This window comes from Calypte anna, chromosome 5, assembly GCF_003957555.1.
Source record: "Calypte anna isolate BGI_N300 chromosome 5, bCalAnn1_v1.p, whole genome shotgun sequence".
In the NCBI taxonomy this organism is placed as follows: domain Eukaryota; kingdom Metazoa; phylum Chordata; class Aves; order Apodiformes; family Trochilidae; genus Calypte; species Calypte anna.
Window position 1 is genome coordinate 8,865,299 of NC_044250.1, and position 267,919 is coordinate 9,133,217.

Consider the following 267,919-nt stretch of genomic DNA (forward strand, 5'->3'; position numbering starts at 1 on the left):
TTTTCATGGAACCACTTGTTTTTCCTTTGGAGACATTGTAGTTATAAAGCATTTTGACTAGTGTATATAGCATGTGTATATATAGTAAATATATAGTGTATATAGTATATATAGTGTATATAGTAAAAAGGCTTTTTCATAGCAAAGTTCTTTACCTCATGAGCAAATTATGCTGCTTCTTGTGAAGGATACATGGCCCTGCTCCAGAGAATTAAGTGTTTAAAAATTACAACTATTTCAAAGCTGACACAAATTATTTGGTGAAAAAAGAATGTTCTTTGAGAAATATTTGTATAATAAAAGCAAACCCCTGTGAACATAATAAACAAATTTTAGTTAGGCATAATTGGATTTAGTTACTGGTTATACTTAGTCAAGTTGGAATTTTTTCTCCTGATGCCTGTGTGCTCTACACTACTTAAGTATGATGTGAGATAATATAAAATGGTTTATTGACAGCACAAGGAAAGTATTTGGATTGCTTTCTGGAGTTGCCATTATTGGCTTTAATTATGACTTGTTGTCCTTTGGGTACTAAATGAGCCAGAAAAGGCTTCATACGTGCCAAAGTATTCATTAGTATTCCCCTTTCTGTCATTGTACTTGCAGAAGAAGTTTATATCTGGCACCTGACTACAGTTCTTACTAGCACAGACCAAGAGGCTTTGCAGATTTTGATAATCATCTGAAAGTACACCAGTGTCTCTAGTTTTTTGATACAGTAGTTCCTAGGTAACAGTGGCAGAACTCTCCGACCACTTTCTGATGTAACTGGAGAACAAACATTTTTTGTAGTCCTTTGTGTGACATGGCTGCTTAAAGTAAGTTTTGTGGCATCAACTACAGAAAGAAAAATAATAACTTCCCTGTTCCATGTTAGGGGATCTGGACTAGGACTTCATGGCAAAGCACTTGTATTTCAGCATTTAGGCTCTTTGCCATCATTCTGCATAGCACTAATAATGGAGCCGCAAAAATCTTTCTGAGCTAAAAATAGCCTTTAGAATCTATTTTGGTAATTAAAAAATTGTCTATAGTGAGGTACATTTCTTAACCATAGGGTGTTTTTAGGGGACATAAAAACCAAAATAATAACTCATAAAGTATATTCCATGAACTGCTCTGATGCTTCACTGTAGTGCTTACTGAGAATGGTGACCGCTCCTTTAACATCTGCTGTTGAACAGACTGATGGACAAGGATCAATTCCTGCTCTGATATTTAACATTGCAAAACTAATTTTAATTTACAACCTTGTTTGAGCTGAACTTACAGTCATGTTTTAAGCAGCCTTTGAAATGCTGGCCTGTGAGGCACCAAACTGTTCTTAGAAATTAATACTTTAACTAAGGTGTTGTGCAAACAGATGCTTCTGATTTTGGAGGCATTTGATAACACCTTACACTTCTCACCTGTCATATTAAAGCATAAGCTGGCCTTGACCTAAGCACACAGCTCCTCTTGAACTTCTAGGACTTTGAAAAGAAGATTGTTTTCATAGGTTGGTACTGTTTCAAAACCTTGTTCTCCCAGAAATCTTAGGGGTTCCAAAAACCTCACACTTCTCAGAGATTTGTACTCTTGTTCATATATGGATTTCAACTACTGTTTAAAGGCTACCACCCAACATTTTGCTTTGTGGGATGTTCATGGTGAAAAGATGCTTAGCCAGTCATGTCTCCTGCATGGGCAAGAGGAAGAGCTTGGTCTTTACCCTTTAAAAGACATAGTTTCAAATATTTCTTTGGGCATGTAGGAAGTTTTAAAAATAAAAGATGTTCTATTCAGTTGCTGTTTATTCCAACTTCAGCATTTTGCTTCTCCCCACGAGCGCGGCAGGTGGTGCTCTTGATCCTTTCAAACAGCATTTTTTGCACTTCAGTAAGGTCAGATTATGCCATCCAGCACCAGCTTGTTGGTTTTAGCTCTGTCCACCTAGACCAAGGGTATTTCAGGCCTGAGAGAAGTGTTTTCTATCAGTGAAAACGAAAACAGTGCAAAAAAGATATTTGCACTGGGAACTGGGTTTTTGCAGTAAATGAAGAAAAGCTCAATACAAACAGAAGTAACTCGTTGACAAATACATACTTAGGCATGCTATTGCCCAGTCCAGCCTTATCTCCCAAGCTTAGATGGCAAAGATGCTAGCTGCATAACCTGTAAGTAAAACATTGTAGCTATTAAATTGTATGGTTCTATTAATTTTGGTTGTTCTATGTATTTTAAGCAGGATAACACTTTCACCTACACTTTGTAATTTCCCTTTGCAAGCAACACAAAACTTATAAGCTGCAACTATTCTAATTTCAAGATCTTTCATGATTTGAGAATAGCCACTTGCTTGTTTCTTAGCTGGCAGCTATAACCTGTGATGAGGATCATGCATTTGCTGCCACCTCTTACCTTAGAAAAAGTCTGTACCAGAAATCCCCCCCAGCAGTAGAGAGGTAAATTCTCTTCCAGCTGTTAACAAACAGATGGTAATTCAAATGCTTGGTTGAAAATGATCAGGCAAGTAACAAAAAATGGGCAATTCTGAGCAGTTCAAATCTTCGGGGAAAAAAAATCATTGTGAGTATATGCCGACTGTCTAGTCAGCTGGATTCCTATCCCTTTTTTTTATTTTTTTTTTTAACAGTATTCCTGGAAAGGCATCATTGCCAGCTCTTTAGAATTTTTCTTTTAAATATGTGTTTCTTAGGCATTTAGTGTTAGATAAAAAAATAAGCCTGTTTCATTTATTCTTGCAGCATTTAATGCTACAGCTCCCCAGTCATCTTCTGTGTATGTTAACTATGTTCAGAGTAAAATAAGGCATTAAGTTTTACCCGAGGTGTTATACACAAAATACATTTGTTTAGTTAGATTTTTCTTGGCACACCAAAAGTAAACACCAATAGATGGTGCTGTTGGTGCATTAGTAAGGTTCAGTTTCACGTTTGTTTTCTGGTCTGAGGTTGGAATTTTGTTTTTTTATCTAAAAAAAAAAAGGGGGGGGGGGGAGAACAAAACAACAAAATCCCTAATGCTGAGCTTTCATCCAAGATGTTCTGCCCACACTGAACCGGTCACCGTTTAACTTTAACCTGAACTGTGGCCCAGGAAATCCTTCCACATAAATAACCTTGGGAGTTGCCATGACCATTTTTGGAACATGCTCCCTCAATAAATCTGTTACTTTGTTGTGCAATGCTGAAGTATACAGTTGTTTCTCTGATTAATTAGGGCAAAAAATAAATTTGTACACTCAATCCAAGCTGTGACACGTTTCAGCCCTGGCTGGAATATATGGGTAGAGAAGGCCTTAAGAGTCTTCTCTACAGATCTGCCCTGGAATTTTAAGATGCATGCTTGCTTGCTTTTGAGTTTAGTTTATTTGACTAGATAAGGTGGCTGCTAAAAAAGTCTGTAACTGAGGAGCTTTAGTCTGTCACAGAAGTGCCATGCTAGGTTAGTAAGGGTAAGACTGAAAACAGTAAGAAATCATTCATCTTGACCACCTGCCCCCACCAAAGACAACATAACAGAACTATTTTATGTAATAGTGTTTATTTTATTTCACATATTACCCATGGAGAAGAGCTGATATATTCTCTACATCTTTCACCAGTCTGGAATGCAAGATAAAAAAATGTATGGAAAAAGAGTTTAGCGTTTGACATCCACGATATGAAAAATAGAGGGGATACAATGTTTTAAAATGCCCTTATGCAATATATATATATATATATAAAACGTATAAAAATAAAATATATTTTTAAAAAAAAGATACAAACAGGACATGACACAGAACAATCTTAAATATCGATACGTATCCCATGATCCACGCACACCGCACTTATAATTAACAAAAACCACGTACAATTGCACTTTTCCTCTCTGTGACGTTCAAGTATATGGCAGTCCCCGCAGGGACTAGTGAGTGTCCGATTCCCTGCCGGGTGCAGATAACGCAGAGGGTAGAGCAGATGTGGGCAACATGTCCGTGCGACCTGCCCCTGCCAGGGGCCGAACGTGCACCCTCTCACACTTGGGGTCCACCCAGTCGCGGGGTCCCCCTGAGCAACCCCTCTTCGAGGCAAACGGGGCCGGAGCAGCTCCGAGCGCAGCCCGGCGGCAAGGCAGGCCCGGACCCCCGGGGTGCAGCGGCAGGATAGGGAGGGCGACATGGCGGCCGGCGAGGCAGCGGCGCCTCTGGCGGCCTTGGGCCGGGCGCCTTCAGTGCTAGGCGGCGGCGGCGGCGCCGGCGGTGCCTCGCCTGGCGAGGGTAAGCAGTCCGTGACCGCTCCGCCGCTGCGGCGGACGGAGGGAGCAGCCCCAGTGCGTCTCCAGCGGGACATGGCCTTCACAGTTTCACCGCACTGGCTCTCCGCCGCGGGACCAGCCGCTCCTCACCCTGTCGGGCCCTGGCGACGCGGCCCGCCGCTCCGCCGCCCCCGGCCCAGGGAAGGTGCGCCGGGTTCCCGCCCGGACGGGCGCTCTCCACGAATCAGAGCGGCGGCTCCCGAGCATCGACGGACCTTCGGAGTGTCCGTGCGTCAGTCTATCCATCAGAGACAGCCTCGGCCGGGTAGTGCGGCGTTCAGATCCCCAGAACAGGGGCGAGGGGCTGCGCCCGCCGCGTCCGGGGGCGCCGCCCGGCCCAAGGGAAGCGGTCCGGGCTGCGGCGTTCCGGCAGGGAGCGGCGCCTGCGGCCGTAGCCCTGGGGCTGATCTTGTTGGGGGGAGCGGTATCGTCCTTATCCTTGTCCGTCAGCTGGTAGATCTGGTGGGCCAGCTTCTGCACCGTACATGTCCCGAACCGGCACCCCGTGCGGATGGCTTGGAAGTGGGGGAAACTGTTAATGCTCTGGCGGTAGCGCTTGACGCGGATGTGAGCATCCTCCCGGCTGCTGCAAGGCAGGAAGAGAGAGCGGGCATTAGATACGTGCAGTGGGGCCTCGGAGCAGGGGACCCAGTAGGCCCGGGGCGGGGAGGGCAGGGAGCCCCCCAAGCTGGAGGCGGGCTCGTCCCTACTGTGCAAAACCCCCTCACCGCCCCTGGCTCTGCTCTCCGCCGAGCGGCGAGAGATGGGCGAGCTGGTCTCAGAGCAGAGCTTGCTGCCGATGGGAAGAGAGGCCCCGCTGTTTTATGGCTGTTACTTTATCTATGGATCCAGAGCTCAAGTTACTATTTATATTTGACTTTCACAGTAAAGGCGCTGCTATCTCCCGCCAGCTGAAGAGAGGCTGCTACTAGGGCGGTGTGCTGCCCGGGCAAGACCTGCCTCCGGGTCTTGGGGGTTCTATAGCGACAATAAGCCTCAGCACCCAGAAATGAGGGGAGCCCAAAACTTTCCGCTGCCTCGAGCAAGTGCCGAGTCCAAAAGGGGCTGGAATTTACCTGGGATGCGAGACTCGGGGATCCTCCCTCACGTCCTGGGTCCGTATGAGTGGCTGCACCTCGGCGGCTGCCCCCAGCCCTCGGAGAGCTACCGAAGGCTTGATGTCCCGCTTGGCTCGGCTCAATGCCCATTTCGTCCATCTGAAAGGAGAGCAAGGGAAGAGGATAGCCTGTTAGCGCAAGTCTGCAAAGCAGGAGCCAAAGCAAATAGATTTAGGGGGGTACAGTCTTTGCCAGCGCCGAGATTTGTATGTGTGTATTTATTTATTTATTTTTAATGTGTCCTGAAAGGCATGTGTCCTTTTAGGAGCTGTGCAATTCCCATAGGGAAGCCAGTCTCTCTGATCGTGGCCGGACCCCGGTGCAGGGTCGCGGAGGTTCCGCAGGTCCAAGAGCGGGCTGGGCGCTGGCAGGAGGGAGCGGTCCTATACTCACTTTCTTTTGAACTCCGTCGCTACGTCCACCTTTACAGCATCCACCCCGAAGAAGGTCACAGAGCCGACATAAAGCAGGGCTACGTGAAGTAGCTTCATACTGGCTGGGCTGCTGATGGAGAGAAAAGAGAAGAGTTCTAAGCATGGTTGCTAATAGAAGTCAAGTAAGGTCTGCCCTTTATTTCTGGTGATTCTAAAGAGCTCCCCCAGGCTACCGCTGACTTTGCGATATGAACCAGAAGCTAGTATTTGCTCAACAACTTATCAGAGAGTAAATAACAGAGCCTCCAAAGTTTACGTTTGTCGAGAGTTTTACTTGCAGAGGCAGCTGAAAACCAGCAGGATTTCCAGAATACCCCCAGCGGCTTGTATTAGGATTTAGCAAACCCCTGAGATTAGAGAGAGCTGGCTATCAAGCATATCGTTTCCAAACTCCGGCAAGTGTTTTGCTGCCTGAAAGTTTATCCCTTGATAGTTCATCTTCCCACTCCGCACGCAGAACCAGCTAGTTCTGGATCTTACGTTGTAAACTGCAGCTGATGCCAAGAGCCAGTGCAAGGCTCTGCAGCATAACTCCAAGCGCTTCATAACAGTCCAGATTTAGTAGATTTTTACTTCGTCTCCACCTCCCTTGCATCTTGTGTTCTTGTGGTCGAGAGAGGAAAAAAAATAGTTCTTACCTGACAGTGAGGATAATCCACTGAGACAAATATTCTTGTAGTAGCGATCCGATGTTGCAGGGTTTCCTGAGAATCGAGAACTCCTTCTTTGTGTGTCTGAAGTAACCACTGCCGAGCTGCGCTCAACCGCTCGCTTTTATAGAGCAGCGCGGGGGAAGTGGGTGGACCTTGGCGTGGCTGGACGATTTTTCTTTGACACCCCCACCCCCACCTCCGAATAGCTTCTTAATCATTTTAGCGTGGATTGGGGGCAACCCATACTAGGGTAAAACCAAGAGGATTATTGAAAATTATCTTAAACAACCCCCTTGGTATTTTTGTTAATTCTAATGACAGCTTTAGGTGTGGATTCCGAGTAATGACATAACTTTCAAAATCTGATAAGCCCCTCGGTCTGTTTTACAGGAGACAGACTTTTTAACTGCCGGTATATAATTACGTTTACACGGTCTGCAGCATAATTTCTCATTGTAAGTGAAACAGATAGCGTAATTTCTCATTCAGTTTCAGATGGGCGGAAGCAGGGGTGTAGGAACTAGACCCTCACAATTTCAAAATCTATGCAAATCCCTCAAATACCCACGCTCCAAAAATAAACCCATATTTGGACAACATGAATTTTATGAGTAACTGTAATAAATGCCAGCCTTCTTTACATAAGTAAGGAGGTGACAAATCAGTCATCATTAATATTTATGACTCAACTTGAGTGCAATTTTTATCTAATAAAATGTATTTGGTTACTTGATCGAATCAGAGAAATCACGATTTAAATGGTTTTGGAAGATGAAGGTTAGAGCCTATTTCTATACCTTGGAACGAAGGAAGCAGTATTACTCTGGGGCAAACACGGAGACACTGAAATTCTTGGGTTTGTAGACGTCAGGGAAGACTTTCTGTGCATCGATTTATCCCCAGTCTGTAAACTTTTATATACGTGGATGCATTCACATCCCTGATTATAAAGCTAAACCAGTGCAGGATCCAAGTCTCCAATAGCATTCTCCCGGCTGGCCAGCAGCAAAACCTCACTCTGCCCACCTTTTTGGGCTTTTTACAGCCTTTAGCATCTTTACTCCGTGAGGCTTCGAAAATGCAGAGGTCCGTCTCCGCAGCGGGTGCGGGAAGCGATCACTAGCGGAATTGTTTCTCTGATTACTTGTCGCAATGCAAACTCAGTGGAAACGAGAGAATTGCCCCCAGGAGACCTGCGTGCTAGGGCGACATGGTTGCCTTCCCAGCGAGAGAGACTCGGAAGGGAGTTATGATCTGCTGTGTGCGGGATGTTTCTCTCACATCTTGCCCCAAGCAAAGTGTTTCAAAAATCAGGTGAGTGACTCTGACTCGTGACTCTGCCTTTCTCGATAACCGCGGTATATAACAACACCCTGGAGAGGTATGTGCAAAGGGATGACGGAAACTTGCTGTGCATGGCTGACTCCGTCTAAGGTGCTCCCTCCCTCTCTCGCCAGCGGCGTCCAGGCATCGGGAGGTTTCTGTCTCCGGCATCTACCTGTTCTGGAGCCGGCTGGCCCATGAGCCGCCACCCCGCCCAAACGCCGTCCCCTCGTCCTTCACACAGTCTCCAGCAGCACCCGCCGGGAGGGTCGGCATTTACTGTAACTGTTGGTTCCCCACTGCATCCTACAACCGGCATTTTTTTCTCCCGAGCCACCGGCATGGCTCTCGCGGGGCGAGGCCGTTTCTCCGGCAGTGAGCTGTCCGCCGGGGCAAGCCTAGATCCGCTCCTTCGCCGCACCTGCCCTGCCAGAGCGCGGGGCGCGACGCAGCGGCGGTTCCGGGGGCACCGGGAGCCATCAGGGCAGAGCGACGGTTGCAGAGCGCCTGAGCCGGCCGGCTCGGGCTCCCCCTCGTCTGTTCCGCCCGTCGGGTCGGGCTGCGCCGTGGAGTCGCAGTCCCACTGCCCTCCCCATGGACCCTGCTGCTGAGCAGAAATGCGCGCAGCGAGAGGCCTGTGATGTATGCTCAGGGAGGAAGAAATGGGAAAATAGGTGTTCAAGAGTGGGACTGTGTCATGGCTGTGTCTGATGCACAACTGCATCAGACCACAATGACTAGGTCTCAGAGACCTCGTGAAGAAGCTCATGCATGAGCAAGTTCAAGCGTTTCCTTATTCAGCAGAAGCTGAAACTGAACCTAACTTTTTTTGAATAAGAAGGCAGGATTTTGTGTGATGAGTATTGCTTTGATTCCAATTAAGACTCCTATTCCAGTAAAAAAATGCACATACTTTCTAAAATGCTGGAAAATCCCTCATTAAAATTCTTAGCTAAACGGGAAGTGCATTTTGTATATTCTTAGGCGAACAATGCAGAAAAAATCCCATGTTGATTTAGGAATAGTAACAGTAGTGGCAACACAACTCACATGTGAGTTCCATACGGACTACAGCTGTCATTTTAGTGATGCAATGTAAGCTCGTTCTAATTGATGAGGTGGCAAACACCGGGATATAAATTATCATTTATTGCTGATGTGATTTGTGAAAGGGCTTCACTAGATAAAGCTGCATCAAATCTAACACAAAACATCATGTTCTTTGTTCAGCTGCTCAATTTGTTCTTCCTAAGCACTTGCATTCCTGTGCAGTTTGTAAGTGAGCAATAGTCACCAAATTTGTACTATGAAGTAACAGTGTCCCCTTTTATAAATGATTTAGTAAATAGTGAGTTATTTAAATTTTGAGAAAAGTTACACAGAATTTTCAATGGAGATAGTAGTCTCAAACTGTTATTCTGAGGAAACATCATGAAGTTCAGCAAAACTGGACTCTCTTCTGAAGTGCAGGGTCTCCTCTGGATGCTGCCTCATTGATTGCAGTCAAGTTGGCCTGGAGAATCATCCAGCTCTTGTACTTGTTCACTGATTATCTTGGGTTCATCATTCAACCTATTGCTGTTGCTATATGTACAAAAGACTTAGTGTTATGTATCTGCTCTGGCAGGGGGAGTGTGAAGATTAGTTGCTATTGGTACAGAATTTTATCTAGACTAATTTTTATTCCAAGAACAAAGGTTAAGAATCTGTAGGCATCAACGGGCAGTTTGAGGCAAATATTCTGTGCTGAATATGCAAGAAAAATTATTTAAAGCCAGTGGAAGTGCCTTTGTGTGCTTCATTCCAGGTTCAAACAAATTTTATTGAGCTTGTATGCCGTGACTATGAATATACTTGATTATATTTCAGACTGTATGAAATGAGCAAAATGACACCCCATGAGGGATGTGTAGGGGAACAACATAATGAATCTGCTAATCACCAAGGAGTGGGTGTGAGCCACTACACCTGTACCCAGTTGAGGCAGGGCCCCATGGAGCATGTGCGAGGCCGTGGACCAATAAATACTGAGTCTCTCATCCACCAAGCAGCTCACTCCAGAGCTAGCTTTGAGTGTGGCTGGTTGCGTCCTCAGCAGCAGGCTAACCTCGCAGCAACTCTACGTTACGTTGCTCATCTATCCAGCCCGGCGACGCCAACCTCGCTCTCCTCCCGCTACATTTGGTGGAGAATGCGGGCAACATAAAGAAGCAGCAGTGTGAGAAGCTGGCAACAGGAACATTATCCCCGATTTGAAAAAATGCCTGGGCTAACACTCTCCCTGAAAGGTATCAAGCTCTTTGGTTTGGAAACCCCTGAACAGAGGGAAGCCAAGATAAGGCTTCTCTCTTTGGAAGCCCCTTAGCAGAAGGAAGCCAGGAGGATGGAATCCCATGGTATGGAATCCCACGGAGGAACCAGAAGAAAAAAAAAATTAATTAAAGTAAAGTATAAATTAAAGTATGGAATCCCACGAAGGAACCAGAAATCTCTTTGGAAACCCCTGAGCAAAGGGAAGCCAAGATAAGGATTCTCTCTTTGGAAGCCACTGAGCAGAGGGAAACCAAGAGAAGAGCAGAAACAGGAGGGAGAAGAACAAAAGGTAGAGACTTTGTGAAAAAGTGCCTGGGCTGACACTCGGTTGCCTAAGCTAGGGTTAAAATCCCGTAAGTTATAAGTGTATTTTTGTAAAAAATCTTGTATGTATGTGTAAAAATCCTGTACTCAGGGCCCCCTCGATGCTCTTAGCTGAGTGTCCTGCGGGGCCTGAAGAAAAATCCTGTATGTCTGTATTCTGTGCGCCCCCTCGATGCTCTTAGCTGAGTGTCCTGCGGGGCCCGAAGAAAAAGTGTAAAAATCCTGTATGTCTATGTCTAAATCCTGTATAAGTGTGTTCTGTACTGCCCCTCAGTGCCCCCTCGATGCTCTTAGCTGAGTGTCCCGCGGGGCCCAAAGAAGTGTAAATGTTAGTAAAAATCATGTTAAATTGTGTTAAAATGTTTGTAAAATGTTTGTATCCTGTAATCAGTGTTAAAAAAAAAAAAAAGGGGGGGGGGGAAATGTAGAGAGACAAGAAAAACCAGGTGCCTCGAATTGCCAGTGAGTGGGTGTGAGTCCACCTGTGCCTGATTAGGACAGGCCCCTATTGGGCATGAGCAAGGCCAGGGGGCCAATAAAGGTGGAACACACACCCACAGAGAGAACCTCAGCTCACTCTGGTGCGAGGCATGGAGAGGCCAGCAGCTCGTTGAGCCTCTGGAGCAAGAAAGGCTCTTCCCACCACACTTCTACCCTGGAAGCGCTGTGTGGTGGCTGGAGTCCTGGAAGAGACCAGCAGCTCGTTGAGCTTCAGGAACAAGAATGGCTCCTCCCGCTACAGGGATGTAAAACCTGTCAGGCTCCGCATGGCCACACAGAAAACCCTTGGTGCTAGTGCATGCACTCAGCCAGCTTTATTTGCGACAAAGGCACAGTGACAGGGGTGATTCAGTTCCTAGTAGTCCCACTGGAGCTGCTTTTGTTGAGTTTTACATCTGATAGGTTTGAGTAAAACCAAACAAAGCCTTCTAAATGAGGATGGGATGCAAAGTGGCAGGGGAAAAGTTGGTCAGGACCGTGGCTGCTTCCCAGTTCTTCATGGGGTGGGATGATGCTTGATTAATGGAGTGCAGGCACAGTGTGGCTTTTGTATTTCTTGAAGAAGTTGACTGTAGAAGTTATTGTGAATCTTCAAATCTTTTTGCTGCTAAGTACACAGTCTGAGTGTGGCAACATCATCTTTTGTGTGCTCTCAGTCTCCTGGAGGGGCTACAGACACACAGTCCTTCCCTTCGGCTGCATATTGGGTCCTTCTGGAGACACAGGCCTTGGTGTTCACCCAGAGCCATTGCTCTGTAAGCCCCTTCATCTCCCATGAGGAACCAGGCTACTTTGCTGCAAGAGAGAGAATTATGGTTTTTGTGGTCTAAATGAAATTTCAGTTTACTTTGCATTAGGTTTTAGGTGAGCAAACAATCTGCCTGCTCCAATTCCTCATTTGTCCTATAAGAACATAAAATTTCTCTATACTTAAGGGAAGTTAAGGAAATAAATTATGGATGACTGGTTTCTTTTGCTGTCAATGCAGGTACACAGCTGTGTTCAAACAGATTCAAACGGTGCCAGTCCTGTTACATGAGTACTTAAGATGTGCCCCTGTTAGTGACATGCTTTATATAAACTAACCAAGCATCGGCTATACTGGTCTAGATGGAAGAAGCAAGGCTGTAAAGTGGGCACTGGTAATAATTATGGAAGGAGTAAGTAACATCTTCCTCTTGATCCAGCATTTGTTAATGCCCTGGGAAAAGTGTTAGCTGAAATTCTTAGCTTAAAAGAGCAGTGTGACATAACTACTGAGATTTCTTATTACATGTTGAACCTTTGTATGAGTACAGACACAATAACCCCAAGGTCCCATTTCACTTCCAAATTAGCCAATTCTTAGTGTCTCAATACTTTCCCCCCAGAATTAGCTATACAAAACCATTTTGTAAATGGTTGTATGTCTTTGCTTTCTGCTGTTGAACAAATGCAGCCACCTCTCAGGAGTTATGTCAATGGACTTCATGCTTGTCCACCTCACAGGGGTAGTATGTGGCTTCATTAAGACTTGCGTTTTTTTGTTGCTACATCAGAAATGCTTTTAATCAAAAAGTTCAGTGTTTTAAAAGCAGCTTAATGGGTTTCACTCATTAAAGTCTACAGGATCACGAAAATGCCTGTGCATAACTTAAGAAAGGTATTCCTTCTAGCTCCTATCTAGTGTAGGAAAAATGACCCCATGGAGTGCATTTCTTTCTCAAAAGTATATTCAGTCTTTACAATGTATGTATTATGTGGTTTTCTTTACTCCTAAAGTTAACAAGCAATTTTATTAAGTTCAGATAATTTTACGTGACACCGAACTTCAAAACAGTTAATCCACAAAGCTGATTATTCCAAGATTTTGACTACTGCTCTCTGCTGAGAAGGCACAAACCATTGTTATTATTAGCAAGAGACTGCATTGATATGTCCCAGCTACATAGGTGCAAGAATTGCGTGTTTGAAACAGAAGCAGAAATGTCTATGTGAAACCACTAATGACTGCCTGTTGGGTCCCTGATGCTGGATTGTGAAAAGCAAATCCAGTGTGCTGCCTTACCATGTAACCCATGGTACCCATGGCTGCTGCCTCATGTAGTACAACTGATACCTTTTACATTGTTTGTTCTCTTTTGGGATATCAAACAGGATGTGCATGGAAGTTTATGAGACTGTTTTGGCTGACACCGCCAGTTAGCCAAGCGATCTACAGTCAGACACCCTGTTTATCAACAGCATCTCTGCAACTGTTAGCAAGCCTATCAAACTTTCGAGGGTGTGATTCCCAAAGGTGTCAGCCTCATACAAATAGCTGCTCTGTGGGGCGCCCGGACAGCCACCGCGTTGTGCCCAGACCAGCGCGCTGAGGCCAGGAGGATTACGCCGAGTTGCTGCCCGCCGTCACCCGCGCCAGCAGCGTGGAAAAGAGAACCCATATCGGCCAAGAGGACGCGGCAGCCGGCAGGATCGGGCAGAGCAGGGCAGCCCGGGCCAACCTCCTCTCAGCGCCGCTGCCGCGACTTCTGGGGACAGACCCCAGGGCGGCGGCTGTTCACGTGAGGAAAGGCCGGGGCTGAAATCCCTGCCCCGCCACTCTCCTGCCTGTCGGACGGGCACCTCCGCAGAGCCCCGTCGGGCCTTGAGCGCCCCGACAGCCGCGCGGGCCGACTTCCCTCCGCGGCGGCATGTTCCGCACATCCCGGATAAAACGTAAACAGGAAACATCCTGGAAACGTTCAGTCTCGATTCCGAGGCTGAGCTCGGGGCGAGGGGGTGGGGGGGGTGGGGGTGGGGAGAGTGCGATGGCCTTAAATTCGCTACTGTGTTTTCTTTTCTCACAATCTAAGCGAATGCGATCCCTTTCCCGGCCGCCTCTCTCAGGACAGGTTCCTGCGGAGGGCGGTGAGGTCAAGTCCCGCTCAGGCACCCGACTTTTCCTTTGCGTGCAGATCGGGAGAAAGTGTTGCGGACAACCTGCGCCATGGGTAGAGACACTGCACAGGCAGACTGCGAAGAGACAAAGCCCACTGTGGGCTAGCTGCGAGGCGAGGTGGTTGGCGGTACTGACCCCTGAAGGCAGCGGGGCTGTGCCGCCCCAGCCGCGTGCCGCCGGAGAGCCCTCAGCCCACGCCCAGCCCGGCGGGGTCACGGCGCAGCGGTCTCGGCGGCGCGCAGGCGCACAGCGCTCCCGCGCCTCCAACATGGCTGAGATGGTGCCGCTTCTCTTGTGGCGGGCGCAGAGGGGAGGATGCTGAACCTCCCGGGAGCTGCCGCCGCAACATCAGTAGCAGCAGCAGGGGTGGTGAAGCCTGAGCCGGGCTTCTCTCAGCCATGGCCAGGCTGGCCGACTATTTCATCGTGGTGGGCTATGACCACGAGAAGACAGGTAGGTGTGGCTGCGCGCAGGGCTGCCCCGCGGTGCCTGGCCTCTTCCCCCCTCCCCTCGTTCCTGTCCGGCCCCGGCTCCCTCCCGCCTCCGGTCGGGACGCAGGAGGAGGAGACTGTCGGGCACACGGGGAGCGTGTCCGGCAGTGGGGAGGAAGGCGTCTGTGGGCAGCGGGGCCGACCTCACCCCCGCGAAGGGGCGCAGTGGCCGGCGGTAGCCAGGGAAGGGTTAATTCCCCTTCCTGAGGCGGAGCGGGCCGGCGGGAAAGCTGAGGGGCACTTCTATCGTCCGGCGGCCGGGCATGGGCAACCTTCGTCTGTGTGGAGCGGCCTCGCCGCCCTCTCACGGCCTTAGTCCACCTGGCAGCCCCGCTAACCGGGCCCCGTCGCGAGAGGACATGGCGCGGGGCCGGGAGGAGGCAGCCGGCCAGGGCGTACCCTGTGGCCTTGCCCCACCGCCCCGTTGGAAACGGGCTGTTGGTTCCTTGAAGAAAGCGGCTTAAAATAAATATTGTGAACGGACGTGCACACCACCGGCCCCCCGCCCCGCCCAGCAGCCGGGCTGGCTGCAGAGGGTGTTTGTGGGTTCCTCTTTCCCGCGCTGTTTTTGCTGAAATCGGCGGTGCTGGCTGCTGTTTCCCCCCCTTTGTACTGCTAGCTGAGGCATGTACAACCGCAGCCACAAAGGAGAACAAAGCCTGAGGGGCTTGGAAAGCAGTGGGGCTGTTTGCCCGTTTTGACTGGGGTCGTACAACTTCCTGTGCATTAAAAAGGTGCCGCCGCGAACACCTGAGGAACCGCTGTGGCACTCCGTAGGCTCTTAAGGGGTAGCCGCTCTTTGGTTTGTTGTTGGTTTGTTTATTTCTTTTTGTATGCGTTTTTTTTTTTTTTGTGAGAATTGAAGTGGTTTCTGTCTGCTTGGTGAAAGGAAAGGCGAAAGGAAAGGGTGAAAGGAAAATGGTGATACCTGCTGTCGTTTTGTGGGTAAAGCGAGAGTGCTTTCTATTAGGTAGATTGATGTTTTGATAATATCCAGTTGTTGCTGGGGAGACGTTAAATCGTTATTTGAACTGATTTGAAAATGAAGTGATTGGCAGCTGGTATGTGTTTGTTCAGAGTGTTTCAGAACGATCCTTTGTATGTATGTTGTTAATAAACAATATTGTAAACAAGTGCATGTCCCCTAATTTGTTTGACTTTACTTAAACCAAACAACACTCAAGTTTGTTACTCTAAGTAATTCTTTGAAGTAGCAATCGTGTATAATCTGTATTTATTCTAATACCTTAGCTAGCAAACTCTTACAGTCTTCAGGGACTGAAATGCATTATATTTATGCATTTAAAGATACAGTGGCTTAAAAATTCTGATTGCTTGGATGTTACTGTACCAGTACTGTTATTACATCACTTACAGTTCAGTTTCTCATCCCACCCCATTTGGGAATAGACTTGTCCTAATTGTAGTGGCAAGATTATAAGACATGTGAAATCTAGAATACTTTATTAAAATAACAGGTCTCCCCTTTTGCTGTCTCTGTGTGGAACATTTCCTCCCGCAATAATAAAGAGCCCAAGTCATAAAAAAGCAATCAAAAAATCTAGGTGTGCTTTTAAGGAGGAGACAGAAGCAAGTAGGGTATCTTCTTAAAGGCTCTGGTCAGTCTGGTACAGCTTTATTATGTGACATAGGCTTCTCAGTGTCATCTGTGATTTTGATGTTTGTAAAATATCCTCATCTATAGTGTTTTATTATGTATTTACCTTCCTGTACATAATTTGTCTTATGAAATTCACTAGAATTGTTCACATGGCTGAAGTTGAGCAGGTTCAGAAATAACTCCAGAACCTTAATTTGAAAAGGCTGAGCCCAGAAAATAACTTTTTAGACTTCATTATTTAAATTACTCATTGCTGCTTTAGTGCTTTGTGCTAAAAATGCCCAAAGAAATGACATTCTGTTGAAGACTAGGCTTGCATTGTTCTTGAAATTCCTTTACCCCCACATGTGATCCCATAATACATGGAGTACTGACCTTTTTCTTGTAAAAGTCATAGTTTCTTGATGCATTTATTATGTTTCTTGTTATATAAAAAACGGGGGCAAACATTCTTTGGTTGTGTTGTTAGGTGTATAGTTTTTTGTTTTGTTTTTTCATCTTCAGCAAGGTTATGGCATAGTTTTAATGTACATTTTATAGTGTTGCTTTTTTTTTTTTTTTAAACAAACAAAGTCCTGTAGCCTTTCCTCTCTTCCCCAGCCTGTATGTCAGCAGCAGTTTGGATAACATACACTTATGGTTAATAAGAAAGGATGTTTATAGTAATGACTCTTCTCCCAGAAAAGCCCTACTGTCTCTTTTGTTTCTCTGTAGGAGCCATCACCTGCTTTGAGTTTACATGTGTTATGTGGATTTATTAACACTGTTAACCAATATCTGCAATTCACTGAAAGCATGGTAAAGATATTGCTTCCCTGTGCAGATTATTTAGCTTTACTAAAAAAACATGAAATATCTAAAATGTTGCCTTTATGTGCTTGTGCAATTAAGAGCACATTTCTAGATTTTTCTTGTTGCAGAAAAATATTGTTCTTGTTGTTGCACATTTTAACCTTACAAAGTCAGTATTAACGGGAGGTGAATATTATTACTGTCCTCAAATAAACCAAAGAGAATATCCTTTGGTGGCTGAACATTTTAAAGTTCATTCCCGTTCCAGTCTGTGCCTTTGAAATTAACTGTACTGCAGTCCTGGTGCTGTCATCCCTATTGTGTTAAATCTTCCTGTGGTTTTCAGCTTGCTTTAAGATGCTGACTTTTCAAAAAGACCTTTCTTGCCTGAGTATTTTGCCTTTTTCACTGACTGATTTTTTTTTTTCTGGGGTACCTTTCTGCTAATTTGTCAGAGTTGGATCTCCAGTATGTGCAAATGAATGCCAGTATTGTCATAAAGGAGGAGCAAGAGCAGGCATAGGGGGGGCAGATATACTACAGCCTGAATCATCTGAAGTGGTCCTAGATCTTGGGGATCAAGAATGTTCATCAGGTGTCTTAGTCTCATATGTGTTCCAAGAAGAGTAATGCGTGCCTTTGAATAGTTCCTGTTACAGGGAGTTTATTTGTGCTCCGTAAGATGCATGGAAATTCAGGTTGAGTGGAGAATGAGCTTTGACAACTTAAGTGTCAGTAGGGCCCATAGGAAGCTAAGGAAAAGTCATTGTGTTGTAAAGGATGATCAGATTCATATATCTTTTTTATGTATTTCAAGTATAATTGACTGTATTCCTGCTTAAAATTTTCTTATCTTTCACCAAAATAAGTTGAAATAGTTGTAATTGCTGTTACATGTCTTTAAATGGTGTTCTGAGTCATGGTGAAGAGCTGTGATAGGAGTAGCTCCTGTTGGAACTTCATGTTCAGTGTCTTGACAGAGCTGGAGAAACCAAATTTAATAAGTCCCTCAGATTTAAAAAACCAAAACTGTTGCTTTTGTTCTAACAGTGGAAATCCGACAGATTTCAGTGATGCACCAAGGTTGACTGCTTTACCATGTTGATTTTACATCCAAGTGAAGCTTTACTAAGGTAGATAACCACATTTCTCTCCAGTATATCAGCATAATAAATCTTTATGTAACTTGTTAAAAAGGCATTTACAGACATTCTGAAGGGAACGAAGGTACTAGAAAATGTAGGCATTCTGGTTTAAATGCTGGAGAAAATCCCTGAAGACCTTACTATATATCCATTTTCCTTTTCTATGGATTTTGAAGTGTGTTTGTGCTTCACCAAAAATTCCCATTTAATATGTTTGCATAATGGAATGTGGATGGGGTTCAGGAAGAACACAGATGTTTGCAAAGTTCAATAAAGGGTGTGAGAAAATGCCTTTTTGTTTTGTTTTATTTTTGCTGGTGTAAGCTATAATAATAAATTTATCCATGGAATTTACATGTGATAGTACTTGAAAAAGGTGAATGAGATAGCATTTTGTGTCTTTCTTAGCTCAGCAACCAAAAGGTAAGGTTAAAGAAGAGATAACTAAATACCGGAATTGATTTATTTGCCCATACACCCATTATGGCTTTCCTGCAGGATGCTGCTGTGTACCCAGCAGTTAACTCTGAAAACCTGTGAGGTGGGGTGAATGTTTTCTGTGAGATGACTTTGCTCCAAGAAGAGAGACTAATGGTTTTTGTTCTTGCTTGTGTATGCAGTTGTAATGTGGGTGAAGGAAGGCTTGAAAGAGTATAGCAGTTTTAGTTGGCTGTTGTCATAACTGATAAATGGTGATATAACATGTGTAGGCTCTGTTGTGGTTGCTTCTGTTCTGATTTATATCAGCTTCTTTTCAGGGAAGCCTTTCTTGTGTAACATAGCTTCATATCTTGGTGGATTTTGAAACTAGACAAGTGACTGATGATGGAATAGGAGAAGTTCCTAAATGCAGTTATCTGATTCTTTTATTTTTTATGTGGGCAGATTTTGGCTGTGAATAAAATTCATACAGGGGGGTAAATAGCATATGAGGATTTTTTGTTGTATATTTGATGTATATTTATAGTTGGGCATTCCTCTGGGCTATGTGTAGATAAGGAGTGGGTGATTTCTTATTGTCTTAGTATGTAATCTCTGAAATGTATAGAAATAAGGGAAAATGTATAGAAATAAGGGAAAAAAACCTCAACAAAAAGTAGGTCCTTGTTTTTGTGGCAGAAGAATTCTTACATCTGTATTTTAATGAACCAGTGAGTGTACTGTCAGAACTAAAGTGAAATGCAGATAAGTAAGTAACTTCATATTGGTAAGAGATTACTGTAGTTGGCTGTGTCTGGAGGAAGGGCATGGTTGACTGAAAACTTTTCCACACAAATTAGTTGTTCTAATATAAGAAATTATTTCTTCCTACCGGCCTTGTCCTTGCTCAGTTTAGTTTTAAAATAAAACATTGTCCACAATACCATGGTGAAATGCAGTAAAGAAGTATTTCTATTACGTGTGGTTTGTGTTTTATTGTTTTGGGGTTCTTTTTGTATTTCTTGTGAAATAATGCAATCTTCAAAATCTCATTGGAGGAAAAAAACCCAACAAAACCAGTATTTTTGGTAGCATGTTTTCCTAAAATGTTTTCCAGTAATTTCTTCTAATATATAATATTGAATAATAATAAAAAAAGTTATTTCATTTACAGGTTAACTATAATTTTGAAAAAGATGAAAATCAGTACAGATCAGCATTGTCTTCTTTCCCTCCAATGTGTGACAGTGAAGATCTCTAAAGAACTTTGATTGGAATCTCTGCTCAGTTGGTTTTGTGTGGAGCAATGTTTTTTTTTGTTGTTTTTACCTTTCAGTTTAAACCAAGGCATTTCTGAAACCTGAATTTTTGTAATGTATGCTGTCTTCATTTGTTCTACAATGTGAGGACTCAGGTTCTGTTGAGGGAAGTAACATTAAATATCTTTGAGGATATTTTTAAACTAAATTGCAGTACAGAAGCTCTCTCTCCCTCTTTTTGTCCTGGGTTAACTTTGTGGATTAACAAATAGACACTTTTCCTGCAGTGTGTTCATGGAAAAGTTTGTTATGCAAGCACTATTTAAGCACTGGCCTTCTGAAACCACAAGCGTATTTTTCAGTGGGGGGGACAATGAGAATGGCATTTAACTCCTCCAATGTCACAAACATAATAGTCTTATCTTACAATACTGGAGGAGTTAATTGCACTGCTCTGATAGTTCACTGACATGAATTTTAAATATCAACTATTTCCCTTTTTGTAAAAAACAAAGGAAAACCACAGCCATTGTGGATTAATTTTAAATTGTGGAACAGTAGATTCACTGTTCTACCTTGATAAACATCAATGAAAGTTGTATCTTAAAAATATACACTTGGTCATTAGGAAGTCTTCCTTTGATTGTCTCTTCTTTTACTCTTGGCTGATAGTAGCACAAGATTTTCAGGCTCCTTATGTAGTGAAAAAGAGCAAGTACTTCTAAGAACAGCAGTATTAGTATTGATGCTATTAATTTTCTTCTGCATTCTGTTTTGGGATTTGTAGCCCAGTTACATGTCTTTGTTGAAATAAATTATTCCTTTGGTTTCAGGGATATGTTCTGAAGTCAAGAACAATCAGTTGGTGTTGATTAGGATTTGTCAGCTAAATCTCAGCTCATGGAGCCAAGAACATGCTTGTTATTGCTTATCTGCTAGTGACATAATGGTTTCATGTCTAGTGTTTACAGTTGTCAATTTTCAATCTTCTCAAATTGTGGAATATGAAAAATGCAGTCATTGATCACAGTTTGTGTTCTTTGTTTGCTTTGTAGAGGTGTTGTGTTCAGGTTAACAAATTTCCATTAAACTGGGTGTAAGTTTAAGGCTCTTGGTGCTGTCTCCAAAAAACAGTAGTTGGTGATGATAGAGTGTAAAGTTTTGAGTACCTGTAGTAGAGGAATACCAACATAGAGAAAATACTAAATCATCATCCTTCTGGATACAAATGCAGGGCAGCTGAATACAAACCCACATTGGACCCTGGGAGACCTCAGTGGATAAAAACAGCCAAAGGAATGTTACTTGGGTTAGAAAATCAATCACTCAGAAGTTCAGGGGGGAAAAAAAGAAAGGTAAGAATAGTGCCATTTTTATGTGGTTCATATGTTGTTTCCTAGGATTTAAAAAATGCAAAGCTCAGAAAATCTATCATCTGACACTTGGATAGGTCTTCAGCAATATTGAAAACATCTTATAAATCATAGATTTATGTTGGGTTGAACGGAATAATAACTAGAAGGAAGATAGGACATTTTGGGAGAGGATTTCACCGATGCTTGTGGATGGATGCAAAGGACTGATTACTCTTCTTTCTAGAATTGTGACTTCAGTTGTGGAGAATAGTGCTTTGGAAAATGGATTTTGTTGAACTACTTCTGCCAGGTACCATAAATGTTAATGACAGAACTATTTAGAGAGTTGTTGTTTGGCAGTGTACCCTTTGTGCTCTGTCCTGGGCTGCAGATTGCTTTGATGTGGTTTGGGGACCCTTGCTGTGTAAGCCTGTGGCTGCTCTTCTGCTTGCTCTGTTTAACACGTTCTGTTATTTTATTTTTTTTTCTGTCTTCTAATTTGTTTTTTTAGGTCTACCCCAGAAGAATCTCTGACCCTAGTGTCACTCCCTCCTTTCTTCTGTCTTTCTTAATCTCTGTTTAGCCATTTTTATCTACTCCATGTTTTTCTGAGATGAAGTCCTCTTGTCCAGTCAGTCTGATTTCTTGTGTTTTTCATCTTTCATCTTTATATCTGTCACATAAATAAAAACAACAGGTTTCATTCCTGCTATACATTTGAGGCCTAAAAGAGTGTTCGGTAGAATTTTAGTTTAGGCAAGTAAGTTCTTTTCCTCAGTCTTATTTCCTAGAATTAGAAAAAGTATTTGGTGTGAAGTTTTCTGAAATAATTGAGCTGGAGACACGTACTTAAGATGGTGCATTTAGTTAGGCTAAGTATGAAATAACTGTAAATAGTTATAATATAAGAGGGTTAAAGTGCCCTTAGTAAATCTCATGGCTGTTAGTCATTTGCATATCTAAAAGGCATTACACACATTTTTCTTCTTAGTTTGCTGTGGCATAATAAACCTTTTAGCTTGTTATCTGCATTGTTGAACTCTTTCACATTTTAAATTCATGGTTTTAACGTGTGTGTGTGCTTTGGATGAAGAAATACAGACACTTGTCCATTTTGGTGACTATTGTTCTGTAAACTATAAATATAACTCGTAAGTTGCAGTGACCATAAACTGGCTGTATGGCTAACAAAATACCCAAGACTTTCAAAAGGACAAAGCTGTGATCTTGTCATAAATAGAACTGCAATGGACTTTTAATTCTTTAAATATTGTTGAATGGGCATACTGTACTTTTACAATAACAGTAAATTAGGAAATCTGTATTTTTAAATGCTATGACACAGGCTGTTTGTAATAAAAATTGCTAGCACATAAAAAAAGAAAGCCATGTGCTTTGTTCCTGCAGAGCTGTTTCTTCATAGTCTCTTTTCTTGGAAAATTTATGGAAGTTTTATGAAACTTGGGCAATGACTAAGCTTTTGCTGTTCTATGTTAGTATGTGCTATTCTAAATCTAAATTTAACACTAGTTGAAGCTATAGGAGGATTTTGTTTTTCTTTCCTCTTGACTAGTAGCTTTTGAAGAAAGAAGTAGAAAGAACTTCAAACTTAAAGATGTCAAAGTAAAATTTATTACGCTTAACACACAGATTTGAAGTTAATTTTTTTCCTGTTATATTGGTAATTTAATCTATTTCTAGACTCTTAAGTTGTGAATTCTTAGGATCTTCAGTCTGTGAGAATTATTCTTTGCTGTTTGTTGTTTAGTGCAGTTCTCAATACAGTTCTCAATACTGATTCTGTAAGAGCTGATAGTGAATGCTAATCTGGCTGACTGAAAATTGTTACTGAATTGATTTGGTCTAGTTGAAAGGTCTGGATTTACCTTCTGTCCCAGCCTTGAAAACTCAGTACTTGTAAACCCTCAAGATAGCTCGTGTACTGTTCAGAAGGTCACCAGATATCTGGTAGAGCAACGGGTCCCTCTGAAGGTTCCTGGTGCTGTGACTGGCATGGCTGCTGGTGAACTTCTAGGCAGGATTTGCTTTTTGTAGTGGCTTAGCCTGGGGTCTCTGCCTGAGCACTAGATTGTGCCCGGCTTCTTAAGGAGGGAAGAGCTGCTCCCTGATCATTGCCTTTGAGATTCACCTCACATTTATTAGAAATGTAATTAATGAATTATTTTACTTTATGCATTTGAAGAGCTACTTGCTTCTGCAAAATCGAAAGCCAATTAGTGTGTGTTTCTAATGATAACCAATTTTCAGCCGTGGTTGAAAGTCCAAGGTTTGGAATAGATGCTTTTAATTCTGTTTCCAAAGCAGGTAATGAAATGTATACATGGAATAAAAGAATGTTTTCCATGGTAACAAGTAGTCAGTTTATTGTTTGTGTTGAGAAATTCATGCATGTTCTAAGCGCTGCAGAGAAATGTTTCCTCTCTACGTATTTTATAGTGGTTTAAATTTAAGTCGTATTTTAAGTGACAGATTCTGGTCCACCTTTGAAAGTGAGTTGAGATAATGCCTGCGGAAGGCTCAGATTTGCCCCTATAGCAAATTTAGACACTTGCACCAGTTCATGCTAATTCTGCTTAGCAGTTTTAACTCAAGCTGCTGGTAAACAAGCTTTAAGCTGAGACAATTCAGTTTGTATTGACATGATTAAAGCATAGGGCACATGTTCCCTTTTTCCAGCTCTGAGGGGTTGATTGTTTCCAGCAGAGAAGCAGCAAAAGGAACTAGAACATCCCAAACCATCTCAGTAGGTTGTACTATATGACTAGAGTGTCAACGCTGTGGTGTGTGAGCTGTGATGGCATTGTAATTCAGCAGGACAGCCAAAGCAAGTGTCATGTTTTTTCAGTTACAGGCAGCTTAAAAGAAAACAAAACCATAGAGAGCCAGATGTTTGTGATTTGGAATTCAAAACTCTTTTTTCAGAAGATTCTCTTTCCTGTTTGATTAATCTGCATAAATAATGATACCAGGTTTGCACTGAGTAAACAGTGTTGATTCAAGTAGTGATTTGTAAGGTTGGATTTCAGTGCTGTGTTTTCCAAATATTTTATTATGATGTTTATTATGAAGAGAGAGATGAGATCATAAATATTTAACCAAATATCCTTGTGGAGGCTGTTTTTATTATATTGCCCTAGTATGCCACATGGCATCTTTTTGGAAGAGGCAAGGCTGTCGCTTAAACACTTTTTTTTTTGTGAGGGAGTGGTCTTGAAAAGTATTCAGAAAACACACTTTAGCTTTCTGACCTTGTGACATGTTTCTGCATTTTTAAAGAAATTTGTTTTGTGTGTTTGCTTATGGGTTTCTATCTATCTATCTGTCTGTCTGTCTATCTGGTCCAGATTTTTAGTAAATGACCCATTCTTAGGCAATTGCAGTTCAAGATCATGTGGTGTCACAGGTCTAGTCTCTAGATGCAGTCATTGTTTTCAAAGCTTTTTCCAGTCTTTCAAGATCACATTGAGTTCTTGTTGTCTAACATGCTTATTGTCTTCATTTTCTGAAAGTAATTAATAATTTAAGTATATGAATTTATTTATGTGTGTATATATATGTCTACATATGAAAAGAATGTCTTCAGTTACATTTTGTGTTCCAGCCTGCAGTGACTTTAATAAAAAACAAAAAATCCCAAAACCAAAAAATGAGTATTGTTGTAAATATGATTGAATGTGTGTATTCAGTAAATTTGCAGAAACATATTCAGTTGCTGTTCTTAGGCGTATTAAATTTGAGGTGCTTTGTGGTATGCATAAATTGTAGGATATAGTAGGATATATTTTAAATGTCAGGGCTCTGGGGAGACAAGTTAGCAAATTACTTAATGAGCAACAGAAGTAGTGACCTCTTTTTGCATGTTTTTGTCTTCTGTCTTTAATGTCCTTAGATTTTGTTTTTTTTTCAAATCAGGGTCACTGGATAATATTTATTTGGGTTAAAGGCAGTTGATCACATAAACCTTATTTCTGTAAGAAAGCTGTCTGAAAGAAGCATTCTTATGTACAAGAACTTGATTTACTGCTACTTAGAAGAATATCTGCTTTCCTTGGCAATAGACACATAATAGCTCTGGTTAATACTCTGAGCCTGCAACAACCTCAGAAGGGAGAGGTTATGTTGTATTAATTTATTACAGACTCATCAAGTGGTGTTTAATTGTTTTCTAGGCCATGGATGCAGCTCTGTTTTCTTCAGTTATGCTCTAATTTCAAACAGCCAGTTCCTTCTGTTTCTTATAACTGCAAGGTATGGATTGAGGATTTTTATATTTTTTTTTAACTTATTTTTTTACTGCTAATGGTGCATGCACTGGAAATGCATTTTTGGGTGTAAAATCTTGGCAATGTAGCTTATTTATAAGGCAGGAGATGGCAGTAAGGAAGAAGGTGATTGAGCACATAAGCACATATACTTTGTTCTTGCATTAGAGTTTTAAAAGAATTATCTAAAACCAAACAACCATAGTCATTGTTTAAAATCACAGGTTGGGGTTTATTTAAGGCCTATTTGTTAGCGTTTTTCCGTTTTATTCACATAAAGTATTTAACAGCATTTGCAGTATTTGTTCAACTATACTTAGAGATCAGGTGAAATAATGTTATGCATAGACAGAATATAATTTGCATTGTACAAAGTTCAGCTTTCATGAAGACTGCCAGTGTTAGAAGAAAAGTAAACACACAGTAATGCTTCAGGTCTTCAAAAGTTTGTGTGTGTAGATTTAAAATAAATTTGGATAGGACATAACATTTTTCAGTGTCTCTTTATGAAGGACTCCTCACATAATTTAAGTCACTCTGGCAGCTGTGTTTTTGGGGGAGGAGGGAATGAAATAAACTGTTAACCTTTGAAAGGCATAATACAAACAAATAGTGTTTAGCTTGTGGACAGTTGTGGCTATTTCAAACAATGGTGTTAATTTCCATTGCCTTTTTGAAGCAGACTCATTCTTTTTGTTCCTGGTTAGGAAGCTAAGTATATTTGGAACTTTTCTGCAGCTGTGAAGAACAAAGTATGTCATACAGTAGTTGAGTAAGATAGCATCATGAGATGATTTTGACTACTGTAGCAATCTGCTTCCATTTGCCTTTGTATAAGCATGATCACTGGCATGTATTTGTTCCGTTTGATTTTAATCAAGTAAGCATTGATGGAGTTGTATTCTGTGATTCTATTTACTTGATTACGTTGGCTGAGCTACCATTACTCTGACTGGAAAATCTTATCTTTAGATTAGATTACATTCCTGTGAGGTTGTGTTGGGCTTGCAGTGGGTAACTGAGGCATGTCTGAATGGTGATGCACAAGATCTTTTGAATTTGGCATGACAGAAGGCCAGTAATTGCAGAGCCTTGCTCATGTCCCCCTGCATCCCTGGCTTACAGGGAGTGTGCAGAGCAATGTGTCTTTAGCACTCAGGTGCCATACTCTTGAGATCATCTTGTATTGCTTTACAATACTGGCATGCATATACTTGTATGGGGTTTAGCTGATAGAAATTACCAGCCTGAACCTTGGCATTAATACCATTCTGGCAGGTGGGTAAAGAACTAATGTTTGCTAAATACATATGGGCCATAAGATATGCTCACACTTACTGGAAGGCTTTGTTTTTGATGTGTTTTTAGTCTATAATCAGTCCAGACAAAATATTTGGCCTACCAGGATATGTGAATCATTCTTCTTTGTAAGGCTTCATTTATCATCTGTGTTCTGAAAATGTTTTGTATGCGGGAAACATGAAATGCACTCAGAAATCTTATTGTTAAGGTACGTTTTTACAGCTGTTATGTAAAAATCCTGCTTTGGTAAGATCAAAATGTTATTTAATTGTTTTAGCCTATTGGAATCACAGGAAATACACAGGGTGGGAAACTCCTGAATGACTTGTCACTGTAGGTGAGCAATGGCATGCAGACTTAAAAAGCCACACAAACCCCAAATCTTAGGAGCTGGTTAGTTCTGGGGAAAAAAGGAAGAAATGTTGCTCCTTCATCCTTTAGGCATTGGTGGTACATATGCTTTGAGTATAAAAATAATTTAAGATATCCTTTATCAGTGCAAAAATACATGTGCAGTATAAAACTGATGTTAAGGTTTGAGTAAACAGGTTGACTGGGGTTTTTTCTGTGTGTTCTGGTTTCAAACAATACTAAGGGCATATGCATGTAAATGGAGGTGAGGAGGACACTATCTGAAGTTCTGAATGGACTTCCAATATGCATCTCTACCCCAAGGGTATGTGGTAGTTGCTATGAAGTTGGAAGGAGCAACAGTGCACTAATAGAGAGCTGACATAACTCTTCCAGTCTCAAAATTCTCTAAGTTTTGAACAAATTCAAAATTAAATTATGTATGATGTGAGAGACTTTGACGTGATATGTTTGAATGATGTCTGCTAGGGGTGAGCTTCTACAGTTCCATGTTCTGGTTCTTCTCACTAAAAGGCAGTGGCTATATAAATGATTAGAGACATTAAAATTACATTTTAAATAACAGTAAGGAATGGAAAAGGGCACTTAAAGAAGAGCCTTGAGATTATAAACATTGTCTTTTAACGAGCAAGTGTGCAGTGTACAGAGGAACAATTCTATGAAGGTAGAGAACTAAAGACCTTGGAATTTGAAGCATCTTCTTAATACAGAGGATTGAAAAGTAGATCAGAAGGAAGTGAATTTCAGAGCAAACGTCTTGTATGTTGAGATGTGCTAAATTATACTTACAGGTTGGTGTTTTGGTGTGGGTAGTTTGAGCATACTACAAAACAGAAATTTGCAGTGGTGTGTGATGTGGAACTATAAACACTTGATTCAAGGTTAGTGTGGGGCAGTTGGAGAAAGGAGTTACATGGTGTCCCCACAGCACTGTCACAGGGTGGGCCACCAAAATGGCCCTTAGAAGGATGATTCCATCTTTATAAATTTCAGTCTTGGAGAAGATTGTTTTGATTTGGGGCTTAAAAAGTCATGTCTGGAGATACTGCTTTTGAACCAAGGGAGTGAAGGCAGAAGGGATTTCTCTGTCTCTGCTGCATGGTTTGTGTTGTAGTTCATAGGCACAGTACTGAAAATTTCAAATGAGGTGGTTTGATCACATATTTCAAGAAAATCTTGAACTTAGATGTTAATTTTTGATGTGGTTGTCAAATGCCTTTCAAAAGGAATTTTAAATTTTTGGAAGTCATGATAATTCCCTAGCTCTGAAGTGACAGTATGTCCAGCATAAAGGAGCATTAAGATGCTCTGATGTTGCAATTTAGCAGGAAGTGTGGATCTTTCAAATAAGTTTTGGGTCAAGTATGTATTTCCTTTGATTCTAAGTAAGTACTTTTTGCTACACTTCAATGTATTTGAAGTTATGGAAATATTTCTCTCATAAATCAATTATCCAACCTGTAAGTGTTTTTAGAAGTTGATTGTTTTGCTTAAATGTGCATCTTGCCAACTTTACCAAGTTATTTTTTTCTGTTTCTGTGGAGTATCTTTCTGATACTGAAAACAAGCTACCCTACATCTAAACTTAAAGTAGACTTTAAGCTTTGTTGACCTTCACCTTGAAAATTTCAGGTGGTACATTACCTTGTGTATGAAGGATGTTATTTATGAAAGATTATTTATTGTAAAGCAAGATGCATATAGTAAACGTGTCTATTTTGGCTTCTTCTTTGTTGGCTTGCAGAAAGAACTGCTTTTTTTGCTGCTGTATCTTACAAAGACTTCAGTTTTAATTCTTGCTTAGTTTTACTGTAACCCTTCATGTGCATACTTGGTCAGAACAGTACAGCAGAACAGCCTTTACCGTTCATCCATTTAACCATTTTATCCATTTGGATACCTTATTGTGTGTAAGGTGTGTGTATTCATTTCGAATTCTGTGGAAAAAAATGGTACAATGAAACAGCTGCAATCCAAACATGTCAGAATTAAGCCTAAGAATAATCAGTTTCCATTTTCATCTCCTCTGTGCAAGATAGTCTTTTGGAACATGAAATATGTAATTACTCTGTAATTACATGAAGATGAAAAGGACTTTTAATTTGATGTAAACACTGTCATACTTCATGTTCTGTTTTACTCCAGTGTTCATGATTACTAATTCTTTCTATTACTTGGTAAGAAGACATAAAGAACTTCTCAAGTTCTTTATAATATTTTTAGATTTATTATATCTTTATATTTAGTATATATATTATATAATACTATATATCTATATATCTTGATTATCTGTAGGATAAAATTGATTTTACTCTTCACAGCAGCCCTTCCTTATTTCTGTGGGAAAGGATCTAAAAAAAAAAAAAAAATAAATCAGAACCCGATTGCTTTCTACCAAAACTCTTTCTAGCTTATTCTTCGTGTTGGTCTTGTCCCCCCACTAACAGACCTCAAACTGTTAACGGGTATACCTCCCTTAGCTGCTTTTGCTTGAACTTGTGAAATCTAACTTCAGTTTTCAAAATGCAGGCATGTGATTTTGTATATGAGTAGTCACTACTGCTCATGTAGCCTAGACATATTGTCCAGATCTGTTTCATAGCATCTGAAATAATCTCAGAGCTAACATTTAAATTTCTTTTTTTCAGGCTTCTGTGTAATATTCATACTTAGTGAACTCAGCAACTTTTTTCTCAGACTTTGTGCTTTATAGTGTTTGTGGCAGTTATCTTTAATCATCTTTAGAATTACCAACTCAGGCCAAACTTTATTTTCAGTGTGCTGTTGTTGTTGGACATTCTTCATGGACAGCCTGAAGATACAGTAGTTATTCCTTCTAAATAGTGTACATGAGAAGACCTAAATTGATATCTGTTCTGTTTTTTTGGGTCCTTCTGGGAACTTACTGCAGTTACTGGGTTGGGCTTTGCTGCCTAGTGGCTGATAACTTTTTCTCATAATGGGACAGTAGTAGTGTCTTCTAGATGATGGCTTTGTGGTCTCTACTGAGAGAAGATTACAGTAAAGGCACTGATGTATTTAAATGTTGCTGCAGCAGTCACATTCATATCTATATGTTTCTAGGTGATTCTTAGCCTAGTGCAGGTGTGCAAGTGTAGACACCTGTTCCTTGTACAGTTCAAGTTTGTCAAACATTGGTAGCAAACAGAATTGTAGCTTCCTACTGTTTACTTCAGATGTGTAAGTAAGTAAGTGTGCATCTCATGTTTTCTATAGATGTAGGAGACTTGTGCCAGTATAATAAAAATGCTTTCCTGAACTGTTTTATCAGGTGGTTTATCATGTACTCCTGGTAAATTGCTGCATTTAGAAGGAGAAAGCTCTGAGGGAAAATGGGTGTTGTGCCCATAGCTGTGATTTTAAGGGTTTGGCATTGCCGTGTTGACATCCTCTCCCAGCCTCTTGGCATGATGTTAAAGAAAAAATAACCCCTCTGTCTCTCCCAAGAGATAAACTTTACAGAATGACCTGGAAAGTCTTGATTGAAATTACGATCAGTTCATGCTCTACCTATAAACAGTCAGATCTGAGGAAGCAGATAAAGCTACTATAAAGCCAGTTTCATGACTGATGAGTTTGTAATATATTGTCTGTTGAAATTTCTGAAGAACAGCTCATGTTGAAAGACTTGAAATTTTTGCCAGCTTATAATGAATAGTTTCTATATGTCTGTTTTTCTAAAAAGGAGAATGGGAACAAGTTAATAATGTTAGGCAGGAGAAAGTCTGCATCTTTTATTCCTGCAGCTCTTCTCAGTAATTGTCAAAATATTTTTATGCTGTTATAAAGCATTAAGCCTCACTTGTCACTTAATCAAGAATAAACCCCCAGAGCCAACCCTGTTAAGTTACACAAATGCAAGGGAGACCTGGGTTCAAACAGATAGGCAAACACCACCACAAAACTACCAGCTAGACAGAAACCCCCAAATCACTACCACAGCAACAAAAAACCACCTCTAAAGTAAAAAAAAAAAAAAAACCACTTAGAAAGAACTTGTTTTGTTTTCATCAGATGCTTTCTGTAGAGGTTAGGTGACTTCAAACCCTCAAGTAGATTCTGTCAATTTATTTAAGTAATGGGTAGCAGTAGGTTTTACAGTGTATGTGGTCAGCCACTTGAGGGAGGTAATACATAGAAAGCATGAGGATGAAAAGGTAAGACCTGCTTCTGCCACGTGAAGTTTTTTACCTCTGTGTCAAGAGGACCTTTTTGCTAAATGATATCAACCTCTGTGGTTGAAATGTTGTTTAGTGATAGGGCAGTGAGGTGTGGAGCATTGACTTTTTTTTCTGCCTCTCCTGCAGAATTATGGTGTTGTAAATGAGGCAGCACCAAAGTATGTGCCTTGCCTTATTTTGTATATTGTGCATGTAAATTAAAATACTTCTGCATTTCCAGTTTCCCGGATGGGGAATGGAAGAAATCAAGATACAGTATCTTGATTTATGTCTTTTTGGTGGTGGTGGGGGCGTAGAGGAGTGGGAATGCTTTTTAAGGATTGTTTTGGGATTGTTACCATTTTATTTCATTGTACTTTTGCATTTAAATATTTTCCACATCTGTCAATTTAAAATTAATGTATGTTACGGTTGTATTGTGCGTTAAGTAGGGCATAACCTGGTTGGGACGTATGGAAAACTACTTCAGTTTAAAGATAAATGACTTCTTTATACAGAGTGTTTATGTTGCAATATTAAGTCTGTTTTTGTCATAGTAATTGATTCAGCATGATGTAAACTCTGTAGAGGGCCACCTTACTAGCTTAAGTAAGCTTTAAGTGCCTTAAGTAGCTATAGTACCTTAATCATTTAAAGAAAAGCCTTCAGAAGTCATGGATGGATCTTTTTTTTTCCCCCTTATGCTCTTACAACACGTGAGAAGGCAACAAATGAGGAAATTAAACTAGTGAGATTTTTTTTCAGATTAAATTAATTTTACTTTTTTTCAGAGCCGTGCCTGTTGGGGATACAGAACAGAAAAACAAGGCTGAAATTGTAACTCAGACTTTTTTGTTGCAGTGCCATAGTAGTTACTCATGTCATCATGACTGTAAGAAAATAAAGGAATGAGATGGACTGGGGAAGATTCCTTTCATAAACTTGAGGTTGGGGTAATGGAGATACAACGAGAAGTGAAAAATAGAGGTATGAAGGTAGTGTGGATGCTGGGCCAGACATGGTGGGTAGAAGCTATTTTGTTACCTTAGTAACAGTTGGTATAGAAGAGCTGTACCTTCAGGAAGCTGATATGCTCTGTAGGGAGATTTGTATACATCTAACTGATAGTTTTTATGATTTATTAGTATTGATGCTCCTCAAATTTCTTTCATTCTTACAGAGAGGTTCTGTTATTCCTCTTGCATCTCCATGGAGACTTTTTGGAGTTAAAGTTAGCAGAGATTATGTACATGCAACATTGTCACGCAAAACCTTCTCAGTTCTCTAAACTAATCCCCAGCATTTCAGTGTGTGATAGCTGGATTGTAACACTGTACACAAAAAAAGTTACAAAGGAGAAGGCCATGCTTTTCATTCATTGTTACGGTTTTCACTGATACCAAGCACTGGTTAGATTAGTAAAGAAGCTCACACTTCATGAATTTAGAGATCAGGTCTTGACTGGATGTGTGCTTCAGTTAATTTGAATGCTAAACCAGAAAATCAGATGATTAGATTTCAAAGTACTGGTACTTCTGCTAATAAGAAAATTATTAAATGTTTTCCTTTGAAATACAGAATATTTTTCTGTATAGTTTAAGATCTGGGTTTGCTTGAAGTATTTATCAAATGGATGATCTCTTAATATATTGTTCTTGTGGACCAGGCTTAAGTGTTAAAATGGCCTTCACAGAAGGACCAGCAGAAACAATTTTCAATGTATTATGTGGTACATTTTGTGAATTTTGAATCTTAAGCTTACAATGTTTGTTTTCTTATTTCTAATATATATATGTGTTCTTGTTGTGTTCCTGACCAAACTAGCAGGCAATACAATTTTTTTTCCCTCTTTTATTGTCTCTCTATCAGATCTTCCAGTGGAAGATATGTAGTTGGTATAAATCCTCTGTGTTGTGGAGGGAATTTTTTTAATTTTCACTCCTCACTAGCCACTGGTTATGTAGGGGCCAGAAAAATGAGGAGAGGATAAACCTGAAAGAGTATGACTTTTTCCTTAGATTGTAAAATTTATTTCTTTAACGGATAAAGCAGATGATACAAGTCCAGGGAAGAGAACTTCAAGCCTGAAAAAAACTTTTGTGCTGCCGTGCTGTCTTGGAAATTTTCAGCTTGTGTAAGAGCCACTTGAAGGGCATATTTAGGAACAGCCCTTAGGATTTTTGTATGTACACTGGTTTTATTCCTACCAGCCAAAGTGTAAGTGAAGTGGAAAGGTGGCTTATGATCAACTTCCACTTGCCCTCTGGTGCTGTGTTGCTGTTCCAGGGCATCTGGCCAAGTATACATAATGCGAAAGACTTGCTAGTAAACCACATTACAGGAAGATAGAGAACTTATGCAGTTTGCACGATTTATACATATTATGGAAAAAGTTGCATTTATCAAGTAGCAAAGAAACAAAATTATTTTATGAACTTGCTTAACATTACTTTATAGTAATGTGCAGTTTGGTTCTTAGTATTAAAAAAAAAAGTCAAAGTACTTTCAGACATGTTAGTTTCATGACAGGCTCTTCCTTCATCAGAAGTCAAATTCTGACTGATTGCTTGCCCTACTAGTAAGTAGTAGCTCACATGGACTCTCCTAATCCCAAGTGTATTGTATATTCTATAGGATATGAAAGGTGTTTCTTAAAGGAAATCCTTTTATGCTTGGAGAAAATATTTTCACTGTTTAAATAATTAAACATGATGGAAGAACAAAATATTACTACTAAGGGAAAGAAAGATTTACCATTTATCCAGAAATAAAACATTGTTACAGTCCATTCTTTATTAAATGTCTTTGTGAAGAGCCTAAGCTTTCATCATGAAACATATTGGTCTTTGTGGAGATATTTAAAGGTATTTCTGTGTTTCTGCCTTTAGACCTGACTGACACTTGAAAATTTCTTTTACCTCTACTGAAAACAATAAAATATGATGCTGATATCCACTGGTTTAAAATACCTAGCATGTTTATCTATACACCCAACTTTTATGGGGTTTCCTCTCTTTTTTTTTTGTTTTTGTCTTTTGTCAAATGCTACGTGATGTGAAGTATGGTGCTTTTACCTGTGCAGAGGACCTCCAGAGGGATTGCTGAAGTTGCATTTGTTTGTTCCAGTACTATGTGTATTCCTCTCCCAGACTGGAATTGATCCAATAAATGAATCTGGGAGGTAGAACAACAGAATCAACAAAGTTGCTGAAATAAGTATGCTAAATAAAATGCTATATTTAAGCTAACATGGAGTAGTCACATCACTGGTGAAACTAACAGCAGTGTGATACAGGCTAATATTTTTAAAATTTTGTTTAAATCTTAAAACTACTTTGTTAGGTCCATCCTTTGTGAACTAAGAAGAAAGTTTCACTTAAGGTAATGTTTACTTTTAAACCTATGGCAACCTTCCTCTACATTTTACATTGTCTATCTCAAAGGTGTATTAGATCATTCATTCTTTTGTTAATGCATCACTAGAATTATTTGTTTGACAATGAATCACAAAGCAGATTTGAATGAAGCTTATTGAGGAGTGTATTATTATCAAATTTGCATCACAAATGCTACATTCCTACATATATTTCATTTGGTTTCATTGAGTTACCAATCCTGTTCTTCTTCTCTGCTTCTTTCTTCCCTCCCTACCTCATTTTATCTCATCCTCTAAGAGGACATCTTGAATTCAAGCTTACTACCTTTGACAGCCATGTAATTTTCTTTTCTGTTGTTTTAATGTGATAATTTGACAAGCCCATCATTTTTGTAGATAAGAATCTGCTCTAGCTGTGGAGTGCACCATTTGCTAACTCACACTATTTCTTACAAGTAAGATGAGATGTAAAAATGTTTTGGTTACACTGAAATCACCTGCATAGGTGTTTGGAATTCTTTTAAAAGCAACATTTTACAGTGTAAAATTAGCTGAGAATGTAGATGCTAGTTTCTAGGTCATGTTAAAGAAAATATGAACTGCTAGTGCTAGAAGTAGTCTACACTGTGGAGGTGTATCATACAAGTTTGAGTTAAGTTCTTGATAGTTTCTTATCCTATCATACATTCAATTTTCATGTGAGTCAGATTTTAATTACAGGTGTGTTTTGATTTTCAGTAAATCTTGTGTTATCTTCAAGAGCTGTTTTCTGTTCTTCAGGCTGCTGCAGTAGTATATCCATGTCACATTATTTGTGGCATTAGCAACTCTTAACATTCCTGAGAGAACAGAGTTCTGAACATGTTGATCTAGTCAGTAAAGCCCCCAAATATGTTTTCTGTCATGAGTATGCTTTAGCTTAGTATCTTGGGCTGGTTCTGAACATACTTGATTTTTTGGTATAAAATAATTGGGTAGATGTAAAGTGCTGTGAAGTAACAACTGGGAAGTTTATAATGTGTTGAAGTTTTAAGTTACTTTTATATAGTTAATAATGCTCTGGCTGGTAGATGTTCTTTATGGAGTGGTCAAGGTTTAATGGTAATAACACATCAAGACTTAACTACAAAATCTTAATTGGCTTTGGTATTTGCTTGAATTTCTTCTAGATTTTATATAATTGGTTTCTTTTCCCCCTTTTCAGAAGAGAAAAACATAAGCAAAATAGAATAGCAGCAAAGTTTCAATACAGTATAGAATTCATAGGTGGACGACAAAAGCGTTATATTAACAGACATATGCTTTAGTTTATGTTTCAATGCCATTTAGAAGTTTGTTTCTGTACAGGCATTTTTTTTCCTTGGAGACAGATGAACTAAACAATTTGCCATCAGGATGTGTACCTTTTTTTCCATATTCATACCCTTCTTTTTGTTTCTCCATCCACTTGACAGGATGTACATGGTTCAGCCACTGAGAGGTAGAGCTGTTTCTAAATAGGTGTGATATTTGGGTTTGCCCTTGCTAGGCAAAATCAAGGCTTTCAGCAGCCTCTGCTGCCCTCTCCTGCTGTGCTTTCTGGGTTATGTTCTTGGAAAAGTGAGTGACCTTTCATAACAGAGCCAGGACAAAATGGGCCCTTCCAGCTTTGAAGACAGTTAGGGTGGAGGGTTTCATGCTCCCTGATGCTCTTCTATACAGTGAAATATTTATAACTTAATACAGGTTCCCCTGCCTCCTATGTGTTAGTTACGGGCTGGGCAGAAAGACATCAAATCCACTACTTAGAATAACATGAAGGTGAATAAAACCCATGTGAAGTTGTCATGCTAGTTGTGATGGTAGCATAGTTTCTATTTGAAGTGGTGGGCTATTCTTGCATGTTCAGGAGCTTGTATTTTTGTATTTATTGTATTTATATCTGGGTCACAGGTAGTAGCAGAAACACCTTCAGTTGTATTACGGATACACGAACCTGACTGTTTCAAGTCTGATTTGGGTATCTAGGCAATGTTTGACCATAATAACAGTTTTCTTTCCATTTAAAAAGGCATAATCTCTAATTTTATAAAATCTTTGCATATATAGTTAGAATGAAGAAAAACAGTGCTGCAAGGTTTGAAAGTGAAAATTCTGTGTAAAGATATGTGGTAGGTTATGAAAACTACTTTAATAATTCTTTCTCTAGGAATTAATTACCCTCAGGATAGTTGGTGGGAACACTAAGTAAGGGATTATAAGTGTGTCCTGTAAAAAACATTCCTGTGGACTTTTGCATGTACACCATTAAATACTATAACAGTATCTTTAAGGGCTCCTGTTTTGGAGCGCAAACAGAAACACAGTTTAGAGAGAGCATTTGGAAATATATTTGATTGAGTATTATACAAATATGCAATGAAATCAAGTAGGATTCGGATGACATTGCACAGGAGAAAGAATACTTAAAGTGCAGACCTGTGTGGGAAAGGTAGTGTTTACCCCAGAAAGTATCATCTATCAGTCTGGCAAAGCTTAACTGGCATAAATTTCTGTTATAAAAATCTGCTTATCTAAAGCCATTACTAGAATCTAGTTAGGCAGTGAAACCTGTCTGCATATATTAATCCGAAATGGTGAATATTCTGTCACTTTTGCAGATTTATTCTAGCTATTATATTGCAAAATATTTATCCAGCATGTGTTTGGCTTTCAAGTTCTGGCTCAAAAGGCTGCAGCACTTGGCAAATTCAGTAGGCACGGATCTTGAGTGGAAATTGGTCTGACAATACTGAAAACAAAAATACCATGTAAATTGTTGTCTGTTCTCTGGGGAACATTGTAGGTGCAGTTATGATATCAGTGGCTGCTGGCAAGTGTTTGACTTGAGTAGGCTTTAGCTGGATCACAAGATCGTATTATTCCCACAGCTGAGATAAATTCCTTTTCCTCCATGCTGCAGGTGATGAGGAACTTTATGGAAGGATTTGGAAAGGCTGTGTATTCTACAGTATGCTTTGAGTAATTAGTTGGATGCTCAGTGCACGCTGATGAATTCTTTTTGTGTCTAATTTGAATCAGAATTCATCCTAAAGGAAAAGAGTTTATAAAATTAAAGCAGGATAGGTTCTTGTTTAAACTCAGCATGCTAGGCTATACTGTTTGATAGATCAACTTCATAGGTTTTAGAGATCCCTGAAGTTGAAAAAAAGTCCATACTGAGTTAAGATGACAACATGCATAAAAATAAAAGCAGATGAATAACCTCCCACATTTGTGGTGCTGGATAACGATTCTGTAAACTTTTGTAATGTTTCTGTTGAGTGTTATGATTGTGGTATATGGTGAATCCAGTTAATTACAGTTATTGTAGACACTCGTAAGTGGCATACAGGTCAGATAGAAGGTGTGCTGAAGTCATAGGTGGGGTAGGAATATGGTAGCTTTGTGTGCATGTGTGAATGCTTTTTTTGTTTGTAGTTAGTATAGTTTTAATAGTAACAAATCTGGTGTGCTTTTGTTCTTCACTGTTCTTCAGCATTTGTATCATGCTTCTGTTTTTTTGGTGTGTTTGAATGAGCAGTTTAGAGCTTAATGCAGTGACAGTCCTGGACTAACTCAACATTCTTCATGTACAGGTGATATTTAATTGTGGAAGAATTTTAGGATAAGTCTTTCCATAGCTGAATTCTTGTTAGTGATTTTTCCTTTGAAACTTCAGATGCAATTTTCACTGAGGTTTTTTTGTTGTGTTGTGGTATTTTTTGAAGGTTAGGGTGGAGTGCTGGTTTTGATTTCATTTTTAGCTTAGTTTTTTCCTTTTTCCTTTTTGGGGTCTAAAAAAAAAAAGTTGAAATGTTCCCTCTTACTGACTGCAGCTTGTCACTAATAAGTAGGCAGCTCTCCCCAATTAATATTTAAGGTTTAGTCATGTTTAGTCATGTAAAGCAGATTTTGCCTGAATGTGCCAGAATGAAATGACTTACTCTGATACATCTGGTTCTGTTCCACTATTCAAATTCTTGTAGGGTTCAAAAATAAGAACAGAGAACACCAGTACAGAACAGTTGTCCCTGGTTGTACATTTTTTGGTTTGTTTTTTTTTTTTTTCCTTTATTCCAGAGGGGTAAATATCCCTTTGGCTATGGTTGTTATAATTATTCTACAGAATTACAAAATAAACAAAGGAAAGGCTTCCTGAACCCTTTAACAGTAATTCTTTTAAAATACATTTTTCATGTAAAGTACTACAAAATTTATATTTATATATTTGAGTGTAGTCCACATATGAACACACCACTTACACTTGAAAACTTGAGAATAAGGAATATTTTCCTTATGCAGATGCTGTAGATGGAACTTACATACTCCATGCATGGAGACTGAGAAAACACATGGACACATTAACAGGAATGCATCTGGCACATCATTTCCTTGGGGAGATGGAGTGTTCCATAGCTGTGAGATGTTTTCAAAGTGGCAGAAAAAGTTGTTCTATATTTGTTCTTTATCCAAGATATTCTGCCTTCCTGACTTCTTTTGCAACTAGAGAACTGATTCTATCTTGTACTTCACGTATGTTGCATCCCTGTTACCACAGAGATGGAAATGTTAGGGTGCTTCATCAATCATCCCTTGACAAAACAAAACTGACACAGATCTTTACACTAGAGGATTGTCTTCTTGAAAAGGTATTGAGTGTCTTCCAGGATCTGAGGGTCTGTGGCTGTCACAAGTTCACATCACCTAAAGTCAAACCATTTAGCACCATCTTTAGTGCCAGACAAGTTTTTGTCAGCAAGCTCATCAGGTGCTGCTATCCTAACAAGTCCATTATGGAGATATTGCCTCTCTGTCTCCGTGGTAAATTTGACAACCTGTTCCACATTGGGTCATTCAGTAAAGTCCCAGAAGGTGATGTTAATGTGTACTTGAAGTACCATGTTTTCAAGACCTCATGCCTGGCTCCTTGTGCCAGGGAAATTAAATTAGCAGACAGAATTATGACAGCAGCAGCCATCCTCCTGATCTGTGACTCCTAGATTTGCCTCCACAAGACTCTCCTTCTGTTTTTGTGGCTACAATTAAGGGAATTAGTCACTGTGTATAAGTTAAGTATGCTATCTTGAAAATAATGTAATTTTTATTCAGAGCAGATTAATATCTGTTTTTCCAATGATAATTGCTCTCTTCCATGGAAGTAATATCTCAGAAACTTTGCAGAACGTGGTCTCTGGTGGAACTATTATCTTCTTCTTGGGAAGGGTATACTGCATTGATGAAACTTGCTGAAATAAGTAGAGGATGTCCTTCATTGTGGAAATGGAACCATGTTTTGTGGCAATGTTTTACCATTGTTGCAGCCTGGATGACATTGCCAGTTAAGGAAATCTGATTAACCTCCTGAATCCTCTGGCTAGAGGCTAAGCTCTCACCCCGTTGTTTACTCACTGCTCTACAGTGGATTAGGGAACAGAATCAGAAGGGCAAAAGCGAGAAATACTCATGGGTTGACAAAAAGAAAGTTTAGTAAGTGAAGGTGGGAGAAAGAAAGAAAAATTAAAAATCAGTGACTCAGAAGTAATCAGTCAGTCTGTACTACCAGCAGACCAAAGACCACCTTGTCTCCAGGCGACATCTACTTTGGCTGGAAGAACTCCCTCAGTTTTAAAGCTTTAATACTGATCATGACATTATGTATGGTATTGGAATACCTTTTTCATTGCTTCAGGCCAGCTGTGTCCCCTCTTAGCCTCTTGCCCACCTCTGGCATTACTCAGTGGAAAGGGAGCAGAGGAAGAAGGAGAGGAAGCCTTGATGCTGTGCAAGCACTGCTGAATGACAGCAAAAACACTGCTTTACTGTCATCACTGGTTTAGTAACATCTAAACCACAGCACCATACAGGCTGCCATGGTGGAAATTTACTTCATTTGAACTAGACCCAGTACACTCTGTTATTGAAAGTCTCCAGATTCTGTCATTTCACAGCTCACAGGGTAAATGGGAAATACCAGTTCTTTAGGAAGTGAACACTTGCTTTAATTCTTCTTCTTAGCCAAGTCTTCCAGGTTCAAAAGCAAACATTTGAAGTATGAGACTGATTTCAGCAAAAGCATTTGTTCCTTTGCTTCACAGCATTTGGGCTCTCGTACTATTTCAGACTGCTTTCTTGAAGTGAACAAGCTGTTCTTTGACTTCCTGCCCACTGAAACCAAACAGATTTACTTCTTACTCCAAGTTGTCTTCAGGATATTTCTTGAGGAGTTCATAAAGGCGACTCAAATGATATTGGACCATGGAGATTGCTGTTGTGCAAAAACTAAACACTACCAATGCAAGCTGTGGAGTAGCTGAATCCTTAGTAAGGAGAGGTCTACTTACTATAAAGATTACTCCAGTCTTTAAGTTTGGTGCTATGATTACATACTTGGCTAACACTATGATAAATCAGTATGTCTTCCGTCTAAGACACATGACCTATTTATCTTATGTGACTCATTGCACCAAACGTTACCTCAGATGACTTCAAGTATCTGGAATTGGTCTGACTTCTGGCAAACAGTTCTTCTGTGAGTGGGTCAACATTCCTCAGATTTGCTGTGATAGTACTGTTCAGAACTTGTACTTCCCCGAATCCTCAAAAAAACTGACATCAGATGTGTTACGTTACAGATCAGAAGCTCATTTTCCCTGTCACTTTGTGCAAGGACTACGATCTTCATTAGAAAAGTTTTATATCAATGCTGTAGGGCTCTGGACTTGTTGAAATGAGTTGAAAGCTTAGATAGGATGTGCAGCCTCATTGCGTGTTACTAGATTGACAGGTAACATGATGCAAAGTAATTTCTCTTTTAATAAACCTATTCTTAGAGGGGGATAGGTGCATGGAAATTGACCTGTCAGCAGTTCACTCACCTGGGGCTTCAAACTCTGACATGCAAATTTGTGGTGTCTTGCTTCTAAGCCATGAACAGCAGACATGCTATTCTAATTATGATGTTGAAAGTGGGGGAATCAATCTATTATCCTTCCTACAGCAAATTAAAGCTCTTCTCCTCCTAAATTATTTTGCAGCCAAACTTCCTTTGATACACTCACAGTGTCTGGCATACTTATATTTTTCTGATTCCATTGTTAAAAATCTTTCTAGCCTGAGGAAAGAGATATATCACTGTTAAACCTTTTTTTTTTTTCTTTTTTGATAAGAGAAAAAAATTTGGAATTTTGACTTTCTGCAATTTCTGTTTGTTTGTGAAAGGGTAAAAAAAGTCAAGTCCTTGCCTACCCTTGTGGTCTTTTTCATGTGTGTGTGCACCTTAATTTTTCAGAATGCCTGAATGTATTTCTAATTCTCTCTTAGAATTTTCTTCAGTCTCAGGTGTCAAAGTTTTCAGCACTTCCTGAGCACAGCATCGCTCAGAGTCTAGTTCTTGGCAAGAGACTTCCTGTAGTGTTATTCTATCTCTGTTGTTTCCTGTTCTAGGTGGAGTGGACTCCTCTGTTTCAGTCCCATTAAACTGCCTTTTACTGTTGCAAGTAGTTGAATTGTGAGGTTGTCTGTGAGATAGAATTCACATTAGGTCATTTAATTTATGCCCTGACAGGGCTTCAGAAGTATGTAAAAAAGTGTTCTTGGCTGATATTTTCTTCAACACTACTGTATAACCAAAAGTGCTCTTGGAGAATCAGCATATAGTACCTTTCATACCACTGAATTGTTTGCACTGTTATATTCAGAAAATGCTTTGCATGTGAACTGCATAAGAATACCAAAAAAATAAAGAGAATTATTTATTAAATTTTAAAAATGTCTGTTCTCAGGCTACACCTGTGAACAGATTGTGAGAACTATCTGTTTGTGGGGTTTTTTTGTGGCAGTAGTACTCTAGTAAAAATGGCTTTTGGTAAAGTTTATCTATGTGGAGACAAAGGAACTTAAATCTCATGGCAGAGACATTTCACTCAGATGTAAAGCTCTATGAGTGTTTTATCTGTAACCTTGTCAGTTGTGGTTTTGAGCAATTAGTCTTTCAGCGAATATAAAATGGGGATGTCCTGGTTGTGATAGGTCATCTGTCACCATGGTGACCAAAGGTGGCGACCTTTAAAATTATTAAAAGTATTGTGGTATTATGACTAAAAGTATTTTATAATTTGAAGCCTTAGTTTTGTGTTCTGTCTTGAGTACAGCTGTCAAGATGAGGAGAATTTAGTAGAAAAGACTTTAAAAACTAAACAGCCTCTTTAAACATAGTGGCCCATAATGGTGATGTATTTAGTAGGGGAAAAAAAAGGGGTTGACTATTAGCCCTCCTCTGCAAATCACCCATGATAACACAGCCTCATGCTATCCATGTTATCACTTTACATGAAGTGGCCACTGCTGGGTTATACCCAGATTTCAGCCCTGAGGTTCAGGGCTGCATTTGCAGTTGGTGTAGGATGAGTGTTTTATATCACACTAATGTAGCAACTGAATCAACACAGCAGCAGTCATCATAAGATCCTGAAATAAAGCTTCATTTTTTAGCATCTGTTGTAGTAGACCATGTAGATGTTGCTCCTCTATCAAGTAACAATTCCTGAAACAGTTACCAAAATTAAAAGCTTAAAATCTGAAGCTGACATTCTTTTCCTCAAACAAAAAATGCAGTAACTATTCTTGGATCTGTTGCATTTTGACGAACAGGATCCCACTTACCAAAATCTGGGAGGTCAGGCTAATCTAGGGAAAATCAAAGCCAGAGGATGAACTTGCAGTTCCTCCTTATTTACGAGTATCTCAAGTATTGCATATTAAATCTCAATCTTACTTTTTTTTTTTTTCTTTCTTTCTACATTTAAAATAGTGCTATGGAATTTCTTCCCCTGACTCCTCTTAAGGAACTTGTATGTGCTGCATAACGTTATTCCTACGGAAAACATGATAATACAGTTTTCAACTGAGATCTTTATGTGGAAAAGGAATTGTGTATTGACCAAAGACAGAGTGGTTGTGATGGGTAACTCAGATAGCACCTAGACAGTATTTTTGGATGTATGAGTAATCTTTCAGGTACTTTGTGTAAAAAATAGACTTCTAAGTAATGACAAACAGCTCGTCTTTAAAACATATATTTGTGGGTGTTTTTTTATTTTTAAAAGGAAAAGTCCTTTTGTTGCCCACTTTTTGTATGTTAATGTCAAAATATTTAAAACATTAACAAAAGTAACCTGAAATGCTGTGGTCATTTACTTCAGTGTTTTTGCTTGGAGGACAGAAACATGAAGCTACCTAAATGGATAACTTTGTGTTTCTTTTCTTATTACACTTATGCTCTTTATACAGGTCAGTTTACATTAAAAGTTACATGAAGATTTAAAGAAAGAGAGAATATATTCAGTTTAAAAGGGGAATAATAAAGTGATTTTTAGTGAAGATTTATCTTTCGCTGGAGTCCAGACGTACTTCAAATATGGGAACTTGGTGTAGCTAGAATCATGTTCTAATGCTGTATTTGCTCTTCCTCATAGAACGGAAAATCTGTGCAGAATCTTCTTTCTGTTTCTCAAAAAATGTGCTCTCTGAGCACATATTATGGGTCTGTGTGTTGGTGAGACCTACAATGAACTAAAGTTATCAGTCTGCTCTGGGAAGTGTTTTGCTTACTCTTTTGCAACATTGCATTCCCTGCTAATTAGATATATCCGACTCCCTGGTGCCTTTGAAACAAGTCAATGCTTGAGAAGACGCATTTGGTCTTCTACAGTGACAGTTTTTCTCATCAGCAAAATTTTCAGGTGATAATTCACACTGGTAATCTAATTTTAGCTTTTTCAAAGATAGATTGCAAAAGGGATAAGACTCCTCATGCAATCTGAATATTTGCTTGAAGTACTTCTGACAGTAGATCTTAAATGAGGTTATGCAAACCATTGTAATTTTTGGAGAAAAAAAATATGTTGAGCTTAGTGGTTGTTTATGAATCTCTAACAGAAAATGTATGTAATTTTATATACATTTTGAGAAACTCTTTTGCTCTGCATTGTTTCTACTTTATTTAGAGATGTAATAGGCATGCAGTCTTTCTCATTTTGGAATACTCTTTTGAATCACTATTTTAATGAGAACTTATTTCAGAGCTCTTTCCTTTTTGACTGAATTTGATCCTTCTGACTTCCTCTCTCAAACAAAACCAGTTGTTCAGACCATTGCTTCAAGAGAAGTCTCATTCTTTGCCTTAGAAAAATGTTTTTGTCCTAGAGTTTATACAGCTTTTCTAAAACAAAACCCAACCCCAAACATTGTGTGTGCTTGTTCCACCTTGTATATCCAGCTACTACTAATCTTATTCTGTAAAATACACCAGATCTAATACCATTCTGGTGGTGTATGCATCTATTCTGGAAGCATTTCTTGAACTGAAGACACCGTTTCTGTAAAATTGGTTTTCCTCTATTTGGATCTTAGAATAAGTGATACAAATAGGAAGTGTTATGGTGCATTTGGTTTAATAGTACCTTTATGTTTATACCATGAAGGTAGCTGAGGGAAGCTGATGGACTAACACACTATGCACTGCTTAGGCCTAATTTCCCCAACAAATCAACCAGGAAAAGGTGAAGATACCCTGTTAAAGAGCTAGCAGTTGAGAAGGTACTGAAAATACTGAGTTCTGACAAATTCTGTGGAAGTAGATAGACCACTAGAAGAAGTGTACAAGCCTTCAAAGCTAGAAAAGGCTTGTACTACAATAAAAATGCTGTTGCACACCAGACTGCAGTGGAGCAGGTGTTACAGGTGGAGGAAAAATTAATCAGTGCTCAGATCTTACTAGACTGAGATTTTAGTGAGTGGGATCGAGCCCTTGAGGAATTGAGGCTGCACTAGCTTCTTGCTCACAGTGCTATTATTACTTATTAATAAATGTTGAAATAACGTGGAAAGCATTAAATTCTTTTAGCATAAAATTATAATCTTAAAAATATGTTTAAGAAACTTCAAGTGGAGCTTAATTTTTAATTATCAGGCATATCAGCTAAAGGTAAATCAAAGAGTGGTTGTGGAAGGAATATAACTTAATGAAAACATAAATCAGATTTAATAAATAGAGCACTGTTTTTTCTAAAGCAAACCAGTATACACTATTTGTTAGAACTGAAGAGCTTTCTTGTGTTTTTTTCTGTGTACAATGAGAGAACCTCTCAGGCATTGATTTGGAGTACAAAGCTGAGTACAATTGTGTCATCTTAATTTTATACCTTCCTTAAAATAAATAAGATTTTTCCAAGACAGCTGGGAAATCTTACTCAGTTTGCTCTGTTCAAAAGAATGTTTCTTTAACATACAATATTTATTTTGAAGTCTGATCTTCCCTTCCTATCCAGACACTGGCAGAAGTGATTTGTTTGCAAACAAGAAGGGGAATTGTTGGTGAACAGGGATCTTTCTCCCTGTCAACCCCCTATGCTTTTTTCCATTTTCTGGAATATTATACCGACTGTTGGATAAGGGAATAACTTGAAAATTATTTAACATTCACTGTTACTTTCTCTAGCCTATTTCCCTCTAAGAATTCTGCAAACCATCATTACTGTCCACCTAGCACTTACTGTCCACCTGTCTGTCCAGAGGTGTAGTATGTCCCAAACTTGCATTTGAAAGGAAAGAGTCCTGAGATCCAGCTGTTAAGAGCCAAGTTGTGTTAGTTCTGTCAGAAACATACTGGGGGAGTTGGAATCCTTTTGAAAAGTGGAGGTGGATGGCACTGAGGGGTCCTTCATCAGTAACTGGCATCTTCATAGATTCTAGGACAGAAAAGCTTTTTAAAGGACGCATCATGTTATTGAAGAATTTCCTGCATGGACTCTTAAAACAGTCGATGCACAGTAGCAAAAAGAAATAAGACTTTACAGAATTTGCAGCTGAAAAATGTTGGTGAGGTCATTGTCACTGGTCACTAAAGTTTTGGTCTGAAGCATGGCTTCCAAAATGAGACAGCACTTTACATGCTGTCCTGGCCCAAATCAGTGACTAACAGATTTTTCAGGTAAAAGAAATCTGTGGTGATGTTTTGTATATGGCTCTTCAGAGGGAATAGAAGTTGATGGAATACTGGCTGACCAAATGATTGTGTGCATTCAGCCAGTGCTATTGTGCCTGATACTGAGCAATATTAGAGGGACACTACTACAGTAGGTAAATATGCATCTAACCTATGATGATGGTGATAGATGATGATGATAACAACCCTATATATGCACTCTTCTTCCTCTTTGTTCTGCCCATTCTTCCCTTTTCTCTAATTTCCTTCCTCTTCTGCTTTTTATGGTGTTTATCCATTTTCATTTCACTTTGTGTTGACACAACTTTCAGAAAATTTGGATTTTCCTCAGACTTTCCAAACTTTTTTTTTTTTTTAATTTATTTATTTATAGTAATTGCTAGTTACTTTTCAGCAGAAACACCTTTTAGTTTAGTGGAATAAGATACAACATGTATTACCATATTTCCCCACCCACCCATGCACACACTTAATCAGAAAACAAGCTAGAATATACTTTGTTTATGTACAAAACATTGAAGTGATTTCTGATACCCAGTAATACTGACGTTCATCGTTGACCTGCATAGGAGATCGTCTATTGCAATACTGGGAAGAGGGTAAGCCTGTGAGTAAGGTGCTAATCTACTGTTTGGGTGATTTGGGTGCTATTGATTGATCCTCTTTCTTGTACATCCTTAGGGGACACAAATCAATTTCGCTGTGCTTCCTTCCCCTGTCTATAGGATGGGGTAATGGTTCTGCAAAATGCAAGAGTACCAAATGCAAATAAGTACTGAGACATTCAGCAATCTGAGCCATGCAAGTGTTTCAGGTAGTCCTGACTAGTAGTGGCAGTACATTTGGGGGAAGATTGAAATACTACTTAATTTTTTTTCTAATAAGTTCAACAAATTTTTCCTGTTTACAAAGAAAAGGGCCTGAGGATCATCTTATCCTATTACTTGTTATATCCTTAACAATGTGGCAAGCCTCCGGAACGTCCATCGTTTGAATTCCCAAGATTATTGCATGCATTTCTTTGACTTGATTAAGATGAACTGACTATGAATGTTGCCAGTTGTACAAATAGTGTCTGTGGTCATTTTAAGAAGCCTGTTTTCACTTGGTCTTAAAAGTATCAGCATTTTGTTTAATCTTTTGTAGATGCAATGAAATTTTTATTATCTAAAATAGGTAAGAGTTAAATGATCTTTATCTATCTTTAGAATGTTCATAGTCTGTGATGTGCTATAAAGGGTTCTAGAAGTCCATTTCAGATCTTCGTGCCGTGTGTTTTAGGTCTGTCAAAGAAATTTTTTTCTTTGTAGGTGTTTAAGGTTAGTTCTCCTTTGACCTCCTTGTGTTCACTTTTGTTCCAGCACTGACTTGTGTATTGGGACTGAATTAAAATGGAGATATCTTTTGTAGTATTTTCTGTATTCTGGCATGAAGATTTCCTTAGCAATGTTGTTAAAAGTACTGGAAGATCTCAGGTGAATTTCTTTTCCCTTCTACAAATTGAGGCATAAGATAGAACATGAGTAGTCATCATGCTTCCATGAAGAGCTTTCCCAAAACTCCTAAAAAGTGACAAGAGTTCTCAGTAGTTTAAAATATCTGCTATTTCAAATTGCTTAAGTACTTTGCTCTGAGAAGGATTTTACTTTTCGTCAGATTTTAGTGATATCTTTAGCACTTGGTAGTGTTTGAAAAGAAGGAAGGCAGTGCTGTGCCACCTGCATTTGCCAGTCTTTCACACTGAGAGTGTTTCTAACTATGAATGTGTAAAGTTGAATTTCTGAATACTGGAAATAATTTATTAATTTTACATGGAGTATCTTATAATTGTAGTTTTCAAATATTTTGTGTGGTGTAATTACTGATGTTCTTTCTCTCTGATTTGTACCATCTTTCTCCTTCAGAGCCCTGAAAATGGCATCTTGTAGCAGATCACCAAAGTGCTTATAGTCAAATCTTTGCATGTACAATTAACAATACTTAGAGCTCAAATACATTTTTATCAGGGGGTTGTAAGTGAAAAGACGGAGTTTATCACAGTTCTCATTAATTTGGTATGTAAGTTGCATTAACAGCTCACTTCAGGAATTTCAAGGGCAAGCAAGAGATGGCATGTGACCTTCCTTGGGGAGAGATTTATATAAGAAGGGAGTTTAGGGGACTAGGGTTCAGGAACCAGGAAATTATGCCAGAATTTTAATGTGTTGCATGTTAGTATTGTTTAAAGAAAAAAGATTGGAGAAGGAGAAGATTAAAGAGGGCAGATCAGAAGAAGTTAGCTAGGGAGAAAAGCTGCTTTTTCCTTTATAGCTTAAGTTACAGAGTGCTCAATCAGTGGTCTTACAGGCAGAAGTTTCAGTTTTGGTCTTTGGCAAATTCACTGTGTATGTATTGTACTCAGATGATAACGCAATGTCTAAAAATTTCATGTCTGCTTTACTGTGGTTGGTTTTGATTCTTGATGGATTAAAAAGTTAACCCTGTAAAAAAGGTAAAGGTACTATTGCTGGGCCACCTCATTTAAACTATAGGTTTACCTAAAAAACTTGGACTAGATGATCGTTGAGGTCCCTTCCAACCTGGTATCCTATGATTTATTATGATGATTATTATTATTGGCAGCCTTTATGGAAATGAAAGCTTAATTTATTGCTGTAGGTGTAAAATCACAACTTTCAGAAGATGTTGCAATATCTTCACAATTCTTTCTACCCTAATTTATAAGAGATAGATATTTTACTACAAAATAGAAGGGAAAAAATGCAGAATTCTTCAGTTAAAGTATAGGAACAGTTTTGCTTTTGTGAGAATATCTTCCTGAAGATGACAGTATTGGTGCTTAATAGTAGCAATGGTAATAGTTTTGCTGCCAGGCATAAATTTTGAATTTTTTGTTACTGCTGGGCATGTTTTGCATATTTAATTAGTAATGAAAGCAGTGACTGTTACATGGAAGACATTGTTAATATGCAGCCATCATGCTATTCTCGTGCCCATGTGTGCTGTGTTAAGTAGTTTGTTGTCTGAGTGATGTGTACAATTTAATCAGAATTTTACAGTTTTTCTGTATAACTTTTATCTAGTAAATCACCACTGACTTGTCCAAGGAAACCATCTAGAAACAGTGGCAAGGAACTAGTGTCCTGCATAAATCATGTGGATTGTAAATCTATAGACTTCTTTTTGAAGATCACTGGTTGACAGATGTTTTATTTCTTTTTTAAAGATCACATATTAGGTTTTAATTTACTATTGTTTGTAGAGAGAAACTAGAACTACCAATAATCATCTTTTGAAAACATGCATGCTGGGCACAGGCCAGATGCAGCTTGCAGCTTCCATTTTTTGACTTGCAAGACATATTTGAGTCTGTTCTGCCTCTTGTGGTGAAACTTTTCCTACTATTTGGTATATTCTGAAAGTCCTTTCAGATTTATGGCAATTTAAATTCCACCAGTTTGCCTTTAAGTAATTGGATTTTATCTTTCAGGCTCAACAGAAGGTTTGGGAAAAATAATACAAAGATTTCCTCAGAAGGACTGGGAAGACACACCTTTTCCACAGGGAATTGAGTTGGTAAGTTTTCATTACATTTTATAATTTCAGAATTTCTTTCATGTACGATTGGAAGATAAATCTGTCCTTATGCAATAATCTGTATTATCTAACCTGCAAGGGAATGAATAGAAATTATGAGTAGAGGGACTAGATAATAGATTGCAGACTAATTTTGGCTAACAAAAGATCATTTATTCTGGACTGACCATTATGTAGGTATTACTAGAATACTGAAGAAGTTGGACGCAAAGTTAGGAAAAGTGTATTTAAAATAAATGTTTGTGTCAGTAAGTTTATAATTTACCTTGTTTTTAGAAGTATCTTTCAGATGACAGATGACTTTTCATTGTTACTTTCAAATAAATACAAGTGTGTATTTATATATTGTAGATTAAAAAAGAATTAAAAATAATGAACAACGAACAGGTTCAGGTCTTCACCCTATGTTTTGTCCTTGACAGATGGCATTAATGGGTGCTTACAAGAACAGTACACTGAACAAGGCTAGTACAGAGTGACCTATCTTATATGCCCTCTCTGAGAACTCACTACGTGCCACTTATTTCCCTTCCTTGGTCTCATCTGATGAGATGGGATGAAGAGATATATCCTACACATGCAGATCAGGGATTCATTAAACACACATGCCGAAAAATCCTGTAGAGAAGTGAAATACTGTGTTCGTACTCTGCAAATTAGGTTTCTGAGAAGTCAGAGTGAAACTCCTACTTCTGTGAGCTTAGAAAGGCCAGAGACAGGATGAACTGGCGAAGGAGATGGCCTGTAGGAAGTGTTGCAATAGAAGTCTTTGTACTGTGGGAGAAAATCAGCTGCAGAGGACAAAGGCACTGACTCTTCCCTGAATTTATTTTGCAGACATAGCAAACAGCAAGCTTTTAGCAATATGAGGCCTTTCAACCAGTGCTCCACTCGCTGAGTCATAACTTGTCAGTTGCCTGGTGATGTGTTCTCCAGCGGAGAGAGAGGGCAGAGGACCTTGGTGTTCGCTGCTTGCTTTCTGGTGTAGCAGAGGTTTATGTGCACTGGTGTACGCGACCGGTTGCTCGTTTTCTTCAACACTGTGGCTTTCATTTCTTCATAATCAAGCATAAGCCTTTTGGTTTTTGGGGGAAGTAATACATTAATTACTGGTGTAAGCATTACTTCTGATGCACGTGGTGGATCGTTACAGTGTTTGTGGTACACTTGCATAATGCTACATTTGGCAATGCAGTGCTGTGCTGAAACTATGGAAGCTCCTGCTTTACTCTGGAGTGTTTCTACTGCTGTTACAACATTATACCAGTCAGTACAGCAATTGCTGGTTGTGCTAGCTGGTAATTTTTTGCTTAATACATGCCTAGCCAGCATGAGCTAGATGACTGCTGACCAAGTTCAGATAAGTGGCTTTTTTATATAGAACATATGGTTGTAGGTCATTAGAAGAGATATAAACTTTTGGTGCCAAGGCTTAGGGCTGTTTTCTTCAACCCACTCTCATTGGGTTGAACTTGGTGGTTTGATCTTGCCTTAAACAATTGCAAGAGTTTGAGTTGTACTAAGATTTATTTTGTCATACAAATCTTCCTTACCTATTTCAATTAAAGTAATGTATCTGACTTCCAGTGATGTTTTGAAATGAGCATAGCTTCTCTTAAAACAGTGAAGCTTCTTGAGTGATATAGCTGTACACAAGTGTTATTTCCCATTTAAGTTTAACTGTAGGATGTTAGCACTATAAGAAACAGCTTTCTAAAGGAAGATAATTTTTTTCTTGATGAAAGAAAACATTTTTTGTCTCAGCTCTCAAATGAGTTGTTAGGCAAAGCCATTAAGACCTTAAACTTACTTATTTTCACTTTACAAGTGAAATGAAATCTTGCAGCTTAAAATTTCAGGATATCTGTTCAGCCAGTTGGCAAAATTAGTCAGTTTCTTATTTTCTATCCAAACATGGTAGTAAAATTTTAACTAATTGTGAAGTTAAGAGATATTGCAAAAATTAAGTACTGAAGTAAATCACTTAGGCAAGTCAGATTTTGGCAGGATGTTTTTTTCAAGGTTTTGGATCAGTGTAACATGAGTCTGCAACAATTAGTGGAAAAGAAAGAAGGGAAGCTATGTTAAGGTTTTCTGTTTGTCACTTTAAAGTAAACTTAAAGGGTAAAAGGTAAACCTTGGGAGAAAGTAAAGAGGAGAAAGAAGGTGAGAATAGAATAGATGACATAAATCTATGTAAGAATGAAGGTAGACATTTTTATGAATAACATTTAGCTCTCTGAGTAGCATAAAGTGGATGTAAGCTGACTTTTTGAGGAGTAAAGAGGCATTTATACTAGTTCTTAAAGTTTATAAAGTATTTGTCTCAAAGAAACATTGTCATTGGTTTTCAAAAGAATGCAGTTCAAACATACCAAGCTGTTAAGTTGCCCCCCATGATATTTTAAATTAACAAATTTGTGTATCCTTTGTGTCTTTTACGCAGCACTTATTTCAACTTCAAACAGATTCAGTTTAAAAATAATGAAGTTTAAAGTTTAAAAATAACACTCTAAAATCTGCATAGAGACATATAGAGCAGTTTGAAATTAGGATGATCAAACTTCTTATTCTTGCTTATAGAAAGAATCCTTAAGTCAGTATGTTTGTCAAATGAGTTAGCTTTATATTTCTGCATATTTTTCTTATTTATAATCCAGTTTTAATTCTGCTATATATCCCTGTAGACACAATAATTAGTTTTACAGAAAAGATGGAAACTTTGGTATATAATGTTACACTGTACACTAATTTTTGTCTCAGGCCTAAATTAGCTAAACTGTCATCTTCATTACTGAGTGTTGGGAGAGCAATGTTCATTAGGCCAATGAAAGTCATATCTAGAAATAGATTGCTGTCTTAAGTTAAACTATGTGTAATGTGAGTTTGTGAGTAGCAGGGGAGAGAATTTTAAAGTGTAACAGATGGTGGTGCTGGTAGTTGTAGTGCCATGAGTATGAACTCTTAAATAGACATCACATATGTCCTTTATGAAGTAAAGGATTCAACTGCCAAATTCCAACTAACCTAAGATACAAAAAAAAAATGAGAATAAGGAATTACTATATTTATGTATTTTCAAAATATACATGCATTTTGACTGACTTAGTAGATCTCAGTCTTTTGACAAAAACCTACTTATTCCTGTACTGAAATCTACTTCATGGTGACATATCTTATGAGTGACAGCTGTATGTCTGAGATCTTAAGTGAATATAGAAAATCACTGAATTACAGAATCATTCTGGTAGTAGAAAACATTTGAGATCATTTGGTCTTGTGCTAATCTGTATTCCTAAACACCTGTTCTTCTAATACTCAATCTAAACCCCCATGGTGCAACTTGGGACCATTTCTTCTTGTCCTGTCACTTGCTGCTTGGGAGAAGAAACCAACCTGCACCTTGCTTCATCCCTCTTTCAGACCAATAGTGTTTCCCTTCAGCCTCCTTTTCTCCAGTCTAAACCCCAGTTCCCTCAGCTTCTTCTTCTAAGCTTTGTGCTTTAAACCCTTCACCAGCTTTGTTGCTTTTCTTTGGACTTACTCCAGCACCTCAGTGTCGTTCTTGTAGTGAGGGGCCCAAAACTGGACACAGGACTCCAGGTGCAGCCTCACCAGAGCCAAGTACAAAGGCACGATCACTTCCCTAATCCTTTGGGCCACATTATTTCTCATACAAGCCAGGATACTGTTGGCCTTCTTGGCCACCTGGGCACACTGCTGGCTCATATCCGGCTGGATATCAGTCAGTACTCCCAAGTGTATTTCCTCTGGACAGCTGCATTTGGAGCTACTGCTGTTGAAGCCTTGTAGTGGTGTCAGGGAGAACAAAGTTATCAAAAAAAGCCCACCAAAACCCAATTAATTTATCTCCAGATTTGTCTTGAAAGCAGAATTTCTGCCACTCAACCGAAGACATTTTAGGGTAAGCCAGACTTAAAAGGAGTGAACTCCTAAACTTTTGGAGGTTCCCAAGGCTGAGTCTTAGAAAATCATCCCACATACTGTCAAAAGTAATGCTTCTAAGCTTCCAGTGCTAATAATTTTGTTACATTTTCACTACCACTTTGGTGTAAAGCATCTTTTCTTGGAAAAAATCTGATACTTGAACATTTTACTGTGTATTTTAAATAAGACATGAGACAAACTGGGTTGCAGATTAGCTGCTTAAGACCTGAAGTGATTAAAGTTTTAAGAGGGTTAATGTTTAAATGCTTCAGTCTTAGCTAGCTGATCTGTAAGCCAATTTTTCTGCAACATTAATGCTTTTAAGGACCATATTAAACAGTTGTCTGCAGCAGCCATTTAACCTTTTGTGAAATTTGTTTTACCTCTCAAGAATCATTACATATGGTAAGTATTTAATGAACCACAGCATGACAGAGCTCAGTGTGGCATTTATAAGTGCATTGTGTTTTTTCATTCTTATTATGTTGCATTACAGGTGCTTTCAGCAGTTAGTAGAAAACAGATGATAACATCATTATGGCAAACTTTTTTATTGGAGTTATATTATGGACTCAGTTTATATTCCTTTAACTTGTCTATATTAGTCTCCAGTGGAAATCTTAGAGTGCCATAAATGTGGTGCATTTATAGTAAAGTCTCTGCTGTGCTGTAAAAGAGTTATATTCTGGTTTTAGAATCCCACTGCTTTTACTGAGTGGATTTTAGCTCCTGGATTTTGTAGGAAATAATTTGATACTGAAATAGAAGGACTTGCAAGTGGTCCTACTATAGCAAAACTTGGATCTTGCTTGACTAAATACTGTGAAAGGGTGCAGTTAATATTTTATCCATTTTCATGTGTTTTGCTTCCAATTAGGGGGAAAAAAAAGGAAAAACAGTTTATAATAGAGTCAACATTTTTAGTACAAACGGTAAAATATTGAAGTGAAACCTGTTTGGAATTGCAACTCTAATCTGGAGACTAATAAAAATAGAGTGTATTGAAGTACAACCTTCTTTATAACTGTCAAGGTGTTCTAATATACCTACATTTCCCCTTGTCCCATGCTCCTGTTCTCTCTATTTCATGTTAAATTATTTTCAAATCTTCTAGAGGAGAAAGCCATTTTTATAAGCTTTCTTAAGAAGTGCAGATGTCTATAGAATCACAGAATGATTTGAATTGGTTTCCTTCTTTCCTGGCATCTGTCAGATCCAGAAATAATACTTGGCTACATAAGATGGTCTTTTCCACCTAACCTTTGAGTGTGATTCACTCTCTCCTCAAGTTTTTTTTCAACTTTTTTTAAAGATTACAGGAAAGACTCCAACACAATATTTCTCTAAGTCCCTCCTTGTGAGGTTAAGCTGAGGAGATTCTGAGACCCACTGTTAAGTCATGTGGTGCTGTAACATTTACAAAATGCTGAGTATCTTAGTATTTTCAGGTTATAATTAATAGGCTAAAAGCACGAGACACTGGTTTTTTTACTGGAAGTCTTGAAATTTTGATTATTAAATAGTTTCTGCTTTTCCTTGTTTAAAAAAAAATAAGCTCCAAGGTAATGATGAAGCTGCTCACTGAATGTAGTGATGCAAATGTAATTATTCTTTGTTTAAATAGTGTTATGATGATGGAAGTATATGAGTTCTTTATGAGTTATTTTTGTCACTGTCAGATCTGGTTTCTGTAACTTTGAGAGACAAAGAGAGAAAATTGAACTTGGACAAATATAACAATCTAGAAAGGTATTAAAATAAAGTACCTCAGAACCACTTACCATGGTTTGTTTCAGCTCACTGTTGCAGATAATTGTCAGCCTTCTGTAAGATATTGAACTTTTTAAACCCCTGAAGTGCTACAATTTAGGCAGTTTGTGACTGAACTTTCTGAGGGGTTTTGTTTGTTGGTTTTGGTTTTTCTTGTGCTTGTACAGGGAGCTGAGAATTTGTGTGGTTTTGGAGAGAGCCAGAAAGCAAGATTGTTGTCTATTGAGTTTATGTATCAAGTTGTCATAAAGCTATCCTTTCTAGCATTGTGTGAAGCAGCAGAAAGGCAGATAATGTGCATCTAATCAAATACAGTCTATTGGGCTGAGTGCAAGATTGTGAAATTTGAACTGGGTCATTGAATGTGTTCTGGGAATTCAGAAATAATTTATCTGTGAAGTTGATTCCTATGACTATAAATCAGTTTGGAATGTTTTCTAATAGTTCAAGAAAACAGACTAGTGGAAAATAAAGCCTATTTCACTATTTTTCTGAACTAATTTGTTAATAACTTGTATTTTATTAAAGTTGATACTTCATGCTAAGAATTTCTAATCAGTAGTACTTGTAAATCATTATATTTCTCCAACCCCCCAACTTGACCAAGTTTTAAATTTGTGCTTGTTATATAAATTTTATGTTCAATGCATATTTCTTCTGCTGGCTTAAATAATACCAGCAGTTTATGAAGTTAAAACTTATAAACTTTGATGATGCCTTTATACAGTGTGAGTGATTTTTCATAATTTGATGAAAGATGTGTGCCTTTAGAGATTTTGTCATATAGATGTCCTCAAATGACTTGCTTGTCTTTTCCTTGCATTGGCTGGTTCTTAACCTTCAAAAGGAACCACATTTTATATATGTCAACAAAAGGAGATATGAAAAACGGGTCACACACAGATACTGAACAAGTTTTCAATTATCCTCAAGTCAAAAATGCCCTTTTTTGTTGAAAGCATACATATTCTGATTTGAGTCTCTGCCAAGTTACTTGAATTAAAGTAACCAGTATATACATAGAATTGGGAATAAAGTAATTTTAATTTTAATGTAGTAAATAACATGGAATTACACCCTGCACCCCCAAATAAAATTATTTGCTGTTTTACTGAGCTGCTAATATTCCTGTTGTCATTCTGCAATAAATTGTGGGGAATTTAATATAAGAACTGGCTTTAACTGGCTTCCCCCCCACCTCCTGCTGTTTTCTCAATGTCTGTGGAGCTTAAACTTTTAGCCCTTCTCTAAAGTAAAGGCAGTGAAACCCAAATCTATTGTAGTTTGTCTCTGAAGCAAACTGGTGGGACAAGATGAGATTATGGAATCACTTTGTCTGGATTGACACAATGTATTGCACTGGATTATGATCAAGCAAATATGCTTGTAGCATTATAAATGCCTAATGCAGTTATTACTTTGGTGCTTTGTTTAGGCTTACCTGTGAACTGAGAGGCCAGGAAACATTCTTTTACACTAAAAAAATATCAGTAAATTCCAAATTCGGTCTGAGAGAATATCTGCTTTTGCAATTTACCAGAAAATCTATCTTATAATGTAGTTTTTTTAAAGCAAGCAATATTCCTCTTCTGTAAAAGGCATACAAAAAATCAATCTAATTGCATTTTAACTGTGTTGTTTCTTTTTACACACGTTGCAGTGTGTGAACAAGAGAGGAGTTCATTAAAATAACGGTTTATAAGCTTAGAATGAATTAGATTTAATATCAAAATAGCAAGATAAGAAGGGGGTAAAAGTTACAATGTGCATTCATGACCTCAGTGTTTGTAACATTCTTCGAATACCAGATTTGTCTTGTTCTCTGCATCACCTCATGATTGTTCGCTATAACCACATACCAGAAAAGCTTATTTCACAATGATTTTCCTTCATTCTGGCCCAGTAATATACTTGTAGAGACTTGTTGGAATTTGCAATTTTTAAGATTTGTTGCTATAGACCATTTTCATATCTGTTTCATGTCTTACATATTGAATGTGATGTCCTTCTCCCAAATAACAGAGAAATTGGCAAGATCTCTCAAAAAGCAGTGGAGAGTATGTTCCCCCCCACCTCCAATCTGGATACTTTGCTTGTACAACCCGTGTGTGTTAGCTGCAGCAATTTCTAGATGAGAAGCTTATGAGCATATACAGTGAGTTACCAGATCTGCACTAAGTAATAAAAGTTTTTTGAAAAATCACTTGTTGCTGGTTTTCGTTATAGCTGCATTACTTATATAAGGATGTCTTCAAAGTTTCTGTTTTGAAAATCAAGAATTCTTTAGTGTTCCACTTTGACCAACAGCATTACTTAAAAGAATGCGTTTTGGTCATTTCATATATGAATGTCTTTCATCTAAAAGATTAGCAGCATTTCCAACTATGTAGTTGCAAAACTGGGAATATTGTAATAAATGAGTATATACTGTTTTCTTTAATACAATTGTAAAAGCTTCACACTAATTGAGAAACTGTTTCCAATTTCTATAACCAAACAGATTTTAAATTAATGGAAATTCATTAAATAATGATCTTTTTATCAAGTTTGATCAGACTGATAGTTTTTTGTAATAGTATGCCTCAGCTGAAGAAAATAAGTAGTTAAGTTATTTTGAGCTTGCCTGAGAAAGCGTGTTGCAGTAATAAATTCTGTGGAATCAAGTGATTAATAAATATTTATATACATTTCAGTTGGGTTTAAGATGAGGGCATACCAATGTTAAATTTTGTTTATTCTGACTTCCTTGAACATAACTTTGTCTGTATTTTGTGTAACAAAGGCTAAATAGTTAGTGCTCATTTAAATGTGCTATAACACATTTGATCAAAATGTTTCAGTTTAGTTCCAAGGTGAACAGTGATATAGTCAAGGAAAATATAATTGAATGTCAGATTTTTTTTGCTGAATTTGGCTTTAGGCTACAAGCACTATAGTTTTGTTGTGGAAGAGTTCAGCTAAAACTGGTCCTCAGTCCCTTAGCTCAGATTGTGAATTAGTAGAGATAACTGGAGTGAGTTGGTTTTATTAGACCATCTCATGGGTTTTTAAAATAGAAAGACAGAAAAAAAGGCAGAAGCGGTTTAACTAAAAACCTGAGAGCCTATTTAAAGGTTTTTAGCTGCTCCTTGTCATTCTAAACTCACTGTTAAGTTTACAAGAATTATTCAAAATCCCAGAAAATGAGATCCTTTTCACTGTCTCTTCCTTTTTAAACCTGTTTTAGGGGAACTGTGAGTGTATTCATTGGTGATGGAAGTATTTTACAGCCTGTATTTGTAATTGGATCATGATGGAAGAAAATTTGTTAGGAATGGTTACCTGAGCAGGAATATTAGGTGGTATGTTTTTTATTTTTTTTTTAAATGAAGCATTTGAGATTGTCAGCTGCTAAGTAGACATCTATTCTAAGTATCCTAAGTTCATTTGTTAAATACATAGATGTGATCTATAGTGAAGCATTCTAGGGTGTGGGGTAATAATGACATACTTCTTGTATTATTAAGGTGTGTCATTATTATGGCATATGCACACCCTCTTATGTCTTATTGCCTAAATATGATAGTGCTTATAACCTTTCCTTTTAAAGTATTAATTTACTGTGATGAGTTGGGTAACAGCATATTTATGTACCTTATTTTACCTATTATGGACAGTACCTTACTTGTGGGTTGCAAAAACAATACTACAGTGGAAACCTTAATTAAATTTGGGATTGAATGTAGTAGTGGTTTCTGAAGTGTATTCAAAGAAGTAAACTTTATTACTCATCTCTTCAGATTACTAATTTAAAGTGTGGTGGAAAAGAACATATCTTCTCAGTTTTAGGTTTTCAATATTTTATGTCTTGGACATGAAGTAAGAATGAAGTTAACTTGAGTCATCTAGCATTTTGTTTCAGTATGAGTTACTCCCTTCTTCAGATTCTCTTGTTTGAGAGGGTGAGTTTTTTCTCTATGCCAGCACTGATGCAGAATGAGAAAGCCCAGTACCTAACTTGAGGTACAATCTAGAAACGCATAAGCAAGATTTGCAAAGTGAACTTAACATATTTTAGACTCCACAAAGATGGAGAGAGTGGATAAGATGCATGCTTTCTACTGAGAGAGCTTTAGGATGACTTGTTTGCAAAAATGTTTTCTATAGGGCTGTATTCTTATTAGTCTGAATATGTTGCCATCTACTTCCCTAAAACATCTGCTTAACTGCTATGGGAAGCATACAGATTTTGGAAGGAGATGTTTTAAACATGAACAAAATTTTAATAAAATCCCCTACTATGCATGCACAGATCTCAGCAGTGATCTTCCTGAGTATCTTCTCTAAACTGCCTCCACTGGGAAAAACTATCCATTTTTTCCTAATATTTAAAATCAGTTATTTGTCCAGAAAAGAACTATTATCCCATACCATGACAATTTAATTTGAGTTTTGTGAACATTCTTACTAAAGTATTTGCTTTGAAAAGTGAATTATATTGTTGTATTGAGTACATCCATTTGCTTTTGTTGAAGAGCCATAGATGAATGATTTATGATCTTGCTGTAGAGAAACCTTTTTGATTCCTTTTCAGTATAGTTCGTGCATCTGTAGGATTACTAGTTCTATATCTTGACATTTGCTATGAGTTTGTTACATGTGGAACAAAAATTCTGGATAACTTCCATGGTCTTTAAAAAGGGATGAAAGAGTTGCCAGTCTTCCAATAACCTGCTAAAGTCTCTAAGGGTGAGAAGTGAAAACTGCAATTTATAGCTCTCCAACTTCATATTTTGTTTGCACAAAATTCTTGGAATATTGTCTTTTCCTGGTGGTTTGATACTTTCATTTTCATTTTCAGAAAACTTCTGTTTTTCCCCTCCAAAATACAGTTTTGTTCTGGGAACTTCCCCAGGCACCTCTCTAGGGACCAATGATGTAGAGAATTCGTACTGGATTTTTTGAAGCTCTTGATTACTTTTGAGTCATCATTTTACCTTTGTCCTTATTTTATCCATTTTCCACACCACTTTTAATGAACTTTCTACTTCTGATGCATTTTGCAGCATATTGTAGTTGTAATTTTTATTCCTTAGCAGGCTCTTACTAGCAGCAAATTTCTCTGCTAGTGTTATTTCTAGTTTTATATTTAACTTGCTGGAATAATGCTCACTTTTACTTTCCTCAACTTGGACAAGACTTTTTTTTCCTGATGGCTATTAGGAAAATAAGTTCTCCTGAAAATACTTGGTGTCAAATTCCCATAGGATTCCATGTGCATCTCTTGAAACATACTCTGACCACCAGACTTCAGCACTTCTTTAGGAGCAGTCACATCTAAGTGAGTTTTGTTCACATTGACATCCAGCAAACACACTGCTACAGGTTCTTGCCAGTATCAGTTATATTTCTATTTCCCTGCCTTTAGAGCCTACTTTTTCTTACAAACTGGGTTCATTGCTACTGTGAGGGTGTCCTATATTGAAAGACATTGAAAGCCATTACTGTGTAGGTCCTGTTTCAGAAGATAGCTCTCTTAATGTTAGACTTCTCTGTATTGAGAAAGAAGCAGGCTTGAAGTGGAACTGTTTTGTGTGGCACGGTCTGACTGACCTGCTGCTCTCCTGGCAGAGAAGCAGATACATTACATTCAGAGGAGCAATGCTTGGCCTTAGGCTCACCACAAGGTGCTGTGTGGACCACCTCATTGTAGCCTTTGAGATCTGACAGAAGGAAGAGGGAAGATAAAATTATTCAGAGTGCTGATTTTTCAGCCTTTACATACTCACTGTCAATTTTTTCTTAACTTTTCAATCGACATTTGATTCAGGAAAATGTGATTAAAAAAAAAAAAAAAAAAAAAAAGGTTAAAAAGAAAGTGCTTTGAGTTTTACCAAGCAGGGATTTTGACTTTTAAAGTTTCAACCAAGTTGCCAAGAGCATGCTTTCATGCAAGCTTGTGGCCAGCCTGCTGGGTGCTTGTCACTACATAAATTTTCCTCACTAGAAATGGTTTTGAAATTTCCATACCAAACCTTCTGCTTGTGATTATCTTTCCTCTTCAAAATAAGCTCGTGTATGTTTACATCCATATGTATTGTAGATTTGTACTGGGTTCATCTTCTGGTTTACTTGCAAGTAAGCAATGGACCCTCTCCTGAGAATACCTGAGGTTATGAAAATTGAATGTTAACTTTTACTTGAGGCCCTCAAGCAGCACCAAGAGAGGTTTAGCTTGGATATCAGGAAGCACTTCCTCACAGAGAGGGTGATCAGGCATTGGAATGGACTGCCCAGGGAAGTGGTGGAGCCACTGTCCCTATAAGTGTTTAAGGGAAGGCTGATGTGGCACTCAGTGCCATGGTCTGGCTGATGTGGTGGTGATATGTCATAGGACTGCGTGATCTCAGTGGTCTTCTCCAGACTCAATCCTGTGATTCTGTGGTATTAGGAGTAACCAATGCTGTAAATGTATGGTGTCTGCTTTTACTGTAATCTCAGCCCTACCCAATTCTTAGTACGAAGAGCAGTTCAGATCTGAAAGTGTGAATCTAGTTTAAATTACAGAATACTTTACTCCCTAATACTTAACTATTAAATCTTGGTATGGGGAATAGGTTAGAAGAGCTCATAGTTCCTGGTTGACAGGTTCTAAAAATATGTCTTTCACAAAGCAGGGTTTTTCCTGATGTCTTAACTTAATAATAACTAAAGAAAAAGATCCAAGCAGTACATTCTTCACTTTCTATGCACAAATTGCTTAGTAGGCTTGCAAATACTCCTTGCTTAGTAGGATCGTAAGTCACCCTTGAGCATTCTGTATGATGTCCTAGGCAGGGGAGGAGAAAAAACCCTTACAGTAAAATGTGTACATCCACCAGTGCATTCAAAGGGAATCCTGTATGTGCGTTTGTATCTTCCTGCAATTGACTGCAGTGTCAAGGGCTGTACATGTTGAATTTTCCTCTTCAAGTCCCTTTCTTCTCTTTGTGAAAGTCAGTTAGAAGAAAGCCAACAATTCAGGTCAGGCTTTTCTGAGGAACCTGATTCCCAGATGCTCGGCTCAGAAGGAGGAGGGCTGAGCTAAAGCCACACTTCTTTCAAGCCTGATTCAAGTGGATAATAGTGAGAGCTGGGAAATTCAGTAGTCCTCAGTTTTGTTTCATTTGACACTTTGTGATGGGAAAACAAAGAGATTTTACTTAAAATCCATAGCATATTGTGGCACAAAAGTACCAACATGGGTGTTTGGGGTTTTTTAAGAATTTTTTTGGTTTCTCTTTCCTTAGATTTCAGACTCTAATTTCACTGCTGCATCCAATACATTTTGCACAAGACTAATTTACATGCAATGTTTTCTGTTACAGTAAACATTATTGAATACCTCATCTAGAAAAGAATTAAAGTGCTTGAGGTCATGAAGCAAATCCTTGGAATACCATGAGTCATAATTAAGGGTGAATTTAGTCAATGTGACTGAATGTCTATGAAATAGACATTTATTGCATTTTACTGTGGCTTTTAAAATGCATGCACCTAAGTACTACATACTTTAAATTGAAACAATGTAAATGCATGCAGTCATGTTTACCTTTTTCCTTCTTACATGTACTGGCTACATTATGTTGTCTTCTATGAATACAGTAATGTATTCAATTTCCAGTAATACAGGAGCTTATATCTTTTTGCCCTATTTTGAATCAAAATAATTCTTTTCTTAAAACTATTTCTTCTATTTAAGATAAAAATATGTGTAGTACTTTGGGTCAGGGTGGAGAAACTTGCTAAGTGTTAAATATTGATGTACATTTTCACAAATCTTTGTGAATACTTTCATGTGGTTTCATTGGAAATAACCTGACAGAATATTTTTCTTAGAATTTTTTTCCCTTTAGTTGGAAGTATTTTCTGCTAAGGTTTTTTTAAGATTTTCCTTTACTAAGAATACTATTTTTATATTACAAAAACAAAAATCTACTGTCTCTGGAAACAATTATTTTAGAAAGAAGAACTCTTCAAATTTTTCTTAACTGTTAACACTTGATAATTTACTCCTTATGTATTTTGAAGAGTAAATTTGCTTGCTACTCTTGACATGATAATTTACTCTTTGTAGAATTTATTATTAGTTTTGCAAAGTAAACTAGCAGACCTTGTGGGAGTCAGTCATGATTTCTGTTTGCACATTTTTGCATAGCATGTAGTCCAGGCATGCATTGGTATAATGTTTTATTGTATTGTGTGCTTTTTTTTTTTTTTTTTTCCTGCTGGCATTAAAAGAATATATTTAATGAGTTATTTACCATCTAACGGTATTTTCACTGTCTCATGTCAAATGTCTGACCCCCGGTGCTCCAAACTGTGTCTTCATTGAAGTGATTTGACATTTAAGAACTTATCTGTTGGAATAACCAGAAGAAGTTGGTTAGCATCAGTTACATGAAGAAACCACAAGTATCTGGCTTCCAGCAGATACTGGAATCTGGTACTAGAAGATACTATCTAGCAGATACTGTATCCAGCAATTGAAAAAACCCCAAACAGTTCTGCAATCCATTGTACTTTACTTTTGTAATGTATTTACTTTTTCTCCCTTTAAAGTAGAAGTCTGTTTATTCATTTTTAATGTTGCACAAGGATGTGCTTTAAGTACATGAGAAATTTCATGCTATAATGGCATTTGAGCGTGAGCATTAGAAAATGTGTAACTTAAAAGTCCAAGGAAATTTTTTTTTTTTACTACTTTTATGTGAGTTATGATATTTAACCATTTCTACTATTAAATGTTTGGTTAATAGTCCCGTTCAGTAAGTACTAAGTACAACTGAGATAAATGACCTTAAGAACCACTGGTGGCTTGAACCACCGCCCTGTGCAATTACAGCCCCCCAGTCACATTCCTTGCATGTCTCTGCAGTCTGCCTTGTTCACTGGGTACTGGAGTGGAGAGAAGCAGTGGCAATGGGGTCCAGCTGCAGCGCTTTCCATCCATCACTTGACATTTTATTTTTCACTTTCTTACCTTATTCCAATCAGTTCAAAAAATGACAAGCAGGGAAATTAAGCAGCTGGTAAGCTATACTTGCTTCTTGGAGTAATGGTGTGACAATCCCTTCTCAATAGTCTGCATAAGCAGCTTTTTCTTAACTTCTGTACAGAGGGAGAGCTTGCCTTGAACAGAGAGGTGAGAGATGCTGAAGATGAATCTAAAATACAGTGGCCCTCTAGCAAAGAAGCCAAAATTCAATAAACGCATGAAATGAGTAATTGTCAACATTAGAGGTCATCTGTTTGCGTCCAAGTGAATGTGTAGTAGTAAAAGGCCTGCAGTTTAGCCATCGTAATACTTCTGCTTAAAGCTGCTTGCTTAAGAAGAGCTTTAGGCTGAGACTGTTTCACAGTGCAATTTGCATTTTATTAATTTTGATGAATAGCTTCAATGTGAGAAAGGAGAATGAAACTTAAATACCCACCCTGCAACCAAGAATGTGACATGGTTAAAGGCAAGGATATAGGTAATCAGAATTCATGTAAATAGTTTTTCTTAGATCTGTAGTGTTTGTGTTTTCTTTCGTGTGAGGTTTGTAGGGCAAACCTGACTAAGGCTTCACTAGATAGTTATGCATGGAGGTATTTATCTGACAGAGGCAGCCTGACTTTTTCAACTCTTCTCATTGTTATAATGCAGTCCCAGCTGTAATGTGGAATGCAGCACAAGCTTCCGGGAAGTACTTGAACACTGCTTTTAAAAATGCCTAAATAGGAGTATCATCAGTTGGTGACTAAGGATAACTGAATTCAGATTAGCAGTTCTTTAATTCTTTTGTTTTCCTGTCCTGTGGTGAGACGTGGTCTTGGCAATGGGTGTTGTGATAAAGGAAAGGAAAGGTGAACACTGCTCATAAAGCAGGAACTGCAGGAGGCTATGTTTGTTTCTCTTACTTGTTTTGTAATGAAATCTGTTGTTTCAGTGAATAAGCAAGAGGCAATGACATGCAGAATTGCACGTTCTAGTGAGGTACTGACCTGCCAAGATTCCTTTCATTTACAACATATTCCAGAAAAAACTTTTAACTAGAAGCATCATGTTGCTGCTCAATAAGATCATCTTAGAACATGAGAATGCAGCATTTCTGAAGCTCTAGTTTTCCATCTTCATGTAAAAAAGCTACTGTGATTATAATGAGAATAGTTGCTTTGCTTATGTACGGTTGCAAAATTCAGTAGCTTATATGTTGTTTCAGTTAGTGCACTCTATGCTACTTACAGATGCAGCATTTGTTTACACTGCATTTAAGTTTTAAAAATTATTTTCAATTTCTCCTACTCATAAGCCCTTTCATGTGAAAGGAGGTACCTATTATTTTTCTTTGCACCTTGAGAAGACCTTTTGCACTGGTGTACTGACTTTTTTAGAGTCCAAATTCATTTGAGTTCATAGCTATACTTTGCTGGCCGCAAATTATATACTGATGTCTTTAAGTGAGCAGCAATCTTTTCATGACACAGAAAATTTATGGCTAAGCAGACTAGCTGTTTACATACTTCTAGGAATGTATTTACTGTTTGCATTTTCCTAGTAATTAAGAACACAAAATCCTGTAGGAAAGATAGCTCTACTATATAAAAATACACTGGTTTAATAAGGACTGTTCATGTTGGGCCTTAATTACACAGGTGATTAGAACTCTGTGGAGAGTGAAATGGGCAGGGTTTTTTTTTTAAAAAACCATATAGTGCATTCCTTTTGTGTTAATAAAACTGAAAATAGCACCAGATCTTTCAAGTGTATGCACTGAAAGGATGTTAGAAGTAACCAGAATAACTAATTGAACAATATTTAATACTTAATATTTAACGAACAAGATACCAAAGAAGAAAACTTTAAAGGTTCCACAAAAAAACCTGCCTTGTGTATTTGTTCATCTTGGAGTTTGCATTTGGAACTGTATCCAGCTGTAGTACAGATGGAGAGCTGCTCAGGCTGTGCAGCTGATCCCTTTATCTTGTGACCTGGAGTGTGTGACACATCGGATAAGGGATTTGATCTGATAAGGGATTCATTCCTCTCTTCTGCGTTCCAGTTAAGTAAATCCTTCCATGCCTGTCATCTCATCCTAAGCACATTGGTGTGTGTGTGCTTTCTTTTTTTGGGTTTTTGTTTTTTTTTTTTTTTTTTTTTTTTTTTTTTTTTTTTCCTGTTGGTTCAGAAGTTATTTAGGGAAACCCTAGAAACAACATATGCAGAAAGAAGGATGCATCCTGCTGACATGCTCTTCCTTTTCCAGGAACTGACGTTCTCTTCACCTTGACTGACAAACACAAGGGTTATTTTGTTCTTAATAGTTGTGTGAAATAGAATAAAAGGGTGAGGGGGGCTGCAATACTTGAGAATTTAAAGAGTAACTTCAGTTACAGTCTCAGGAGTGGTTTCATTTTGTAATTAGACTAGTAAATAAAATATCCAGTTAAAAAAACAAACAAAACTTTAGCCAAACAAAACATGGAACAAAATTCACTTGCTTTCAGAACAGAAAACTGTGCCTTGCTAATCTGTTAATATTCTCTGGGTACAGCTGAGGTCACTGACATCATTAATTTGAAGATTCCAAGATTCCAAGTCCTCTACTAACCCACCTCAAAACAGGTCAAGGAAATTACAAGGCAAGGGGTGGTGAGGAATCTGGTAGTGACCAAAAGACCTGAAAGAAAAAGGAAGGTTGCCTTAAGTGTTGCCTGCAGCAGAACTGTTCCTGGTTAGACATAAGAATGTTTATATGCAATAAATACAAGGAATAGCATTAGCAAAACTGCAAATACTAGAATTATTTATTTAGTTTGGATCAGAAAAATGCTTGGAGAAATTCTGGGGAGACAGTTGGGTGAGTAGCAAAATGGCAGATGAAATTCAGTGCTAATGAGTGCAAAAGCATGCATACTGAAGGAAATCGATGGAAATGTGCATAAGCTTTACTGTGTTACAAATTAATTTTATAGATTTAGAAGAGATCTGTAGCAGAATGTGTAGAGGAATGGCCTGAGCATGCGTACGCTGCCCCATGTTTGATGCACTCAGGTGCTAATTACGAGGTGGGAGGTGTGAGCTTGTGTTAAGCCCACCTGTGCCCAATTAGGGTTTGCCCCAGCTGCGCATGAGCAGGATTGGGGGGGCCAATAAAAGGTGAGCTGCTGAACACACGCTCAGCTCACTCTCGAGCAGCCAAAGGAAGAGGTTAGCTGAGTCTGGAGCAGAAGCACTGAGCGAGGCTGGCTGAGTCTGAAGGCAGCAAAATCGGAGCACTGACTGTGCACCTTGGTGGGAACACCTCTTTGACATCTGAGTACTGTACCTTGAGAAAGGTTTGCCCGTCTGCACCCGTCTACAGCGATGTGAGCAATATTTTGGACAGCAGAGTGGATGTTCTCTGGCTTGGTAAGGAACAGTGGTCCAGAAAAGTGAAAGCTAGGATGTATTAAGAATAACGCTATGGAAATACATAAACCAGTAGCTCCACTGTGGTCTGGAACCACGGAAACAAGAAATTTGAGAATGATTACTAGAATAACAAGGTAGATGAAAAGCTTGTTGGAAGTGTATGTGAAGGAATCTGAACATTTGGACCATTTTGCCTTGAGGAGCAGCTGTTTGAAGTTTGGTAAAAGTGTGCAGATTTTTGATTGGAAGGCTCTGATAGAGTACAGACACCTTTCTGTTTATGTTAAGCAGGGGCAGTCAATAGAAATAATGAAATATTTTCCATACATAACTGTATCAAGTCTTACCATGTAAAAAATAACTAAAAGAATTGTTTGGGAAAAAAAATGGTTATCCTAATTATTTGCTGACAATTGCCTGTAGTACTAAAAATTAGTCTTTATTGTGTGCCTCTTAACTCTATTAGCTGTACTTTTAAAAAAGCCTGTATGATAATATATTGGCAATGTTGTACCTGTAGGGCTCTCAGGCTGGAGCTGGAGAGTTGGAGTTGGGCACTGTGTACATACATTCTTAGCCTACCTTCTCATTTTTGATACTCAGTCTTTGTGCTTTAGACACTGTTGGTACCCTTTTAATTTTAAGTCAGAGTTTATTAGAGGAATTGTATCTGTGAATCTCATATGACTAAGAAATGTTCTTCTTTCTGTTTGGATCAAGTGAAACAGTTTTCATGTTAAAAATTAACAGTCCTCATTAATGGATGCGGTTTTTCTTATTTAAATCGTGCCTTATTTAAATCCTCCACAATACTAAACAGACTTGCTAGGTGTGCAAAAATACACTTTGCCTTCACAGAGAATTTTAGGAAACAAGAAAAAGTAGTGAATATGTTAGTCTCATTTCTGACTAACGTAAGAACTATTTAAAAAAACCTCTATGGCTCAACCAAACATGCATTTTGCAGCCACCTTCTCAACATTGAGAGTGGAAATAAAGAAAAAAAGCACGATCTGCTCTGGCTATTGCATACCTTTCTAATTCAAAGTCCTCACTTGACAACATTGCCAAAAAAATACACCATTGCAGAGATGCACATAATACATTCTTGGTTTGTCTGTACATGATTTGCAGAAGCACTGCAAATGGTTCTAGATGAAGCAGGTAATTCTGAGATTAATATATTTGTTACTCTGTACATGTTTTTGTGGCCTGGTCAGAGCCAGGACAGAACCAATTTTCTTTCTAGTAATTATGCTTTTCATTTAGGTCTCTAACACATAACTGCACTTTCTGAAGTTAACATGTTTTCCAGTCAGTGTCTGCTTCTAGGACTGATAAAGTTTGATATTTATAGTTAGTGTTGGAGAATGATATGCAGAACTAAGGCCACTGCTTACTTCTGTTAAACATTTTGTGCTCAGGAAATGAAAGGCATGAAAAGGGGTCACACACCTGCAACCTTCCTGTGGGGAAGGGTGACCAGACAGGTGACCAAAATAGACTAAATGAACCATACCATCCCATACATGTCCTACTTGGTATAAATTTGAGGGGTTATGGGGGTCAAGCTCTCTTAGTCAATGAGCAGAGTCCTGGGAAGACTGTTCATCTGCCTTTGATCTTGATCCATGCTTTCCTGAATCTGTGTTTTCCTGCATGCAGCTGCCTTCTGATGCTGACTCCAGGAGTCCATTCAGGTGGTTTCTCAGGGCCTGCCCTGCAGCCTTGGTGATGATGTGAGCATTATTGGGGAGGAGCATGATAGTGGTTTTGTATATATTTGTATATATTTCATTATTTTCTCTTTCATCCTTACTGTTTCATTAAAGCTATATAGTTTCATTTCCAACCTGTAAGTCTGTTTCCCCTATTCTCTTTCCCTTTGTGAGAAGGGAGAGGGGTTAATTGAGAGCTGCTGACACTTGCTTAATTGCCAGCCCAGCATTAAACCCTGACAATGACATAGATAGAATAAGCATTGGTTTGTTTTCTACAAACAGTGTGTTTTGGAGGAGAAACTGGCTTTATGTCTGTGTCTGCAGGAAATTACTTTGGAATCAGTGTGACTGTACGATGCATTAGAGAAATACTAATGACTGACTTTTAGAGACTGATTTCTCATTATTACAGATAAATGTTCTTCATATGTTTCTGGCTGACACAGGAGTTTGCTATTTGGGTTTCTAAAAATTTGTATCATAAATGGAGAATTTTAATATTTAATGTGCTTGTTGGTGATGTTCTTATGCTTGAAAGTATAAATAGTGAAATAAAAGATAGGAAAAGCCAGTGCTGCTGCTTGATTTTCATCCAAGGCCAACATATTGTTGGCCAGCTTTTGTTTCTAAATGTGATTCCTTTCAACTTGTGGGCTTGACTTTGCTAATGAATTTTAATTTTCATTTTGCTAGCATTTATTCTGTGTGAGCCTCCTGTAAAGAAGTTGCTAGAACTCATACTTATTGGTTACTGTTAAGGATTGCCTTCACTGTTCAAATCCTTTTGAAATAAAATTAGTAGGTATTAAGAGGCAAAGTTATTGCTTAAATTTTTCCAGTAGTTAATGTAGCAGTGTGGGATAGCAAAACAACCCCACTGTTTTACATAAAACCGAATAGAATTGAAGGAGAATCCTGAAGTACAGACCAAGGTTTTGCAGCCTTTTCTGCTTTGAACAAGAGGAGGAAGAAGGAATGCATCAAGAAAACTTTTGTCAATCATCAGATGTTTCTGATGGTTATGCAAATCCTTGCTCTGTCTTTGGGAAGTGAAGGTAAGTGGTGGCTGGAGGATATTCTTGTACATTATGTTCTGGCCATGAAAGAGAGAAGGGTGGATGGCAATATTCCTTCTAGGTCTGCTCTCCTGGTCATTGGCTTCTTCCAGTTCCATTATCCTCATGCTGTCCTTAGAAATGCAAGATGCAGTTTACCCCAGAGAGGGAAATACTTAATGAATAAGAATATTCCATTTCTCAGGCATGATGAATCCCTCTGTTCAGTGTTGTGCAGCTATATTTGATGTCCTCAAATATATCCTTTCCAAAATATTTCCCGCACTCTGCAGGTATATGCAGTAAGCATATAGCTTACTGACATGCTTAGAACCTGGTTTTCTAAAAATCAAAGCCTGCTTATCCTGGATATGAAGCACAAATGTAGTAGTAAGTGCAGAGATTTGCAGTTAGGGCTTAGTGTTCACAATTGTTTACACAGAGTACTCAGCTGGTAATGGACATCATCTTCTCGTCTGAAGAGCTGTAGACTTCATCTGAGTTCCTGAATGCCCTCATCAGTCATATCAGCTTTACATTTTGTAATTGTGCTGTTTGGTACTTTGTGTCTCAAGGAAGCAATGTCTCTAAGCAGCTTCCTATGCTTCTCATTGGATGGCTTTCCCCACTTAGGTTGTCATTATTTTCCTGAAGAGGATGTTGGGTCTGCCTCTTTGTGTCTAAAGGTAGATGTCTCTTTATATCAAGCATTTTAAATGTTGATAATATTAGAGATTTTTCTTTAGGGAGAGATGTTGTTATGGCAGCATAATTCTGTCCCAGAGGCTACAAATCAAAAATGGAACAAAACAGTGAAACTGACCATCACAAGCCAGAAAACACTTAAAATTCCACAAGACTTTTCCAAGCCTCATTATAGCTGCCAGTAAGATTTTTCTAGACAACAGTAAGTGAGCTTAAGGGTGTATGGACATTCCAAAACAGTAACTTGTATGTGCAGGTAGGGGCTGTGAACACCTCAGTTGAGCAGTACTGAAAAGCCATTGGTAAACTACAGTCAGGCTAGTTCAGTCAGGTGGTCTCTTGAATTTGGTATCAGTTATACGTATTTGGCTAAGAGTGTATTTGGCTAGGAGAGAGCCTAAAAAATAAATAATAAAATAAAAAAATACTTTTTCTTGTAAACCTTAATTCAATCTATATATGCTTATTTATGTTTTGGTCATAAAGAAATTGCCAGCCATTCTGAATTGCCACCTGTTTTTATTTTTCTAAGGTTATCAGATGTTAAATATTTGCAGGCCTCATTTTCTTTGGCAAAAAGGGAGGCAGGAGATGCATAATTTTCTGTTGTAGGATTACTGTCTGTTTACATTTAGGCATCTTCTTAAAATCTTGTGTAAGTTGTATTTAACTATAGAGTAAAAATCAGTCTTCATTAGAAGATGAACTATTTTTCCCTGGGGTAGCCAGTTAATGTCTTTATGTCACACTGTTGTGAAAGTATGAATTTCAGTTCTGTTATCAAGAACATTGCTTTTTGAATCAAATCCAAATGAGTCTCATATACTAGTTTTGTTTCAGTTAAGTTTTGGATATGAGAATACATCTCCTTGAGTAATTTCATTTATGTCTGCCTTTTAAATCCAGAATCTTGTTAGCCCTTATTAATGCTAATACTTGAAGGAGTTTTTTTAGTCATTATAGTTACATTAAAAAGAAAAATAAGTACATGTTTTTTAATAGTTTCTTATTCATCAGTTCTTTATCAGCATTAGGCAAGAGTGACTGCTACCATAAGTCCTCTGCTAATTAAAAAATAGCATCTTTGTTCAAATTCCTACAGCTCTTTATCTTGTACAGACTAGTGATTTGCACCGAGGCAGTTATGTTAACACATTTATGCCAGGAGTGTAATTTTAAGCATGCATATAGCTCATTGGACAGGAGGATTTAGTGTTCCTTGTATTGTATCATGAAGTGCTTCATAGAACAAACAATAGCTCCACTGATCAGCAAATCTCTGAGAAAGGCAAACATTAAGGTGCAAACTCTTCTTTGAGCTTTCCACTCACCTTCTATAATCTGTCATCTGATAGGTGTGCTGCTTTCCTGTGTACTTCTTTGTGGAGATCCAATTTCTCCTTCCCCTCTGTTGGGTTTGAGTTTATTCTTCTCCTTCAGAAGTCAGCATGCCTGGTGTTGTGTGCTTCATCACTAATAGGAGCACAGAAGTTTTTAATGTCCTGAATAGTATGTTAATGAGTTGAGATTTCACTGTAGCTATGAATGGTTCCCTTTAAATTGAAGGGCTTTCATTTATGCTGGGTTTTATGGACTAAGAATAACTGTCTGATATGCAGAATTTATAGTGGCAGTATAATTTTTGGTTTTGTAATGCCTTTTTCTTAGAACTAAAAAAAAGGAATTTAATTTTTCACTTACATTTGCTGAACTTGAAAATTGCAGAATGTAGTAAAGATAACAGCAAGAATGTGGTGTGCTTAGTCAGTATAAATATGCATCATTATGGTTTTATACTTCTGTAAGGTCTGCTAAACCTTCAGCAGCCCATTGAGAATCATCCAGAGTGAATTTTCGTTATACTTATCCAAACAATTTTTATAGTCTTAGCAAACTTACTTCATCTTGAGGTTTATTTAGATGAATAATGTTGCAAGTTTAGCTGCTCAAGATAACTGGGGAAAAAAACAGGAAGATTGCTGTACTTTTCAATACTTGTCTATATATTTACTGATACTGGGCTCAATAAAAAATTACATTCTTCATCCATGCACACAGGGTAGGTGTGTGTGTTTCAGGTCTACTTGCAAGCCCGGTTCTCACTGAGTGCAAGTCCAGTTGTAAGAATGCATGTTCCTTCATCTCAGGAGAAAATCCAGAACAAACTGGGTAATATTCCTGTTGTCTTTTCAACTCTTCAGGCTTTTTGGTGTTTTTTAAATCTTAACGGGAAGCTTTCCCATCACTGCCAGATTTCCAGGATTCATCTGTGGGCTACCCCCTGTAGAGGACTGTAGACACTTCGTTGTGGAAGGCATAACATGTCTTTAGCCTCCCTGGCAAACTTCAAACTATGCATAGTTGGCGAGATTATTTTTCTATAGACATTTTCTCAATTTTGAAAGAGAATAATATTCTTGGGAAAGGCTTTTGTTTTCAGGCCTTGTGCCTAGAGGACTTTGCAGTGGTTTGTCTAGGCTTGCTTGGGAAGATGGGGGGTGGCAGAGCTGGATGATTTAGAGAAATTGTATCCTGTTGAAATTATTCTTTCAGACTGGTCTGCTTTCCTATGTTGTCTAACCGAGACTGGAGTTGTAACAAGGGGCATGTTTGTTCCTGGGGTCACTTACTGGTTAAAACTCCACATAGCAGGATATTCGTGCTCTTATTCCTGGTGTGTGAGCTTGCAGACTTGCTCACGTGCTTGCTGGGATGTCATGAATCCTGTTGTCAGCTTTAGCGCTACTGCGCTTTTTGCATTGCCAAAGGTAGATGGCTTTCCAAAACTATAATTTGAATAACAGAGATGTGGTCTGTAGTGAAATTGTAGATTTGAAGTGTGCTGGGGACCTGAAAAAGTAGGCATGGCAGCTTTATTCTGCATTCCATAAAACAAGGGTGGCAAAGGGTTCAGATTTGCATCTTCAGAGGTTTTGTTCTTACACTCTCTTCCTGTTCTCAACAGAAGAGTCTCTAGTTTCAGTTACTGTAAATGGAGTTAGAGAGCTAACTCTGAGAAGTTGAGATTCTTTTTCTTTGTTTTATTTCTTAGAAGTTTAACCCACAACTACTGCTCTGTAAAGGTTTTGGTGGTTGGTGGTAGGAAGCTGTCTGTTTTTAGGAATGCAATTGTTGCATCTGCCAGAAGGAAAGCCATTTAAGACAAGTGCAAAAGTACATAATGCAGATAACATGTAAGGCTCCATGTGATACACTTTTTTTCAAGAGGGAAAAAAGACAGTAGAAGAAAAATGGATGTTTGCACAGCTTCTTAGAGTAAATAAAAATAAAACGTCTAAAATGAGATTTATATTCAATAAAACTTAGTGATACTATCTCTAGCTATGTACAAATTACTGTGGCAAGGCCTGTGCTCTGCTTCCTAGGAAAGCAAACTGGCAAGTCTTATTCCCTCACCTTGCTTGTGTCTAGTAGTTTGGACCATGGTAGGGGTCGGGGGTTGGAGGGAAAGGAGGGAGGAAAAATAAAAAGCAGAGTAAAAATCCTTTCCTGGATTCTGGTGTGAAACAGTTGGCTCCCTGCACAGGGCTGTCCATGTTTTGAGTGTTTGTGTTGCAGGTTAACTATGGCCTCCATGCAGTTCTGTAAGGATGTTACTTTCCAGTTTCTCTGCTAGTCTGGTTTTTTTTTGCTAGCCATCCTTTTCTGCCTGTGAAGAGAGGAAGTGATACAGGCTTGGGGCTGATTTTTCTTGGAGTCTGCTGGGAAGTCTGTGGATGTTGTTTTCAAGATCTGGAACAGGGGCACATGCAGTGCAGAAATTACTTAAGTGGTTTCCGTGTTGTCAGCTGAAGTCTCACTGGGTTTGTTGGCTTCAGGTATGAGCTCAGTCCCTGTGAGACTTGTCCCACAATTTTGACTTTCCAGTGCTCAGACTCAGGCAAGCTGTCTAGAATTTGGGGCTATTATGGCCAATTTTCAGTTGAAAATAGGAAGTTCCACCCTGAAGACAGTGTACAAATGTTCTTCCCAAATGGGAATGTGTTGTTTAGATTATTGAAATATAACAGTTTCTGTTATCAGTTTGTAACCTAACAGAGTGAAAAGTAGAAAATTTGAGTCTCTGAGTAGAATTGAAGGAGGGGTGGGGGTTCTTTTGCTTTATTTCTGGACTTAGCAAGGAACATACTCTATCGGGTTCACATCTGGTTGGCTGATTTTCTTCATGGAGAAACTCCAAATTCACTGTGAAGATTAGAGTAAGCGTTTATGGGTTTTCAGGATTTTGAATGGAATTTGAAGTATTGTGTTTTGAAGCAGTGGACAAATCAGTTTTCTCATAGGTATTTGTTCATGTTCTAATTTTGGCATTTCTTTGTCTGCATTCTAATTTTAAAAATTGTTTTATACTTCATGTTGTGTCTTGGGATTTTGTAATGTGCTCGCTTTCTTGCAGAAATGCGCAGGAATCCATTAAAGTAACTCATGACAGAAAGTTCTCATCTAAAAGACATTGCCAAGTTAGTTGGAGTCAACTTATTTATCAAAATAAGCTGATTATTAAGGAGAGTGGAATTTGCAAATCATAAAAAAAAAAAGGAGCATTAATATGCGTGATTTGTTTTAACAGAGTACAACACGCTATCTTACTGTTGCCTTATGTTCTTTGTAATAATGGTTAACAAATGTATTTGTATCTGAAAAGAGGTCTCATGAGCAAGATAAAAAATGGTTAGCCTGGTAAAAGTGTTTGCCAGCCAAAAATGTCTATCCTCTCAAACTTTATGATTCTCTTCAGTATTTAACTCATAAACTGTGAGTTGTGTAGCTTTTTTGTGTAGATTACTCTAGATTTGTCAATGTCCAGCATTGCAAAACTTGAGAGTTTTCCACTATTTTGTATTTAGATTATTGACTCATTTCTGGCATCTCTCTCCATCTTTGTTCATTTGTACCTTCTTACAAGTGTAGTATATTCCCAGAAGCTCTGAAACTGGAATCTTCCACTACATTTTTCTTATCTTTTTTGTTTGAAAAATAAGCATTTTTTTCTTCGATTAAAATGAAAGTGAGCTAATGCCTGGATTAGAACTCCTGTGGTTTCTGTTTTGGATATGTTGTTTCTAAAGTGTAAGATTTTATAGAAGTGTTGTGCTATCTATGCCTCTCTCTGCTTATACAGTAGCCTAAAACTGTATTTGAACTTGGGTGCTAGGTCACAGAGACAGACCAGTTTGTCTACATTATAACATATTAAAAACCAGCCATTTGAGCTTTTGGGCTGATAAAAATAAAAAGAAGAGGTTGTGTGTTAAGAACATGTAGTAGTGGGATGCAGATATTACTGAAGTATTTAATTATTCATTTTGATAGTTGTAATGTGAATAGCAGCCACATAAAATTATCATGTGGTCATATTTGAGATTTGAATTGATTGGTTGAAGATGTTTGTTTATTCTGGATAAAGAAGAGAATAAAACTACAGATTGGAAGCTAATATTCTTTAAAAACTTTGTTTTTAAAAAACTTAAGTATCTTTGGTTTCAGCAGGAACTTGAGTATTGTCAACAGCTTCTTGCAAAACATCTGTGGGCCATGAATCTAAAGATCAAGCTGAAGAAAAACTTGCTGCTGTTTCCAAGTGTTTTTAGAAGGAAGACTTGAAGGAGTCTAATTACTGGAAGATTTCTGGAACTTTTTCTTGAGTCTTCCATGCATGTTGTACAAAGTTGTTGTAAGAGCTTTTCTGAAAAGCTGTCATTTTTAGTTAGGTATGTAAAAATAAAAAACCCCTTCTGATATTTTTATTACAATATTTTAATCTAGAAACAGAACTACCCCAAACAGTCAGACAGTAGATTGTCTTTCTAATTTCATTTCATTTCCCACAGTTTTGGAAAAGAAGATTTTCAAGCTTGTTAAGGACCTTAGTTGGTTCAAAGAGGTGGACACTAATAGAATGATAGAATGATGCTGTCTTGGATTGATGATTGAGTCTATGTGGTACAAATTCTCTCTGCAGTGTTGGTCTAGGCTCCTTAAAGTGTTATCACCATTGATCTGTCACATGTGATGAAATGAACTTGACAAAGAATGTTTCGGAATTTTAATTTCCATTCTGATGAGAAAATGAAGCAGACATCAAACACCATCAATTTATTTTGGTCAGGCTTCCATTGTTTTTCCTCACAATTCTGTGGGTATGTGAAGTTTTTGTTCCAATAAAGGTAGAGTCTGCTTGCATCATATTGCCACGCCAGGAAAGGTTTGAGGCATGACTGATGATTAAACATTGTTTGAGAAATGTTGAGCATTACTTTGTCCTGCAGTTCTCTCTTAAGAAGAAGTTTTTGGTTTGGCGGTGTTTTTTTGTTCTTTTTTTTTTTTTTTTTTTTTTTTTTTTTTTTTTTTTTTTTTCTAAGACAACTATTAGAAAGTCTTTTATTGATTAAAATAAATTTTATTTCTGTACTTAGACCAAAGTGAATCTAAATTTCAGCTATGGCAAATACAAAATATTTCGTTTATCTCCTTTAGCTCATATACTCAATATTTGAGCTCTGTTTACTTTAGCTTAACTACTTCTAGAGCAAGGGTTGGTATGAAATACCTTTGGATTGTTTTTCCCTTTTGTTTTTGTTTGATTTTGTTTATTTGTGTTTTTAACATTGATTGTTGTGACATGCAAGAAAGTAGCCACTTACATGCTTGCTTTCATGGCAGTCTTCGTTTCATAGCCTTAGGTGTATGCAGTTGTAGTTTTCCTTGTGTAGATTATACTTGGAATGTATCCTTCAGCAGCCTGGGGTACACATCAGCACCATTCTGCCACAGATGATGTCTAAAATCCACATCAACTCTCAGTAGGTGCTTCACCAATATCTAGGAGAGGATTGGTTTGCATTATATTGTTAGGGTTTGTTTTCCCCAGCTCATGTCACTTCTAGCACATGATACACACTTTTCTGCAGTTCCTTTTGCTCACTTCCACGTTACACATTTACAGGAGATGAATTTGCCAGTACAATTGGTTTTCTGTGCAGCAAGGAATTGTAAAGTCATCTTTATATTCCATCTTAATTTGCTCATTTCCATAAAATGTTTCTAGTAAATTTATTAGCACATGGCTGTAGTCAGGGGAGTGAGTAATATCCCATTCCCAGCTTCCCACTACTGGGAAGTAGTAGCATCAGCTTATACCATGCTTCTTCCTGGAGTTTGGAACAGTTTCGAAATCGGTGTGGAAATACTGGATTTGAAATAATTTTGTTTTGGACAGCTTTCTGATATGCTGGAGATGCAAACTATGTAGTTGAGAGTAATCTTGTTTCCTCAGACGTGTTTTCAGCAATAATTTTGAAGCAGGAAAAAAAAAAAGGAAAAAGATCTACTATGAATAGAGAAGTGCAAGGCATTAGAGCTTCACATTTATAGTGTTTCTTTCCCTTCTTCCTTTCTCGTGCAAAAAGTTGAGTAGCAAGCTACCATTTATAGATGGGCAAGTATCACAGTATGTACTGTTTATGAATAATTTTCTTTCTCAGTTGTAGTGTCTCTACTTTGTGGAGGACAAAATGTAAACCTTTAGAAACCCATAAGAATATCAGTCAGTGTAAGAATTCCAAGTATCTTTTTTTCATTGCTAATTTAAATCTTTTGAAAACTGAAGTAGTTACTTGTGCAATATGTCTTTGTTTTACTGTATTATAAGCAAGACACTTTTCTTGATCTTTGTTCTAGCTGTAGTTTTTACTTTACCCTGCAAGCATAGCTGATCTTTGTGGCTGTTGTTGGTCAGTTGGAGACAAAAGGAGAAAATAGACACTAGAATGACAGCTGAGGAGCAGGTGGACCTGAACATTACGACGACAGGAAGAACAATTCCAGTCTTAATTATAGCCAAATTTGTTGCCTAACATGCTATTAAACATCAGTGTACCTGGAGATTTGCATTAATTAATGCTTAAGTATATCAATTTTTTATTTGGTGAAAGAAGAGCTGTGTCTTTTCTCGCACAGATTGTAAGATCTTATCTGCTGACATTACACTGGAAGCTATGAACACATTTCATAGACTATGCCACAGCTTTCATGTTGGGGGTTTCCTTTGTTGTTTTGTTGTGTTTTTACTGCTAAGTAAATCAGAGCAGTTAGGAAAAGTGTTCAAAAACTGCAATTAAAGATGCTAGTGAAGATCTGAGTTATTTCATCCAAGACTATTAAACAAATGTTCTTAAAAATATAGGTGTCCTAATGCATCTAGTGAAGCACAGTGGCACCTCTCTAAATGCAAAGTCGTTACAGATTTGAAAGAATGCCCGGATTGCAAAATCCTATCATATCACTCCAGAAATGATAATCCCTGTTACTACATTTAGAGGGTGGAGTCGGTGCTTCAGACAAGAGGCCAACAAGTAAAATTGCTGTGCCAGTTTTATGGGTCTGCAGAAGTAGACAGTGTTAGGCAGTTCCGTTCCACCAGTTTAAATTGTACGTAGCTTTAATGTTGCACGTAGTAAAATCTTGTAATTTACATCCAAAATGCTAAGATATGCAACACTGTTTCTTCCTTATTGCTATGATTTTGTGTTTAGGAAAAATCATGGATTACCTTGCTTCTGAGGCAAGGTCTGAGTTTCTTCCTGCAGCCTACCAGTTCTGTTTTAACAAGACATGAATTCTCTCTAGGAATTGTTGGTCTTTAAACCTCTTTGGGGTGGAAATTCAATATATGCAAAGAAACATCAAATGAAATTCACAGTGGTAGAGGGAAAAGCAGATGATTCTCTAGGGATTGAGTCATGGCTACAGCATTGCTGTCTCTTTGTGGCTTGGGGGAAATGGTTTTTGAATGGGCAGTTCTTGGTGAGACAAAACTGAAGTCTGTCCACTATGAGCACTAAAGATTCATTCACAGAAATGTAGAACAGTTATCCCATTTGTTTTCTTTAAGCTTGTATCTTCAGGAATGACATTCTGCCTGCGTTTCTCCAGCATCTTTCCTTTGATGAAATGCCTTGTGACCTGCTTGGAAATAGTTTTGAAATTGTTACCGTTACTCTTGGTGAGTGGAATATCACCAAAGTGCATGATCAAAGTGAGCAATGCTCAGAGTCAAGCTGAATTGACTTGCAAAAGGTAGTGAAGAGAGAGTTCTTCAGCTGTTCAAATGTCTACAACAAGAAGTAGCAGGACTCTGTTACACTTTAAAGTTTGGATTAAGGTGAAAGATCATTGTACAGACCCAAATGAAACTGGTCCAACTGTCTGTAACTGCAGTGGCAGACCTGGGTTCAAAGGCAGGATGACTGATGAGAAAAGAATTGCAGAGTAGCATAACATCTAATACCTCACTACTAACAGAGATTTGATTTTCAGATTTATTGCACTGCTATTGGTGACAAATAATTGAAGTATATGCTGACTGAATAAACTGAGGACTCCAGAAGTACTGCTGCAAAAATTTAGGAAAATCATGTCCAGAAGTCTTATTTAACCAAACCACTTCACAGGACAGCTCAGGTTTGAGGCACATATTTATGACTTTCCAGTGTTTATTGATTTCGGGAAGTGTGGAGGAGAATAAACACCTTTATCATAAAAAGTGTGTTATTATTAAGTTGTTCTTAAATAAGAAAAAATGTTGGGAGAAGGACATGTGTAGGAGCTTGTGTAAGGAGAATGTATATTCTTGGTCTTGTTTTTAAAATCTTGACATTGCTGTGCAAGACAGAATCCAAGAAGGGGTTCTGAAAAGCACTGATATAGTTGGAACAAGGGAACAAGAAAAAAGCATTTCCTCAGCAGGATTTTTTAAAATCAGTTAAAATTTTAGTGCTTTACTTCGTCAGTATAGTGATCAAGTAAGATGATATTACAAACCATGTACTTATCAAAATCATGTATAAAGAAGATATGTATTAGAAGTTATAAAGGAAATGCTGTAAAATAAAGCAAAATTAGGGTCATAGGTGACAAATGGGTAAAAAGCTGTGAATCACTGAGTGACAGGAAGACTGGTCAGCTGTGGCAGAAAATTACATTTCCCTGGATGCTGGTGGGAAGACCAACTGAAACAGACTCTGTGGATAATGATTCAAGTTTTGGTCTGCCACTCAGTCTGTAAATGTATTTATCCGGTTCTAGTGCGGCCGTCTTTGTATATTGCTAATTTCTTTTGGCTGAAGGATAATGAAGTAAATGACGTCTGTTGACCTTTCCCTCTTTCCCTGGTGTGCTTGTGATCTCACTGCTTTTGAGCCATAAAATGTCTGAATCATTTGGTGAATTGAGGGCCTGGGGATGTCAGTTCTGTTATTGGCAGTGTGGAGGGGATGTTTGACAACCTTACCATTACATGTAAACGTTTGGTGGTAACTTATTTGACTTGATGGTACCATTTAGCTGTGACCACCAGTCCATGGTGTACTTGGTTTCTATACAACCAGTGCTTTCAAATTGCTGGCACTTAAATTTTTAAGGGCATATTTGTTATTCTGAAAATTGGGAGGGAAGAGATACTACTTCTTGAAAAATAGTCCTTTGGTTTCTGTTTCGGTACAAATCTTGCTTAATTGAAAAATAATTTTGGCAGTCTACTCTGAGTTTATCTGTGTGGGCCAAAACTGTTAGTATCTAATGTTTGTTACCCCTTTTTGTAAGAAAAATAAATTTTCTCCAATTGCTTGGTGTTTACCAGCAAATACGGAAAGAGCAAAAAAAATTCTGTAGTGTTTTAAAGGGTCTATGAATCCCTCAGTACTCTGAAAAAGTGCTTTTCTTCGGCTATTGAGATGTTGTGGGTCAACACTTATTCCTGGTATGCAACTGTTGAAGGGTTTTTTTTTGCTTGTTTTCCAGTCCTTTTTAAAAATGTAACACATACACGCATTGTCAAAGCTCATATATTATTTGTCTAATGTTTGTCCAGTACAGCATAGTTATTTTCAAGTTTTCACTTGATTTGTTTGGAGTTTACAGCGAATATTTTTCATATTTTTCTTTAGTATGATCTGTTTCATATTTTGGAGACTTAGGAATGTAGGAAAAATTGATGCATCAGGAAATGCTGCATGCAGTAGAGTATTTCTGCTTGTCTCATGTCATTACTCCTGAGACAAAATGATGAATATGCTGATACATTTGTAGGCAGATTTGCAGTCCTTGCTGCTCAGATGAGACCATCATCTGTCACTTACTACATAATCATCAGTCATCATTCTACCAACATGGATGGTGTCTTGTATTTAGTAATTGTCTTCCTGATGTATTGAGTTCCAGTTTTAACATGAGTGTAAAGCCAAGCTATATGGTATTATTTCTCTATTGAAATGTTACCTGACATTTTCTGTTGTCTAAAGCAGTGACTTCCAACTTTCATGGCCTTACAGATGTCATTCTGAACCTTTAGACCTTAGGTTTTGGTCTGCTATCAAACCAGACTGTCACAGCAGTGATTTGCTTGACTGTGGTTAACTTCAAAGAGATTCAGAGTCTTCTGGAGATGACTTTTGCCAGTATAGTGAACTTTTATGTTAGATGAGTGGAAATATAAAAAAACTGAAAGTAGTTCAGTGTTACACTGGAAAACTGTGTAACTTATTCTTAGTAGTTAAAAAATCCTGAGTTTTCAGGTAATTTTTTTTTGTTGCCTGTATCATGAAAGAATAAGTAGTCATTCTTTTAAAAGAACACACTGTCCTTTTGGATGGCTGTATTGCACAAGTGATATCCAAGTCAAAAGTGTGTTGTGTTTTTTTGTTTTACTTTTTATTGTTCCTGCAGATGGCTTCCTCTTGGGTATAATTTGGAATAAAATTCAGTACTGTTAAGTATTTCGGCTCTTTAGTTTATTCAAATATGCAAGACATTACAGATGCCTTGAAATATTTCTGTTTCCTCTGTATACTTATGGGACATACAAGGGAACCCCCCACGGTTGACTAGTGCTTCTATTTTTACATATAGGATACCACTGAATTAATTTTTGGGAAGAAACATGTTTGTTCTTTAATATTTTAAATGAGAATATGATCTTTACAATGTAATTTTGTGTGTGTTAATATCTTCTATTCTGTACCTTCTATTTTATTATTATTTGGTATGTTTCAACATATATGTAACAGTAATAATAATGTATTTCCCCCATCTCTTATGCAGTTTACATGAAAAAAGATGTGGTTTCTGTTTATACTCCCTGCATTTTATGATGTGATTCATAGTTGATATTCAGTGATGTTTAGTTTGAAAAAACTGTAAGTGGCAGCCCAAGTTTCTTTGTAAATAAACCTGTAATTACCCACCAGTAAAGAACTAAGAGGAAGGCCTTTTCTGGACATGCTGGCTGTCCTTGCAGAGGGCACTTGTATGCAGTTGAGATGTCCAAGTGGGCTTTTCGGGTAAATTTTTTTCTGCACTTGATATCTATCTTGGGACAGAGAGGGAAATGTGTGTTTTTTTCCAAACACTGAAGTTAATAGCTTACATTTTTCAGTTCTCTAAACATTGCATTGTTTTATTTAATTACCAATAACTGGTATTTTTAAGCAGTAAAATATTTACAAGTATTGAATCTGATCAAATATTTTGTATTAACTTATCAAGTCAGATAAAATGGTGTAATACCTACCAATCCCCTTGAAAAATATTTATTCCTTCATATCCAGTCCTGCTCAGTGCTTTCCAAGAACCAAGTTTTACTATATAAAATGAGATAACATTTCAGGTATGTTGCTGATATACAATAAATTTTACTTTCTTTTTAATACTTGTCAGATAATTTTGAAGGCTTTATCCCCCTTCTTTCTAGCTTCCCAAAGAAGACCATATGTGATACATCAGTTTCAGTCTGCCTGGAGTCTGTTAATTAGCACCACTGATTTGTGATAGAGTGATCAGCAATTGCAGTTACACCAGTTAGTTTTAGTTCTGTCCAAATAAGTGTTCTTGGGACTAGGATGAGACCAGAGCATCTTCGCAGCTTAAGGGAGTAGACTGCACTAATGAAACCAACATGCCATATGCTACAAAGAAAAACAAACAAGCAAAAGAAATCCCTGAATCCTTCTCAGTTTAATGTGGTGGGAAATTCCTTCTCAGCCCTTGTTTTGGCATGTGACATTTGATCATGTAAGGAAGGGAGGTCAGGCAGACTTCCCTTGCAGTACCTGCCAGCCCCATGAAGTGCTAGTTCACTGCTGCTGGCTCTCTTGCAGAAACTCACATGTCCATTTAGCTTATTCAGGTGGAAATTCTGTCTAAATCTCTATGCTTGAGTAGCTGACTCTCTGAGGTGTGAGATCTGATTCTGATCATGTAATATATGATGTAGAGCTTCATGTTTATGAATACGTTAAGGCCCTGAAAAGGAAAGAACAAGAGGTTTCATATAGAGATTTCCAGGTCCCACACCAGTCAGAGTGACTATGCTGACATACACGGACCAAATAATTTCTTCCAAACCTAATATTGGGTTCAAATTACCTTCTGTTAATTTACCTGAGTTAGCTGTTGAGCTGAACTATTCTATATGTTACATTTTTCAAGCATAGAAATAATGTCTGCAATCTCCAGCCCCCTGGGATTTCTTCCTTGTGTAAAACTGTGGAATATTAACGTAAGTGGTGAAGAGTTAGCACAATTAGACAGGAATTCACAGCTTTCTGAAATACAAACCTCTCTGAAGTTTAATTTTGGCAAATTTTGGTATCTCTTGCTATCTTCTTAGTTCAGAAATTGCTGTATTCTACAAACCAACCTGAAAATACAGTCACTTCATCAAAATAGCTGTTTACTGGCATGCTGACACTGCCCATGAAAGTATCTACAGTGGCACAAAGCCTTTTTTATTTATGTTGGACCTCTTGCCAAACAAACTTTCTTACTGTTAAAGAAATCCTGTAACCAAATCCAGTAGTAATGCCCACTGGTTTTAATGCATGCCCTCAGTTTTGTGGCAAACAAGTGTGTCTCATATTGTTGATCTCATTTTTCTGCATAGGAAACTAAAACTCAGTGGAAAGCACCAAACTTCTCAGCTGCCTTTTCGTGCTAATTATTTTCCTGTGTTCTTCGTGAGAGTGCTGGCAGGAAATACATTTCATATTTTTCTTAATTAAGACTGGGGAAATGTAAAGTTTGGTAGTAGCAACCAATGTGCAGAACTTCATTAATGGGAGACATTCATATGGCAATCCAGTAAATTAAAAAAAAACAATTTCAGGTTCCAGTGTAGGCTTTCACTCGTGAAGATGTTTCCTTGAGATTGGAGGCACACTGGGTTATAACAGTGTTTGGACTTGAAAATAAAGGAGTAGGACAGGGTAAGGTAATAAATGGATTTTAGCTTAACGTGTGGTGTCCAAAATGATGAAAAGGGGTAATGCTCATTCATCGGGATTAGGTGACACTGCTGGTTTGCTGGATGGTTAGAGCTGGAGATGTAGATTTGCTCAGAAAAAGATTGTTTCAGTTCACGGAGGCAAGATAGCAGGAAGGCAGAATTCATAAGCCAGCTGAATCATGTGCAGAGTGAGTATAACTTAAGCCAAAATGTGGAGATTTTATATAAAATATGGAAACTTTGGAACATAATCCCTGGAAGCCAAATCTAGAAGCACCGCATATCCTTTCCTGATGCTGAGTTCACTGACTTGTAGCGTGCTGCTCCTATTGGGATGGTTTCCTGTCATTTGTTCTTCTGTTCCTCGGGGCACTTTTTGCAAGTGAAAATGAGTTCAGAGTTGCATTACGAAGGGGCGTATTTAAAAAAGAAATTTATTATAATTTTATTTGGACCGAGTGCATTTTATTCAGGGGCTATAATATATCTGTTACCCTTTTTTGTGGTTTGTTCAATAAGCATATGTGCTAGTCTAATTTCTGGTCTCTATTTTAAGAGCAAATTCTGCCTTTTAAATTTGTTTGCCTAATTTAAGGCTTCCTGTTCTGTGTTTTGTCATCTTGAGGCTGTTGGAGTCTCTTGGCGTATATTTCGGTGCAGCAACCGCAGCCCTTTTAGTTGCTAGGCCTCTGTCAACTGAGATCAATGTTCTTTTTAGTGCATTACCTCATACTGAATGCACCCTTGCACCCATCTGCTTTTTCCTGGGTGTTGAGTTTTCAAACCCTTCTCTGGCAGGTAAATTCTGAGGAGTTACAAGGTCATGACTGCAAAAACACAGGGCTGCTCACAGTGTTCACAGTTGCTAGAGAGCAACAGGAACTATCTTCAAACATAGTAGCAAGGCTTGAGACAGTGTTAATCGTGTGATTTAATATTTGATTGTTCAAGTGGAAGTTAGAAAATAATGAGGAAATTGTGTATTACAGTAATATTTTATATGTATTTATATCTGTTTTATCATGTGCCAGTTATAATTGTTGAGTGCTGTACATTAATTACTTGGCTGTGTTATTATTTTTTTTTTTTTTTCACATTCAGCCAATGCAGTAGTTATACATGCTGTGTATATTTTGAAAGATCGTTTATGAGTTAGGAAGTCTTCTGGAAGACTTAAAGATGTTAAACACTTGAAAAAGTTTACATCTGCTTTTATAACAGTGCTACTGCTGTGAGAAAGAAAGAAGTCAGGGGACAGAGAGGAATACTTTAGACAAGGTTTTTATTACATACTTGTCTAATAAATTAACTATGTATAAAATGCTCATTTATCTTTTTAAATGGAAACTGTTTCTAGTCTTGTATACATCATATGACTATCAGTGTCCTCAAGTATATAGAGGGTGGTCAGAAAACATAGGAAAAAAGTAACAACAAAACAAAGTACCAATTATCTTTGTGTCACAATGTATTTTGGAAACCACTTCGGAAGACTGTTGAATAGGTAAAGCCGGACAAAGATACTTCTTTATCCACTTTGTGCTAAAAATCAAGACAGAAGAATTCCATACGAAGAATGATTATTTTTTTTAAATTATATTCTTTTTTTAGTGTCCTTCTTTCAGTAATGCTGTGGGAATATTCCAAATATCAGACATTTTCCACCCATAGTTTCTTTTTTGTCTCATAACCAAACACAGTTCATTTTCTATAGGCTTGTGTCCTTCAGTTTGAAGTATAATTTACTGAAGATAGATAGCCTCACTTAGATTTATTGTTCACTGAGGTTTTCAGCTTTCACATTGAGTATTCAGTATCCACACTTCTCATTATTCTTTTGGCCATTGGTGTTATTGGCAGCAACTATTGCTGACTAACCAGCCTTTCTTACTAAATTTGAAAACAGGCTGTGTTCCTGAATTTCAGAATTTCAGTTGCAAGTCCTGAGTTTAAACTTGTGTCTTTTTAAGGTTTTGGTGTACTTTAAAGTTAAAGAAAAAAAAGCTTATGTGGAATAAAATACCTGCTTCAAACACCTAACCTTTTTTTATTAGGTTTGACTTTCTGATGCATCTCCTATTTGACTTGGTTTTTACATTTGACTTAGGTAGGAGCCGACTACTGAGGTAGAAATGTCCACAGTACATAGGGAGAGTCTGTTCTGGGCAAGGAAAATTTATTCACCTGGAACTCTTCTGAGACAGTAATGTCACCTGTAGTCACAAACAACCCTTCTGCCACTACTAATGTGATTCCCCAAAGCATTTCAATCAATTTCAGGTGTGAGAGGCTAAGGGGCAGGCAGTGTCCAGTAACACCAGCATCTGCAGGCACCTAAGTGTTGGGTTTTTCATTTGCTAAGGGAAGAAAGCAGTTCCTTCATTTGAACTGAACACTGTGTATTCACAGTCCTTTTGCCTTTCCTCTGTCTCTGGTGTCATAGACTAGAATACCTGAAATTAATGAGGTACAACATTGGCTTCTTAAGCTCCTTCTGGCTTCAGCACCCCACTGGCCTCTGACAGGACTGGGTGGTATAGGTGGTCAGCTGGTCTTCACAGACCTTTGTGGGGATCCTGACAGCACATTCCAGCAGTTCCCAGATGCCACAAGGTGACTGTGTAAACATTCGTCTTGGGGAACTCTGGGTTACAGTGCATTCCAGGCTAGAAAAGGCCTTTGTACTTCTATTGTGATTAAAAGCTATTTTTTGTTCTTTATGAGTGAGTTTAATTGTTTACAGTTGGTCATCAAAATGTTCTACAACACTTGAAATGGTCTTTTACATGGAAATAATTTGGAGTATACTTCAAGTGCACTAGTTTTATTTTAGGTTAGGCTAAGTATAAATATGCAGTTTCTTAGATGCAGCATGTTGAAAGGCAGGAAAAGTTATAAAATACAGTGTATGTTTTGTATTCTGTTTACATTCAGAGATACCCCCAAAGCTCCAAGTATTTGCTTAGATTTACAGCTTCATAACATTGCTTCTCTATTATGCCAGTGAACATTGTAATTGTTTTGTTTTGTTTTGAGAAGAGGTATGCATCTGAAAAAGAAAATTCCCTTTGCCAAAATTCCATACATAAATGAATGGTGAAATGGTGAAATACTCAGCAGCTGGTGCTAGGTCATGCAAGTCCAGATGGAACAAACTTCCTTGACATGATGTCCAGAACATGGTCCTTTATTTTCAGGGAGTTTTGTAGAAAAAAATGTGATGATACCTGTTAAAAACAAAGTCCAGTTATCCGAAAAGTAAAAGAAAGCATGCAGAAGCAGACTAAATAAAATGAAACTTTATGTTCAGAGTGTTCCAAGGGAGAATTAAATATTTGGTGAAGGAGTTAAACCAGAAAGGAAGTTGGGTATCTGTGTTAGATGGTTTAAATTCTAAAGGAATTTTGGATCTTTTAATTCAAGTCTTGTCAATAGAGCTCAAATGCTTTTTGTTTTATGTGCATCCAGATAGCTTTGGATTTTATTTTATAAGCAGCAAGCAAGCACAAATGTATTTTGAAGAAAATACATGGTGTGAGAATGTATTTTAAATATAAATTTAATTTAAATATAATTATCCAAGTGCAGAATTCTGTAATGGTGTATCACAGACCTTCTGGTCTGTATAAAACTTCACAAAATGCTGATGGAAAGCTGGCCAGATAATTGATACAGAAAACAATGTAAAGTGCACAGAGAGCAGTCTTCCTATCTGTAGCTACACAGACCCACTAGAATATTGGTTCAGATTTTTATTATGGACTTGAATGTAGGCAGGGTGCAAGCCCAGAGGTATATGACAAAGTTCTAGCATACAGTTCTCCATACGAGTAATTGCAGATCAACAGATACGGACGGCAAATGATATAGTTCAGCCATGGTAAGGTTACAGTTGACTAAAATTTTTCTCTAATTAAACTTAACGCTATATAATTAGTGTTGAGTATAATAATAGTATTTCGTCTTTACTTCCACAGTATCCACTAATCCTCCTTCCTACATTCTAATTCCTCCAGTGCTTTCATAGAAGTTTTGACTGTTCAACGTTTTCTTTATTTCATCAGCAGTCTTTAGGGTGCTACTCAGGGAAGTGGTCATGGCCTCAAAGCTGTTGGTGTTCAAGAAGTATTTGGACAACACTCTTTAGATACCTGGTTTAATTACTGGGTTACACTGTCAGGAGTTGCATTTGATCTTTGGTCCCTTCCAGTTCAGGGTATTCTATGATTCTGTGATTTGAGACACCAGTGTATCTAAGGTATATGCTGATTTATGCAAAGAATTTATTTTAATTGAAAAGGACAAGGCAAGCAGTATGGGTACAGTTATTTCTAGGTTAGAAAGAAGGAACAGATTTATGAATCAAGGATAATGTTTTTGGATTATAAAAACTAGAATAAACAAATGCCACTTTTAAACATCCACTAACCATATCTAGACTTTAAAGAGAAGGGTTGTGGTGATGTAGAAAATTTTTAAAGGTAACAAACTGCTCTACATTATTTTATAATGCTGTGCATCATTTTTGTATCTGTCTGGTTTCTTGTTTAATCTAAAAGCAGCTGTGGTAATAATTAAGACAAAGTTCTTTGCTTCAGTGGTTACCTGCATTTTCAAATAAGACTTGAATTGTCATTTCACCCCGAATGTCAGATCTCTGATACGTATTATTTAGTGAAGTTTTGGATGTTTGCATTAGATTTTAGAAGGCAATTACTTGTAATGTGGAGTCAATTTCAAGGACTCACCACCATTAGAGACTTGTTTCTATAAATAGTGAGTTGGACAGTCCGATTCTTTCTAATTTTTTAGTGTCTTTGATAGAAGCTATGTTCTGGTTCCAAGAATTCTGGCAAATAAGTGGAACAATATGGGAGCGTGTTCAATTTTTAACTTCTGGGTTTTTTTTCTTGTTTACTGAAGAAGCACATGACCTTTGAGTTACATTCACAGTGGTGCTTTTCTCTGTTTTGGTGTAGCATCTGGTTTGGTAAGGAGACATTTTCCCATTCTTGGTGGCCAGACTTCTGGTAATCATACTGGATCGTAGCTTTTATTTACACCAGCTTGGAAAGTTCTTCTCGGTGTTGTTTGCATTTCAATTAATTTACTAACATTTATTACCTTATTTTAAGGAAACGGAGAATCATTCATTGTTTAATTTCTTGGAGGAGCATGTTGTCTCTATCCTCAGTATCTATATTTATAAATAACTTCCAGTTTATTTGAAAACGCAGATTCTCTGTGGAGCCTCTGGATGTAATCTACTTCAGCCATTTTCCTTAGCAATCACTAGTTGTTGTTTTCTAATAAAAGTTAACACTAGAAAGTGTATATTTATATGCAAGATGATTTTCAAATGGGAAGAGTTCTCACTGACATGAGTGAGGTTTAGATATGGTAGAGATTGAGAGATTGCTACTGAGAGCTTCATGCCCAGATCAACAGTCGTTTCTGATACTTAAAAATTTAGCTATTGGTTTTCTGTTTGCATTTTCCAGTTTATGGGGCAGATGATGTTTTGAATTTTATGCAGTAGACCTGCTAATAATGGCTTATTACATTAAAAACCATTATTATTTAAGTACATTTTCTCTTAAGTGCAAAAAGTATACTCAGAATGAACCTACCAGTACATCGAAGTTGAAAATTGGTAGATTGTGTGTATTAGATGAAAACCAGCTATGCATATACCACACATCTCAAGCTCCTTTGTCATTTGGGTATAGAATACATTGTTTGTGGATGCTTTGGCTATACCAGCTCTTCTTTGCCTCTAGCGTTTGATGCTTGCAGAATAGGAATTTGTCCAGAAGTTCCGGACAGTCAGAAATGGGGTGAATCACTACTTACTGGTATGAAATGGGAAATTAACTGTAAAGCTAAAGGGAAGTAGCACCAGGAAGGATTTCCTGTCAAAACTGGTAAACTTGGCAGATAGGGAAGAGTAAGATTGTAAGGTGCAGTGTTAGAAGCTTAAAAAGTGCCAGAACTAGGACTGCATGAGCAACCATAATTTTATCTAATTTGTATGGATGATTCAGTTTGAACTGTATACAGTGAAGGGTGTTATTTTATTCAGAGAATCTTACTGCATTCTTTGCCTTTTGGCTCATACTTGTTGAACAAATAGCTACTCAGAATTTTGGGGGCTTTGTCTTATTTGACCTATGGCTTCCAGGCTTCATTTGCCACATGCCACCAGAAGTTCTGCCATGCATACAGAAGTTCAGTGATTTTATTGTCAAACTTTTTAATGATACTTTTGTTATAATGTCCATATATATTGACCATATTGTGTTATCTTTATAGTAGCCCTGCAAGATTAGTAGTGGTATCTTTGTATTTTTAACTGATCTGGGATGAAAAACAAAGGGAGATTAGGCCACTATTAACACAATCATGTACTAAAACTGGATGCTTATCTTGGAATGACTAGGATGTCCTTTCTTGGAGTACTTTTTGATCTTCAGAACAGTTATTCTGAGCTTCAGAAGGGAGTGCTTAGAAGTTCTAAGGCTACAGATTCATAAGTGTTAAGCTGACTATCTAGAATGTGAAGAATGTAACATGAGAAAACTGGTTTTGAAGATTTTCCCAGGATCATAAAATAAACTGTGTATCGGAGGCAGTTTTAACTGCTGTTCACCTAAGACTACCCAGGTTTTATTGTAGAGGTTCTAAAGAGGAATCTGCTGTAAATGTTTGTTTACAACTTACTCATCATGCTCTTTCAGTTTTTAGCAGCTGTCCAAGGGAAAGAAGCAATTGAGATTTTGGCCCATCTATCTGGTTCATTTGAAATCTGCATTGTTTAACAATTTATAAATGTGTAGGGGTTTTTTTATTCCTCATACATGCAGGAGCTATTACCTCACACTATAAATTCTAAGTTTATAATTTTGCTAGTAACAATGTACTTGTGAAATTTTTGTGTTTATGACTTCAGTCATACACACTTCAGTTTAAGTCCCTGATGGTTAGGAAATCATGAAACTTTAACTTATTTTTCACACTGGTGACAAAACTTAAAACATATGTAGTATGATATACTATATCATATAGTATGGCCTCCTAGAAACTTTCAGATACTAAGTTCAATCCATGAAGCTATTAGAGGTAATAAATAAATGGATGGAAAATATTGCTCTGTAAAAAGTCTTGTATGAGTAAGTATTGAGTAATTTTGCAAGTAGGTGTAAATACAGTATTTATATTGATTAGATAAGTTAATGGAGAAATACATGGAAAATTAAAAAATGTACAGGCATTCTGAGTTACAACAATTTAAGCTTCAAATTCTAACCTGTTAACTAAATGAGACCTGCATAATATGCCAATTTATTCTTGTTGTCAGATAAACCTTTGACATGGTGATCTTGAATACTGAATTTGAAGGAACAGATGTTCAGTTTGTAGTTTCCCTTGATGTCTATAGAGCTAGATTTATATCCATTTCACCAACTGCATTAACAGTTGATTTCTTTTCTCCAATTTTTTGAACCTTGCATATGTTCACTTGAAATGAAATAGTTGTCTAGGTAATGTTCTACTATATTGTTTAAAAATATTTGTCATGTTTCTTAAAACAACTTCTATTACTGCTTAACTATGTGTCTTATTTGTTTGTTTTTTTCATTAGTTTTGCCAGCCTGGAGGATGGCAGCTTTCCAAAGAAAGAAAACAGCCAACATTCTTTGTTGTGGTTTTGACTGATATAGACTCAGAGAGGCACTACTGTTCCTGCTTAACTTTCTATGAAGCCGAGATTAACCTGCAGGTAAAGACTTTGCAACAAGTAACAAATATGCAGGAAAGGGTTTGCTGTTCCTGGTAAGGATATGTTTTTCTGTCATACTCTTGAGCAAAAATATGTGCATTTCTGTTAGCTTGTTGAACTTGTTAGGTGTTTTGTTTTGTTTCGATCTGCTTGGAAAAGTAACGAGCAACCAAAAATATTTCCTAGTATTTCTTTTTCTCCACCACGAACTTCTTTTTTCCTAATGGGACAGCCAAGATGGTGTCCCTCTGATGGACTTCCGTGTCTGACACTGCAGGAATGCTTCTCGTGTTTGTTCCAGGGAGAGGTTTATTAACTTCTGCTCCCTCTGCTGGCCAGCGCTGTCGGGTCAGCACAGGACTAACTTGTCCATGTGCATGCATAGTTCTCTAAGTGCATTTATTGGCAAGATTTTAAAACTGATAGAATAGTTCTTCAGTTTTTAGGCCGGTCAGATTTTGGGTGTCAGCTGCTTGGCAGTGTTTGTTTCTGAACATGTATTTAATTAATTTTTGGGCAACCTCAGTCTTTCAAAAATAGACATTCTGTTTCCCATTTGATGTAAAGAACAGAATCTCTTCTATGACATAATACTTGGAATCTTTATAAACTAGAACCTAGGGAAAACCTAATCCTATCTAATTGCAGACTGTCATTATGTTTTGAAATATTTTCTTTTCTAGATGAAAATTTCAAAATAAGTAAAACCTTGCCATTAAGTATTTTAAAATTAGTTCAGGTTAAATAGTTAAGTATTTAAGTAAATTTTTTTGCTCTTCTAGTGACAAACTGCAGCATTATTAATTATTTAAAGAATATTATATTAATAATTCGAGGGTATTCTGTTTATTTGATACTAGAGTTGAAATGTTACTCTGTACAATAATTAAAAGATGCAGTGTATTAGTAATAATATTGTGCTTTTTCTGGGCACAATTGGAAGCTATAGAAAACTGTTCTTATTTCATTAATGCTATGCTTTTATGGTTTTTGTATTATTAAAAAGCGGTTAAAATAAGAAACAATAAGTAGGTATATTTGAATTTTAGTGTAGATCAACTGTAGATCTTCCTATTAAATATTTTTTCATTATATAGTAATTCTTTTCCCAGCTGAAAAAAATTTACTATGGCTGACTTTTCCTCCACTCTATGTATTTCATAACATATCTAAATTTAGCAAATTTTTTATTTATCTTGTGGTTTCTAGCAGCTGCTTTTGATTCACTATCCACATCTTTCAAGTAATGCTCATCACAAAATATCCAGTATTAAAGAAAAGTTTTTTTCCTACATTGCCTCAGTATTAATACAAAAAAACTAAATAAAAAAATAAAAAACTGAGTGCAGCAGGATGTTGGTTCTCATAATGCCATTCCTGGCTGTGTTGAAAAGAATGCATACTTTTCAGATGAACTTGCTGTGGTGAAATTTATTCTATGACTGCATTGTTTATAGCCAAACTTCCTGTTTCTTTCTAAAACCCAAAGAGAATAATTGAACGTGCCCTGTTACATGGTCATTAGACAAGAATCCAGCACATGTACAATCTGTAATGTAACATAAGCTCATGAAGCATTGGGCTATGAAAGTGATGCTGGTTTAACTATTCAGATGCATGCCTCATTAAACAAACAGTCCAGGAGTCCTGGTGTCCAAGACCTGAAATGAAAGCTTTTTTTTTTTAACAAAATGATATAACTTACTAAGATAAAAGATTAAGTATCCAGAAAAGAAGGGTTACATCTTTCCCAGTAAGCTTCACCAGGTAAATCTGGCTGATACAGGAGATGGTCAGAATTCAGCTGGAGCAGTTGAGGTGTTTGGCCTGGCAGAATCATCTTCACCAAAACCTGCACTTAACCACTTGTTATTATTGGGTGTTTCTGTGATTAATTAAAGTGCAAAGTGAAAGCAAACTCAAGTTTCTCAGCTTGTGAATGCTAGAGGAGAATGATAAACCTGTTTTGAACCTCCTCCGTAATAGCAGAACCTTTTTGACAATGGATCAAGCTGGGTCTGAGAAAGCAAATTCTGTCATTCTGATGCCCTTCATCCCTGCTTCAGCTGTTCATTACAGGAGAATTAGTAAATAAATTCTACCTGAAAAGGAAGGAGATTGTACTCACATGGTATATCTAGGTAGTACCCATGGTAGCCTAGGGTGCAAGTTTAATATAGCAACTGTAAAAGCTATGCAGTCTGCAGGAAAAGAAGTATTCTCCCTGGTATCTCTGAAAGCCCTGGATTCAGTTTATCTTGGGAGTTGCATGTCATAACAAGTTTTCCACAGAAAAACATAGGCTCTAGTACCAGCTGATGGCCTGTTTTCAACTTCCTACCCCTGCATGGAAAATAAAATACTATTTTATTTGCTGACTCCTGTGAATCATATTTGTCATTGTTGCAGTACTGCCATTCTGAACTGATCCATAATTTACAATCTTCAAATATGCTAGTCAGTTTGATTAGTGATCAGCTCTCATGAAGTTGTGATCATATGTCAAAAAGATTGATGTTACATTTAATCTGCTTCATGAGGGAGGTGAGCACACAGTATTCCATTAAATATGGGAATAACACTCAGTGCTGTTGAGGTTACACAGCTTTGCCATGTTAATCCTTCGTGAATGGTTCTATTTTATGATACTAGTCTCTTTTAAATGTCCTAGTAACATTTATGAAGAGGTACTTAAGCATGTGTTTCTCATCTGAGCTTAAAATCAAGCATTTCAAAGTTTGACCTTAGTAGAAGTGTAAAGTTTGGAACATGACTAGACTACTGAAGGCAGTCTAATAATGAATTAACTGTTGTAAAGCTGGTGTCATTTAAAGACTTCCTTGGTATATTTCAGAGCACTTCAATATGTGAGATTTCTTTTCCACCTCAGTTTCCTACCAGTAGGAAGTGTAAAGAAATCTGAGGTACTGCACTGGTTTCTTCTTCCATGCTTGGTCTGATCCAGATTTCTGTCTGGCTTAAAGTGTCATTTTGATGCCTTAGCAAATAAATAAAGCTGAATGCTATACTGACTTGTATGTATCTACAGTAGGAAAAGAATAAGTCATAACTTCCCTTTTTCTGCTTCCCTCACAGTCTTAAAGGTCTGGTTGCTTTTTTTGTTTTTTGTAGGGGGTGTTTTCCATTACTGTATTTCGATCATTTCAGTATACTTCAAATTTCATTGATTTGAAATCCATTGAAATCTCATAGATTTGAAGAAAAGCTTGTCCTATCAACCAAAAAAAAAAATAGTCTAGTTAGTTTGTTTTTCTGGACACTGAAGCTGTAAGCTGTTGAGGAGTCAAAGGGTTATTCAGAAGAAGTGCAACTTACATCTGTGGAATTCGTTCAGTTACTCTGTGTGTGTAATTTTGTTATCCATCAAAAATATATATATACACACATGTATGTATATATATATACACACACAAATAGACACATACACAAATAGACACATATATATGTGTAGTTCTATGTGATGTATCCTCACTTTGCTAAAATGGGGTTCTTATTTCTAACAGCAGTTTCTGGATGATGGCATACAAAGCCAACACTTAGCACACGAAGACTTGATTTAATACTTTTGACTCAGCAGATACTTCTACTGACCTCAGCTGTGTCTCTGACCGATCAGACAGTTAGAATTTATACTAACAATGCTTGGAAAAGCACCACAGATGGAATCTTTTTAAGAAATGTGAATGGTGAAATTGTACATTGCTCTGCACTTTGAAAGAAATGATGATCTCTCCCCAACCCTGCCATCAACAAAGTAGAGTGATATATGGCAGTAATTGAGCCTGTGCAACTGCATTTCTTGCATTACAGAAAATCTGCTCAATGAGATCGGTGCAAAACCTCAAACATTTATTTATAACAATCTTACTACAAGATTGTATCATTCTTGTGTGTTGCTTTAAGCAGTATATATGTTACCAACTTTGTGACTGCAATATTTTAAGATTCAATATATCATTCCAGAAAAGGCACAGGAGTAATAATTCACACATCTCCCTTTTCCTGCCATTCAGTCTCTTCCTCTCTCTGCCCCCTTGGAAAAGAGGAAAAAGAATTTATAAAATCCCCAAACCACAAAATGACAGAATCAAAAATTCAAAAGTATTTCCTGAGTCATAAAAAAACTGCCAACAATATAACTTCATGCTTCATAGTTTTAATATTTATGCTTGGACTGAAGAGTTTTGGTGATCCTACTGTGTTAAAGCATATGGTGGTTGATGAGTCATTAACATTTGGATTTTAGCAGAGTATGAGAACACTCAGTTCAGTTGCACCATTTTTGTAGTGTAAAATCTGATCCGTCATTTGGATATTGTATTAGCTATGATATTCTGAAGATAAAATTTAATAACTTTTGATTAATAACAAAATGGCAAAATCATTGCTGATCACATATGGTCATGCAGTTTCTTTCATTGATATAGTTAGATCAGTCTCTGTTCCCTATTCCTTAGGCTACTGAACAGTTTTTTTAAACTTCATTAATCTGATGTTCAAAAAATGTTTGTACATTTCCAGTCTTATGGCTCAGCTGTTTCTGTATGGGATTTTAAATGCATGTCACCTTTTACACTAAGTGTATCCTTAAGTATCTGGAGTACTGGTTTGCTCTCAACTGGTATGTTTTTCTCAGCTGTTTTGGAGGCTGCCTGTTTGTGGAAGAAATGGACTATTTAGGGCCACCACCTTCCCCCTGCTACCTAGACTCTATGTAGAAATAGAAGGGGGAAATTAAAAAAAAAAAAAATCTTTAAATATTGAATTGAAATGAAGAAAATTCTTAGTCTGTTGTACTGCAGTGTGAAGGACTGCTTACCAACAGTCCAGTTGAGAGATATCAGGGAAGCCCTGTAGCAGGGAATACCAGGCAAGTTACAGGGAAGCCCTGTAGCAGTATACCTAATAACATTATCATAAATTTCCAACCAATATAAGTGCAAGAGGAAAACTACAATAATTAACCAGATTTTAAGAAGTAAATTAATTAGCAGTCTTCTTATTTAACAAACTAAAATTCATCTTTCAGTTTACGTTGTCAGCAAGGTTTTCATCAACATCCAATTGTTATTAATTGAGTTGTGAACTGAATACTACATTTATAAAATGTACAGAGAAAAAATAACACTACTCTTTTATTAGTTTTGATTAGGATGATTTTTCTTAGATGAGAAAAGGGATTTTAAAAAGATGAAATATGCATATGTCTGAGCAAAAGCATAACTAGAAAGAACTAAGTTTGTGGTTTTACTGCTTTGTATTTAGTTTTGCTACAAAATGCATATGCTTTAGTGCTTTGCTTGAAAAGTAGGGTAAAAGTCATGTGTTTGAAATGATTATCTACTTAGTCTACTGACTCCTAATAATGTGCCTGCGTGCTTGTCAGAACATTTAGCCACAAAAGAAGTACAGCTAGTCACATTACATTTTTCCATAAATCTTTTATGAATTAAGAGGGTGTTTTTATATTGTAAGTGACTTACCGGTTCAATACTGTGCTGCTATTGTGCTCTTAGAATTTTAAACTAAATCTAATTAAGAATTAAGTCAATACCAGTGCTGCCTGGTATCTTCATCTGCCACCATTTTGCTCTCACCAAGGAACACAGGACTGTGCAGACAGGACTGGACAGGAAAGGACTGTTAATGTGTGTTTTGTTTCTCTAGAATGCCATTTAGGTTAGTGAAACAAGAATTGCTTTTGAAGGAACCTGCTTAATTTCTGAGAAGAGAAATTGTGTTGTAGGGTGGTGGTCTCCAAACTTGTTTTGATCGTACACCCTATCAATAAAATTCCTACATGAAGCTTATTGTAATTAAACATTTTTGTAGTAAAAAGCATTCATTAAGTCAGTTTTTAAAGTACTTCTCCTATCATGTTTAGCTGCTTTTATTTAAATACATTTGTTTGTTTAAAGAAACCCCACGTTCTGAACTGAAATTGTGAAATAAAGCTCATGAACTCACAGCATTCTTGGCATTTGAGGGCATTTCTGTTAGATTTCTTCCATGTCATAGAAAAGTGATGTTGATTTTTTTTCTTTTTTTTCCTTTTTAAATAACTGAAACTGTTGGATGACATGACAGAAATAGAATGCAGATATGTCATGAGGAAATTGAAGTAATTTTTATTGTATCCTAATTAAGATAATACAGTGATTTTTGCTTAGAACAATGCTCTGCCAGAGGAACAAACAAAATACTTAGAAATTTGGTGGGTGTTGCAAAAGTTGGAAAGCACAGACTTTCTGTCACTTGTAAACTTAATCACTTAATGAATTTGTCAAAGAATGTGTGGAATTTTAGAAATGAAAGTATTTAGTGACATCTTTAGTTTTGGCTATGAGTAATAACAAAGTATTTGTGATTGAATAGTAAGTGCTGGCAAGAAGGTAATAGCAACTTGCACATCATGAACAACTGCAAGTTATCTGCACTGTACCTTTCTCCTTTTTTTAACCAAAAACTTAATGGTTCATAAGTTTGAGGGATGTTTTGGGGAAATCTGAACTAGTGTTCTTGTAAAGAAATGCTTTTAGGTTCTGATTTAACTGGGTCAGGCTGGAGATGACTTTATAGATAATTTTAACAGTAACATTAGTGGAAATTCCCGAAGAAACTGAGTTATACGAGTAGAGGAGTACAACCAAACATTCTTCTGTGAAATGTGTTATTTCCTATTTGGGGTTACTGTTTATTGTAAATCAGTTAACACTTTGATGTGAAAGGATGCCATTCTGTAATCCACTTAAATATCTAAAATGGAAAAAAGGGAGCATTTAAGTGAAACATTAGTCTGCTAAATTGCTGTCTCGGAGAGCTTATTTTTAGTACTTTGATGCATGACTTTCCAGGTGAGTTTTAACAAGTTGAACTATACCTAGAAACTTGTAGGGGATTCAGGCAATCATTGGAATAAGAGTTGACTTCATTATTAGTTTCAAGTGGTAATGGAATTCGTTTTCTTTTCTAAAGCTAGGGGAGGTGTTTACTTTCTGTAGGAATTTGTAACACTTTAGTTTGAGTTTTCTTTCTGCTTATTAACTGAAGTGTTTCTGTTTTCAAGGGAACAAAGGAAATTGAAGGTGAAGAGGAGTCTGGTTTAATTCCGCCTGCAGAAGTATTTGCTCCTAAAAGCCTGGTGTTGGTGTCCAGACTAGATTATCCAGAAATTTTCAGGGTAAAGAAACTGCAATCACTGTTTATAATGTATGTCAGCAGACAAATCTGTCTTTAATGAGTAGAAGTAACAGTACTTTTGTTTTAGAACATCTCAGGATTGATTTGGGAATTTAAAAGCAAAAGCAGGCTTAGATTGAAATTCAATGCCTGTGACAGTAAATAACCCTTATAGGTTAAGGCAGGTTTTTTTACTGTCCAAGAAATTTTATGTCTACATAGAAGATGAAATAGAGATCTTTCTGGGCTCAGTTTACTGTATAATGAAAGGAATTATTGGGACAAAACCAGACTTGCTCAGGTAAAAACAACACATTAACAATATTTCATTAAAAATATAATGGTAAATTAATAACAAATTCCTAGTTTTTCTCTACATGTAAGACAAAACGTCAGAGCATCTTTCAGATCGAATTAAGATGCATGACGGAGATTTAGAATCTTGGATTACTTTCAGCTGATGAAATATGACTGATCTGAGATAAATGACAAACTTAAGTTTTTATTAAGCTAATAGATATTAACAAAAGGAAATATAGTTCAGTTTACAGATCAAGGGAGAAAATCATTCAACAGTGAAATTGTCATTAGACATTAAGAATGACTGTACCAAGTGAGCTTAAAAGTCCCTATAGCTTGGTATTTTGTCACTGATAGTGATCTGTAGCAAATGCAAAGTGTATAAAAATAGGGCAGGCTGCAGAAATAATTCCACAAAATACTTTCCTAATTCATTGTCAATTATAGTTAAATGTCTTCCGGAACCAGAGTTATTAATTCTATGGGTTTTTTCGTATACTTTGTCCAGTTTCTTAATGCTCAGATTTTTACAATAACCTGTGGCAAGGGGTTTCACAGCTTAACTACGTGTTGTATGAAAAGTTACTGTTGGAGTTATTTCTGAGAAGTGTATTCCTAAAATATTTGCTGATTTATCAAAATTACAGCATTTAAATGGCCCTAAAAGGCTCTTGTGGAGCAAAGTTATTTATTTCTTTTTTTCTTAAGGTTTGCTAGAATGTTATGTCAAATCATCTTAAATTAGTATTAGTTTAAATGATAAAGCTATATATGTGACTTCTCTTTCAAAACTGGATCCATGTAAAAAACCAGAAACATTGAAGTGTTAATATGCCATTCATTAAAAAATGTATTTATATTGAAATAATGAAATAAAGAATGTGTTTTAATTAGCATCGAATTGTTGATCCTTAATGGTGGTCTTAAAGTGAGCCTCACAAGCTCATTCATTCATCAGTGTTTTCTGGAAACCAGTTGTGTTTAGGTCCATCAAATTCAAAGCACAGATGAAGCTATGTTGATTTTATACTTTTTAAAAGTGACTTGTAGTAAAACATGCTTTGTATAATGAGTTAAACACATATACTAAACGTTGAAATTTTTTAGGATAAAAAAAAGAATACACCTCCACCTGCCAGTACATACATCCCTTCTAAATAGCCAAGCTAGGCTTTTAAAATGTATGATTGCTTCTATAGTAAAATAAACTTTTCAGTTGGAAGTTACTTGACTATGGTAATATCCATTAAGAGAAGCTTGACTGTTAATATACATGTTATTTTTTTTTTTTTAATATGTATTGAACTTTTAAGTAGCTTGACATCTCCCTTCCCTGTATAGCAATCTAATGTTATTTGTCCACCTCTGTAGGCTTGCCTTGGACTCATCTATACTGTGTATGTTGACAGCCTGAATGTGTCACTGGAGACTCTCATTGCAAATCTCTGCTCATGCCTTGTCCCTGCTTCTGGAGGGTCTCAGGTAAGTGAATTTAAAAAAAAAAAAAAAAAAAAAAAAGAAGGTATTTTTCCAGTTAATTTAATTTATGAAGAAAACAAAAAAATAAATTCTTGAAATATTTTTCAAGAAAAAAAGATCATAGTTCAGCTGAGTGCTGTCCCTGTGGCCTGTGAGGGCTTTCCCTGTGGCCTGTCTTCTAAAGACAGCAAAAATTCCATTCCAGGATAAGGTCAAAGGGTTAATTTTGTCACCGAATTGCTTTTAACAAAGCACTGTAGCAAATCAAGCAGTTTGTGTAAGTTTACGTTTTAATAATGAGGTGTGCTCAGGAATATTTCTGCTTGCTACAGAGTTTCTTAAGTGCTTTTTTAATTTGCCACTTTTTAACACATCCTTCACTTAAGTTCACATATCCATGTCTCTTCCTTGATGCAGTTCAGGATTCCACTGTTCATCTATTTGATAAATCTTTTCAATTTCTTTTTTTGTAAAATAAAATAAAAATTCTAAAAAACTAATCTGGACATTCAAAAAGAAGAAAATTGTCCAGTAAATACACATCTTCCAGCTTTTTACCTATGCTTTGAGCAGAAAGTCAGCTTTTTTTGTTGATTTAGTTTAAATAAATTACTCATTTACATTTGTGGTTTCTGAGAAGCTGGTCGGATCTTACTTGCTTGGCCTTCACTTTTTGCTGTGACACTACTGTGAAATCGTAGTCCTTATCATGAAACATACCTGAAAACTAGGCAGACAAATGCCAATATTTTGAAATTGATTTCATGCACATTTTTTGCCCAGTGTATGGATTATCAGCCTTCTAGAAATCCTAAGAAACCTTAATTCTTCTGTTTTTCACTTAGCCTTGTCTGCTTTGGAGTTTGTTAGTGCTGCTTAGTCAAGATCTGCCTTATGACTCTCCACACCACCCCTTCGCTCAGGTTTTGCATCCCAAACCTTTTTGTTTTGAAGGGAAGTAATTAGATTGTAGCTCCTACTCAGAAACCCTCTTTTACAGTGATATTTGAATCTTACATTGCATGTTTTGGTGGTGAGATTAATCTTCTGGCTGCTCTTCTACCCGCTTTCTTTTTTTTCCTTTTCTTTCTTTTTTTCTTTTTTTTTCTTCTCCCCTCCAATGTCTGTGTTCACTGGCCATTTCTTCTGCTAGAAGAGGGAGAAGTCATGCTCCTCTGGTTCTTCTCCCTTCTGCTTTCCCTCTTCAAAGAAAATGTTCCTTCAGTTTGAACCTAAATTTGCTAGTGTCAAACTGTAATTTTAATCAGAAATTAGGCTTTTATCTTTTTTTCTTTCTTTCTTTCATCTTAAATTTCATACTTCCAGAGCTAAATCTGAATTATAAATCTTAGAATGAGAATACTCTGAGGTTTATCTCCTAAAGTCCTTGTGGAACCTTTCAGGTTACTCATGTGTTGATTGTTGAAATAATAAACTGCACAATAAGCCATTGACCTTCATCCAGGTCTGCAGCTAAGGTGCCTAGGAAGAGCATTTCTGATAGAGTCCAGAGATTTGCTTGGTTTTACTGCAGAGCATTTTGGTTTCAAACATCTGCTGTGCAGCAAGTAGAGCTTGTGCTACCTTCATACATTCACCATCTTTGCTGCCATACAGAGTGGAGTTGTACCATCCTTACTGATTGTACAGAAACACCTCCCACCCTATGGTAGTTACTGATGGAAGGAAAAGAGGAAAGCAAGATGATTTTGCAGTTACAGTGCTTTTTGGGGTGTGATATGCAAGTGCACTGCTTTCACTCCAATTTCCTGGAAGTATTCTTGGGCAGAAAAGGTTATTGACATTTCAACTCTACTTTAATAAGCATAGCAGTAGGTATTAAAGAATGTCGTTTAGACAGTAAAACATATTTTTCTGTTTTGAATGGATTGTAAACTGTGTAGGCTTTTTTCTGTAAAGTTTTTCAGTGTATTACTAAAAATGTGATATTGAACGTCCTCAAAGCCGTAACTACTAGCTAGTTCAATGGAAATACAAGGAGGGCACTATCATGCTATACATTCAAGGAGCATTGTGCTCAAATTGTACTTCAGAACAGTATTGATAAATTCAAGTATTCTTAGTGACTTTAAACTTGTGCCTAAAAAATAAATTTTTGCAGAATGAATCACTTATCTATATGGTAACAGCTTGTTTCATATATATTAGTTAAATTTATACTAAATAAAAAAAAATCTTCCTACAGAAATTGTTTTCTTTGGGAGCTGGAGACCGACAGCTGATACAGACTCCTCTGCATGATAGTCTTCCTGTTACGGGCACCAGTGTGGCTCTTCTCTTTCAGCAACTGGGTATGTATAGGTCTGCTTCGAAAAAAAATTCTTGTTTCAATTACAGAATGAGGTATTTTCAGTTCTCATTCAGTTCATATCATGTGACAAGAAAGTTATGTGGCAAATATTAATTTCTTTTGAATGAAAGAATGACTGATAGTGCTTTTATCCTATAATCATTCACAAAGCTTTTTTGTATATCTTGTCTGTGGTAAGTTATCTCCAGTATTATCTGGTGTCTGTAAATGTACTGGGAGGAGAAGTGAGCCTGGCCTCTGCTTAATTACAAAAACATTCAAGTAAAAAGATTGCCTGTCCCTTAGAATACTGTACAAACTCCAAGCAAAACCAAGGAGGTTAATAATAAAACTAGTGTAACTGAAAAGGGCAGTAGAAAAGATACAATGTAGTGATAATAGGTTGCTATGTGGCATTCATGTTTTTATGTAGTTATCTATTATTCCCTATATTTCAACATCATCTACCACAATCTTCATCAAATGCTTACTTGTTTGTTACAACATCGTGTCACTCTCACCTGAGTGCCTCAACACTAATTTTGTGTGTCTCATTAAATTTCAACATTCTATTAGTCTTATCTACATTGGTATGTGAAGTTATTTTGAAGCACAAGCTTGTAGCAGCCATGGAGAATAACCTGAGACTTACTACTTTCCTATGTCCCCCTTTTTTAAATAGAGCTCCAGTTGTCTGCTTACAGTGGTTGTTGAATATAAAACCAGGACCTGGAAATTTGAAGAGATTGTTTTACACAGTTCTCAGCTATTCTCACTTTTCATGTAGTCCTATGATGAGTTAAAGGCACTGAGTTCAGAAGGATGTGGTAGAACCTATTAGCTCATTCCTTTGAGAAAGCTTATTTTCCTAAGCTAGGGCTGATCCTTTCCTCAGGAGAGCATAGTTGACTTTGTCAGATGTTTTTTGTGCTTTTTGTAATGATACTCACACGTGCTATACTTGTCTTGTTCCATTTGAACAGGAACATAATGTGTATTTGTCTGTACCAACCTGGGTAAAAGCAATCTGCTTCTGTTGTCCAGTGTGGTGTTGGATCCTTACTTCAGTGACAGCTGCTATCTCATCAAATGCTTGTGTTTAGGACACAAATATTGACAAGGCTGTTTGTCAAGTCGTGACATGTTCAGTTATTTCCCTTCTGGTACAACTCAATCCCACTTAAATTATTAATACAAAATTGAAGAGTATCTAGAAAAATATTTGTGAACTGTATAAATCACCTTTTTAAAAATAGCTCTTTCTTTGAAGAAGATGGGCATCAAGACAAAATTTACCACTATGAATAGATACAAAAATAATTTCAACATCTATTTTGAGAAATGTTGTGCAATAAGAGTCTCATCATGCTTTTTCTATTTGGCAGGATAATCCTGTGTCAGCGGATGACCCTCCCTGTCTTACCATGTTTGCAGAATATCTGGACATAGAATTTATTTTTACTTGGGCATTAAACTCCAATTGGGAAAAACATTCCCAAAGGTGTTAATCTTAAGAATAACGAACAGCAGTGTTTGAAATTTTAAATCATACATCTTTTTTTTTATGTATAATGTGACAATAGCTAGGCCTGTAGCTAAATTACTACACCTAGAAATTATTTCATCACCAAGCTGGAAAAACAATAATCATAAAATTACTTTTAAAAATTACCTGGTGTAGCTGGAAGAATATCAGTTCTTTATATTTCTCATTGTTTGGTACTAAGATGGTAGCTATTTATAAACGCATCAAAACAGAGTAGCCTTTTTTTAGGCTCCAGGGAATTTTGGATTTTATTTCATTTTCTCTCTTTATTAACAATACATTGCTGTGTTTTGACCTTAAGGTCTTTTCATTTCTCCATTGTATTGAAGAAATGAAATTTCTTTTCATTGGCTTAAATACCAAAGTGCACGTTTTCTGGAATAATTTGATCCAAACATCATTTTACATCTCTGGTAGTAAATAGCAAGCAGGATGCAGATACTTTTCGTTTCCCAGGAGCAAAACCCAGTTGTGCCATCTTATGCTTGTGGATATTGGTTTCAATCTCCCTTTTCAGTGACCCCAGATTTTTACTTTCTTCTCGCTGAACTATTGTACACTACTTTGTTGTTCCATCACACAGGCTTTAACTTTTGCTGCTCCTGGATCTTTTGTCTTTTTTAGTCTGTAACTCAAGTAGAGGAACTGCATTGTGGACTACACAGTGCTGCTTGAGAAAGAGTCCAATTGTATTAGAAGTATTTCAGTTCCATTACTGTGAATGGAACTACTTAAACAGTTCTTCAGTTTCAGAAGGCAGTGGAGTTCTGCACAAAGTAACTCAGTGCTGACTTAGCTGGGAGTGAAAGGATACAGGTTGATTAGTGGCATAATACAGGAATGACACTTGATTCTAGTTTGTTTTTTCACTAACCAACATGTATCCTTTGCCTGAATTCCTTGTCTCTTTCCATGATGCAGTAGCTTGCATAGAACTGTAAATAATTTAGGTTGGAATGGATCTGTGAAAGTCAAAGGTCCAGTCCCATATTGATAGTTTAGAGTTACAATTTAGAGTTAGATGAGGTTGGATGTGTAAGCAGGGCTTGTGGAATGATTGATGGATATAATGGTAGGCTGAGTGTTTGTTGTGGGCAAAGGTATGCAAGAAGATCTTAGTTTTATGTCTGTAAACATAATATTTTGGCACATAGCTGAATCTTTAACAGTCCACTTCTAGATGTAGCTCAAACTATTCTTGTGCAGCACTATCAGAAGATACTTTGACACAAGTTGACACTTTGAGGAATGTTTTCTGTAATGCTAGTTTCTCAGTTTTTAAATGCTTATTTATGGGACAAATCATATTCTGCCTCTCCTAGTGTACTTTATGCTAACAGATAACAATATTGAATATTGTGTAAATGCTAAAAGACATTAGTGATAACTATATATGTGTTTTTATATGGCTGGGAAACATTATGAAAGGGTCACTGTAGTCAGCATGTCAGCTGACTTCACCTTGTTGACCAAGAAATCCTGGTGTCTTCAATATAGTGCAAGAATTGTTTACATTTTAATACTTCGTTATGTTCAGAAATAATAGAAGTGCAGCCAAAGTACGAAGTGCAGCATTTTCAGTACCTGTAACAGAGATGCACTAAGACCAGAGCAGCTGCTTGGGACCCTTTCCACAGCTCATGTTTGTTACAAACTTAAATAGAATGAACTGTAACCTTTTTTACTTTGCTCAGTTTGTTTTCAAACTGCCCAGTGCAGTTCTATTTCTCTCCATGAGATGTGGTATTATGTGGTGGGAACATACATAGCGTTTGTTGGAATTTAACAGCCTGTATGATTAAAGTAAATTAAGACTGGTTTTTTGAAGTGTATAATCACGAAACTTCTAATCCTTCTTCAGTCTTAATATAAGTGTATACTCTGCAGCCTATGGAACCTGACACCACTGGTGGGTGAGTGGGTGCTGCTGGCTTATGTTGTTGTTTGAGTTTAAATCCCAGTGAGCTGTGATTAGCTCCATAACCCAGCAAAAGGGAATTTGCCGTTCAGGCTTTCCAAGTAGATTTGTGTAGTCTGTCAAAGAACAAATAGATTACTAAGGGATTTGATGTGGTATTTACTGCTAATGGGACCTTACTGCTGCCACAGCAAAACAAAAAGAAAGTGTTCCTTTAGGTGCTGTTGGAAATAAAGGGATATTGTCATAGTGAATTTTGTACAGGGACTCCTCTGCACTTCCAAGTAACTGCTCTTTGTGGACAGTAACTGAGACTTCATTTCCTCAGCAGCATAAACTGCCAGGCAGCTGATGCCATTTGTGAATGTCCATTTCCAGTTGCACAGTCCTGCCCCATGTCCTGGACTGCAGTGGTGCTTGGCTCTCACCAAGTTAACAGCAAATGTTTGAAGGGTTGAAGGAGGGAAAGTCAGGTGTTTTCTTTCTGCAGTGTCAGGTTGTGGTTTGAAGCTGTGGTGATATGAGTCTGATCTGTTAGCCATTAGAGCAACTTAAAGTTGGGTAGTGTCAAACTATTCCTTAAGTACACAGTGCTCAGTAATTTTACTTTTGTTTGTCATGTGGGGATGCACTGAGAGCTCTGTCACTGCTGGTAAATGTTGGTGCTGTGATGCCAGCTGTCAGCTGACAGGCTTCTGAAATGTGTTGGGAGGCAGTGACCTAATTCTTGCAGTGCTCACTGTTTTGCAGAACAGCAGAGCATGTAAAATAAGATGCTTACTGACTTTCTATCCAGTCCAAACTTGTGTTACTTATCTCTTTTTTAATGAGACAAAACATGCAGTAGTTCATTTCAAGCAAATTATAAATTTCAGAAGTTATCTCCTATAAGTAAATACCACTGTTCAGGTAAAGAAATATGAAACTGTATTTTATAAATTGCTGCATGTAATAAGATTCCTTTTTCAAAAGAAGCTTTTCAAATAAGATGAAAAATAGTAAAATAATACATTACTGTTTGCTTTATAACAACAAGGTGTGTTTTTTTTTAATAGCTAAGTAAAAAATTCTTTTGAGACATTTGAGAAAAGAATAATTTTCCATTCATGTAGGACTTCAGAAGACACCTCGTAGAAGAATGAAAACATTTTTTTTTTTTTTGGAGTTGACAAAAATGTAAATTCCAAAAAGCAAATGCCTACTAAATCAACAAACAAATTTTGAATGGGCAAAAGAGGTTTATCTCTGCTTGTAGAAAATCTTAAAATATTGAAACAGATTCTTCTCAGAAGATAGTACTTTTCTTTCTACTTTTGCTGGTGTGAATGCAGAAATATCTTTTATCATTATTCCAAAGCAAACTTGATAGGACTTAAATCATAAGACCCTGAAAAACTCTAAATTTCAAAACTTTAATATTAATACTTGTGCTGAAGAGGAAAGAAAAAACCACTTATATTGAAATTTCATTCCATTTATTCTTGTAAAATCGTGTTTAAATTATTGCTATTTAGTTGCAATATGGGCTGAGTTATCAATGTATCAGGAGGTCAGTAAAATCTCAGATGGATTAAAAAAGTATTTTTAAAAAACACTAAACATTTTGCAGAGAATCCAAATACGATCTTAAAGAAAATAAAGCAACTTTTAAACCTTCTCATATTTGTGGTGTTATGCAGTTTCCTTCATGGAATATCTGTGGCTTTATGCCCCATGAATGTCAACCAACAGTGGCTGAAGGTATAGCTCTAACAGAATATCCTGATCTGACACCTCTGTTCTTGCTGTCTTTGCATTTGTTTGCTTCAGTGCTTCAGTGGTTACGTCCCTTGAGAAAGACTTTGTAGTTCCTAGGCAGGAAACAGAAATGTTTGCAATTTCTTGTGTATCTTTGACCATTTTTCCTGTGTACAGCTCAAGAATGCCAATACTCGTTCTTGGATATTTTCTTTCTAAGGAGCATAGTGGCATTAGTCTTGCTTTGCATTGGTTTTAAAGGATATTTTGTTAAAGGCTTTAAATAAATCCAGTGAAGATATTGGCATCCATTTTCTCCATGAGGATTTAATTTGTAGCATTTCTTTGAAGAATATTTTACACATGGGAGTCTTTTCCATGTGTTACACTGTTTCTTTTCATAGTGCAGATATTCCTAATTTTGTGTGTTTAATTACTTATTTTCTCTCTGTTGGATTTATTCTTAGCTGTGAGTGAAACAGTTGCTTTTAAAATTTTATGTAAGTGAATGAGCCATATACTTCTCTAGAATTAGTCATTGTAGTTTGATTTAAAGCACTTAAGATTTGCTGGTTTATGTGTAGCTGCAAAGATGACAAACACATCCACGATCGAGGTAAAAAGTCATAAAGTGCTTTCATATGCTTCTTGTATTGGTAAAAGCCCAATGTACCCGTTTCATACCTTTAGCATATACCTTAGCATTGTCAGGTATTTTGGGTTGCTTGTGTTTATGAATAAATCAATGTGAAGGTTTCAAGATCAAGTTCTCTGGTATCTGTAAGTGGGCACCACCATACCAGATTTCTGATGCTACCTGGATGCCAACATGACTGAGTCCCATAAAGAGGCTGTCATTAACACAAGAAAGTTTTTCAGGCTTTATTCTCAGACAGTTCTTCAATTTGTTACAACTGAACATGAGAGAATAAATCTTGTAGCATCATTTTGATTTGCTACTTCCCTATTAAGTAATACACTCTGCTAAGAAGCATATACGGAGAGTAATTTCTCATAGTCTCTAAAAAGTCATGATTATAACCTTGCTTTCTCTTCATTGTGCCATGGCTTTGAATGTGTGGTCACAATAGTTCATTCTTTGTTGTAATGATTTCCCTGATTTCTAACACTTCTAACAAATTGGTTGTTTGAAAATTTTTGTTATTACATCTATTTGTGGATATAATAAATATCCATTACTGTCAGACAGTTTGCCATATATGAATTAATTTGGAGAGCTGGTGAACAATACGTTTGTTTTATTACTGAAATAAATCCACAGTTGCAAATAATTTCTCTTTCATTATGATTCTAGGTTTCCTGTCAGAATAACGAAAGATAGTTTGGGCTAACTTAACTGCTATGAATCTTATAGCATGTGCTTATTTTTTCAATATATGTTTTGATATATGTAATAGAGAGGGCTTCACAAGGTATTTGGTACAAACAGTAAATTTATATTTCTTAAAATGGCAGTTCTAATGGAGGAAGGACACTCATAAAAAAATTCTAAACATGAGAGAACGTTTCAGTAGGACACTCCCACCCCTACATAGGGAAATGAGGCAGCATCTGTCCATTATTTCAGTCCACTCAGATTCTTTTAAAAAATTCTTTCATTGAGTTCTGGTTCAAGTGGGCATGTTCAGTGTTATGTAGAAATTCTGTATCCTGGTATTAATTTTGTACACGAGTACTGTTTATCTCTACTTCAGACTTTCTCAGGGCTGGAATACTACATATTTATGGGATAAACACCCACACCAGATAGCTTTCTGTTTTAGGTCTATTATTAGGTAGCTAAATAAGCAGAAGATGAGATGTGAAATGATGTGACAATAAACCATATTTCAGCAGATTAGGCTATTACTTAAAAGTTAGTGCCTGTGTACATATAGAGACAGACAGTAAGAAAACAAAAACTTCTGGTTGAATCTGATAGTTATCAGTTCAATATTGAGTATTGAACACAATATTGCTTGGCAACTGCCTTGTAGGAGAAGAAAAATAAATCTCATTTGATTTGTGTGAAGAACAGCTTCCCCTTAGCAGCTCTGAATTTAATTTTATATGCAAGCCTTCTTTGAGTGACATTCTTTTGGCATTTCTTCTTTACTGGAAGTTGATGTTGATGTGTGTTCACATAAAAAAAAAAAAAAAAAAATAAAAAAATTTGAAGTTACAATCTATTTTTAGTAGCACCTATCAAACCTGTCTGTATGAGCCAGACATATAATCAGCTGCAAACCTTCAATCTGTAATGCACTGATACAATTCAAAATTACTGCTTTTATATGCACTGGCATTTACCTCCCTGCCATGTGCGTAGTTGCAATACTGAATGTAACCATTAGTCTCTTTTAAGTTCCATCTTTTCTGCTTTCTTGAGAAAACTCACTCAACACACTCATATAAATCTTGAGCTTATCTGTTTCGCTTTTTATTTGTACAACATTAAAATTGTGCATATGGACTAGTTTTGCACTCATTTCTTTCAGGGATGAAGACCTTACTACCTAAATATTTTATTAATTTTCATTATCTCTAAAAGTACAAGTTTGCTGCTCATGTTCACTCAGTTTAAGGGAACTGGTAATAATGAAGTGATACCAGCATGCAAATGACAGACATCACCATGTGGCTTCCTAAGTAGATCAAATACTGTGCTTAATCTTTGTTTCCTTGTGCCTTTGTAATTTTGGGTTTGGATGACAACCAGCTGCTTGACTCAGTGCTGACAGAACATAGTTGATAATGTTAGACTTTGGGGGAGCAATAATGGTAGGGATATTCATCTATCAGCTGAAGAGATATTGTGTGTATATGTGTGTGTATATACTTGTTTTTACAGTCTCTTTGATATGCTATTTAATGATTAGTTGGCTTTTATGGTATTTATACCAGAATCCTCCTGTATGGTCCTGTTCCTTACCTCTTCCTGCTCTCCTGAAGGCTGCTTTGTAGAGAAGCTTTTCTTCTTCCCTGCTTCTTACAAAGAACACAAGACATTTCATGTTACAGATAGTGACTTGCCTTCACTTAAGTTCCAAAATCAAAAGTTTCTCTCTAAAAGTGTGTTTTGATTTCAGCACTGTGTGTCACACCCATTTTTGCCTCATGTGCTCAAAAATAAGGACACTCGCTCTATTCATGTTCAATTCTTTGAGGGAGCCAAAGGCTCTGTGCATTAGTGGCTGCTTCTCTTCCTCCTTGGCCTGAATGAGACCAAATAAGTTAATCTCTTGGGGTACTTGTCTGACTCATGTTCTCTGTCACCCAGCCAGAAAGTAGGATAAATTAACCCTCTCAAAAATCTTTTGGCACAGCTAGGTGTCTCCCCATTTATGAGTAAGTTTCACTATGATTATATCATTCAATGTGCAGTGCAGTCCTACTCTAGTAACAGAGCAGCATACTTTGCTAAATGTGAATTGATCCTGAATTGAATGACGTAGCAATTTTTGGGTTTGTGTTAACTGTGTGTAGTTGGTTGGAGACACTGAGTAATTTTTGGCTTGACAAATTAATGCAGTTTGTCAGGGATTATCTTTATGAGCATTGAGTGCAATTGTTGCCTCATATTTCTTAGTTAAGCTTGAGATTTGTTATTAGCAGTGCTATACAGCTACATCTAAAAATAAAAATGAAAAGAGTTTTGTTTTTCTCTACTTTTTTCCCAGTTATCTTTAGAGCTTGACACGGCCTGGCATAGAACTTGTACTGTGCACTCTCCAGTGGCCTTTCTGAAAGGCTTTTCAGTCTTTGTTGACCCATTTCCTGGATTAGTCTGGCTAAGTTATGGATTATTATGTCTATTAAGCTTTTTCTTGTGTCCAGTAATTGAAGAATGGCATACTGGCATAATAAGGTATTCAGCCAGTTGAGTTTCCAACTCTCATGTTTATAACTCTTAATAAAAATCTGAAGAAGTTGGTGATAATATTTTTATTTCATACAATGTAAAGGACAGTTAATAATTTGTCAAATATGCTTTGTGTTTGGTTTTTTTTTTAATCATGCTTAAATAAATACTTAAATACTAGAACAACAGGAAGCAGGCAGAATGATACATTTGTTGATGTAGGATGTCAGATAATTTAGTACAAATTACAGATTCTTTAAATACTTGAAAACAGTGAAGGTCAGGAAGCATCCATTCAAAATTTTCCAGTGTATGTATAATATTTTTCAGGATGTCTGTCTGTAGACTGCAAAAAACTAATCTGTAAAAATCAACTTGTTTGTTGTGGTTTGTGTTGTCTACTTATGCCCTGACAAATTAGCATCGGATGTAGTGTGGAGTCTGAATACCAGTATAGGGTTCAAGGTTACAGACAGGATTGTGTCTTGTAGCATGAGGAAACTGGGCTCGGGCTACTATCTGGAACTGTTTGTTTTCAGTAAACAACATGTGGGGCTTGAAACAACACCTTGGTGGCTTGGACAGATAAATTGATCAGTTATTTAAATGCTCTAAAAAAGGAAAGTAATCAAAAGTCTAGTTACATATAATTTGTAGGATTCTATCAGATGGAAGTTTGATTCACAATCATTATATTGCTCATATTCTTGAAAACGTGCTCCAAATAACTGAGAAATAATTTTTTATCATGTTATTGCATTATTATAAGAAAAAACAGACCTGTGGTTACAGGTCTATATTGTACATTTAATTTTATTTCTCCTCTATTCTTCTGTATTGTGTACAGAATATTAAAACAAAAAAAAATAGTTTTCAGTCCTGGAAGCTGTTAGCCTGGGTGTCACTGTCCAAGCACACCTCCAAACTGAGTAGCCTGCTTTCAGGAAGTAGTCAATATTAGTGATTGTATTCTCAATGGCAGCACTTCTATTATGTAAAAAAAACAACCTAAAAAACTTCAGAACCTCTCCTTAACTGTAAAATTATAATTTTGTGGGCTCTGAAGCTTTCATTCAGGAAAGAAAAGGGTAAAAGCCAGTGAAGTTCTCACTTTAAAGTGGCTTTTGTGAAAAATACATAAAGAATTTACTTTGCTTATTTCATGTGGTTTGGTTTGTGGGTTTTTTTGGTATGGTATTGTTAGTACTTGTGAGTTATTTATGCATTTTTATATGAACTCTGATTACACAGGACAAGTCAAATACTCTCATTGTGGTATATTCCTTTGCATTATAAGTACCTTGCAGAAAGGAAAGTAATTTTGTTTTCAAATGCAAGCATACAACATTCCTAGTCTGCTTTTCTGTTTCTGCTGAGATGTAGCCAGGTTTGGTGAGGTGACTCTGCTTTTTATGCATTCTAAACTCAGGCCTTGCCTACATTAGCTCTACAGTTGTGTATCATTTTAGTAGCCCATAAGGTACTAAGAGATTGTGCTTTTCAGCCAGTATGTTCCCTTTTTTTTCAATAGAACAAAAAAATCAATGTAACTGTAATGTTTTGTTTCAGCTAAAGAGACAGCTAGAAACAGTGTTTTATGTTTATCTTCTTTTTAGAAAGCCAGTGTTCAAATACAATGAAGTACTTGCAGGTGTTCTCCTTACATAAGCAAAATACCAATTTCCTCTTCATTCATGTATTTTTTATTAGCATTTTTGCATTTTCTAAGTGTTTAGTTATCATGTACTATTCACTGTTGTATATTGTTTTATTATATAATGAGGAAGCCTATATTCAGAAGAGACAAGCAAAAAAATGGCAATACTAGAAAAGTTTCAGGACTTTTATAGATATTAGAATTGAGATATTCCCTCTAAACTCTTGAATCATGATAGTCCACAGCAAGAGAATGTCAGATAGCTAGGAAAAGGGCTAGTTTTTTACAGGTTAATTTAAATTTAATACTTTAGGAGAAGGAATGCTTTCCTTAATGAATTTTATTTTGTGATTCATTATAAAGCACAATTTAAATTCAATAACATCCAGAAATATTTTAGAACTGTAACCTGTCAGCTAAGAATGAAGTATTAATATGTGTGGGATATTTTAAAATGATTTACAGATATTTTGTTCACAATAATCTTTTTAAAGATAATCTATTTGTACTGAATGTTGTGAATATTTGTGAGCTTTTTAAGGTATTATTTCCTCAGCAATACATGCCAAAACTTTATAGGTTTCTAGAGGATTGTTTGAGAATTTTTATATCTGATTATAGGAAAAACTGGTACCACATTAAAAAATATATTTCTTAGTGTTTTAATAAGATACTCGGTATGGAATGAAATGCTGTAAAAAGCCCACTTAGTTTGAAAACAATAACTTAGTTTAAAACAAAATTATACTCCTGAAACAATCCTTAAAATCTTCTGGGAAAGGATCATGGACAGTTTGGCATAAAAAGAACAGTTCAAGTTTTTTGGTATCTTTTGAGTTTAATTTTTTTAACCTGCCAGCAGTTTCTAACTTTGTGTTCAAACATGTACACATACCCTCTTAAATACACAAGAAAGGATGCCATTTCTAGTTAGCTTCTAACCATTCACTGATGAGTGCTGTTTTATTCACATGAGGAAACTAGTTCATTTTTTTTCTTTAACACTATGCTTACATTGTGTATTAAAAAGCAGTTTTATACTAGAGCAATATTAATTATGCCACTGAAAACAATAGTGAATATTTGCAACAGAAACTCACTCAGCATTATAACAAAAGCCTTCTGTCCCCAACTTCTCTCTGTTCTGCCTTTGATTTCATGAATCCGTCCTCAGGAGAGAGGAATTTGAAAGCACAAGCTATTATATTGTTGTTTGACTTGTTCATCCTAAAAATTAAGTGTTTTCTCCACAGTCCTCTCCAAGTCCTCTTTCCTTTGTGTTTATGAATGAAGATCTGCTCCAGCAAAGCAATTTTTCCTACAACATAGTAGAAAAAAAAATGTCAAAACATGTAATAAAAAGTACTTAACCAAACCAGAGTATTAATTATCATATTAATCTAGTGGCTCTCAGTAGTCACACTTCTTATTAGGATGATTATTCCAAGAGAAGCAGTAATGTGAAGGTAATACAAGCTTTCTTACTGATAACACAAGCTATGTCCTAAGGGAAACCATGCATTCCAGCATATTTCAGGAAATTTCATAAATTTCAGCATATCTCAGATATCTCAGACACGTCTCCTTCTCAGGATGGGACTTTTTTTTTTTAAAGGAAATATATTTTTGGTTTTCCCTGAAAGCACATGGCTTTGTCTCTTAGGTAAATCATATTGTCTTAAAAAAAATCCCAACCCATCAGATTCATGGGTCTTACTCCAAATCTAGTTAGACTTCTTTAAGCAGTCAGCTCTTCCTGAACGTACCCTACATGTATTTTCTCACTGCCCTTTTTTAACCTTGGGAATGCGTGAATGCTCCCCATGAATAAAGTATGCATGTATTTGCTAGAAAGTATTTGTAGGTTTCTTTGGAGCTCAGAAGTGTGGTGGGGGTTTTTTGTTTGGTTGGTTGGTAATTTTTTTGTGGGGGTTTTTTTGGTTTGGTTTTTGTTTGGGTTCATTTGTATGTTTGTTTGTTTTTTCAGCAGTGGTTACTTTTCTTCATGGAGATAACAAAGATTTGAAAGTTCAGGCTGGATCAGTGACCAAAATTGAATTCTAGATACACAGAAGGCTATGCAGAAGATAGTCAGAGTGCTGTTTCAAGTACTGGGGGGTTGTGCTGAAAAGAGGAAATGCTTCAAACTAGTAGTGAAATGGACATATAATATAATATATTTGAAATGCAGAAATGCATTCTGATAGGTTTTTTTGTAACCTGAAGAGTAGAAAGCAAGCTGCACTAGTTAAATAAAGGTAGAAAAACTTGATATGGCAGTTTATGCAATTGTAGTATGCCTTTCCTTTTGAAAATTTCTCAAAGAAAAAATTAGTACATTTTAATATAATATTGATATGTCTTTTGGTATATATTTTTTTGTTTGTTTTTTGTTTTTTTTTAAAGGAATCCAAAATGTACTCAGCTTATTCTGTGCCGTGCTTACAGAAAATAAGGTCCTTTTTCACTCTGCAAGTTTTCAGAGGCTCAGTGATGCCTGTAGGGCTCTGGAGTCTTTGATGTTCCCCCTCAAATACAGGTAATTTGAGTTTTGATTTTTTTAACTCTCTGACAAAATGTATAACTAATTTTATAATTTATTTTACACTGTCCATAACAAAAAGGGATTGTGCTTTGTCTTTTCAAATAAGCAAAGGTTTTCATGATCATATAAACAACTCCTGGTCTGTACAGATGATTAATAAGTATCTGATTGTATCATGGCAGTGGCAAAAAAGGAGAACCATCCTACCTACAAATACAACAGCAACATTACCCACAATATCAATTGAATGGTAAAAGCTGACAAGGACAATTCCTGAGTAAATGCATGCAAAAGAAATGGGGGAGATGTAATACCAGCCTGCCAACATGTAAGAGGAGTTACATGACAGTAGAATGAGAGACTGGGATCACAAACTAAAACAGGGGAAGAGATTTCTGACTGGATGCAGGGAAAATGTTTTATTATGAGGATAACTAAATAGAGTAACAGAGATCCTGTAGGGTCCTGTTTTCAGGACCCAGTGTGACAAAGCCCAAGGCAACTTGATGTGAATTGAGTCTTGATGCTGATTTGACTAGCAGCTTGGTCTTGGATGATCTTTAAAAACCAAATGATTCTCCTGTTCTTAGATAACAGCTACACTAGCTTGGATCAGTTTTAAGACACTGGAAAATGTCCACCAGAGGATGAATTAAAATAAAGAAATTTATTGTCTCTAAAAAGCCACACCTGAATGCACTGTTTTGAAATGGAAAACTTATTGTCGAGCCATTTGGCTTTTTTAAGGAAGAAAACATGTCCATTTATGTCTTGAAATGCATTGATCAGTTTAGATACAGATTTTTACGATGCTCTGATGAAAGCACTAAACTTTTTACAATTGTCAGATCAAGTAAACAAAGTTGAAATACGGAATTGTGTATGTAATGTTTAGTTGTCATTCAGTATCAAAGCAAAAGATTTCCTTGAAAGATTTCTTATTAATGGAATTTTACAAAAGGCTGACTTGTAGGTGCCTTTACTTATTTTGCAAAATACTCTTTATTTACAATAAATTGTAGACCTGTAGTACAATAATTTCTGGTAACTAAATGACAGGTTTTCTTTTAACAGCATGGCACTTTATCAAGGAGTATTTAATAAAAACTTTTGTATTTGCAAAATGCAAGTAGTTACAGTACACTGAATATGTAACAAGGAGATGCTTTCTTTTTCTTAATTTTAAAGAAAAAAGCTGCCCTATATGAAGGGATAGTTGGGAGCTTTTATTTTTTTTTATTTATTCTTTTCACAGTTACCCCTATATTCCAATTCTTCCTGCACAGCTATTGGAAGTTCTCAGCTCACCAACACCTTTCATAATTGGTGTACATTCTGTCTTCCGTAATGACATTCACGAGCTTGTAAGTGTATCTGCCCAGCATATTCGTAGTCATGATGTCATTTGTGATGTTTACTTGCAGAGATTCACTGTGGTTCAGAGATGTTTAAACTAACAATATGTATAATTTTAAAATGCCACCATAGAAGGCAAGGCAAAGCAATAGGGGGGAGAAAAAAAAGTGTCTATTCTTTTGTAAATACATTGAGATTATGAAGTATAGAAGAGAAACAATTACTGTTTTAAGTTAATTTTCATTTATGTGCATATCATTAAATTCTACTGTTGTGGTTTTAAACTGTGCTCACAGTATACAGTATATACAGTATATTACCCATGCTATTTTTGTTTGTTCCTTGCAGTTAGATGTAATCATAGCAGACCTGGATGGAGGCACAATTAAAATTCCCGAATGTATTCATCTTTCTCAACTGCCAGAGCCACTGCTACATCAGACTCAAATGGCACTTTCTTTAGTATGTTTTGATACAAACCCCTTTTCCTGTCCTGTCACCTATTTTTAAATAATGAAAAATTAATTTCAGTATTAAATAGCCTTCAAATGCACTTGAAATGTGACATTTAAAGCTATGATTCCTACCAACATTACTGGTTTTAGAAGGATTTGTTATTTGAACTTAGAATTAATATAAACAGTAATTTACTACTAAAATGTAAATGTCAGTGATATTTGCCTTTTCTTCAGCAAAATCAGAAGGTTTTTTTTTCTTAATTAAAAAAAAATCTCTAGGCTTTGCAATTCTATTTTGGAAACAGCTGATTAGAAAATAAATAAAAAATATATATGTATTCTCTAGGTTCTGCATCCTGATTTGGAGACAGCTGATTATGCATTCCCTCCACCACGAACAGCTTTATCACACTCAAAAATGCTGGTAAGATTTCTGTGTTACTACTGACTTTCTTAAGCAGAAAACTAGTAAAATTTTAAACTAACTTTTCTTTTAAGAATTTCTGGTTTGTGAAGTTGGTTTTTTTTCCAGTCCTTTATAGTATTGCTGGGGGAACAAAGAAATGCTATTGGACTTTTCATTTTGCCCTCTAGTAGTATTCTAATGGCTTAGAAGTTTTTCTAAACATATTTTTATTAATATGGAAGCACCTCTTTGTCTTTTAATAATCCTTTTAATAAGGATTTTGTAAAATTGAAAGAAATGACTGTGTTTCCAGTAGCCAGGGTACAAATGTACATATTAAATTCCTAGAAAGCAGTCTGGACATGAAGACAAGATTATCACACAGTAAAATGAGGCCTTACAAAGTTCAGTTAAAATCAGAGTAACACCAGTGATGTTCCAGAAAAGAATAAGCGGGCCTCTAGCCTTCCAAGACTAGAAAGTCTTGGAAGTCTCCTAATAAGACATTTTTTTAGAGTCTTGTATATATCTAAACTTAATTATTTAAAAAATAATTACAAGCTTTAACTTAGGTTGTGTTTGCATGTTGATTACCTAGCTGATCTGATGTTTACCTGATCCATTAATCCAATACTCTTTGCTGCTCGTAACTTTTTAAAGTTAAGGTTTGTTTTAAAAGTTCTTTGAGACACCATAAAACCTGAGCTCCTAAAACAAGTATTAATACCTCAGGTTTTAGGCATGGCAGCAGCCTGAGTAGGTTCCTGAGCTAAGATAAAAATGATGTGGGTGGAACAGGATTTGATCAGTCCTCAGTTGCATCTGGGCCAGCTGAAGATGTCACTGCCCCAAGTCTGCCCCCAGCTGTTCACATAATTTCCATTAACCTGTAGATATTGGTGTAAGCACTCTCAATACTCATTTAAATCAAAATAAACCAGGACTTTAAAGATTACAATTTTAAGCCTTTTAAACTAACCCTGACTTACCTTGGCTGGAGTAGATTGGCAAGTGAAGACATGAGTTGGAAGAGTCCTAGACAAGTAGCTGAGCAAACTTAGAGCTGTCTCCTCATCTGGAAGAGCCACAGTAGATACCTGTGATTCTCTGAGCCTGGTTCCCCCCACAGCAGCAATGCCAGCTTAGACTCCTCTGGTTCCCTGCTGCCCCTACCCATTCCAATGGCTCTGCTTGTTTAGTGCTGCATGGCTGCAGTTATTTTAGGGAATAATCCCAGGCTGCAATACCCCGTTTCCTCTGTTTAGCATCAGTTTTCTCTCTTGGCAGTTTTTTCATGTGGTTCAAACACCACAGGACCAACAGGTCCACTAGCTTTGTCCTGAGACTGTTGTGCAGGCATAGCAAAGATCAGCCAGGGATAAAGAGCTGAATGTGTATTAAATCTATCATTGCCATCTGAGGGCAGGTCAGTGAAACTGTAGACTCGTAAGATAACTTTGTATGGGTACCGGTATCTCCACTTCATATGTGATAATACTGAATTGTTTGATGAAGTTGTAGGCATTTCTCAGATAGCTCTATAGAAAGTGTGGAAAAGTTTAGAAAAAAAGGTGTTTTAACAGCATATTCAATTACCACTTACAGGACAAAGAAGTGCGAGCAATCTTCCTTAGGCTATTTGCACAACTTTTCCAAGGATACAGGTCATGTCTTCAGCTCATCAGAATTCATGCTGAACCAGTAATTCATTTCCATAAGGTAAAAGAGAGGCAATTATATATGTTTAGTTAGTAGTCATTTATGTCACATTATTCCTACAAACTTACCTTTTGAACAAGTGTTAAAAGTTCTTAAAAACACAATATTCTACATGTGATAACCATATCCTTGACATAGCACTGTATCAGTGCATTTTAGTGGGGATACTTGCAGAGATGATGATGAAATGTAAAACAACATTAATATTAAAATTCACTATGAAGAAGCATTTGAGGAATCATTAACGGATTTTGAAAATGTGCATGTCTTCCTGTTACATAACTCCTGAATTTAGGTATAAAAAGATAATAGGTAATGTAAGCGTTTTAATTAGAAAGTACCACATATACCTATAAGCTGGTGAAAATGTTTAACTGCTAGTACATAAATAGTTGGTTGTAGTTCTGATACCGATAAGATAAACATATTTTTTCTACCTTTGTTACAGGCAGCCTTCTTAGGGCAGAGAGGCTTAATTGAGAATGACTTTCTAACCAAAGTTCTCAATGGAATGGCATTTGCTGGATTTGTGTCAGAGAGGGGTCCTCCTTTCAGAGCCTGTGATCTTTTTGATGAGGTGAAAACTATTTCTGTGTTCCTGAGGAAATTAAAATGTACCTATGATAGTTCAGCATGAGAAAAACAATTGAAATGCTTCTGAATCCTCACTGTTTATTACATAAAGTTTAGTATAAAATTCTCAATTCTCGTTTTCTGTTATGCATACATTTCTACTCACTGTTGTAAAATTATGCCTTACTCATCTGTATGAATTAAACAGCTAAATAAATGCTGGTAATGCTGTTCTTATTGTCAGGTTTTGAACTTCATGATGTATCACATACTAGTACAAAATTATTTTGAATAATTTACTTATTCTTAGAAACATTTTAAAAATTTTACTACTTCTCTATTACTTTTCTAAAAAAGTAATGCCATATTTTTGCTGTGCTTTCATTTCAGTGTAGGGAACAGTTTGGAATGAATTCTGCATATTACTAGTAGGATGTATTAGAAATATGGATTTTGGTATTAGAAGTGTTAAGAAATATTTTAGATGTGTAGGACTTTCTGTGTTAGGGGAACTATAAACTCTGGTAACAGAAGGTCTGTAAGAAGGTGAAAACATGTCATGATGCTCGGCAGATTTTTCAGTGTTCAGTTTTCTTTGCTCAGTTTCAATTTAAGATTAACATTTTATAAATTCTATAGGTAAGAAGTTATTTTTAATTGAATTATCAACATTTTTATTCTTTTATTTTGTTTTGTTTTAAAGTTGGTAGCCTTTGAAGTTGAAAGAATAAAAGCTGAGGAAGGTAATCCACCAAAAATGATAAAACATGTTAGAGAACTTGCAGAACAGCTCTTCAAAAATGTAAGTTTACTATACCTGCTGAAGTTTTAGAGTTGAGATCGATCCAGTATTTGAAATTGGAAATGAGTGCTTATGGTAGTCATCATCTGCAAAAGACTTTGGAACTGTAAATGTCAGCAATTTTGTACATGTGAAGGAGGTTCAGTGTAGTAATATTGGTTTATTAGAGATGATACTAGTTTTATAGCTAGTGCTGCTTAGCATTCAATTTTCTGTGTTTATTCACATAATCTATATAAACTGATATTTGCTGCAACCTGTCCATGGCAAATATTTCTCTTTTCTTGCCTCTGAGCACTTTTCGATATGAAAACTGTGCATCCAATCTGGCATAATGTTCACTTTCATCAGACCTTTCGTGCTCTGCAGCTCAGTTACAATGACTTGTGTGCTCAGCAAGCTCTCTTTCATTTCTTACAGACTGTTTCTTGAACTCTTGATTTCCTAGAGTACCATTTCCAGTTTCATTCTTGCCTTCCTATCATGCCTTTGTGTAACATGGTGCTTTTGTAAAATCTGTTACTGTTCCATTAGCATTTTTTGATGTTGTTTATTTATTTTTATCGGTGTCAGCTAATCTTCCCCCCACCCCCGCCACACTTCCTGTTGTTCAGACTCCAGAAAGCAGATCTGTTGCACTCATTTAACACCTTTATTGCCCTGTTTCATATTCCAGTTCCCCAAAACTATGATTCACATCGACACTTCTATTAAAATAAATCACAAGAATTACTAAGTACTGCTAGTGTGACCTTCCCTGGCACTGAGGTCAGGCTGACAGCCTTTATTTCCCTGGATGGTCCTTCTGCCCTTTCTTGTAGTTGGTCATCACATTTGCTAACCTGCAGTCAACTGGGACCTCCCTTATTAGCCAAGACTGGTGATAAATGATAGGAGGTGTCTTGGTGAGCCCTTCTGACAGCTCCCTCAATACCCTCAGGTGGATCTATGGGGCTATCTAGCCCCATAGACTTATGTCTCAGTGAAGGTTTATAGCTGCATCATTCTGCACCTCATCCCCATCTCAGGGATAGCTGGTCTTGCTACTAAAGGCTGAGGTGAAGAAGGCATTAAGTACCTCAGCCCTTTCCTCATCCTCTATCACTGTGTGTAATAAAGGATGGAGATTCTCTGTAGCCCTTCTTTTGTGGCTAATGTGTTTGCAGAAACAATTCTTTTTTGTCTTTTAAAGCAGTAGCCAGATTAGGTTCTAGTTGCACACTGGCCCTTCTCATTTTCTTCTGCATAACCTCACGACATCCTTGTAGTCCTCCTGAGTGCCCAGCTCCTTCTTCCTTCTTCCAAAGGGCATTGTCACGGGTCAGGCCCAGCCGGTACCAACCAGGACTCTGCTTATTCGCCCCTCAGCTCCACTGTGAGACAGGGGATGAGAAAATCCACCTTAAGGTTCATTTATCAAAGGTTGGGAGGTTTAATTCTTCAATTACAGTAACAGGCAAAAACCAGACAAAAACCAGGCAGGTTCAATTTGGGAAGGAAAAAAAATAATTTAATCTACAAGGAGAAATGAAAAACATGCCCAGACCTTAATACTTCCTCCCACCCCCCGCCATTTCTCCCCGGACCGGGATCGCTTCACTGCCGCCTCAGGGCACAGGGGCCGGGCCGAGGGGAGGAGGGGGTGTTAGATGTTAGGTGCAGTTCTCCACACGGTTTTTCTGCCGCTCCTTCCTCAGGGGGAGGACTCCTCACATTCTTCCCCCGCTTCAACGCGGGGTCCCTCTCACAGGGGAGAGTCCTTCAGGAACTCCTCTGACGTGAGTCCTTCCCGCCAAGAGCAGTCCCTCAGGCACAGACTGCTCCCGCCCGGGCTGCCCACAGAGTCACGGCTGCTTCACAACAGTCGCCTCCTCTGGCACGGGGTCCTCCAGGGCAGCAGATTTACATCTGCCCCTCTCTGCAATCCTGCACGGGCTGCTTCTTCACATCTGCTCACCTGTGACGCTTCAGGGGCTACAAATCCACATTTACCCCTCTGTGGGCCTTCAGGGACTGCTTCACCACGCTCCTCCATGGCTGCAGGGGCACAGCCGCCATCTCACCACGGGCTGAGGGGAAATCTCTGCTCAGGTACCTTTTCCCCTCCTTCACCGATTTTGGTGTCATTTCTCTGGCATTTCTCTCTAACTTCATCCTCTTCTCTGCTCTGTGGGTCCTTTTCTTATATTTTTTGCAGTTTCATTTTCCCTTTCTTGACTCTGTTACTCACAGAGGCACATCCAGCTTCCCATATCTGCTGGGCCTTGAGCAGAGTTGGGGCAGGGTTTAGAACTGGGGGAGCTTCTAGCAGACTCTCACAGAAGCCACCCCTATGGCCCCCCCTCTGCTTCCAAAATACCACTGCACTGACCCAAGACAGCCATAAAATGGCCTTTTTCTGACTTTCAACCAAAGCTCTGTATTCAGCCAAGCCGGTCTTCCCTGCTGGTTTGTCTTTTGGCACAAAAGGACAGCCTACTCCTGCCCCTTTAAGATTTCTTTCTTAAAAAGCATTCTGCCTTCCTGGACTTCTCTGCCCTTCAGGGCATCCTCACAAGGGATTCTGTCAGCCATGCTCCTAAACAGGCCACAGTCTGCCCTCTGGAAGTACAAGGTTCTGCTGACCCCCCAACTCAGGATCTCTTTGCCAAGACTGCCTCTATCACATTGCATCAGTATTATGATGCTAAATTGCCCCAAAGGATAGTTGTATTGGATTTTTTGTGGATATAGATCCTTTGTAAAGTGAAAGATCCTTTATAGATCCTTTTTTTTTTGTTTATAGATCCTTTTATGCCTTAAAAGCATAAGTGAACATGCATATGTGCAACTTTTTATTTACATGATTTCATAAAATCATTGTCAAAACTAATTCATTTTAGTCTTTTGTTATGATGAGATTTATTATTTATTCAATATTCACTAAGCTTCATGAAATCAACCTAAGTTAAACAGGGTTTTTCTCTTACCCTTTCTTTTTAAATTTTGCATGTTGACAGAAATAATTTTATAAAAGTTTTTAACCAAGTTGCAAGTATTGCAGATAATGAATCAAGGGTGATAAGAATATGAAACATGATATTAGTGAGCTATATCAGATATTTGACTTATTAATCTTCCAGGTATGACGGATATGCAAAACAGCAATAAAATTGGATGAGACAGGTGGTAACATAACACATTTGCTTGAAACCTATTGCTTCTGACCTACAGGAGAATCCGAATCCCCATATAGCATTCCAGAAAGTGCCACGGCCCACAGAAGGCTCCCACCTGCGGGTTCACATCCTCCCTTTCCCCCGGATCAATGAGTGCCGGGTTCAGGAGCTCCTCCAGGAAGGCCTCGCAAGGAGTCAGGGTGCCCCCCCTGCTACCCGAGGGGACAAGAAATGTGTCGTTCCAGCAGGTCCCCCTGTTGGTATGTTTACTTGTTCCCCAAGTTACCTATTTGTCATCCTCTCTCACTTAGCAGGTATCATGGCTGCAATGTGTTGCTCCCAATTTTGTGTTAATCCAGTATTTTTAGTGATTGTAATCAATTTTAAGACACAGACTTGTCTGTTTGCCTTTGCTATTTTAAATATCTCTTTGTATCAGCCTTTACTTGCAAGTCAAGCATCCAGAACGTGAGTGGCATAATTACTAACAACAAAAAAATATTTGAGTTAGGCTGAACTATTAAATTAGGTATTGTCTACTCATCCAGGTCTTGTGAGTATCACCAAAGGTTACTTGTAGAACTGGCTTCACCAAACTTTGAACTGTTAAGCTTTCTCCTTTGACACTAGTGGAAGACATGTAAATTACTGGGAGAAGGAAAGGCAAACACATAGCATATGTCTCAAAATAACTCTACCTATATTTAAATGTAAACAGCAGATGTAGCTATAGTAAGCCTATAAATTTTGTTCTGATGCCAGAATAATTCTGTTAAGTCATAGTCATCAATGTGAATGATGGCCTAAACAAGTATGTTTAGCAAATTTGCAGGACACATGAAGCAGGCAGAGCTTAAAAAAATTTTTTAAGGATGGGATTAGAAAGCAAATCAGTCTTAAAAAATTAAAGGTCTAGACCCTGTTGAATTTTGTCTTTCTCTAGTGTTTTTCTTCAGATAAGGTATTGCACTTGCATGGGCATGATCAGCTGATGAGGCAACAGTTTTTCAGAAATTAATTTGGGGATTATAATGATCATAAGGCAAATATGACCCAGCTATATCAAGCCTTTGCAAAAAAGACTAGCATCTTAGTAGGATGTATAAACAGGAGTACAGTCAGTGAACCCCATGGAGAAATCCTGTCATTGTACTCTGTAAGACCTCAGCTGGACTGTTTGTACCCATTTTTGGACAGTAGAAGAATGTCTCTGTTCTTGGTTCTGTTGGAGGGAGTCCAGAAGAACACAACAAGAATGACCACAACAGACGGGAGAATGTGACCTACACGGAAAGATGGGGAGTTGTTTAGACTGAAAATCAGAAAACTCAGGGAACACATAAGAGCAATCTTCATTTACATAAAAGGCTGTTAACAGAAAGAAAGGGAATAATCTGTAGTGATAAGAAACAATGGGTTTAATTGCAACACAAAACTAGAGTTACTTGTCAAGAAAAACTTGGTATAACGGGGACTGTGAGGCAGTTGAATGGATTTCTTCTGAAGCCATGGAGTCTCTGTTATCACAGAAGTTTGGGAACATATTAGACAAACACGACAATAATATAAATACAGTTGATCCTCTCTGGGGACAGCAGGATGAACTAGATGGCCTCAGGAGGCCCCTGTCAGGCCTGTTTCTCTGGGTTTATATAAGAAAAACTCTATTCACCTGCCTTTGCTGCTGACTATATCACTGCATATATAAAATTTTAAGTGTACGTGCTTGTGTTCTGCTGTCTTTCTTCAAAAGGCTAGATGCAAGAGAAGGTTTCTTTCTCAACAAGTTAAGTTTTATGTTAAAGCTTTATTTTTTTTTCAAGGAGAGCTTTCACACTCATTCCCCCTGCTGTGCTGTATTTCAAAATCCTTGGATATTAAGAGCTCATTATTATCTACAAGAAAGGCCTATTTTGCTTTTATATTCTATTTACTTGATAATAAAAAGTATGTTAGTTCTTCCATCCTGAGTTTTCTTAAAAATTCAGAGTGCAATGCCACACTAAGAAATTAATCTTTAGATCTCAACAAACTGGAATCTAAATTAGAGAACAGGTTTGTCTGGTTTATTCCATGTCACAGAGTTCTTGGCATGACCAGTTCTGTAGGAAAGAATAGTTATGTACTGCTACAAAATATGTAAGGCTACATACTTCATTGTAGAGCACACACACACTTTAAAAATTTATTTATATGTCTCATATATTTCTCTGTGTGCCTGTATGAAATAACCAGATGTCGCAGCAGAGAGAATCAGCTGCTGTAGTTAAAATTCTTAGCATTCTTTTGTTCACATGGAATAGGATAACCAAAGTTTTAGGGTCTTACATTGCTATCTGTATATGCTTACTATTGGTATTTGCTTCATAGAACAAATGGAGGAAACCTTACAATTTTTTAATTACTTTTTAAAAAGTTTCTGATATTCTTTATGAATCTTGCAGAAAACATTTCATAGATCTCTCGTTCTTTTTCTTTATTAGTTTCCATAATGGAAAAAGGAAGCACAGTTTTCAACAGTGCACAGAGGCTAGAAGTTGTTAGAAACTGCATCTCATTCATTTTTGAAAACAAATTTTTGGAGACTGAGAAGGTAATATGATGAAATTTTAACTTTCTGAAATAAGCCTCTGTTCTGTTAATGGGCAAATGGAGACAAACCTTAGCACAAAATGTATTTAAAAGTCTTGTTTCAAATGCTAATGAATATTTTGAACATATAAATTAATAAAGTAAGCAATAAAACTAATCATCTAAATGCAATACTGTGTTTAATAAGATAATAATGGATTTGAAAACATGTTTGTAATACTACATGGGTGTGTTTATGCTTATTTTGCTGTTTAGATTAAATAGCATTATCCATATGATTTTTTAAAGAAGGTATGTATTAGTCTAACAATATTGATTAGGAAGAATGTAAACAACAGGCATACACAAGTGTTTCAGTGTTCATCAACCAGTGTTCTTTTGTACAGTAAATTTTACTGGTTTTAAAAACCGTAATTTGATAGAACTCAGAGATAAATATAAGGGTCTGGCATGTCTGTCTGTGCTAAAATGCATGAGTGGGTGTTTGATATTCTTACTGTGTATTCTTATTTTTCCACATAAAGAAGTTGCCAGGTTCTGTAGATTCTATTAATAGAGCTTTCAGTTACTGACTCTAAAAAAAAAAATCACTAAAACTTACTCTCAACTCAAATTCTGCAAGTGAAAATATATACTGTAAAATTATTTTAGGAAATATTTTTTTATTTCTCAGAAAAGTATCACCTGTGTATCTCCCAGGCTATGCAGCTTAAGATAGAATATGTGTGTTTCTTGATTTACAAATTATGTTATGGAAGTGCATAGGGGAAAAGCCCCAATAATTCTTTTTAAATAATTTTGATGCTTGTATATCTTAACTTTCACCTTACTGGGACTTTTTTTTTTTAATTTTTTTTTTTTTTAATTTTTTTTTCCCCCTGCATGGTGATTTGTTCTTAGACAGTAGTATGCTTTGTCGTATTTATCTGTTACTACCCATGAAAGCTAGTCTAAAGGGTGTCAAGGGCCATAGTTGATAATCACTGATGGAGCACTTGCTACATTTTTAAAGCATTGGCAAAAATATTATGTTGGCACTGTTTTAGAATAAGCTGCATAACAGACTTGTGGCCTTGTTGCTAGGAGAGGTATTCCACTTCTAAAGCCATTTGTCATTCACTGTTTATCAAAAAACACACTTGTTGGCCTTGATAAGCTGACTTCAGACCTGTCCTGCCTGGTACACAATAGAGCACTTGCTTTCATGCATAGTAATCTTTTTCTGATTTCACAGCTATTCAGTGCCTGTCTGTATTCACTCATTTTTTATTTACAGATGTAGGTGAGAAATGCTCTTTAATGTATTAAAAAAAAAATAATTAAAAAATCAGTACTTAATGACTCAAACAAAACCAATCCAACCATTATATGACAATTTGGCATTCAAACTATGAGTAATTTCCAAAGTTACGTTTTACTATATTATCAATTGCAGTTTCTTAATAAAGGAATGGTATTTAGTAAGAACAGTGACATTTAGTTTCACTTTTATAAAGTTAGATTTTCTTGTCTCCAGACCTTGCCTGCAGCTCTAAGAGCTCTAAAAGGGAAGGCAGCTCGGCACTGCCTGACACAGGAATTGGGCCTGCACGTTAAACAAAACCGAGCAATACTGGATCATCAGCAGTTTGACTACATTGTGCGAATGATGAACTGTGCTTTGCAGGTACAGTATGTGAAGGTTTTGTTCTTTGGGTGACGTGGTTTTTTTGTTATTATGGTAAGCAAAAAATTATTTAGAATGATGTGGAGAAGCAAAATAATTACTTACAGGACTGTGTGACAGTGGATGTAAGATCTTTTGCTGGAAGGATAAGGGCAGCATACTCAGGTCTATGCAGATCTCCCTGATGTGAAAAACAAAACTTCTCCCATTTTTAATGATTTAGATATAATTTAGTTTTGGTAAGTATTGAAATGATTTATCTTAATGGCTTTAAGTATTTTTTTTTATGAGTAGGTGTTAGCTTTTCCAGGTTGTTTTCAACTCTGAACCCCTAATATGTGTATTACTGATTGCTTAGTTAAAAAAGCCTCGTGTTTGTCCTCTTTTCCACCACAAGTGCAAAAATACTTCAAGAAGAAAGCATACTTTATGCTTCCATGGTTCATGGTGGTAGTTCTGCCTATGGCAGTGACATCTTCGTTGGTCAGACTCGCTCAAGGTGTTTGTAGTTCATCTGCAAAGTTATTTTACTGTCAAACAGTGCTGAATAAACCTAAGAGTGTAAAATATGTGGAGGACTTGTTTTGGCTTCCATTTGAATAATTGTTCTGTTTTCATTTTACTTATTGGCAGTTCACTGTCAGACATATTTTATGGATGTCAGTGTTTTCAGCAGGTACTTGAGAAAGCTGTAGTATGCTGTTTAATAGGTGATGTGATATTTGGTTATAATTTTCCCTTTGGTGCTCCAAAGTTGTATGAAAATACAGATTTGATTGGGACATCAGTATATTAACCCCACTCTCGTCAAACTTAAAAATTGCTGAAATAATTTTGCAGCAGTCTGACCCATATTGTTAAAAATTGAGTGCTAAATACAGCTTTTACTTTAGAAATAAATTAACATTGAGCAACTGTTACCTCAGGTCTCCATCAAATGTAAGTTCTGTTTTCTGCTGTATTACTCAGTTATTCACAGTAGGTGTTTTTCTACTGTTTGGAATAAAGTTCAGCTTTGCCTGAGCAGTGGTCTTTGGAGTAAAATTACGTGCAGTTAGTGGATGAAAACTGAAGGTGACTGGCTAACATTGCACAGCATGTACTGGATTGTTTTTTTTGTATGAAACACATCTGAACTTCTGACATTGGGCAAATAGTTAGAAGCAAGTATTTAGGACATCTGCTTTTATGACATATGAAATTATTTATTAGGATAAAAACATAATTTTTTTTTTCTGTGGACTTTGCTCAACTGTTTTATTTGGAACAATGAGTAAATTGTGACATTTTGGAGCTTCCTTATATCAGTTCAAGAAAAAAAATACATTATCAAGAACTTAGGTTTACCCTTGCTGCAGTGGGACTAAGTATGTCAGCAGTTTGCTGTAGAGATGTGAGCTATTTCTGTTACCTGCAGGTCATAAAACCAAGTCATTTAAACAGTGTTTGTTGAAATGATATGAAAATCTAATTTAAGAAACGTGCTTGTAACTATACATGTATTCCAGCTTTAGGAAAATACCACATCAATTATGATGGAATTTTCTAGGGAGAGATGGATTGCAGTATTGCTTTAAGACATTTGCTTTAAGACTAAACTATTTTAGAATTGATCTTTGTAGTCCCACCAGTCTTGTTACAGAGTTTTTTGTTAATGTTACTGCACATTCTCATTGGCTTCTGTAAGATACAAACTAAAATATTGCTGTAACTAGGGGGCACATAGTAACTGGTAGGAAAGCTGGGAAGACGGGAAGGCACCAGGCATAATGTATAGGTTGGGCTCTCTAGGGTACACCAGCTTCATCTGGGATGTGAGAGCAGCAAGCCTCAGCCTGATAGTAATATTTTAGTATTAATGCATATTGAAATAATGCACATTAAAACATATTAATGCTTTTCTTTGGCAAAAGTGGGTCAATTTTGAAAATGTGAAAAACGTATGTGCCCCCAGACATTAATACTTAATCTAAATGTGATTGAAGAGGGAATAAGGCACATAAAGCTGTTAAGTACATATACTTGAAAAAATTGGGTCTTCAGGTGAACCAAAGGGGTGAGATCTTCTAATGATATGATTTAATCTGCCAATTTACGAAGTCATCAGTGCTATTTTAAGACATAGTTTGCTCCCACGTCACTCCTGTGTGAATACATGTTGTAATAGTGCAACTGAGATAACGTCTTTAATAGATAAATTAATCATTGGTTTAATGTTTTAGATAATTTCTAATAGATCATGAGGGCTTTCCATAGTGGCAGTAAGCGGATCTTTATGTTTAATATGGAGTACTCTGAGCATTTTTTTTTACTTACACAAATAATTTTGTTATATTCTGTCGCCAGATAAAGTTGTCAGTCATTTCTCAGAATTCAGAGGTTTGCAATTACTGTCCAATAACAGGAAAGATTTTATTATTCCTGAGAGAAAATCAGCCATGTGTGTTTATCATAAGATTCAAATTCTTGGCAATATAAAGGTTAAATGAAGCAGCATTTCTCAGATTTTATGTTGAAAACTGTGTTGCCAAACATCTTTATTCTGGAGTGTTATAGCAGGTTTCTCTCCTTTCAGGCTTTTATTTCATGGCCTGTCTTTTGTTACTCAGTTTGACTTGTATTCCCGGAAGTAGAGACCTTCAGAAGTCCTGCTTGAGTAACAGCAGTCTTTGGAAATATTTTAAAATGTTTTAAAATATAGAAAATAGATGATGAAGAGAAACCATGGAAGCTTAACAGGGCCATTTTTAATTCTGTTAATTATTCAGTTACCAACAGTTTGATGCTTGTCATCCTTGTAGACATAGTCATAAGATTACTTAAATGAAAGAAAGGAGATTCCACTGTTGACGGCTTGGACTTGAAATTTCCAGATTTAATTTCATATTATACTGCAGATTATTTTTTTGGTCACACTGGGCACATTATATAGTTTTTCTGGTCTGTGGTTTTTTTACCCAAAAAAGTAAAAATAGCACTTTTTTCCATCCTCCTGACTTTCCAGAGGTTCATGTGTAATGTTCTGGCCTTCATAAAAGAAGCTGCTATTTCTCAGTCTTTTTGATGATGTCTCTTTCTCAAGAAATTGCAAGGTACTAGAATATTGCAAGGTACTAGAATATGATTGCACATGGTTGAACTGATGGTGATCACATTTTTTCTAGGGAAAAAAAAAACAGAGTACAAAACCAGTGTACTTTCTTCTATGTTTTATACTCTGGTTTTATGCACTTTTAATTTTTTACTGTTTTTATACTTAGTGGACATCTGGTGTTTCTGTCCTTTATTCAGTCCTGTGTTTGTTGTTAATTCAGGGCATTCTCTTGTGTGTTTGTTCACACATAGGTACCGTACTGAAACCATGTAGCTTCTTGTAGTGTTGACGCGGTAGGTTCTGGCTGCTTGTATGTGTTCATTACTGTTAATTGTGGCCTTGTGGTTGCCAAGTGTTCCTAATAACTCAGTGTTCTAAATATTTTTGGTCATCTTGATGAAAAGCAGACATGTGCTTGTATGCTACTCACTGCTGTAAATAAAAGAAGTCTGGCTGAGGAATTGTGTTATACTGCTGTGTAGTGGCTCTCCAGCCTGCCTGTTAAAGAGGTGGACTGATGAAAGGGAGTTAAATAATAATTAAAAAAAAAAAAACAAAAATCCGGAAGTCTTTGGATTTTGGAAAGAATAGGCATTTTGCTAATAGCATAGGCTATGTAAAATCAGTGACTTGTGTTATTACAAGTTTTATAATGAAGAAAAAATATGGGAGGAATAAATGGAATTTTGTTTTTATTTTAGATTTTATGTATGTACTTGCATTTCAGTACAGGTACATAATTGCACAAAGATTTGTGTACAACAGTTATGTGTACATGCACTTAATCTGTACTGACTTCCATTTTTTGTATACAGTAAGTGACAAAATATTACACAGCATCAATATACTCTGCCCAGTCAGTGAACACTACCCCTGGGGCCACCCATATGCCCATGTGTGGTTATCTTTAGTTTAGTCTTTATTACTAAAATGGAGGGCAAGAGTTTGACTGTCTAACATCCTCTCCTTCTGGACTTCCCATACTGTGCTTTACCCTTAAATAACTATGAAACCAAGGTGTAGTAGAGGAGCTGAAGTGGAATGGTTCTTGTATGTGCTCACTTGATCACGGATAGTATTTAACTTGCTGGAAAAAACATGCCATACAGCAGATTAATTTGTTTTTTCTATAAGGGATTTTATGAATTTGTCGGCTTTGAAGTGTTATACTCTGCAGGAAATCACATACAAGTTGCCAATGGGTGGCTATAAGATCATAATCTTTTCTGTATTTTTTACATACAGTAATTTCTAAAATAGAACACTGAAATATATTGAAAGTCTTCAAATAGCTTGGTTGCTATGATGCTTTTTTAACCTTTGGTTTAAACAGTTGAAATCTTGGCAGCTTGTATTAAAAATTGAAGTGTGATGTTGAGATAAACATCATAAACCACAGCACAGTTCTGGGTTTTGTCAGTATTTTGTGTAAGTGCTGACAAATGCGCTACCTAGTGCAAACCTAAAACTGTGAATGCATGTGAAACTTTAGAACTATCTTCAAGGAAAAAAATGTATTTTTTTGTACATTAAAAAGTATGTGAAGTTAAAGAACAGAATCAGAAAATAAAGGTGTAAGCAGACAAACATTTGACAATCTACTTATATTATGAAAAATTCTTAAATCTATTCACATTAATTATCAATATTATAGCCCAGATTTATGACTGAATTGTTTTGTAGAATGTATAGGAAAATGCCACGTGAGCATCCTGTAGTGTAGAGTACTTTTACTCATTCTCCTCTCTATAAAGAGCTTTGGGTCCAGGCTTTGGTATATAAAATATTTAAAAATAACCACCTAGTGTCTTTAGATAGAACAAACAAACACACCCCCTCACCATCAATCCCCTTCCCTGCCTCTCCCTCCAACTCTAAACTCCTAAACTGCAATTGGGGTCTAGAAATTAAAATTTTAATTGTGTGTCTAAAATGTCATAATATTTGTTAGTTTACAAATAGAATTAATTTTCTATCTGGGATATTTGACTTTTGAGAACAAAAGCAATTTAAAATTATGAAATTAATTCCTCTGGTCAGTTCAACACGTTGTAAAACCTTTGCTTTCATAGTTAATTGATTAAACATCACTTTAAAACTGCATATCCTTTGCTATTCCTAAGTCATTTGCATACAGTTGGCATATAAAATTATCTGTTTCTCCCAGGTGTACACAATGGAGTATCTTACTAGATCATCTCTTATGCTGTCTTACTCTACTTATTTCTGCAGTAATAACAATAATCTTCAAATCAGTTTGGATTATGAAGATGCCATGATTTTCAGCACTTTGTCTTTTTCTTTATCTGTGTTATAATATTCCCTCTATCTCTGAACCACAGGCATCCAAGTTTTATGTATTATGGATACCTTCAACAGTACTGATGGTTTTAATTCTCAAGTTTTGATTTTTCTTCACTTATAATAACTTAAATGTAATTGCTAATATTTTATATTTTATTACTAATATTATTATTGCTAGTTCTTTGAATCTTTTCCTGTACTTTCAAGATAAATAACATTTTGCTTCTGTAAATATCACGCATGCTCTGTTATTTTCTACTTGGGCAAGAATATTAGCATTAGTACAGTCTAGCTTCACCGGTGGGGCTAATTATGTTTTCAGGCAAAATTCAAGATTCTAGACTATTGATTTCACAGAATTTGGCCTGTTATATTTATGAAGTTAAAAGTTATGATTGCTTTTGTGCAAAACAACTTAAAGAAAAATATTTATTTTAATGGACTATTTTGGAGCCTTGCCTTAGTCATTTGAGAATAGCTGAAATACTAACCATATGTGGTTATGTTTAAAAGCCACAGGCTACAACTTCAGTTATGTTAACACTATTTGTCACTCAGCCTCTGCATTACATGTGTAAGAAAGTCATAGCCTTTATTCCAGACTTGATTATGACAGATGTCTGTTATCTTCTCAGTCCTCTATCTGTAAAGCTTCCATCCCCAGAGAATAGGAATTTGTTTCGATGACATCCAAACATGCCTCTTCAGCTACATGACAAACCAGTATGTTTTGGGAGCTTACTTTTTCAGAGGAGTTACTTCATGAATTCCAGCCTTCAGGTTTCCTGGAGCCATTTGAAAGTCCCAGAGAAAAGCATAAGTACAACAAGCTTTAAGACTGAAACATTTAGGACATAGTTTTAGAATTGCCAATTCAGAATGGTTTACTGTTTCTTCCATTATCTTTTTTTTTCTCTTACAAAAAAATTTTCACACTTGTTTTACACATACATTTTATTAACATTAAAGGAATGGATTTTTAAAATTAAAGTTTCATAAGAAGAAGTTGCCACATCGTGCATAAGTGCATCATGCACTTATCACATATGTATCCATGTTAAAGAAGCTGCTGGCCAGGCACTTGGAAGTACAGTCTTAACACTCAAAATCTGTCACATTAAGTTAAATAGAAACACAATATTTTTCTAAGTTTTCCATATTTTAAATACTTGTATTTGTACATATATACTTAATTGATGAATTTTATCTTGGAGGGAGCACTTAACTAAATCAAGCAGCTCTTGAAATCTTTGAATCTCCTGAGCTTTCCAGGCTTTCCATCAACATTCTTCCTTGATCACACAGATTTAATGTGTTAATCCAGATGGAGCCTGAAGTATAACGTGCTACCTAATTGCACACATCTGTCTTTCAGTTTCCCAAATTTGCTTTTGGTATTCTTTTCTATGAAACATTTACCCTTTGAAAGACTGTGTCAGCCAGGGTTATAAACCTTAAATTTTCTTGGAGTTTTTCTTCTAGGAAAATGGGACATTTCTGATAATGGCTTTAGTAGAATGATTTTTTAATGATGTTTAATGAGACTATTCTGATATTGTTACAAGGTTGATTTTTTGATTAAGCAACTTGTAAAGCAAGTTCTATTAAAGTTATTAAAACTACAACTACTTCTTGAAAAACAACAGAAAATTTACATTCCTGTCTATTAAGAAAATAGAGGTCTGGCAGCAGGGCTGGCAAGAAGGGATTTTTAGTTTCCGTCAAATTAACACTGCAGCTAATACAGTGGTTCATTTGTGTCTAAGTATGGAAAACCCCTTGCTGCGTAAATTCAAGATTCACAACCTTATAATAGGCAAAATTACCTCCAAAAAACCACAGAACTCCCCTTTGTCATCCTTGAAATTCTGCAGCCATTGTAGGTCATCCCAGAAATTTCCTCCTTCAGCAGCTGACACTTGTTTCATGAATCCAGAAATGGAGCTGCACCAACGGAGATGATCCAAGAAAACTTCTTCCAGAAGCAGCTGGTCAGTGTCGTTCTTGTTGTCCTTTGCAGCTGTGCACAGCCTAACTGGTGCCTCTGCCAGAATTGTAGTGAACCTTCTCAGTACTATCAAGGTTGGCTTAGAAAAACTGAAGCTGTCCAGCAAGATGTCAAATATGTATTGAAAAGAGACTCCATTTCTGGCTGTTTGTGAAAAATATGTCTCCCAAAGGCAGTGTTATGTCCACACAAACATGTACTTCAGTTCCCTGGGGTACCTGGCAGAACCTTGCAGATGCATTTGGTATACCTATTTTTAAACAAATAAATTAAATATTGGCATCAGCTTTCTTTCCAATAATTCTTGTCTGTGCTGGTTGAGTGTAGTTTTTTCCCTTCGTACACTTTGGTTCTTCTTGACTTCTTTCAGTTCTGCATTCTCCTGACAGTTTCCATCTCTTGGATGAAATCTTTAAACTCCTTAATTATTTTGTTCTTTTGCCTGTGCTATGAGTATATCTCTAGGTGAGACAAATATTTTTACATGTTTGACTTCGTGCAAGATATTTTTTTTCTCCTCCTGTCTCCCATCAGTCCTAAGCATGGTTTCCAATTATTTGCTCTGTTTACTTCATTTCTGACATCAAGGTATTTTATTATATTTCCATTTCTTCTCATGTTGAGTGCCTTTTCAATTCAACTGCAATATTACCTATTTTTTTGATTCCTTGGATCTGTACAGAGTTTATTGTTATCTGCAAACAGCAGTAAAAAGTAATTAATTTTGTAGCTTTTGCTGAATTTTAGGGCACCATCTTGTTTTGCAATGTGTAACACAGCACATGGTTGCAGGTGCTGTTTACATATAGCTTATGGTTTACATGGAGTTACTGTGTCCCTTATTGAGAACTCTCCTTTTGTCTTTCTTGAAGTTTTTGTCAGTCTGTTTCTGGCACTGATGCCATCTCGTTGCAATCCCACCCTCCAGCATATTTAACACTCCCCCAAGATTGGTGTCATCCAGAAATTTGACAAAGATGCTTTTCGTGCCATTTTACAGGTTGCTAGTGAAAATATTAGGTGATGTTTGCCACAATATCTGCCCCTGAAAACACCACTCATAACTACCTGCCTGTTAAACTTGGAGCTCTCAACCACTGTTTTTTGAATCTGACAGTGCAATCAGTTTTCCAGTGTTTCATGCAGACCATGTATCTCCTTGTCTTGGCTGCAAGGATAACTAAGGAGTCTATGTCAAAAGCCCTGTTAAAGCCAAGGCAGGTGAGATGCACTGTGCTTTCCTCAGCTACATAGCTTATTTAATCATAGAGGTTGAAACACTTGTCCTAGGTCAGCCTGTGCTTTCTGTTCTCATGCACATTCTTGTCCTTCATGTTCTCGCAAATGCCATTGTGAGGACTTGCTTCCTACAAGTTGAGCTTTGAATCCTTTCCTTCCTTGTTCCTTTCCTTCTTTGAGGGTTTTACCTTGTTTCCCAGTAAATCCATTACAGTTTTTAAGGTACCTGTAAGACACTAAGTATCCCAAGGGAAAAACTTCGGGGTAAAGAAGTTCTCTTTTCTAAGATGATGTCAGGGAGGGTTTTTGGTATAAATAAAAAAAATTATTTTCCTATCACATGAAATTAAATGGAAAACTTTCAGTGAGCCCTACTTACAAGTCACTTTTTATCAGACATCGTTTGAATCTCTCGTGAGCTAGACCTACAGATTTTTGTAATTTATTTGAGCTGATCATTGACTCTGCTTTTCAAAAGACATGTAAAATTCCACTGCTGTCTGAACAATATTTTTCTAAGGTGTCAATGACTCTCTTCACTTACCCATAGCTTTTTTTTCAAAAAGGCATTAATTCCCATTGTATAGAATGTGAACTGATGATGTGATTTACTTTTAATAAAAGCATATGAAATTAAAAAACAGCATGACATTTTAAAGAACAGTAAAATGAAGATAACTTGGTTACGTGTTTGAAAGTTTGTGACAGCTTATATTTTAGCAGAAGAGATGCTACTGTGTACCAAATGAATTGCTAGAATGTGTAAGAATGTATACTATGCACTTGTAAACTGATTTGCTAATAAATGACTGGACTGTACAGGAATATTTTAGTAGTTCTTCTAATATTTTAAGTATTTCTCCATTGTTCCCTAACTCAATTAATGAGGCTGCCTGTAAAGTGGTTTACAGAGTATCCTGTATTTATGTTTTGCAATCATGGCATAAGTGCTTTGGGTCTACCAGGGCTTGAGCAGTACACTGCAGTCTGTAGATATTTTATGAATTAATCTCCCCTTTCCAACTGAGTAGTTAATGGATATTGATCACTGCTTCATCGTGAATTGCAGTGTATTTTATCATTTGCATGTTGTTTGTCAAATACTTTTTACAAATTACAGTGCAGGACCTTGTATCACAGCTGGTGTAGTTTAAGGTTTGGACAGAGTCACTGTGAATGAAGCCCTGCTGTGAAATAAAAGTCAAAAGGCATCTTGGCATCCCAACCATTTCCTTGGGAGAAGATTACAGCCTGACTATGTTGAACTTTATTGCCATGGGCCTCATGACAGTATTCAGAAACATGCATGGCATTTCTGTTAAAGAAACTCAGATGTGCTTAGATGCAAAGGATGGTATTCTTGTGTTTATCAGTATCTTGCAAATAAAGTTAAATGTTTTTACACTTTGGGGGGTACAGTAAAAGTACAGTGAAGAATGTGTAATTTATGCACATAAAAATTGAGTTTTCTGATTTCCTAAACATAGTTTGTTACAAGAAGGAAGAATTGACTAATCTGAACTCTAGATGGAAATGTGTTTACTGAGAAAGACGCGGGCAGGACTCAACAGCTCCTCTCTGAGTGATACGTTTCCTGTTGTGCCTTACAGTGAGATCCAAGGTACAATGGAGTCACATAGAGAAAACATGCTGCATTTTTAAACTTGTGAACATGCAGAGTAAAGCAAAAGTAAACTTTAAAAATCAATTAATATTATGTGTTTGTGTAATTCCATCTGAATTGCATGAATTGAATTCTGTCCCTTATTCCACTATATTTTAAAGGCAGACAAAACTATGAGAATTCAGGGTGAGAAAAAGACAAAAACAAAGCTGTGCAGGAAGTGAAATCCCTCTAAAAAGAAACTGGCTCTCCTGCTACCTGATATGGCAGACCTCTACAGCATCTTGCATCCTGTTGCTAACATGATAAGTTCCTTAATAAATGTTCATTATGAAGTGTCCTGGACAGGCAGAAACACCACGGAGTCAAAGCAAAATTAGTGAGGATTCTTCTGGGTTGGGTGCAGTTCCTTTGGCGTCTGTGTTTGCACTTGTGTGAATGTAATGGCTATAGGGGATGATGAAAATATTACCTCTGGTATAATTCAGAGCACAGAAATAGTCTATCTAATATTTAAAATGGTTTAAAACTTGACGAGGGAAGATTAGGTTAGACATTAGGAATAAATTCTTTGCTGAGAACGTGGTGAGATGTGCTGTGAACAGGTGAGGGTGCCCAGGGAAGTTGTGGCTGCTCCCTCCCTCCCTGGCAACATTCAGGGACAGGTTGGATGTGGCCTTGAGCAACCTGATCCAGTGGAAGGTGTCTCTGCCCATGGCAGGGTTTTGGCACTGTCTTTTTTATATTTACTGAGAATCACTACAATAGTGTTAAGAACACTGCTACATGTGTAGAACAGAGCTACACGTGTAGCTCTGCCAACAGATAAATCCACAGGTGAACAGTTATAGTTGGGTCTTTTTTCCATCTTGCTTCTCAAGTCCAAGAGTTGGATGCAGCAAAATTGTAACTGTCTCAGTACAGTTTGATTTCTCCTCTGGTGACAAGAAAAATTTGATCTCGTTTGAAAGCAGGGTAGTGACTAAACATGATGTTAATTTGACTATGCAAAAATATATGTGAATGGTAGATTAGCTTCATTTTCACTGAAAAAACACCCTGTTTTCCTTATGCTTTCAGCAAGAAGATTCCAGACTTTCTCTTGATGTTAATTATATACTGTTAGTGATAAGTAATGGAAGTAATTAGTATCAAATTGTCATTTATTCCCGCAAAATGTCATTTTCTCTGTTTCTCCAGAAAATGGCTTTGGTAGTGGAGTTCACAGTTGTAGTTTAAGTAACTGTAAAAGTTACATGGAAGTTACAAATAGAATGGTGGTTTTTTTCATCTTTCTTTCAGGGCAGTATATAGTTACGTTAGATATAATCTGTGCACTGTGAAATCACTGGTTTATTTGGATTTTAACTGCTGAGACTGAATATATAGGCTAGTGGTCATAAAATTCATTAACATGGAATAAGAATTCTTTGATAAAAACTATCACTCTTAATAGTTCAGTTACATTTATATTGTATTTATGTATGGGTGCGTAAACTTTATTCAACTTACCTGATGAAAAAGAATTATTTTTCTAAAAATGGCTTACTAAAATTCAGTTCAGATTTTTTGAATTTAAATTCTAGTTCTGAATTACATTGCAGTTCTGCATGGTGAATCCCTATTCCTTTCAACAAACAAAGCAGTTTTTGTTTAACTGTATTCCTGAAATCTCTTACGTCTTTATACAAAAAAAGTCTCGTGTTATGTTTGACAGTTTATATTTCCAAAATACAAACTGCATCAACAGTAAAATTTATGTGACTCAGTAAAACTCTGTTTAGATAATAAATGTGTAACAATAAGGATTAAATCCCGGCACCACTGTAATAATCTGTTGAATTAAGGAACTGATATTCCACCTTTAATTCATAGGCAGAGTATTGTCTCTATATAGTTAATGGTTATCTTGGACATACTGTCTTAACAGTTCTTTTCTTCGTGCTGTGAGGACATATATGACACAAATGTATATGTCATTTTTTCATGGTTCATTATGAGCTTAATTCTGCATGGTGGTGAATGCTCTTGGTCTTCATGAAAACTGACTTCATTGAATGTTTCTCAAGAGAAACATTGCAGCATTGGGGTTGCTTTAGCAGCATTTTTAATGAAGCATACATGCATCATAGTGCACTGCTAAAAGTACAGATCAAGAGCTACTATGTTTAGATTTTTAGTTCATTCACTGCATGTTACAGTAATTTCATGTGATAGTCAGGCCTGCGGGTAATTCCATTTATTTATAGTGCTGCTGAACATAGATCAAAACTGGGTTTCAAGTTTTCAGCATACTCAGATTTCTGTAGAATATTAAAAATGTTTTGTCTGTCTGAAAAGCCTACTGCCTAAAGCAGAATGTGGTTCACACAGGAAACATACTGTATCAGCTAGCAATTAAGGAGACTATCAAGATGGATTAAAAAAAAATAAAATTGCACTCCAAATGTTACAGGCAACTTATATATTTTTATCATGTGACTAAGAGAAAGTAGAAATCATAGAATCATAGAATCATAGAATTGGCTGGGTTGGAAGGGACCTCAGAGATCATCGAGTCCAACCCTTGAACCACCGTTGCGGTTGCTAGACCATGGCACTGAGTGCCACATCCAGTCTTTTTTTAAATATCTCCAGACACGGAGAATCCACTACTTCCCTGGGCAGCCCATTCCAATGACGGATCACTCTTTCCGTAAAGAAATTCTTTCTAATATCTAACCTAAACTTCCCCTGGCACAACTTAAGTCCATGCCCTCTTGTCTTGTTGAAAGTCGTTTGGTAAAAGAGCCCAACCCCCACCTGGCTACACCCTCCTTTCAGGTAGTTGTAGAGAGCAATGAGGTCTCCCCTGAGCCGCCTCTTCTTTAGGCTGAACAACCCCAGTTCTCTCAGCCTCTCCTCGTAGGGTCTATGCTCGAGTCCCTTCACCAGCCTGGTTGCCCTCCTTTGGACCTGCTCCAGGACCTCGATATCCTTCCTGAACTGGGGGGCCCAGAACTGGACACAGTACTCCAGGTGTGGCCTCACGAGGGCTGAGTACAGGGGCAGAATCACTTCCTTGGACCTGCTGGCAATGCTGTTCCGGATACAGGCCAGGATGCCATTGGCTTTCTTGGCCACCTGGGCACACTGCTGGCTCATGTTCAGCTTCTTGTCGATCCAGACTCCCAGGTCCTTTTCTGCCTGGCTGCTCTCCAGCCACTCTGTCCCCAGCCTGTAGCGCTGCATGGGGTTGTTGTGGCCAAAGTGCAGGACCCGGCACTTGGCCGTGTTAAACCTCATCCCGTTGGAATCAGCCCAACTCTCCAGTCTGTCCAGGTCCCTCTGCAGAGCCCTCCTGCCTTCTAGTTGATCAACACTCCCCCCCAGCTTAGTGTCGTCTGCGAATTTGCTGATGAAAGTATCAGGTGTTATTTACTGCAGTCTTTTCAGGAAGGTATGTAAGCTTGTTCTAAACTGTCACGGGGCTGCACTGGCTTTGGCTTGCACATATAGTCAGTAGCACATCAAAGGGTCCTTCAGGGTGTTGTTGAATCTGGGCCTGCACCTTCAGTAGCACAACAAAGAGGAACTTTTACTCGGGGTTACTTTGCTTATCTGTTCATCTCTCCAATATGATTTGTAAGGCATCTTAACATAACGATTACATATAGTACCTGGTTTTCCAGACAAAACTTCAGACAAGTGCTTATTCTGAAATCAAGGATCAAGAGGAGAGTTACCTTTCCTCTCCAGTACCAGAAGCATAAGCCACCTACCAGATTCCAAAAGCCATCAGTGTCTCACCAGTTGCTAACAGTCCTATGCATCCATCCAAGTGGTCAAACTGTTGCTTTCCAGCTGCCAGTTCTGTGATGTAATGACAGCATCTAACCACCAAAATTTGGAGGCATATTTAAACCTGAGCAGAACAGAAAAGTAAATCACATGTATTATCAAAGTAACGTAAGGAAAAATATTCTAATTTTATTATTCACTTTTCAATTCAGACGCATAACGTCTCTAAATGTATATGAATTCTTGTAAAACTTCCAACTGCAGAGTTCAGCAGCTATCTGAATGGATGATCGGTATGGCCAGAATAACGTGCCAGATCCTCACTCTGTTAGGCATTGATCCAAAGCAGTGCTCTGCCCAGGGCATTGTGGAAGTCTGTATTTCACTGTCATAAGACTTGGTTTTAGGAAATTAATTTGCTGAGAGTAGTTTTTGTTCCCTGTATGTGTTTTAGCTTCATTTTGTGCCTATTAGGGGCAACAACTTTAGTCATTTTATGATATTTTATTTGTTTACCTCTGAAGCAGTAGTAAGAGGTATTTTTCACAGCTGGACTGTTTTTTTTCTGGAGTCTGAATTAATTGCATAGAATACAAATATGATATTTCTGGTATTTGGTTGAAGTAATTGCTTACAATGCAAATATGACATACAGTATTTGGTTTGCCTGTGAAATTGAGAAGCTGAGCTTTCAGTGCAGCATCTCTGTTTGCTATGGCATTCTTTCTGGCAGCTACAAAGCAGATAAACAGTTAAGTTTCACTATTCTTAAAACAGCCATGTTGTTTATAACATTCCTTGTCATATTCTGCAGAAAAAAAAAAAAGAAAAAAGTAATGCATCCATACTAGAAGTTCAGGAGGTAATGCTGATATCGAATATGTGGAGAATTTCTTACTTGCAAGAAGGAATGGAAAAATAATATACTCTGTTGTTTATGTGGTGATTCTATATATTTTTGAGACATTTGTTGGCTCTTGGAGTATTGAATACTCTCTAGGTGAAGAGACATTGCTCAGTTTTTATAAAGATATTTTTATGTATATTTTGGGTAAAAGCCAAAATTCTTAAAAATAGTTTGAGCTAAGGGATTAAGTAGATAACTAGAGACAAAAAGGATAGATCATTTTATACCTATGCATATAGGAATAAGGTATGTATTTCTTTGAAAACTGTTGAGCATTCCTAAAGGTGGTAAAGTCTAACTTAAAATTGGAAGTTTTCTGCTTAAGTGAAAAAATACTAACAATATTTGTTATATTTTATATTGAATTACAAATACATGTGCTAAATTCCAAATGGGGGTTATGAATATGGATTACAATAGGAAATAATGCAGAAATTGAAAATTCAAAACAGCTGAGGCTACATCCTTTAGTTTTATTGTTCTGACATCTTACAAACTAATCTGGGTTTAGTATATACATGTCACAATACTGAAAAACTACTAAAAAATATATTGAGTTTCTCAGTGTGCACTTTACACCCTCTACCACATTAGAATATGTTAGGAAATGTGAGTATGAAGTGTGAGCACTTGCACACCTTTTGTTTTCCCTGTGAATTAGACATGTTAAAACCTTCAGTAACTGTTCAGAAATACAGCTGACAAGTTTTGTCAACATGTTGTACACCTTTTCAGAATGTATGTAACTACTTTTCTAAATATTGCTATGTTCAGCTGTGTGTGGACATTGGTATGCTGTTTAGGTGAGCTTGATTAAATTAATAGAAGATTAAGTATTTATTATTGGAATATCACAGAGGATGAAATGGACTTTTAATGTAAGGAGAAGCAAAAGTCTTGCAATGAGGTTTGTTCTGGTCTGTTTTAAACCTGAAGTCTGTAGTACCTCAGCAGCCATTTAAGAAGTAAGAGTGAGATGAATACAAATAACATCTTAATTATGCTTAATGTGATTGTTCCTGTCCTGCAGATTTTATCTTTCTGCTGTCACAGTTGGCTGGTGCCAAGTTTTTGTTAGTTGGTATGTTTTGGAGAACGCTGATATGAGACGAAGGCATAAATGAAAAATATGGCAGTGGAACACTTGAAATATTTCAATTTTGGAGTTTGGTCAGATGCTACAGATAGTTCATAGTACTGTGGTTTGAGTTGGAGGCTGCCTGTCATAAAAATGAATGTTAAAAATACTGAAATGAATTGTTCAAATGGCAGTGCTGTTTTGTCATTCATCATCTGGGGGCACAGTGGTGATACTTGTCTAGTAGAACTATGTGTGTTATTGTGTTCTTCAGTGTTTACAAATAGAGCTAATGGAAAGAAGGTAATAACTTCAAAAATATATCTTTTTTAAGACTCGTGCATTTTATATTTCACTTTTTTTTAAAACCTCTTAAAAATAATGTAGTTTGTTTTTTAAATATTAAGTTACATTCCAATTCTGGTTTCTTTTAAAAGACTTACTTAATAAAATCACTATTTTCATCAGTGCAATTACTAGCTGATTTACTTTGGCATACCCTTTTCAACAGAGAGGCACAAATGACACAACTGACTGTTGAATGAGGCACTCTGAGACTCTGAAAATCTGGGATTTCATCTTCTTTCAAAGTTAAACTTGTGCCAGACAGTTGTAGAGAATGTGGAGGTGATTATTTCATGTTAAATAAATTTCAGTTTCTTTGTGTAAACTTTATAAAAGTACACTCTTTCATTCGAAGCATTCAGTCATGACATCACTTTGATTTTTGTTAGATTTGCTGTTGGAAAGTAGAAGCAGACTTAGCTTTTTATCTTTTTCTTCTTTTGTAAAAGAGAAATGCTTTCCTTTTTACACGCAAACTATGTTGGTGAAATTGTATTTCAGACATGGGTGTGAGAAAGCTGCTAAAAAAATTCCTTAAATTAGACAAATCTCCTGGCTCACTGGGGACATCCCAGATGATTGGAAATTGGCGAATGTCACGCCAATCCACAAAAAGGGCCGGAAAGAGGACCCAGGAAACTACAGGCCCGTCAGCCTGACCTCAGTGCCTGGCAGGGTCATGGAACAGATCATCCTCAGTGCAATCACACAGCACCTGCAGGATGGGCAAGGGATCAGACCCAGCCAGCACGGTTTTAGGAAGGGCAGGTCATGCCTGACCAACCTGATCTCCTTTTATGATCAGGTGACCCGACTGGTGGATGAGGGGAGGGCTGTGGATGTGGTCTACCTAGACTTCAGCAAAGCCTTTGACACCGTCTCCCACAGCATCCTCCTGAAAAAACTGTCAGCCCGCAGCTTGGACAGGAGCACCCTGTGCTGGGTTAGGAACTGGCTGGAGGGCCGGGCCCAGAGAGTGGTGCTGAACGGGGCTGCATCCAGTTGGCGGCCGGTCACTAGTGGTGTCCCCCAGGGATCAGTGTTGGGCCCAGTTCTGTTCAACATCTTCATTGATGATTTAGATGAGGGGATTGAGTCCATCATCAGCAAATTCGCAGACGACACTAAGCTGGGGGGGAGTGTTGATCAACTAGAAGGCAGGAGGGCTCTGCAGAGGGACCTGGACAGACTGGAGAGTTGGGCTGATTCCAACGGGATGAGGTTTAACACGGCCAAGTGCCGGGTCCTGCACTTTGGCCACAACAACCCCATGCAGCGCTACAGGCTGGGGACAGAGTGGCTGGAGAGCAGCCAGGCAGAAAAGGACCTGGGAGTCTGGATCGACAAGAAGCTGAACATGAGCCAGCAGTGTGCCCAGGTGGCCAAGAAAGCCAATGGCATCCTGGCCTGTATCCGGAACAGCATTGCCAGCAGGTCCAAGGAAGTGATTCTGCCCCTGTACTCAGCCCTCGTGAGGCCACACCTGGAGTACTGTGTCCAGTTCTGGGCCCCCCAGTTCAGGAAGGATATCGAGGTCCTGGAGCAGGTCCAAAGGAGGGCAACCAGGCTGGTGAAGGGACTCGAGCATAGACCCTACGAGGAGAGGCTGAGAGAACTGGGGTTGTTCAGCCTAAAGAAGAGGCGGCTCAGGGGAGACCTCATCGCTCTCTACAACTACCTGAAAGGAGGGTGTAGCCAGGTGGGGGTTGGGCTCTTTTACCAAACGACTTTCAACAAGACAAGAGGGCATGGACTTAAGTTGTGCCAGGGGAAGTTTAGGTTAGATATTAGAAAGAATTTCTTTACGGAAAGAGTGATCCGTCATTGGAATGGGCTGCCCACTGAAGTGGTGGATTCTCCGTGTCTGGAGATATTTAAAAAGGGACTGGATGTGGCACTCAGTGCCATGGTCTAGCAACCGCAACGGTGGTTCAAGGGTTGGACTCGATGATCTCTGAGGTCCCTTCCAACCCAGCCAATTCTATGATTCTATGATTCTATGATTCTATGAAAGCAATACCTATCCAGCAGAAACTGACGAAGATGTGTATATGTACACACACAAATAAATATGCATTATTCTTACATGAAATTAATTACAATGTGTATAGGAAGGTTATCAGAGGGACTAGAAATAAGTTAATCGTAACACTGAAAATGGTTTTGCTAATTGTCTTTATATGTTTTTCTCAAAGGATTGTTCAACTTCAGAAGAATATAGTGTTGCTGCAGCATTGCTACCCCTGACAACTGCTTTTTATAGGGTAAGTTTTTATTGAAAACCACCCCTATTTTTTATCTTGTTAAAATACAGAAAGTGATAACAGGTGATGAATGGTGGCAAGGAGAGTTCATTGAAAAATTAATTTATGTCACTTGAAGTCTTCTAAGAGATTATTATGGACACTTACTGATGTTTTCTGTAAAAATTGTTTATTAGAGTACTTTTTTGTTTAATTTGGTGTGTTAATTATTGGCCAAAGAGTGTATGTCAATTTTTTTAGTCTACATAGTTGTTAATTGTGGCAAACATTAGGAATGGCTTTCTTTAACTGCATAATTGTTATCCATTTATTGTGTTGGGTTTTCTTTTCCTTTTTCCATAGTAGTTGACAGTAATAAAATATAATATTATAGTAAATATAGAAAAGTAAATAATGCAAACTCTGCAAGCAATTATTTCAAAAGCAGAACTTCTGTAGTGTGACTGTAGTTACTTCAGTCTACCACTGAAGTAGCATTTTTACGAGTTCTCATTGGTTCAGGTACCACTTTTTTGGGTGTACATACCTGAGCAGGGAAATAGTTTAGAACTTTAACTTACTTGAAATATTAAATAATCTTTGTTTAATGCAAATACTTTTATAAAACCTAGTTCAGGCAATCAGTGTTTAATTGTTGTTAATTGGTACATTATCATGATATTGCAAAATAGTTGCTGTAACAGGACAGGTAGACATTAATAACATGATAGAAATGAGGAAAATACATCCTTCCATTCTTCAGATGGTGTGTGATGCATTTATGAGATAAATAAAATGCAAAGAGAAATTTTCAGGAAATTTGTTTTAATTTAAACTACACAATCTAATACAACAATTTCTGGTTGCTTTAAACTAGAAATAGATTCTGTGATGTAGTTTTTAGAAAAAAGGTGTGGAACTTTACCAGTCATAGAACACAGTAACATCTGCTGAAGATGAGCAATTTTGACAAAGTCACTTGCATAGAAAGTTTCCTGAAATTTCCTACTTAAGCCAGTGCTTACTATGTATGTAGAACATAAGTTTGTAGATTTTCTCTCTTCTAATTATTCAAATGGTGAAAAAGTTGTATTTAAATGGTTTATAGCTGTACATAATACCCTATGGTTGCTTTCTGAAAAGAGAGTGCAGAGTATTTTCATTCCCTTACTTGCTAGTAAGACTGAATTTTTCATTCCCAGCAAATGAACTTTCTTGTGTCTTTCATTACAAGTTCATCTTTCCTTTGAGTCCTTGAGTAGCAGAATCATGAATTGTTTGCCATTTGTTGCTGCCATTAATGTTTAATTTGGAGAAAGAGTTAATTAGCTATAGAGATTTTCCATTTCCCTATTTTATTCTTGCTGCTGCATCAATGTTATGTTACAAAGAAAGACTGACCTTAGTTTTGTTTTATTTTCTTATTTTAGTTCCTCTAATAAAAATGGCCAAGAGAGTCCACATAAGTTTTTACCTTGAAAAAGAGTATTTTGGGGAGTTGAACCAATGTGGTTGGATTCCTCATTTGGCAAAGTTTGATCAAGTAGGAGAAAAAAAAATAATTTTTGCATGTGGATTATCATGAATTCTGAAATAAGCTTAAGTTTTAATTTCACAAACAAGGAGAACAAAAATTTGATGAGATATAGAATATCTTTGTAATTTTGGTAGGACTGCTGAGATCTCACATCATTTCTCTCAAAAAAAATTCTCTGAAATTCTGCATATAATAACCTAGTTCCATACTTAGTATTTAAGGCTATACAGTCAGGAAACTGTTGAGTACCTGGGTGTAAGAAGCATAAAAATTTTTTTAGTGTTCCAGACCTGAATTAAAAGTTACAGTAACCTGACTGTTAACTTGCAAAAGCCAGCTGTTAATGCATAATAGAAAAAGAATTTTGTTTTTCCCAGATCTAATCCTCAGGTTCAGTGATGGCCCCCTTTGGTATGTCCCATTAGATACAATTCTTTGGCAAAAGCACTTATTTTGGTATAAAACTATTCATACTAAACACAAACTGATGTGTTGTTCAGGACATAAGATTAGTAGACAAACTTTGCAGTGATTAGTTGAAAAGAAGATTAACAGTTTAAGGTTGCTTTTGGAACTTGAGTGAAAATGAAACTTTTATTTGGGCATTTTTTGAGCTTCTCTATAGGTTTTCAAATTTGTATCCAAGACTTCACTAGAGTGAAGATGTTCTACCTGGCATGAACCTGTGTAGGAAGAATGTTCTGTATCACTATTTTTAAATTTTTAAAAAATAGGTGTAATTTTTCCACCCAAGTTATATCTGTACAACCTTTTGGAAGGATTACTGCTCTAGAGTTACACTTAACTGATGTTCCTCTTCCTCTGTTTTAGGAAGAAATAATGCCAAATCCTGCTGCTTTACTTTTCTCCCTTGGGCTTCCTGCATTTTAATACATTAACAGTTCATAAGTTCTATTTTCTATCGGTTTCCCTTTACTGAAATCTTGGACAGAACAATTAAAGTTCTGTTGCCTAATGCAGCATATTGCTGTTCTGTCTCTGATAAGTCCAGAGGAATGTACAAGCTAAAATTAAGGTCATTTGGGGGATTATTTGTTTTTTATTAAAATACCTTCAGGAAAACTGGTATGTTTGCACTGTCAAACTAAGTCATGGCCTTTTCTGCTGAGTTGCTTGTCACTTTTATTTAATTAACATATGCAGTTTACACACACATGCACACATACACTTCAGACTGCATTTCACTTTTCTCTAGCCAGAGCATGAGTGTTCCAGTATTGTTGCTTCAGTATGCAGACCTGTCTTACCTCTGCCATGTGATTGTCTTTGTGCTTTCCAAAAAATGATGTAGTGTTTGCATGATGTACTTGTTTTTGTTGGTATTTCCATTATCAGAATACCATGTTTAATGCAAGCTGCATATTAAATATTCTTTCACCTAGCCCTGTTGAAACTGCACAGAGTTTTTTATAGGAATAGACAGGAATTGTGAATCTAACAGTGACAGGTTTTATCTGTGTGCGCTGGTGTAACTGCACAAGTGGTATTCCTCACTGAGTTACTAATGAGAAAGCTTGTAGGAAATGTAGAAATGTAGCAGTTTTATCAATCTAATACATATTTTATCATCCATGCTTACTATAGCATTTTGATTGGAAATGATGGGATTTCATTTCACAACGTTATTGTTGATGTGATTCCTGTTGCTTCAAAGGAAATAATAAAAAGAAGTTACACATCACAGTTTCTTTTTGAAAGGACTGTTTTGTGTATATGAAATCTCAGGTTTCATTTTATTTACCTAGCATAAAGCAGAGCAGTAATACAACAATTACCTATTCTTTTGCTGTACATGGCAACACATAATGCAGACACCAACTGTGCAAGATACATCAATAATGAGAAGGATGTTTTTTCACGTGACTCCAGTAGATGAAGCCAAGGAATCGAGTAATTAGAGAAACACACTCCTAGATGTGATGTTTGCATGATTCTGGGAGGGTCTTCTCATGACGTAGTCAATGTGCTACCCTTGAGGTATGTTAAAATGTTCTTGGGAAAATAATGTATAGATAGGAACAAGCTTGCATGATCTAGCAGGTATTCTCTTAATGTCTATGCTTATGTAAAGATTTGTCTAGGGTATTTCTACGTATGTCTAATTAAAACACTAAGAAGCAAGACCCTATGTGCAGCATGCTATCATTTCTTGGGGTGTTTGGTGAAATTTCAGAATTCCAGCTGCCAAAGTATGGGCAGTGATCTGTTGGGAAACTTGATCAGGGAGGATTTGATCACACTCTAACTCATAGCTTGTGGGATTAAATTCACAGACAGGAAGTCAGTGTTGGTTACATATTTGTGGCCAGGAGAAATAATTTAATTTTTCTAGAAAAAAATAGTCACCACGCTTTTTAAAAAATTTTCAATATTAGACATCAGCTATTAGCAAAATGTGACTCATCAATGAGAGTGGACTTTGGTGTGTATGGTTAATGTCACAAAAACAAACATATCTTTTTTGCTTCTGGGTAGGAAAAGGTTTTAGTTTACCATTAGTAACACTGTTGGAATTTTGTTTAAAATTGAAACAGGATAAATGAAATATATTTATACTTGAAGATAAAAGAATTTTTCCACATTTTTTTGCTACAAACGACCAATGAGTATTTGGTATGCAGTTATTTTTTCTTTTTGTAAAACAGAAATGTAGTATTTTCTAGTGCTGTGGAAAAGAGGTCTTTTTCTACATGTGGAAAGAAAGGACAAGACAAAAAGTATATATTTTAATTATATTTTCATTTTATGAACTTGTCAAGGAAGACAATGTAATGATTGTATAGTTGGCATTGTTGAATTCACGGGATTTGGATACTCTGTTTCCATTATGTCTCTTTGTCAAAATGGTAAGATGGCGTGTAGCATATGCTGTATTTCTTGAAGGATTAATATGCAGCAAGAATGATGATCATCAGCAGGCACCGTTTTCAGCCTCTCCGTACTGGACAACAGGCAGAGGGAGCAGACACTTTTTCTTCCTCACTGCTGTTCCATGCCTAGTCACAGTCAGAGTTCACATCCTCATCTTACCTCCCTTTTCAAGTAAGGGCAGACCAAACGTTATTTTTTGCATCCCTCAAAATATAATCTGGAGAACCTGCAGATTATAATACAGTTTTCTCACTTTCAGGAGACTTTTAAAAAACTTTATAATGGAAATTTTACACTTAAACTGTATATAATCACCCATGTCCCCATATCTTTTTAAGGATATTCTACCACATTACATAGCAGACAGTAATACACTTGTCAATTCTTATTATTTGGCATTCAGAGCTGAGAGTATTGGTCACCTGAGTTTGAATAAAGGAAGTGGCATAATAAAAATACAGTGTTCTGAAAGTAAAGTTTGTTCTGTCTAGAAATTATGAAGTAACTTCCATATTTTATAGACAAACATTTCTTTGAATTGCAGGAGGAAGAGCAGTATTATTTTTCAGAATCACAAATGTTTCATTTAGGTTTCTGAGTCAGTTGTTGTTTTTAATGATTTGATGTACACTTGGATAGTGTTGATGTGGTTTTGGCAAAAAATAACCAAAATGCAGTAAACTGCCCCGCAGATTGAATGAAAAACATTAAAATGAACATTTGCTATGTAGCATAGCACAGTGGGATGAGTTGGAGACGGCTTCATAATTTGTATGTGAATAAATTATACAGTTCTCCAGAGATGAAGGGAGGGATTGAGTCTTAATTTATTACTTTAGTGATTGTAGCCACCAAACTTCTGATGCTAGTTTAATTCTAGAACTTGCAATTAAATCCTTAAGGTATGCTATTTTTTGGCTGTTCATCTGCATGTCTGCCCATTTATCATTTGTACTCCATATATGTATATCTTTCCCTGTTGAGAAGGAAATAGAATTACATAAAATTGTATTGCTTCATTCAGTGTTTTTAAAATGTCTTGCATCCAGTTACTCTATTCTGAACATTTCTGACTTATTCTCATGTGCTTGGGATAAAATCACTTCTACTTCAAAAACTCTCCACTCTTGAATTGTTGGCTTTAATGTAGGAAACTCCCATCCTGAAAGACTTCCTTTATTATCTTGGCAAGGAGTTTTGTCTGCTTCCATTAATTTTCTTCTTGTATCTCTATTCTGTAAGTTCTGATACTATCTTAGTCCATGGAAATGCTTTTGAGACTGAAATTTTATTATAGAACATTATTTTCAATGCTGTGATTATTACTCATTCTAAGAATTGTAGTCCCTTAATGTAGAAACACATCAAATTGTCTGCTTAAAACCCATCAAGAACATGCATGTATCATATAGTGGGCACTATGGAAGAATCTGATTCCCAGAATAAAATAAATGTATTCAGACTTTGTTCTTCCTATGTGTTAGATAACTCTTATAAAACAAATAGCAGTGAATTTTAGGACATCACACAGGAGAGAAGGAAGCTTTTTTTGTTATACTTCAAATAAGTATCAAAAACCATACATTAGCTTTCATCGTATGATTTTGCTGTTCTTTCACTATCAGAGCCCTAATGCTTCTTTGTTTTATGAAATTATAACATTTCAACTCCAGATACCAGTCTGGCTTCTCAGGAGAAAGTTAGTAGTAGTATTGCTGAAAAGTGTGAAAGGGTGTGATCATAGAATCATAGAATTGGCTGGGTTGGAAGGGACCTCAGAGATCATCGAGTCCAACCCTTGAACCACCGTTACGGTTGCGAGACCATGGCACTGAGTGCCACATCCAGTCTCTTTTTAAATATCTCCAGACACGGAGAATCCACTACGGAGAATCCAGCCCATTCCAATGCCTAATGCACGTGCCTGATTCACAGGGCTTTGGTTTGATGTTAGTCCCTTCAGGTTATTCGTATTTTGTAAAGCTGAGATAATTTTCTAGATTTTTAACACTTAAAAAATTAATGCAGAATGTTTACAATATAAGCTAGACTTCTAAATCTTAATTTAATAAGTAAATATATTTTCTATATATCATCCTGTTTAACAGTACTTCATTCAGAGATCATACTCACTTTGCATATATTCAAGTTGATGGAAGATTGATATGGGTATTTTACAATATTACCAAGTGTGTATAGTAGCATTCTTTGCATTACTGGGAAATCCAGGAGCACTAATCCTGGACCAGAACTACTGACCTTGCTTTCATACAAGAGAAAAAAAAGACAAAGAGCCTTTTCCTAAAGAGTTTACAGTATGAATTTGGAATAAGTAATACTTTAAAATAAAAATTCAGGACCTCTAACATCATTTTCTCTGTTGATCAGACTGAATTTTCATTTAATCTCTCAAATGACGTACCCAAGAGTGCACTAACCTCAGGCTTCTTTTTGTTGCTTTCAGAATTCTTCAAGATATTGCTCTTCTCATTTTTGCTCTCTCTTTCACCTCCTGAACCACATAGTATATGTAATTTGTATTGCCAACATACAATCTATTGCTGTTATATTTTTGAAATAATTTGCCATTTATATTATGTATCTTAGTCTTGCATCTTTCTGGCTATTTTGCTTATCCTGTTCTTGAGGACTACTTGAAGACTATTGTTTTAGTAGTTTCTTCAGGTAAGGGAAGACTTTATACTAAGAGAACTTGAGAGGGAATTCTATCAGTGAAGACTGAGAAAGGTGCCATAGGAGAAAGAAAACAGTAATTGAAGAAATTCCAAAATTAAGTGAGAAAAGAGCTTATACATAATTCATTTATTACCCTTTCTGGGCTTCCTTAGATGCTGTCTTAACCAAGCTTTATGTTTTTTACGTAATCAATAATTCTAAGAACAACTATCTGAATATAAATAAAAACAAACTTGTGAGACTAAGAGGGTTTACTTGTTTCTGAGCACAGACCTGGATAAGAGCTTTGTTGCTGGGGGCTTATATTTGTGGGTAGAGCTGATACCACCATTCCGGTGCAGTCAGACAGGTGCATGCTCAATGTGGAGCCATATAATGCCAAAGAAATATGGGGACATTTTTTAACATTTTCAAAATAGTTGTCAGAATTTCAGAAATGCTTCCAATTGATTCAACATTGCAATGGACAATTTATGAAATCTGTAACTTAACTAATGGTTTTAAAACTCAGTGAAGAAGATCATGGTAATCTTTATATGAAAATCAGGGTTTTTTGTAAAAGAAAATAAAACAACTTTAATGCACTTGTAGACATGGGAAAAAAACGTTAACATATTTCTTACCCACTTCTATGATATTTAACAGTTTTTAGAACAATGAAAATGTTTTTTCATCTTCTTTGTTCCTTTTTTGGGGGTTCTGAGCATCCTTTGCTCTTGAGTATTTTAGTTTCATCAAATCTGTTTTGTGTATAACAGAACTTTGGATATCCTTCTTGTACCTTTGTAGAAAAAAGCAAATCCTTTGTAGAAAAAAGCAGTACATTATTGTGTGCTGTTTATCACTTAATGTAACTCTGAGCGTATGTCTGTCTTGATACATCTAAATAGAAATCTGAGATATTTATGGCTTTAAGTGATGTACAGTAAATTATATATGATCTTCAGGAGTTGAGTATTAAAGATTATGAGTAGTTAGATGTTTAAGACACTTTTGCCAGAAAATGTATACAATAAATAAAGCTCCATACAGAATTACATCCCAATTTTGCAAAATTCTAGAATGCTATTGCCCTCTGCTGGTTTAGTGTACCTGGCTGTGATTTGGTAGCACTGAGTTGTAAGTGAATTGGCCTTTTCTTATTTTTCATGGTGAAATAATACTAGATAAACAGTGTAATGATCTGCTTTACGACTCACACTTTAAAGTATTTTAAATATAAATTACTCTTGAGTCCAACTTTGTTTGGTGGATCTTTTGAAGATGGAAGAGGTGGCAAATTGTTGTCTTTTTTTGTTAGTAGGTTTTCTCAGGTTGAGGAAGAAGCTTGCTTGATTTAGTATTTCATAATTGTTTTAAAGCAGTAAAAATAAAAATTAAAAAAGATAGTAACAGTTCTCAATGCTCTTATGCCCTTTACCCACGTTTGTCTGTAAAATGCAGATGGATGTAATTTTATATTTTAGATAAAATGGGAAAACCATTTACTGAACTGAATTTTTTTACTCATGTCATCTGTGCAGCACACAGCCTTGAAAACAGCAGTGTACACTTAGACTTGTTTGAGTACGTGCATTCTGTGATAAATATTATATTTATATATTTATATATATGCATGGTGTGGTGCAAGTAATATATACATAAGCCTAATGCCTGCAGATCTGTGAAGGATGAAGGTCTGTTTGAACTTACCAGGTGTCTGTGTGGGCACAACATTGATCTGAATACAGGTCTGGCTCACAGAATACATTCATATCCACAGCTTGGTTTACATTGCCTTGAGGAGAGGCACCTCGTAGCCTGCAGTATGTTTCTCACAGAGCACGAGTAGATAACCCATAGCACAGTGATTCCTCAAGGAGCTGAGGAGGAAGCTATTTTTTGCATTCAGCAGCAACCTCCTTCTCTCTTCTTGTCCTTCCTCTTCTTGCCAAAAATATCCAGACCAATAACTGTGGGATATAGGTTGGAGAAAGAAAGTTCCATTCTGAAATAAATTCTGTTTTTTTCTGAAAGATAGGAGTACTCTTGAGTTTGCTCCTTGATTTCCATAGCCAAGAGGTATGCAGCAAAATCCTTTCTGAAAAGAGCAGCCTTAGGTATAAAAATACCTGATATCTTAGGTATAAATATACTTTTTATTCTTTTTGTTTTGTAACTCTTTTTCCAACTTTATAATCAATATCTGGATTCTTTGCTCTGCTAAAATAAATGTACTTTAAGTTTTTGTGTTATAAAGGATTACAACTGATGAGTGATCAAGTACAAAGTATGTTTTTTCTTCTCAGAAGCAAACAATCTAAATAATATAATGCCATAGAGAAGCTTTTGGGGACCTGCCCTTCACAGTAAATTTGGGAGTCTTGAAGCTGGTGCACATTTTTTACTGAGCTGCAAGTATCATTTTCAGGTTCAGAAGTACCCAGTATCAGGAAACAGAGAAAAAATTCTGGATGGATATTATCCAGTGCCACTCAGTAAGGTAGAAATAATGGAAAGATAATTCCTGATTTGAGGGAATTGTGTATAGTCAGCATAGCAAGTCCCAAGTATTTTTTGTGTTTTCACAAACTGTAGGAAGTAGCTTGTTATTTTGATATGTGTAATATCTGTTTCATATGTAATTTGGGAGGGGAGTGTTTGGGGGTTTTTAAGTGCCTCAATTACTCCACTGGAAGAGCTTGGTGCCTTTTGCGGAAGTTAACTTATTTCCTGTTGGTTATTACAGTTTACACCTCAATCCTCATTTTAGCTGTCATATAGACAACTTTAAGATAAGGACTGTATCAGTGCAGAACTATTTTTATTAATTTTTTGTAGGGTCTTTTTTAAGCTCTCAGCCATTAAATCCTCCCTTATAAGTAGGAAATTCTTTTGCTGTCTCCTACATTCATTCTGTCTGGCAGAAATGAATTATTGGAACAGGGAGAAAGAGCATAAATGTAGTTTAGCTGTCCTATGCAAAGATAGGTGAAGATTCATTTTATGTAGCATTGCTTGATGGAAACCACTGAACTACTGTTTCACTTAAATCTGATAAACCCTAAGCAAATTCTTTTGAATACACCAGTAAACATTGGGGCCCTTTGGTGTACTAGATCAGTTTCCATTTTAGTCAAATGGGCTGAGTAAGCACTCCCAGGGTAGAGAAGCTTTGTGGAATGCTTGTATTTGTACCAGGAGTATTTTTAGTCCATGGATTTTGACTGCATAGGATCAATAGTGTGCTTCTTAGAGGTTGGTATTTGTACTGCCTTTTTACAAACAAGCTAACCAAAAGAAGCTGAGAATCCAAAGTGATTTTGCTGGGAGAGCTGAGCCTGGAACTACAAATCTTGACCTTGATTCTGTACTCTTTCCACTATCAGGTTTTGTCGCTTGTTTTAACATATGCAGGTGATGAGAAGGATAATGTTTATGATCACTTAGTTTTTGATTGGTTTTCTTTCATCCTTTTGTAAACAAGCTATTTTTAGTTTGCCTAGGGGAGTTACTGACAGTATTGATTTATGTCTTTATATTTGAACTTAAATCTCTGTAGTTTATTTTTTTACATGGCTGTTCATGTTTTTAAATTATAAGCACAGGAAGAGCACCTAAAAGTCCCTCAGCTTTTCTATCATGTTTGTCCCCATGTGAAAATCATTGTTTCATTTTTGTTTATGGAACACTGTTACTATGGAGCCAGGGTTATTAGTTTAAACTTTCTTTCAGGTTTGTGCTGAAGATCACTCCAGCTTTACCTAGTTTACATTACCCGATTTGAGCTGAGACATCAGAGGCACCTGTACAGTTTGATAGTCAAGTCACTCCTTTGTGACTACACAAACTGTCAAGTGTAAAATATACCAAGTAGGCTTGAAAAGACATTTTCCTTCCCTTTTTTCTTTTTTCTTTTTTCTTTCTCCTTTTCATTTTTCCTTTTCTTCTGCTTTTTTTTTTTTTTTTTCCCCTCTTCCTCCTGACATCATACTCCTTCGCAGCTGTATTGTGACTGGGAATTACTGCCAGTGAAAAAAATAACAAATCAATCTTAGTAAAAGCCATGATATCAGTTTTGCAGTAACTGTTGTTTCAAGATGTGTTGTTCTTATTTATATTCTGTGACTTGCCTGTCACCTCCATTCCTTTGTAACACAACGTTTGTGCAAAGAAACATAGAATATTTTGTATTGAAAGGGACCTTCAATGATCTTCCAGTCCAGCCCTCCTGTAGTGAGCAGGGACATCATCAGATAGAGGTTGTTCAGAGCCCTGTCCAACCTGACTTCACATGTTTCCAGGGATGGGGAATTTACCTCTTCTCTGGGCAACTTGTGTCAGTGTTTCTCCACCCTCAGTATACAAAATTCCTTCCTCAAATCTCAGTTTACCATCTTCTAGTTTAAGGCCATTATCCCTTGTCTTGTCTCAACAAGCCTTGTTAAAAAGATTATCCCTATCTTTCTTATAGGCCCCTTTTAAGTACTGAAATGCTTCTATAAGGTCTCGCTGGAGCCTTCTCTTCACCATGCTGAACAACCTTCACTCAGTCTGTCCTCATAGCAGAGGTGGTCCCTCCCTCTGATCCTGCTCTCAATCCACTTATTCCCCAGCTTGTATTGATACTGCAGGTTGCCCTGACCCATGTGCAGGACCTTGCACTGGGCCTTGTTGAACCTCAAGAAGTTCACATGGGCCTACTACTGGTCCAAGTCCCACTGGATGGCATCTTATCCCACTGTTGTTTCAGCTGCAGTCTGACCTGCAGGTCTGGACTCAGCCATGCTAGTCTCTTGCCTTCCTTATCTGATTTCTTATACCTGGGCACTGAGAGGTCTTGTGCTCTGTGGAAGGTGTCCTTAGAGAAGCCTAAAGACTGTCTATTACCTGGCTTAAGAAGCTGTCTTCATTGCACCCCAGGAGTTTCCTGGGTTACCTACAGTTGCTGGGCTAGTTTTCTGGCAGCTGTCAGCATGATTCTATTATCAAGCATGGGAACCATTACCATGCAATCAGTTATCATTTCCTATCTGCTACCATAAACTGCACCACAACTGAAACTTGGGACTTACTCTGTTTCCATCTGTATTGAATAAACAAAGTCACATTTAATGTAATTTGAATCTTCCACACATTTAGATTTCTTAACGGGTTACCAATAAATTTTGAGGAAATTTTGCATCATTAAATTTTGCATCATTTGCATTACACTTTTCACTTTTTGATGGTTAATCGCAAGAAGGTATTTCAGTTGGGTAAATTTTAGTAATATGTCACATATCATTTCTTGTAACATACCATATCAAATGGCCTTGTCTTTGATAGGGAAGGAATACATGGCACATGATCAGCACATTTAGTTCATGATGTACTTGGAAGAGCATAGTGTGGAAAACATAGCTCAAAGAATTGCAAAACCAGAAATCTAAACCAGACCTTAAAATTTACAGTTGTAATTTCCTAGCCTTCCACTTGAATGCCTGGGTGCTTACTGAGGAAGTATTATAGGTACTAGCTGTTTTGTACACTTGTAAAAATATAAATATTAGATTGAGTACTATCCATGCTTTACAGGGAGCATGATTACAACACAATCATTGAACTAAAATTTAGCTTTTATGTTTAGCGTATTTATCAGGTGTGGGTAGTATTCTGAGTAAAAGTTATTAAGTGAGGCACCCAGTAATGTACTTTAGTCTTCAGTTCTGCTGCAGAAATAATCTTAAGCTTCCTTACTCTATGCAGTATACATGACAAAAATTTTGTGGCCTTTTTTCCAAATAGAAAGTATGATATAAAATTTTAATTTCCGTGATCCAGGGAACTTCAATAAATTTCCTTTCCATTGTATGTGGTTATCAAGAATATTAAGCAACTCACTGGGATACTGATGCTACCTAAAGAAATAGACCTACTTGAAAAAAGTAGGTAACAGTGCATGTTATTTATGTAACAGTGCTGTAACAAGTCTCCTTTTGCTTGAGACCCTTGTGACTTCAAGGAACATACCCAATTCAGTACCCTTTCAGGAGCTGCATTTGGGTCATACAGTGCAGTATATAACAATTTTATATATGTATTTCAACACTCAAGCCATAGCCTTTAAAGGAAATTAAATAATAGGACTAATTTGTTGATTTTTTTCCTTTCAGAAATTAGCACCTGGAGTTAGTCAGTTTGCTTACACGTGTGTACAAGACCACCCTATCTGGACAAATCAACAATTTTGGGAAACAACCTTTTATAGCAATGTACAAAATCAAGTTCGTTCCCTTTACCTTACAGCCAAAGATGACAATCATGCAGTACAGTTGAGGCAGAAGGTAGGTTTCTCCCATTTTATGTATTTTTCCTTTTATTTTCTTTTTTTCAAGAAGGGGCACATAAACATAGTAAAGAGCCATTTGTACTCTCTCTTTTTGTATGCATCTCGAGTACATTGTTCAGTTTTGGGCCTGTCACTACAAGAAGAACATTGAGGTGCTGGAGCGAGTCCAAAGAAGGACGAGCAAGCTGGTTAAGGGTCTAGAGCTCAAGTCTTACAAGGAGCAGCTGAGGGAACTGGAGTTGTTTAACCTGGAGAAAAGGGAGGCTTAGGGGAGACGTTATTGCACAACAACTGCCTGAAAGGACATTGTAGTGAGGTGGGTATCGGTCTCTTCTCCCAAGTAACAAGTGATAGGACAAGAGGAAATGACCTCAAATTGCACCAGAGGAAATTTAGATTGTATATTAGGGAAAATTTCTTCACTGAAATGGCTTTCAAGGACTGGAACAGGTTGTCCAGGGAAGAGGTTAAGTCACTATCCCTGAAGGTATTTAGAAGTTGTGGTGCTTACTTAGATGATGTGTCAAGTGGTGGACTTGACAGTGCTAGGTTAATGGTTGGACTCGATTGATCTTAAAAGTCTTCCAACCAAAACAAAAATGAAACATGAAAGTCAAATATCATAAAAATGATCTAGAAATAAATTTTGCTTTTCAGATCTATCCACACTGTGCTCCTTGAATGTTTAAGGAAACCACCTTCAAAGTTCATTTGCTAAAACCATCACTCTCCTCAAGCCCTCTTGAGTGCTTTTGCATTGGAAAGTAATATATAATTTAAATAACTGAAGAAATTTAATGAATTATTTAATAAATAATTCTTGACTAAATTGTTTTTTTGAGTTATAGCTTTATTATTTCTTCTGTGTCTTTATATTTTTTCTCTGTCTTCTAGGAGAAAAATTCTGTAGGTCCAGACCAAGATAAGACAGCAATGGACCTGGCTGCTGAGCAGTTGCGATTATGGCCAACTCTTAATAAACAAACACAGCAGGAGTTAGTCCAGAATGAGGAAAGTACAGTTTTCAGTCAGGCAATACATTTTGCTAACCTCATGGTCTACCTGCTAGTACCACTGGATACAAGTAAGAGCAAGTTATTGAGAACATCAGCTACTGGTGACTGGGAGAGTGGAAGCAACAGTATTGTCACAAACAGGTGGGTACATAAGTTCAGTGGTAATCAGGAAAGATGACTAATGGTTTTCAAAAGCTTCTTAGTTTTCAGGACTTATTCTATATACCAAATTATTTCAGTATCTCCTTTTCAGACTTATTAAGGAGAGCAGAATTCTTAACAGGACTTCTCTAATAACAGACCTTAACCCGGAGTAATTTAGCATCATTTACAGGAACATAAACATTTTAGTGTCTCAGTATGAATTTTTAATCTAGTAATGCAAACGTTGAAGAAAAACATTGGGTATGATGAAAAACAAAACAGTGACCCAAAACCTCTTCTGTTAGTTTTTATATAACTTGAAAAAAAATGGTGTATGAACCTGTAATCAAGAAAGTATTTGTACAGCATCCATAAAACCATAATTTCTGTGTAACAGCTGCAAGGAAGAAAGGCACTGAGGTCACAACAAGCATGAGGGCTAAACCATTATGGCAATGGTTAAATTGCTAAGGAGGCAGGAGGAGTATAATTCCAGTTACAATCCCTAGCAAGTAAATCCAGGACATTTCATAACAAGCCTTCCTCCCTCTCTATCAACTTCATTATCACCTATGATCTGTCAGAATTTCCACCTGATAAAATTGTAGAACACTGACATCAAGTAAAAATAGGCAAGCTATCAGTATCATACTCCCCATGGCTACTCATTTCTGTTGACTAAACACTTCTAAACTCAGGCATTAGGACATGAGACAGATTAAAGGATATGTTGCAATCTATGAATCTGACCCTTAGTAGTATTATTGGAAAAGTTTTTAGATATGCAAAGTATATCTCCCACAGACTTGCTTGCATTGTCTAACTGATCACAAAAAACTTCTCTTATGGTCTTTTTAGGCTTTGAATTCTTTGCTCCCCAACTAAAATACTCATTTAATGTATATTTCTCTGTTTACCTGAATATTCATTTCTCCTGGGTGGCAAATAGCATACTTGACTCTATGAAGAGAAGACAGAGAACTCTCTTCTAGGCAGCCTTTTTTCTCTTGTGGGCCTGTCTGTGCTGTATTTATGGACAGAAAATTTTCCTATGTCATCATCCATGTAGTTCTGACTGTTTTATTGTCAGTGAAAATATGATGTAATTGTTGTACCACCATAGGTTTTTAGCAAGGTTTATATATTGTAATGGGAAAGTAAAAAAGCAAACAGCTTTTCTGTATCTAGCCAGGTATCACAACTGAATTTTTCACACTTGAAATTTCTTTTGTCTGTAGTATTGCAGGCAGTGTGGCAGAGAGTTATGACACTGAAAGTGGATTTGAGGACTCTGAGAACAATGATGTTGCAAATGCAGTTGTACGCTTCATCACCAGATTTATTGACAAGGTTTGCACAGAGAGTGGAGTTACACAGGATCACATCAAGGGTCTTCATTGCATGATACCAGGTAAGAATTGTGACAAAAAAGTGGCTTGTAGTCTTTTTTTCTACTACTGAGAGAAATACACTTACTAGTTTCAGTTACTTTCAGTGAAGACAGAATGTTATGGGTGGGCCCATGCTAACTTCATGAAGTTCAGTAAGACCAAGTGCAGGGTCCTGCACCTGAGTTGGGACAATCCCAAGCACAAATGTAGGCTGGCTTGTGAGTAGATTGAGAGCCCTGTGGAGATGGACTTGAGGGTACTGATGGGTGAAAAGCTGGACATGGGTGCTAGAGCACAGAAAGCCAACTGTACACTGAGCTGCATCAAAAGAAGTGTGGCCAGCAGGTCAAGGGAAGTGATTGTCACCCTCTGCTCAGCTCTGTTGAGACCCCACTGGAATACTGTGTCCAGATCTACAGTCCCCATTATAAGAAGGACATGGAACTTTTGGAGTGAGTCCAGAGGAGAGCCATGAAGGTGATCAGAGGGCTGGAGCACCTCTCCTGTGAAGACAGCCTGAGAGAGCTGGGATTGTTTAGCCTGGAGAAGAGAAGACTCGGGGGAGACCTTATAATGACCTTCCAGTACCTGAAGGGGGCCTGTGGGAAAGCTGTGTAGGGACTTTTTGCAATGGTGTGTAGTGACAGCACAAGTGGCAATTGATTTAAACTGAAATTTAACATAGATTCAGGTCAGAAATTAGGAAGAAATTCTTGAGTGTGACTGAGGTGAAACACTGGGACAGAATGCCCAGGTAGACTGTGGATTCCATCTCCCTGGCAGTGTTCAAGGCCAGATTAGATGAGGCTCTGAGCAGCCTGGTCTAGTGGGAGGTGTCCCTGCCTATGGGAAGGGTGTTGGAACTAGGTGATCTTTAAGATCCCTTCAAACCCAAACCATTCTATGATTTCCTTCCTAGAGTATAATTGCAGTTGAATCTCAAATAATTATTTCCTTGATGTTTAAATTGTAGGATTTCAGAATATCAGAGTTTTAATTAGATTGCAACTTTATCTTTTATATTATGTAAGACTTCATCTACGGTATTACTGCTTTTCAGGCATTGTAGCAATGCACATAGAGACTCTGGAGGCTGTCCATCGTGAGAGTAGACGGCTCCCACCAATACAGAAGGCAAGTATTATGAAACATATTTGTATTCTTTACAAGTATTAGAATAATGCAATTTAGCCATCTTTTTTCCCCTCTTATACTATTAGGAGGAAACATCAAAACATTGAAAGAAAATTTCCACTAGTGATAAATAAAGTACTTGGCTTTGATCTCATGAAATATGAACTTACGAAACTAGTAGAGCCAAACTTCTGATCATAAACAAGATGTTGCATGCCCACTGTTTTTTCAGACCCATTTCTCTTAGTTGAGTCCAAATTCCATCTCCCTGCTTTGGACACAGTCTCATAACAATTTTGTTTTGAAGCTTTTTAAGCCAAATATTATAACTAGGCTGAAGTATAACACTGGTATTGCTATTACACTTGTGCTTTCATTTCTTTGCATCAGCCCAAAATTCTACGACCAACTTTACTGCCAGGAGAAGAATTTGTTTGTGAAGGTCTCCGTGTGCTACTGGATCCTGATGGCAGAGAGGAAGCCACAGGAGGACTGCTTGGAGGTCCTCACATCCTCCCTGCTGAAGGAGCTTTGTTCCTTACCACTTACAGAATTATATTTAAAGGCACTCCTCATGATCAACTGGGTAAGAAAAATTAAATAGTGATAATTGACATCCTTCAGATTGGCAGGACTTTGAGTTGGACCATTCACTTATTCAAGTGTCAACATAAACATGTATATACATACAGTGTGAGATCTGCAGCTTCCACTACCTCTACCTTGTCATTAAACAGGTTTTTTACCCACTGGAATTGGTGTTAAATGAGAAATATCCATGAGTTAGTATTCTCCCTAAAATGATTATTAATAAATTATGTTTTCTTTTTAACATATACTGGATATAGCTCTTCTGAATAATCAGTTTTCATATTTTCACATCTGCCATTTCTAAGCAGACAGATACAGATGTATACGTTTATTAATTTATTGTTGAAAGTTCATGGTCATATGTAAAGATATCAATATATATCAATAGTAGTTTATAAGTTTTATAATGCACTATGAAATCTGACTAAACTTGAAACTGTTTCTTCACCCTCTATCAACCTAGATTTTGGGGGTGCATTTCCATCATGTAGAAAGACTCAGAAGGAATGAGAATATTTATCTAACCATCTCAGCTGAAACTAAGAAGTAGTTCAGGTTACAAATAATACTATAGGACTTCAGCAACTTCTGAAGTATTTTGCCTGAAACTAACTGTACCATTATTTTCATGTTGCTTTGTGCTTACTCATTCTTACCTGTTCAAAGTACTATGTCACCAAACCAGATCTGATTCTGTGATCTAACCAGTATCTGTAAATACAATTCTGTGGCCCTCAGTTGGAGAACAGACAGTGATCCGAAGCTTTCCTATTGCATCTGTTACAAAGGAAAAGAAGATCACTATACAAAACCAGTTGCAGCAAAGTATGCAGGAAGGGCTACAGATCACTTCAGCTACATTTCAGGTAAAAGGGAGTTTTGTAGAAATTTATATGACAGCATAGCTTAAAATACTTATGATGGGCACTTTGTCTTGATAGTTGTGAGGAGCAGAATTTTCTGCCCTGTAAAGTTAATAGAGAATGAAGTCCTCTTATAGAAACCCTGGCTTATCTTTGTGCAGTTGATATTTAGAGGGTATCCATTTTTGTATTATATTTCTTTCACTCCTCTCCCCAGCTTTCAATTTTGTATCAAGTAAGGGACTATTTGGTGTCCAAAATCTTCTAATGTGAGTAAATAGAGGCCTAGGCAGGCCTGTGGAAACATGCTTTCTCTCTCCTCCAGCTACATGGAATGAATCTGCAAAAGCTGCAGATATTGCTTCCTTCTCAAGACTGGCCACTTTATCAGCTTGCTGTAAAAATCCATAGGAGAAAGTCATGGTACATCCCACATGGAAGCTGCACTTCCAGGAATCTTTAGAGTAGTCACCATTTTACAGTTTTAAGCCTCTCGTTACAAGAAGGTAATGGAGCTGGAGCATGTCCACAGGAGGAAAAGGAAGGTGGTGTAGGGCCTAGAGCACAGGTCTTACAAGGAGCAGCTGAGGGAACTGGGATAGTTTAGCCTGGAGAAGAGGAGGCTGACAGGGAGACCTTTTTGCTCTCTGCTACTACCTGAAAGGAGGTTGTGGCAAGGTGGGTGTTGGTCTCTTCTCCTGAGTAACAGGAGACAGGAAAAGAGAAAATGGATAAAGTTGCACCAAGGGAGCTTTAGATTGGATATTAGGAAAAATTTCTTCACTGAAATGGTCAACAACTGGAACAGGCTGTCCAGAGAAGTAGTCGATTCCCCATCCTTGGAGGTATTTAAAATAGGTGTAGATATGCACGTAGGGACATAGTGGTGGACTTGATGGTGCTAGGTTAATGGTTGGACTTGATTGATCTTAAAGGTCTTTACCAACCACATTTGCCAGAACCAGTGAGTTTCTGCATGACTTGGTCATATGACAGGTCGTATGATCCTGATAGTTGCCTGACTTGGGCATAGATTCCAATACTTTCCTGTTTGTCAGTGTGTTGAGCAAAAGTGTTTACTGCAGGGTGGTTGACTGAGAGGGACTCCTAAGAATCAGGAGTCATGAAGTCTCTGAAATCTTCCCTAAATATTTATTCTTCATGGTGGTGTTCACTGTACTCTAACCCTAAGAGGCGGAAAGCTGAAGGCAAAGAATTTCAGATCATGAACTGAAGTAGGTTGTAATACCTAGGATATGAAATACCTTGTTGGTTTGGCTGACTGGAGAAGTGTATTTGCATTGAGAACAAAAATGCATGAAAACATAGTAAAACAGATCACGAACATATATTTTACTAGTTCCTTTTGATAATGGACATTTTTTTAAGCTTACTAACCTTCAATATCCTAATCAGAAGCTTTAAGATTGGGAATACTAGTGAGTAACATGACCAAACAAAAGTTGTTGGTGTAGACTTTTGAGAAGACTTCCTCAGGACTTGTTTTCCAGAAATCTTTTTGCCAGAATTGTTAGCATGTTTCAACTCAGTGTTTTTAGTGCTGGATTCTGGTCAAACATCATCTTTGCTTTTGTTTAGCATAGTTTTGTATTAGGATAAGAGAACAAAAACAGTCAGCAAACAGTTTACCTTCTGTTCCCTTTGTAACAGCTTGAGTTCAATACAGTATGAAGTCTCCCCTCCTCTTTGTTTATTAATTGTGACTTTCAGAAGGTTTTGACAGCAGTTATGCTATTTAGTGTCCTTAAAACTTCAGATCAGTGTAACCCCTAAGGATTCAAAAGCTCCTTTGAAGGAGGTCCTAGGACAGATTTATTAGTCATTTGGAAAATATTTTCAAAACAAGTGAAATCAAAAAAGCAATGCTGAAATCCACCTTCTAGATGTCAAGCAAAAGGCATTCAAAAGGTGTAAAGGTATGCACTGAGAAATTAAGCTCTAGGATATTTCTTGGGTTTTCTACATTAAAATTCTTTGGGGAATCTTTTATGGATTTTCTTTTCTCTCTGTATTTTTTTATTTCCCTTTTTTATCCATTATCCACTTTTATCCTTTTGACTGAGGATGATGGGATAGGATTTTATTTATTGTTTTTGAAAAACCTTTTCAAAAATGTTTCTACTAGATCAGTGTTGAGTAGCACAAGGTTAGTTCCTTTTTAAGGATCAGGTTTCACTACTTATTTTTATTTTTAGCAGCTTCTATACTTTGTAAGGTGAAGCAAAAATTGGAATGACTAAGTAATGGAAGTGTAATGGTTGGGACATGTGAATGCTGAAATTGGTGATTTGATGAGAACCTTTGAAATGCATTCCCAGCCTTAGATCCCAGTGTATAGGGGCAGAGCTAGCAGAATATTTTCAAGCTAAGCTGTTGCACATAACAAGTATTTGAGCTGTATTTGTATAGGTATCTTGTTATCAGTAGTACAATTTGGATTTACCAAAATATTTTCTGTTTGATATTATGAGAATTCCAGATGCTTCTTTTAATGAAAATACCTTAGTATTTAGGACATACTAAGTAAAGTATTAGGACATAAATGTAGAGTTTAATGAAAAAACTAATAAGCAATATTATTATTCTGAAAATCAATAAGATGTATGTACATATATTTGTATATTTTCCAGTACACATAGTATTGCATAAGTATGGGAATTTTGCTAATATATTTTAGGATCTTTTAATTTCCCTAATTCTATTATTATTTTTTTTCAGTCTCTAACATGTCATGTCTTTAATATGCAGTTAATTAAAGTAGCATTTGATGAAGAAGTAAGTCCTGAAGTGGTGGAAATATTTAAGAAACAGTTAATGAAGTTCCGTTATCCTCAGTCTATCTTCAGCACTTTTGCATTTGCAGCTGGGCAAACAGCACCACAGATAATTTTACCAAAACAAAAAGAAAAGAACACTTCATTCCGGTACAGTAATTCTTTTTATTACTGATGTACTTCATTAGTATTTTTCAAATACATTGAACAGTCTGACACCCTTGCAGAATTGCAGGCAATTCAAGCAGTTTCCAAGAAATTCAAAATAATGTGGTGATGATGATTATTATTACTATGCATCTTTTTATATATACTGAATAATAAGTAGATCAGTATAATGTACATGGTGATTCAGTATAGAAAGATATTATTTATCCCAATTTCTGGCTGCAGTAAACATTGTAAAATGCCCAAATTGTAAGTAGCATCTATGCAAACTATGCCAACAGAGCAACCAGAGTTCTTTTGATGTTATACATTCTTTTACTAGGCTAGTTAGATCATTAGTGTGTTCTGGAGTGGTAGTTCCTGTGACTCACTGGTTACTGTTTTTGTTGTCACAGAAAAGTACAATTCCAAGCTAGTAGTGGAATTGTAATACTTTAAGGTAAAATCTGTCTTTCCAGCCTTTACTTGGTCACCTTCGTAGATTTTTATCACATTGCTAACAAAACACAAATACCTGAAGAAAGATGATGTCTGCTTATACATTACCATTAGACATAATATACACAAATTTTTTTAAAATAATGAAATTGGTGCTTAATAATTAATACAGGATGTCATTTTTCAAGAGGTTATAATTTTTTGTCATTATCTCTTATGAAAAAGTCTGAAATACATTTTATTTGATTAAGTGTATTCATTAAAAAATCCATTTGTGCTACTGGGGAGAATCCCATGCATCTTTCTAAATATTTTTATTGCTGTCAATTTATAGTACCTTCTCAAAAAGCATTGTGAAAGGAGCAAAACGTGCTGGGAAGATGACCATTGGACGCCAATATTTATTAAAGAAGAAGACAGGCACAATAGTGGAAGAAAGAGGGAATCGTGCAGGCTGGAATGAAGATGATGATATCTCTGGTAATGGCAAAACATGATTTTCTGTGTTGGTTGATAAGTCTATCCTAATATGCTTTTATTCCAGTATATTGAATTACAAGAAGAAATAGCAGAGTGCCTAGATAACAAAGAGAAAGGCTTCAAAGGAATACATTTAGTGTTTTATGGTGACAAAGCAAATGGGGAAGTTGACTTCATCCAGGAGTAAAGCAAAGTACTGGATTATTTTTTATTTCTCAAACTATTTGCACTTAGTATCTTTTTTATCGTCTTTTATATCATAATAGCGTAGATGGAACAGCACAGGAGCATGCTGTATCTTCCATTTCTCTTTATTTCTCATGACATCTGCAAATAATCAATGATGAAGAAGCAGTAATTGGTGAGGTTCAAGAAAGAACAAGTACTATGAGTGACTTTTGCAGATGTGAAAGTGATACATGATTTCTGAAAGCAGAAGAAGTCATTAGTACTGAAAATACAGTTTTTCCAAATTTTGGTTGAAAGGATTTGGGGACAGAAGGTAGAAAGTGATATGGGCACTTTACGTAGTACATGTGATGGTGTGGAGTTTGACTTTTCTTCCAAATACTTCCTTTTCCTACCATGTGCTGCTGTAGTATATCCTTATCTGGACCAGTGCTAATTTATAATAAGCCACTAGAGGGAACCAGATTCTCCTGTACGTAAACAGGTATTGTTATGTCATACCAATGAAAGAGAAAAAAGAAAAAAAAATCTCAGATAAAGAAATGTTTTATCATACACTAATAATTTTTTCAAACAAGCCGAGCTTTTCTTTTGAATATTTGGTCAATATGCAGTGCAGCTTATGTGACTTATGAGCAGTCATCTTAAGCAGGACTATCTTACTGTGCTCTCTCTTTTCTCTCCGAAATGGAAGAAAGCCATTCCAGAAAAATTAGGAAGTACTGATCCTGTTCTTTCATTCAAGATACATGGTGCAAAAAAAGAGGCTTACAAAATAGGAAATGTCTCTATGGTGCTGAAAAATTATGTTATTAATTGAATTCCCAGCATCTTCCTTCAGTGCTGAGTTAGTACGTATTCTGATGTTTCTGGGTCTTTGGGTCAGGAATAGTTGGACAAGCTGTACCTGGGTCATTTAGGGGTGATTTTGTGCCCTTCACCAAGAGACACCAAGCACAATCATAACTCTGTATTTGTACTGCTCTTGATGGTGAAGAAATTTTAAGTTTTTGCATTGCTGACTTCTTTCATGAACACAGGTATTATAAACATTAGTGATAGTCACTTTTTTCCTCTGCTAACAAAAATATAAACATATAAATTGTGAGGCTTCCTACCTGCCTTTCCAGATGCTTTAAGTGGGAATGTATAAGGTGATCAAAGTCTGACAGTTCACTTTTCTTTCCATGCTGCACTGACACCTCAGGTACAGTCAGATGACAACAGTAGTAACTCTTCGCATCTGACAGAATACAAATAGCATTAGGAAATTTGCTGTTTAACCACAATTAACTACAAAGCAATTTCTTTTATATTGCCTGCTGTGAATGACTTTGTTTACAAGTCTCCAAAACTGAATCATAGGAAACAATGCAGCTGTACCAACAATGAAGCAAACAGGAACTATCTGCAGCAGGTGATGCATTGGCTTAAAAAAAGAAATGTTAAAAGATAGGGTTGGAACTTCAAGAGATCATCTACTCCATCTGTCTGCCTCAATGCAAGATCAGCATACTTCATCTATTCCTGGTAGATGTTTACCTACTAGAAGCTTTCAAAAATGAAGGTTCCACAAGTCTAGGCAATTTGTACTAATGCTTTAACTATCTTTACTATTGCAGAAGAACAAGCAACTTTCTAATATTCAGAACAATACATTTCCTTGCCACAATTTAAAGCCTTCACTTATTATTCTGCCACCATATGTGTATTGAAGAGATGATTCCCTTCGTTTTGATTGAAGGATATAATGAGTTTATGGCTTCTTGAAATATTTCTCTCTTCTTTTCTAGGTATTAGATAACAGCCTTTCAGTTATGTTTTTGTTAGTCTTGATAGAATTCTGGTCATTTTCTTGGCTCTTTGTTCACTCCCTTTTAACTGGTCCACATTGCATAGAGCTTGCAATTTGATTTCAAAAACTTGGCACAGTGCACTATTTATTAGTTTTGTTAATGAACATGTGATCACCTCATTTCCCTCCAGGTCCTCCACAAGTTTTTATTTTCAGATTTTAGAATCTCATCACTATTGTTCCTATTGTTCCTATTGTAATTTCCAGGTTTTTAAAGTCCTGTTTTAAATTTATATCCTTATATGATTTTCAGGATCTCATGTAGAATTTCGTCACCTCAAACACACATATTTCAATGCTTGAGGTGTGGTGGCAAGTAACTGATAGATACTGTAAACAGTAAATCTGCTTTCAGAAGTTTATGGAAATAGTCAATAATTGTCAGGTGTCAGGTTTTGTACAAAGACCTTGCTTGACTTGAACTTCAGTGTAGTCTGAACTTACAAAATATCTTTTATCTCTATGGTTAAAGGGTTTTTTTTCTTCGAAAAGTGCTGCTGAAGAAGGCATTGAAACTGAGGCATAAAGAAGCCAGCAGTTATCTGTTTAGAAATTACAGCACTGAAACATTTTTTTATTTGAACGAAGCCTTAAAAAATTGTTATATCTTTTGAAGGTAGTTTAAAAGCATTGCAGGGTCCACTTTATCTTGGATGTTTAATGAATTTATGTGCACATCTTTTCATTATTCTATCTTGCATACATTTTTGTATCAGTTGTGAGTTTAATAGTTTTTCATGAATTGTTGAAATATCATCTGCCTTCAGTTCAAATGAATATATGAGGAATTCTTCCAGGATTTTAGCAAAAGTGTAGTCAGCCAAGCCAGTCACAAGTGCAGTGGGTAATTGTGCAATATACTCAGCTTCCCTGATGAAAATAGTATTAATATATTAATATTGCAATTTCTATAAACTGTAGTGTGTATGTCTTAGCTCTTCTTATTCATCACTGCTTGTAAGACAAACTAATTCCTTGTTAAGAAGAAAATAGCATCTTTTTCCGTGTAACTGCTGGCCTCCTCTATAACAAAGCCATAAAGGTTTTTACCTTTAGTTTCAGATGACAGCGAGCTGCACACAAGTGCTACCCTAAAAGCATCAGAAAAATCAACCATGGAGCAACTAGTGGAAAGAGCATGTTTCAGAGACTATCAACGTTTGGGACTAGGAACCATCAGCAGTAACTCTTCTCGCTCAAAACCAGAATACTTAAGAATAACAGCACTGAACAGGATGTATTCACTTTGCAGGAGGTGAGTTTACCAGTTTCCACTCAAATTGTTGAAAATAAAGATGACTTAACACATACTATGTACTTCTGCTGAGAAAATTATAGTCTGCATTAGGATTGTTCAACCTGTGACCTCAGAGCTATTTGTATTCCACACAGAGTTTCATCTTCTGGTGGCTTCATGTGTATTCAGAATGTGAGATTCAGAAAGACTTCCTAGGTTCTTTCTGTAGCCTATGGAAAGATAATGCCCCTGGGCCCTTTGGAGGAGACTAAATTAGATATTCTGGATTGTCTTTTGGAGGAATTCCCCTCTTTTTGGTTCTGTATATTAATGTCTAAGTCATTAGGCTGTTTTTCAATGTTCTGACTTAGCCAATGAAGTCAGCTGGTAGAATTCACTCGTTCACTATGGTTTCTATAACTTGCTGTATTGGTACTGGAAATTATTTATGTAATATGTAAAATCTATTCTGTTCCTAAATAAGAAAGCAAGCCTCAGAAACAATTATACATAACTATTCTCTTCAAATAGTAAAAAAAGTTTTAAAATTGAATAAGTTAATGTATAGAATCATAGAATAATTTTGGTTGGAAAGGACCTCTGTCATCTAGTCCAACCCCCCTGCAGTAAACAGGAACACCCTCAATGGTATCAGGTTGCTCAGAGCCTCGTCAAGCCTCACTTTGAATATTTCTTGGGATGAGGCCTCAACTACCTCCCTGAGTAACCTGTTCCATTTTTCAACCACTCTCCTGGTAAAGAATTTTTTCCTAATATCCAATCTAAATCTGCTTTTCTCTAATTTAAAACCATTGCCCATCGTCCTATCTCTATTGGCATGTTAGGCAACTTAACATTCTCTCTGCTCAATTCTTATTTCATATACAAGTATCAAAACAAAACTACTGTACATCATGCTCAAAAATATGACTTCATTATAGTGGCAGATAAGGCTATAGATTTTTCATAATTAAAGTTGATTTTAAAATGCAGTTTTCTTAACAAATAATATATTTGCTAGGATTGGACAAAAAATGGAGAGTTACTACGTAAAAAACAATTCTAACAGTTGAGGTGTATATTCGCTAAGATATATATTGAGCTTGTAATTTTGCAGGTTTTTTCATTTTCTAGGATTTTGAAAGCAATTTTAGTTGTTGTTCCATTTTTGCACCTTTTTGTCAATACAGTTATCCTGGGCTTCTGGTAGTACCTCAGTCTGTTCAAGACAGCAGTCTGCAGAGAGTTGCTCGCTGTTACCGTCACAATCGCCTACCAGTTGTCTGTTGGAAGAACACTAAAACCAGTACTCTTCTACTTAGATCTGGGGGCTTTCATGGAAAAAGTGTTGTTGGCCTCTTTAAATCCCCAAATACACATACTCCAGGTGAGTTGATGCAGCTAGGCTTTCCTTTATAAGTAATATTATGTAGAAATACTAAACTTTTCTCGAGGGAATTAGTGATGTGATTGAATCAAAATCTCAGATGTTAATGATTACTGATACTATATTAGTTAAGTTTAGTTATTGTATGTCAAGAAGCAGATCCTGAATGCTGTGCTAGTGGTTCAGAAAATGTCAGTGAATTCGAATGTATCAAAAGTTTTCAGTAAAAGCTGATGTTTACCAAATGCAGTCCAAACTTCCCCTGTTTTCCTCAGTTTTTTGTTTTTCACCAGTTTATGCAATGAGTGTGTGTTGTCCTTTTAATAGAGGATTATTTAGAGAGAGCATTATCCATTGAATTGTCTCATGTTTTTCATTGTAATATTAGTTTAACTTTTAACTTCCTTTTATAAAACAGATATTTTAAAGAAGTTTTTAAAATGTATTTTTAAGGCATATTTGAATTAAGTAAATATCTGCCTTTGCTTGAACAAGACTTGTGCAAGCACAAGTTTTGTCAGCCTAGCTATTTTTTCTGAAGATCATAACATTAGGACAACACTAATTTTGGAAAGAACATTAGCTGACCTTCATCATTCACAGGCAGTATTCTGGATACTTATTGTGACTGCCTAGATTTATATCTCGTAGGCTGATAGTTTCTTAAGAGGTAATTTCATGCCAAAAATGAATTTGGCATCTGGTTGAAGAAAAATGCAGTATTCTCTTTAATCAAATTCATAGTTGTTTACAGATTTTTCTAGAATGAGGCTATATTTTTTTTGTTTAGAGAAACTGTGAGGTAGAATTGAACTACCAGGAACTCATTAAGGTAACAGTGAAAATCCTTGGTCCTGTTTATGTTTGCATTCCACCCCAGTAATGATTAAAACACAATTTAAAACTTTTACTCTAATGAATAGTTTGTTCTGTACTACTTTCCAAAACCTGTAATAAGCATTCTGTATAAATATGTGCAAGTTGCATAAAAATAATTTGAAGATTACATGATTTCTTTTCTGCATAGTCCTCCTGAATTTTTTGTTGACAGAGTATCTTTATGAAAACCACTATTTCTATACTTGTAAAGAACAGTTTCCATCAGACAAAATGTTTAGGTATATGAGGTTATGTGTATATCAGGTTAATTTCTAAAATTAAATTTTCATTCAAAATTAAATATTCATGAGATATTAGAAAAATAATTTTTTACATTAGACAGTCTGGCTAGTAGTGCTAATTTGTGAATCACTAATTATCTGCTGAATATTCATGGCAATAGCATTGATTCATTGTGTCTCTTCAGTGTTTTGTGGGAGCATTTTAGTTGGAATGACAAGGTAATAAATTAAGTTTTTTATAATGCATTTTTGTTGAAAAGATTCATAAAATGAGTCAGTGAACTACTACCAATAATTAACACAGCAATTGTGAGAGCTGGGAGTTATACCAGTTGTTCCACAGGTTTGTGTTGGTGTGTGTCAGAAGCATGGTAATTCAAATGTTGGTCTTATATGCTCTTTTTAAGCACTGTGTGATGGTGGTAAGGATGAAGAGCAATTTTTCTATCTGTAATCTTTCACCAGGACGTTATTACCCTCTGTCTTTAATTCAGATATCTGCCCAGTTAAATAACAGACTATGCTATAACTCAAGCTATTAATGTCCTGAGTCTTTCCTAAAGCATACGCAATACTTTTCACAAGATAAAACTTTGTAAGTGCAAGTGGTAAGGACATTATTCTTCCATTTAGGCATTTAATTTAATTTTCTTTCATTTAACTAAATTGCTAATTGACTTGTGGCAATGCTTCAAGGATGAGGAAACGCAGAGAAGATACAAGTGGGAGACTTTATAGAGGCCTTCCAGTACCTGAAGGAGCAAGTCTACAGGAGAGCTGGAGAGGAACTTTTTACAAGGGGATGTAGTGATTGGATGAGGGGGAATGGTTTTAATCCAAAAGCAGGTAGATTTATATTAGTTATTAGGAAGAAATTCTTTACTGTGAGGGTGATGAGACACTGGAACAGTTGCCTGGAGTTGTGGATGCCTCCTCCCTGGCAATGTTCAAAGCCAGGTTGGATGGGGCTTTGAGCAACCTGGTGTAGGGGAAGGTGTCCCTGCCCATTGCATAGGAGTTGGAGTGGGATCATCTGTAAGATTCCTTCCAACCCAAACCATTGTATGATTCTATGATTTCAGGATGTGTAAGCCCTGCTTAAGACTTGAAAAGGAAATAATGTCTCTTCTTCAGACTTTTTCCACTTTGTCAGACAGAAACAGCATGGTGTTTCCTGCATGTACATTTTCTAATCACTTCCTAATTGTACTTCCATTTCAGACACCAATTTTAACAGGGCTATCTTGAAATATCTTTTGCCACCTTCAGCTAATTAGGTTACAGTCTACTAGTATCCAGCATAGAATCTGATTGGTTCATCACTGGAGAAAGCTATTTATAAGTTGTCATTGTGGTTTGTCAAAATGTGCTCCATCAATGTGTTTTGTTGCTCTCTTACTCCAAATCTTGCCTCTTGTGCTAAAATACCAAATGCTGGTTTAAGCAGCTATGACACTTTTGTACTATAACAAGTCTAGAGGTGGCTACAATAAACTAGAATTTAAAAAATTTTACTTGGCATTTGAAAAACATATGACTGGACACTTTTTTGTCTTCATAATATGGCCCAGGACCTGACCTTTATCTCCCTCCCTTTCTATAAGTCCTTGCACCTGGACATAAATGAGTGGAATTTTTCTGGTTAAAATTATTTTTTTTTTTATTATTATTATTGAGGGTTGTTTCCTTTCGTTATGTGTTCTGTGTGTAGATTTCTTAACTTTTTAAAGTCTTAAGTGGACTGTGTGTTACCTTCAGTATTTCTGAGAGCACTGTACCTTCTCATCTTGCTTCTTTTTTTTTCTCCACCCACTGTTTTTAAACTGTTTCTGTCTCCTCTCTGACTTTGCTTTCTTCCAGTCTTTTGCAGCCACTTTCTCTCTGAAATGGTCCTTCTCCATGTCTAGAGCAGCTTAAACAGCATCAGTAACAAGTGGAAAATAATTCTGTTTCTGAGATCTGGAGAGTAGTCATCTGAAACTACATGCATGTAAAAGATTATTCAGAGGTTTTCAGAGAAGGAATTGTGGCTCTCACGACAGTGCGCACCCCTCCTACAAGTTACCTAAGCATGTGGGGAAGACACTTCCTGAAGTTACCTACTGGTGAAGGAGCAGGTGGATTATCACTAGGGAACAGGAACGTTACTTTTCATAATTGGGAATCCCTTTATGTTATCCAATTGTGCATGCACTATCCATCCTCCTCCCTCTCCTTTATTCCATTAAAAAGGTCAGATTCTGGGTGTAGGATTCCTGAAGGACATTGTAAAGGACATTGTGTCTGTTGTTTCTAAACACAGCAGAGTGCACAACAAACTGTGGTGTCTTTTAATGTATTTATGCTTTCACTTAATGGTAATACATGTCAAGGAACCTCCACTTACGGGTAAGTAACCTTCCTTTGCTGGAATGAGGAAGAGCTGGCTGAGCATGGTTTTAACTTCTGTTAAAGAAACATTTGGATGTTTTGTTATCTGTTCTCTAAACATTTTTTTAAAAGGCTGAAATTTGCTGACAAGTAGCAAAAAAATAGAAATGTTGCTTTCCATTCTGAGAGTGAAGGGAAAACTACATCATCTCCATTCTGTCTGTATGGATCACTGTTTAGTGATGATGAATGTTTTAAGTATAGACCATGAGGTATAGACCTTTGGAAGTTTAGCTTTGTGGAGTGGAATGCAAGAGAACATTGCTGGATGCCTCACTGCAGCCAGGTGATGTTCTTTGTCATCAAAGGAATGTTTTTTTGAACCTTTGATAGACAATCCATGACATTTTCTGTGCCCTGCTTTACATGATAAGCTTTTTATTTTGCTATTTTATATACTTATAAATGTATTTTAATGTATGATGTCTTATTGTTACTCTAGCTCCTGCTTCTTTAGAATCTTCAAGCAGTATAGAACAGGAGAAATACCTACAAGCTTTACTGAATGTGATATCCGTCCACTGCAAAATGAATGGTAGTAATACTCTCACTGTTAGACCAACAATTGCTCTGTCTCCAGGTAAAATTGGTTTATATAGTGCTTTACAATGGTTAATTTAAAAGTGAGTTTTCTCTGATTTGGTGTTAATTCAGGAATTCTGTTGTTTCTTTATTGTTACACTTTTCAGATTATTCACTCTTTAGTTGCAGTAAATGTGTTTTTCCATATGTGAAGGATGTTTATCATATGTCCCAAAACATTTTTCATTATTTGTAATCTTTCATTAAAGAATTATCCACCCATGGGTCATACTTTTTGATGAAATTCACTTGAGTGTGAGGCACAGTCTTGAGGCATTGGTAATTATTACAGTTCTGGGACAAATAAAACAGTTTCCCAGAATATCAAGATGGCAAAATTTTCCAGCTTTGGTTTGTTTTGGTTGCATTTTATAGCAGAAGGAAAGATGCACTTTGAAGTCTTTTATAACAATTTTAGAACAAATTTCCCAAATTGAAAACTGTGCATATAAAACTGAAGAGAATGCAAAATACTGCTTTGTCTCATGAGAAAATACACAGTGCCATGGTCAGAATAGCTTTGAACAGATGCATTATTTAGCTGCAGCAGCAGCAATGGGAACTATATAGGCAGTTTCATGTGGGCTACATATTCATAATGGACTTTAATGTCATGTCCAAGTAGAGCTTTACTTGTAGTGAAGTGTTTCAAAATTCACTATTTGTGTTATGCATATGTGGAACTGCAAAGAAATGAATCCATTCTTTATTTCAGTTATTATGAGGTAAATTTGGTAAGGCTTATGTGATGGTAACTCCAATGTCTTAGAAAGAGGAGTATGTGACTTGAAATTGTCTGTCTTGTCTTATTCAGTTGGTGGTAATTTGCCTGCTGTAGCCAAACAGTGGCTTTTTTTGTAAAATAACACCAGTTCCAAAGTGTGCATGCTTTGCTTCATTTGTTGAAAAATATGCTGACTGCTTAGCTCTATCTAACTTCTCCATACTGTTGCCAATGTATGCATCTCTTAAAAAATAAATCTGAAATACAAAATGGGAAAGAGTTAGCTATGTTGTGTGAAAAAGGGTTTTTTATCAACTTTATTAAGTAGTAGTTTTTTTAATCTTCTATTCTCTTTTTGGCTGACTTTAGGCACTGAAACGAGGGCTTCAAGAATGTCTACAGTGTTTAAGCAGGTAGTGCCAGGACATTTGGATGTAAATCTATCCAATAGCTTTGCTCAAGGAGGTTAGTAAGCCTAGCTCAAAGTCTGTTATTTTAAGTAATAAATTATAAAATAATGTTAGTGAAATCAGTTACACTGCTTACAGATTCATTACTCTGTGAAACAACAGAAAGAAATTACAGAGTACTGTCAGTCCATAACATTAGTCAAATCCTTATTTAAGGGACTAACCTAATTATTTAAGTCCCTTAATTACCATTAAATTAAAGCTTTTTTAATTTTTTACGTTAGTGGAAAATTTAACACTCAGTTAGGAGTTATGTTTTTAAATACTTTGTGATTCATCCAGATTTTTAATTTGTTTAATATGTATGGGCTGAAAATGTGTATTTTATATTAGAATTGAATGAACTTTAAAATGTCCAAGTAGAGATCATTCTGGCATTTGGGTAAAGCGTAGCTGATGCTTCATAAATTTACTAATAGTCTATCTAAATAACTTTACTCTAGGTAATGGAGCCAGTTACATGGCCAGACATAGTAAGTAAGGAGACAGAGTCTCTTAGTGTCTTCTTTGGAGACAGTTATTCTTAGGTACAAGGGCTCATCAGTGTCATCTCTACAAGAAGCCTTCATTGTGTGGATTCCGATTACTTTTACTCTCTAGTCTGATGGATTTTATGTGCAACATGTGCATAAATTAGTGCATCAGATTCCTGAAATAGATGCTTGTTAGGATAGGAATGAATCTGTTTCCCAGAAGTTATCATTTTATAATTGTTTATTACCTTTCAGCCCTGAAGGCTCCTTGTACAATTATTTTTAAGCATCTAAATGTTGCTTTTCTTCCTTTTTGATACCTCATATTAGATGAGTTAGACCTACTTTGACCTGCTGAAGTCATTCCAGCCTAAATTATTGATAGAAAAACTGTAGCTTCATACTGGGAAGAATAAAACAATTTTGTACTGAAATTTTTCCAAAAGATACGTAGGAGCTTTAAGAAATAGAGGAAGGAAGAAGGGAGGAGAGAGGGAGAAAGAAGAAAGGAAAATAACACTTTAGAGAGATGTTATATGAGAATTGTTGGAGAAGACAAGAAAGGAAGGGCAGTTAATCACCAAGAAATGGAAAATTATGTGCATTTTCATTTAATCATAGTATATGCTTATTTCATATCTTAAAGTTATGTTTGCTTTCTGTTCGTTGTCCTGTTACTGTAGTACTTGGAGATGAAAAAACATACTGGTTTTAATTGACTAGGTAAAATGGCTAGGGGCCTATGAGAACAGGAGCTAAGAGTGACTGGAATTGTTAGATAAATTGGTGGCTGTGCCCAGCCTGACTTGGTACTGAAATAGTGAAAATGCTGGATAGCTGACAGCAGATGTTTGGTTATATTCCATCCCCCCATGTTGCAACATAAGTGCCAACAGCAGAGTGATGCTGAGGGGCTGTGAAGGTGCTCCAGATAAGTAAGGGAAAGCTTGCTGGTTGACTGTATGGAAGTTTTCTTTTGAAGATAAAAGGATTACTGAAATAACTACTGCTGGTTTCTGGCATTATCGTTTGTGGTAAGTGTGATCGGATGAGTTTGTTGCTACTCAGTGAGGAAAAAAGGTTTCTCAAGGCAGCACTAGGTCGCAGACATTGTTCTGTTGGACATTAAAGTCTCTTGGCTGAATTTCATCAGTAATCAGGAAGAGGGCAGAAAAGTTATCTTGTGTCTTGCTGGATTGATGCCACACCTGCTCTGTATATCTGAAAGGTGTAATTACAGCTCAGTATCTGCAGTCTGTTCACAGTTCAGCAGAATACATGAGAATTTTGCTGAAACGAGAATGTTTGACAAGTACAATGTGAGCCCTAGAGAGGTGAGAAGTTGAGAGAGTAAGACAGAACAGGCAAAGGGAGTATGTCCTTAGACAGAAGTAAACACCAGGGTTTTTTTAGATAAGCTAACACAATTCTTTTAGAAGGAACTCTGAAATACACGAAGTATAAAGAATCTCTAAAACTGTTGCTCTAAAATAAATTGATAACTGCAATTTATTTTTGCAAAGTTTTTTGCTACTTTATGAGAGATGGTTATATTTCATGTGTGAAGCAGTGTTGCAAGATTATATGCAGGAGCAGCAATAACAGGTTTTGGTCAGCTGAAAAAACAGACTCATGCAGACAGCCTAAAAATGGTAATTTCTCTCTCCTATATATTCCTAACAATAGCAAAAAAGAAAAGAGAAAAAAAACCAGACAAAGGTGTTAACTAGTTACTTTATCATATCAAGCAGCTATGGATTATGCACGGCACTATACAAAATAAAATAAAATAGCAGTATTTTTGTGGTCCTGATTCTGGATCCTATAATACACCAATTGAAAATGACATTTTCTCTCTTTTGTGTCAGACAATTATTTTAATGCTCATATTTTTAAAATTTAAGTTAAAAGATACGTGCCAGTGAATAGTATTTCTCGTTTTAAAAAATCATCGTTGTTCTGAATACTCATCCGTTGTCCTGAATATTTTTGTCCGTGTCAGATATGTTTTTTTACTTTATCTAGAACATAGTGTTTGCTTAAAGTCCAGTTAAGTAGCTTCTGATCTGAAATATTTGGCCAAATATCTATTTTTTTATAACACATTTTCATTCCTAAACCTTTTTTGGCAAGACCTTGGTTGCTATTTTTTACAAGAATTGAATGTTCAGTAAAAGCACAAACCTTTTCTTCTTATAATGTTTTATAATTTATAGTGTGGTTCTACAGAACAGCACTTCTTACCTGGCATTGCTGTGTAATCTAGTAGAATATAAAGTTTTCTCAGTATGATTTGCTGCTGTTGGAAAAGTAGTAGGGTATTTATGATTAATAAATACCAAGATAGCTCAAACATTTATTTTAAAAGTAGGAGACATTAACACTTTGGTATGTTTTAATAGAGTATTTGTATTAAAATAGTCGCTTGTGTGCATGTGTCATTTGAGCCAAATATAAACTTTATGCTAAGCATATAAGGCTCCTACTGAGAATGAGAATTTTTGCAAGGAGGGAGGAAAGCTCTCAGTGTGATGGATCATAGATACTGCATATACTTTTACACAGTCCTTTAATATATTTGCAAGTGTATAGAACTAAAATCTTACACTCAGATTTGATTTTGAAGTTATATACCTGGTTTTGAAATTATATACCTAAAATATAGTAAAACAGTTTTTTAAAAGTCACAGAGGTTGGGATTTAGAACTAAGCTAACTTTCAGCTGGATAGAAGCTTTAAATAAAGTATTCAGCAGAGTGATTCAATCATTACATTTCCTTTGGTATAATTATGGAAAAGCACCTGATGGCTGTGCAGCATATTTGAAACTATTGCAATGACACTGAAAATTACTCTGGTTTGATAAATGGGTTCTTCCTTCCCATTTTATATTGGTTTTCTGGGTTGACTGATGTTTAGTCTTGTGACTAAGATTTGTGCTGTCTGATAAATCATATACTACAAAGAAATTAAATATATACTAGATCTTTGGAAATTAATAAGTAACCCTTTTCTTTTCTCCTGCTATGTGTCTCGCTGCAATGTGCATTCCATTCCTCCTTCTTCTGTCTTAACTGTTACCTACCAGTGCTTGGGTACAGAGATAAATGTTTCACTCATTCAAATTCCAAATCAGCAACTAAGGGAAGAGTCCACCAAGGTACTGTATTCTTTGTCCTGAAAGCACTTTCTTTTCTACCATCACCATAACTATGATGCTATCTTAATACATGCTAAAGTACTACTGACAAAAAGCCTCCATTCTCCATTAACAAAATTTTGGGATTTTTTTCAATACTGTGGGGCTTTGGTTTCATTTTTTTGTTTGTTTTGAGGGGTTTTTTTGTCTATTGAAAGTATCCTGCAGTGACAGTGATTAGTCACACACTTCACCAAGTTATTTAATGTTATAATCTAAGCAGAGTAAAATGTAGATTTTCTGTGTGAAAGTTGTAAACCACAAAGAATTAATTCTGCAGAAGAGCTTTTAGTAGTCTTACTGCTTTAGTAGCTAAGATAGCTAAGATACCACTAGCCAAGATATGAAGACTATGAACTTTAAAAAAAATTATTGTTAATGTTAGTGAACAGGGAATAGTTGATTTCTGCCAATTTCAAAGTCCTAATAAAACAATATAGGCTAAATAATGAAAACTACATACTGCTAATGAAAAATAAGATATTAGGCAAAATTAGACTAAAAATATGATTGTGTCTTTTAATCACTGTTATCCATCACTGGTAAGCATGTCCATCTGTTCATGTATCTGTAATTGGGTTTGTAGCTTTTGATGTGCTCAAGGTGCTAATGATGGCTTGCATTTGTAAATAAAGTGACTGTATTTTTGTATATATAATCTTTGGAGACAATTGTCCGTGTTGGAGCTAGCATTTTTTCATACCAAATGAACAAGAAATAATTTACTAAGTGATTACTGTGATTTCTGCTTTCTAAAGTCTTTGTTATTTGTTCTATAGTTCACACCTCTGCTGAGGTGTGAAACAAGAGTTTATATTAAACATACTACCTTACTATGTGAATTACTTCACAAAATGTGCTTATTTGAAGTGGAAACTGTTTAAAACTGTTACCAATTCATAGGCTCCGAGCCAGCCATTCTCAATTACTCCTATTCATTTGCTCATATATAGGACTAGCAGTCAGGCAGACAAGCTAAACTGTGCAGGCCAGTCCCTGCTGAGCATTAGCGTACAGAATGGTTCCTCAATATAATAAAAGAAACATAATCTTGCTTCTAAAAAATAGAATTAAATTGTTTTGCTGGCTGAACCATCTCAGTGGAATTTTACTGTTATCTAGAGCTTTTCTTCTTCTGTGCAAGAAATGTTAGCTATGTGTGTTATTGGATTTCCCTGAAGGCACTGGAGGGTCTTTTAGGTGCTGTAGGATCTGAATTTCTGCTACTACGAGGTATTTCTGGTGCCTCTTTTGGATATCTTGCTTTACAGATTTATGGACAAGAATCTCCTGCAATAATCTGATTTACTGCATATTGAGTTAAAGAATTTTACAATGCCATTTGAATGCCAAATTTAGTGCACTTTAAGGAATTTGATTATCAAGCAGTGCTATTTATATTCTGAAAAGCAAGTACCTTTCACATACCACACATAGGATGAACAAAAGCAGCTTCACAAAATCATTGTTATTACCGAAGGCACAAAACCCAAGAAAATATTTACTACTTGTTGTTTTCTTTTGCTAGTGCTAAACAGGCCTTGGCAATCTGGTTTATTGCTACTTTATCTTACGTTAAAATCACAAAACTTACTTTAACATGAACAGAGCCAAGCACATCTTTGTGCTGCAGGAATCTCCTCCTCTGGAAATGACAGTAAAGCTGCATCGACAAGGCACAAAGCACAAACTAAAAATGCTGTTGAGAGGAGGTGTTTTTCAGGTTGTACAGTGCCATTCAGATATGGCTGTTCTGCTTTCAGATGCAAGTCTGTGGTTCCACATCACACTGCTCTGCTTCAACCTCATGTTGTTGCTAGTTGTGAGATTTCTGTGCACACTAATGGTGATCTTGCTGCCAGTGTGAAACTGTTAGACTGTGATCTTGTCTAGACATTCTCTCCACTCACACAACCATCAGTCACACCTGCAGGAATTTAGTCATGAAACATGTGATTTAAAAAAAAAAAAGAACTTCCTTAAATTAGTTTTCCTTTCTAATTGTCCATTAGATATGGATTATTAAAAAGTAAAATTCATGGCATTCTGCATTTTAATCATCACACTTCAGGAGTAAGTATGGAATAATTTAACCTCAAATTTACTTGAATGGATCAACCTTATATACATTTTCATTATGATACATTATGTTTGGTATTATTACATTGTGTAGCTGAAAGGAACACAAGAGCTCCAGGTAACAGAGAATTCTAACTGATACTATATCTACTTTTGAAGAAGGTAGTTAGATTATATTCTTCCTAGTTAGGCTCCCAAAATAATAGGTCTTTGACAAGAAAATGCATCAAGTTTTTGTCCCTGCTTTTGACAAGAACAACACTAGCAATATTATTTCTGTAGGCTTTAATGGACATTAAGTACTTGCAGATTGTGATTCATTTCATTGTGTTATTGCTATTGTAGCAATCATTTGTTCTGCAGTAGAAAATGTTTTGCAGAGGTTCATTAATGTCTTAGGTTAAATAGTGCAATAGGATGGTTTTGACCATTTTGGTTTAGAAAATATTTTTTTCCAGTATGTACTGTTAATTATGTTCTATGAGGGATGCAAATGATATGTTCAGACACTCTACAAATTATGTTTTAGCATATGCCTTAATAATGATGATCTCCAGAGGTTTTTAAATATTTTTCATCTTTATGAAGGCGTATGGGCAAGTCTTCGTTCAAGCAACCGATTTATCAACACACAGACTCCATTCATTGACGTTGGTGCACGACTTGCAGGGAAAGATAACACTGCTTCCTACAGTAACAGCACTTTCCTGCAAAGTCAGCTTTTGAGACGACAAGCAGCCCTGTATATATTTGGAGAAAAATCTCAGTTACGGGTAATGGCAATTATTTTTTTTTATGGTAATGTAGTTTTTATTTGGATTGAGTTTAATAGCCCTAGTGCCTTTACAAAATAATAAATAATATTCTACGTAAGGTGGATGGATAACTCTCTTAAAGGGGTAAAGTCTTGCTAAGGTTATTCCTATGCACAGAATAGTAACCCATCAGAATAACAACTAATGGAGTATAACTCATTATACTCTGTGTGTGTATGGTTATGTAATACCACAAAGTTAACATAAATAAAAACATACTGAATTATCTTAGAGAGCTAAGAATTATCTTAGGGCTAAGAGAAACAAAAATGGGTAACAAACGACTGACTGTAGGAATGGAGAAGCTTTTGTACAAGGTAAGAGCTCTCCAATAGGGAAAGAGGTGGCTAGGAAGGAAATACATTGCTGAGCAACAGTGCATCCAGGGAAGACTTCATATTTGGAAGTCCCCAGTGTCTTTACTGTCTCAGCTCTCTCTCTGCATTGGCTTTGCAGGGAGCAAGGGCAGAAGAGTTCAGGTCTGCTCAGCATAGCTGCTGGGATCAAGATGAATGATGGGACTCTAGGCAAGTGGAGTGGCCCCTGTTGTAAGCAGCAGTGGAGCTTGCTACCCCTTTTTAGAGACTGTTCAAAGCTATTCTAAGGAAAGTGCTGGAGTTCTGTATCTGCAAGTTCATGCTTTCAGAACTGCACTTAATTACACCCAAAGACATGCTACTGTGCTCTGATTCTGCTGACTACTGAAGTTATCTGAGTCATCATCTCAGTAATTTCTAGTTTAGGAAACATGATACAGACTTATTTTGTAATTTAAAGTGCAATTTTATTTTTCCCAATTTATTGAAATATGTTATGAAGCAAATGGAATGTTGTTAGTCAGGAAAGTGATTACCAAAGAAGAAAACCTTCATTACTATGGGCAGTGTTTAAATTGATGTGGAGCTAAATTGATGTGGACTAACACATCCTGATTTGATTACATGAAGAGGACTATGATGTCTACAGTTTTGTACACCTCTTGGGATAGATTTTAATGTGCAGCTTAGTAAAGATTAATTACAGTCCAAGTTTAATTCTGTGAAAGAGGAATCTGAAGAAAATTGAAAAATTTTGCAGTGAAGGCCTTCAGTGATGCTTCATACATGAGAATTGTTTCTCCTAATATTTTTCTCCATATTATCTTCTTTGTCATAGTTGTTTTTTGTTGGTTTTTAACTAGCTAACTTGATCTCTTTATTTAGTACTTCTCACTTGCTGCTAATTTTCTAAATGCAGTAAGGAAAACAAAACAATAATTCTTTTAGGAAAACCTCTCAGAGATCCTATCAGGTATTCCAGTGTTCAGTGTTGAGCTAAAAAATTTCTCTAAATATTTGCCTTAGTGTGCAGTGTCTGCTTAAATGAATGAGCTAATTTGTAGTTTTGGGGGTCATTTTGGATTTGGGGGTTACTGTTTTCTGCTTTATTGAATTACTGAAATCTGTCCTGCACTGTTGGTATGTCAGCCATACAATTATTTTAATTTTTTTTACTTATTGTGAATTTGCCGTAAATTTCTCAAGGAATCACATTATGTTATGTATAGACAACTCATCATATGTATCACTTGGTTTTTTACTACTATTAGTAGTATTAAAAATATGACAGCCATGCAGTACATTCTGTTGTTATGAGTAATAAATGGATATTTTATTATGGTACATTTTGCAGGTGTTTAAGGATTTTTATTATTTTGGGCAGGTGTTTAAACAGATTTTTAATTGGGAATTGGAGTATTATAGCAATAAAGCAGGCAAGACTTTGAGATTTTATGAGACTGTAAATGAAAAACATGCTTCCCTTTTAATGACATCTGCTGTTGTCTTTTTATGCAGGGATTCAAACTTGATTTTGCTTTGAATTGTGAATTTGTTCCTGTTGAATTCAGTGACATCCGACAGACAAAAGCAAGCTTTAAAAAGTTGATGAGAGCTTGTGTTCCCAGCACCATTCCTTCAGATTCTGAGGCCACATTCCTTAAAGCTCTTGGGGAGTCAGAGTGGTTCTCACAGGTAATTTATATGTACTTCTACTTCTTATAATCTGTAATACAACACAAATTTCAGGATCTTCTGACAGAGAACTATTGTGTTCTAACCAGCTGTTCTTCTTTGTCATCATCATTATTTTGCATACTACCATTCTGTTGTTACGTGAGCATTACAAAGGTGGGAGGCATTTTTTACAACATAATTTATGGCTTTTAACGTGGAAAACATAGAAAAGTAGAGATGGCCATCTATATAGATTTATGCTGTTTATTTTCACTGGATCTTTTTGTTATTTTATATATTTTTAAAAGGAGAAAAAAGTATAGCCTTTTGATTTAGAACTGGTATCTGACTCCTCACACATATTCCCATCCTGTGTTTCTATATGCACAAGTATTTAAAAAACAAGCTAGTATCTGGTATCTGTTGTGGGATATGGGGAAGTTTTTGCAGGGGAGAATGGATTTTGTGTGTGTATGTGTGTGTGTTAATTTGTTCTGTCTGAACCTGTTCCTTTACTTCCCTTACATAAAGATTAGCTAACTGAAGGCAAGACTTGGAAGTGAGTTTGCTAGATTCGTATTAAGAAGGATGTGGGAAAGTCTGCTCTTTTAAAAAAATCTAAAACCATTTTAATTATAATAAATGCTTTTAACAGTTACATGGTATGTTTGGAAGCCTCTGCTGAATAGATTCTTCTCCAGTGAAGTTAGTCATAGTAAAAAGAATAGATTCTTCTGTCATTTCTTAAGGAGAAAATACATGTGAGTAACATAGTATGGCAAAACCAGTAAGCATCATACAGATTTTCCTTTCTAAGTAATAACAGTGTGAAGACTCATAATAAGAGAAAATTGCTTAAATTCACCTAAGTTTTTAACCTGCTTATACCATGTGTTACTCTCATGTGTGAATCTCATTGAAGTTCAGTAACCCTTCCCAGAGAAATTAACTAACCTGTCTGCTTAAGGAATACGAGCATCACTGCATAATGAATACAAGAATGCAAATAATTAATGTGTCCTCTTTCTATATATTTTAGCTTGCCCAAAAGCTAAGAAACACAGTGTAATCTATGTATTTCCAGATTGTGGAAGTAGGATTTTTGTTTCTTTCTGTGTGTGTGATTGGTTTGCTGCAGTTGTTATTATATTCATTTCCAACTTCCATGAGCTTGAACATTAGAAATATTATCTTGCGAATATCTTGTATGGATTCTCCCACCAAAGTACTTCCTGACTTTATGGAACCTTAGCATTTCACAGGAAATTATTTTAGTGTTAGGCCAGGATGGAATTTCTCTACAATAAATCTGTCTACTGTGTTGTTCTCATTCTCCTTTTTATGACAGCTATTTTATTACAGTATTCATTGGTTTTAATAGTTTAAGTTCCTATCTTCAATTCTTTGCTTAGTTTTGTTTCAGTTCAGATGAAAATCCAGAGATTTACATTTTATAGCTTTTTAATCTGTTTCATCATTGCGTTTCTCTGTGCTGTATGCATTATAGAAAACATTTTAGTATTAATTATTAAAATATTCAGTATTTATAATATCTGGCAATTTATCTTGTACCTGAGTATGTTACTTACTTGTAATACTTTATAGCTTCATAGGATAATGCAATTGGGTGTGATCATCTCTGAGCTCCTGGAAAATGGTTCTTCCGTTATGGTTTGTTTGGAAGATGGCTGGGACATTACTGCACAAGTAAGCTGCTCTGAAAACCTTGAACTAGCTAAATATTAAGAAAAAACAGGCAATACTTTTTTCTACAAGTGACCAATAATTTGGTATAACATTAAGAAATTTGCCTTGTGGCAGTAGAGAAGAAACAAGCATGCATGAGTTCTTGCTTTCATTTGCAAATTGCAACATGAAAGGGTTCCTCAAAATTAATTTGTTCCAAAGCTCTTAATGGACTTAGCGTTTCAGGCTGAGAAATGAAATATGCATTCTTGCATCTGACCATGTGTAAGAATGAAAGTTGGAAGTTGCCACAACAGATTGTTTATCTTTGTAAACACTACTACACTTTAAACACAGGAGGGAAGGAGGGGAATTCCTTCTCTTGCTGTTTACTTTCCATAAATGAATTTGGGAGACCGCACACAGGGAAATAACTAAATTTGTGCCAGAGTGACTTAACAGATCAGCAGAAGAGATAACTCTGTGAAACAAACTATAAATTGGGTGAGTGAAGACCTCCTGTATTGTTTAATGGATACATTGTGTCCAAGTAGTTGCTTCATAATTCAGAAGATAAACACAGATATCAAGAATTCCAGTAAATTAAATTATAGTAAATAAAAATTCCAGGTGCAGCATCCTGCTACCAGGTAAACAACACCACAAAAGAATGCTAACATATTTACTAGAATCGTTGTCACACAACGAGGGATAGTGAAGGGTACACAGATGGAAGGGAGAGAAGTCTGTGCTGCATTTACATCTCATGACATTCTGTCTGTAAAAACCGGCTGAAGTTGGTTTGTGAGCCCCACAGCATGGCAACACTGCAGGAACTCTAAAGTCACCCTCAGGATTAATTCCTTAACACATTCTTTGCTGAGATATCTAATACTATTTTATAAATATTTATTATGCTTATTTTATAAATTGAAGTGGGTTTATTTCAAATGTAATGCAAATATGGTAAGCATTATGATTTCTGACATCTATAGTTGCTCAGGTTTGACTTTTACAGATATTGCTAGTCTCAGTTTAATAGAAGTTTTTTCATGTGATATATTATTTGGTTTGTTTTATAAAAATATTTAATGTATGTGGTAAAGTATCTGTGGTTGAGTTTATATGAAGGCTTTTCTTTCCTTGAACTATAAACAGATTATGGATTATCTATATTTCATTGATTGTGTCGTTCTAAATTCTGCCACTCTTAACACAATGTCTCTTGTGATCTAGATAGTATCTCTGGTGCAGTTACTCAGTGATCCCTTCTATAGGACACTTGAAGGCTTCCAAATGCTGGTGGAAAAAGAATGGCTCTCCTTTGGTCATAAATTCAGTCAACGTAGTAATCTGACACTCAATTGTCAGGGTAGTGGTTTTGCTCCTGTCTTCTTACAGTTCTTAGACTGTGTGCATCAGGTAAGTCAATCTCAAACTAGTTCTAGTTTACAAGAATCCATAGATAACTGCATAGATACCACTATTTCAGATGTAATAGATGATGATTTGAGAGAAGAGTAGTAAAGCTACTCTAGGTCTTATTAAAGTTACCGGATTTCACCTCAAAAGGTGGGATGCTTGCCTAGAGGAGTCTGAGACATTCACACAAAGAGGAGTGGTTGGGATTATGGATATTTTAAGGTCATATATGCATTTCTTTCAAGTAGTCTTCTAAGCTTAAGACTGGCTTGTGGAAGTCTGCAAATACCTTTTTCCAGAAGGAATACTGGACTACATCTACTCCAAAGTGAAATCACAAAATGTCTATATAGCTGCAGGGACCTCGGCACCAGCTGCTTTGGTTTGTTTGTCTACTCCTTTTGCTCTGAATTACTTGCTAATGTAGACATAGCCTACCCTGGAAAGAGTTGTACTGTAATAAATCTTAAGAGAGATGCCATATCCATGCATACTTGTAGAGTATTTTTTTTCATGTCCAGAGATCACACAAACTTGGGGGAAAAAAAGGTTTATCCAGAACAAAGGTAAACATGAAATCCAAGGTTTTTAGTTTACTGTTATAACATAAAATGTTTCCTCATGGCAAAATCATTGGTATTTCTGTAAAGTTAATCATCCTGGCTTTAAAAGTTTTAAAAGCTTTAAAAGTTTTGTCTGGTTTTAGAAAAAACCTTTAAGCAAAATGGCTTACAATCCTACTTAGAATGCAACTCTGAGTAAGTTTTCTAGAAATAGATTTAAGATTAGTTTAATTTTACTTATTTTACTTAATTTTACTTATAGTATTGACTTACCAAATTTTAACAGTATGCTTATAAACTGTAGGAAAATTACTTTTTAATTAAAATAAATGGTTGAAGTTTCATAGGCATTTACTATGAAAAATTAATTTACTTATTTGTATTTACTTACTTATTTGTACTTGAACATTTCTGTTAAGTTTCATTTGTTTCAATGCAACTTGTAAACAACTGCAGAATCCAACTAGACTGCAACTTGACCCTGAAGTGTAATACATTTTAATCGTTTTTTTTAAATTGTCCATTTACTGGAAATAAACATTTGGTCCTTTAAAAATATTTTAAACCATTATAGTCTCAATGTACAAGGTGCAGTAAGAAAGTCACTATGGAGCCAGTATGTGCATTAAATATCATGGGTTAAACTAAAGATACATAGAAAACAAAAGAAGCACTGATTCCTAAATTAGATCTGCATCATCTTGTAAAAAGTCATTGTTTATGCCAGTATCTCCAGGTGTCAGCTGAACTATTAATGAAAAATCATTCTTTCACAATAGCAGCGTCTGGCAGATACACTCTCTACTTCTAAGAAGACTGAATTTATAAAAGTGATTTCAGTGAAGGAAGCTTTCCTTATTTTTCTTCTGTATATATTTGCTAATTTCTTAAATAGAAGTAAAATGGAAGTGTTTTCCAGAACTGACTTTTTTTAAGCTCTGTAAGGAGCTCTGTTACAGCACCTTGTGAAACAGGAGGTGAGTGTGCTAGTCCCATGGCAGATGTATTCAGTTATTCCGGTGTTTGCAGGACTAGCCTCGTGGTGATTACTAGCACAGGATATTTTTTAGTACTGTATTCTTATTTAAACTAAGTAAATATTGAAATATAAAGGGATTACAAAATCAAAATGTATTGGAAAACTATGGATGGCTGATACAGTTATTGGAAACCTAAGGGAGGCTGGTAGAAGTGTAAGATTATTAAATACAATTAGAAGATATTTACGTTAACTGGGAACATTGTGATTTGAAAAATGAATTCTAAAATACTGAGTTTTCCTGAACATATTAGGAACACCTATTGGGTTAGTAGGTTTAAAATATTTATCTATTATGGAGATGAAGTATTTTAAAAGATAATGCAGTTTTAATTTTCAAAGATACCTTTGTCCCTGTTGACTTGTCTTCCTAGGTGATATCTTGTGAAATTGTAGAGTGTGAAACATTGCTTCTAATTTACATGTAAATTTTAAGTATAAATCTTAAAATCAATAAATTAACTGAAATGGCACCAAAGAGTTATCAGAAAGAAACCAGATATTAACCTCAACCTGAGTGGCTACATTCCCTATGGTAAAAATATCTCTCTTATGTTTATTTTGAATTGCTTAAATGAATACAAATATTTTCTCCTATATTAAATTCATCAATTCTGATGCTGGAGTTATATTTTATCAGTAGCTTTTTCCTCTGATAGCTCAGCCATGCTTTTAAGTTTTGCAGTCTGCACTGCAAGCAAATCATCAATAACAGTAGTCAGTTCATGTAGCTGTGACATCTTTCCAATTTCCGAGTGTGCTGCAATCAGCCACAACCATTAAAACACATCTGTTTATATACAGCAATCAGTACAAAACTCACCTTTATCAAAGAATTGTTTAGATGATATCTGCTTTCACATAAAAAGTAAATTTAGATTACTATAACTTCCAGTTTTTTGTAGTTCCAGAAATCTCAGAAATGGAATCACTCACAACACCTAGATATATGACACAATTTTAGTAGGAGCTTATTCTTGCAATTCTTCAAATGTATTAAAATACATGTTGGACCCTGTGTAAGATATGTCAAATAGCAGAATGTAGCCCTTCCTTATTACCATATATTAACGAAAACATTTCCCCACACAAGTGGAAAATGTATAATAAGCCACTTGTAAATGTGTGAATGTGTTTCAATGCACACACATGCAAAGCTTTTTGGATTTCAGCTCAAATGTACGTTATGTCATTTTTTAACAGAATTAGTGTACTCTGATTATGTTCTGATCTAATATATGCCAGAAAAAATACTTTGTCTACAAAGTTGAACTCTTGAATTTACTATAGAAAAATTCTTGCTCTTACAAAAAAGTGCAGGAATGTAGTCATTTGTATCACGGGAGAAGTGAGGATCAAGTAAGTATGGGTAAATTGGACTGTGGTATTTTACAAGTATCTTAGTATTTTAAATGCCTAGCCACAAGCTAATATTGAGATATGACAACAATAAATTCTCTGACTGAAATGCTGTCTATGAGTTTATAGGTCCTTTCAAGGGATTTTTCTGTCACTGTTGTGCTTTGGGTAGATAACCTTTCCTAGCTAAATGCGTATTTGTTTTCTTTATTTAGCCTGTTGGTTTTTTTTCAGCTGACACATGTGAAAATCTTAATGTCAAGGAGCTTCAAGTAGTCTAATACTAATATCCATAAGTACCAAAAAAAAAAAAACAACCCTATTTCTCTCTACTGATAAGTAGAGATTAGAGAGAAAAAATGGAATGGGAATATGAGAGGGGTGGGAATGCCAAATACAAGACGTGGGAAGATTGCAGAACTAAATGTATTTTACAAGTTTCATGTGAAACTAGTGGAACATATTTCAAATGAGAAAGTCAGTCAGTGATTTCTTTTTTGTTTCTAAACTGTACTTACTTCCATTATAATTTGGAATTTTCAGTTACTTACCATGCTTAATTCTGAAAATAAAGATTACAATGCACAAATGTAGCTAAATTTTAAATTAATATTAAAATTAATTAAAATCTTACACAAAGCTTTTTCTGATAATATTAAAGAGGAAGTAATTTTGAAGAGCCAACTATCCCACATTGCTATAATCTGTGATAATCTTGTCTTCTTAAATATCTACTCCTGATATTTACTCCTTAAATATCTACTCATTACGTTGGAGAAATTCACTCAATTTGATAGATCCCAAGTATAACTGAGGATAACAGTTGAAGATGTTGTATTGTTTTTACTGTTTTAAAATAGTAATGGCATGGCACCTCCTTAGTATGGTTTTCATTTTTTTCATACTGTAGTATTTTGGTGCATGTTTTGAAAAGGAAGAAATACGTAGACTAGCAAGTACTTCAGAAATTGTCTGGTTTGGTAATGGTAGATAGAATATCATTTACAGCATTAAATCTGCATGTCTGCTACATGGGGTTCTGAGCAATAGTAAGAAGTCCACTGCCAAATCTTTCAATTAAAATTTGATTTCCAGCTACAGCCAGGATTAGCATCTTTGCCTATGAAGTTACATGTTTCATGAGTTACCCTGGAAGATTTATATCCAGTTTGATTACTTTGAAGACTAATGGATTTTGTACAGAGTATAACACTGCTTATTACACAGTGTACCCTTTCTGCTCTAAAATATTTTTACAAAAATATTGAAGTGTTTTTGTGTACAGAGAAGACAGTTGTCTTATCTCAATATCCTTTTTTTTCCCCCTTTTTTTTAGATTCATAACCAATACCCTACAGAGTTTGAGTTCAATCAGTATTATCTAAAGTTTCTGGCTTTTCATCACATATCAAATCGATTTAAAACATTTCTTCTGGATTCAGACTATGAAAGATTAGAACATGGTAAGGTAATGTTTGTGTATTGCATACTGCTTGTGTAGTGGTTGGTATTTTTCTTGTCAATATTTAGTTTACAAAAATTTGTCTAGTTTGAGATGAGTCAGTAATTGGATGGTGAGAATGTAATGAAGTTCATTTTAGAAATATGAAGGAAAATGGAGAAGGAGAGCATGTAGAATTTTCTGAATGAATAATTCCTGAGCCACTCCATGAATGAGGCTAAGATACAGGGGAAAAAAATTAGTGCTGTACCTCAGGGTTTTTTTAGAAATTTTTCCATTTGGTTATTTCCCCTACAAAGTACCTTATTTCAACAAAAACAAGGTCGTTGGAAATCCTTTAGAGAGTGTATGAGGTTTCAGGAAGGGAAAACCTTTCCACCTCTCACTTTTTTCTGTTGCAGTCTCTTCAGTGTTTCTCTTATTTTGTATTTACTTTTCACTCCCATCTGTTGAATGTAATCTTACTGGTTTTAAGGCCATAACTACCCTCGGAGTCCTCTTCAAAAGACTTCACAACTACAGTTTAGGTTGTTCTTGGAAATTGTTCACTAAATAAAACACGGAAGTGGTCTGAAATTCACTGCTTTGTGGGGTGTTTCTTATGGCATATGGTCAATTTTAATGCTTTTCTTCAAAACCATATTAACTTTATTTCAACAAGAGCTAGTTTCCATTATTTACCTTAATTTGAACAAAATGAAGGAGTTGAAGTCAGTGACCTCCTGTGGTTCCATCCAATCTGGATTCTTGTATGGTTGGGGGTCACAGGGATGGAAATGTGTTTTATTACTTAGTTGGTTTCATGTACCATTTTATATAATGCAAAATCCTGTTTGCAGTAGTGGTTGGATCAACTATGTACTTCCAAAGTCACTTCAGATAGAACAGCTTGTTTTCACTAGCCTCATATGTTTCTCCCTAAATGAGTAGGCAAGTATTTTTAGGTGAAGGTGGTCCAGCAGATTGGGAGGACTGCTAAATTGGGGCAAAATCTGTCATCAGGGCTTGGTAATCTTCTAGGTCAGCATGGATACAGGCAGAAAGCTCCTAAAATTCATAAAAATTCCTAAGAATACTCAAGTATTTCATTAGATTTAAGAACAGGTTTATAAATTTAATGCTACTGAATATCTTTCATACAAAATTTATATTCTGCCAATTTGTGACAGTGGCAATTGCAAAGCACAGCAGTTGCTTCATCAAATACTATCTTGTTGCGGTGGCATTTGATTGTAATTTTACTGTGCCTTTAGTCTGTGAAATTCCATTTAGTTATGCTTTTAGTGTTGTTATGTAGTGTCATAAAGCTGTCTTTCTGCTATTGTTTTCCGTAGGGACATTGTTTGAAGATAAAGGAGATAAACATGCCAAAAAAGGAATTTGTATTTGGGAATGTATTGAAAAGATGCATAAAAGGAGCCCTATTTTCTTCAATTACCTCTATGCCCCTGCTGAAATAGAGGTATGATTTTTAAAAAATCAGCATGTGGTTTGTTATTCTGGCCTAAAACCATTCCCCTATGTCCTATCTCTACACATCCTTGTAAAAAGTCCCTCTTCAGCTTTCCTTTAGGCACTCTAGGGGTACTGGAAGGATGCTATAAGGTCTACTCACAGTCTTCTTCAGGCTAAATAACCCCATCTTCCTCAGCCTGTTTTCACAGGAGGGGTGCTCCATCGCTCTGATCATCTTCATGGCCCTCCTCTGGGCTGGTCCAACATCTCCCTGTCCTTGTGTTGGGGGCTCCACAACTGGGCTCAAAACTTCAGGTGGGCTCCCATCAGAGTGGAGCAGAGGGAGAGAATTACCTCCCTCCACCTGCTGGCCATGCTTCTTTTGATATGCCACCCAGGATATGACTGCAAGTGTACATTGCAGGCTCATGTTGGGCTTCTTACCAACCAGCACCCTCAAGTCCTTTTCCTCAGGAATGCTCTCAATCCATTGTCTGACCACCAGCCTCCAGGACCTCACACTTGTTCTACTTGAAGTTCATGCTGTTTGCACTGGCCCATTTCTGAGGCCTGTCGAGGTCCTCCTGGATGGCATCCCTTCCTTCCAGTGTGTAGACCCACCACACAGCTTGGTGTCATCAACAGACTTGCTCAGGGTGCACTCAGTCCCATGATAAATCCTTTGTTTGCGTGTCTGTCCACTGCTGGTGACCAGAAGACACGCTGACCATCTCAGCAGCTATGGTGCCACTGGTATTTTTATTGAGGTTTATTATTATTTATTTTTTCTCAAGTTGTTTCCCCACATTGTATCTTAGCATGCATAGCACCTTGCTCTCAAATCTGCTATATAAATTGACTTCATTTTAAAAAGAGAAAAATAGCTTTTGTTTTTCTTCAAGGTATTTTGAGTCTGCATCAGATTGCTGTTGCTGCCAGCAGTGCAGCCCCTTTCAGCCCCTCCACACACACCACACACACTCATACTCAGTAAAGTGGTGGTGCAAGAGAAAAGAGGGAGAAAACAAGAGAGGGACAGTTAGTGGTTAGGATGTGCTTTAGCTGTCTTTGTTTTAGATAAACATCTGTTTTCTCTATAGAGCCATCACTGTGATGAATTTGGAGTTTGCTGGGATGCTTGTTCACTGTATCTTTTATGTATTTTGCTGTAAGCAGTATCCTGATTAGTAAGTACCAGGAACAGCTTTTGATAGGGTTTCCTTTTTCCCTTTTTTAGAAGAAACTAGTTTTCCTCATATGAAGTGGTGTCATAGTTTCAGAATTAGTAATAATAGCAGAATTAGTCATTGTGACTGGGCATCACTCTTCAGACTTTAAAATTGCTTGTTCACCTGAGGCAATAATTCCCTACAGGTAAGACGGATGCAAAGTGAAAGTCCTAACATGATTTTTTAAATGGAAAAAAAAAAAGAAAAAAGATACCAAAAGATCTGTTTTAAAACTACTCTGAAGACTCTACAGCTACTGTCTGCTTACCTCATTTTACTGTGTTTTTTCCAAGTGGTGTGTCCACCCATGTTATACAGCCTGGCTCCTTTCTCTGATGGTAAAGGTTCTTGGATTTTCTGCTGAATTAAACTGAAGTGTGATTGCTATGGAATGCCTTGTGTATCTTTAACAGGAGGCATAAACACTGTGAGGGTACCAACTGCATATGCTGAATTAGTGTTCTTGGTAGGCAAGTCATTTAGTAGAAGAATAAAAAAAAGCAGTATATTCCCAGGTATATTCACCCAGTGCAATGGACTGCTCAATGCAGAATAATCTAGAATATACAAACATTGTGTTGTATTGTAAGTCTGAAGCTAAACAGACTTTGTTTTAATAACATTTTGTTTCAAATAGGCATTGAAACCAAATGTAAATATGTCCAGCCTCAAAAAGTGGGATTATTATGTAGAAGAGATTTTGGCTACGGGTCCTTCCTATGACTGGACAATGGTAACTGCAAAATGCAATGTTTCAGAGGAAGCTGAGCAAATGGATGGTTCAGTTTCTCAGACTAAGAGGAAAATAGTGTGGCCGTGTTACGATGATGTTAAAAAAATACAACCTGATGCCATCAGCAGCCTCCTAAATGTAAGTACCTGTCTTACACAGAATAATAAGTTATCTCATGCTTGTGAACTTAGTATTTACTTTTTATGTAATTACTTCTTTATGGATATACTGTTATTAAGGGACCATGATAGGTGTCAGAACAGGTATTAAGTAAAACTGATCTTGAGAATTGATAGTTGGTCTGGGAATCATCCATACAAAGCCTGTGTTGATTCTGAATGAACACTTTTCTGGAGTACGCTTCAAGAGTAGCTAATAACTGTGGGAAAGCCAGCCATGGGTTTATTTTTTTCACTGTCTTTTTAAATAACTATGTAGGGACCATAACAAATTTTTAGGTTTTCTTATAAGAAATGCAGGAAGTTATTTTAATTGTTGAGTCTAGATCACTGGGCATCTTCTATGCAGTTTAAAGTAAGTGTGTTGTAACATAAACACCCAGACACAAACAGATCTGAAAAATGAATGTGAGACTTGCTGAGTTTAACAAGTGGGAGGCAGATGCTCAAGCATAAACTGGACGTTTTGTCCCAAATTTCTTAAAAAAACTTTCCCTGATTGTTCTTAGCTTGCTCATGTTTACCAGGACCCAACTCTTATATTTAGATTCTTCAGAATATTTTGGTGCTTGAAATAGATGTTTGATTTTGACTTGTTTGGCCTCGTGTAGGTTTTGTGCTTCATTAAAAGATGAAAGAGGATCCCATTGCCATTATTATTGCTGTAGTTGTATAGAATAATTTAACATCTGTATCTGGACCTATTGTTTCAAGCCACATGCATAGAGAATCATAGAATCATTAAAATTGGAAAAGACCTTCAGGATCACTGAGTCCAACCATAATCCAACTATCACAACCGTTAAGCCTGAAGTGCCACATCTAAATGCTTCTTGAAACCACCAGGGATGGCAACACCACCACCTCCCAGTGGTGGCAAATAAAGAGCAGTCTTTCAGCAGGGATCATATCAGGGATTCTTTAGCAAAAAAAGCAGGGAGCTTTCATATCAAATAACTAGAAGCCATAAGTATATCAGGAGTTTGGCAACAATGTTCTGCATTTCTTCCTGTGGTGCTCTGAAGCAGGAGCAAAGCTCTGTAGCTGACTGTAGGGTTGAAATGACTGACTGGGAGTCAGCATCCCTGTTTGCTGTAACCTGTGTCTTGGACTAATTTCTAACAAGAAGAGCTGAAATCAGATCCCTGACTTCCCCTGCCATGGGCTCTCTGCTGTTTTGTGCTTCTGTCACCACAGGGTTAATTCACTACACCCAAATTTCCAGCGAAACTATCCCACAACTGTGAGAAACTGCCATATAACAGGGAAATTAGCCATATTATATTCCAAAGATATGTGGGTCAGGTTTTATAGAGTTGAAATGTTATTTGTGAATTAGATTATAGTAATAAAAGATAGCAGTAGACAGGAACATGTGGAAAACTTTGAAGAGGTTATGTAAAGGTTAGAAAAATATGCTTCTAAGTTTAAAAAGCAAAATGAACTTTCTTTTAAAACAAGTTGTTAATTTAGGGCTGTTGCTTATGTAGGAGAAAGACCTCTCTTTAATCTTAAATCCATTGAGAATGTGTTGGTATCCCAAAAATTTTTGAACTGAGACCATATTTAGCAATGGTAAATTATATGGAAGAATGATTCTTCCTTAGTTTATAACGATAAGCCCAAATTTGTTTGTTCTAAAGATATTTTTCAATTGAAAACTAGATTGTGTTCTTTAGGAGTTAAAGTTGAGACAAGAAAAGATACTGAGTGTCTTAGTTCAGAATTTTCTTTGGTAGAACATGGTGCTCTTCTATCAAAAGCAAAAGGTGTCATTTTTTAGCAATAAATGTTCTAATGTGCTTTGGGTACATAATAATCCCCCTGTACCCATTTCTGTAATCACATCCATGTGATGATTCTATGGTTTCCATAAATCCTTATGTTTATGAGTTTTATGGAGTTGACCAGTTTTCACATTTTATTCATTTAGTCCTAATCTAAGCCTTTTATAAGATCATCAATAATAAAATTTATTTTAAAGTATTCCTGTACTAACTTCTCTATAAAGCTTCTCAATTCACTTCTATGACATCAGAAGCAGCCAACAAATAAAAATCTTAACCATTCTGTGATACATGCCTGGTTACTGTGTGTATTAGAGGTTATAATCTACCAATATTTCAGTGGAAGCGCAAATCCAATGCTTGAGTGCAAACACATCTCTGCTGTATCCCACTAATTTGCTAATGTTGCTAAAAACCTATTCACTCCCCAGAATTTAATAGGAGATTCTGAGATAAGATCAGATTCTGGTACTTCTAGTGAGAGATGAATCTGTGTGTTCTGTTCTTACAAATAAGCAGTCATATCACTTAACATTAGATGACGCTTGCTCAGAGAGGCAAACTCAAAGATGCCACATGAGTATATGCCAGTCACTCAGATTAACTCTGACATTAAGTATGTGACATTAGGAACTAAAGCTATATACAGGGTCAATGAATAACCAGCAAACAATACAGCAAACATAACAATAAAAATAGCACTTCTGGTTGTGAGCAGGTTTATAACTCTTAATTTTTGTTTCCAAAAGACTTCTCCATCCAAGTGGACCATGAACCAAAAGTTTGTTCCAAATATTTAACAACTACTCATGTAAAACTTGCTGCACATATAAGTCTGATCTAAGCAGCAGATCAGTCACTGGGTATACATTTAGCATCTTTCCATTAGTAGTCAAAGTCTCAGAATCCTCCCAGTCCAGGGGTTGAAGAGAAAATATTGTCAAGAAAGGTCATCCAAAACAGGGTGCTCTGTAACAGTCAAGGCATTCCACTAATGTAGGACTTGGTGCTGATTGTTTTTCCGTGTGCTCAGACACTTTGTGGATACGAAGGTGATCAGTCTCTACAGTTCTGGAGTGTCTGCAGAATTATCTGATCTGTACCACTCAAATAATACAAAGCAGACTACCTAGCAGATCTTTTTAAAAGGAATACTAGTGCTAATTGCTTCCATATCAGGAAATGGATATTCATAAAATTGTATATTAGCATTTCTTTTTATACTTACTGACTTCTACTCCTTCAAAACTAGGCAACAGGAGATGAACAAGAAAGATAAATGTAAGGAATTCTTCTTTCGAGGAAATGCAGCTTTTCATAGGCCATTGCACATATGGAAGGAAAGAAATCTTAGATTTTCAGTGAAATTCAGAACTGAAGGGGCAAGAGTAAATCTTAAAGATTTATTGCCATGTAAGTTTTTTACATGGAGTTTATTAAAAGAGAATTTATTCCTAACTTTTCAAGTTGTATATTAGAGACTGCTGAAAGTTTCTCATTTTAAGTTCTGGAAGCACTGTTCATTGTGGAGCCAAAAAAGAAGGAATGTGACCCAGTTGCTAAGTAACAACTTTCAGTTACTTCCAGATTCTGCAGAGAAAGACTCGTACTCAGAAGTCAGGACTAGGGCAGAAACAGAATTATCAGATTAAAACCTGACAAACTTTTAGCACTAAAGAGCTTGTATCCTTTTGCAGCAATTGAGAAAGCCTTTTATGTGAAAACTCTGTGGTAAATTGATTCAGTTGTATGTATCCCATCAGGAAGTATTACACACTCAGCACTTTGAAAGAGGAGCAAGTAATCTGGAGAAGCATTTAATCTTATTTGTGTTCATCATTCCTTAGTTTTGTATCTACCTATGAATATACTCCAAATAAAACTGTTCTGATTCCACTTCTTGGCATGAAGAGTCCTGTAATACTTAACGTATATGTGGCTTCCAACTGTCTTCAGTATTTAAAGCTTTTTTTAAAAAAGTATTTAAAAAAATAAAAATAAAGATAATAAAAAGTTTTTTCAATTCTTGATCTTAAGACAATTTTCTTACATAGTTTTACTTTTGAGCTTTCTAATTTACCTTCAACAACAAAGAGTTTGAAGAAATATTTAGTTTCTATTATACTGTCAAATACTGGCTTTTTTATTTTCAATTCAGAGTTCAAAATTTAGTTCAGGAGCTAATTTCCTGCTCAGATTGTTTTCATACCTTACAAATATAATGATTTTCTGTCTATCAATAACAAATTGCTGAAGAAACTGTTATTCTAAATGACCACTAGGAGTTGGAGAATACTATTAAACCTATTTTAATCATTTGGTATAGTAGAAGTAAATAAATTCAGAGACTTACTCTCTCCTTTGAAAATAAGTGTCTTTTATATAACATGGGAACTCTCTGTCCTATAGCAATTATTTTGTTCCGTCATCAGTTCTCAAAAATTGAGGTTTTAATTTGTTTTTGTTAAGAATCAGATTTTCATAATGTTACAGCTGTTGAGAGTGAAAGTATAGAAAAATATTGAAGTACAGCAAGGAATCTGGACCACACATCAAAGTAATGACGAGTGTTTGGGAGTAACTAATGAAATTGCCTCTTTTCAGTTAATTTTGCATGCACTGTCATTGTAACAGGAAATAACCGTAGCTGGAGGTTATCAACATAGGTCATATTCCCAGGTTCCACAACAGGAACATGTTGTTACAGTTTGCAATCCAAATTGAAAAAATTTTTGTTTCATTTCCTTCTTTTATTACAGCTTTGTATCACATTTTATAAACCAGGGTAAATGTTAATATTGGCCATGTACTGTGTTGGTGTCACAGTGCAGAATTTGTTCTTTGTAAATATTTTTATAAAATATAGCCTATCCTTGTCATTGTTGTGTTTCTGTTATGGCAATTGGTGTTGAATTGTGTGTGTTCAGGAGAACCAGCAGAGAATTGAGAGCACAGTGGCTCCTCTGAATGGTGAAATACAAGAAGTGATGTAACTTGATTGTCTTGACTCCTGAGTCTGGTAGACTTAATTTTATAGCTGGTTTGATGTAGGTTTTTGTACTGGAAAACATGGACTATAAGTTCCCTGGATAAAATTAGTGACTAGGAAATGATTGTATAAAAATTATTTCCAGTAAGTGAACAGTTAAAAATGCTTATCCTTAAGAAAACTCTTGCTGTTTGTTTCAGGAAATTGAAAGGTTGGAAAATAAATTAAATCAGAACCCAGAAAGGTGGCAGCTTTTGTGGGAAAGGGTCAAAATGAATATAAAGGATGACACCAGGCAAGACAATGTAAGTAGTGAAAGAACTTATCCAATAGAATAATTCCATTCCTGCTTTTTAGGTTACCTAGGGCACTGACAAAATCACTGTGTTTCTTGAAGTAAAATACTGCTTTTGAAAAATAGATTATATTGTTATAACCCATGATACTGGCTTTGCATTTCTGCATGTTGTAGAAAGATATGTTTATACTAGTGCTGTTTATCTAATTGTTTTTCTAGAGTAGATTAAGGCATACAAAAAAACCAAGATGAGCATTTTACTAATACGCAAATATATGACTTACAAATTTAAAAGATTCTTGAAATACAAAAAAACCTCAGTTTCTGAAAGCAGCCAAAGGGGTGTAGCAGAGTTTCAGAGATGAGTAAAGGTGTTTCCATGTCTAAATGGAATTTGGAAATTGTAGATTTTAATGAAGGTACTGGTATTCATGCTTGTATTTTCAGTTCTTGACGGTGGTAAAAGAATATCTGACAGTACAGGTAGTTTCTAAGTCTAAGACTGCCTCTTTCCTATCTACATGCACTAGGAAGAATGTTGGATACTGCTTTTTATGAACTTTCTCTATAAACTTAACCTTGTGAGTTACCTCCTCAAGACTGTACCCTAACTCTTTAGCTTCATGTGTTTGTTTAAACTTGCCAGCCTCCATGCAGTGGTTAGTTCTCAGCACTACTTTGTTATTTGTCCTTTGCTCTCAGTAAAGCAATAGGTTTTGTCAATCAGAATCATTGAAGTTCACTTTATACCCTAGATCATTCAAGATGAAAAAAGTTTTAAGCTAGCAGAACAGAGGATGTTTTTTACTGTATTGGAAGTAGAAAAGAAAATGCAAGTATAAAAACGTTATATCAGTCTCCTGTCCTAGCTGTTATTTCAAAATTCATAAATAAATGCAATAGCTAAGGGTCAGCCCCAAAGAGCTCTAGCTCTAGGATGTTGTAATTTATATTATGACCAAATACAGGTAAAATGGTTTGGATCTATAAAGTATTTCTTGGAAACTGCCTTCTTTTTCCTTCACTCCCTTTCTTCCCTTCCCTTCCTTCCCTATGAAACTTAGAGAGATTTATTGTTTAGTTCTAGATGGTTCTGAGAAAGCCAAGCCAAGATTATGTCACTGGACCATATAAGGCTTTTCTAGAACACTAATTTCTCACACCGTGTGAATGCTTCTGCTTAAGAAATTCATTGAGTTGCTGTCCTTTTGGCCTTTTTTTGGGGGCAGCATGACTTGTATTATGAAGATTTTTTTGGCCTCATAATAATTCAAATCTTACATGTTGTACCATGTATTATCAGCATTATGCTGAGATAGTCTCACAATGCCAGACACATTGTGTTACCTTTTTTCTTTTATTTTCATCTTTTTTAGCTCCGGAGACATGCTTCTGGCTCCCCAGGGATGATGTCAGCTAATCTACATTCCTATCAAAAGAGGTCTTTGTTGGAAATACCTGACAGTGGGCTGGGTGAGGAACAGAGTACAAGCATCTCTCCCTCTAATGGAGTAGATAGAAGAACAACTACCCTATACAATCATTTCACATCAAAGAACGATGAAAACAGGTAAACTGAATAATCCCAGTGTGTGTGAACCTTGTATTAGATTGGTACAAGTCTTTGACTGGGTGGGGGGGAAACTTTGATAAGCAGAGAATATTTTGTGACTACTCTATCCCTTCTTCATGGTTTTGATTACATTTAGTTGTCTTGACCTGTGACCCTCCATGTCCTGGCAGTATCTTTTGATCTTTCTGTTTATATGGACAAGCAAATTGTAGCTGCACTTTTAATGTGTCAAAGTACTGAAACAGTGTTTATCAGCGTATCACAGTTACCAGTTACTAAACTATTCCTTTAAAACTAATTTAGTTTACTGAAGTTAAAGCTAATGTTTCAGTAGTAGGTATTAGTTCTGAGGCTTTTTATACATCACCAGAATTCATATTATGGAATCGTGTGCCATTTGTGTTTTTGGTACTGCTCAGGTCTTTTGAAGGTACGCTGTACAAAAGAGGAGCTTTACTCAAAGGTTGGAAACCTCGCTGGTTTGTGCTGGATGTGACAAAACACCAGGTAAAGCCTTTTCAGATAATGAGTGGTTTTACGACTAGTTGGCTGCTTTGTTATTTTGTAAGTTTTTAAAGATAGATTTGACAGATAATTATTTTCAGATGCCATGTGGGTTTCAACATTGTAGACCATACATCTGTATTTATCTTATAGCTGATACAGCATTCTGAATGAATAGAGGGTTTTTTATATTTTGGGTTTTTTTAAACAGTGATAAACTTCGTTGGAATTCCGCTTTGACATTTGCTATAACGGTTTGCTTTACGGTTTTTTACTTTTTTTTTTTGTAAATCAAGTATCACATTTTCCCTTCTCAAATTCATTTGCATATCAAAACTCAGTTTACAGAGTAGTTAACATTCATATCAAAGTATCTCTTTAAGGAAAACATAAGAAAAGCAAGCTCCATTCAACCACTAAATGCAGTATAGGAAAACAGGAGTTTTCTATATAGTTTATAATTATCTAAAATTATACTTATATTTTTGCTGATTATTTTGAATTCTTGAAATACAGAGAGTAAGTGTTCTGTTACCTCCTTGATGAAGTAAAACTTCTGTATTAGTTTCAATGTAATGAACGGTGAAGAGGTGGTTTCTGCTAGAAAAAATTACAAAGAATGCTGAATCCTCAAGACCAGGTCCTGGTTTCATCCTTCATCCTCTGCCCAGAGGCAATGCCTGACTATTCAAAGTTTCTCTGCTATGAAGCTCTGAAATGCTTCTCCTCCACCTCGGCCTGCACAGGAGCAGGTGGTGGAGGCTTTGCTATTACCCAGATATGTCAAATAGAGCACAGGCCAAACCTGCAGCTTTTGTAAGTTGTGTCTTTTCCCATGTTTGAGGTCCTCAGGTCCTGATAATAGTTGTGCTTCTCACTCTTAGCCCTCCATGCCCCGAAGTCATATCCAGGAAAAGAGAAAATGAAATGGAAAAATCCCTCTAAATAACATATTTGAATTTTTTTCCCTTGTGATCCAGCTGCGATACTATGATTCTGGTGAGGATACAAGCTGTAAGGGACACATAGACCTTGCAGAAGTAGAAACTGTGATTCCTGCTTCTCCAACAATTGGAGCCCCAAAACATGCAAGTGAAAAAGCGTTTTTTGATGTAAGTATATCTGATCTTTACTTGATCTTTATGTGAAATTTTCTTTTCTTGGTGCACTTAGCCAACTACTTCCAGTCCTCCTGGAAGGTGTGAGGTAGGAAGGAGCTGTGATGCGAGCTCCAAACAAAAAGTTTATATACAACTAGCATCTGGCCCTCATTCTCAACAGCAGAAGTTAAAAAAATGTTACATTCAGACCCAATTAGTAAAGATTGTGTTCTGCAGATTAAAGTAAAGCTTGTGTGCTTCTTTTTCTGTTTTGTGTATTGACTTGTCTATCTTCATGTTCTTATTTTTCTTTTTCAGTTGAAGACAAATAAACGTGTATATAACTTTTGTGCCCAAGATGCACAGAGTGCTCAACAGTGGATGGATAGGATCCAGAGTTGCATTTCAGATGCTTAGAAAGGAAAAATGTTCCATAATAAAGACATGTTTAAGGCACCATTTCCTGTAAGAAGCTAAGTTCTGAAATGTTACTGACAGACAACCAGCCTTCCTTACATTTCATCCATAACAGTTCATAATATGCTAGGTTCCTTTTCTGCTTAATATTTATAACCACTGTAATTGCTATTTTTTTTTTCAGGGAGGACTTTGAAAAATAATAATCCATTTATCCTGATTTTCCACTTCAGTACAATTCCTAGCTATAAAGTGGGCTGTATTTGCACTGTCATCTAACCCTGGTATTCTCAATTCAGAGCTATTCTGGCAGGAAACCTGTCCAAAGGAAATTGTAGACATTTTCCTTCCAACTGGAAGCATATTTTCTCTTTATTTATAAACAGAATGTTCTTATTTTCAAACCAGTCGTGAATACGAAGGAACATGTCTACAGTTCCTAAAAAGTTAATGAAGCTTGAGTCCAGTGACATATATATCAGGTTGCTAATGTTTATAGGCAGTTTATACTTTAAAAGATCAAAAAGTGAAATTGCCCAATACCAAGACTTGCAAGTGTCTTCTCAGCATACTGGTCATTCTCCAATCTTGTGCTCTTCTGAGTGCTTCTGGAATGTTGTTACAGAATTTCAGATTCTAGTGCTTATCTGAAGATCATGGCACATTTATTTTAGATTCTGTTTGCAATTACAATGGGATAAAAGAAAGAAAACTGACAGACACTATCCAGGAGAAACAGAAAACAACAAACTAGGAATTCAGTAGAAGATTCCATATATGTGAGTTGTATATGTTAATTTATATGCTGTTCTGCTCACTGTAAAATAAAAAATAACAAACATGATAATGCACTAAACAATGAAGCAAGCACTTGCACTGAAATCTTTAAAATGCAGACATTTGCAGGACAGAGGTAAGTTATTTATAGCAGAACAATACTAGCTAGTTAACAACATTTACAGATATTAAATATGTACATAATCAAGTTTGATGTGTTGTGATTTGATACTTTTTAAACATTTTTGCACATGAATTGGAAGACTGTTTATAGATTTTTACATTTGATAAAATTGTGTTTGTTCATCTAAAAACCCTGTGAAACATTTTTAATATCCCCAAATTGGTAGAAATTTTTCAGTCTACAAATACTGACGACATTAAGTAGAATATATAGGTAATCAAGCCATTGTTTTTATTTTGAAATGTTAATATGTTATATAGCACACTAATATTATGAAAGGTTTGTATATATGATTCACTATTTTCTCATTTTTCCAGACATTCTGCTTGTGATTTAATGTCAGCCTAACCAAACTGACTATACTTACAATATTTTTCAGTTATTAAATTGCTTGTGGGGTTTTTTTATAACTAATGTATTTTGTCAGAAAGGAACATAAATTTTGCACCACATACAATAGGAAATGCAGCTGTTTTTAATGCATTTGCAATTTCAAAACAAAAATATGAAGGATTTTTCTAGCATTTTTCAATTGACTGATTTCCACCTGTGACAATGTTGTTTGCACATGTTTATTTTTCTTTGTATATGAAGTACTTTTATATGTACTTTGTAAAATACTGATCCTGATCTTAGGTTATATGAAAATATGCATACCACTGCTTATTTTGTAACTAGTGAATTTTAACTCTTGTATGTTATGTGATATATGTATGCTAACCATCTTGTAATAAACATGCCTCTTAAGGAAAAGTAAAACCTTTCCTTTTACTGTAAAAGAGAAGAAAGCAAGACCCACATCTTGAAATATTTCCAGTCACAAGACAAATCCTTATTTACTCTGTATTAAGAATAGTGGCTGTATTAAAAACCATGTGATCTTTTTGTATACTTGTAAATATTCTTAACATTAAAGTTGCACTTGAGCATCCTTAAACACTTCTCAATAGTAATACTGATGACTAAAGAAGTCAGGATTTAAAATAAAATTACAATTCTAACAAATCTCAATGTATAGCCTTTACTAAAAGGCTAAATACATACAACATTCATACTAAATGAATAATAAGTATTTTTTTTAAATCCTGTATGGTATCACAATATAAATCAACAGGAAATTTTCACCCAGAAACGTATCTCACTCATTTATATCACTTCGTGCAAAAAAATTATCAGTTTTTAAGAAATAAACTGTTAAAAATTACAAGGTCTTACTTGAAAATGTTGCATCTAAATTGAATTACTGAGTGTAGTGTGGGATAGAAGAGTTAAAGTGGAAAGGGAATGTGTGACAGAGGTAGGGGACCTGTGACAGTACTTGGATGCTGTGGTGCTTAGATGATAAGGTATGCATATTGAACTTGGCATGAATCCTAATGTTGCCTTAAATGTTGATCTCAATTTCTAGTGTCTGTATTGGTGGAAAATGAACTTGAGCAACTTAATTTAAAAATATCCAAATAAAAGCTGAAATGAGAGACATGTTATTTGTGGTGTTTATACGATACAGGAATATGAACGGAATATACAAAGGAATGCTAGGCATAGGCTCTTGGTGTAGACAAAGTTTGCAGTTTCCTTGATGGTTTCTTCTATACAAAACGAAGATTCAGAGACATAGAGAAAATGTGGAGAAGTTAGCATAGCAGGGTTTGTCAGTGTTTGAGCTGTGGCAGCAGAATTAGACAATTAAGAAAAGAGAATTTGCTTGAGAAAAATTCTGTGTATAAAGGGATCCATCTTTCATTTTTTGATGAAAATTTTCTAGAACAAGGAACCCATCCAGGAGTTGGAGCTGTCGTAAACATGTTCTCTCTGGTGTGTCTTACCACTATGCTCATACATTAAGTTCAGAAAGGCCAAGTGCATGGTACTCTGCTAGGGTTGGGGCAGTCTCCACCCAGGCTAGGTGGAGAATGGATTGAGAACAGCCCTGAGGAAAAGGACCTGGGAGTGCTGATTGATGAGAAGCTCAGCATGAGCCAACAATGTGCACTTGCAGCCCAGAAAGCCAAGCATCTTCTGGGCTGCATCAAAAGAAGCGTGGCCAGCAGGTCAAAGGAGGAGATTCTTAACCTCTGCTCTGCTCTGCACTGGTAAGACCCCACCTGGAGTACTGTGTCCAGTTCTGGAGCCCCCAACACAAGGACATGGAGCTGTTGGAACAAGCCCAGAGGAAGGCCATGAAGGCAATCAGTGGGCTGAAGCACCTCTCCTGTAAAGACAGGCTGAGAATTCAGCCTGGAGAAGAAAAGGCTTCTGGGACACCTTATAGCAACCTTCCAGTACCTGAAAGTGACCTGCAGGAAAGCTGGAGAGGGACTTTTTACAAGGACATGTAGTGATAGAATGAGGGGGAGTGGCTTTATACTGGGAGAGTGAAGACTTGGAATATGTATGAGGAAGAAATTTTTGCAGAGTTGTTACTGGTATATTACATTAGTAATTCTCTTTACTATTTAAGATACGAGTATTCTCTATAAAAGTCCTTACTTTGGATGGACCTTCAGGATTAGTATTCTAAATAATAAAATACTTAGCATGCCACATGTGTGGGTCACTAGTTATGTAATAATACACAAACAGCTACCAGACCCAGGAACAAATGTTCAAAATTTTTGTATTGCATCCCACACACATTACTTGTTTCTGATATTTTGTGAATTGCAGACATAACAAAAATGTGGCGATCTTGTCCAAATACTGTCATTTTTGCCTTTTCATCCTGTAATATTCTTGGAGTGTGTTTAAGTGTCTGTACCACATTTCTCATTTTTCATATTTGTGATCATCCAAATACTTTGTCTGTTCATGATTATCTTGTGGTTGCTTTGGGGAGTCAGAAAACTGAAATTAATCTGCCAGTTCCCCAGTTATGCTAAAGTTCATTCTGAGTATCACTACACCTACTTTTTGGAGTTTTGTCTGTATTCAATCAGTTTCTTCCTAAATTTTAGCTACTGTGCAAGCCAGGGGCAGCAGTAGCATCCACACTCTCACTTAGGGAATTTTCATCATCACTTTTTCATCTTCATTTTTTCACATACAATTTTTTTTTTAATTGACTGTCAGATAAGGATGGTGCAATTTCACTAATGTTTCTTTTCACCTAGTAGTCCAGCTGGCTTCTCAAAAGAGTAGATTACTAATACAAATACTGGTGGTAAGAATTGGTTTTGTGTTTCTTGTTTTTGAATTTTGAATTTAACACCAAGGAGAAGTGGTGGACAGCCTCTTTCTCTGAGGTGATTGTAAGATTTTTCTTTTATATATTTTCTTTTCTATTTTTCTTTTTGATACTCTTTACATTTTCTAGAAACTTATATAAAATATCCAGGTTGCTCCTAGTGCCTCCTGAATTAAAGTGTCAATAATTCATGTATTTGCTTTAAAGTGAAATTCAGTTCAAGAATCTCTTCTATTTTCCTTACTTCACTCAAAACATGTTTTTTTCATCATTAGAAATGTTTTCTGACAATCAAAAAAAAATCAAAATTAACTCTGCTTCTCCCACTGCAGGCTCCTGACTCAAAGGAAAGCTTGCAGTAAGTCTCCCTATTCTGGTACGAGTGTGTAGGAATGCCTGAAAACCTGGAAAATATTCCATCATGTGATCATTAACCAGAGCCAGGAATAAATTGAGGAGTTAGTTATGGTATGTAGAATCATGTCATTGACCACTGTGTGTATTCTGTACATTAGCAGTGCCAGAACAGGCTATAGGTCTTACTACAATCTCAAAAAGAATCACATCTGTTTTCAGCCCTAAAATATCTAAGCTTTGTGTCCTCAAATGTAGTCCTCTGAGACTTTGTCTCTTAGCTGACTCAAATGTCTGCAGAGAAAATATTTTTCAAGATAAACTCATTTTTATCAATTATTATTTCAGTTGTTAAAACCACACAGTGATATGTGTAACATGTTTCTCAGCCTAGGATTAAAACACAAACATGTAACCATTTCCTGTGATACTGAATGTGTTTTAGTTCAAAGAATGCTGCACACAGATTTTTGTCATGTGAGGAGATTTTCCATTTCTGCTGTGAAAACTAGAGATTGTTTTCATTAAGGTCATATGTACCCTAGCAACTTACTATAAATCAGGTCACATATACCCTAGTAACCTGCTATGGACTACCACATTTTTTTTTCTGTCAGAAAGGCCTCAATTAAAAAATATTTCTCCCCTGCCCTGCATGCATATATGGCTTTATGATGTTGAAATACGTCCTGAAAACAGTTGTGTGTAATTTTCCCACTTCTTTTCTCAGACCTGCTCACTGTTTCACAAACACTATGCATATATAAATTGCTTTAAATTGAATTCATATAATACTTGGCAGTAGTCCTTATTTGATAGTGGTATCTCAAGATGATAACTTTATTTGAAAAATGTGTGTGTGCAACCAGAACAGACAGAGAACCTTCAGTTCATCTTGGGATTACAGCCCATTGATTTCTATTATATTGTAGTGAGGCCTTCAGTAACACTTGAAATTACAAGTTACTGTATTACTGCTCTCATTGGTGTATTTTAAAAGCTAGGATTTTAGACTAATCTTTGTATGTATTTTCTTCTCACCAGTCCAGGAGGAACAGAAATTATGAAGGCTGTGGACATCAAAAAGTAGAGAGATGCAGGGACCTTGCAAGTCCTGGCTGGTAGTTAGTGCCTAACATAACAATGAGTTGATGTCAGTGAAAAGCAGAAATCACAACAGCATGAGCAAGCAGCTCAGTGCATATTCATCTTTTGGACAGATGAGCAAAGAATTAAAAAGGAAACAGGCAGGTATCTGTGACAGGAGTGGAGGACAGCTCACTGCAAATGTGAAGAATTGGAGGTAAGCAGGCCATGGAACTGGATCCCATACACCCATATCTCTAGTAGCAAAGGAAACTTCTGATCCCCTTTACTTTCCTCTGAGGAGCTGCATCCCTTTATATTTGTCTCACTCCCTGTTTTGTGTTTTTGACCTTAATTGTTTGATTTTGTCTAAATTGAGATGAGAAATATTTGAGAAGGATATGATCACTTTTTCCCTAGAGGTGCCCAGAATGCTTGCAGGTTCTGTAATACAATTAATGCCAAAAGTCTTTTTTTTTCAAAATGCTTTGAAAGTAGTGGCTAATTCAAGTTGTACATCTACTACTTTTTTTAAATTTTGAGGATTAGGGCAAAAGGGTTGGTGATTGAATTTGGTCTGCCAGAAGGCATAAGGGGTCAGTTTCTTAAACTGGATCTGAGCTTTGATTTCAAACACTCTTAGCGTTTGACATGTTATTATCACTCTTTGGAATTAGATTTAGCAGCACTGAGGAAGGAGGTTAATGTGAAGCCAACGTTAAGATTGCTGAACTTGTCATTGAAAAGACCATTGCTAATATTATTATAAGTGTGTTTCCAGTGGAACATCACAGCTTTGTTTATAGATTGCAGACTTAGCCAAATTCTTATCAGCTGCTGGAGATGGGTACAAAGGATGCACTGTCAAGTCTCTACTTTAATTTCCAAATTTGGGCCATCCTTTCCATGATGTAACATGCTTATCTATTACATGGATATCCTCAAGTGGGGAATAATTTTAATATAGAATCCACATCAAATAGAATATTTATCTACATACTAGATTATGGATGAATTTGCCTAGTGTTTATTGCTTTAACCAAAACAATTTTGTTACAATTTTTTGCCACTTTCTTCAGTGAAGCTGAGGATGAACTACTTAATTTTAGAGGCAGCACAGAAGACAAAATGGACCAGTGGGCTGACCAAAAATTGCTAATACAATGCTGTGTCCTATTACTAGGTTAATTATTGTTAATACTATCTTAAGCTACTATGTAATTAGTATTGTAATTTCCTGTAACAGTGAGAGAATTCCTGGCAGTCTGAAGCACAAGCAGCACACTTAAAACAAAATCTCCTTTGATTTGACTGATTTGACTGATGCTTTTCAACCAGAAACCATGCAGCAAACACACCTGATCCATTTTATGTGCATAGGAAGGACAAAACATAGAAGAGATATGCCAGTAAAAGTAGGCCCAAATATCTCACATTACTGCTAATAAACACTTGAATGAAGTAATGCTACTCAGAATTATTACCTATGCTTTTCTTAAAGGAACTTTTTAGGTAACATAACCACTTAATTCTTGGTAGACTGTTAATATGTGGTTAAAACAAACCTGAGCTTTTGCTGCATTAAGTAAAGCACAGTGACACTGTGCACTAGGCACTGTGAAAAGAAGTAGTTATACAGCCCTTCAAAAAGATAACAAAACACTATGCAGGATTTCTTGCAAAATCAGAAGTAATCATAATCAAACTCTGGTTTGCAAGGCTTGAAGAGAATGCTAGAGGAGAGAGAAACCTCGAGTCCTTTGGGAACACACATGGATGGTAGTCACAAAGGGAGATGTATACTTAGAAAGCAACCCCTCATATTGGCCAGCATCAGAATTATTCCTTGCCACATTAAAAAGTAAAGGCTAATAAGGTACATAATACTTTCTTAAATTAGGAGTGTTATCCTGAATTTTTATATGAAATAGAAAATCCAGGCCCTTATGAGAGGATGTGTATAAATACAACACATGCATAATAAGAAAATTATAAAGTAGATCCTGAAACTGCAAGCCCTTGCCTTGTTTGTTACAAAATGTAGCCCTAAAGGAGGAGGAAAGCCACAGAGTGAGCTGATCTAGAGCTGGCAGGACAGCAGCCAGGCTGGAAAATGTAGAATTAATTTTTTACATAGAAAACTTTTAGGAATCTACCATGTTACTTGGTATTGCGTAGGATAGCAGAACACTTTGAGGAATGGAAGACTGAAAATCTTAAGCCCAGGACAGAAATTGCATACTGAATTTTGACCCAAGGGTGATGAGTTTGAATTTTGTTGCAGGAGCACGGTAAGCTTTTCTTCTGACTGAGGACAAATTCAGAGGTGGAGAAGCATGTGATTTGCATTAATTTTACCATTTTTAGTAGATTGGTTGAAATTATACTTTGTTACTCTGGAAGGGGAAAGAAGACTGTCCTGAGGACAATATATTATTAAAAGCCCTTGGTAGAAACCCATTCTGGGGGGAAGCTTGTGCACCAGAGGTGCACTGGGACGGTGCTCTAAATGAAATGAAACACATGAGCTTGAAAATGGTTAATTAGTGTGGAAGTGTCTGCAGCTGCAGATGGCTCTGCTTAATTGGGAGTAGGGCCTGGCTGCTGGCTGTGCCTGGCGGGAGGAGGGGCTGCCAGGCTTCACAAAGGTGGGATCTTTAAACTTAAATCCTTAAAAAAGGATAGGCTTTAACCTGATCAAACAAGGTAGAAGGGAAACCTGCTTAATGCAACTTGAAACTCACTCATTCTGAGTGGGATTTACTACTGCTTTTCCTGGGTGCTCTCTCAGAACAGAGAAGGTTCCTGTGCCCAGCTCAGCTGGGGTAGCGGGGCCTGATGAGGGGCAGCTGTGTCTGCCTGAGGCAGAGCTGTGCCTGGCAGAGAAGGAACAGCAGCCATGGCCGTGCCGGTGACTCTTTGTTACTGCCTGGGCAGATGAAAGGATTCTGGCAAGAGCAGTCCTCACCACCTGCAGAAAAGGTAAGGTTGTGAGGCAGAGCTCGGATGCTGAGAGAACTCCTTTTTATTATGGGGACAGAAAATGGAGCTAGGGCCTAGGCTCTTCCCAGCCGGGTGTGAGGCTGAAAACCTACTCAGGATGTTTAGGGACTGTAACCTTTCAGACATGGCCTAGTGCTGGTGCAGCCATGGCACTGGATGGTGCTAGGAGCTGATACATCACAGCACAGGTGCCTGCTTGTAGGAATTCCTGAGGTGCAGCAGGACTTCTCTGCTCCTCGACTGAGGGAGCTGCCATGTTGCGAGAGTCTGTGGGGTTTATCCTAGTGCTTTAAATGTGATTTTGCCCAAGGAGATTCCAAAAGGTAAACAAGGAGCATAGAGGTTTTTGGGGGTAGTGTTGAAAGTTTTGATATGATAGTGTAGTGCAGAGAATTATTGTCTTATAGAAGATGCTAAAACCTGAGGGGCTTTTAGGTATGCAGCAGCTTTCTAACATGATATTTCTGGAATATGGTGTTGCTGATTTTAAGGGTATATTTTACTCTGGATGGTTTGTCTACAGCATGTGTTGGGAAGATATTCAGAGATGTCTTTTGTGTTAAGGGACCTACTACCTGAAATTGAGAGAGTGTGTGTGAAGAGAAATTAAGAGAGAGTGTGTGCCCTTTAGCATGTCAGCTCCATCTTGCTTCATATGGAGCGCTGAAGTATGTTGGGAGGGAATCAAATGCTATGATCCAGGTGATGAACTCATCCCTGAGAAGTTTCTACAAATTCAAATAGTTGTTCTAAGACAGCTGCATGACTTGATGGTTAGTACTGGAGATGTGTTGCACTGCTCTCTGGTAGTACATCCTATGTGGAGTTGCTAGAGAAGTCTGCGGATACTGCATCTTCCTTAAACTGCTCTCTGTCAACTTTGAGGTAAATCGAAAAGTGTTTTCCTGTCCTATGTGACAGGAAAGTGATACCGTCTAGAACTTTGCAGAGTCCTTGCAAAAACTGCTAATATGCTATAGAATTCACAGCAACCCAAAAAGGTGGCTGCAGCTGTTGTTTACTCCAGTATTGCAAATTTTGTTTCCATATGTGCCTCTGTGGAAAAGTGTTTCGGAGTAATCAAAAGAAAAATTACACAACTCAGAGAAAATAAGTACAGCTAGCCCACCTTCAGCAGCTAATTTCTGCATTACAGCGAAGCTTTTCTCTGTCCAATCCCAGCTCCCTGGAGGAATTAGTACAGATCAGGAACACCTCTGAGCCTAATCATATCAGTGGAGTTCTTCCACAGAAAAATAAAATACCAAATCTGCACATATGTTGAACATGTTGAAGTTGTGTAGAAGAAAAGAAAGTCTGGCTATTGTATTAATGTTATGCATAATATTTTGATGTTGTAATTTGCTTTAGAACTTGTGTAGTCACTGCATGAGGCACTGAAGTCAGGATGGCTGTTCAGAGATACAAACGTTTCCATCTCCCAAACAAGGATTCCTGATTGATTTTGCATTACAGTGTGTTCTAAAGCACTGATAGGTACTCAGCTGCTGTTAACCATGTCTCATCTGAAAAATTCTCATCTTTCCGCCATCTTAGAAAAGATTTGTTTGGTTGTTTTTTTAAAATTCTATTAGCATTGTAAACAAGAAATCTTCTGTGCTCAGAAGAAGAGATAAGATGTTCCTCTGTATTCTGATCGTGGGTGTTGTGTACGTGCATGCTTTGCATTTCATGCATTATGAATGTCATTGATATGTGTATGACATGTCAGTTGAGGCAGAGTCTTTTTACATGTTGTTTCCCATCCAGTCAGCTTATGTAGAAACCATGGTTTCTAGTTAATATGTGGTTAACTGAAAAAATTCCCTATAGGTTGCAAGTGAATTCCATATAGGTGGTTGTTTGGGAGGCAAGGAGCAGGATGAAACCTGCAGTTAGTCCTCTTTCTCTGTGCAACAGGAAGAGTACATCATCTTAAAACGCTTTTTAAATATCTCTTATCTACTGTAGTTCAGTGGTTGTAACAAGAGCTTCAGCTAAGCCTACTATCTTAAATGACGTGGATTTGCATACTGAATGCATACTTTGCTTTACCATATTGCTTTTGGATGTAACTGATTCTCAGGAGGGATCAATCGCTCTGCTTTTAAGTGATGTAGCCAACCAGTGCATTTCTCTATGATTACAGGAATATAAACAGCATATATTGTATATATTACAGCACTTAGTTTGACTTAAAGCTAACTTACTAAATAGCATTGTCAACAATGAAGTATTTGGAGTTCTCCATTTTATTGGCACACTAACAGGTCTGTTTCTTTGCTGTCATAGGTAGCAAAATAAAGGAAAAGATGCAGCTGTTCAACTGTCATATATGTGGGACCAAGAAAAGGACTATTTTTCATTTCTTGGGTTTTTTGCTCTTGTTCTTAAATACTTTTGGGGCAGTTGGGAAGGGGGTGTGTGTGACATTATGGCCTGCTTAACTCATAGCCAAAGCTCACTCTGGTTTCAGCAAAGCAGACATTTCATCCCTCAAGAAGGTTATCATATCTGCTAAATTAAGTTTGAGCTTTGATTACGTGGAAACCAGTAGTTGCTGGTATTATTAAAGTTGCTTTCCTTTTAGCAGCGTACTTTGGAACCATGTTTCTGTCCTTTTTGGATTTACCATTATAATTTCCAGAATGCTGTGTTTTGGAAAAAGAACAAAAATAATGCATGCTAATAACCATGGGATGAAGGGAAGCCAGCTGGGTTTGAAAGTGACACCATAAATTGCTTTAAATTCTGTGGATTTATGATTTCACAAAAGAAATTATCAGATAATGTTTGTTACACATAGTAATCAAGATTAATATATGATGCAGGAATTATTTTCATGCCAAGTCAGCTAGTTTCATTGTAGCTCTTCACTAATGCATCAACTGTAGAAACTAGTTTGTAATTCTAATGCAGCATATTCTGTTTATCTGTAAAATACATACAAAGTACTTATGTCATAGAATCCAGCAGTCTGCATGCACCACCAAAGAAGTGACCCTGAGATCTTCTCAGGTCACTTCTGTTGACTATGTTAAATGAGACTCAGTCCTTCAGCCCTTGCATACATAACTCAGAATAATCTAGTGTAGGGTCATAATTTACATTACGGCCTAGTGAATTTTTCAGAGTTACCCCTGGAAGTATTTATAAGTAAAACGTATATTCTTGGATGTTGGGTCAGTATTTGATGGTATGATGTATGTAAAAATCACTACATTGTGTAATGAGCAGTCACTTCTGGATCAGCAGAGGCCTTCACTCAGGCCAGGCTGCTGAGGGAGGATGCAGGTCTGTAGACCTGGGGCCCATCTCTGAGGCTGGACAAAGAGTGTCCTTGCCCAGAGATGGGCAGTGGTAGAGAGGGTCTGTGTTACCCAGTAAAGCAGCAACAGCTATTGGGTTGGTTGAAGTCTCTTGTGGGTACCAAGGCCTATGAACATGAGGCTTCTTTCAGTTGACTGGATCGTGTGGTCTGTATCAGATACCCACTACAATATTGCCAATGTAGGGCTCACTCACATGAAGGGCAACTCCCCCTCCTCACCTTCCTGCAATGCCATCCCTACACAACCTGTACCTATCCCCCATGGCACTCCAGTTCTGTGAGCTGTCTCACCTTGTCTCCCTGATGCCAATGAGATGGTAGCCCTGCAACCATGTGCAGACAATTCTTCCTCTTTGTTTCTCATGCTGTATATGAGTACACAAACACTTCAAGGAGCTGTCCGGGTGTGTTGATGTCACAGAAAAAGTACCATGGCATATTAATATTGCTGTCAGTGTCATTGAATGTTTTAAGATGGACAGTTTTAGTAATAGAAAATGGAGGTTGGCCCAGTGCATAAGATAGGAACCTGCTCCTGAAGTGTTTTTCAATATAGGGCACTCTTTGCTTCTAGTAGGGGCTCTTAGAGCCAATGTAATTATTTGTTGGTAAAGCAAAATGTAAGCAGGACTGTGTTTGCTCTCCTGAATTCCCATGCAGTGAGATATCCACCTGAATAAGTAACACAACTCAGGAACATTTTGTTGTGTAAAGGTTCAATGCAGGGTTAGTTGATGGATATCTCCAGTCAAGTTACAGATCAGCTGGGCAGTGCGAATCCCAGAAATTCTTTAAGACCACAGAGAAATTCAGATCTTTTTTTCTGGTTCAAGCCAAACTCTGATGAAGCCATGTGATGTAGTTTACACCAATTTATGGCAAAGATACTCAGTGTGCTGAGTACGTTACAAAGCTAGTTAGTGTTTAGGTAAGTTTGACAGGCTATGCAATGTGATGTGTGTCCTGTTCTAGCTTGGTTGCCAGCATGGTTTGCCAACATTTTTAATGTGGGAGCAAGACACTCAATACTTTCAAACTCAGTTTTGCCAGTATTTCTTTAACTCAGACTCTTCAGATGGAGATTTTCCATATGTTTTTTATTGAAAAAATTATTTGTGTTGTATTTCGTATGCTTTGCAGTACCTATCCTGCTTTGCTCTGTATTTGGACTTTGGTCAGTCCTTTGGTCAGCTTTGGCCAGTCCTGTGCTCCCACTCAAGTTTTCTGGCTTGTCCTTACCATGTGTCACAGATAAAAATATTATGTCAAGACACCACAAAAATATTTGTCTTTGGCATCTGTGCTCAGAATGCCAGAACCATTAGTGTAATTTACAATTCTTTTCTTTTCATATCCTTTGATTAGAATATAGAAAAAGTAGCACATCTTCTCTGGCTTTTACAAGGTTAAAACATTGATTCTGAAGTGTCTTTGTTATAAATAGTGTAAGAGCTACAGTTACATCAGCTGCTGTCATCTCTGTGAGATGGGGGTAAGGGGTGGTGTTCTTTGTTGGTTTGGTTTTTATTACGGGGTTGGGGTTTTTTTCTACCCTAGCTATGCCCCCTCTACTGACATAAAAAGCAAAAATTACATTCATAGTGGATATGAGCCCTTCTGGTTAACACCTGACTTGCTACTATAGTATGTGTTAAACCGCTCCCTAAGACCCTCTTTTTCCTTTCCTGTCTGCCCATAGAAAAAACTCACATACCTTCTTGGGTGCTGAAACTTAAAAAAAAAATGGTGAAAAATTGTTGTGTTTACATTAGAAGAAATAGATCCGGTTTTCTGATATTTCTTTAGTTTTCCTCAAAGGCACAAATTCAGAGGCATTATGAGGTCAGCTTCATGTTTTAAAAAAACAACAAAGGCAAAGCATAGACACGTAGCAAAATAACACAGTGATAGACTTCTATAAGGAATTTGCTCAAGCCCACATGACCTCAAGCTGAATCGGAAGTATTCCTGTATTTAACCTGAGAAAAAGGGAACTATATCTGGAAGTGCTAACTAAAATCAGTGTTCTATAGTGGAGCAAAGAAAAGATCTTGTGAATCAAGAAGCAGAAGCAGTAGAGAATTGTACTTGAATATCCTTTGCTTTTTACCTTAATAGTCAGTTTTCTCAGAAACTGAAACCAACCACATCTGTGTCCCACCATCAGATTTGAAGAAGCTGAAACAAAGCAGTGGATGCTTCTAAAGGAGTAACATTACATGGAGGCCTGTAATTGTTCGTTCATGCTCTGGGCTTGTGATGTTTTCCTGTTTGAGGCTTTTTTTCCTTCTTAATATGAAACAGTTTCTGGACTGCAAACGTGACCTGGTCTTTGTACACTGTAGGTGTTTGGAAGAGGGGGGGGTTGGATGAAATTTTTGCTTGTTTTCATTGGTGCTTTTAGGGTTTTTCTTATGTCTTTAGAAATCTTATTTGAGAGACGCTTTTGGCCTAAAAATTCCTTTTGCTGCTAATAATCTGCTATAGAAAGCAATATTTATGAAAGTCCTGCAGTATTTGGTTTGCAACCGAATTTACTGTTTGGAAGATGAACTGTCTTGTTTAAATATTGATGGATGGTTTTGTTTTGCTACCCTATCCTGGAGTGTAACAAACACTTTTTAGATGGAAAGCCAAAACCCAAAAGGTTTGAGAGGTTAGTTTTACTAATGTCTTCCTAAAATGAATCCTAGGACTGTACAGGATGTTTCTTTATCCTTTTGAGAGTATTGCCAGCTAGGACTAGAAATTTTTGCAAAATATTGAAGTTCAGTATGCTTTTCATACTACCAAGTGAAACAGCACTGCATGCTGTTTCATAGAAACAAATAATCTTAATTTCTACCTTTATAACTCCTAAAGTATTTGTTTCATGAGGACTCAAAACTATTCCCATTTAACTTACTCCAGTTTCTCAGATACCTTACTCCAAATGACAGCTATTTGTTTTTATGCCAAACTTTGAGGTATCTGTAAGATTGGATTCCAAAATGTCAACACCATTATAGAGTATACATCAAATTTGAGGCAGGGGAGAGGGAGGGAAAGAATGACTACAAGAACCTTGTTTGTTTTCAAAGGACTTTGCACACTTATGTGGTCTGGGACATACCTGAGGTCATGTTTCATTAGCCTGTGATAATAAATTGAGTTTAACTCTCACTGGTACTAAATAATGCTGATCTAACCTTGTCTAGACTCATCGTGGGGGTTTTTAACCCCTAGAAACTTACTCCATCCCCCTCCCCCAAAGATTAAATGTGTTGTTATACTGGTTATGGATATTTATGCTTCAGCAGTGCCTTGTGAAATCTTCCATGGTGAGATTTATTTAGGTGCAGACCATCTGAACCTCATTCAATTTCTTGTTTTTAATTTGTTCAGGAGCTATTATTATAAACTCTTCAATGTGGGAATAGCCATCAGCTTTTACAGTCTTCTGACCTTGTCCTCTTTATGCAAGTGCTCTGGTACTTTCTATTAAACCTGGCCTGATCTCCTGAGCCATTTGTGCCCCTGTCCTCAGCTGCACCACTCACTTGTATAGGTACTGTGAAGCTCTACATAGTGTATGTGATAGCTTCTGAGGAAGCTTACCTAGTAGAGCAGGTCACTTCTAGTATGAGCATTTTGAAGTCATATGAGCTCAGTCCTCCTGTGAATGAGAAAATGAGAATATATAGAGGCACACAAAGAAGCACATGGACATCCTGATGAAGAAAATACATAGCTTAAAGACTTCTGTTTTTTCACTTAGTCATGAAGAGGAAATAATGATACTCGTTCTGTGGTGTAGATGTGTTGAATTGCTGAAGATTTCCTTAATACTAGGAAGTGATGACTTGGATGGGAAAACTAAGTAAAGTCTGTCAATAGACTGCAGCATTTTATTCCTTCCTCAGAAGATGCTTCAAAAGGCAAAGAGGGGTGGCAGGATTTAATGTTCCACAGGTAACATCAGAGGGAAGGATCCTGTTTCATTCCTTGTGGTTTCAACAGCACAAGGGTAAATTCCTTTTGCCCTTTTTTTCTGACTAGAGGGCTGTGCTGCATAATGAAGCCTGTATTTTGCTATATTTTTCAAATGAAGAAACAGTCTTTAAATAATAGGACAGGAACTTTATATTCACTACCTGTAAATTTCCTTCCACAAAGCCGTGAATTGCTCACATGGTGATTTTCAGGAACATTTACCACTACAAACTGAAATGCAGCTGTAGTAAAGTTTACTTTTATTCTGGTATCTCTCCCCAGGGGTAAGCCTCAAATAGTATCCTGCAGTTTATTGAACATAAATGCCTTGACCATATCGGCACAAGGAAGTGTGTGTTCTTCTGCTCAGATTTATTTATATTTTGATAATGAATTTGGAATTGGTTTTAACTCCCCACAGGGCCTCAGTTGTAACAATAGATGGAAATGCAAATGTTCTTGTTCAAAACAGCATTAAGTATGTTCTTGTTAACTCAAATGGAACTTAATTATGGTAGACATGTATTTACTGCTGTCCTGAACTGAGGTCAGTAAGACCTGGCACTGTCAAGATAGTTTTTGATTTGGTTGCTGCAAAATGATCTATGTAGGCTAAGGAAAAACTTGTTTTTGTTTTGAGTTCTAGGCTTCTCGATGTATTATGATTATTATCTTGAGAACATAGTTCTCAGTATATTTTAAGGCATTCAGTTACCAATGTCTGTCCTTGTTCTTCTAACTAGCCTGATAGGTAAAGTCTTCTGCTTATAAATATTTTCCCTGTTCAAGAGAGATTACAGTGGCATTTACCTGCTTTCATTCAAATTAATGTGAGAAATGTGCCTTAAAAGGATCCAGGATTTTTCAAAGTTCACGAATATTCCTGAACACGTCTGGAATTTTAAGGGCAAGAAATAGTGAAGTCCAAATTCAGGCCCATGTCTAGACAGAGCAGAGACAAGTTATAAGCCCTATTTTAAGTACTGTTGAAAAGAAGAGAGAGTTCACTGTTCAGGGCTATAGCTGTTCATCAGACTGCACTAATACATATGAATCCCACCTTGATTTGTGAAACAGCCATTTTGCTTTCAGGAAAGGACGCTGGTAGAGGGGTCCTGGGTTTCTATCCATCCTTTAAAACTGAAGAGTATTATGGCACATGCCTTGCAGCCTTTCTGCATCCTGAGTCACCATGCACAGAAAGTACAGCCTGTCTGTGCCTTTGATGAGGGATCCAGTCTTGTTACCCTGTGGTTTGTCTAGAGGAGGTCAAGCCTTGTTCTCTGGGGTGGCATTTTTTCTTATTTATTTGTTCTTGTTTAGCTCTGCATTTTTACATCCTGGCTGCAGGTCACTCATTGCTCAGCCAGCAGCTGTACTGGCCAATTCACAGAGCCACTAAGATGAACTAAAATGTTAGTCTGTCTGTCCCAAGGCTTCCCAGGATTTCCAGCAGTAAATCTAGAAAATACATCTAATCCCATTGAGGCATTCACCAGCTTTTTTGACATGAAGGATTGTGTGGTAGCCATTGTGATTTGTGTGCAGCAATGGAGGCCCTAGGACACAAAGCAGTGATTAGGAGCTGTGTGATTTGCAGGGAAAGGGGAGAGCTTGTTTGCTATTTCTGGATTAGGGAAGGCAGGCAGTTAAATTTTATATTCATGAACTGACTAGAGGAAACAGACCCCAAATCCAAAAATTCTGCCAAATATTAACTTTTTGTTGACGGTAGAATTTGTTCAGTTTTTACACCTGCTGTAAAAGTGCTTTTTATCAAAGCTGGCTCATTTCCAGAAATTAATATAAGCCTCTGGCCAATGATAGAATAATAGAAACAAAAAAAAAATCACAAGCATCTGTCTATAATGATTTATTCACATTTTCATCCACAATGAAAGCAAATGTTTTTATTAATTCGCTTCAAGTTTACTTCTTGTGTTTTCCTTAACATTTTTCTTTATTATTAAATTTACATCTTAATACAAACAGTCTGCTATATATTTAGATTTATTGTTTTGCTTAAACAATAGAGTTTGAAAGAAAGATTAAATTGAAGATAGCTACTGCGATAGAATAAATTAAAGTTTATTAAATTTGTTTTCAGATCACTACTGCCTCTTAACTATGATGGTAGAAAACCAAAATTTGATCATAATTTTGTTTTCCTCGTTGTAGAGATGGTGGTGCTGACAGGAAGGTTGATGATGGCAGAATAAATTGGGGAAGAAAAAGAAACACTTCTGATTTCTCTAAAATGGAATGAAAGGGGATCTCTCTTTGTACTATACACTTTTCTGTCCACAGATACGGTACACAATGGAAGCATTTGGCGGAATGATCTTGCCAAATAAACTGAAGGGGGATTTGACAAGTTTAGTCTGATGCTGTAATTCCTTGTGAACTTGGACTGTATTGCAAAGCTATTGCAGGAAAACTGGGAAATCTCCACGCAGAAGCAAATGAATATATATTTCTTTCTAGGCTTTTTTATTAATTGTTTAATTGTTCTGCATTGTCAGATCCAGTTCGGGGCAGAAGCTAAGGAAAATCTAAAGCGGTATTACTTGAGATCTTACGAGTTGTTCCCACAAAACTGGTGCAACTCTGTTTCATGTACTGAAATAAATATGCCAACTGTTGGGTGCATCCCACTGGGTAAATGCTCAGCTCTAACATCTCTGATCTGCCAACTGTAAGGGCTTTTGTGGAAACGCTCTTGGGAAAATGAGCAGCTCTCTTCTAACAATCTGAGTTTCACTTCCTTTTTTCTTCTCCCTTACTGTATGCTGGGAAGTGGTGGCTGGCCCTGGCTGCTTGCACCAGCTCCTGTCTGTTGGTTTTGTTGGGTCCAGCCTCTACTTGGCCTCCTGACCTGAAGTTCCAGAAGTCTGCAGAGAATTGCATGCAGGTTTACCTGTCCTCTCCAGGCCAAGCTAAGCAATTCTCACCAGCTGTTTTGATCTAATGGAAGTTGCTCTAATTTATTTAAATGAATAACACATCTGACTCTCCTGCTTGCTGTCTGAAAAGCTGGATCTTATTTTCCATGGCCTCACTCTTCTCTCCACCCCCGCTCTCTGCTCCTTCCCCCAGTGGACAAGCACTGCCATACAGCATAGCAATCCTCAGCGCTGGAAGTGGACAGTTCAGGACAACTGGAAAGGAATTTGAGCCATTACTGGAATTCTAATCTCAGACTCTTCTAGAAAAGAGCTTAACAGCTTTTTGCTTGTCCTCTTGGGTCTGATGTTTGACAGGAAATGAGTTTGAAGGGTTCAGGAGCAGGTCACAGAACTTGCCTTGCTGCCAGCTGCTCTGCCGACCTTAACAGTGTGTTTGCAGAAATCTGATACACTTGCTTATTATTAAAGCCTTTTCTCTGAGAAAAGATACTTCCAAAGCCAGGTTCTACCAGACGTATTGCTAGCATATTGCATCCTCTCCTCTCTGAATTCTTCTCCACTGACACTTGTATGACCTAAGACTCTAGCCATGTGAAAAATGCTGTTTTGTAATTCAAGGCAGAGCGAACAATTGTATTTGCAGGCATGTTTATGTTTGTCTTTTGCAGCACTTACTTTGTTTGTCCTTTATATGCTCATGTGTGGGATCTCAAAGAAACCCAGATACTTTTCTGATCTTGCATAATTAATGTTAGACTTCATAAAATACCTCAAATCTGGTCTCAAGAAAGCACTTTTATTGGATGGACTCACTGTTTCCTGTGTCGCAGCTCAGAAATATATTCCCAAGCAAATTTAAAAATAAAGCAGCCTCCATACTTTCTTGCAATCCTATTGGCAAGTCAGTATTGTTCAGACTAGTACGAAGTTCAAAGAGGCCATGGAGACTTACGGCATGTCCCTCTTTCTTCACCATGTTTCTGATTTAGAAATTGTTTTCCAAGTAAAAAATATCAGAGTAAGGCAGACCAGATCAGGACACTTTGGAAGGCCAGTAGTGGAGCTGTACTGGCAGGAACACTGCAACTAAAAAGCTGTACCAGAAGTACCCTTGAACACCTGCTGTGAGTGTGCTCCATCTTCCCAAGAGGATACTTGAGCAGCTTTGTATGTTATCTTGTTAAGGGGGACATGTCTAGAGAATAATCCTTGCACAGAGTCTCTACTTCAAACCTAGGAGGCTCACTTTTCCTCTCTTCTGCCTCTGGCCCAAGAAAGCTTGTTGGTCTTGCAAGAATAATTAAGGAGATTAAATTAACACAACATATGTACAACTGATTGGCTATATCACTGCATTGCTTTTAGCATATTTCTCTTTTTATTTCTCTGTCCTGTCTTCACTTATGTAGGAATTCAGCTCATTTGCAGCTTTGCTACAATGGTCAGCTTGCACTTCAGCTCAGGCTTCTCAAATGTCTGTTGTCTAAACAGGATCAGTGTGTGCTGCAAAACTAAATGTGTGCAATTACATAGAACATACATATGGAATACATACATTTACCATTATTTTTACTTCCTAATTTAACTGATGAAAAGTCTTCCAGAAATCTTGAACAACAAGTGAAGTGGGCTTGCAAGCTCAAAAAAACTGTCATTAATCAATATCAACTACTTCAGCCCTTACCATTGGTGTATGACATGAAGAAACTAGCAGTGTTAATTCTTCTTCTAGACAAGATAAGGCCAGTATTATGAACAGGAGTCACAACTAGCTTTAGAAGCAGAAGAGAATATGTAATTTTTTTTTTCTTTTTTTTAATTACTAATGGATGCCTTTCTGAGATAGGCCTAAATAAAAGATTTGCTACCACAGACATCACTATTTCTAAGACTTGTTTTGAGTAAGGACATGGGAGGTGACTTGTGTGCCATATTGGTTATGGCAAGTTTAGATTATAGAGAAACTAACATGTCTGTTAGTGCAGCAATAATGGAGATGTAACATACCTCTGTAGTAAGGCTACATGATTCTGAAAGAGCACTTGCTCCAGCTCTCAAATTTGGATAAGTATTTATTCTCCAAAATAACTAAATCATCAAAAGTGTCTAAATTAATAAAGTGGTTCTGTCTAATTTCTCAAGAATACTACATCCTTCCCATTAAGGAAATTGAAATACTGACTTGTATTCATATGTAGGTAGACTCATAGGTAACATATGATGGAGACAGTGAGACTGAAGCTCCAAAGACTCTTAACTCCTTAGTAAAGAGGTAGTCAGCCTTCCTGACCACTTTACCAAAAGATCTGTGTGGCGGGGGCCACAGGACATGTTTCACTTCTGCATCTGTGTATTTAAAACCAGAGAACAGATACCCTTCCAAAGTAGCTCAGAGAAAGGAGAGCAGTAGCTCTTGCAGAGGCTGCGATGCTCCCTACAGCTGTACTCTAATCACTGCCTCAGCACTGCACTGCTGTGGGGATGGTCTCTGCCCTGCAAGTTCCTCCCTTTGTCCACATGAACATAATTAGCTAATTCTTTTCATCATTCAGTTGTTCCTCTGTATTGTAAAGAGCTAAGAACTGCAGCTTTTATCTTCCTCTTTGCTATCTGACTTCTTGGAATTTTTATGCATATTAGCAAAGGACACTGAGAAGCAAACATCAAAAAGGAAGCGCAGTCTTTGAAAGGTTAAAGGCAGGAATGTTTGTAGAACAACTTCAGAGTGCACATAAGTAGTGACCCAGTGAAGTCACCTGGATGGAACAGCTGAACATTGCTTCACTGCATACAGTATGGCTTTGAGGGATTCTTCTGCCTATGTTTTCATGGTTTTGTTTTTCTCAAAGAAGAACATTCCATTTTACCACAAGAGAAGCTGAGAAACGGGTACTGTTCTTGACTGGGCCTTTGTTTCAGAAAGTTCATATTGGAAAAAAAATAAAAAATAAAACAAGTGACCCAAAAGATAATAATGATTCCAAGAATCATTAAATTTTTCCTTCTGGACAAAGGCCTGAAAAACTTGCTTGTAAAGGCACAATTTCAGAGAAAAGCATACACTTAAAGAGTCACCCTCGACTGGCAAGCCAAACTGTAAATGATGAATTAAGAGCAGTTTAAGTCAAATCTGCATGTGGATTCTTCCATTTTTGTCACAGGCTCTCAGCTTTTCACATGTAAAGGTTTTCCTCACTGTTGTAAAAGATCTATGCAACAATCAGAGGAAACTGAGTTTATCTGTGCACAAAGTAGTATCAAATGTGCAAGTTCACTGGGGTGGAGAAAAGGAGCAGAAAAACACTATTTTCTACTATCACTTCTAATCATCCTGAGTATGCTATCAGTAAATGAGTGGAAAAAAATGTTGAAAACAAATGTTGTTTTCTTAAATTGATACTATTCACAGCGACTCACCCTCGAGTGCTGAGGCTAAGATGCACTGAGGTTTTACTGTCTCATGGGATCTGTCATTACCTCAAAAGAAAATGCTGATTAAATATTTTTTTTCTGAAACAAACTTGATTCTTCTTTCACAGTTGCTTTAGTAATCATCTCCTGTGGCCTGATTGAAAAAAAACAGTGGAGCTACAGTGGGATTCATTTCATTGACTTCATTAAGCTCTGGATCGGACACATGGGGAATGAAGAATGACTTTCCCCTAATCTCTTAAATTCTCCTCCTTTCTTGTTCCAAAGAGATTACAGAACTGGAAAAATGGAAGGAATAGTTTCTTTTGCTCTCGTGTTCTTCATCAATCTTTGGGTTTATTTTAGGCTATAAATCGCCCTAATCCTAGATACTTTCTTGTTTTTGTCTTACAATGTTTAGCTGCAAAAGGCCAAAATGCATGTTTACTGCCTTTCTGCAGCTGCTGTTGTACCGAGATTGTTTATCTGCATAGTGCCTGTCTGCTGTGGCTTCTTAGGTATTTCACAATCTGAAAAGCTCAAAACTCTATTAAGGAGTTTTCAAATTGATAAGAGAACTGAACCACAATGTTCTGGGAAGGAATCTCTCAGACTGAAATGCTGGATTTTTTTTCCTTTTGTGAAAGCATTGCTGAGGGCTAGCATGATAATAGCAGTTTTCTGTAGTTGTGCTGTCTCATGGTGCTGCATGCCTCACTTTATTGCTGGCAGACCACATATGTGTGCAGCTAACAGTTTGCTTAAAGGTTTACATGGGGCTAGTAACAAGTTACATTCAGTGGTTTTATACAGTTGAATTATATCCATAAATATTAAGGAGGGAATACTGTCACTCTGCAGCCAAAGTAGTTGTAGCTATGTGATACAACTGTCCAGTGTTGCAGTGTTTCCAAACAAGTGTTGGACTCGTTATCCAGGCTTCCCAAGATGCATTGTCACTGCTGTGTAAGGTCCTGGGGCTTTACATACTGTGCATTGTGGCATCCAACTGCAAGATGATGGAATTTTGAGGCTTGGAGTGAAATTGAATTCCCATGATTCTTCTTATCTCACATCCATCTTGTTTTTTGCAACCCAGCCAGCACCAGTTTGAAAACATTGGCAAGCACTGAGATGTTCATGGTGATGAATATAAACAGGCTGTTGAAAACATGTCTGAAGACATGGAACGTTTTCAGGACCAGGGCATAAAGGGCAGCCAAGGAGGACTTTGACACTGGGCACACAGAGTGCTGCTCCTACCCCTGCCAAAGCAGCCCTGCTGGGTGAAGTGTAGTCCCTTAGGCAGCTGGTCATGACTGGTAGCAGGTTAGTTTTGTAGATCTCAGATTACAAATTGGTCAAATTCTTTCTGACCGAAGCCATCCTCAAAGCCTCTTCAGAAGCCTTTTGGAGGGGTAGCAGGGGATTCATTATGTAAAGGCAGTTCTCCGTTTGACTCATGCTTCTCCATCCTGAAGCGTGCCATGAGTTAGCTGCTGATTGTCGCTGCCAGATAGAGCAGGTGACTGACTATTTCATAGGAGCCCTGTGCTGCTGTCATGAAGATGTGTTAGGCTGAACAATCCACTATAGGTACTTGCAAGTCTGTGTATTAGTGAGTCCCCAGGTTTTTTATTTGGTTGACTGTGGTGCTTACATTTCAAGCCCCTGGAATAATTCCATGAAGAGGAGTCTACAAAGCCTGCAATTGCTGTAGGAGATTCACCTGAATTAAACAATAAGGGTTTTGAAAAGCCCCTTGTGCCAGGCTTCCCACAGCCGTGCTTGTGATTCTTGACCTTGCAGCCTCTGGCTGTGTCCCTTGTTACTGCAGAGGAGAGGCTGGTTTGGTTGTATTCATGTCAGGCACATCACCACCAAACTTCACAGTGACTGTATGGGCTCTTCTGCACAGCTTTTAATGAAAAAAAAGAAGTGCAGCCTTATGCAACAAACTGGGGGAGGAGGCTGGTAGAACCTGAAGACAAACTTATCCTATAGCAGTTGAAAACACTAAAATGCTGCCATGATGGACTATAGTCACTCATGCTCCTGCTCTGAGGATTAGGACTGCTCATGGAAAAATGTGTGTTGTGCTTTCTTTGGAACTCATCCCTCATGCTAATATTGTGATGTATGGCCTCCATCCTCCCCTTTAGTGTGTGGCTGGAGTGGTGAACATGCAGAAATGCTTTAAAAGAGGGAGGGTTCATACTTTGTACAGAAAGAGATTTCTAATAATAAACACATTTTGTGTGCGTGTGTGGCAAGTTGTTTGTTTGCTTGATTGTTCATGTTTTTTTTAAAGAAATTATTTGTGAAAGATCATAAGTTTGTGTCCTCAGTACACACTGGTCACTGAATGATAGAAATAAACTATCCTATGGGTAGGAGTCAGTGGTAAGGGCTCTCCCAGTGCCCAGAATTCTCATTTCCATCACTTTGTGCAGAAATGCATGATGGTGCAGGCCAGATGGCAGTGTGCCCTAGAAGAAGATGGTTGCAGAAGCAGGGACTTGCAGAGGATGCCCAGGATGCAGCCTGTAGTCTGCAGCAGACTCTTAGAGTTCCTAGCTGGGTGGAAGCAGGCTGACTCTTCAGCCTCTGCAGCAGCTGTATCTGTGAGGCCACTTCTCTATCCCCTGTTTCCCTTCAGGAACCCTTTCCTCCACTGCTCTCTCTCTTTATTCGCCTCCTGGGATGCCCTTGTGAGCATTTTGAACATGTCGTCATCTCTGGAGCTCTTCTTTTTCCTACGTAGATTGGACAAGTATTTGCTTAATGACAATAGCAGGCCTGTCCTTAGTTGCCATGAGTTGTCAGCTGTTGGGGGGGAAGGAGAAAATGAGCTATTGTAAGAACCATGCTTTCATGCCAACTGGAACAAAGAGCTTGGGTTGCTCCCCCTTTCCTCTTTGTTTTAGCTTTCTGGTTCTTCCCAGTCTTGGAGACAGCAAGACATTTTTTAAATCATTTGTGTCTGAAGAATGGGGAGCATCAGTCTACCTTGAGGATAAGAGCTTAGAGAAATTCAGTGCAAATCTGTTCTTGAAGAGCATGTTGTGGTGAGGGGAAAACAATGGTGCATGTGGAGGCAAGGTGGTGGTTGTTTCCACAGTGGTACTGGCTGTCCTTACTTAAGCAGTTATTCCTTTTCCAAAGGCATTGGACAAAGGGAGCTGTTGTACTGGAGTGGAAGGACACCACTCCCTATGAATGGTACCATCCGTTATGAGTCACTTGAGAGAACTGCACTGCTCTGCAATTCTCTTACCTAAATTAGATTTCCTTAAGGTTACTCTTATTTTTTTCGTTCTCTTACCTTTCCCAACAACTGCAGTTAGCATGAATTTCACAACAGTTAAGTGACCCAGCAGTCCAGAAGGAGGTATGTGAAACCCTAATTGTGCCTTGAATAATTTGTATTTTTGCAATCTCTCACTGCTTTTTTAAATCTGCAGCTGCTGCTTTGCAACTACAGTTGCAAAAGTTGGAGCTTGTGTTTCTGTTCCATTAAATGCAGTGCTGCAATCCTCGGGTGACCATACAGGGTGGAGGGTGTTAAATGGAAGACTGTAAGTAGCCACATGGTACATGGCAGGACTGAGCAAGTAAAGTGGTCATTCTCACTCATCGTTGCAGGGGTGTCCATTCTGCCTGTACATTTTCCAGCATGGCCTCTACTTAGATTGAGTGAGTGATACTGCCTTTTGTTAAAGGCAGGGGGGGATAGTATAGATCTAGGCTGGCAGCCTTTGTCAGCCAGCTGGAAACAGGCTGTCTTAGCGATACAATGGTAAGGACAAGAGGAGTTCTGACAAAATAAAAACATTCTCACCTTCACCTTTGTGGTGCACCTTATATCACTTGTAAGCGTCATAATCTTCAGACCATTTCTTCTGAGGCTGGACATTCTGAGCTCGAGTGTTTCAGTGTTACTCTGGTCCTGTTTGGCTCCATAATTGTCTGCAGCAGGGACAGATTTCTTTTGTGACATCCACAAAGTGTTGTGGTGGGTTTTATTGTAAGTATATCCCAGTTCAGGGAGCAGGAAGGTTGGGTTGAGCACATGGGTCACCTGGAGATCTGTTCCATCCTGTGGGCACTATCATCTGGATAATTGCTTCTGTGTATTTGTTCCTGACAGCAGCTGCAGCTCAGATATGTGCTTCTCTCCACCTCCCCTCATGGCAGGGAAACCAAAGGCCTGGGCACTGCACAAGGAGCACAGTCCATGACTGCTTGCCCGGGCAGGGTGGGGAATGCAGTATGGCAGTCAGAAGATCCTCATGACTGGATCTGGAAAAAAAGGTCCCAGCTGCCCATGGGCACTGTAGGCTCCAGTTGAGATGATGGCAGCACTGTGGCATTCTTTTCAAAAATTAAACGGATTGCTGGGAAACAAGAGTATGTGGAGTGTGACCAACCTTCAGCTTAATGGGAAGAAAACAACTCCCATCTCCCTTGAGCACAACTGCTGCAAAATTGACAAGTTTTTGCAATTCAAATTTTTGCAACAAAATTTGAATTCACAAGCAACTTTTTGGCTTTTGGGATATTTATGGGGGTTTTTGTGTTGCTGTAGTTGTTGAAGTGGATTTTTTTCTGGTCATTGCATAGTAAAGTACAGTCACAGATAAGTCCTAAAAGATCACAGAGTGTAGATCATAGGGTCTGCTGGTAGAATCCAGGCACGTGGAGGATTTGTCACAGACTGATAATAGTTTATGTGTTATCCACTATAGGTGGGTAGGTTTAGGTCTGATTCCTAAAACTTTAATTCATGCATATGATTCTTTTTCTCCCTGACGCCTCATTAAATGTATGTTTAGTAAACTGCTTTATGTTTCTAATACAGTTGACTGACCCCTAGTGCTTAAAGGAATTTCTTGTAACAGGAGTGTTGGAGTTGCAGTGGGAGGATGGATAACATCAAATAGGAGAGCTTGTGAGGTGTATCAAATGTAAAGTCAAAATGTGTGCACCTATGAGGGACAAATAGCCTTCAGCAGTAAGAATAGTTCTGTTGCCATATGAGTTAGTATGTCACAAGAGCATTAATCAATGGGTTTATTCCAGGAATTATTCTAGGGCTGAAGGGCAACCTGATTATCAACAGAAGAATACTGGTGCTGCCAGAAACAAAGCTGCAAACAGCACAGAAATTTGAGAAAAGGCTTTCAGTGCTGTATTTGTAATGGGTTTACATATTGGTATAAATGCAGAATGTATTAATTATATTCCCACTGCTTACAATACAAGGAAATCTGAGAAGATAGTATTTTCCATGGATGGTGATAATAAATGTAATCTGTATTAAGCAGTTAAAAATTATTTGAGCCAAAATTCCATAAAAATTGGCAAGTCATTTATGGGCAGTTTTTCCTGAAAACTGACGAGAAATTGAACTCAAGGAGTGTTGCTGGAAATCTTTATGTTTAGCTGTACTTCTAATGCTGCTGGAAAAGGCAGGAGGTTTTATACTGGCTTATGCAAAAATATGTAAAGTTATGAAATGCTACAGGAAACTGAAATTATTTCTCCACCACCTTTGTGTTGCTCAATGCAACTGCCATGCCAGCAACTTCATACAGGGGCCAGGAGCACAGTCACTTTGTAAGCCCCCCGGGTTCCTGCAGACCAGGGTTGGCAGGGCTGGGATTGCCTCTGCCCCTGCACCACCAGCCCTGGTGCCTGGGAAATACCTCCTCAGCAGCTCTGTCAGTGTTTTTGGCTTGGGGAGGCTGAGACATTTCTTTTAGGCTCCAGTGGGAGTTTCTGGTATTTCCAAAACAAGGTGAGTTTTTTCCCATTGAGATGGGAAACTTTCAAAATGAGAAGCTTTCAAAAACCTTGTGTCTGTTTATGTGGCTATATAAAATAAAGGTATCTCTTAATATTGAGCTTTATTTATCTGTAAAATGAATGTATCCCTAAACATACATGTTTAGTGATGAGACCAATGCCAAATCCACCTTTTAAGCCTCAGTTTGCCCCTCTCCCGTTTCAGTTGGCAGACACACAAAAGAGTCAGCTGCAGAGATGGGAGTCAGGCAGAGTGATTAAAACCTCCTGATCTGAGCTCCCTCGGACTCCCAGCACTGCTGATCCAGATCACAGCTCGGTGGCACAAGCCTGTTTGTAGTGCAGATAGCTGAACCACTACAGCAATCACTGCTGAGCACTAGAAAATGTCAGAAGTGAGTCACATGAGGGAGATGAAAGCCAATGCTAAGTGCTGTGATTATTCTATCAAAATGACTGCTATAAACATGTCTTTAAAAAAAAAAATAAAAAAAATCCCTAGCTAAACAATACTGTCAGGTGATACTAACTGGTGACACTTTCTGATCTGGGATTGTGAACCAGCTGGCCTTGAGTATGCATTGCTGACCATCAGGAGCAGAGCAGCAGCTGCAGGGCTGGAGCCCAGTGGGGTGCAGAACGTTGGTGCTGGAGAGGGGCTGGCAGCCCCCCTGACTGACTGCTTGTCACACAGAACCATTTGAGCTGCTGCCCCAGCAAAGGGCTGGCACAATGTGGCAGGCAGATGGCACAAGAAGGTCCCCAGTACCTCCTCCTCGAGGCCCATGGTGATCCCTGCCTGGCAGCAGCAAGAGGATGAGCACTGTGCCATGGGGCTGCAGTGGAAGAAGAGGGTTGGACCAGCAATGTAATGCCACTGGATTAGCCCATAAATGGATTTAGCAGAGGTGGATTCACATGTGGTTATGTAATCTGACAAATTATTTGCTGCTGGAGCAGGAGACCTAACCTGCCCTCAGGGGTATGTTGTAATGCTGTTTCCTGTACCTGTGCTAGAAGCAGCCAGAGGTTCTCTGCAGACTGTAAGACCTGGCCAGAAATCAGAGTAAATTTTTGGGCCCTTGACTGGGATGGTTTCTGCTTGGGATGGTAGTTTGAAACTTGTTTGCAAGTCTCTAGGTACACTGCACTTAAACTGTTGGATCTGCACTGCCAATGGAGCAAACAAAGCTCTGTTTGGGCAAATTCAGAAGTCTGCCCTGTTTCAGTCAAACATCCATGGCTCACACAGTTACGGCTACTACAAAAACAAAACTTCCCATTATTTTAGTGCTTTGATGAGTGGATGAAACCCACTGTTTTGCTGCAGTGGTTGTACTTGGAGCTGCTGTCAGCAGCTCTCCTCATGCACTTTGAAAAAAAACCCTTTAAAATGTCAAGATGATGTAAGGTACCTGTGTCCCACCCTTCTCTTGGGTGTTCTTGGCTCCACTGTCCTTGACCTGAATAACTGTACTATTTATTTTGAGTAATTTTAAATTTGCTGCTGCATGTCCTGTGAATAAGAAACAATGTTTCTATTGGCAACAGTTAGTTATCCATCCATCCATGTCTCCAAAAGCATGATAAAAGTGCAGGATGAGTTCTCAGTATCTGACCTTCCCAGCATGTGTGTGTCTCTTGTCACCCAAGTGGACAGAGAGCAATGTTCTGTCCTTTAAATGTTCGCGTGCCCAGTGGGAGAATTTGTAAGATTTGGGTCTAGCCTTTGAAGATACCTTGTTATTTGTTTTTGGAGGTTTGGTTAATGCCACTTGTAAATCCAGCTCCAACTTCTGTAACTTGAGAACTGACTGTGTGAACTCACTGGGAGATTTGCCATGCCTATTTGGGCGTTACAATTTCATACTCATAATTTCCTGGGTTTGAGATTCAGTGTTTCTATCTGAACCAACTTTAAGTAGGGAGAATCAGGTTGTTAATAAGGTTACCTCTCCAGGGATTATTTTTTTTCTTTGCATGTTCACATTTCTGGGAACTTCACTCTGCAAAACTTTGGACCAAAGGTCTTCTCAGGTTTAAAAAAGCAAGAGGGGTTCTTACAAGTCTGCGGGAGACATGGCATCTGTATGTTCTTGGCTACAGTCTTCAAGCCTACTGGGAAATGAGTGAGAATCGAGTCTTCCGCACACAGTGTCAGAATGCCTGCTAGGTTTTTTTCAAATGTTTAAAACACTTTCTGTTTAAGAAAAATTAATCTCCAAAAAGTATGTCTGCTGCAAATGAGAGAACTGCAGTTCACATTAGCTTTTCCAAAGCTTGATGGAAGTTCCCTGCTAGGTGGGTAAGCACACCCTGTCAAGTTCTGAGTTGCAAAATATATCTCTGTTGAGTTCAGATTTCATCAGCGTTTGTTCTCTTGCACAGACTGTAAGTTGTTTACTCTTCACCAAAATGTTGGATCACTAAATTCACTGATGTCAGTGTCTGCAAAAGGGAGAAGCTGATGCTTAGGTGTGTTAATAGATGTGTTGGGTGACTTTGTGGACTGCATAGCTCATTTTTGTTCTGCACTGCCACACATCCATAGTTTTTATTTTGTTATTTCCGTAGAACCAAATACAAGACCTGCTCTTGCATTTCCCCCCACTCAATGGCCTGGAAAGTGCAATGCTGCTGCTGTTCATGGGGGCACACAGCCCTGTGGTAATGAGTGCATGGTGATGGCGGATAAAGGTCCTTCTGTCACTGTTGTCCTCAACTCCAATCTCTGCTTTCCTTTTCCTAGATGGGATATTCCCAGACAATGCTAGAGTAGCTACTTCTTGATGTGTGCCTGTAGCATCTTCTAATGTGAGATTCTTGCTCATCCCAGGACACAGACGGTTATTATTCCAGACCAGAATAGTATGTATGAAGTATATGCCTATATGGTATATATAAGAAGTATATACCTGGACAGAAAACTATTGTGATTGTTTGCAAGTGAAATGAAGTGAGGTCGGAGTGATTGTTTTGTTAATGTATGTTCACCTGGGTCTCGTTTCCTTTTTTTTCCGTCTCCCTAAAAAGGCATTAAGAGCCTATATTAAGGAAAAGAAACCCCTGAACTTTTTGTCAGGGTCACATAGTGGTTACATGATAAAAAAGGAATGTATATCCTTGAGCAGACCATGGCTTACTTGACCTGGTGAAATCGTAGGGCCTGTGATCCCATGAGAATTAGACAAACTGGGGAGTTTGAACTTTTTCCTATGCATCCATGTTATTTTGATAAGAGGCTCCCTTCACAGCTCCGTGACCTTGCACAAATCCCTAAATTCAGTTCTTCAGTTTTCTGCTCAGTGAAATACAGAAAATCTTGTTTTATCCCTGCCTTACAGGGTTAACATGTGGCTTGTTTGCTCTGTGTGGTGTGATCCCCTGATGAAAGCTGTCATGTAAACTCTGATAATCCAGCATGCCCATACTGAAAGGCATGCAGTCTGAATAGTTAGACGTGCTTTCTTCTCACTTTCAGAGAAGACAAGTCTTTCAGCATGTTTTGTTTTCAGATTTTGATCTTTAACCTTCATACTTACGATGGCTGGAAAAGGGAGAGGGTTGGCAAGTGTGTTTCTGGTAGAGATTAACCAGACCAAGACCAGCAGAGCAGCTGGGGGGGATCCCAGCTCTTTGCTGCACAGCACACCTAGCCCTAGAGTGAAGTCTGTGTCGTGTCAACAATGAAAGATCTGCCTCCACTTGGCAACAAGTCTGTAATACTAAACTTACTTTCTTGCTGTTCTTTCTCTCAGTATTGCTGGTATTTTCCTCACCTTCTTATGTCAGCCACCTTCTCCGTGCACAGAAGGGTCACTGCTGTGTTCTCTTAACAAACTTAAGATGAGAAATTAATGCAGATATTATTGTGACATCAATTAAGAATCCTATTTTTCCCCCTTTGCAAGAGGGGAGATAATGAAGTGGGGTAGTTTTAGGATTTTGATTTGCTGACGTGTAGAAACTACATGAAGCAGACTGAGGTTTTAGTTTCATTTGTTCTGTGCTCTGCTTTCATCATTTTGGAAATGCAAACAATGCACCAGGTATCTTGTTGCAGCATGTTCCAATAAGACCAGTATAAAGTGGACACGGTTACGTGATTGTTTAGAATGTTTGTTGCCCATAATATTCTTTCTGATTAAGTCATTCAAAGGTATACATCAAAATCAAGATCTTCTTGACCTCTCTTGCCATAGTAGCTTCTACTGTAGAAAAGACTTGACCCCCTTCCTGCCATGGTCAGTCTGCACTCCTGCAGCTTCAGAGTTACTACAGTATTTTGAAAGAGGCTGATACCTTTATGCTGCTCCCCTCTTTGGCTTGCCCCGGGAGAGGGACAGGGTGGAGGAGCAGGGACCATACCTACCAAGCTAACTTCTGGATATGCAGAGAAATGATCACAGGGCATATTGTGAATGATTTCCACCTACATCCCCAGAATGTTCTTTCTTAGAGAGGTTTTGTATGTGTTTGAGCCATTTCCTGAACAAAGTCCTTTATTTGTAAGTCTGGTATATTTGCTATATACCAATAGAACTATGGTAATAAACAAATGACTGTTCTCACAATTAATGCCAGCACACAACTAGCCTCTTCCATGCTACAATAAGGAATTCCACAGTCTTGTGAGTGCAACTATGAGGAAAGAGAATCTGAAATACTCAGTACTTGAGGGGATTAGCAAAAAATGCAAACGTTTGTCTTTCAGGTTAATAGCTTGCATCGATGCTGTCATTCTACCCTCAGGACCCAGTGGGTTGGCATCAGGGTTGTCTCTGAGCATGTTGAGAGAAGTTAAAAGTCTTATTAATATGGGCCACATTCCACTGATGTGAAGCTTTGAGGTGCTGTGGACGCCCTTGTTAAAATCTTGGCAGATCATCACAAGCATCTTCCATGCTTTTGGCCTGAGGAAGGTGTTCCTTCATGAGCTGCATTAGTCCAGGAAAAAGGGGGAAGGTTTCAAAACAAAGCCAAAGTTCGAACTCAGAAAAAAACCCTCTTTTGCCTTTTTAAACTAGTGTATGGTTCTGGGGCATGTAGTTGCAGGCTTGTGCAAAGCCAGAGGAGTCATGAGGAAGGTTTAAGTCTGAGAAGGGAGCTCTCAAGCTTTCTGCATGGTCTGACAAGTACTGACTCCTCTGTTAAAGACTTGCACTTTGCCAGGAAGTTTTTCAGCTGAAGCAAACATGTTCCTAGCAATGAGAAAAAAACAGCTTACTGAACTTTGATGAACCCGCAGAAAATGTCTGAATTTTTACTGTAAAAATGTTGTTACTTAGTACTTGGCATCCCTAGGAGGCTGCTCAGGGGGCATCCTCTTTGGTTGGCCTCTTGCAGCTGTAAGAGGAACGTGTTGAGAAGTGTTACTATAGTAGATACCAGTTCTGCTTGCTCTTCAATGGGGAATCTAACAGCTGGGTGAATCCATCAGGAGCAGTGTCCTGTGTAGTCTTATTTTACTAGTTCCTGTCCTTTAAGAATAGGTCACATACAGATGGATGTTAGTTCTCTGGAAAGGGAACACACAGGACAACAATTTAAAAAGCACCGCAGAAATAAAGATAATCCCTGGTACACTAAACCTTTGTATCTGTTGTGCAGTTACTTTGAATGACAATGCTGGAGCTGGTTTTAATAAGTAAGCATGTTTAAAGTTTCTCTCAGCTTTGTGCTTTCAACTCAGCTTTCAACTCCAGGTCTTAGGTGGTAAGATAGGTGATGTAATTATTATCTGTAGTTAGCCTCAGAGCTTAGAATCTGATAATTTTTACAGTTTCTAATAAAATCATAATATTGTCAGGATTGGTGAAGCAATAGTACCTTCTCTGTAGTTGGGGACTGCCGTTCTCCACTGTATTCTTCACAGGAGACAATTCCTGACTACTGTAAATACTGAAGTGGTCCCTGGTGTGTTCACCAGTTCAGGCAGGGTTGTAGTTCAAATATTGTTACAATTTCTTTGCCTGAAATTCCTGGCAAGTGGTACAGCAATTGAACCTGCTGGTCTGCCCTGGCATAGGTGTTAGACCTGCTTTGAACAGGAGGTTAAGCTGAGAAACATCCAGGGGTCCCTACCAACCCGTGTTTTATGGTGCTCTGTGGCAGTGGCACTCAGGTTCAGTAACACCTGAAGCCAACCAAGCAGGCAAGGTGCAGAAAACAGACTGATTAATTACAAGAGCTTTAAGCAGAAGGGATGTTGTTGAGGGCTGACGATTGGATTCACATGCCTGTATGTACACTGTGGTTTGCCTATTCCTGCTGTGTTCAGGTAGAAGTGAAAAGGTGCAACTCTCCATCTCAAGAGATATCCACCCTGCTTGAAGTGGTTTTAGGAGTTAGAGTTTCTCTGTTCAGAACAGGCCAAAAAGTTTGTTGTGTTTTGGATGAGTGTGTCTCTATTCATATTTCAAAAAATGCCTGCGTCTTGAATTACCTTCTGTAGGCTGCTATGAAGAGTGAAGTGTCAGGGAAGGGCCCTTATTCATTTTTAAAATGATACATCATGCTGATGTTCTATTTGTCATCTGATTTTTTAAAAAATTAGCACGGCCAAAGGAGAAAATGTTTCCTATTTTGAATCTGTCCAGTTACTCTATCTGTGAACAGTTTATGAATCCAGTTGGCCTGCTGTAAATCTAGGAGGGATTCTTTGGACAAAACACTTAGTGTGTTTTGTACAGTTTTAGCTGAAAACAAGTGATCTCCTGAACTATCCACTTGAAAGGATGTTCACTGGCTAAATTCAACAACATTTTAAGTGTGTAGTAGGGGGGTGTTAAGAGAAGCCTGAAAACAGTATTTGCTGTTAAAAGACAACTTTAATCAGTTTTCAGAAAAGAAATTATTTGGGTTTGACACTGAACAGCAAATAAAGTGGGGAAAATAAATTTTGCCCCATAGCTTATATTGATAAATATGGGATAGTCATGCTCAGCAGCTCACTGCACAGAAAAAAGAAACTACAAAAATGACTCAGGACTCCCTTGTTCTCTTTGATGCATTTGTGGGGGGATTTGCAGGTTCAGTAAATGAAGTCTGAAAGTTGGAACATCACCCCCATTTTTTTCCCTGTGGGACCTCCAGGCCAATACAGTGCTGTGCTCCCAACTATCATCCTGCACCCCACTAACATCCTATTCCAGTGTTTCCCATCCTGGTAAGAGCTCTTCTGCATGGGCAGTAGCACCATATTTGCAGCTTTCCAGCCTGCCAGAGAGAGTGGTGGTGGCAGCAGCAAACATGTCCCCAGCAGTCATGCTGACAGTCACCTTCCATTTTGGCAGGTGAGGAATCCACAGCCCAGCCAAGCCCAACAGAAGGGAAGCATCCAGTCCTCGGGGAGGAAGAGTGATGGTGTGCTGGGGTGGCAGGAGGGTCCACTGCAGAAAGTTGTCTGATCAAGAGAGTCTCCCACAGAAAAATCTAGGGCACATTTAAAATCGAGCTTCTTACTGCCCCCTGGGACCTTGTTGAGACAAGTCAAATGGATATTCAGGGGTATGCTGGAGCAGAGCTAAGCCCAACAGCACACAGCTGTTTTACCATTGTAGAAAGTCTAACTTGCGAAGAGGAATTTTTCCTTGTTGACTTGTATGATTTTCTTTGGAGAGGGATGGTCTTTTGGGCTCTCTGCTTTTTCACTCATCTGTTAAAAAGCTCCATTTTGGGACATCCCAGTTCTTCCAGCCAAAAAGAGCTGGATTCTGCTCCTGGCTTGCTCAGAAGTGGTTGCTCAAGAACAAATGAAGCATTCCTGTCAGGAATTGGATGCACAGCATCCAGTGTGCTCCTGGGGTCAGAGAAATAGGTCTTAAGATTGAAGAGAAATCCTTCGCATGGCAGAACATTACGTCAGTACAGAAATGAACCATCCAATTTTGCATTCCAATATGAAACACAGCAGCCAGGTGATATGTCCAGCACTATGCAAGTTTAATAAACTTCCCGTTCAACTTGTGGACAGAATAAATAGTTCCATGATGTCTGCTTAAGGAAGCCAAATCGAACACCTCTCTATATTGCAACTAGAACTGCTAGAGTTAAGGGACTGTCAACATTTCCCATCTGGATGGATGATTTAGCTGCTTTGCTTTACAGCAGGGCTAACTTGGCATTTGACTTAACCAGCATTGCTACAAGATTTCTGGTTTTGCTGAGTATAAATTGCATCTGCTGGCAATGTCATTCTTGGGCTTGAAAAAGGAGTTTCAAGGAGAATTATAGTACAAGGAAAATGAATATTTAAACACATAATTTTGCAAATCCCTGGAGAATGAGGAAATTTAGAGGCAAACACACACAGTGTGTGGAGATGACAAACATTCCCCCCACTCTTTGCTTTTACTTTTAAAAAGGTCCAGGGGATTGAACTGTTACTCATTAGTGTTTGCCCCTCTAGAACTGTCCCATACCAGACACACAGTGTTTGTATAGAAAGTAAACTTAGTTGCACTATGTAACAACATTTGAATGCAAACATTTAATTAAGGTTATCTGTTCAGAAGCATTGTTTAAATGAAAATTAACCTTTCTGTGCCAAAGCTGAGTGAAAATTGGAAACTGAAGCTTAGTTTTTTTGTTCCCCTGACCAGTGCCATGGATTGATGTGCTGTTGATAAAACCGCTTTCTCAGATTTCATGTGTGCAAGTCTATGATGGAGATGTAACTTCATTAATTTGGCCCATATTGATTTAGTTGAATACTAATATTTTGATTGTATCCCCTAGGAAATACTCTTCCTGCTGCACAAACTTGGAAAGCATGGCCATCCCTTGTGGTGTGAGCCACATTTATGACAAGCTTTCAGAAAGATAATATTTCATACATAAGTAAATACATGACTGTTGGTTAACACTTTCCATGTTATCAGGAAGGTATTGGTCCTTATTGTTTTGAGTGTTCTTTTCTTTTCCTTCAGTACCCTGAGATTTATATTTCTGCATGCCCTATAACCCGGGAGGGACAGGGATGTGAGTACTGTGCACAGCTGACCTCACATGGGCTGGCACAGGGTTTTGCACCTTGAGCCCCAGCACGGAGAATAAGGATGCCTGTCTACCAAAGGTATTCAAGCAGCCATCTCATGTAATGCCTTTAGGCGTCCAAAGCCCTGATGCACCAGCTTCCATTAAATAGGTATGTGGAGAAGCTGAACATCTGTTCCATATTGACTGACCACCATGGTCTATCTCAGGATCATTGAGGAGGAATCTGCCTGGTTATTTCAAGGAGGAGGAGGAAAACTGGACTAGGAATTAGGTTTTGTGAAAATACAATACAATTCTAACCCAGTTTTCAGTCAGGAGAGCATGTTATTTTTGAACAATTGATGCACTTCATGGAAGCTTATTTTCTGTGCCTTAAGGGAAATTCAAGTAAATTAACTTCTATTTTAAAACTGCTCTTTCCTGTCACTGATGAAGCAGTAACAATTACAGAACATGGGATTTTCTGGGAGTGTTGGTTGGTTGTTCTCATTGATATTAATTTTGCTGCCTGTATTTTAATCTTATCTATAATACTGCCTGAGACATCCCACTAAAGACCTAACTGATTTCACTGTTGACTCCAGGCTGCTGTGTACTTTTTGCCACTAAGGCCAGAAGAAAGGCCTGTCCCAGAGCTGCAGGAGTTAATGCTAGAGGTGCTATGGCCCCAGTGAATGGGGCTGTACATGACAGTAGCTGAGGTTTTTGGCATACTCTGCCCATGAGCTGTTGCAGACACCCAGATGATCTTGTTTCTCCACATAGAGAACTGCTTCTGTCACTAGCCAGCCCAGAAACCAAAATGTTCACAAGTGGTGCAAGTCCATTGTCTAGTCCTTGTCTTTCCATGTTTATTACAGCTCAGCAAATGCAGAGATTTGAATCTAACATGACAAGAGGTGTCAGAATCGGGGATTAATTCTCTGTGTAATAATTTCCTTGATGGGAAGCTGTCAAGAATCTTGACTCTGCATTCCTTGGACACCCCAGGTTCCCACAAACTGTGAGGACAGGACTGTGTGGGCAAGGAATGCAGCATGAGCTTGTAATCTATTCAGCTAGATAGAGATATCTTAGCACATAAGTGGGATGCCCTCAAGAGCCTCCTGTGCCAGAAAGTTGACCCTTCTAGGACCGGGACCATTTATAGAATGCTGATTTTCAGTGCAGAGGATGTTTAAAAAAACTGACTTTGATAAATGTTTAATGCCAGGCCAATTAAGCTTGACAGTGCTGACAGAGTCTTAATTAAATCAGTGTGAACAATTTCAGTCTTGCATAACTGTTTCCATCAAAAGCATTAAAAAAATGATGTTTTTTTTCTTTGTCCCTTGTAAGAGACAAAGTTCTGATGGCTTGTTCCCATTTCCAGTACTGTTGGTTCATTAATTTATGTCCATAATTCTGAGCTTTCTGCTCCTCTCCCATCTCTTTGGTTCTCTGTTTTGCTTCCTTAGCATTGACATTTTGGGTCATTCCCTACAGTGCTATATACTGGCTTCAGAGAGTTCTAGTGTGCCTTTCCTGTAACCCCTCTGTCCCTTCACTACAGCAGAAAGTATCAACTTACAGTCCTTTCACAAGGACACATCATGCAAAACACTAACTACAGGAGCTTGTATTTGGTGAGAGTCCCTGGGCAAAACTGTCACTTAAGCACCATGGAAAGTCAGTGTGCAAGTAGATTGCTGAGCCAAAGCTGCTCAGGGATGCTGGCAATTCACGTGACTTCTGTGAAATGGGGGCTGATTAATTACTGGGTAGGAAAGAGTTAAAGGTAAGGTAATGTCTGGTCTTGCTGTCAGTCTCCTACCTGTCTGCCCATGCACAAGAGGGACCGCTTGCATGCCAGCCTTTGAGTCATGCAGCAAGACAAGGGCAGCCACATGTGCGAAAGAGCACAAGCTAGGGCAGAATCCTCTGGTTTCTGTACGGATGAGGGGCAAAAATCCTGGCAGGTCCCCTGGTAGTAGCTCACCTTTTTCTCTGGTTTTCAATACGTGCAATTTGATACCAGCTGCAATTTGAAGCTGTTGTTACCTGAGGTGAGGGCAGGAAGTGCTCATGGGATTTTTGCAGATTCCTCCTACTGTGCTCCTGGACAGGGGAGCAGAATACTGGATGCTGCGAGTCCCCTTCTGTCACTAGATGGCTTGGTAGCACCTGCTTTGTCAGCAAGGAGCGGATAGTATGAATCTGGCTTCATCTGGCCTGATGCCACCCATGAGTTCCCCCAGGAAAAAGGAAATTCCCAGATGCTTCCAAGGGTAGCTTGAAGTCCTCTCTTTTTCTGGAAATGGTGCATGAGGAATTTAACCTGGATGTGGTAGCTGGGATCTGACCTGAAGTCTCCTCAGAGACTCAAGTTTTCTTGTCTCTCTCTAAACATTCTTGGCTGTCTCTGCTTGAAAGCTTTATATAGTTTCACAAAACTGCTCACATTCAGTAATGCAAAACAGATAAACAGGGAGAGGAGCTGAGTGCGTTTAGCAAGCTGAAATACCACCAAAAAATACTTAAAGCTTGTGATCAACTTGGTATCATACAGGGACAACCATGGGTGGTCACAAGGGTTGAATTCAGCTCTGCCCTGCTTTCTCTTCTGCTTTCTTATCAGACTTACATCCTTGATCTCCAAGTTAATTGTTCTGTGATGACTTAGGCTTGATTAAGCCTTCAGATCGTGAAGTAAATGTTGCTAGTGTCTTCAGGGAGCGTGTGGGTCAAGTTCTTGGTGCCATCATGTCCTGAAATCCCAATTCTTATACTGCAGTTCATATTTTTGTCTGTTCTACATTTGATTTGTGTACAGAATCAAACTTCATGATATAGAAGGCAAATAAAGAGGTCATATGGAAGACTACTGAAAGATTTTAATCTTCTGGTCTTATCTCTCATTCCAGACGTATCCTGAAATGACTCATTCTTTCTTCTGATTTCACAATGTAAGCATTTCACAGAGGAGGTGACATCTTTCAGTGCTTTAGCGTTTCATCTCCCTGTGTCTTCACATTTTTTTCCACTTTCTCATCTGCATGCTACCAACTTAATTAAACTGCACAATGACTTTAAAAATACAAAGTGACAGAGACTAACGAGGATGTTTCTTGGCAGTTGGTCATTGTTTTGCCTTGGGCCCATAGCTTCGCTTGCTGCTCTCCACTGGGTGCTGAACCCATGCATGTGTTTAAAGATAACTGCTCTGAGCATGATTAAATCATAGTTTCTGTGTATGCTTTCAGGAGGGTTTAATATTGTATAATCTGCCTATTATACCCATAGTCACAGACAATAGCAAGCTGCAGAATACAATGGAATAAAGTGTTAGCAAATCTTGTTCCTGTTCATTCCCTATCTTATTTAGGTTCCAATGAGCTGGTTTAAGAGCACGCAGGAGTCAAAAAGAAAAAAAGAAAAAAAAAAAAACAAACAACCCTCAACAACCATGAGCTCAAAACAGTGGCTGCAAATGTAACAAGTTTTCTTAATTCACAAGCAAAGATGACATGGCCTCTAGCTGAGGTATTTAATATTTTTATATCTGAATCTGTCTGTCAGAGCAGTATAAGCTAAAGTAAGACCTTTTTCATGAAGATTGACTAATCATGTTGGTTTGACTGGAACTGCTTTTGATAACCAGAGGAGGATAACTGCAGCAGCTGTCATTTTCTCTGTGTGATTTCAGGTAAATTTCTGCATCTCGATGTGTCTTGAAAGTATAGGCAAGCAGAGCCTGTTGAGAGCAGAGGAAGCTTCCCATTCTCTTTGTCTTCTTATGATCCGTTTTCCACAAGCAATACCACAATGCTAATAATTTTTATAGCAGAGCAATTTGTCCTGATTTTCTTATTTCTTCTATTAGCATAGTTTGGAGTTGGAGTTGGATTCCATTTGAGTGTAACTGTGCCTTAGTTTCCTGTCTTGTTAAAGATATAGTTAATGTTTAAAGAGTTGAGAAGTTGTGTTCCTTGAAAGACCTGTTTTTTTGAATGCCTGTAAACAAACATCTTTAGTTTCCAAGTACCATGTGTCAGCAAAATCCTGACATTATGCTGAAGGTGCGTTGTTGCCACATAGGTACATTGGTCAGAACCAGAAAGGATCTAATCCTGTTTCAGATTGTACTCCTGGTTCCTAGAAATAATCTTGCTAAAAGATAAGCAAAATTATGTAATCATGGATGTCCACTGGGTGTTCTGGATTGAGTGAAATCCTTCTTGGGTGCCATGGGAATGGTCACTGAATTAAAATTCCAGATTGGCTAATGGGAACACAAACATTTACTGGGACATCTGGGAGAACAACTGTGGAACAAAATACTAAAAAGGAAAGTTATGTTCATACTGAATGGGGAAGGCTCCTATCTCAGAGTGGCCAGGACCCCTTCTTGAGGGCGAATGCCCTCTTCATTTGGCCATCATTAATTAGTGACAGGATTTCCCAGCCAGTTCTGTCTTGAATTTGAAGATGAGCTCTTGAAGCTACCTATTGGGTGGGAGGAAGGGTCTGTTGTGGAGTCATGTCCTTGGGAAAGGACCTCATGTAATCTCTGTTCCCTGGGTGAGGCTTTAGAGTTATGTACCCTGTTCATCTCCATTCATACTTAAATCTATTGTGTAGAAAAGAGCAAACTCAAGGTTTGCTCTGTATGCCATCTACAGGTATTGGGATGAGAGGGACTTCCCCTCCCTGCTGAAGCTGTCTCTATGCTTTGCATTTAATGTAAACAGTGTGTTTAGAAATGTATTGTCTGTGGCAGACCTGACATCACAACCAAATTCTTTAAAATAAAAAGTTTAGGGGGATCATGTGTCAGCTGCCTAGCACTGAAATGTATGGAATGGAATTAAGCAAACCTTTTCTTAATTAAAGAATGAAAATGGATTCTGAACTTTATCTAAGGGTCACTTTGGGATGATTTCTAGACAGAAAAAATCTTGGCTTTCTGGCAGGACAGCTGTGAGGGAGTGTTCTATTCATTAGAACACCATTTGTCCAAGAAAATGTGTTCCAAGTCCTAATCAATTTAGATGAAAACTTGCTGGACAGGGTTCAAGCAGGCCAGTTATGGAGTCTTATAAAGCCAAACCCACATGTCTCAGTGGGCAAGAGGCAAGATAATCTTAGCTTACAATGGAATGTTTAAATTTATACAGCTAAGACACTGACATAGGCACAAGGGTTGGTTCTTTGTGGTTTTTTTTTAAGCAGAAACATGTGAAGAATCAGAAATTTTAAAGAGAGGGAATGTTCCTTTAAGATACAGTCATTCATGGGGAATGGACTGTGGCCAGATTTGTCCTTGCTTTAGCATCTATAGAAAGATTTTTGGAAGAGACCAGCTTCCAAAGCACTAGAAACATAGGTATGCCTCCAAATGAAGATCTGTGGCATCACAGGCTCTTGCAGAGTTTTATAATTCCCAGTTGTATAAGGTTTGTTTTTATTTTTTTAATGAACTGCTTCAGCAGTGGAAATTCAGCAGTTTGGGGAAGCTGTTGCAGTTAGCCTTTGGGAAGCTGACACCATGCACAGCATTGTTCAGCAGTTAAATGTACCATCTTTATGATGACACATTGCTTCTGAGCACAGAAAACCACAGGACAACACACCCCCAGCCTTCCTGGTGTTGACGGTAACTATTTTAGGGCTTGCTTTTCTGTTATTCAATTAGTTTCTCCATTACTGCAGCTAGTGTTTCAGGCTGCAGAAGGACACTTAAATAAGTTTGAAACAACACATTTGCAGGTCCATTTTAAAACTTCCCATAGGGATGATATATAACCTGAGCAGTCTTTAACGTGAGGAATATTTTGTTTCTTAACTTGAAATGGTTTTCTATCTTGCAGAGTCTTAGCCAAGGTAATCTCCACAACAAACATGAATCAAATGTTTCTTTTGCAGTAAACTGTTGATGCTTAATAGTAAGCCACAGCAACAAGTTGATTTCTGAAATGCCAGTTTACATCCACCTCTTTGCTGGTAGATCCTTTGCTCTCCTGCCTCCATCACTGGGAAGTGGCATACCATTTCTCCCATCTTGTCAGTAATTTCTGGCACTTGAAGGTCTCCACTGATGCTGGGGTGAGGGTAGCAAGGGAGAAGTCTTTCGATCTGCAACTGGCCCTGTTGATACCACCAGGTGGTCCCTTAGTCCTTAACTTGTTACTCACCAGCCCTCTTGTCCAGGAACTGAGACCTGGATCAGGAGCAGTGTTGTCTCATCATGACTCCTGCAATGTCAAGGAGAAGTGAAACACCTTCTCTGATAGTTCTTCTCTTCTCTCAAACAGCACCATCCACAACACTACCCATGCACCTGCACCCACCCACTTGACTTGGAGATTGACCCACGTGACTGGCTAGATGGGAAAGAAAAGGAGCATACAGTATTGTTGAGCAATTTGTGGTTGAAGTCAAACTCTGGAGACTCCTCAACTACTGTAAATGCCAGTGGTTCGTTGTCCCACAGCCTCTTCCTTCCTTCACGCCCCACTCTGCCAAGTTGGCCACCTGAGACTCTGCTCATTGCTCTTGTTTTCCCTGGATCTTCTCACTTGTTTACTTAAAAATCTCATTCTCTTCCCTGCCCTTCATTTGAATTTCTTGCAGGCGGGTCTTATAAGGACACCTACTTTAATTAGAATTTCCTGTGAGCTAATAGGAAGGGTGGGGGGTTTTTTGTTTGTTTTTGTATGTTTTGAAACAAAATTGCAGTCATTTTTTAAATGCCCCATTGCCAAACTCTCCTTCAAAACAAACCCTTTCAGCAAGTAGTGGTTTCAAAACCCCAGTTTAAAAGACAAACTCTGTAGAGAGGAGGAGGGGTACTTTGGATGCAGCAGGACAGCCTATCACCCAAGGGAAAACAGCCGACATGCTGCTGAAGCTGATTGCATATTTTCATTTTCAAAAAGCACTCGAGACTAAAACCACCTGTGAGTGAGTCTAGCCTCTCCAGCTGATTTAGTATGGCCCAGTGCAAAGTGTCCTGTCAAAAGGCACACTTATTTTCACAAGGCAAATGAATCAGTTTTTATGTGGCAGGGCTAGAGCTCATTGGGGTGAACTCATTAAAACTTTGTAAAACAAACTGCAAGAGAGAGGTGCAATATTTATTCAAACCCAGAGAATAGACAGGCGTCCTATGGAAAAGTGAGTCATATTCTCTGTGGTACATTCTGTTCATACTGTTATAATAAACACAAGTGTTTGTTTGCTGAGCCCATTAGCATCCAGCTATAAACTTGATTAGTCCGAGTTCCTCGGCCTGCTGCTAGGTTAGCGTGTGCACTGCCATTTGGTCACTTTGTTGTATAACAGCACCAGTCATGTCAGAGTACATTCCAATAGGAAATAACAGCACTTTCCTAATTTCCTTCAAATCTATCCCAAATTTCTATTAAAGACATCAAAGCAATGGCTCTCATATTTTCCATGCTTTCCAAACAACTCATCTTTTAAAGAAACAGCTGGGAAATAAGGCACACAAAAGTTCCTTAATTTCAGACTTTGAGACTTTTAAGAATCTCATGGCAAAAAGTCAAAACAAAAAGCCACAAACCCACCTTTTCCGTATTTTCTATATATTAGTATTAATTTCTGCTCTACTAGTTGGAGTTGATTTTACGAGCTACATGCCAGAAGAGAAAATAGGTTGTTAGTCTAGCTTCATGACTGCAGAAGGTAAATAAGCTGATCAAATTTATTTATTGCTCCAGTTGTTGGAAGATGATGGCCCTGGGAGCAACTTTTAAATAGGATGATGGTTAACTGCATCTAGACCTAGTAGTGAAATAAAGAATTGCCTGCTGAAGACAGAGGGATTTCTGAGAAAGAAGTTTCTGTGTAGCATAAACAACATTTTGGAACTCTTACTCTTGCCCAGTTGTAAGAATGGGCAAGGTCTCCACATTTTTAAATGCTTGCTGCATTTCTTATGATCGTAGAGGGGCTGGAAGGGATTGCTGCCGACTTTAGTGGGAAGGAAGTTGGAGATCAGCCATAGGTTAAGAACTCGGGTTATAGTTTGAAGTGTTTCATCTGTTTCCATAGAATCACTTGCTGTTACGATTCATCTAGTGCAGTCCTCTAGGAAGTGAGGTTACTATCCTGCAGTATCTGAAAGGAAGGGCTGAAGATGGTGAGTAGCCACTGTCTGGCTCTGACAGGTAGGCATCCCCAGCTTCTGGGGTGCATGATAATATCCTTAAGGCTGCTCATTTTGCTGACCTTTTTTTCTTCTATCTTCTATCCACATGTCAGAAGGACAGTGGCATGTGCTTGCAGATTCTCTCTGTCACAAAATTAAGCAAGAGTTGAAAAACTATAGAGCAACAGCATGAGACTGCAAGTAAAATAACCACTCCTCAAACAGAGCCTGCTTTGAGGCACTCAAACAGGAAATAAGGAGTCTTTTGTCTTTCAATATGGCAAATATCTGGTGATGGTTATTGGAGTGCTTTCTGATAATGATTTTTTAAAAGAAATTCTTCTTCCAGGTATTCAATTACTAAAGTACATTCTTCCTTTTAAGTCCTATATTGCAGTCCTCTAGTGTCCCTCCTCAAAATCTCCCCACACCTTTCTCTGCTGAAGTGCAGAAAGGCTTCAGAGCTTGTCAAATGCTTTTGACAGACAAGCCAACCCCAAGAGCCAGCCAAGCTCCAGGTTTCCCAGTAGGATGCCTCCCATCACACAGGGCACCAGCAGCCAAAGATTCTCCTAGCCCACTGCAGCGCTTCAGCTTACCTCTGAGTCAGTCATGCATTGTGGGAGCTGTCTCTCAGCTATAAATGGGATGTTTAATGAACGTGGTGGTTTTTTCATCTTCAGAGGTTCACAACTATTCACAAAGGACAAAATACACAATCCAGCAGGATCAGCTACACACTAGAGGAAAAAATACAAAGCATTGAAGCGTTGTACTTGAGCAGGGCCAGGATCTCTCAGTGGGTTCTCTGGCAGGAATTGAATGATTGGCATCATATTTTTTTCTAGGTAAAATACAAGAAGTTTAGCTAGTAATAGAGCCTTTTGAATCCAGAGCACCCTGCAGTCTTTTAACACCCCCTGCACACATGTCTGTGTTGCAGGAGAAACACCACATTTAAGAAATAGAGAATTACTTGGTTTCTGCTATTTATCCCTTACTTTTCCTTACTAGTAACTGTCTTCTTCCCACCATGGAAATTGTTGCTTTACTGACACATTAATTTTTTAATTATTTTTTTGCATTTGCTTTTACTGGAGAAAGGGATGCTCTACGTGTGTGGGTGCTTAGACCCAGGTAGGGGATGTTGGGAGTTGCAGGTCCTGTCTTTGCTGCACTGGCTCCCGGTGAGGCATGAATGTGTAAAGCCTTTTGGTACGCACTGCTGCAAGAAATACATGTGCAAGCATGACGTGGCATCTGTGGGTTCAGGACTATCTCTTTGAGAACTCGTGTTTGGTTTGCTGACAGTATTGCTCCAGTGAAGAAGCTTTTAGTTGCTTCCCACCCCAGTGTATTTATCTGTAAAATGGAAATAGGGAACTTCCTAGACAACCCAGAGCTAAATTTTTAATTACCCATAGCTTTTACGTACCCTTGAGGAGAGTATAAGCTGTAAATCTCTGAAGCTGCATACCAACATTTCTGTGGTTTAAGTACAGGGGGGAGTCCCTTTTCCAAAGATGCTGCTGAATTCTTCTGGCTGTATGTTTTGTGGCAAGCCTGTGTTCAGCCCTTGGCATGCAGAGTCTCAGCACCTAGACCCCATGACCTCTTTCTATGTGCAGGCCCAGTATTTTTTCTCTGCAGAGCCTGTCCTACAGGGGTCTGTACATTCACTGTTGAACTAGGAAATGTACCTATGATGTGCACTGTGCTTTTGAGGTGCAGAAAGCAGCATCTAGCAGACCTGGACTCCATTGTGAGGGCACCACAGCCCTAACTTGCATAGGCAGTGGTCCCCTCCCAGCACTGGCTGGGGCTGTGGGCATACACAGTGCTTCCCAACCAGCTGGAAGGTCAGTCAGGTCACCCCGTGCCTCTTGGTAACAAGCCTTGATGCTTTACCATTAGCTCTTGGGAGGCTGTGACATTTGAGCTTACCCTGGCTGCCCCAGTGTGGGGAGGTCAAACAAGTTGAATTACTCTTCAAATTAGCCAGATAGGGCTTTGATCACTGTCCATTTGAGACCTTGTGAGTTTCAGCTGGAAAAATGCATTACATATTCCAGCTACCTCCTCCAGCGAGGGGAGCAGAGATGCCACTGGCTGAGCATACACTTGCTGAGCGTTGCTTAGCTGGAAAGTTATTGCTGAAGTGTGTCCTATATTGTGAACAATCTCAGCTTCACTGGGCCTTTTACAGATGTTAATTCCTTACTGCTATCTTTACAAGTTCCAACAGCAAAGTAAGCTTCAGTAAAGAGGGGATATGTTCAATTTAAGCAATGAAATTGCTATGCTCTGGATAAAGCCACTTTTACTAATAATTATCTCTCTGCCGTGACTTTAAATTCAAACAGCTGGACAGACTCTGCTCTTTGTTAATTTCCTTGGATCCTTTGGCACAAAGCCCTCAATTCCTGTGATGTAATGGTATAAAAAGTTGGCTCCTGCCTGAGCTTCCACCCACAAGTTCTAAATTTGGAGCATGGCAAATTTCTGTAGATTCCAGAGACAGGCTATGCTCAAGACGTGCTGATGCCTTCAGTCCCATCCTATTGCACCAAACAACAAGATTGTGTGCTTTTTATAACTGGGATCATAAATATGACTCAGATGCACATGTTGTCTATGTAAGCACTTGGGGTTGGCTATCACTTTATGGCACTGGGAAGAAGCCAAGCCAAATAAAAATTGTTTTGAGTAAATATTACATTTCTAGAGCATGAATAACTTTTCTCTACAGCCAACGTGTCACTAATGGGAATAAGCAAGAAGATGGGGTGGGAGGAAATCAGTAACTAAATCATCCTACTTAACACAGTCAGTCTGCAGCAAGACCTGTTCTTTCAACTCATCTAGGGTGTAATATCCCAGATAATTTGTAGCAGGTCTCAGCAAGGCCACAACTGATGGAAATAAAAGTAGCTGTGTAGTTCGGTGCCATCTGGCTGCACAGCTCTCTCGGGTGGGATCTCCAGCAGTGGTATGTAAAACAGGCAACCAAAGAACCAAGTGTCCTTCTCTCCCTCATTCCCAAATGCTCAGAGGCTCAAGCATGTGGATTGCTCCATGGAGATCAGTGTTGCTACTCACATGCTCAGTGCTAAGTGTATGCATGTGTCTGTTCAGGATCTGGGCTAAAAGGAAGGATGAGTTTTTCATCCTGTGACTTTGGGACCCTGGGGATTGTCTGCATTGCAGAACACAGGGAAACAGAAAATAAGCCCAGAGGCAGCTTTGCACTGCTGCACCAGGAGGTGAAGCAGCTTATCGGCGGCTCTCTGGGACACTGATATGCCAACCCAGAACCAGCATGCACCACCACAGGGCTGGTCAGCAGGGCTGCTGGCTCTGCTCCAGCTCTTCCAGCCTTCTCCACCCCCCAAAAAAACCAACTACTCCTGCCCTTGAGCAATACTTAGTGAGCAGCTTATGAAGTTCTTCATCTACCTGAAATGCAAAGGGATAAGAGCAATGCTTTCTCTTTAAGAAATTATCAGGAAACTTCAACTCTCCCAAAAACAATAGCCAGATGGAAATAAAAAGTGAGAGTCTAGCTTTGAAAATCATATTGGCAGGTAACCCTGAGCATTGTACATGCCTTCATGTTGCACCTGTGAGCTTTCACATGTCAGGTAAGTGCTTTCCTGAACTTTCTCGTCTTTTCCTTTTTCTGTAGGTTGCTTTGGGCATATCATGAAGAAAACCTGACTTTAAAAGTGGTGTTTGGACAGGAAGCAGCAGTGTTCCAGGAGGATTTTTGAGTCAAACAGGAGAGCAACTGGCTTCTCAAAGTGTGTGTTTCATGGATCCCTAAAATATGGTGCTGCACTATTGGAGCAGGTGAGTGAGGAGGCGTTGAGGTCACTCGACATTCTCATGTCCCAGCAGCCCCTAGCAGAGGTGTTTGAAGAGCCCAAGCTCTTGTGTCAGCAGACCTATCCCTGCAGGGACTAGTGCTGAGAAATCAGTGCCTGTTTGCCTGGCTAGGGCTGCTTTGACTGTGTTTCCAGGATCTGGGCAATAAGTCTTTCTCCTGTGCCTTGTAAGCTGCCAGTGGTCAATTTTCTGCCAGGAGAGCAGACCAGAATACCAGGGACTGACTCTCTTCCCTTTGTAATGCATTTTACAATTCAGAGAAACTTTTGTAATAGAAAAAAATGTTTTAAAATATGAGACGACCTAAATTGTTAGAACAGTTGGACAATCTAATTGCCTGTAGTAGACAAGGAAAAAAAAAAAAACAACAGGCAAGAAAACATTTTGGGTTGCAGAATTAACAAAACCTGGAGCTGCAGATCAGACTGCGAGAAAAAAATATATTCAGGGAGTCCTGTTCTACCTGCAGGTTTAAGACAAATATTCAAGCCTTCAACAAGTAATTTGCACCTATCTGGAAAACGTTTTGCTCTGAGTTGCAGAGCTTAAACTCTGAAAACTGTCTAGAGGTACAATGTCGAGGTCAGTCATGTGTTGTAGATTTACCCCAGGATGTGTCTGGGGCTCCATATGTACAAGAGGGATGATGAAAGAGGGCTTGGCTGGAGCACAGCATGGCTCTAGGACTACTGGCTTAATTTTCCTGACACTTTGAGGGTAGCTGCATGGTTTAGCTCCAGTCTATAAGAAAACTGAAGGCTGCTTCAATTTGTGGTTTCTACCCAAGAGCTTGGAGAAGGTTTTCTGATCACCAGGGATCATGCATAAAGGTGAAGGACATGGAGGTGCACCTGCCAGGGCCTGGCAGAGGTTGATGCCAGGGAGTTCTGGTTAGACAGGGGTTGCCCTGGCACACATGGCCCTTTCCAAGCCCTCATGTAGCAATCTCTAATTTGCACCTTGTGGAGATGATTTCATTTTATCCTGGTATCTCTTAAAGAGATCTTTTCTTAGGGGTAGCTGAGTATTTTGCAGATGTCTGTGTGCTTTTTAATGGGTAAATATCACTCATATTTTACCAATGAGCAGCTGAGGCATAAGGAGGTTAAGGGACCTGACGAAGGTGATAGCAAGTCAAATTGTTTGGAATTTTGTAGCTCTGAAATATATCATCTTTCTAAAACAGGAAACCCTCTCAGGAGTAGTAAGTTTTCATTAAAGCAGCGGTTCAAACCTGTCGATCTTGATATATTGGGGAAAAAAAGGAATGTCAAAAATGTGAGAGTTAGCTTAGTCTCTCTTAAACTAAACCACCAGGTTCACGTTCCTATGGAGAAACAAATACCCTGCAGGCATCATGGTGTCTTTGATTTATTTTTGGAAGCTGAAAACTCCCCCTTATGGTGTCTGAGCTAAGGAAAAAAACAAGGATTTTGCAGGCCAACAAAAGGTTTCTGGAGGAAAATACCTCCAGTCCCACTTCTCAAAGAGTTTATGACATGAGCAGTTAAGCTAATGTAATCCAATTTAGCCTCCCCTACATTTCAAAATTGGATTAAAGTTCGTAAGTCATTTAGGGAAAATGTTACCCAACAGAGTAACTGTATGACTCTCAAATTAGCATCGGGTCTTTGCAGTTGTGGGTGCAGACCCTGGTTTCGGTCATCTGAATAAATCAGGGTAACCAACGTGCCCAGAGATGCAGTGCAGACACTCAGCCTGCTCAGTCGGGTGGAAGCCCACCAAGCTGTGATGACTGCGGGTATTCTGACAGCCTTGCTGTTTGTAATCTCCCTGATCCTTGCTCCATATACTTTTCTTTGGTGAGATAGGTCATCTGAATCCTGAGAAAAGGTTTTGGTTTGATGCTACATGTGCTTCCCTTGCAAAGGAAGAGTGGGTTTTTCCTCCTGCAGCAGCAGTGCGTTGCTGCACGTACACGAGTGACGCAGCTCCAAGCATGCTACCAGCTCATCTGTAAAAACCCCGTGTGGTACCGCATCTGTGTGAATCTGCCTTTCAAAACAGGATCCGCAGACGTGATTAATTACACGCCAGCCGAGGAGCCGCGGGGCTGTGGGGAGCGGTCGGGCGGCGGTGTCCGGCTGCCATCTGCTGTCCGGCCTGGCAGGACCGGCCCGACAGGCACCCCCGAGCCACCCCGGACCGACGACAGGGCTGCTCGAGCGGCAACCTCTGGTCTGTGTCCAAGCCGTGAGCAAATCCTGCCCAGACCCACCAGGGCCCCCCGCCACGGTATCTCCCGCATTCCTGCGGCAGATCTGGTATTTCTTATTGTTCTCTCCGTCTCTGGGGGAGCAGCTGCAGCTGCCTGGCCGGCCTGCCGGGGCAGAGCTGGCCGAGTCCAGTGCTGCGGGTCCCAGAACTACCCGGGGGCTTTGGAAAAATCGTGTCAGTCTTCTCGCCCTGCTTCGGCACGTAGGGAGCCGAGCCTGATCAGGAGGGGAGAGATAAAAATGAGAAAAGAATGGAAAACTGGAACAGGAGCGAGTGGTCGCACAGCAGCGCTGGCCTGGAGGTGGTTGGTGCCAGCTCGGCACACGCTGCTCTGGGCCCAGTGCTGGCCCAGGAGCTTTCTGATAAATAGCACAGCAGCAGAGCAGGCCTGGATGGCGGGGTAGTAAATGTCTCCTGGCTGGTACACTGTCTGCTGGGTCACAGGGACACCAGTAAAGGAGATTGGTCAGAGTCAAGTGAGAATGGGAGGCAGAGACGGAGCTGTCTTCAAAGCTGTGCAGGATCAGTCCCTGCTCTGCAGAAAGCAGAAACGTCAGCAAGCAGCCCGGCCCAGCAAAGGCTGTTTGACACCCAGTGTCGTTTTCTTTTTCCCTTTTCCTTTGGTCAGCTGTTCTGCCAAGCTGGTTTTCGTACTGTCCCTCATGCCTGTGCCTAGCCCATGGCTGCCCATCCCCTGGAAATGCTGTCAAGCAACATATGTTCTGGATTTTCTCCTGCTGGCAGGGAGGATTTGCTGGCCAGAAGTGGTCTGAGAGCAGTTGTGGGTTTGGCTTTTGCCATCTGTAAAAGTGGCAGCAGAGGGGGTGAGCAGGAGCACAGGCAGGAAAGTTTCTTTTGGAAGCAGGGACATGCACAGTTCTGCTGCAAGTCCAGTCTTGGGGTGATGGTTGTCCTACCATCTCCCCAGGATGCACCATGGGTCAGCAGCAACCCCCTTGGGCATCATGCAATCCTCACAGGTGGGTAATGGGCCACACAAAGCAAAACAGCAAACACAAAAGATGGTACCTCCATCCCCACAGAGAGCAGCCTCAACAAGGTGCTTGGGCCCCACCATACCAGTCAGCTTTTTGGGAAGGACTTGTGAGTGAGCATGCTGTACCACCACCACCCCTTCCCCATCATTTCCCACCTTTTCTCTGGAAAGAAGCAGCCCAGGACCAAACCAGTGTTTCTGGCAGGGGGAAAAGGCCTTCTGTGAAATGAGCACATCCCCTTGCTGGCAGACAGCAGTCTACCACTTGGAAAGAGCCAAACAGCCCAATGCTTTCCTGGCAAAGGAAACAGTTGGGAGAACACAACCTAAGGCTGCTCCAAATGCAACATTTCTCACAGGCATATTGTGAGAGGGGCTTTCTAAAGGTGTCTAAGGTAAGTCTGACCTTAAATAGGTTCTTACATGTGTTTTTTTTTTTCTTTTTTCAGCCAGGACCAAGGAACCAATGACCCAGAGAATCTGGGCTTCCCCCACTCCTGAATGATCTGTTCAGGCTGAGCTACTCAAGCCTCTTCTGAGTAAAAAGAGATATCACCATGCTCTGGTAAGCATTGAAACAGCTAATAAATATCAACACCAAGGAAGCATATGCTTCTTTAGAAATGCTCTCATGTCAGTTGAAATCCTATCTGAAATACTAACATGTTCAAATTAAACTTGTTGGCCAAGTTGGGTGAAAGGACGTGGGCACCTTGTGCAACTGTGGGCAAGAGCAGCTGACACAGACCTGTGTGAATCGTGCTCAGTCGTCCTCACTAACACTCCAGTAGGTTTCTTGTGTTGAAATCTGCATTGCTTGAGCAAATCACTGTCATGTGCTCAGAAAATAGGTGACAACAGCAAACAGCAGGTGAGTGCTTGCACAAAGACATGAGGCCTGGATCCTGTAAAAGCTGTTTGTGTGCTATAGCCCATGGCAAGTAGCTCTATTTATTACCATTGACATTAATAACAGTGTATAAAGCTGGTGCTAGAACAAGGTCCTTTGAAAGGCAGAAGAGCAATATGAGCACACACACACACTAAGGTAGAAAGGGGTTTTTTTGTGCTCGTTTTATTTATTAAGGAATTTAATATAATGACTGATGGGGGAAAGTGAGTAAAATTGTTTGGGGGGTTGGTTGTGTTTTGGGGTTTTCTGTTTATCAACATTCTGCTTGTCTGTCAGGGGCTTTCCTCTGACAAGCAGCTCATATTGTCTCACATTGCCTCTGTCCATTGGGGTAAAGTAGCAGAAAGAAGTGGGGAGAGAGGCTGTCATCAAGTGGTCTTTCTGGGATTGCTCTTGTAAGTGTTAAAAACTGCCTCATTGAATCTCCCTCTCAAGACTTCTCAGGATCATAGATAATTTTCTTTTGTTTTGCATCATACCGTTCCAATTTTAATTTATTTTGGAAATGAGAAGCAGCTACCTTTTCCCAAACCTTTTTCCATTTGAAGTGTTAAAACAACCATTCGCCTTCCCCTGTTTTGAAGAATTTGTACTTTTGATGTAACTAGAAAGCCAGTTCATAAAACAGCACTTTTCTGCCCTTTTACTTCCCTGGCACTTCCAAGTAGTTGAAATTCAGTCACATTCAATGTATGAAAGTCACCATAGCCTCTAAATTCCTCTGATGTTACAAACTTTTTGTTTGTGTTTTATTTTGGACCTCATGGCCACATTAACAGTAACAGGAGCCCTGAAGACATGATGTCGGGATGGCCCGTCTCTGTTTCTTTTATCCTTTCCCTTTTCCTTTTCTTTTTTCCTTTCCTTTTCCTTTTCCTTTAACTGTTCCTTTTCCTTTCCCTTTCCTTTTCCTTTTCCTTCTTCTCCATTTCCTTTTCCTTTTTTTTCTTTTTGTTTTTTGTTTGTCTGTTTTTCTATTTTCTTTCCTTCACCCCTCCTTTGTGACTGAGTTTGAAGAGATAAGTGTGGGTCCTGCTCCCAGAAGAGGAAGACGTGAGCTGGCACACGTATTGCAAGTCCTTCTCTCAGGCCCACTCCTGTGGCCTTGGGGCTTTTTTATCCTGCAAGTCACTGAGCATCCCTCAGTAAGGCAAGGGAGCACAGGCTGGGGCTGAAGGATAAATGAGGCCTGTGCACAAGGCTCATGGGAAAATACAATTAAATATTAATTAACTAACCTTCCTTCCCCCTGTTTCTTTGCCCTGCTTCGGGCGCACCAGGAAAGCTGTCTGGCAGCCCCAGCTCTGTGATGCAGCTGAGAGCTTGCTGACAGCACACACCATCTTTCTCTGGTGCCACGGGGTTGTTTGTTTGTTTGTTTGTTTATTTTTTAATATGCCTGGTTTAGCTTCAAGACTCTGGGCATAGATTTATCTGGGCCAGTGGTAACACTCCTGTTCTAAAATACTTCTTCCTAGGCTCCTGGAACATCTGAGAGATCAGAGAAACAGCTGAGCTGAGCTAACAGAAGAACCGAAGTGTCTAATGAATTCAAGGCCGACGTTGAGGTGTAATGGTAATACAGCAGGAGCCCTGGTTCACTGAAAACACTTCTCCAGCCTTTTGCACATCATTGTGCCTCTCTCTCGTAACCGCCTCTGCAGCGCTGGAAAGGGTAGGAGCAGGAAGGTGGGTGCCATGGCCTCGGGGCAGCCTCGTAGGGAGGGGGCAGCCCGGCCGAGCCCCCAGGCTGGGGCGCAGCAGCGCTGAGCGGCCACGAGATGGCAGCTGGAGCCCAAGGATCAGAACACACACACACACACACACACACACGTAGTGTTCTGGACACACACAACCACATGGTGTCCTAGACCCACGCACACACACTGTCCAGGATACACACACGCGCGCGCATAGTGTCCTGGACACACACGTACACACACACACATAGTGTCCTGGACACAAACACACAGTCTCCTGGACACACACACGTAGTGTCGCGGACATGGACACACACACAGTGTCCTGGGCACACACATAGTGTCCAGGGGACACATACACACACATACATAGTGTCCAGGACATACACACACATACACACACCCATGTAGTGTTCTGGACACACACACACACACATACATAGTGTCCAGGACTCGCAGAGACACACACATACATAGTGTCTAGGGGATGGACGGACACACACATACACACACACATAGTACCCAGGGCAGACACAGTCTCCTGGACACACACACACATGTGCACACACACATGTACACAGAGTGTCCTGGACACAGGCACACACACACACACACACACACACACACATGCGTAGTGTCCTGGACACACACACACAGTGTCCAGGGGACAGACACACACACACACACACACCCCACACACACGTAGTATCCAGGACACACACACACCACACACATACACGTAGTGTCCCGGACACAGACACGCAAACACATAGTGTCCTGGACACACACACAAACACACACATGTAGTGTCGAGGACACACAAACACACACACACACAGTGTCCAGGGGACACATACACCACACACACACACATAGTGTCCAGGGGACGGGGACACACACACACACAGTGTGCTGGGCACACACATACACCTAGTGTCCTGGACATGGACACACACACACACACAGTATCCAGGACACACACATACACAGTGTCCAGGGGACACAGACACAGTGTCCATGACACACACAGAGTGTCCAGGGGACACACACACACACACAGTGTCCAGGACTCACACACACACACACACGTAGTATCCAGGACACACACAGTGTCCAGGATACACACAGACACAGTCTCCTGTACACACACACACATACACATAGTGTCCTGGACACAGGCACGCACACACACACATAGTGTCCAGGGGACACACGCACCACAGACACACACAAATACAGAGTGTCCAGGACACACACACAAACACACACATAGTGTCCAGGGGATGGACACACACACACACAGTGTGCTGAACACACACATACACGTAGTGTCCTGGACATGGACACACACACACACATAGTGTCCAGGGGACAGACACACACACATAGTCTCCTGGACACACACACACACACACACACACACACACACACACACAGAGTGTCCTAGGCACACACATAGTGTCCAGAGGACACACACAGACACGCACACACATACACATTGTGTCCTGGACACACACACACCCCACACACACATGTAGTATCCAGGACACAGAGACACACGTAGTATCCCGGACACACACATACACCACACACACACAAACACAGAGTGTCCAGGGCACGTACACACACATGTACACACACACACACGTAGTGCCCTGGGGACAGACACACATAGTGTCCTGGACATGGACACACACACCACCCCCACCACCACCACCCCCCACACACACACAGTGTCCTGGGCACACACATAGTGTCCAGAGGACACACACACGCACACACACATTGTGTCCTGGACGCACACACACATAGTGTCCAGGGGACACACACACACACCCCCCACACACGTAGTATCCAGGACACACACACACCACACACACACACACAAATACAGGGTGTCCAGGACACTCATACACACACGTACACACACACACACGTAGTGTCCCAGACATGGACACACACACACCACACACACAGTGTCCTGGGCACATAGTGTCCAGGGATACACACACACACATATAGTGTCCAGGACACACACACACAAACACACCACACACACACACACACGTAGTATCCAGGACACACATGCACATACACACACACACATAGTGTCCCAGACACACGCGCGCACACACGCACACACACACAGTGTCCTGGGCACAGACATAGTGTCCAGGGGACACACATACACACATAGTGTCCTAGACAAAGACATGTAGTGTTCTGGACTCTCACACACATACAGTGTCCAGGACACGGACACACACACACACCACACACACACATAGTGTCCTGGACACACACACCACACACACACACACACACACACACACACACATAGTATCCAGGACACACACACACCACACACACACACAGGGTGTCCAGGACACACATACACACACGTACACACACACGTAGTGTCCCAGTCATGGACACACACACACCACACACACAGTGTCCTGGGCACATAGTGTCCAGGACACACAGTGTCCAGGA

The 267,919-nt window shown here is 37.8% G+C and overlaps 2 protein-coding genes and 1 long non-coding RNA gene across 3 annotated transcripts; 2 read left to right on the forward strand and 1 right to left on the reverse strand.

The window, feature by feature from the left end:
* Window positions 1–4,497: 4,497 nt before the first annotated feature.
* ADM (adrenomedullin) lies at window positions 4,498–6,590 on the reverse strand. The gene is given in 5 exon segments (XM_030450951.1): window positions 4,498–4,710; window positions 4,713–4,891; window positions 5,382–5,522; window positions 5,817–5,927; window positions 6,496–6,590. Coding segments are annotated over 4 exon segments (546 nt in total). The 5' UTR covers window positions 5,915–5,927; window positions 6,496–6,590; the 3' UTR covers window positions 4,498–4,582.
* A 7,615-nt stretch (window positions 6,591–14,205) lies between these two features.
* On the forward strand, window positions 14,206–212,369 carry SBF2 (SET binding factor 2). The gene is made up of 42 exons (XM_030450948.1): window positions 14,206–14,344; window positions 50,004–50,089; window positions 93,669–93,806; window positions 100,894–101,007; window positions 102,678–102,788; window positions 104,992–105,097; window positions 118,223–118,355; window positions 119,617–119,725; window positions 120,066–120,179; window positions 120,522–120,599; window positions 122,187–122,300; window positions 122,749–122,877; window positions 123,577–123,675; window positions 126,889–127,093; window positions 129,317–129,426; window positions 130,942–131,091; window positions 149,666–149,734; window positions 162,974–163,144; window positions 164,044–164,306; window positions 165,548–165,720; window positions 166,761–166,834; window positions 167,225–167,420; window positions 168,164–168,291; window positions 171,058–171,233; window positions 172,024–172,169; window positions 175,270–175,468; window positions 176,641–176,837; window positions 180,831–180,968; window positions 182,064–182,159; window positions 185,726–185,797; window positions 188,504–188,688; window positions 190,566–190,742; window positions 192,330–192,431; window positions 193,647–193,832; window positions 198,130–198,256; window positions 199,590–199,717; window positions 201,577–201,810; window positions 206,828–206,932; window positions 208,302–208,495; window positions 208,918–209,005; window positions 209,983–210,114; window positions 210,421–212,369. Exons 1-42 carry the CDS (start codon window positions 14,290–14,292, stop codon window positions 210,517–210,519), a joined length of 5,706 nt encoding a protein of 1,901 aa, XP_030306808.1. The 5' UTR covers window positions 14,206–14,289; the 3' UTR covers window positions 210,520–212,369.
* A 47,012-nt stretch (window positions 212,370–259,381) lies between these two features.
* Window positions 259,382–265,686, forward strand: LOC115598389. Its single transcript, XR_003987617.1, has 3 exons — window positions 259,382–259,539; window positions 263,260–263,375; window positions 265,202–265,686. It is a non-coding gene; the product is annotated as an uncharacterized LOC115598389 (long non-coding RNA).
* The last annotated feature ends 2,233 nt before the right edge of the window (window positions 265,687–267,919 follow it).

Excerpts from the sequence above, each read along its gene's own strand:
- SBF2 (XM_030450948.1), top strand. The coding sequence starts at position 14,290 with ATGGCCAGGCTGGCCGACTATTTCATCGTGGTGGGCTATGACCACGAG. Across the intron at positions 129,427-130,941 it reads AATTTTTGGAGACTGAGAAG|ACCTTGCCTGCAGCTCTAAG; the intron begins GTAATATGATGA and ends TCTTGTCTCCAG. Across the intron at positions 163,145-164,043 it reads CAGTACAGTTGAGGCAGAAG|GAGAAAAATTCTGTAGGTCC; the intron begins GTAGGTTTCTCC and ends TCTGTCTTCTAG.